General features: G+C 43.7%; 2 protein-coding genes, 1 long non-coding RNA gene, 2 other non-coding genes and 1 pseudogene across 7 annotated transcripts; 4 read left to right on the top strand and 2 right to left on the bottom strand.

Moving 5' to 3' along the window:
* The first annotated feature begins 254 nt into the window (after positions 1-254).
* BRI3 (brain protein I3) lies at positions 255-10,403 on the top strand. The gene is made up of 3 exons (XM_053556699.1): positions 255-560; positions 970-1,072; positions 10,013-10,403. The coding sequence occupies exons 1-3, from the start codon at positions 419-421 to the stop codon at positions 10,143-10,145; spliced, it is 378 nt and encodes a 125-aa protein (XP_053412674.1). The 5' UTR covers positions 255-418; the 3' UTR covers positions 10,146-10,403.
* Positions 10,051-112,801, bottom strand: BAIAP2L1 (BAR/IMD domain containing adaptor protein 2 like 1). 3 transcript variants are annotated; one of them, XM_053556694.1, is made up of 14 exons: positions 112,508-112,801; positions 86,129-86,204; positions 81,177-81,263; positions 38,196-38,257; positions 38,031-38,102; positions 36,449-36,586; positions 34,132-34,284; positions 31,768-31,935; positions 28,589-28,736; positions 25,431-25,638; positions 24,099-24,176; positions 22,721-22,898; positions 13,108-13,145; positions 10,051-12,605 (listed from the first exon to the last, which is right to left on the bottom strand). In XM_053556694.1, exons 1-14 carry the CDS (start codon positions 112,556-112,558, stop codon positions 12,530-12,532), a joined length of 1,533 nt encoding a protein of 510 aa, XP_053412669.1. In that variant the 5' UTR covers positions 112,559-112,801; the 3' UTR covers positions 10,051-12,529. The 3 variants fall into 3 exon arrangements, with proteins under 3 accessions (XP_053412669.1, XP_053412668.1, XP_053412670.1); XM_053556693.1 differs by lacking the exon at positions 112,508-112,801 and adding an exon at positions 112,143-112,498; XM_053556695.1 differs by lacking the exons at positions 81,177-81,263; positions 86,129-86,204; positions 112,508-112,801 and adding an exon at positions 39,001-40,144.
* LOC128562955 (uncharacterized) lies at positions 41,248-41,299 on the top strand (annotated as a pseudogene).
* On the top strand, positions 89,282-89,388 carry LOC128562826 (U6 spliceosomal RNA). Its single transcript, XR_008373526.1, has one exon. It is a non-coding gene; the product is annotated as a U6 spliceosomal RNA (small nuclear RNA).
* On the top strand, positions 112,395-116,710 carry LOC128562093 (uncharacterized). Its single transcript, XR_008373365.1, has 3 exons — positions 112,395-112,510; positions 113,735-114,441; positions 116,048-116,710. It is a non-coding gene; the product is annotated as an uncharacterized LOC128562093 (long non-coding RNA).
* A 164,851-nt stretch (positions 116,711-281,561) lies between these two features.
* LOC128562829 (U6 spliceosomal RNA) lies at positions 281,562-281,668 on the bottom strand. The gene has a single exon (XR_008373529.1). It is a non-coding gene; the product is annotated as a U6 spliceosomal RNA (small nuclear RNA).
* Positions 281,669-288,358: the final 6,690 nt, after the last annotated feature.

Consider the following 288,358-nt stretch of genomic DNA (forward strand, 5'->3'; position numbering starts at 1 on the left):
TTCGGCGATCTGGGGATCCGCCGGATACCCGCGGCCCCCAGAGGATACGACTCTATGGGGGCATCTCCCGGCCACCGTGGGAGGGTGGTGGTGGTTCTCCTCACCCCGGAAGATCAGAAAGCCTAGAAGGCTGAGCGGGGCTGGCAAGGTGGCTTCTAGATCGCTCGGCCCCTTTAATACGCACTGTTATCTCCGCCCCTAGCCCCGCCCCCTAGCCCTGCCGCGAGCCACCACGTGACCCGGGTCTTGTGACTGGCCGGGGGAGGGCGGGGGAGCCCGCGGCGCGCGCGCCCGCCCGCCTGGCCCGGCGCCGCCTCAGAGGGGCCCGAGCCGCCCGGTGCGCCGCCTCCTGCCGCTGCGTCCCTGCCGGGCCGAGCCAGCAGAGCCGGGCCGGAGCGGCGGGCGCCGCTGGGCCGCCATGGACCACAAGCCCCTGCTGCAGGAGCGGCCGCCCGCCTACAACCTGGAGGCCGGTCAGGGCGACTACGCGTGTGGCCCACACGGCTACGGCGCCATCCCCACCGCGCCCCCGCCGCCGCCCTACCCCTACCTCGTCACAGGTGGGCCCGGCCGCGGCGTCCCCTGGGGCCAGTTGTCCTACGGTCGGCTCCCGGGGGCGGACCTGGGCAGGCACGCGGGGCCGGGACCAGGAGGGGAGGCGGCCTGGGAGCTGCCCGGCTGGAGCCCGCGAGCCGCGGGCGGCCTCGGGACCCGCGCTGCCTAGGGCGGGTTCCTGCGGGGCTTGGGCTTGGCCGGGAGGGCCCCACCCCTGCTCGGGGTGAACTTTGTGTTACGAGGCACTGTTGCCACATTAGCACCCAGCAAAGCCGTGGCGAGGAGCTTAGTGAAGACAGCGCTGTTCTGACTGGGGAAGCGACTAGGGATTGACGGGGGTTGGGGGTGGGCAGGAGAAGTCCTCACTGTCCGATCTCACTCCCTGCTCCTTCTGTCCTGCCTTCCCGCCCACAGGGTTACCCACCCACCACCCCAGGGTCTACAGCATCCACAGTCGGACTGTCACCCGCTACCCGACCAACTCCATCGTCGTGGTCGGAGGTTGTCCGGTCTGCAGGTAAGTCTGCAGCCTGGAACTGGCCCTGGCAGCGGCTGAGGGCACATGTACCCGTAGCTTTGCACTGGCAGCGTTGGTTGGGTCTGGACCGGGAGAGGTGGTCAAGCTGCTGTCACCCTGGGCTCTGAACACATTTTGTGGGGTAGAAGGGATGGGTTCCCTTTCCTGTGGAGTTGAGTGCATTTTGGGGTATTGCACCCCAATTAAGTGGGATGTAGAAATGTTGACTCCGTCTTTCTTCCCTTGTTCTGGGACCTGCAAGGAATCAGTTTTCTTTTCTATCCCTCCAGTTTCCGCAAGTTTTTCCTGCAGTTGATTCTTTAAAGTGGTGGAAGATTTCGTTTCCCTGGAAGGGGCATTTTTGAAGCACACCAGCGGGGAAGACCTGAGTGGGATGGCCCAAGTGTTTAAGCTGGGAGAGTGACAGCTGCGAGGGCTGCTTTATCCAAAGCAAGGCTGAGACACTCCCTGCCCTGAGCTGGACCAGGACGGAAGCCCAGTGGTTCTTTGGGACAGGATGAGTGATTTTTTCGTATCCTCAAACTGGAGCCTACAGAAATTTTCTGATGATTGTTTTCCTAGGGTGCTGGACTGCAGTTAGATGCTGGTTTTGTGTATGTCTTGAGAATTCAAGTTCAGATAAGACTTGGCCCCTTGGCAGATGGGGGTGCTCACATTGTTTAGAAAGTCAGGGTGGAGTTGGCAGGGACTGGATTTTCAGCCTCTGTCTGGGAGGAGGAAGTTGAAACCTCTGAGATGGAATTGGGAAACCCTGGTTTGGACTTACACTTAATTGCCGAAGTGTACTGAGGCCGAGAGTGGAGTCATAGGGAAGTTAGTGATTTCAGAGCCATAGGGGCAACTGCCTTGGGGCATGAAGGGCAGCTCAGAGGTAGGGCAAGAGGCCAGAACTCTGGAGCTGCTCCTGTGCCTAGTGGAGAGGGACTGTGGCTGGGGGAGTCTCTGGTGGCGCCTACCCAGGAACCCCAGAACAAACCCAGACAAGGTGTCTGTTCTGACACAGCTGGGTAATGCCTAGCAGAAACATAGGCCTTTGAGGGGGTGGGGAGGAGAGGGCAGGAACTGACCACCTTGTGGACGTGGCTGTCGCCAGCAGCTGCACCTGTGGGGTTAGACCAGTTGGGTTTGAAGGGGCATGGAGTGGACTTGCTGGAGCACAGGTGTCTGCCTGGGGTTTCAGTGTTCACTGTGCGGTGCCTGGCCTGCTAGGGGAGCTGGGTTCGCACTCTGGCCTGTTTCTCCATGTGGGACATGGGTTGTTGGATGAGAGTTCATGAACTTAGGGGCTGGAGACCAGCAGCAGGGCCATGGAGTTTCCAGGCCATGAGGGCCATGCTGTTAGAGTAGGGAGCACTTTCTCTGGTCCTCCCTTTTCCCTGGGGTGGGAATTGTGTCCTTTTGGAGGCCCATGGCTTCTGCTAATCAGGCCTGTTCTCCAGTCATGTGGAACCTGGCACAGGGTGAGTCCAGGCTCTGCTTTTCTGGAAGACTTGGGCCTAGCCTGGGGGGCTAGGGCTAAGCCTTCTTTCCTTTCATGCTTGGGTCACTGTCTGTTCTCTCTGTCCCTGGGTAGCGTGGCAGACGGTCAGAGACTGCACAATTTTGGGGGCCTCAGTCCTGTAAGTTGGGATCAGAGGGAGCACACACTGATCCTGGAGGGGACCCTCCCTGCCCTTAGGCCCTGCACTTGTAGTGTCCCTGCCTTCTGCCCAAAGTGCCCTTGCAGTGCCCTGGCTGCTGGAGAGCAGCCCTGGCTTCCTGAGGCCTTTCTGTGTCGTCTTTGCTGTGTTGGGCATGGGGCTGGGCACCATTCCCAGAGTGGGTGACCGGCAGTAGGCAGGGGAGTGGGAGCTCTGCTGCTTCCTGGGGTGGTTTCTGAGCCACGCTCTCTGGTGGGAGTGGAAATGTTTCCCTCAACATGGTCAAGTCTGGCCACGCTTTGACGTTTTGGGCCTGGGAGACAGGATACTGCTCACGTGACCTCACTTCCTCCCTTCCCAGACCAGCCTGCCAGGCTCTGTCCCCTTCCCTCCCTGGTGGCTTGGCAGGAATTTGCCCAAGTCACACGTTTGTTATTCCCTCAGAGTGAGGCTTGGCATAAGAGGCCCATGTCACTTGTCACTTTGCCATCCTGTCTGAGCCTTCCCTCAAACAGTGTGACTCCATCTTCCCTTTTTAGCCATTTATAAGAGAGCATTGCATTCCACCCCATAGAAGAGCCCTCTCTCCCACCCTTTTATTTCATTCCTGCCCTGCCCAAGGCACTTTGTTGGCCAGTGGGGCACCCGCTGATTCTGGGTCTGAGGCTGGGTGCTCCCCTGCTGAGTGGTGAGAGACTGCACAATTTTGGGGGCCTCAGTCCTGTAAGTTGGGATCAGAGAGAGCACACACTGATCCTGGAGGGGGACCCTCCCTGCCCTTAGGCCCTGCACTGGTAGTATCCCTGCCTTCTGCCCAAAGTGCCCTCGCAGTGCCCTGTCCCCAGGTATGGGCTGTCCCTAGGTGCAGGACAAGATGCAATGCTGGGCAATGGGATCTCCATGCTGGGCAGGTGGGTGTGGAGAAGGCACCCTGGGTGGCTCAGGTCCAAGGTGGAGCAAGCTGGGAGCACTGTGAGCACAGGGCCAGGCCTGCTGGGTTCTCCATAAATACTGCTGGGTTGTCATCAGGTTTAGTTTTGGGGACAATCCGAAAGGTAGGAAGTCCCAGCAAGAGCAAGGTCTTAGAAGGCATAAGTAAGTTAAAGCAAGCAGCTATCAAGGGCAGAGGCTGCCCAGAGGTGGTTAGTGTGGAGAGACTCGGGGAAGAGGCTGGCTGCCCAAGGCTGTGGAGGGCTTTTGGGCTGTGGGTAGTAGAGGGGCTGCTCCCTTCTGCCACCTGTGACTGGGGAGCCAGAGCTCTAGCTTTTGTTGGGGAGATAAGTGGGGGAGTTGGCTAGGATGGACCCTGCCCATGTCCATGGCCTCAGGTGCCCCTGTCCTGAGGTGCTGATTTGGCAGGGTGTGTAGACCTGGGGCCCAGGGCCAAGCCCAGAGGAGCTGACTGAGCCTTGGCCTGACCTGTGTTGCCTCATTGGCCTCTGGTCTCTGACCTGGCTCAGCTCCCCAGCTGCAGGTAGAGGTGGCACTCACAGAGGTTTGTATGGGCTACCTACAAGTCATTAGGAGGGCCACCAGGCACCTGCCCTGGCCCAGGCTTTTCTTTTGGGGAGGCCTGAGGCTATCCTGGCCCTCAGAGGTCCTAGCAAACTAACCCTAAATGAAGCAGCTCCCCCACTTCTTTTGGGGGTCTTTTTGGTGTGGAGACCCTGGGATAGCCAAAGGCTGGTTGTGAGGCTGCTTTAAGGCCATCTTGCCTCTGTCTTGAGCCTTGGTTTGGGGCTTGTAGCCCTCAGATGCAGTCCTCTGTTGTCCTTTTTCCTGAGGTGGCTTATCTTTTCTGTGAGGGGTCATCTGGGGCAGTATCGTGCCCGAGGCCAGCCTGGGCTCAGGAGAAGTGATTAGTTGGGGATGAAAGGGGAGGTTATTGGGTACCCCAGGCCAACCCCTTGTGGCACTGATGGCCCTCAAGGCTGCCTCAGATAAAAGGCCCATGTGGGCTGCTGGGTGGGGTCCTGTCTCAGAGCAGTGGCACTCATCTGCACTCAGATCCTAGCTACACCATTCTCAGCTATGTGGCCCTAGGCAGGACTACAGGCCTCAGGCTCCTGTGGTGAGGATAGTTCTTGAAGGACCATTCTTTCTGGCTGGGTACCTGCCTCTGGCAGCTCCAGAGCTCACTCCCCTGCCATCCTTCTCTGTCATGCGTGGGAAGAGCCTGGTGTGGCTGGGTCTGCACTGTCCCGGGCCCAGTTCCAGGCAGATGTCAGGGGGGAGAGTGGGCACTTTGACTGCAGAGTTAGAGTCGGGGTTAATGAATTAGTTCACTATTTTCACCAGTTTCCAACATTCCCTCCCCTGCCCCCCCCCCAACATGGATGAGGGGTTACCTGTGCAGGTCTGAGCCCGGGACTGGAGGGTCTGGACTTGGTTTGGAGGGGAGAGAAGGCCATGGTGAGGCTGAGGGACAGGCTGGTGGAGGGCAGCAGCTGTTGCCGAGGTAAGGTCCCTGCCTTCAGCAGGCACTCAGAGATGGGGCTGCTCTGCAGCTTGTGTGGTTTTGTTTGATCAGGATTGGCCTAGAGCTTGTGTTCCTTAGTTCAAAAGTTGGGTTTTAAAATAATAAATCATGCCAGTCCTCCCTTTGAGGTCTCGGACAACACAGTGGTTAAAACATTAATATTTCTGGAGCAAGACATGAGTATTCATATTTAGCAGGATAAATTAAGACTATAAATAGTCACACATCAGCTCAGGTCACATGTTGCTGCCAGGTGAGTTTGCTACAAACTGACAGAAATTGCTGCTTTCAAGGCCTTTTGGCATTTGGAATTGTGGGTGGTGTGTGGAATCTGAGAGGTCAGGCCTGAAGCTTTCTGCATCCAGAGGTGATGGGGCAGATCTCTTCTTCCCTTGGGCCTTGTGAAACACGATCAGAATATTTAGGTTCAAGTTATTCTCCTAGGCTGAGGATGCTCTTGGATCGCAGACTTTTGTTGCTGGCAGGCGCCTGAGCCTTGACTGGATCCACCCAGCTCATGGGCCTCATTGAAGGGAAATATCCTTTTCCCAGAGACTTTGTGGCTTTAGTCCTCTCTTTAATTGGGTATGGGTGGCCTCAGGCAAGGGTTTGGGGAGGCTGGCCCAGGAGGTCATGAGACCTGGGACAGTGATCACATGCTCAGCAGAGGGGGGCCTGAGCTGCCCACCTCTGCTTTGACTAGAGGCAGCAATACTCCAGACAGAAAGCACTATAGGCTTGAAGGGCAAGGGTGGAAGGCTTCCTAGGGCCTGGGAGGCTGGGGCCATCCCAGCTGGTTTTGCCCATTACTCTGTTCAACTTTGTGAGTTCTTAGAGCAGCTCCAGGGCAAAGCAGTGTAGGGCCCTGGCCTCATGGCATGGGGTGCCCGGAGAGTGACCAGTTTTCTTGGACTTCCTCTACCTTCACCAGTGGGGGTAGGGTTTGTAGTCTGGAAGGAAGAGGCAGGAGGGGGCTGCTGCTTGGCCACATGACCCCAGAGGACAGCAGCATGCTGCAGATGGGACAGGTTCGGCAGACCTCCCCAGGGAAGCCTTGCCCCTGTCCTATGGCACTTTACATCCCTGGCAAGGCCTGTCCTGAGCACCTGACCTGGCCTGACCTTTTGGGCATCTCCTGAGCCTGTGAGCAGGCGGGTGGGCTCTGATCCTGTTTTGCAGAGGCATCCTGCGTGGGCACTTACATAGACACTATGCTTGGGCCATGTGGGTCCCTGGAGGCTACTGATTTCATGGCAGCTTGGGAACATCCCTTGGAAGGGATGGGGACCCTTTCAGAGGGCAGGCTTCTCTGCAAAGTTTCCTAAGCTGGTTCACTTTTGCTGTCCACTTTTTCATGGGACATTTTCTAACTGGAACATACAAATCAGTGTGTTTCTTGGGATTTGAGCTGTAAGTAGAACATTGTACATATGCCAGAAAGAAAACAGGAAAGTGAAGCCCAAAAATGGTCTGAGGCTACTTGGCTTCCTTCCAGCTGCTCTGGAAGTTCTCAGCCCAGGGCAGCCTGTCCTGGCCATCTGTGCAAGGACACAGCTGGTGGGTCAAGGTCTTTCTGAGGTTCTCTTACTTCCTGCTTGGAAAGCATGGCCTGGGTGTGTTCTCAGCTTGGTCCTCTGGCAGACTTCTGGTGGAGAAGGTCCTGAGCCAGGCAGGGTGTGCTGTGTGCTTGGCACAGTTGGGTGGGGGCGTCTTGCAGGGGCAGCTTATATAAGCAGAGCTGAGCAGCTATGGTGGCCTGGTGACCTCATGGTGGTTAGAAGGGGGACACTTTTGTAAAAGTCTACACAAGAAATGGTACCTTTGCTGACACCAGCTCAGGCCTGATCAGCATTCCCTTAGAGCAGGGCTTCCCCATGTGCCCCATAGTCCAGCTCATGCACATTCACACAGAACAGGTGGTGGGCTGGGGAAACATGGTGCAACAAAGAACTGCAGAACTTAGAACCTTTCATGAACTAATGTACACAGGGACCCTCTGGGAGGGGGTTGAAAAGTTTCCTAAAATTGACCAAAGAATTCCCTTGTTCTTTCCTGCAGAGCTTAGCAAGGATCTAGTGTCTCAGGACAAGCCCCTTGGGAAAATGTTGCTGGATCCTGGTCTGTCTGAGACGTGTTTAAGGCAGCTCCCTCCTGAGTGGGTTGGAGGGAGTTAGGCAGGCATTGAGTTTAACTTTTTTTTTAAGCAATTTAAAGCCAGACTTTTTTTTTTCTTTCTTTCTTTTTTTTTTTTTGAGACAGTCTCATTTTGTCACCCTTAGTAGCGTGCCATGGCATCATATTTCACAGCAACCTCAAAATCTTAAGTCTCAAGTGATTCTCTTGTTTCAGCCTCCCCAGGTGCCTGCCACCATGCCCAGCTGTTTTTAGAGCTGGGGATCTCATTCTTGCTCAGGCTGGTCTTGAACCTGGGACCTCAGGCAGTGCACCCGCCTCGGCCTTCCAGAGTGCTAGGATTACAGGTGTAAGCCACCGAGCCCAGCCCTGACTTTATTTTTTATTTCATTATTTGAGACAGAGGCTCACTTTCTTGCCCTGGTAGAGTGCCATGGCATCATAGCTCACACCAGCCTCAAACTCTTGGGCTCAGGCAGTTCTCTTGCCTCAGCCTCTCAAGTAGCTGGGACTGCAGGCACCTATCACAACATCCAGCTATGTTTTTTAGAGATGGGGTCTTGCTTTTACTCAGGCTGGTCTTGGACTCTTGAAATCAAGCAGTCCACCCGCCTTGGACTCCCAGAGTGCTAAGATTACAGGCGTGAGCCACTGTGCCTGGCTTATTAAAACCAGACTTTGGGGGCGGCGCCTGTGGCTCAAGGAGTAGGGCGCTGGTCCCATATGCCGGAGGTGGTAGGTTCAAACCCAGCCCTGGCCAAAAAAAAACAAAACAAAACAGACTTTGGATCATCTGGATTTATTTTTCCATGATCTCCAGATAAGCAGGGGTGTGTGTGTGTGTGGGGGTTTATGGATCCCTTTTCTGGCAGGAGTGAGCCCATAGTGCTCTGTGGTCTTCCCTGGTTAAGGTGTTGGCAGAGGCCATCCTCACATGACAGGGACACTAGCAGCTGCCACTGTGGTGCTTTGGGTTTGGGGAAGCCCTCTGTGTTTTGATGTGTCACCTTCCTTCTTCCTTGGTCTTTGGTAAGCTTCAAGCTTCCTCTCCACACAAGGGGGCAGGAGGGGCCACAGTTGTGTCCAGGATATCATGGGCATGAAGGATGGTCAGCAGCATTTAAGATGATGGGTGTGGGGCATTGTATGCTGGAGCAGGAAGTGGCTTAGAAGGATCCCACGTGCAGGCACAGGATGGGGTCCTCTGGAGGCTCTGAACACCTCCCCTGTTGATCCTGCGCCTGCCTGTGGGCTTCTGGCACTAAGCCTCCCCTTTTCCCCTTCTAGACCAGCTACCTCTGCCTCCTGGAAATGCACCCCACCATTTTCTTTCTCAAGCCTGACTGGTGGAAGGGAATCTTTTTGTATATCTGCTGAACTGGCTAGTGTGGTTGTCAGTTTTTTTTTTTTTTTTTTTTTTTGAGACAGTCTCAAGCTGTCACCCTGGGTACAGTGCAGCGGCATCATAGTTCACAGCAACCTCCAACTCTTGAGCTCAAGTGATCCTCTTGCCTCAGTTTTCTGTTTTTTAGTACATGCGGTCTTACTTTAAAAATGAGGCCGGGTGTGGTGGCTCACGCCTATAATCTTAGCACTCTTGGAAGCTGAGGTGAGTGGATAGCTTGAACTTGGGAGCTCAAGCTATCCACTCACCTCAGCTTCCAAGAGTGCTAAGATTATAGGCGTGAGCCACCACACCCGGCCTCATTTTTAGTTTTATGTCCAGAACTTTGCCTGCCGGCTTGCCTCCCTCCAACCCACTCATGAGGGAAGCTGCCTTATGTATATCTAAGACAGACCAGAAGTTCCATCAGCATTTCCCAAGGGGCTTGTCTTGAGACACTAGTCCCCTGCTAAACTGCAGAAAAGGTGATGCTTTGGACAATTTTAAGAAACTTTTCAATACCCTTCTAGAGAGTCCATGTATACATTAGTTCATAAAAGGCTCAGCTATTCAAGGGTCAGTTTCTGAGGCCCGAAAGGTGGGAAGCCAGATACCATGTGCTAGCTCAGCAGGCTACTTCTGGGATGTCTGGCAGCTTCCTGGTGGAGAAGGTTCTGAGTTGGACAAGGTGTGCTTGGTGCAGCGCTAGGATGCCTGTTGTCACTAAACTTCTGCTTACTGGTACAGGATTTGGGAGATGCCTTAGGCTGTACATTTTGCATGGTGAAGGTGAATATAAACTGAACATTTCTGGGTGGGGTGGCAGCTTTGAAATTGCATTTCAAAAAGGCCTTATAGACAGTGTAGACATGGCTGATTCTAATAGTAGTAGTAGTGGCAACTACTCCTTCCCCCCTCCAAGAAACAACAGAAATGAAAAACAAAATCCCAGACCTTACTATTAATCACCTTTTCTGGAATTTTCTCCTAGGGAATAGAAAAATCTAACACTCTGCAACCTGGGGAAAAATAATCCTAAAATTGTTCTTTTTGAGTCCTGTCTTCAGAGATGGAAGATTTTTGGTAGAATTGTTCTTTTGTGAGAGAAAAATTTGTGAATCTTAACCAGTGTTGATACCTTTTAACACAGCTTTCTTTTCCCCCTTTGCTTTGAATTTTATAGTGTTTGAGTCAAGGCCAGTGGCTGGGGTGAGGGAGGGCACTTTCAGGTGGGAGGGACCGGGTCTGCCCAGCCTTAACCCTCTGCCCCTCTCCCTCGGCAGGGTCGGGGTGCTGGAGGATGTCTTCACCTTCCTGGGCATTTTCTTGGCCATCATCTTGTTTCCCTTTGGGTTCATCTGCTGTTTTGCCTTGAGGAAGCGAAGATGCCCCAACTGTGGAGCGACCTTTACTTAAAGGGAACACACCGGCTCTCCTACCCCCAGCTGTCTTTTTCTAATGTAAATGTCGTGTACAATAGTTTTATTTGATTAAGCTTTGGGACTGTTTTGTAAAGCAAGGTGGGATAGAGGCCACACAGAAGGCAGGCAGCGCTGCTGCTGCTGCTGCTCTGAGGTTCATGACAACTCAATAAAGCACTGCTTTTATTTTTTACAGTCTTCAATTTGAGAAAGGTGAGAAAAAATGTTTTCAATAAATGAGATTCATACCATTGTTTACCTAGTTCTGCGTGTTCAGTGTTTGCATCTCGCCACCTGAAGACTAATGTGCCACTGCCAGCCCAGACATGATTCAGGCAGGATCATCCCATGTTCCTCAATGTGCAGTTACAGCTTAAGAAAATGTGCTGTTTTCAAATTCTTTATTAAATATAATACTTGGCATTTACAGAGCATGTGCCGAGGACAAGACCTGTTTCCTTGCTTGTGAGGCGAATTCTGGGGTGGGGTGAGCCAGAGGAGGCCTGCAAATTGCAGGGCCTGATAATCCTAGGCCCTATTCTGCCTCTGTGACAAAACCAGAAAAGTCTGCAGGAGTGGAGCTTTGAAGGCCAGGTCATGCCCCCTGCCCTAAGACAGACCAGAAGTTCCTTCCAACAGAAGCCCTGTTGGTGCCCATGAGGGCTTCTACCAGCCTGATCTGCCTGTTGTTTTTTTTTTGTAGAGACAGAGTCTCACTTTATGGCCCTCAGTAGAGTGCCATGGCATCACACAGCTCACAGCAACCTCCAACTCCTGGGCTTAAGCGATTCTCTTGCCTCAGCCTCCTAAGTAGCTGGGACTACAGGCGCCCGCCACAACGCCCGGCTATTTTTTGGTTGCAGTTCAGCCGGGGCCGGGTTTGAACCCACCACCCTCGGTATATGGGGCCGGCGCCTTACCAACTGAGCCACAGGCACCGCCCTGCTCTGCCTGTTTTAAAAGGTGGAGGTACACAGCCAAATTTTCTTTCCTGGCTGCAGCACCTGCATGACCAGTACTAGTTAATATAGGCCAGCAGCCCATCACAGGGTCACCTGGTTTGTCCTGGGAGAGACAGACTATGAAACTGCTCGACCTGCATTTGACCAGGACCAATTTTAGGTATATAGGAAAATGGTACTTTTGGTGAGACCAAAAGTTGTGACAAGCAACTGTTTTAGCATCCCTAGTACACACAGTGGGTAGGGGTGAATTTTAACTGTGACTCTCCACTTAAAATAGGACCAACCTTTGGCCCAGGGTTGCCAGTGCAGAGGCCAGACAGTGTACCTAAGGCCCAGATTTGGGCATGTGACACCTGCTGGGTTGAAAGACCCACCCCCCTCCAGCCACCAGAGGTCACCCTGGCTTTATAAAAGTGCCCTTTGTGGGTCAGTACCTGATTCAAAATTGGAGAAACTGGGACCCAAGAAGTTTCCTGGTAAATTAGTGATGGATGCAGCTTTGGTCAACTAGCTTAGGAGAGCACCTGGGGCCTCCAAACATGGACCCCTCAGACTCGCACATGTCCTGTGTGCCAAGCCCAGGTGTGGCACAGCCTGGCCTACAGCGAATCTGGTCAAAAACTACTCTAACTACCAAATTCAGTAGCACTTGGAGATTATTTTTTAACCTATTTGACTGCAAGCATAGGCATTCAAACAAGATGTTTGGTGTGAATGATGTCTGTAGGAATGTTTCATTTCTGAGTGCTCCGCAGTCAAAGGGTTAAGTGCTTAACATGGCTGTGATAAGCAGAGGCAAAATGTCTCAGCACTTTACAGCTCTGTTGAAATTGGGGAAGGGGTGGGAATTTCTCCATCTTGGGTAGTTCTACATTTGATTAAGCAAGTTTATAATTTTTAAGTTAAAAAATTACATTTATATATTTTCATAATTTATACCCTTGAAATTATGATTTGCATGCTATGATGCAAACTTATGCAATATTTCCGTTTAGATAAATATCATAATGCTACTTAAGAGCACATGCTTTATAAAATAAAACTGTGATCTCATTGGCATTCAGGTGCAGAAAGCCAGTCATGAAAGCATAGCCTATCCCTTATTTCTGGCTAAGAAAAAAATTAATAGAATAATAAAAAGGTATAGTAAGGATTAGAAGTAAATTGTTTCTTGAATAGAACAGGAAGAAAATATTTTAAATGAGTTGGTTATTAAACTAGTACTCATTTATCTTAAAGAGAGAAATGTCTTAAATTGAGGAAATGTATTGATTTGCTCAAGTAGAATACATTTTAAATCAGGTACCCTCTGGCAAAGCTTTGAGAGTCATAGCACACATCAAACAATATACACCTATCATTTTGCAAGTGAGAACTGAACATGAGAGGAACCAGAAGATTCTTGGCTGTCTTCTCATCGAATGATTGGGGCTGATCGATCATTTGTTACCGTCGGTCGGAGTTTCACAGTAGCAAAGGGATTTTCTCCACTGTAGGGGAGAAAAATAAAGTCTCTGTAGAACTGCTCTGAGACAAGAATTTGATTTTGATAGTGCTAATACTTTCCTTGCTTCTTAAGATTATACTGCTCACTACCTCCCCATGAGCACAAACTGTGGCTGCGTTTTCTGAAGGCATTTCACTCTGATTCCTTCCATGCCATTCATATTATAGGACAATCCAAAGTTTAGACATTTTGACAGAACAGCCCATGCCTCTCCAGTCCTATGTAGGGGAGGGGTCATATTAAGAGCTACTCTGGGGCAGGGCCTGGATTTGGGTGGATGTGGGGCTGTCTCTCCAGGCCTTTCTTACCAGGGTATTCTAAACCCAGGTGACCACAATCTGCTGTTGCTCCACTGCCCCAGGGCCTTCCCTAGGACTAGCCTCATGGGATGGGCTTTAAGGCCCTTCTAGGGGATGGTTCAAAGCCACTCATCCAACAGGGAGGAAACCCCATTCTGAAGAGCTTCAGCAGGAAGCCATGCATACCTGAGGAAGGGCGGCTTAGCAGTCCCATTGGTGTCATTCTGTGAGAGAAAAAGAAAGGAAGTTTATGGAGGACTTAACGGAATTGAGATAAGACCAGGAGGTAAAGATGTCTAAAGCACAGGGGACAGCTTACAGCTACATGTGGTAGCCAGGCATGGTGGCTCTCAACTGTAATCCCACAACTCAGAGGAGTCTACTGGCATCTCTTGAGGCCAGGAGTTCGAGACCAGCCTGGGCAACATAGTGAGATCCTGTCACTAAAAAAATAAATAAAAATACCCCTAAAGCTATGTAAAAACATCTGTCATCTTGATTCATTTGTGATCATCTAGATATCTGTCTAAATTCATTTTAAAGAATGAGTAGAAATGAAACCTTGTTGGGGCCAGTGCCATCTGCTAAGAGCCAGAGATCCCATACAAAGTTCAAAAAGTGAGGAAAAGAGAAATTGGACCTAAGTACAAACACCATCTGCATTCAGGTAGCACTTGAGCCCTGCAGGTGCTTATGATTTGCATGCTATGATGCACATATGGCTCACTTCTACTTCCTAGGGACTTGGGGGAAGGTGGATACAGGGCTTGGTGTCGGGGGTTGCTGTTTTTTAGCATGTGGCCGCCAGGCATTGGCTGACGGCCAGGTGTGTGTACTTTTGCTCTCATTCCCAAAAGCTTGCAGGCTTTAAAAACCTTCCAAGTTGCTCTAAGAAATCACAGCCTGAGCATGTGGAGCCAGGTCAGATGACCGCCCAAGAGAGGGCAGTGTAAGGCTGTCTGACTCAGCACACTGGATGTGCAAACTGTTGGGAAAGAAGGTGGTTAGGAGGACAGGGGCTTTGGCCTCAGGCCTGTCCCACCCTCCCAGAGCCCCTTGGCCAGCGCAGTCTGAGGGTAGCTGGCCTGATTCACACCTCCTTTTCCCAGTGAAGCAGCACAAAGCAACTGCCCTACTCAGCATATCCTAGCAGGGCTTTCTATGGCAGCAAAAGCCATTTCTGTCTATAGGGCATACTGAGCATCCTCAACATGCCACAGGGTAAGTCACCGCTGATGTAAACTTTCATATGATCAAGGGCTAATGTATTATTTTTACAATACACTAGGATGCCTGTTGCTTGTACCCAGGCCCCACAATCCCACTCCCAGTGGGAACAAAGGCGCACATAGGTGGGCATCAAGGCACCACGAGGATGCTCTGGGCAGCCAAGCCACCACAGTCAGACTGGAGACAACCAAATGCTCATCAACAGGATGACAGGCAGCTTCTATCCAGTGGGATAATGTGAAAAAATGGAGAGGCCATCTCAGGAGCTCTGGGGGTGCTGGGAATGTTCTGTTTCTTGATCTGCTGCTTATTATGCAGAGTCATGTCACGGAAACTCATGCACTTTGCGTATGTGGTATTCTTTAATAAAATGCTTAAAGTATAGGACATGTTCAGGCAGATTTTCCCTTTAGTATCTACATGTCTTTCAGCAACTGAAACCTCGATGCTCCTCTGCTGCCTCACTCCCATGCACTCTGATTTCTAAGGGTAGTGATGGCTGGCTGTGACTTGGCATTCATAGTGCCTGTCACCCAGTGACCTCTAAAGATCTGTGACACTCACCCAATGTCCCTGGCTGTCTCAACTGCAGGGCTCCCCTTTACTCCTGAGCTGTGGCTGTACCTGACTGCTGTCCCCAAGTCTTTCTCCTCATTCCCTTTTGTGTCCCCTCCTGCAGCCAATGTGATGCTGGCCCCAGAGTGTACCCAACAGGACAGGAGAACATCAAGGCTGTGAGGCCGGGCAGGCCCCTCCGTGAAGAGTGGAGCTGCCTGTAAGATGGCCCAGGCAGTGTAGCCCTGAGCCTAGAGAGTGACACGACCACCAAGCCCTGACTGTGGCCATGCAGGAACAGAGGAGGGGAGGCACACCTGTGACTCCTTTCACCCATCAAAGCCCCAAAATCCCAAATGCGTTGTGTGGACATTTGCTGACTGCCTGTCACCTGGTGTCTGTTCCACTCCCCCTTCCTGACTGTGTCCACATAGCCATGTGCCTTGAGGGGGTACTGCTTCTCTCAGCCTGCAGGGTGGTCCTGTTCAGCTCAGACCATCCAGCACAGCTCACTCCCCAAGTCAGGTGCAGAAGGCAGGGTGAGCATGAAGGCACCTCACGGCAGTCTTGATGCCTGCCCTCTCGGCTTTTGCTGAGCCAAACAGAACATTCCTAAAGAACATTTCTGAAGCCAGCTGGCGGTTAGTTACTTGCAACAAAAGCACTCCTGACACCTGCCTTCAGTGCTAACAACTCATTCCAGTCATCATCTGTGGCTGGACTTGTCTCCCAGTCACCACCTTTCATCTAGTTCAAGTCCTTATTCTCAAAATGGGGACACTGAAACAGGGAAAAGTCAATTGCTCTGAGTCACCAGCCCTTTTAGGAAACTAAAGTGCCCACGTTGTGCATAGGCCTGCACCAGGGCACTGGCTGCTGTGGGAAGGGGCTCGTGGTTATGGTAAATGCGCTCTGACATGTGGGCTGCTTTTTAACCAGGGTGTCTGGTTATTGGAAAAGTTAGGAAGGAACCAACACTTCCTCAGTTGCAATTATAGTACAGAACATGACCTGTAACAAGTCCCCACCCTCAGTCCTAGCAAGTATATACACTGAGCCACTAGCTGAGAAGCTCTTCCTCTTGGATCTTCTGAGATGGGCCATCACAAGGCAACCCTAGGAACTTTCTAGGTCAGTGGGCTCAAGCTCCTACTCTGGAAGACAGCTCCAAGCACTGGGTGGATAGAATACCTATGCCTGAGTATTCTAGTGGTAAATGACAGTATTTGAGTGTAAATTACATATAAAAATCTTTGGCCAGGCATTGTGGCAGGCACCTGTAGTCTCAGCTACTCAGGAGGCTGAGGCAAGATAATTGCTTGAGCCGAAGAGACTTAGGTTGCTGTGAGCTATGACACCATGGCACTCTACTGGAGGCGACAAAGTGAGACTCTGTTTAAAAAAAAAATTAAAAATGGTGAGATACTTGTCCACGTCTCACAGATCTCAGTGTTTGGCCTGAGATGAACGCTTTTCCCCCAACAATTACCAGCTGGTTTATGTATTTTATTTAAGGAAAGATAATCCCGTTGGGTATAGGAACTCTGAGAGGTACAATTTTAGAACTGTCACCAGATCTGGATGGAGGGTGCCAGGGCCCCCATGGCTGCCATCCTTTGGAGCCTCAGCCACAGTATGAGCTTCTTGACCATCATGCTAAAGATCAAGTATTTAAATAGAATGTTGTTCCATTTTGGATGATCTATACCCAGCTGACCAAATAGTAGCCACTAGCCATATGTGGCTGTTTAAACTCAAATGACAAAACGAAAATTAAAAATTCAATTTCCTCATTGCACTCTCCACTTTTCAAGTGCTTGACTGGCCCCTGTGCCCAGTGGCTGCTCATCTTGGCAGGGCAATGAACATTTCTCTCTGATCCAGCAATTTTCTAGTTTCCTTTGCAGAAGCAAATCTCATTCTTTTATGCTCCTGACACACAGATTATTAGGTCCACGCTTCTTGCTGCTATTGAAGAGGCTGCCAAAGCCAAGAGGCCTATTAAAAAGGGCATTTTCACTTTTTGAAGTTACTTCCTTCAGAGCAGCACTGATTCTCCTGCCTGCCTGCAGCTGGTGGCCTGCTTATTCCCAAAGCCGTGCCTGACAAACTCATGATTTGAATCTGTAGTGATGAAATATAGTAGCTTATCCAACAGAGGAACCGTGTCAGTACATCATTGGTGAAAGAGTTGTGGTTTCCCCTCACTCTTTTGCAGCTTGCACAGGATCTTAAAATAATAGCACGCAGATGATAATGCTATGTGTCTTATCAGGAAAAGGTGTTCTGATGAGAGACACTGATAAGCTGCTAGTTGAAATTTCAGAACTGGACTTCTCAATCTGCTGTGGATCTTAGAAAGCTGCTGTCAGGTCAGCTTCTATGGCTCAGTGGGTAGGGCGCCGCCGGCCCCATATACCAAGGGTGGCAGGTTTGTACCCTGCCCCAGCCAAACTGTAACAAAAAATAGCCAGGGGTTGTGGCGGGCGCCTGTAGTCCCAGCTGCTTGGGAGGCTGAGGCAAGAGAATCACCTAAGCCCAGGAGTTGGAGGTTGCTGTGAGCTGTGATGCCACAGCACTCTACTGAGGGCCACATAGTGAGACTCTTGTCTCAAAAAAAAAAAAGAAAGCTGCTGTCATTTTTTTGTGCTCTCCCCTTTTCTGCATTTCACAAGGCCCCACAATCCACCTGCCTCCTGGGATGACTGACTGCAGGCCAGCACTCAGGAAGCACTGCGAGGATGCTTAGGTGCTAGGTGATAGGGCACCACTGTCCTTTTAGGCTGGGGCCTACGCAGAAGCCAGGCAGCAGTTCAGGGGCTCGTCCGGCTTTGATATGATCTGAGAAAATACTCCCACTGTGTAAGTGTGGGGTGGGCTGAGGGGGTTAAAATAAATATATCTAAACAGTTACGTTAATTTATTTCAAAGGAAATAGAATGAAATGGTAACAAATTATAATTAAATTTTAAAAAATACTTAATGTTTTCCAAAATTTCTAAAAAAACAAAAAGCCCACTAAAATCCTGGATTATTTTCGTAAGCAGACAAAATGTTATTTTAAAGTAAGTATTTTGAATAAGGATATAACGATTAGATAGTTTTTACAAAAGGACCCTGACCTGGACTTTACTCTTTAACCAAAACCTGTACCTGTGACCACCAGGTGAATTTTAAAAGGAAACCTCATGTCAGCATGTTAACATATCCAGCAGATGGGAACATCTGAGGTGAAATATAGCAGTCCTTCAGTATCACAGGGGTGGGTTCCAAGAGCCCCTCAGATAATCAAAACCCATGATACTCAAGTCCCTAATATAAACTGGTGTAGTATTTATACATAATCTATGTATATCCTCCTGAATACTTTAAATCATTTCTAGATTGCTTATAATACCTAATATAGTATAAATGCTAGGCAAATAGTTGTAATACTGTATCATTCAGGGAATAATGAATAGAGAAAAAAAGTTTGTGTTCAGTACAGACCTATTTCTGTTTTTAATCTTTTTTTGAGAGACAGGGTCTCTTGTCACTCAGGTTGGAGTGCAGTGGTATGATCCTAGCTCATTGTAGCCCTGAACTCTTGGGCTCAAGTGATCCTCCCACTTTTCGAGTAGCTGGGACTACAGGTGTGTGCTGCTCCAGCAAGCGGGAGCAAGAAGAAGCTGGAGACCCGTTTGCAATTCTTGGCTCACTCTGGTCAGGTCTTAGCACTTTTCATCACAGCCTCCCGATATCAACAAGATTGTCATGATTCAGCCAATAAAGCAGTATAAAAATAAATCTAGGCCACATTTAAATACCAAATGCTAAATAAGGAATAAGGTGTCATTATTGATTATATATTGATATTTAAAACCAAGATGTTTTAATTTATCCAGTTCCATGTGGTAGATCTTCTGCATCGAGGCTTCCTCCATTAAGCTTTATCCATATGAGAAACACACTGAAAATAAAACATGTGCTCATTTCCGATAACTGGTGACTATCTTGTGTTGGGCAAAGTGTCAGTGTTTTCATTGATAATTCCAGGGCTAACTATGAGGTTTGGAGAAGGCATATACAATTTTTATAGAGCAGCTGGGTGATCATCAACAGCTGCTAATATCACAAAAAGAAAGACAACCTGACCCCCAGAGGTGCCTCCACATAGACGTAGCCACCTCCACTGATGAAATGCTGTAGCAAAACAGAATTTTTTGACCAGTCACACAACAACACAGACTCTGATCAAGACTCGAGCCCTAACCAAAACGTACCAGAAATAAGAGCAACCGGGAAATGCAGTGAAGGACACCATGTGGAGGCAATCAGCAAACCCAGACTGGGGACACCCTCCGTGACAAACAACTGGTTCTTCTATAAATATACTATTACAAGGGAAGAGACAGAGGAGAGACCTGTCGATAGACAAAGACTCCCAAGACTTATCAATTATAATGCATGAAGCTGATTTGGATTCAGGTTCAAACAATTATACTATGAACAGTTTTTAAATGAGATAATTGGACATTAGAACTGTGACGATTTTAGGATGTTCAGGAATTATAAATTTTTAAATATATATTTATCAGCATCATATATCTTTTAGATATTTATAGCTGAAATGACATTTGTAGATGAAATGATTTGAGGTCTGGCATTAGCTTTAAATTGAACAGAGAGTGGGTAGGGTAGAGATGAAACGAGATTGGTAAATGAATTGATAATTGTTAAAGCTGCAAGTCATTATTCTTTCTACTTTTATGTATGTTTGAATTTTTCCATAAAGAAAAGTTGAAAATCAAACAAAAATAGGAAAAGCACTGTAGACTCAGTTCACACCTGACTAATACAACTTGTATGCCCACATCCTAAGTTTCATGACATGCAGTTGTAAAAGATTTTCCTTAGCAAAAGGAACTTTTATGCTTTTAGAAATGTCTCACGATCACATCCAAAGACAACTTTTCCAATGATTTGAATATTATTTTAAAATGTTAGGGCTTTTCATAAAATAGCACTTGATTAGCCTTCCAAGTAGGCTTTTCCAGTTTTGACATTTACTCCCTGCTGACAGAGTAAAAAGCTCTATTTTCAATAGCCCATGTGTCCTTTTGGGAAAAGTTTTTGGAATCAGATATTTGGAGCAGTCTGGAATGATAAAAGTGCAAATGATGTATCGTAAGTGAGATTTCAAAGGCTTGCACTTCCTGGACCCACACATGCTGTGGTAGCTCTGAACTCCTTAAGGGTCGGGCTAAAGCACAGGGCACATTTTGAGAAGTATCCATTTTATGTAACTGAGAGACTACCTGTGCACCACTCACTGCTGAAATAGGCCACCCGTAAGCTTGGGTTCTGCAGGAGGCAGTGTGGTGGAGCTACAACCAACCAAGAGCCAGAAGACAGCATATTCATGTGCTATAGAAAGACCCACACCATAACTAGGAATAATTAGAATTTAGCAATCAAAGTGGCATGGACTTAACTGTACCTACTACTCGTGGAAAGTGGCAGCAGTGCAGTGCAGGCCAGGAGGGCTGAGGTTCCCCTGGCTCTGCCATCCTGCAACCTTGGGTACCTCCTCCGCTGCATGTCCTCTGAAGAGTCCATTCCACTGCCTGACCCTTTCCTCCTGGCCTTCCCACTCTCCCTGCCAGCAATTATGCAGCCCCGAGGGGACTTCCCCACTGCCCTTCACCCCATTGCTGGACTCCCACACCCATGGTGATATTTGCATTCTTCAAAACACGTATTTCACAACCTCTCTTCTTTTAATCTTGTTCACCACTACCAACTGCCCACCTGCTGTAGGCTGGCAAACTTCCTTTTCCACCAAGAAGGCAGAAGTTGGCATAAAAGCACCAAGGTTGCCCACCAGCTGCTGTAGTGGACATCCGTCCCCCTGCAGCCAGGCAGGCTCCTGCACCTGTGCTCTGGGCCTTTCCTTCCTTCTTGGTCATCTCCTTTTTGTCCATGATTTCCTCCTCTGTTGTCTAATCTACACTGAAAAAAAATCAGGAGGATAAGAAGCCCCTGTGGACTCAATGTCACCTAGTAGCTTATCATGCGGTGCTGGTCTCAAGCATGCTGAGCACATGCCCTCTCTCAGGGCTCTCCCCACAGTGCCTGCATGGCTAGTGCCTTATCATTCAGATCGCAGCTTAAATGTCACCTCCTTGGAGAGCCCACGGATGTACATTGCTGAGTGCCCCCATCTCCTATAGGACAGAGGAACTGACTGCTGGATGTAGAGAAAGCTATGTGGCAGGCAGCCCTCCGTGGTCAGTGCTCTTCAAGAGCTGTGCTGGCTGCAGGTCTTGCCCCCTGCACATAGGTGTGTAGAGAGGCCTGATTTCCTCATCCCAAGTCAGGACAGCTCTCAGGGCTATCCTGGCAGAAGACCCCCTGCCTGTTGTTGCCCCCTTCTGTTCCCTTGCAGGTCTCAACCCAGAGCATGCTAATCTCAGCAAACTGCTTTGTCACCCACCCCATTATCACCTCACCTTATTTTAATTCTCTGCCTGGCTTTTACCATTGATATTTTTGTTTATATTTATTGTCTGTTCCAAAGAGGCCAGGAACTCTCCTGGTTCATCTCTGTATCTCTAGAGGCATGCCAGGACCTGGTGCTCAGCAGACCTCTATGCACAGTTAGTAAACAAAAAGATGAAGGAAGTGATTCCCTGAGCCCAGGTCCTCCACTGACTTATGTAGTTATTTAAAACTATATGTAATGTACACAGAGTTTACACAGCACCTGGTATAGGTTTACACTTTCTGAAGTAAGATAAAGTTACCACTTTTAACCTTAAGTCTTCCTTCAGAAAACAATGTGAAAATGGAAAGTGTAGAAAAAGGTGATTAAATAACAAAAAGATTCCAGCCATGACCAAAGGAAAGGGGAGATAAAAAATCTAATAAGGGCAGGTACAGTGGCTTACACTTATAATCCCAGCGCTTTATCGGGAGGATTGTTTGAGACTAGAAGACCAGCTTAGGCAACGCAGTAAGATCCCCCCAAATTAAAACATTAGCTGGGTGTCATGGTATGTGCCTGTAGTCCCAGCTACTTTGGAGGATCACTGGAAGCCAGGAGTTTGAGATCGTGGTGAGCTATGATCACACCAATGTACTGTAGCCTGAGCAACAGAGCAAGGCCCTGTCCTTAAAAAAAAAAAAAAAAAAAAAACCTATGTTATCCTAGCACTCTGGGAGGCTTAGGTGGGTGGATAGCTTGAGCTCAGGAGTTTGAGATAAGCCTGAGCAAGAGCAAGAGCCTGTCTCTGTTAAAACTAGAAAAAACAAGCTAGGCATCATCATGGCAGGCGCCTGTAGTCCTAGCTACTTGGGAGGCTGAGGCAGGAGAATCACTTGAACTCCAGGAGTTTAAGGTTGCTGTGACCTATGACACCGTGCCCTCTACCCAGGGTGACAGAGTCAGACTCTGTCTCAAAACAACAACAACAACAAAAATAGGCCAGGCGCAGTGGCTCACGCTTGTAATCCTAGCACTCTGGGAGGCCAAGGTGGGTGGATCATTTGAGCTCACAAGTTCAAGACCAGCCTGAGCAAGAATGAGACCCTATCTCTACTAAAAATGAAAAACTGAGGCAAGAGGATCGCTTGAGTACAAGAGTGAGGTTGGTGTGAGCTATGATGCCACAGCACTCTACCAAGGGTGACAAAGTGAGATTCTGTCTCAAAAAAACAAAAAACAAAACAAAACCCCCCAAAGACCTAATAAAATCAAGCAAACTATAGGCTTACTGTAGATAAATTGTCACTGGAAAGATGTATAAGGTAAAAGCAAGAGAAGGTCTGAAGTCAAAGAGGTTAAAGGTTTTGTCACAAAGAAGGGATTCCAGAGGAACAAAGAAGAAAATGCCTTACCCCTGCCTGGGATACCACTTTGCTACTAGCGCAGAGCAAGGTGGTTAAGATGGGAGCAGCAGCCTAGATCTCCCTATTGGGCATACAGAGGGATGGTAAGTCTAGTACACAGGACATTCTTCTGTGCTTTACTCACAGAAGATGTGGTTTCTGGCTTGGATACTGGTGCTTTGAAGGTAGAAGTATTTCTGGCAACATCTCTTTTGTCTGCAGCTGCTCCCTTGGACAAGCATTCCAAGTAATCAGGTGGGGGGATGATGACATTGCTCTTCTCAGTTAAGTCCACAGTGCTGATGCTCCTCACTGGCGCAGGGCTTGAAACCAGAGCCGAGAGAATACAAGTTAGATAAGGCCTCACCACTGGCATCCCAAACATCCTGAATGTCCCATGGCCCAGGACCACAGTAACAGATCACTTACCAAAAAGGGGCTAGGAGGAGGGGACTATAACACACACATTCACTGCACATACGTCTACACACAACACTCCAATATTTTTACTGATCTTTACATGAATACTCAAAAGAACTTCTTTAATGGTAATTGGTTTTTATTTCTTGGCACAATGGCATTTTAGCTCGTCTGCTAGGGATGGGGATACACGGAAGGTGCCAGGAGACCTGGAGTATAATGGAGGGCTGGGAGGCATTCTGCCTGGACAGATGACAGGTTAAGGAAATTTTTGGGAGATGGAACACTGAGGATGTTCCAGTTTAGGGTAAAGATGACTAGTTCAATGTAGAGGTGTCATTTCCAAAGGCCCATGGGACAGAAAACTAGAACCACCAACTACACATACATGTACAAATAATTTACATTAAGGCCTGGAAGCGATCTTCCTGAGTTCTGGTCTTGGCTCTACCACTTCTAGCTGTGTGTCTTTGAGCAAGTTATTCAACCTTTCTGTGCCTCAGTTTCACTTTTTAAAGTAGGAGCCTATGTAATAGGGCTGTTGTAAGAATTGAACGAACTAAACAAAGTAAAGCACTTTGGACAGTTTCAGCGTTAACTGTTATTATAATCTGGACTAGAATAAGGGTTGGGGGTTATAGGTAAAAATGTGCGAAGGGAAGCCCATGGATGTAGTTCAAGCCACAGGAGTAGATGAAAGGGGCCCAGCACAGACAAGGAAATAGGACAATCCCTGAAGAATACCAATGTTTAATGGACGGGCTACAGAGAGGCCACAGAAAGGACTGAAGAGGGAGGTTAGTGAGGCAGAAGGAAGGCAGAGCACAGGTGAAGAAGCCAAGGCAAGAAAACGCCAGTAAGTGGTAGGGGACAGTAAGAGAGTTCAGAGAGCAGATGGTGAGTAAAGCTTGTGGACAACAGAAAGCACAGTGGGGCTGTACTCTCTATTTCTGACTGGTCCACAAGACCTGAGGTTTGACAGGTTTGACAGACATGTAGTTTGACATGCTACATGTCTACATTTTAATTCCACTATGCCTGGAAACACAGTTTAGTTAAAGGTTTTCTGTTGATGGGAGATCTGAGCCATGTTCACTTAGTACCTTGGTGTGGGCATAGTTGCTGTTTCCTTTGCGTTTTCTTCTAGCAACTTTGTATATGATGATGGGAACCATCCCCTCCTACAGAGTGAAAAAAAAAGATCTTTTATGGTATTAACTGTAGATGACCGAAGAGTAAATACTAAAGAATGTCCTGATGATAGCTCATGGGCAGATGAGTCCATTTCACCATCAAGGCCCACATGTACACTGGATGCAATTAAGGCTGCTTATAAATGAATGAGTACTTTGCACATACACAAAAACCATGTGTAGTTTTATTAATTTGGTTTGGGTTCTGTTTTTATTTTTTATATTGGTTTTATATTTAATACACTTGAAAAATCTACATAGAAAACTGATTCAATTATATTAAGGCTTCATGGTTACATGGTGAAGATGTGACTATCTATGTGTTAAATCCTAACAAATTATATCTGATACACAGATTCTCCTGGAGAAATCAAAAGCCAATTTCTTTTTTTTTTTTTTGAGAGTTTTGCTATGTCACCTGGGCTAGAGTACCATGGCCTCATTATCACTCACTGTAACCTCAAACTCCTGGGATTAAATGATTCTCCTACCTCAGCCTCCCTGTAACTGGGACTTATAGGCCCTAGCCACAATACTCAGCTAATTTCCTATTTAGTTACTTATTTATTTAGACGGAGTCTCACTATGTCACCCTCAATAGAGTGCCGTGGGGTCACAGCTCACAGCAACCTCAAATTCTTGGGCTTAAGCAACTCTCTTGCCTCACCTCAGCCTTCCAGGTAGCTGGGACTATAGGCGCCTGCCACAACTCCCAGCTATTTCTTTGTTGTAGTTGTCATTATTGTTTAGCAAGCCCGGGGCAGATTTGAACAAGCCAGCCCCAGTGTATTTTGCCGGCGCCCTGACCACTGAGCTATGGGCACTGAGCCTTTCTTTATATTTTGAGTAGAGATGGGGTCTTGCTCTTGCTCAGGCCAGTCTCAAATTCCTGAGCACAAGCAATTCTCCTGCCTTAGCTTCCCAGTGTGCTAGGATTATAGGCATGAGCCACTGTGCCTGGCCTAAAAGCCATTAAAAAAAAAAAAAAAAGAATATTTAAAATCACTTTTAGAGAGGTGATTTCATATGATCTAATAATCAATTTATGCACCAAATTTACCTAAATATGTGCAGACATACAGAAAATAACCTGACATCAAATAATTCCAGGTAACTAAACTAGAACTAAAATATAAACTTTACTTTGGCTAAAGCACAAAGATAGTCTATGGCTCAGCCAGACAGATAGCAGCTTGCAGTGAGGGGCCCCTGGCAGCCCCCCTGGGATGGTGCCAGACTCACGCCCTGGTGGTATCATGCTCCCCATAGAGCCAGCCATCTTTCTCCTCGGGGATGAGTAGTGTGATGACATCTCCCTGTGCAAAGCTGAGTAAGGTCTTGTTGGTGCCAGCAGTGTGGGGGAAAATAGTCTTAACTTTCTGCTTCTTCATCATGTTCAGTCCAGTTGCAACAGAAACGGATCGCTGTAAACTGGCATCTTCTGAAACATCTGTCAGAGTGAGCGTAGCAGTAATGGCTTTTCAGAGAACAATAATTGACTGGCACATTCTAATGAGCAAACCCTAGAAAACCATCACTAAACTAAAGTAGAACTAAAATATAAAACTGTCACCCACATGATCCCTCCTTGGAAATTCTAATTGTGTCACATTTCCTTGCCACTGTCATTGCTGAGATGGCACAAGGACTATGAGGCAACAGAGGCAGCCTATGGCTTGGGGGCTCTCACAGTGCAGGAGGGTCCCTGGGGCAGAGGGCTCTTCTCTAGAGCAGGAGGACAAGCCAGCCATGCTGCTGTGAACTGGGATGCTCTCCTCAGACAGGCGAACTGCTCTAACATCAATGGCAGTCAGAGGCAATAGCTCCAACCCAACTGCTGATGCCCACAAGGAAAGGGAGAAAACTGGAAATGCAGATGATCCTGGCCACTTCCCATCTCTAGCACAGTAAGGACTCAGTGAGAATGAATTCCATTTACGGAGTCCTCATCAGTTTGCCCAGGCTCCTTTGGAGGAAGGCACTGCCATCACCCACACTGACAGGTCACATAGCCAGAAGGGGCTGGAATCAGGAAGCAGGTTGGCCCCACAGCTACTCCTCGTAAGTACCAAGCTATATGCTTCATGTCTCAATTCAAATAAAGGCTGATATTTCCACTTCAGGAAAACACAAAAAGTGGAATGGACATTTTCTTCTTTCTATTTTTTTCCCCACTAGAATTTTGCTAGGCAAATAATACATCTAGTGTATTTAATTTAAAACAGTGCAAGATCTCTTTCTGCTTTATTCTTGCAAATTCTTAGTAATTACAATATAACCTTGCTGTCTCCTTAACATACCACTCTCCCTTTCTTGAGACAGAGTCTGATTTTGTTACCCTCGGTAGAGTGCCCTGGCGTCATAGCTCACACCAACCTCAAACTCTTGTGCTCAAGCAATCCTCTTGCCTGAGCCTCCTGCGTAGCTGGGACTACAAGCACATGCCACAACGCCCAGCTAATTTTAGAGACAGGGATCATGCTGTAACTCAGGCTGGTCTTGAACTCCTGAGCTTAAGCAATCTACCAGCCTTGGCCTCCAAGAGTGCTAAGATTACAGGCGTGAGCCACTGTGCCTGGCCCCTGCCATTCTCTAGTTACCTCAGTAGTCCTGCTATTTTCATTTAGCTTTTACCAACAAGAACCAAAGTTATTTAAAGGATTGGGGTGCATACAGTATTATATATTTTAACATTATATTTTACATAACTCATAGTACTTCCGTCAAAGGCAAATGACTACAAACTACCATCTTCCTCTGCTAAGTTATCCTAGTTGTCCATTCGGGAAATTTCTCATATTTTGCACAACAGCTTCAAATGCAGGCTCTCATCTGCAGGCTCTCTCCAGAGCAAACTTGATTCCTGCAACACTGACACCACAGGGGCCTTAGAGATACCTCACACAGGCAGGTCATGGGTCACAGCATAGGTCTCCAGGTGTATAGGTGCCAAAGACAGTATGTAGGAAGAGGGAGGCCTACCCAGTAAAGCAGCCTGAAACATCTGCAAATAATAACTGATCCTGATTTGTTGAGATATAGTCAACAGAGTTAAGAAATTTAAGCAGTTAGAACATAAGCCTCCACAAAGCACGCTCCATCTGCAGGCTTATCTGTTAGAGATGAGTAGCATCATCTGTTTAGAGATGATGAAAAATGCTGATTAAGAATTTAGACCAAGGGCCAGGCACGGTGGCTCATGCCTGTAATCCTAGCAATCTGGGAGGCCAAGGCGGGTAGATCACCTGAGCTCACAGGTTTGAGAGCAGACTGAGCAAGAGCGAAACCCCATCTCTAAAAATAGGCATTGTGGTGGGTGCCTGTAGTACCAGCTACTCGTGAGGCTGAGGCAAGAGAATTACTTGAGCCCAAGAGTCTGAGGTTGGGGTGAGTTATGATGACATGGCACTCTACCAGGGGCGACAAAGTGAGACTTTGTCTCAAAAAAAAAAGAATTCAGACCATGCCTATTGTTAAGACTAATAACCATAATTCTCTCACTTGAACTTTTTTTTTTTTTTTGAGACAGAGTCTCACTTTGTCACCCTTAGTAGAGTGCCGTGGTGTCACAGCTTACTCAGACTCTAAGGCTCAAGCGATTCTCTTGCCTCAGTCTCCCACGTAGCTGGGGCTATAGGCACCCACCACAACACCCAGCTATTTTTAGAGATGGGATCTTGCTCTGACTCAGGCTGGTCTCCTCAAAACCGTGAGCTCATGCCAGCCACCCTCCTTGGCCTCCCAGAGTGCTATAGGCGAGAGCCACTGCGCCCAGCCTTATATCACTTGAACTTTTAAAGTTTAATTAAAAAAATTATATTTGCCACCAAATATGAAACACAGTATAAGGCTATGTACATTTTACCCCGTAACTCTGAATAGTATGTTTGTTCTGTATAAACATGGATCAGTATATAGAATTAGTATGCATCAAAGAAATGTTATCAGAATGCCTTACAGTTTAGACTTTTTTTTTTTTGAGATAGTTTTATTATGTTACCCCTCGGTAGAGTGCCATGGTGTCACAGCTCACAGCAACCTCAAACTCTTGTGCTTAAGCAATTCTCTTGCCTCCTAAGTAGCTGGGACTACAGGCGCCTGCCACAACACCCAGCTATTTTTTTTGTTGTAGTTGTCATTGTTGTTTAGTAGGCCTGGGTCGGGTTCGAACCCACCAACCTCGGTGTATGTGGCTGGCGCCCTAACCACTGAACTACGGGCGCCAAGCCTAGATCTTTATGTTTTGAGCATTCTCTTCCCCAAGCTAGGGCTGAGTGCAGTTACTATACCTGTTTGCTTGCCTTTACCTCACAATACATTTATCTAAAATATTTACTTCACAAATTAATTTTAAAAAATTTAAAAAGGTATGTTCAAATAAATCAAACTAAATTTCTTACCTGTTGAATTATTTGTCCTATCTGAATTCTGTGTGATGATTGCTGGCTTATTAAACATATCAATCAAAGGGCTGGTATATGCTTTGCCTGAAGGGGCTGGGGGCATCTTTGGTGAGTATTTAGAAAGGGTATCATATTCTTTCCCAACCTGTGAAAAATTCTTTATTAATATAACACCAAATTGGAATTATACAGATTCTTAGAGCTGTTTTTTTTTAAATCACATACTTTAAATTCCATCTTCTTCCCCATATTCTCCTAGTTGTAGGGCAATGCTTCATTTTGAATTCTTTCTTTTTTTTTTTTGGCCGGGGCTAAGTTTGATCCCGCCACCTCCGGCATATGGGACCGGCGCCCTACTCCTTGAGCCACAGGCGCCGCCCCATTTTGAATTATTTCGGAGAATATACCACACTCTCTTTTTCCCCTCTTTTTTGCCTTCACTGTCTCAAAAAACAAACAAACAAAAAAACCAAAAAACAGTTATTCTCTATTTCTCTGGCAATCATTAACCTACATTTTTGTCTCTTCAGATTTCAGGATCCCTTTTAGTGCTACTTGAATTATACATTCAAAATAATTTTTCCACAGAATTTTGAAAGCAATATTAACTTCAACATCTTGTTTTACTGTCAAGAAATCTGCTATTGTTCACTTTTCTTTGTAAATAATGTCTTTTCCCTTTCTGGAGATTTTTAGAATTTTCTCTTTATCTCCACATTCTGAAACGACTGTAATCTTTCAAGGTGTTAGTATTTTCCATTCATCTAGGACAGTGGACCTTCCTAATGCCATGGCCCTTTAACACAGTTCCTGTGGGTCACCGACCCACAGGTTGAGAACTGCTGATCTAGGATCACTCTAGTTGCTGTGTTAAAGACCAGGCAGGAAGCAACTATGTTAATCTCTGCAGGGACCATGATTAGGATGGTGGAGGGGCAGAAAGGCTGGACTTGGGATAAGCTCTGAAGGTAGAAATGATAGGATGAGCTGAGAGAATTTTGCAGCTTAAGGGGAGGCAAGTAGCTGATGTTTTGTGTCTGTGAAAAGGATGGAGTTGCCACTTACTGGGTAGGGAAGCCTGAGAAAAGCAGATTTAGGGTGAGAGAATCAGTGATTTGATTTTGGACAAACTGAACTGGGTATTCCCACCTGATATCCAGGTGGTGATACCAAGTGACAGCTGGATCTGTTTCCTGTACCTTGACCAATCCACCTTCTGTTTTGATTTTTTAAAATTCTTTGTCTATTTTTGCATTGTGTTTTAGGAAGGGTCTTTGACTCATTGTTCTAAGCAATTCCACTCTACTAATAAGCCCATCTATTGGCATTTTTCTTAGGGGAACGGAATGGGAGAAAAAAAAATCCAGTTATAAGAAACAAACTCTTGGGTAGCGCCTGTGGCTCAAGGAGTAGGGCGCTGGTCCCACATGCCGGATGGTGGCAGGTTCAAACCTAGCTCTGGCCAAAAACCAAAAAAAAAAAAAAAACAAATTACGTTCTTGGGCGGTGCCTGTGGCTCAGTCAGTTAGGGCGCTGGCCCCATATACCAAGGGTGACGGGTTCAAGCCCGGCCCCGGCTGAACTGCAACCAAAAAATAGCCGGGCGTTGTGGCGGGCGCCTGTAGTCCCAGCTACTTGGGAGGCTGAGGCAAGAGAATCGCTTAGGCCCAGGAGTTGGAGGTTGCTGTGAGCTGTGTGAGGCCACGGCACTCTACCGAGGGCCATAAGGTGAGACTCTGTCTCTACAAAAAAAACAAAACAAAAAAAAAACTCTTATTTTAGAAAAATTTCAAACAAAAGTAAAAGAGAACAAACAGCATAATAAATCTCCACATACTCAACACCCAGCTTTGACAATTATCAATTCATGATCAATCTTGTTTCATGTATATCCTCATCCAGCTTCCTGAACTATACCTAAATTATTATGAAACAAGTTCCAAACATATCATTTTAACTATAAATAATAATCCACTTTTTGATTGCAAGATCTCCATCTGATTCTTGGTGGGTATAAAATCCTTTCATCTCTCTCCAGAGATTTCTCCTCTATCAACCAATATCCATCACGCCAGTTTTTTATTTTGGAGCCTCTTCATGATACTGGTTTTCCTACCTACTCTGTGATCCCTGGCCGGCTACCTTCACACTGCATGACTTCTTACTGTACATGATGGCCAGATTTTGCTTGTTCTTACTACTTTTGCTGTCATCTCAGGGCTACGTGGGGGAGGGTGAAATGCACTTACTTCCAGGAGGTGCCCTACCTCTTTAGCCCAAACACAGTTTTGCCTAGTACGTGAAAGTCTGATGCCTATGGCTTAGCATACCTGGGACAAGGGGAAGGGGCTGTCCAGTTCCCCAAACCAGCTACATAAAGAGAGGCCCAGGCTCTGTCCCATTTCTTGTACTCATGGACTCTGAGCTCCCTGCTTCCAGGAGCAGCGCCACCCTTGGCAGCAGCCTTGTCCTGCACACAACTGGGGCTGAGGTTTCCATTTGTTTTGAGTGTCCAAACACTAATCCTGCCTTTCTGTCCTTTAGAGACTCCTTCAGTGTTTCTGGTCCATTGATGGTAGCTTTTCTTCTTTTCTCATACATTATGATCTATCCTGTGGGTAGTCAGTCAGCTAGGTCATGGGCCTTTGCTGTCATTTCAGGGGTTTCTAGATGGGCAGAAAGGATTCCAATGTGTACAAATGGGAATCCTGCTGGGTTCAAATTTCCATGTGTGTGAGAAAAGAAAGCCTGGGTTGAAAGAACAGCAAACTGCAATGTGCAAATTCACCACTTGTGAATACTTTGGTGACTACTTTTTTCCTGATGTGCCTTAGATTGTGAAGAATGGAATCAGTGTTCCTAATCTAGTCTCTGAGATGCCTATATGTCCTTCTTGGGAATAAACTTATAAAGCTGGAATCATCAAAGTTAAAACAATAAAAATAAAATTTCCCAAATGAAGATAATAGTGCTAAACATAGTATAAATAATTTATACAGCAAATTTCAAATCTGAAGGTAAGGGTTCTGATAAAGGTGAGGGAAAATGAGCCCTAGAAATAGTAAAGGAGAACTCATGATTTCCACCAACAAAGGCAGCCCAGGTCCTTTGAATAAATTTGGCCCAATCAAGTTAGTAAACACACAACTGAAATCCTGAAGAAAATTGGTTCCTACCATATTGCTTCTCTCGATCATGGGTGAGGGCTGAGGTGTTCCGGATACTGGGGTAGAGATTGGAGTCTTTATTTCTTCTATCATATTCATGATTTTCTCTGGTACTTTGGTGGCATCACCACAGGTTTCCTGCCACCTGGGCAGTTTGGAATTAAGTATTTCTGCAGACTATAAATCCAAAAGAAACAACATTAAAGACAAAGGTGCACTGAAGAGCTGACAAAAATTACCTCAAATTATATCACTAATAATATATGCCTGGCTGACCACTAGAAGTGTGGGAGCTCTGAGTCAAATTCAGTGAGTAGTTAAGCATCTCTGTCTCATTTGTTAAGAACATAGGCTCTGGCTATAAGGAATCACACTAAGGAATCAGTGTGAATATAACTCCTAAGACTACCATGGGCATCATGATTGAGAACAAGTCCAAAAAAGAAAAGGGAAGGGTTGAGAGATCTGTTTGAATCCCCACTATTTTCGGGCAGTCCCAGAAATGCTAGTCATTGCTTTCTTCCTCCTACCCTGCATAGGATAGCAGCACCTCCAACACAAGTGACAGTCCCAGCAGCCCAATCCACATGTTAGAGAAGCAAATCAGATTCTGTTTTGAGAAGCCCATCTACAGGACAGAGGTAGGAGAATTGCGGTGGGCAGCACTAAGGGTCACCTCCCCCACAGGCCGACAGGCTTTGTGCAGCAGACAAACAGACTGGCAGAGACGAGACCCCTAGAGGCCAGGTGGAGGTGGCCCTCCAGCTCCCGTAGGCCTGGCTCTGCTCGGGCAACTGCACTCCAAGAAGATCCCCAAAGTCTGTCAGTGAACCCCCTCTTCAGGGCAGCAATCTGGTTAGAATTTGCAGGTAAATATTTGCATGGCTGACAAAAATTAAACAGTAAACTGTTTTTACTCAGGCTCTGTGCTTATTAGGGGTGGCTGGGAGGTTAAAGGAAATCCTAGAGGAGGGCAAAGCCCCTTCCCTACACCACCTGGTCCCCGACTGTCACCCTGACATACTGGGGCAGTGCCACACAGTGGACCAATTTCTTGGGCCACTTCATCCAGGAGCCGCTGAAAGGCTTCAGCTGGGATAAAGTCATAAAGGCGGTTTTCAGATAGTTGAAGAAACTTTCCGTATAGAAAGAAGCAGATTTGGTTTGTGTCACTCTACATAGCATAACTAGGACCCAAGGTTATGTCTAGGAAAGACTTTGCCAACAACCAGAGCTCTTTGAAAAGAGGCCAGGTTCCCTCATGACATAGTGGGTGTCACCAAGAGAAGACACTTCAGGGTCACTCTGGTCCCCTAAGCCTCTGACCCTGTGCAGCAGGGTGTCCTCACCATGGAACTGAAGTTTCTCAAGCTAACTTGACATTGCCAAATAGTACAGATGCACTATTGAAAAGAGTGGTCTTCTAATAACAGCAATTCTTTCCTTTGCTGTAACAATTTTAGATCTTAGGTATTTAGATTAGGTAGCCAAACATTCCCTCAAGTTGTAAAAGCCTTTTAGAAAGAATAACATGCATATATACAAGGCCAAGGTTTTTCTCCCCCCATGAAAAAAAGAAGTTGGCTTTTATTTGAGTTCTTGCCAAGCTTCTCATATTATGGAGCACTCTCCAAATTACTTTATTATGAACCAGAAAAATTTGACCTCAATCGGTGCTAGTTTTGGATGCTTACATAGGCCCAATCATAATTAAAAAAAAAAAAAAAAAGGAAATTTGTGTAATGATTCCTGGGGGTGTGGGGCGGGCAGTGTCTATCCTCACAGCCACACATGTTGGAAAGAGGGGATAAGGGCATTCAGTTGAGGAAGTCTTGAGTAAACACCTTGAAGAGGAGGGAACAGGCAACAAAGCCCCACTGTCCCAATGGATAGGAAGAGAGGGCCCCTGGCCTGAGGCAGAACTGCTAGTGACCCCCTGCATGGATCCACCAGGGAAGAATCTCAAACCCCCCAGGGGCAGGGGGTGTACCCAAGGCCCACTGGGACTCTTGTGACTCTGGTAAAGACAATGATGATGAGGACACAGGAGAAAGGGCATGAGAGAAGCTGATTTGTAGGTGAGGAAAGGAAAAGGTGCCATTTTTCAGGTGTTAAGCATTATTTCATTAGGGATTTAAAATAAAGATATATTACCAAATTAGTTAATTAAATATTATAAGCAGGCATCTGAACATTTCATCTGTACTTCATATATTTATATATACAAATTGGCCCAAAATTGTTTCTTTGGAAACTTTCTCACTGGCAAAATTGCTTTATGTTGGGCATATATGGAAGGTGAAGCATCTCAAGGACATTTAAATATGAAATAAAGTTATTAATATACTCATTGCAATTTACCATCACACCCACCTGTAAGTGATAATAATGTATATAATTTGCAAAGCTGCAGTGTTTGTCAACCAAAAAGCAGAAGCGCCTTTTCTCTTCGAGTAGAGCTTCTTTGCAACCATCTGCAATGAATTTCTGGATTTCACTCTGACGAGAAGTAACAGTCTCTACATACTAAAAAAACCAAATAATCATCATACAGCATGACACGAGGCATCAGACAGCTGCACAGCCTGACATTTCTCTTCTGTCATCTTTACACTTGATTTTGATAATGGAGTAAATACTAAATGCAGACACACAAAGACAAATGAAGTTGTAACTGGGACTGAGTAGATTTCATTCTCCCCTCACCCAAGTGTGGAGCACTGGTGCCAAAAGCTTCAATGACCACTGGGAATAGGCATACAATATTACTTTGCACTGCAGCATGTGACTTTCTACTGGAAAGCAATGTGGGCTTTGGAATCAGAAAGTCCCAGGTACAGGATTGGCACCTGTGGCTCAAGTGGCTAAGGCGCCAGCCACATACACCTGAGCTGGCGGGTTCAAATCCAGCCCCGGCCCACCAAACAACAATGACGGCTGCAACTAAAAAAATAGCCGGGCGTTGTGGCGGGTGCCTGTAGTCCCAGCTACTTGGGAGGTGGAGGCAGGAGAATCGCTTGAGCCCAGGAGTTAGAGGTTGCTGTGAGCTGTGATGCCACAGCACTCTACCTAGGGTGATAGCTTGAGGCTCTGTCTCCAAAAAAAAAAAAAAAAAAGTCCCAGGTTCAAACCCCAGTTCTAAATGCCACCATGACTTCACCTAAGGCTACTTTTCCCCATCTGTAGAATGGGGACAATAATGCCAGTCATGGGGAGTACCTCCTCCTCCCCAAGTCAGAAGAAAAGGAGCCTATAGTAGGCTACTAATTATTCTTTTTTTTAATTTTTATTTATTTATTTATTTTTATTAAATAATAGCTGTGTACATTGATACGAGCATGGCTTATGATTTTCTTTCTTTTTCTTTTTTTTACATTTCTTTTTTTTTTATTGTTGGGGATTCATTGGATTTTCTTAGAGTTATTTACTGTTTCTTTTTTTTTTTTTTTTTTGTAGAGACAGAGTCTCACTATACTGCCCTCGGGTAGAGTGCCGTGGCGTCACACGTCTCACAGCAACCTCTAACTCCTGGGCTTACGCGATTCTCTTGCCTCAGCCTCCCAAGCAGCCAGGACCACAGGCGCCCGCTACAACGCCCGGCTACTTTTTGTTGCAGTTTGGCCGGGGCTGGGTTTGAACCTGCCACCCTCGGCATATGGGGCCGGCGCCCGACTCACTGAGCCACAGGAGCCGCCCTGGCTACTAATTATTCTTAATTCTAGAAAACTCTGCAGCCTTAGTTTTAAGTCAAATGCTTTTTTTTTTTTTTGCAGTTTTTGGATAGAGCCAGGTCTGAACCTGCCACCTCCTGTATATGGGAGTGGTACCCTACTCCTTTGAGCCACCCAAAAGCTTATTTTTTTTTAATTGGTAATATAACATTTGTACATATTTGGGGGGGGGTACATATGATATTTTGTTACCTAAACAGTACGTGTAATGATCAAGTCAGTGTACTTAGGATATCCAGCACCTTGGGCACTAATCATTTCTTTCTTTTTTTCTCTTTTTTTTTGCAGTTTTTGGCTGGGGCTGGGTTGAACCCACCATCTCCGGTATATGGGGCCAGCGCCCTACTCCTTTGAGCCACAGGCGCTGCTCGGCACTAATCATTTCTTTGTGTTGGAACATTTCAAGACCTCTTTTTTAGTTATTTTGAAATAAACAGTTTACAGTCACCCAACTCTGCTATCAAATGTTAGAACTTAACTCATTTTAACTGCATTTAAAGCCAACCTCTCCTGGCTCCCAACCTCTGGTAACCACAATTCTATTCTCCACCTCCATGAAATCACTGTCAAAAATACTTATTTTTAGGCTTGGGTGCCAGCCACATACACCGGAGCTGGCGGGTTTGAATCCAGCCTGGGCCTGCCAAACAGCAATGATGGCTGCGAACAAAAAATGGCCAGGCATTGTGGTGGATGCCTGTAGTCCCAGCTACCTAGGAGGCTGAGGCAGGAGAATTGCTTAAGGCCAAGAGTTTGAAGTTGCTGTGAGCTGTGACGCCATGGTACTCTACCAAGGGCCTCAAAGTGAGACTCTTAAAAAAAAAAATGCTTATTTTTAACTTTAGCAGTAGCACAATATTGAGTGAATAAAATATAGCCCACTGAGGTAAGCAGGCTTCCCCTTAAACTATATAAATTACCAATAAAGAAGGACAATGAGGTATTGCTAAAAAGTTTACCTCCATTTCTTTGTGTTCGTATTTTAGCGCATTTCGTCCTCCTTGGCTTTTCCTCCGGATCTTCTTCAGCTCAGCCTGAGACTTCTCCAAAGAATCTAATTTATTCCTGTGTTCTGCTTGGTATCTTTTTAGAGTTGCCTGTAAGTTAAATGTTGTGGTCATTTTATGGGAGCACCATACAAACTGTCACAGTTGCTTTTTCTCACACCTGCACTGTGTGTGGCTTACTGGGGCTTTGACACTCTCAAACCATGCCTCGTACCATCTTCACACTGGCCAGGACTTCAGACTTTCAGTTCACACCATCCTCGCACTGGCCGGGACCTCATAGCTTCAGTTCACACCATTTTCACAAGGGCCAGGACTTCATAGCTTCAGTGTGATCATCTTCATGATGGCCACGAGCCGTTATACCCTTCATTCATGTCATTCTCACACTAGCCAGGACGTCATACCCTCAGCTCACATCTTCATGCTGACTAGGGGCCTTCATACCCTCAGTTGACATGGCCTCCCTCCATTTATCATTAATGTCTTGGCTTTGTCTGTTCTAAAGTTTTCTGCGGGGATCTTGACCAGAAGGGCAGCTCTCTGAAGACAACAATGTCTTTTCTTTTTTCTTTCCTCAAAGATTTTTGGATACTGGGTGGTCAGTCAAGTGCTTTGCTGAATAAAATATTAAATCACATGTTCCTGGATATTTTATGATTTAGGATCTCAAGAAACAGTATGAATAATCACTTATGGTTGTTTTAGGTGCAGTATACTAGAATGTTTAAGAACACAGGACCTGGAGCCTAAAAGACCTGCACTGGAATTCTAATCCATGTTTTCCCTATAATCTGTAAAGTGAAGATAATAAGGCTATCTATGTTTTGGAGTTTTAATAGGAATAAAAATCAGATAACATGTATAAAGCACCTGGCATTAAATACCCCTCAGCAGGTATAGGTGTAGGTATGCTTGTGAGGGCAGGAGGCCCCATGGGACCACAGGATGATTTCAGGGTAATCTGCACCATTTACTACCACCTGAGGGTCTTGGTGAGAAGAAAGTAAGTACTCTATAGCAGCCAGGGAAGATGGCAAGAGCCTTGTGTACTGGGATCCTGGGGCCAGCCTGAAGGACACCTATAGAAAACTGCTAGAATGGATAAAACCAGGTGACAGGCAAGAGACACCATGCAGGAGAGGTCTCTGCAGAATGGACCTGGGAGACCAAGGGGATCCCAGATGGTGTTCACCTATGTGCCACTCAAGTATGTCCTGAAGTTCTTTACAGCTGGGCTGTGAAGCATCAGCTGCAATAACCCACACAAGTCCTGTCACATTCGTGTATTCTAGAAGCAGTGTGATTCTTGCAATATATTTTTCTACGTCTTTTAATAAAGATCCCAAGTGTTAGCACTACCCCATTCAGCCCAAAGGGACTTTGTGGGTTTTATGTATCCAAGTATAGATCAACACCAAACCCAAGTTTCACTCCTATTTGCTGCTGCTGAATAAACAGTGGGAAAAAGTTCTCCTTGGGCTGAGAGATTGGGCACCCTAGTGCTGGGGGTTGAGGAAAACCATGTACTTACATTCATATACTTCACGTCAAGTTCTGTCTTCTTCTCCAGCTCATGTATAATCTCTTTATGGAATTTTTTGAACTGTTAGTGAAAGGAAATTAATCAATCACACCAAATTTAAGGGAAACAAATTTTAAAAAATGTATTTTGTAAATACAAAACCAGATCACATACATTTTCTTCAAGACTCTCATTGAGTTTCTTGTGGATACTTGAAATCTCTATGAGAACATGGCCTGTAAACAAAACAGATATGTCAGGGGGAAAAGCCACTGTAGTTTTATATCAGGGAAAGGGAAATAGTGAAGGGAACATAGTACAATGCTGTCCTTGGGGTCTTTAAGTATCATGCCTGAGACATATCTGCAACACAACCCATGGTGGGGTCCAGAGGGACACAGCTGAGAGTAAACGTTTTCTACAACATCGTTATCAAAAGAATGCCAGCTTTTTATTCAAACTCACATTGCTCTTTTTATATTTACTTGTTTCCTAAGCCAAATTCTATACATCTGATTTAATTTTGAAATTCTCTCACAAGAGATTACCTTGGTCATCATAATAGCTAACTATAGGAACAAATGATTTATTTTTATCTAATCCCCAGAGTAATCTGATTATATGTCAGGCATAAGAGATAAAGGCTAGTTTTTTGTTTTCACATATTAGTTCTTGTATAATTTTGGAAAATATAACCACCAGGGGAAATTGCAGCAGTGACAGTGTTTTGCTTCTTATCTCCCGGGATTACACCAATCTCTAAAACAAGTAGAGTCACAGGACAGAAGAGAACATTCCAGGGCAGAGGAGTCTTACTTTGGAAAGCAGCAAAAAGACCACTTGGTTTGCAAAGCACAGTGCTTTTGTGGCAATATGCTGGCTGTCTGCTCGTAGGAACCAAATGCGTGTTTTAAGGTCTAATACTTGAGAAATAAAAAACATACAGAATCATCTCGAACTTCCCCCCCACAAACCATACCAAAGAACAACAAAGTATGCTGGTGGATCATCCTACAGTTCAGCAGACAGATAAAAAGGAATTCTTGAGGGGAAGTGAAAGGCTGTAGAAGAAGAAGAATTAAAATTAAACTGTGGTAGAATATGGGCAAAGAGAAAAAAGAAAATAGACTAGACATGGCCTCAGCTATGACCTGTATACAAATGACTCTATCATGACCTGTTCTGGAAACATTTTAAGATATCTGACTCTGAAACTGCCAGCCCACAAGTCCCCTCATCCTGCCAGCCAGTCACCTCTTGCCAATCCCTCTACACCTGATGACAAAGACTCATTCCCTTATGTGTATGGTATCATCACTTGGGCCACTTCTAGGGTGGAACCTCTTACTCATCCTGCTTTCTCTGGCAACAACTCTGCCAGCCCTTCCTGAGCCCTGTGTCCTCTTCCTGACCTCTGTGACCCCTTCCCGGTCTAGGTGAGAAAGCACAGGGGATGACATGTGAAGTCAGAAAGACATGTTTACCCAGTAATCTGCTCCACCGGCCAACATTCATGTCCTGCCTCCATGTTCACAGTTGGACCATTTAGGAAGCTTCTTTCTCTACCCCCAACCCCAATACCTGACTAAAGCCCTTTATTATCTCTTTTGATTCCCAGCTTGTGGGATCCTCTTCCTTACAGATGCCAAGAGTTTTTCCAAAATGCAGTGTAACATATCACACACATCCTGCCCCCCTCATGGTGTCTCAGAGAAACTAGCTCCTGAGAATATATCCAAAGCCCTGTGTGAACTGTGCTGTCTAAACCATGACAGGTGGTAGGAATAGAGAATCTCCTAGAAGTATAACCTTGTAGGATTATACAATGTGAGGTTACAGGTATATAACCTAGTCTCTAAACACAGTGAGATTCTAAGACGCTCCAATGGAATAACCTGTTGGATAAACACAAGAGAGGGAGGACAGACCCATCTTCAGTACTCAGGGTTCCACCTACCAAGTGAGCAAGCTTCCCCCTCCACACCCTTAATAATGTTGACTTCAATCTTCTAAAACTCAACACGAAAAAACAAATAAACCAAAAGTTATCATAAAAGCCACCTTCACCTGACCAATAATATAAGTATATTAATGTCATTTTATATCCATTTAGTCATTTCAGATGTTAAAGTAATCAGAGCTACTTTTACATCTATTTTAAACCCATAAACAATTTATTAGAGATGAAAAACAAAAACAAAATTTAATTATTAGAAAAAGCAAACATTCTCTTCTTGGCAAGGCAGATCTACTTAAAAAAATGTCTAAAAATAATTTTGCTTAAATCCTTCAGTGATTTGGGCTAGAAGCAAGGCATTCACATATTTTCTCTCATACTGTTTTCTTTCATGAACTTTATTTCTACAACCTTACATAATGTGGATCCCAGAGAAAGCTGCTGCCAAAACCAAAGTGTGTGCTAGGGTGGACACTCTCGTGGATGCCAACACAGTTGAACCTGGTGCTCTGGCCTTGTTAGCCTGAGCCCCCCAACACCCCTCGGCATGCTCCATGTTCCTGCCCATGGTTTCCCTGCAGAGTGGCAGAGAGGTTCAGTGAAACAGCCCATTCACTCTGCGGGTGGAAGGGACACCTGACCTTGTTATTCTTGTCTCTCGCTGTTCATGGAATTCAAATATTGGCCTCACAGCAGTAGCCACTGAGTCTTCAGTCATAAAAAGGATTAAAAAACATCTTGGTTGTGATTATGCAAGCTGCCAAAAGTGTATCTTGAAAGAGAAGATGAAAACAGCCTTTATGTTCAGTCTGCAGAAGTTTAATCTTAAAATACAGCAAGTGTGACTTTATGTTCAAAATGTTATGCCACAGGCATTTGTTTACCCTTAGACCTATAACCTCAGTTTTTATAAATTACATTTGAGAAGGGGAAAAACCCCTGAAAGCACTTGAGGGTGGAGCTGAGAAAGCGCAGCACAAATACAAATGGAGCAAGAACTAAGTACGTGCCCTGACAAGAATCCACACCCCTGTGTGTACTAAGTCGATCCTTTCCTTTCCCCCCCTTTTAGGTTTTAAGTCACTGTTTTGGGATGAAACTCATAATAATTACATTGATGTGACTCAGTCTGAATAAATCATATTTTTAAGTGCCAATATTGAAATAACCTAGATTAAATATATACATATTTCAGAATCATGAATGCAACATAACTGAAAGACAAGGCCTCCCATCAGTTTTTCCCCCAAATTCACACAGACAATGGCTAAGTATTATAGCTCCTTTAGAGTTTGTCTAGCAGGTTTAGGACATATCCCCCCCAATGGCAAATAGTGATATCAATCTCATTTTAGGAATTATAAACAAGTATGTCCAACATGTTCAACAATACAGTATAAAGATATGCATTAGCCAACAAGCAGTATAGAGTTAAATAACAATACTTAAGGAATATTACTGATATAAGCACATAGAATTTTCCTTTGAAATATGTCATTGGACTATTAATATTTCTTGAACTAAGTAATTCTTCATCTATTCACAGTATAAATTTAGAGGAACCAGATGGAGACTAATGAATTTGAACAGCACAGAATATGTGAGCATAAAGATTCTTTGTATTTATATTTAGTCATAGATAATCGGAACACATTTATTATTTTCAGAGAACACAGGATAGTAACTGAGTCACACAGTACTTCCTACATGTTACTACAAGTGGAATCTGACAATAAAGTGACAGATTGGAAACGGACCCACTGCTGGCCTAAAGGTACGCTACACAGATTAAAGTAAAACCAAAAAGTCATTAGAAGAAAAGGACAGAAATCTGACAATTTTCCAACTATCAAATGTGACAAGAAGAAAATGATAGAAGTAAAAGCAAACAGGGTATGTTGAATAAGTATATACTTTGAAGATCACAGCTACCCACACTGAACTAGTGCAGGGGCAGATTAGTTACCTCAGTGGGAGCCCATGTGCAGGCCCTGGCTACAGTTAAGAGGTGAGGTGCTCCTCTAGTCACTATCAATAGTGTACAGGCAAGCACTGTGCCCCATGAGGGCGAGTATTTCATCAAATATTTAGAAAAATGAGTGAGAAAATAAATAAATTAGAAGGGGGCATGTCATAAGAGCCACCTTGAAGTTATCAGTACTGGCCAAGTATGGGACAATTTCAGCACCAAAATTGTTAAGGACAGTAATAGATTGCAAATCATTGAAAAGTCTAGGAATCTGAGTTCATAGTAAATTGATTTAAAAAGAACAAAAAGAGAGATAGAGAAAGAAAAGGGGTCCAGAGAGGGTTCTTGCCAGAAGCGGAATGCTGAGTATCAATTAGTAAATGAGGAGGTAGTATCAGGTGGAAAATCATCACAGTGAAGCCTGGTTTGAGCAAAAACATAAAGAGACGTTAAGTAGGGTACAAGTGTTGATGAGGAACAAGATATTTGAAAGTGTTTCCCCAAAGATTGCTTATTAGTAGCAGTAAGAAAAAAAAAAACAGCAATCAGACAACACCTTCACTGGGCAACCAAAACTGATATCACAAAGGACAGGAAAATTAACACTGTGTGACCAAATTTGATACTTAGTGAACACAAAATTACTTGGACAGCCAAGGATTTTTAGCCTGAATGTAGTCATGAAGACCTGACCTTTGAAAGTTAAGATTTTTGACTACTTACCCCTGTTTAGCATTTCTGATACAGGGGTTGACCCCCATGCCAAGTCTTTATTGCACTATTAAATTTATTTACATATTTATTTTTAAAGATGAATAAAATGGTTTCGTCTTCCTCCCTGGTGCTTAATCTAGTGCTAGTTGATGGAAGTAAGGGAGAGATGAGAAGGTGTGCTGATGGGAGCGATAATATCAATCCTCAATCTATTTAATAATAAGACCTCTGGCAACCTTGATCTGAGAAAATAATAACAATGGTCAAAAACCTGAAAGTGAAAAGTCCTTGGAACCAAACAAAAGTTGTAACCACAAACCCAAAGTATTTGTGCTTGGAGAGTGTTTTAGACAGAACAAATAAAACTTAATTTTTTTTTTTTTTTTTTTTTGAGATAGAGTTGCGCTTTTTGTCACCCTCGGTAGAGTGCTGTGACATCCCAGCTCAGAGCAACTTCAAACTCTTGGGCTTAAGCGATTCTTTTGCCTCAGTCTCCCAAGTAGTTGGAACTACAGGTGCCCGCCACAATGCCTGGCTAATTTTAGAGGCAGAGTCTCGCTCTGGCTCAGGCTGGTCTCAAACCTGTAAGTTCAGGTGAACCACCTGCCTTGGCCTCTGAGAGTGCTAAGATTACAAGCATGAGCCACTGTGCCTGGCTTTTAATTTTGGATATAAGTCTAGAATTTGTTGCCCAAAGGACATTGATTTTTCATACTGAAAGGTGAGAAGTTATTGCTGACTTCTCAGTAATAGAATGCGACATCTTCAGGAAGAACTTAAGAAGAAAATGGAAAGGCTGGTACCAAGAAAAAAATATTAGAAGCATCTTCACTGGGCAAAAGTCAAAGCATTTACAAGAGGATAAAATGGTACCAGACAGGCTTCTTAGCATCTGTGTACACCATAACCTGTTTCTCCACAATCTTACAGAGCCTTAGTATTCTCATCTATGTAGAGAACTTACTTCATAGGCTTGCGTTTTCCAGCAGTCTGGAGAGAAATACTGGCTGCTAAGGTGTGTGAGTACAGATACCAGTAACAAATGAGTCCAATAAGGTGTGGTACACATCAACAGAATGGGCCACACACTCCTCAACAAGCCATTTCCTGGATTGGTAGCTTGTTTTCTGGAAATAATATGCACACATTTGGTTGTCCAGCTTGTGATTAGTCACCATGTTGTTTTCTCTTTTTATACTTTATATATATACATCTATATATTCAGCGTAGTATTCCTCCTCTCATCTCCTTTCTTCTCCCATTTCCAGGGTCCCCCGAGGAAGAAATTGTCAATCTGCCATTACCTAAGAGAACACACTTATAGAGTACTTCACTTTTTCCCAACTCATTGCCTTTTAAAAATTAAAACAGGAGGCGCCTGTGGCTCAGTGAGTAGGGCGCCGGCCCCATATGCCGAAGGTGGTGGGTTCAAACCCAGCCCCGGCCAAACTGCAACAACAAAAAAAAAATAGCTGGGCGTTGTGGCGGGCGCCTGTAGTCCCAGCTACTCGGGAGGCTGAGGCAAGAGAATCGCTTAAGCCCAGGAGTTGGAGGTTGCTGTGAGCTGTGTGAGGCCACGGCACTCTACCGAGGGCCATAAAGTGAGACTGTCTCTACAAAAAAAAAAAAACAAAACAAAAAAACTGAGGCAAGAGGATCTCTTCAGCCAAAGAGTTGGAGGTTGCTGTAAGCTATGATGTTGCTATCGCACTCTACCCAAGGCAACAGGTTTAGACTATGTCTCAAAAAAAAAAAAAAAAAAAAAAAAAATTAAAACAGAATATGTAACACTTCAGTTTTAAGTACTGACATTTCTCCTCTCCAGGGGTGCTCAACCATTTTTTTCTTTGCTGCATATTGTAAGAAGAGTTGTCTTGGGCCACACATTAAATATACAAATGCTCACAAAAGCTAATTAGCAAAAAAAGGTCCTGATATCCAATACCACAGAAAAGCACCCCCTCCAAAAAAAGGGTCCTCACAAAATCAGCATATGGCCATGAGGCATAGGTTGGACACCCCTGTCACCGTATCTTTCAGAATTTATACATTATAGAATATACACATTCTGTTAAAAGCCAACCCAGGTGTGGTGGCATACACCTGTCATCCCAGCTATTTGGAGGCTGCAGAGAGATGATCTCTTGAGCCCAATGGTGAGTTTGAGGACATCCTAGGCAACACAGAGAGACCCCATCTCTTAAAAACAAACAAACAAGCAAACAAACAAACAAAGAAAACCAACTGCAAGGGCACTTCCTGTTTCAGTCCCAACACTACCAAGATGAGCTGAAATGAGAGACACCAACTGTTGTGAGATTTAGCAGAGAATTAAGCTCACAGGGTAATGACCTGCCAAGAAAACTGGGCAGACAGGCTGACCCATAGAATCATAGATTACTGGGAATAAAAGACAATGCCAGAGCCACTGCTGGCAGGAACTCTTAAACAGTAATGAACCAAATGTAGCAGCATCAGGGTGTAGGAGCTAAAGAGTTAAAAACTCCAGCTGGCACAGTCTTGGGTGGAGTTTCCCACACTTTCACAATTTTACCTTTAAGAACCTCAGGAAGTTGTGGCGGGCGCCTGTGGTCCCAGCTACTTGGGAGGCTGAGGCAAGAGAATCACTTAAGCCCAGGAGTTGGAGGTTGCTGTGAGCTGTGTGATGCCACGGCACTCTACCGAGGGCCATAAAGTGAGACTCTGTCTCTACAAAAAAAAAAAAAAAAAAGAACCTCAGGAAGTTCTTATTGTGAAGCTGGGAGAAAGTCCCCTGGGGCTTGGGGAAGGTGACCATTTTGAAAAATGTCCAGAGCTTTGTTCTGTTCTACCTCTGTTTCTAGAAGGAAGACTGGCCCTCAGGGAAACTGCTTTAATAAAGTTGTCTCTGACTTGGAAGAGGGCAATTTGCCACCTCTAGCACCCTCTACTCTTCCTGTCTCAAATAAAGGGAGAGAAAAAAAAAGACGCAGAGTTTCTGAAGGTCAAACTCTTCTGAAGGTCATATCCCATTGTACCCTTGCCTACCAAAAATGCCCACAAAACAAACAAACAAAAAGATTTATGCATAAAATAATACAAAGATGCTTCCCTTCCCTATACTTTGCCACCAAGTCAACGACCAACAGGCTCCAGGATGTTAAGAGGATTACAGAGATACAAGATAGGCTTCATTTAGAAGAGTTTTCTTAAAGTCCAAAGAAAATTGGGGAGACAAAAATAAGGACACCAAAGGAAAACTGAAGACTTTGACTCAGTTACAGCTACATCCAACGTTAAATGCATCCTATCTCCCATTTAGTCAATCATACACTCATACTATTTACCTTAATTCCTATTAGCCTATACATCATGTCCAGCTTCCAACAATTATAGGCATGCTAAGAAAAAACACAGCCTGTACAGACAAAGCAAGCATCAGAACCAAACTCAGGTATGGAGGAGATTTTTAAATTATCAGACTGAGAATTTAAAACAACCATGATTAATTTGCTAATGGCTCTAATGGGAAGAGTAGACAACATGCAAGAACAGATGAGTAGGGCTCGGCACCTGTAGCTTAGTGATTAGGGTGCTGGTCACATACACCGAGACTGGCAGGTTGGAGCCTGGCCAGGGCCTGCTAAACAAAAATCAAAACAAAACAAAAAGCCAGGTGTTGTGGTGGATGCCTGTAGTCCCAGCTACTTGGGAGGCTAAGACAAGAGAATCGCTTAAGCCAGGGGTCCTGTGGGTCGAGACCCCTTTGGGAGTTGAATGACCCTTTCCTCTTTTACAGGGGTCACCTAAGACCATCGGAAAACACATGTTTCTTATGGTCTTAGGAACTGAGACACTGATCCTCATGTGTGAGGGTCACCACAACATGAGGAACTGTATTAAAGGGTCGTGGCATTAGAAAGTTTGAGAACCACTGGCTTAAGCTCAAGAATTTGAGGTTGCTGTGAGCTGTGATGCCAGAGTACTCCACTGAGGGCAGTGACATAGTGAAATTTGGTCTCAAAAAAAAAAAAAAAAAGAACAGATGAGCAATGTACGCAGAGAGATGGAAAGTTTAAGAAGGAATCCAAAAGACAGGCCAGAAATCAAAAACACTGTGACAGAAAAGAAGAAGCTTTTGATGGGCCCACCAGGAGACTAGACTCCATGCAGGAGAGAATCAGCAAGACTGAAGATATGTTAATATAACTTCTCAAACTGAAATATAAAGAAAAAAATGGAACAGAATATTCAAGAACCATGGGACAGTTACAAAAGGTGTAAATATCCATAATGGGAATACCAGAAAAGAGTAGAAGGAACAAAAAATACATTTAAAGTAATAACATCTGAAAATTTTCCAAAATTAATAACAAAACAAAATCACAGACCCAGAAAGTGCAGAGAACACAAGACAGGATAAATCTAGACCTCAGTGTATCAATTTCAAACTCTGAAATATCAAAGACAAAAAGAAAATCTTGAAAGAAGAGAGAGGGAAAAAATACTTTGATTACAGAGGAATATTGATAAAAATTACATGAGACTTTACAAACCATGCAAAAAAGAAGAGAGTGAAATAAAATATTCAAGTGTTGAAAGAAAAAACTCATGAACCTAGTGTTTTTGTTTGTTTGTTTTTTGTTTGAAACAGTCTCACTCTGTCACTCAGGCTAGAGTGCAGTGGCATCATCATAGTTCACATTTATATAACAGCAACCTCAAACTCCTGGGCTCAAGTGATCCTTATGGCTCAGTCTCCTGAGTAAACTGGGACTATAGGCACCCACCACAATGTCTAGTTAATTTTTCTACTTTTAGTAGAGATAAGGTCTCGCTTTGCTGAGGCCAGTCTGGAACTCAAGTGATTCTCCAGCCTCAGCTTCCCCGAGTACTAGGATTACAGGTGTGAGCCACCATACCCAGCCAATCTAGAGTTCTTTAGCAAAATTATCCCTCAAAAGTGAAGGAGAAATAAAGACATTCTCTGACAAACAAAAACTGAAGGAATTTGTTACCAGTAAGTCTGACTTGCAAAAAATGTTAAAAGTAGTTTTTCAGAGACAAAGACCACAGATCTAAACCTTGGATCTATATAAAGAAAGGAAGAAGATTCAAGAAGGAATAAAGGTAAATAAAACCTTTTATTTAATTTATTTTTTGAGGCACTGTCTTACTCTGTCACCCTGGGTAGAGTGCCACGGTGTTATATTTCATAGCAACCTCAAACTCTTGGGCTCAAGTGATCCTCTTATCTCAGCCTCCAAAGTAGCTGGGATTACAGGCACCTGCCACAAGGCACAGCTGTTTTTTCTATTTTTAGTAGAGATGGGAGTCTCACTCTTGCTCAGGCTGATCTCAAACTCCTGAGCTCAAGCAATCCACCTGCCTTGGCCTCCCAGAGTGCTAGGATTACAGGTGTGAGCCACCAGGCCTGGCTTTAAACCTTTTATTTTTATTATTCTTACCTGATATGATACACAATTCTTTGTTCAAAATAGTAACAGCAACAATACATTGTGTAGTTACAGCTTGTGCATAAGTGAAATGAATGACAGCAAAGCTATAAAGAGACAAGAAGGAGGAACTGGTAATTCTTCCCCTCCTAGTACTATACTTTAAGATATTCCTTCCTTTAATGTAGTAAGGTGTAGTACTACTTGAAAATGAAGATATGAATGCATATTTTACAAAAGAAGAAAGATCTAAACTCAATAATCTAAGTTTCTTTCTTAGGAAATTAGAGAAAGAAGATCAATATAAACCAAAAGCAAGCAGAAAACAACTAATAAAGTTGAGAACAGAAATCACTGAATCACAACAGGAAAACAATAGAGAAAAGAAAAATAACAAAACCAAAAGTTAGTTTTTTGAAAAGCTCTATAAAATTGGTAAACCTCTAGCCAGGCTAACCAAGACAAAAAGAAAACACAGATTACTATTATCAGAAATAAAGGAAGGCACCTATGGCTCAGTGAGTAGGGCGCCGGCCCCATATACCGAGGGTGGTGGGTTCAAACCCAGCCCAGGCCAAACTGCAACAAAAAAATAGCTGGGCGTTGTGGCGGGCGCCTGTAGTCCCAGCTGCTCGGGAGGCTGAGGCAGGAGAATCACATAAGCCCAAGAGCTGGAGGTTGCTGTGAGCCGTGTGACGCCACGGCACTCTACCGAGGGCAGTAAAGTGAGACTCTGTCTCTACCAAAAAAAAAAAAAAAAAGAAATAAAGGAAGGGCCATCACTACTGAGCCCACAGACATTGAAAGGATAATTTAAAAAATTAGGAAGAGGGCGGCACATGTGGCTCAAGGAGTAGGGCGTCGGTCCCATATGCCAGAGGTGGTGGGTTCAAACCCAGCCCCGGCCAAAATAAATAAATAAATAAACTTTAAAAAAAAAAAAAATTAGGAAGAATGCTATGCCTACAAATTTGATAGGTGAATTACAGACCATTTCCTTATATCAAAAATCATCTAAGGAGAGGAGTATAATCTGAAAAGGACCACATCTATTAAAGAAATTGAGGCTGGGGAGGGAGGGGGTGTAGGGCCTTGGTGTGTGTCACACTTTATGGGGGCAAGACATGATTGCAAGAGGGACTTTACCTAACAATTGCAATCAGTGTAACCTGGCTTGTTGTACCCTCAATGAATCCCCAACAATAAAAAAAAAAAAAAAAAAAAAAGAAATTGAGGCTGGGCCTGATGGCTCATGCCTATAATCATAGCACTCTGGGAGGCCAAGGTGGGTGGATCACCTCAGCTCAGGAGCTCGAGACCAGCCTGAACAAGAGAGTGAGACCCCATCTCTAAAAAAAAAAAAAAATAGCTAGGCATTGTGGTGGGTGGGTAGGCGCCTATAGTCCCAGCTACTCGGGAGGCTAAGGCAAGAGGATTGCTTGAGCCCAAGAGTTTGAGGTTGTTGTGAACTATGACGCCATGGCACTCTCCTGAGGGTGACAAAGTGAGACTCTTTCACATTAATGTATGCATGATCTATGTGTATACGACTTAATTAAAAAAAAAAAAAAGAATCAGTAACTATTAACCTTCCAACATAGAATTCAGTAGGCTTTTCACTGGTGAATTCTAGAAAACACTTAAGGGAAGAACTGGCTGGGGATGGTGGCTCACACCTGTAATCCTAGCACTCTGGGAGGCTAAGGCCAAGGTGGATGGACTGCCTGAGCTCAGAAACTCGAGACCAGCCTGAGCAAGAGTGAGACTCTGTCTCTAAAAAATAGCCAAGCATTGTGGCAGGTGCCAGTAGTCCCAGCTATTCTGGAGGCTGAGACAAAAGGACTGTTTGAGCCCAGGAGTTTGAGGTTGCTGTGAGCCATGATGCCATAGCACTCTACTGAGGAAAACAAAGTGACTCTGGCTCAAAAAAAAAAAAAAAATAAAGGGAAGAAATGGTATAAATTCTCTACAATCTCTTCTGGAAGAGAGAAGCGGAGGAACAGCTAATTCATTCATGAAGCAAGCATTACCCTAATACCAAAGCCAGATAAAAACATTACAAGAAAGGAAAACTACAGACCAATATCTCTCACAAAGATGAACAAATCCTCAATAAATTATTAGCAAATAGAATCTAACAATGTATAAAAAAAATTAAACACCATGACCAAATGAGTTTTATTCTATGTATGCAAGGCTTGGTTCAATATTCAAAAATGAATATAATTTATTACATTAATAGACTAAAAAGGAAAAAAATCTTATGATTGTATTAATAGATGTAGATAAAGCATTTGACAAAATCCAACACCCATTGGATTTTGATAAAATGCAATACAAATGATGATAAAAATTCTTAGGGAACTAGGAATAAAGGGAACTTCCTTAACTTGATAAAGAATATCTACAAAAAGCCTGCCTGTGGCTCAGTGAGTAGGGCGCCGGCCCCATATACCGAGGGTGGTGGGTTCAAACCCAGCCCCGGCCAAACTGCAACAAAAAAATAGCCGGGCGCGTGGCAGACACCTGTAGTCCCAGCTACTCGGGAGGCTGAGGCAGGAGAATGACGTAAGCCCAAGAGCTGGAGGTTGCTGTGAGCCGTGTGATGCCGTGGCACTCTCCTGAGGGCAGTGACATGAGACTCTGTCTCTACAAAAAAAAAAAAAAATAGTCTGCAGCTAACATCACACTGGTGAGGAACTATGGGAAACTTGTTTTCCCTCTTAGAATGGAAATGAGGCAAGGATGTTCCTCCTCACTACTCTCATTCAACATCATATTGGAAGTCCTAACAAATGCAGTAAGGCAAAGAAAATAAAGGTATATAAATTGGGAAGGAAAAAATAAAAATTGTTTAGAGATGACAAGGTTGTCTATGTAGAAAATACCAAAGAATTAATAAGTAGTGAAGCTGCATAATATACAAAAGTCAATTGCTTTTCTATAAAATAGCAATGAACAATTGGAATTTGAAATGAAAAACACAGTACTAGGCTCGGCGCCCGTAGCACAGTGGTTACAGTGTCAACCACATACACTGAGGGTGGCAGGTTTGAACCTGGCCTGGGCCAGTTAAACAACTGCAACAAAAAAATAGCTGGGCATTGTGGCGGGTACCTGTTGTCCCAGCTACTCGGGAGGCTGAGGCAAGAGAATCGCTTAAGCCCAAGAGTTCAAGTTTGCTGTGACCTATGACACCACGGAACTCTAATGAGGGCAACATAACATGACTCTGACTCAAAAAAAAAAAAAGAGAAAACACAGCACTATTTAAAGAAAAATGATATACTAAGGACTAAATCTAACAAAACCTATATGAGGAAAATGACAACTCTGATGAAAGAAACCAAAGACTATCTAAATAAATAGACAACATATTCCATGTTCATGGGTAGAAAATCTTGATAATGTTAAGATTCAGCTCTGCTTAACCTGGTGTACAGATTGAATGCAATAGCAATCAAAATCCCAGCAAGTTACTTTGTGTGTATCAGTAAAGTGATTTTAAAGTTATGTGGAAAGCAAAAAAATCCAAAATAGCTAACATAATACTGGAGAAGAAGAGTCAGAGGACACATACTACCTGACTTTAAGACTTACTTTAACACTCCAATAATCAACATGGTCATTGTTGAAAGAAAAGAAAAGCAGATCAATGCAACAGAAAAGAGAGTCCAGAAAAAGACCTACACAATATAGTTGTGATGGTTAATTTTACATGACAACTTGACTGGGTCAAGGGATACCCAGATAGCTGATAAAGCATTATTTCTGGGTGTGTTTTGAGGGTGTTTCCAGAAGAGATTAACACCTGAATCAGTAGACTAAAGAAGATTCCCATTAATTACAGCATCATCCAATCTTTGAGGACCTGCATGGATAGAACAAAAAAGGAGGAATGAGGAACTCTCTCTTTTTCTGACCTAGGATGTCCATATTCTCCTGTTCTTGGACATTGGCTTCCCTGGTTCTTGGGCCTTTGAACTTGGACTTAATCACACCATCAGCTTTTTTTTTTTTTTTTTATTAAATCATAGCTGTGTACATTGATATGATCATGGGGCATCATTCACCATCAGCTTTTTGAGTTCTCTAGCTTGCAGGTGGCCTCCATAATCATGTGAGCCAATTCCCATAATATATCCCTTCTTATATACCCTACTGGTTCTGTTTCTTTGGAGAATGCTGACTACTACAATAGTCAACTGATCTCTGATAAAGGAGCAAAATTAATTCAATGGAGAAAGGATAGTTCTTTCAACAAATGGTGAACATTCTGACATCTACTTGCAAAATAAATAAATAAATAAAGTAAAATAAAATCTACAAGGGCAGCACCCGTGACTCAAAGGAGTAGGGCGCCAGCCCCATATGCCAGAGGTCACGGGTTCAAACCCAGCCCCGGCCAAAAAAAAAAAAATCAACTCAAAATGGAACATAGACCTAAGATGCAAAAATATAAACCATCTAGAACATAATATATAGAAAACCTGTATGATCTTGGGTTTGGTAAGAACTTTTAAACACAACATCAAAAGCATAATTTGTGGGGGGAAAAAATTGGTAAGTTAGACTTTGTCAATATTAAAAACTTTTGGGCTAGTCTCGATGGCTTACGCCTGTAATCCTAGCACTCTGGGAAGCTGAGGTGGGCGAATTGCCTAAGCTCAGGAGTTGGAAACCAGCCTGAGCAAGAGTGAGACCCCATCTCCAAAAAACAGCTAGGTGTTATGGCGGGTGCTTGTAGTCCCAGCTAGTTGGGAGGCTGAGGCAAGAGAATGACTTGAACCAAGAGTTTGAGGTGGCTGTGTGCTATGACACCATGGCACTCCACTGAAGGTGACAAAGTGAGACTCTGTCTTAAAATAAAATAAAAACTTCTGCAAAAGGCACTATTAAGAGAATTAAGATGCAACATGCAAATCTGTTAAAGGACTTGTATCCAAAATATGCAAAGAACTCTTAAAACATCACAATAAGAAAATCAGTGAAAACATTGGCAAAAGATGTGATCAGTTACCTCACCAAAAAAGATACACAGACAGCAATTACACTTATGAAAAGAGGCTCAACATCAGATGTCCTAATGGGAATTACAAACTAAAATAACAAGATATAACTGTCAGAGTGGCTAGCATGAAAAAACTGACACCATGGTTTGGCGCCTGTGGCTCAAGCGGCTAAGGCGCCAGCCACATACACCTGAGCTGGCAGGTTCGAATCCAGCCCGGGCCCACCAAACAACAATGACGGCTGCAACCAAAAAATAGCTGGGCGTTGTGGTGGGCGCCTGTAGTCCCAGCTACTTGGGAGGCAGAGGCAGGAGAATCGCTGAGCCCAGGAGTTGGAGGTTGCTGTGAGCTGTGATGCCACAGCACTCTACCCAGGGCGACAGCTTGAGGCTCTGTCTCAAAAAAAAAGAACTGACACCAGGCTTGGTGCCTGTAGCTCAAACGGCTAAGGAACCAGCCACATACACCAGAGCTGTGGGGTTCGAATCCAGCAGGTTGGAATCCAGCCCAGGCCCGCCAAATAACAACGACAACTACAACCAAAAAATAGCTGGGCATTGTGGCAGGCGCCTGCAATCCCAGCTACTTGGGAGGCTGAGGCAAGAGAATCTCTTAAGCCCAAGAGTTGGAGGTTGCTGTGAGCTGTGACGTCATAGCACTCTACCCAGGGGGACAGCTTGAGACTCTGCAAATCCAAGTCTATAATACCAAGGATCTAGTCTTTTAATATCTAAGGTAATGTCTTTATAAAGATGTCTTCTCTAAAAATTATAACCAAGACTTGTTATATGAAAGAGTAGGAAGATTCAGGCTTAGGAGGCAATTCTGTCATTAGGATAAATTTAATGTTTATTTCCCACTTGACTTTTGATTACCAGTTAACAAATATAGCCCACTTGCTCTATGTAAGTACTGTCAAGTTAAACAAAGCACAGGATTTACTATAAAGAAAAAATATTTCCCAAGTTGGGCTTTAATATGCTATTTGTTTAGCTAAAAAGGACAATGTTAATTTTTTCACATGTATCAATTATATATCACACAGAAAAAATTCATTAATTTTGCCTCCATATACAAATTACAAGTAGTTGTCCTCTTTGTATCTGCATGTCAAATACAACATTAAAAGATTAGGAGTTTCTATAAGTTATTGTAGCAAGTGAGGTAAATTAACATTAATTATTCATCTTCTTTCTTCATTGATTAGTACATTAAGGCTAAAATGCAACCATTTTGATGACAACAAAAATGAAAACAAGTATATTATTAACAATGAATAAAGTTGAAAACTACTTATTCCCTAGTGATATAACTAATTAACTACAGGCTTTTTCATTCAAGGAAAAAATGTTATACCTGAAATTTTAAACATTTAAAAAACATTAAAACAGCATTTCAATACACAAAGATGAGGTTTTCAGCTGGCATAAAACACAGGTAGAGAAACTATTAAAAGATAGCTTCAGTTCATTACTGAGTAAAACCACCTTAAAAATCTTAAGACTTGGCTGGGTGAGGTGCTGAATGAGGATGCAGAGTAGTTAAGACTGTAGTCTCAAGATCAAACATGCTTTCAAATCTCAACCCCACCATCTTTAAGACACGTGTAACCTTGGGAAAACCATCTAACCTTGGCTGGCACCCATAGCTCAGTGAGTAGGGTGCTGGGGGGTTCAAGCCTGGCCCAGGACTGCTAAAACAATGACAACTGCAACCAAAAATGAGCTGGGCATTGTGGCGGGTGCCTGTAATCCCAGCTTACTCAGGAGGCTGAGGCAAGAGAATCACTTAAGCCCAAGAGTTTGAGGCAAGAGAATCACTTAAGCCCAAGAGTTTGAGGTTGCTGTGAGCTATGACCACACAGCACTCTACCTAGGGTGGCGACATAGTGAGACTCTGTCTCGGGGAAAAAAAATGGAGAGGAGGGGAGGGGAGGGGAGGGGAGGGGAGAGGAGAGGAGAGGAGAAAAGAAAAGAAAAGAAAGAAAGAAAATCTAACCTTTCAAAGCTTTAGTTTCCTCCTATAAAATGGGGGTGATTCAAGTACCTCCCTCATGGGGGCATGAGGACTAATTAATTGAGACTGTCTCTGAGAGGCAGTTAGCACAGTGCTTAGCATAAAAGAAAGCCCCAGGCTAGGTGTGGTGGCTCACACCTGTAATCCCAACACTCTGGGAGGCCGAGGCTGGTGGATTGCTTCAGCTCAAGAGTTTGAGACCAGCCTGATAAGAGTAAGACCCCATCTCTAAAAACAGCCAGGTGTTGTGGTGGGCACCTGTAGTCCCAGCTACCCAGGAGGCTGAGGCAAGAGGATCCCCTGAACCCAATAGTTTGAGGTTGCTGTGAGCTATGACACTACAGCACTCTACTGAGGGTGACAAAGTGAGACTCTGTCCCAAAAAAGCCCCAAAAGCAAAAACAAAAGAAGGCTCCAGCACCTCAGACTGGTTTTCCTTGGAGCATTCTCAGTCGTGTGCTGGTGTTTGTCTTCATTCCCTGTTAGGAGGAAGAAGGCGAGGACTATATTGGAATGACAAAAATGTGAATTTATCTGTTCTTGTTTGTTTGTCACTGTGGAGTAAGTATTGATTGGATGTAGTAAAATGGAGTCTAGATTTGTGGACACTCCCTTAAATTCACATCATAATAGAACTACTTACCATCTACTGGGGGTTGTGTGGTTTTAGATCAAAGAATAAAAGCTGATCCTCTGAAACTTGGGAACAGTAGCCCAACACTTTATTTTGTGTTTTGATGCTTTTTCAACTAGAAGTGATTGCTTTAAAATAAAAGAAGGAAACCATAGTTCTTTAGGGAAAAAATGTTTTAAGATTTTTTTTTGAGACTCACTATGTTATCCTCAGTGGAGTGCCGTAGTGTCATAGCTCACAGCAACCTCAAACTCTTAGGCTTAAGTGATTCTCTTACCTCAGCCTCCTGAGTAAGCTGGGACTACAGGCGCCTGCCACAATGCCCAGCTATTTTTTGGTTGCAGTTGTCATTGTTGTTTTAGAAGGCCTGGGCTGGGCTTGAACCCACCAGCGCCCTACTCACTGAGCTATGGGCACCAGCCAAGGTTAGATGGTTTTCTGAAGGTTATACATGTCCTAAAGGTGGTGGGGCTGAGATTTAAAAGCATGTCTGATCTTGAGACTACACTCTAACTACTCTGCATTCTCATTCACATGAGGAAAGAAAATAATATGAAGGAGTAATTAGACTTACTCTACTGGGTACCTAAAGATGTGAAACAGATGTCTACTCTATGCCAGCCAGTGCATTTTAATTACCCCAATTTAGTGTTGTTTACAAATGAACAGGCTACCTCTGGAGGGCTGGGCAGCATCACAGAGGTACACATGCTGGGGGAGGACCGGCCTGGTTCATTTTAGCTCAGAGTGCATGGCTGTTTGACTAGGAGGTACAACCAAGTAGTGGGACTGACTCTCCCAAGGGACCCCGTGGAGACCAGACTCCCCATCCTTCAGCAATATAGCCCAAACACAGAAAGGCCCCAACACAGAGTGCTTAATGCACTTGAATTTTTGAAACAAACCAAAACATGCTTTTAGGAAGTCAGGAAACCCACATGCCTTTTGTACAACTCACACTGGAGGGGGCTGCTCGGCAGAAGGTTGGCTGCCCAGCCTGGCCCTACCGTGGAGGGGTGGGGAGATGGGCTAAGGAGGCCTCCCTGGGGTTGGGGTTCCATTTCAGCCCCAACTTGCCAGCTCTGAGTCTCCCTCTGTTTAGAAGTGAGCAGGATAGTAGGAAATAACCACCTCACAGTACCTGGTGAGAATCCAATGAGAAAACACAAATGAAGCATCTGACTGCTATGATCCTCAGTTTCTAACTGAAGGGAGCCATGGGATGTTTAGTATTAAGTGTCAGTGTTAGGCAAAGCTGCTCTCGTTCACAGGGATATAGAACTACATGTTCACACAATGAACTCTAGACTCACATTTCCAGGTGGTTTAACAGACATCTGAACTTTCTCCTTACTTAATATCCAAGGCACCAAAGAAATTCTGATGTCTCTATCTTGACCCCACTCCAAGCCACCACCCTCTCTCATCTGGACTCACACAGCCTTCTATCCACTCTTCTTGCTTCTACCCTTTCACAGTCTATTTTCTGTTCAGAAGCCAGGAATAGCCTTTAAGACTTAAGTCAGATCACTTCATTTGAGTTCAAAACCTTCAGAGGCCCCGCCTCTACCATGACCCTCTGAGACCTCACATGACTTGGCCCCACCCTCATGCCTTTTCCTCTCTAGATCTCATCCCCTCCTTCTCCCCATTCTTAACCACACCTCAACCACACTGGCTTATGAGGTGGCCTCAAACCCACCACAGACTCAGGGCCTTTGGACTCGCTGGCCTCCACTTGAATGGTCTCCTTCTTACCCCATTCATATCCCCAACTACCCACCCATACCAGCTCCATCCCAGCCCTCTCTTCTGTGGCTCAGTGGCTCTCATCTGATTACTACCTGGCATGTTAGACCTGTCTGTTTACCATGCACTGTAATGTTAGTTCCCTGGCAGCAGGAACTTTTGTTTTATTGATTTATCCCTAGTGACTGGAATAATGCTTGCCAGGTAGTGGCCACTCATTTCAGTGAATAGACTTTGTGTTCTAAACAGGAAAGAAAAACTACTTTAATTCCCTGATTACTAAATATTTGGTTTTATGTAATTTTCAGAATACCATCAAATCCTACCCCTTCTCCCCCCTCCCATTAAATGACAATTTTCTCTAAGAACCAAGAAGAAACAAACTTTTTACACCATCCTAGTACTATGGCACTCATCTTCCTTCCTGCACAGGGCTCCACAGAGGAAAATTTCAAGTGAAATGTAGACTGCCATCAAAATGGACTGTTTATTAAACAATCAACAAATTGATTATTTATCAATTCTAAGAAATATGTGTGGAAGGTTACATTCTAAAAAGCAGTGCAAAAAGTTTATAGCCACATGTTTAAATTATGTAAAAATAAATATTAAAAAATAATAAAGATAGAAACTGTGTTTGAGGTTTATTAGGTTCATTTTTCAGGAAAGGTATAATTTTTTTAAGCACATGAAGTATATTTTAATTCCCATTATAAGATGAAAGCATAATTCTAAACTTCCCAGAGGACTCATAACCTACTTTAAAATAGTAATATAAGATGGGAACTAAAACAAACAAACAAAGAAATAAGATGGGAACTTGGGCAGGATTAAGTAGAGACTAAAAGTGGGATAAGATCAAAATATTAATTGTATATATTGAAGAGAAAAAAAGACATCTAGTATGTCATAAATTTCTATTGTTACAAAAATGGAAGCTGCTGACTAACAGCCATGCCTTTGAGTTATAAATGCCTGAGTCATATGTATCAGCTTCGGTGCACTCAAGAGTTACAGGAACAGACTTATTCTGGACTCTAAAAGTCCAGCTTAGTTGTACAGAGCTTGTCATTTAATTTGCCGCTTTAATCACGTAGTAATTTTTATTTTATCTTTGAACCCAGGCTCCTAAAACATTAATCAGCTTTTAGTAACTCAAAACCTTCTAGTCCTAATAATGTCAATTCTCATTTCAATTTGAAATGAGACATACAAACACAGAATCTGTAGACTGGCACACAAAATAACAAGGCTTTATTTTTCAAAAAATTTATTATCTCCCATAATCGTCAAGAGCCCCAAATCCTAGGTAAACAGATACACTCCATTCCCCTCTATCTGTTCCCTCTGCCAGAAATACTGTTCTTTCTACTTCCAGTGCTGACCAGTATTATGCATCCTGCCACTCAGTTTCCTCTCCACCTCCAGGCAGATGGGACGGATCATCTCTTCCCATGGTATCCTACAGCCTTTGTACCCTTTACTTTTGTATTCAGTCCTGTATTACAAACTGTGTATGTGTATATTTTCATAATATCCCTTACTATATTATAGATGGGGACTGAGTTTTACTAATATGATGGCCATGGTTTCAAGAAGCCTAGCAAAATCTGACTCATAAGGTTACAGCACAATACCTTTATCTGAGACACTCATTCAGTAAATCAACACTTATTTCCATGCTCTTCCTTAACTATTTCCACTTCTCCCATCCTTGCTTCACTGAAAGTTCATTACTGAAATAGGCATGGATGGCACATGTGTGGTAACTGCTGCACCCTCAGGCTCCAGTACCTCCCTATAGCAGACACCTTCCCCCAAATGCAGAATCATTCTTGAAACATGGTTGCTGCACAGCTGTTCACAGCTCCTTCCTAGGATTCACAGAAAGACTTGTCCCAAGGCAATTTTTTGTACCAAACCAAATTCTGGCTTCTGTATCCTCTTTCCACTGGACTGAAGGAACAAGACATAGGCTCTCTAACTCCTTCCCTCACATATCCAGGCTTCTAGTGTGTAAAAACTACTTTCATGACTTGTTCCCTGCATAGGCAATCAACTTTTACCAGGTCCTCTTTAAGAAAAATACAAAATCTCAAATTAAAAGTTAAGTACCCTGTAAGGTTTTAGAAGGCGACTGTAGTTGGAGAGGTCCTAAGGTTGAAAACCAAGAGCCCTGTGGTAAATCCATTATTGTGTGCTATCAATGAATGTGACTGAACCCCAACTTGACTCCTGACTAGTTACTAATATATAAACTTAGACAAGTTACTTAAGTTTCTATTTTCCTGTCCATAAAATGGGAATACCTCTTACCTCAGAGGACTTCTGTGAGAACTAAATGAGATTTCTGAATTTCGTTTTCATTAACACTAACAGAATTTTATTTTTTGAGACAAGGGCTCACTGTCACTTGGGTTAGACTGCAGCATAGCAATCATGGCTCACTGTAACCTCTACCTCAGGGCTCAAGTGATCATTCCAGCTCAGCCTCCCAAGTTCCTGGGACTCCAGATGCATATCACCATGCTTGGCTAATTTTTTACAAATTTTTATTTTTTGTAGAGATAGGAACTTGCTATGTTGTCCAGGCTGGTCTCAAACTCCTGGCCTTAAGCAATCCTCCTGTTTCAGCATCCCAAAGTGTTAGGATTATTATAGGCATGAACCACTGCATCCGGCCCTAATAAAATTTTTATTGTGTTATGTGTAATGAGTCAGGGCCAACTAAATTCTTTATGGGGTTATGGTGAGGTTATAAGGTGGTGCATGTGGGAGGTGCTGTAAAGAACAATGCACACTGTCTAAAAGATCTAATCAGGATCCTAATCGAGGTTTTCACATTTCTTCTTATAGGAAAAGTTGAGGAGAATAAGGTAACAATTAGATGTTAATAGTATTGCTGCTGGGCTGCCTGAGTCTTTTAGAGGGCTGGAAAACATTTGTAAAATAACTGCAAATATTACAGGTTTCAAAGTAGGATGCATATAGCTAGCCTTTTAAATTATTACAATGTCTATTACACTACTTTCAGTATGAATTCATTGGGATATCCTATGTTGGGAACTTTTCTGAAGTGGTATACTTAATTTATTTTTCTGTGTAGAATACACAGAAGTTTACCAATGGTAACATTTAATATAATTTGCTGTGCAACCATCACCACTATCCAGTTCAAAAACACCTTTGTCACCTCAAAAGAACTCCTGTATCCATTAAGCAACTACTCCCTCCCCTGGCCCCTTCAAGATCCCAAAATTTTCTCTCAGTGGATTTGCTGACTCTGCATACTTCATATAAATGTAATAATACAATAAATGGCCTTTTTATCTGGCTTCTTAGCACATTTTCAAGGTTTGTTGATGTTGCAACATGTACTCATTCTTTTTTATGGCTAAATAATATTCCATTATATGGACAGACCATGTTTTGTTTTTCCAGCTGCTAGACAACTGAGTTGTTCCTATAATACCTTTGGCTATTACAGGAGTATGTATTCAGGATTGTGGAAGGGCAAAGGTTTCATTTTCCTTGGGTAAGTATATAAAGACTGGAATTGCTGGATCATACAATACCACTACACTGGAATTTTAGGAGATGGCAGACTGCTTTCCAATGTGGCTGCTCCATTTTACACCCTCATCAGCAAGGTACAAACAAGGGTTTCAACTTCTTTATATTTTTGTGAACATTATTATTGTCTTTTTAATTATGGCCACTCTGTTGGGTGTGACATAAGTTACCCTGTGGTTTTGATTTGCATTTCCCTAATGGTTAATGATGTTGAGATCTTTGTGTATTTGCTGGCAGCCTTACTGCTAATAATTTTAAGTCATCTGGAACAGGCAAGAGCACCTGAGGAAGTGAGGAAGTACATTTACTCCCAAATAGCTGTAGACCAAAAAACTTTTAGAACCCCATCTGCTAGAACTGTCCAACCTCCACCACAGCACCAGCATGCACTTCTTGGGGAATGTGTCTGGTGTGGTAAGGCCAGGCCTCACTTGCTTCATAATTCTAACTACATCAGTCTTTGGGGTGTCCCTCTTACCTTCTCTTGGTTCTCACTCAACACATCACAGGGACTGTTCCCTTTGCTGTTCACTGTGCATCTGTCCAGAGCCACTCTTTCTTCATGTGCTTAAAATCTTCCCACATTTGTGTGTGATAACTTAGTGTTTTTGTTCCTGACCCTCTGTTTCAGGCCCAACACAATGCTGTGAACAGAATGAGAAGCCTACACCTGTTGTGAGAAGAGAACAAGGATGGCAGTGGTGGTGGCTGAAGCAGAGCCCCCAGCTCCTTGGCACCACCCCCTTCACTGCGACAAACCAGTTGTCCTGCCAGTTGCCGTGGCCCTCTGGCCAGCTGTTCTGTAACTGAGAATGTGAAAATGAGGACACCTACACCCTCCCCATTTTGAGTTATTAGGACACAAAATATTCTTCAAAAGAAAAAAAAGACCAATCTGAATAATTGTGAAAATCGAATTTAAACAAAATAATTTTCTGTTTGCACATCTCAAAATTCAAAGACTTAAGAAAATGGGAAAGTGTAAGAAAGTATAATGAAAAATAGGCAATAATATTTCAGATTTACACTTAGGATGTGCCCATCAAGTAATGAGGAAACATTAAATGTTAAATTAATCTTGATTTGTTGACTCAATTTTTATGTAAGTAGCACTTACCAATTACAGTATATCATGCATACGTGCAGTTACTTCAAAATTGAAAGAAGAAATGTTCTTTTAACAACTTCTATAAAGAAGTATAATTTACAATACAGAACACTTTCTTAAACTTTTAGGAATTCATACACATTTATACCAGGGTGCCCCAAGAATACACAGTATATGCTCTTACAGGTGTTACAAAGTATACATTTATAAATTATACGCCTCTCTTTCTCTACAATTACTATAGCTAAGACTGTTTCCTGCTTCAAAAGGGACAAACATGTGTAGAGTGAGCAATAGTCACTCAGAAATTGAGATAAGTCATTTGCAAGGTCTAAAGGCATATATCATGTGCACCATTCATGAAAAACAATTTTTTCCTAAACTGCAAACTGAAATTACACAAGAAAAAAGTTGGAGTAAATGGTTGGAGTAAATGGTGATGTTATAAATAATCCTAAGTAAAAACTATAGAGCTTTGACTATAGTTGATGAAATCATAACAAAATACAGACTGATGTTCACATGATGTGTCCCTTCTGGACTACATAATTATTTGTTATTAAACACTAGCTTTTATTTTGTTAAGTTATAAAGGGCAGGGAACTCTGGCTGCCATAAAGCAAAGCACATTACAAAAGTGTGTCTTTTTGACATACAGAAAATAAAATTGGCAAGCCAGGCCATAAAGCTGGCAGGCTGCCTAGGCTCAGATCAATCAGTTGGGTGATCTCGACAAGTTACTGACTCCTTTTGAACCCCCATTTCCTTATCTGCAAAATGGAAATGATATTAACATGGTGCTTCATGACAATTACAGGAGTTAATATTTTTGTAATGGGCTTAGCACAGTGTCTGGTGTACAGCAGGAACTATGTTAAGTAAATAAAATCTATTGTTTCTTTCCTATTTTTGTGGGAAGAATTTTAATCTCTTTACAGTGAGTCTAACCTATAACTAAAAGATCAAGTGATTTTGGTCAATAATAACGGCTTTGGCTCAGCTCTACTTTCTCATGACTCTGGTATGAATTCTTACTTTAACTATACCTTAGGAGTATATTTGTAGTATTTTTGTGAATTAGCAACATTTTTTTTAAATTCCCCCCGAAATTTTTTTAGAATTTTTCTTGCTCTTATTTTTAAACCCAAAAATTGTCAGGTAAGATTTTGAGTATCAACAAGATAAATCTATAATAAATATATTTATAAAGAATTGTATAACCTATGAACATTCTATCATAACAAAAGAAAATCCATTCTCTAAGGTTCTCTGATGGTGAGGAGATAAAATCTTCTGTTTTATGCCCAATTTAAGAAACTGGCCCAAATAATTTAATAAATGATTCAAAATACTGTAATAGCTGGCTAAAATGGGACAAAATAACATAGCCTAAATTTATGTAACAGTGAGCTGTAAAGAGCTCAAAGTAAATTTATAAACTCCCCAAAGACAGTCAGTTATTTTTTGAGAAATAAATGAGAACAACCTTTATTTTTTTCCACTTCAAAAATGAAAAAACTGATTCATAGGTTCTTTTAAATATTTTGCTAAAACATTTTCCCCTGGCCATTCTGTTTTCCCTTTCACCTTTTCCAATATTTTCTAAGTTCTAAAAATAGACACTGTTTGATTTAGGAACAAAACTTGACGTTTACTCAAATTTCAGCTTCCTCTTTTAGATGACCACTGCTGGGTCAGTGCTGCCTTCAGTTGAACTGTGTATATGCAATAAAGATTTATTTATGTGTGTGACTACAGGTACACAGGCTGACAACCTTTAGAGTGACACAAATTTGACCCTGTGACTTACTACATAATGATTAAATAGTGGAATTAAAATATTTTACCTGTCCCCCGCAAACTACTATCTTGGGTAACAGCCTGTAAAGAGCCAAACTATAAATTTTAAGCCTTGGGGGCCAAACTTCTCTGCTGCAACTACTCAGCTCTGCGCCTGCAGCACCAAAGCAGCTACAGACATAAACCAATGAGCATGGCCCTGTTCCAATAAAACTTTCTTTACAACAGGTACTGATCAGCCTTTGGCTGTAGTTTGCTCATACATGCGGTTTAGGTACAACAGTTAAAAGGTTAAAAGGTGATACTTTAGCAAATCAATTTCAAAGAGACTTAAAGTATATGCAGTTACTCAAAGATAACATCAAGTAATTGAGAGCATCTAGCACAAGAACCTGGCATTTCTCTTAAATCATCAATTTCTCTATCACTTTCATGTACAGGGTGTCCAAAAATTCATGTGCAATTTACTATGTTGAACTGTTTTAAATGGTACCCCAACTTGATGTTCACCCTGTATAATCGAAAAATACAGGAGAATAGAGTCTATTTATAAAGAACATTTTATTTTCAAGAGAAAACTCAAGAAATGAGTTCTCTGGTTGAGGGTGAAATGTAGGTCTGGCAGATTTATAGATAATTTAAATATGCCATTATTTCTTAAGTTTTATATAATAACTTTCAAATTTTACACATGTATATTTATTTCTTACTTCTTTATAAGGACTCAACTATATTATTTGTCAGAAAATCAGAAAGCCTCCACAACTGCTTGGCATATATCTCCTTTTCATTTCTTGGTTGACTTAACAATGGCAAAAGTTTTCCAGGGGTGTCCAAAAAGTTTTCTCTGTCACACATTGGAAGAAGAGTTGTCTTGGGCCATACATTAAAAACACAAACACCCGGGTGGTGCCTGTGGCTCAAGGAGTAGAGCGCCGGTCCCATATGCCGGAGGTGGCAGGTTCAAACCTAGCCCCAGCCAAAAACCGCAAAAAAAAAAAAACAAAAAAAAAACACACAAACACTGGCCGTGTGTGGTGGTTCACACCTATAATCCCAGCACTCTGGGAGGCCAAGGTGGGTGGATTGCCTGAGTTCACAGGTTTGAGACCAGCCTGAGCAAGAGTGAGACCCCGCCTCTAAAAATAGCTGGGTGTTGTGGCAGGTGTCTGTAGTCCCAGCTACTTGGGAGACTGAGGCAAGAAAATCACTTGAGCCCAAGAGTTAAAGGTTGCTGTGAGTTATGATGCCACAGCACTCTATCGAGGGCAACAAAGTAAGACTCTGTCTCTAAAGAAATAAATAAATAAAAATAAAAAATTAAAACATAAACACTAATAAAAGCCAATCACCCCCCCCCAAAAAAAAGTCTGTGAATACTTTTTGTGATATACAGCACCATATATAAGCAAAAAAAGTCCTCACAAAATTCACAAGTGGCCTGCAGGCTGTGAGTTGGACACCCCTGTTAGACCCTCCATAGACAGAAGACAGCAATAAGCCCAACATGGAAGAGAACAATAAGACAACTTAATAAAACTCTCAGAGGGAATCCTTCATGAATGACAATCAAGAGACCAAAAATAGCATCTGGCAGGACTAGACTCTCAAGAATTTCAAACAATGGAATTACTATAAAATTGATAAAAGGGGGGTAGGGGTGGAACAAGATGGTGGACCAGAAAGATCATTCATCTGAGCTCTCCTAGAATGACTGGGGAAAAAGAGAGAACCCAGCCATACCTGACATGGGGATCTTACCTAGAGTTGTAGCTAAGGGAGTACGGTGAAGAGGTGGTGAGCTAGATACAGGGATGATCCAGAGTGGTGGATCTGATGAATTAGGCAAGTGATTGTCACCAGCTGGGATTGGGTGGCCCTTCACAGAGGTTCAGGATAGGAGGAAGCCATTCTGGAGTTTTCAGTTGTTGGGGGAAGCTGTGCATTGAGTGGAAAGCTTGGAAGAGTGGGCAGACTCAAATAGTATATAGCAACCAGATTTGAATACCGGTTAGAATGGATTTATCATAGGTTTGGTGGCTGGGGAGGCAGCCATACTGAAAAGGTCTCTGAGGCCAGGGGGCTGCCATTGTGGGAAGGTGGTGAAAAGGTCTTAGCAGGGGCCTAAAGCATGGCTGCCTTAATTACACCTGCCAGAATCAGAACTCCACTCTTGGGACAGGGTAGGGGACTCCTGGACCCCATGCGAACTGGAGTCAGGGGGCACTGTGAGATCTTTCCTTGAAGGATTTTTGTGAGCTTTAAGATCTCAACTCAGCAGAGTCTGAATGCTGAGGAAACAATCAGGCGATCACTGAGGGCAACTAAGATTGGAATAAGGACCATAGAGGTTGCAGGCTGTGTTCTCTGTCTCCTAAAAAATACCACAGTGACACATGGTACCCTGGCAACATATTGCAATATATTGTCATCAAGAGCAAGGACTTCTTTTTATTCAGCCAAGAGGAAGAATTTGGCTTTGTTCAACCACTTCAAGACCTATGCTCTGAGACAAGATAATGTGAAGCAAAGGAGGCAGTGAGAAGGAAAAAGGAGGACAAGGAGGTGAACAAGAAGAAAGAACACATGAGGAGGCAGCACCTGGGTGGCCGAGGCAGGTAGATTGCCTGAGCTCACAGGCTCGAGAATAGCCTGAGCTGGAGCAAGACCCTGCCTCTAAAAACAGGCAGGTGTTGTGCTGGGCACCTGTAGTCCTAGCTACTCAGGAGGCTGAGATGAGAGAATTGCTTAAGCCCAGGAGTTTGAGGTTGCTATAAGCTATGAAGTCACAAGCACTGTACTGAGGGTGACAAAGTTAGATTCTGCCAAAAGAAGAAGAAGAAGAGGAGGAGGAGGATGGTGAGGATGAAGAAAGGAACACATGAGAAGGAATCAGTAGAAACATTTGGGCAACAAGGAAAACTGAAACAGAGGAACTCCCCCAAGGGACCATGAAGAAGTTACTGCAGAAGACTCTATAAAGAATTAGTGGACTTAACAGAAAAGGAATTTAAAATATGAATAATAAAGACAATAAAAGGAATGAACAAGAAAATGGAAAGTTGGAACCAAAATTCAGACGAGAGATATATAGAATATAGAAAGGGGGCGGCGCCTGTGGCTCAAGGAGTAGGGCGCCGGTCCCATATACTGGAGGTGGCGGGTTCAAACCTAGCCCCAGCCAAAAACCAAAAAATAAAAAAATAAAAAAAAAAGAATATAGAAAGGATATGGTGTAGCTTAAGGAAATGAAGGAGACAACCAGGGAATGTAAAGAAAGATGAAGTAGAAAGTATCAAAAATAGGTTAGACTATGGAGAAGAAAGAACCTCAGAGCTTGAAGACAAAGTTTTCAAGTTAACCCAAGAAGTTAAAGAGGCAGAAAAGAAGAGAAAGAAAGCAGAACAGGAGCTTAGAGAACTACAAGACTCTATGAAACATTCAAACATACAAACAACAGGAATTCCTAAAGGGGAAGAAGATTGTCCCAAAGGAATGGAGACTATCATATATGAAAATTTCCTACTGGAGACTATCATATATGAAAATTTCCCAAGTTTTACTAAAGACCCTGACACACTCCTTTCAGATGGATATCAAACCCTGGGTCATCTCAACTCAAACAGAGCCTCTTCAAGATACATTGTAATGAACCTGTCCAAAGTCAAGATGAAAGAAAAAATTCTGCAAGCAGCCAGGGGTAAGCACTAACTCATCTACAGAGTTAGAGCCATTAGGATGACAGCAGACTTTCCAACTGAAACCTTTAGCCAGAAGAACATGGTCATACACCTTCAACATTCTTAGAACAATTTTTAGCCCAGAATTCTGTATCCTGCTAAACTAAGCTTCAAAATTGATGGAGAAATCAAATCTTTTGTGGATATACAAGCACTGAGGAAATTCGCCACAAACCCAGCTCTACAGGAAATGCTTAGATCTAGTCTCGACACTGACCATCACAATGGACCACCAGCAAAGTAAACACTCAGAAGCTAAAGGTTGAAATTTAGCTTCCTCAATGGTGCAAAGGATAAAACTAAATGGACGTTCAGAAAATAAGATGAACAGAACTCCACCACACTTATCAGTTCTCTCAATGAATATCAATGGACTGAATTCACCACTGAAGAGGCACAGGCTAGCTGACTGGATAAACAAGCACAAGCCATCCATATGCTGTCACCAGGAGACACATCTAGCCTTGAAGGACATCAAGACTCAGGGTTAAGGAATGGAAAACTGTATTTCAAGCAAATGCAATCAGAAAAAAGGAGGGGTTGCAATCTTATTCTCAGATACAAACAGTTTCAAAGCAACTAAAGTTAAGAGAGACAAAGATGTACACTTTATACTGGTCAAAGGAACAATACAAGAAGACATTTCAATTTTAAATATTTATGCGCCCCACTTAAATGGTCCCAGATTTATGAAACAGACCTTGATAAGTCTAAACAATATTAACACCATAATAGTCGGGGACTTTAACACCCCTCTGACAGAACTGAACAGATCCTCTAAACTGAAACTAAACAAAGATACAAGGACTCAAATGTGACCCTAGAACAAGTGGAATTAATAGATATATACACATACCTTCCCAAAGCTAAAGAATATACATTTTTCTCATCAGCCCATGGTACATACTCCAAAATTGGCCACATCCTAGGATATAAATCAAACCTCAGCAAAATTAAAAGACTAGAAATTAGGGCAGCGCCTGTGGCTCAAAGGGGTAGGGTGCTGGCCCCATATGCCAGAGGTGGTGGGTTCAAACCCAGCCCTGGCCAAAAAACAAACAAAAAAAAAAGAATAGAAATTATACCTTGTATCTTCTCAGGCCACAAGGCAATAAAGGTGGAACTCAACTCCAACAAAAATGTTCATCCCCACACAAAGACTTGGAAATTAAACAACCTTATGCTGAATGATAGTTGGGTTCAGGAAGTGATAAAAAAGGAAATTGTTAAATTCATTGAACATAACAATAATAAGTTACCAAATCCTGTGGGATACAGAAAAAAGCAGTCTTAAGAGGGAAATTTATTGCATTAGATGCCTAGATTTGAAAAACAGAAAGAAAGCACATCAACAAACTCATGAAGCATCTTATGGAACTGGAAAAAGAAGAATGATCTAATCCCCAACCCAGCAGAAGAAAAGAAATAACCAAAATTAAATCAGAGATTAATGAAATTGAAAACAAAAGAATCATTCAGAAAATTAATGAAACAAAAAGTTGGTTTTTCAAAAAAATAAATAAAATCGAAAAACCCTTGGCTAAATTAAGTAGAAACAGAAAAGTAAATCTCTAATAACCTCAATCAGAAACGATAAAGGGGAATAACAACAGATGCCACAGAAACACAAGAGATCATCTGAGTACTACAAGAAACTCTATGCCCAGAAACTTGACAATGTAAAGGAAATGGATCAGTAACTGGAATCACACCCTGTCCCTGAACTTAATCAAGAAGAAGTATATCTCTTGAACAGATTTCAAGAAATGAGATTGAAGAAATACAAAAAACTCTGAACAAAAAAAGCCCTGGTCCAGACGACTTCACACTAGAATTCTATCAAACCTTCAAAGAAGAGGTTATATCCATACTGCAGAAATTATTCCAAAAAACTGAGAAGGAAGGAATCTTCTCCATGTTCTACAAAGCAAACATCACCCTTATACCAAAACCAGGGAACGACTCAAATAAAAAGGAGAATTTCAGACCAATTTTACTAATGAATACATATGCAAAAATTCTCAATAAAATATTAGACAATAGATTACAACTACTACAAAATTACAAAAAATTATTGATCATGATCAAGTATGTTTCATCCTAGGGGTACAAGGCTAGTTTAACATACATAAATCTATAAACATAACTCACCATATCAACAGAAGCAAAAATAAAGACCATATGATCCTCTCAATAGATGCAGAAAAACCATTCAATAAAATTCAGCATTCTTTTCCAATTAGAACACTTAAGAATACAGGCGGCACATTTCTTAATCTGATTGAAGCCATCTATGACAAACCCACAGCTAATATATGTGTGTGTGTATATATATATATATATATTTTTTTTTTTCTTTTGAGTCAGAGTTTCACTATGTCACCTTCATAGTGAGTGCTGTGGTGTCACAGCTCACAGCAACCTCAAACTCTTGGGCTTACCTGGTTCTCTTGCCTCAGCCTCCCAAGTAGGGGGGACTACAGGTGCCAGCCACAACGCCCAGCTATTTTTTTGCTGCAGTTGTCATTGTTGTTTAGTTGGCTAGGGCCAAGTTCAAACCTTGGTGCATGTGGCTGGTGCCATAACCACTGTGCTACAGGCACTGAACCTACACAGCTAATATTATACTGAATGGAGTAAAACTGAAAGCTCTTCCACTTAGAACTGGAACCAGACAAGTTTGTCGTCTATCACCACTACTATTCAACGTAGTGCTGAAAGTTCTAGACAATACAATCAGGAAAGAGAAGGAAAAATGGGTCCAAAGGAGGTCAAACTCTCACTTTTGCAGATGACATGATCTTATACTTAGAGAATCCCAAAGACTCAACCACAAGCCTCTTGAAAGTGATCAAAAAATACAGCAATGTCTCAGGATATAAAATCAACCTCCACAAATCAGTAGCCTTTGTATATGCCAATAACAGCCAAGATGAGAAACTAGTCAAGGACACAATTCCCTTCACAGTAGCTTTAAAAAAAAAAAAAGAAGAAAGAAATACCTAGGTATATACATAACCAAAGAGGTGAAGGACCTCTACAAAGAAACTTACAAAACCCTAAGAAAAAATAGCATAAGACATTAACAAATGGAAGAACATATCATGCTAATGGCTGGGAAGAATTAACATTGTGAAAATGTCTATATTACCCAAAGCAATCTATAGATTCAAGCAATCCCCATTAAAATATCATCATCATACTTTCAAGATTTGGAAAAAATATTTCCTTATTTTGTATGGAACCAGAAGAAACCCTGTATAGCCAAGGCAATTCTTAGTAATAAAAATAAAGCTGGGGGTGTCACCCTACCAAATTTTGGGCTATAATACAAGGCCATGGTGATCAAAACAGCATAATATTGGCACAAAAATAGAGACATAGAGGGCGGCACCTGTAGCTCAAAGGAGTAGGGCACTGGCCCCATGTACCAGAGGTGATGGGTTCAAACCTGGCCCCAGCCAAAAAAACTACAAACAAAAAATAAAGACATTGACATTTGGAACCAAACAGAAAACCATGAGATGAAACTAACATCTTACAGCCAACTGATCTTTGATAAACCAAACAAGAACATGTATTTGGGAAAAAAATCTCTATTTAATAAATGGTGCTGGGAGAACTGGATAACCACATGTAAAAGACTAAAACTAGACCTGTACCTCTCACCACGTAGAAAAATTGATTCAAGATGAATGAAAGATTCAAATTTAAGGCATGAAACAACAAAAATCCTCAAAGAAAATGTGGGGAAAACAGTTGAAGATATTGGCCTGGGGAAAGATTTTATGAAGACTTCTGTGGCAATTGCAACAACAAAAATAAACAAATGGGACTCAATTAAACAGCAAAGCTTCTGTACAGCTAAGGAAACAACAACCAAAGCAAACAACTTTCAGAATGGGAAAAGATATTTGCATATTATGAATTGGACAAAAGCTTGATAACTAGGATGTATAGAGAACTCAAAGTAATCAAGAAAAAAAAGACCCAACAATCCTATATATCACTGGGCAACAGACATGAATAGAACCTTCTCTAAAGAAAACAGACGAGGGGCGGTGCCTGTGGTTCAGTTGGTAAGGCGCCGGCCCCATATACTGAGGGTGGCGGGTTCAAACCCGGCCCCGGCTGAACTGCAACCAAAAAATAGCTGGGCGTTGTGGCGGGTGCCTGTAGTCCCAGCTACTCGGGAGGCTGAGGCAAGAGAATCGCTTAAGCCCAGGAGTTGGAGGTTGCTGTGAACTGTGTGATGCCATGGCACTCTACCGAGGGCCATAAAGTGAGACTCTGTCCTTACAAAAAAAAAAAGAAAAAAAAGAAGACAGACGAATGGCTAACAAACATATGAAAAAAATGCTCACCGTCCCTAATCAGAGAAATGCAAATCAAAACCACCCCAAGATATCACCTAACCCCAGTGAGAATGGCCCACATCACAAAGTCCCAAAGCTGCAGAAGCTGGTGTGGATGTGGAGAGAAGGGAACACTTTTACACTGCTGGTGGGACTGCAAACTGATACAACCTCTTTGGAAGGAAATATGGAGAATCCTCAAAGAACTAAAATTAGACCTCCCATTTGATCCTGCAATCCCATTACTAGGCATATACCCAGAAGAAAAAAAAAACCCTTAGTATTTTAGTAGTTAATTATCCTAAGGACATTTGCACTAAACTTTATCACAGTTCAATTTGTGGAAACAGCCAAAATGCCCACTGACCCAGGAATGATTAACAAGCTTTGGTATATGTATACCATGGAATACTGTTCAGACACTAAAAAAGATGGAGACTTTACATCTTTTGCATTAACCTGGATGGAAGTGAAACACATTCTTCTTAGTAAAGCATCACAAGCATGGAGAAGAATCTAATGTACTCAATTCTAATATGAAGGCAGTAGATGAGCTGATACAAGGGGGAATGAAGAGGAATTAGCGAGTGGGAGAGGGGAGAAGGGAGGGGATGGGCAGCAGGGTGTATGGCAGTGGTGGGACACAATTAGAAGAGGGACTTTGCCTTACAAATGCAATCAGTATAACTTAACTCTTTGTACCCTCAATGAATCCCAAACAATAAAAAAAAAATGAGGAAAGGAATAAAAAACATAAAAACAGAATTTTATTAAAAGTAAATAGCGAGCTCAATAAAAAGACAAATAACTCAGTTAAAAATGGGCAAAAGATCTGAATAGACATTTTCCTAAAGAGGTTATGCAAATGGCCAATAAGAATATGAGAAAAATTTCAACATCACTGGTCACTAGGGAAATGTCGATGAAAGCCAAAATAAGATGCCAGTTCACAATGCATGATGCATATAACCATTTATAGTATGGCTACAATAAAAAACAAAAATGAGAATACCAAAAAGTGTTCACAAGGATGTGAGAAATTGCAACATTTTTATACTGCAGATAATGAATGTAAAATGGTGCGATCACACTGAAAAACAGTCTGGCAGCTCCTCAAAAGGTTAAATTTACAGTTACCATATGAGCCAGCAACTTTCACCCCTATGTATATAGCTGACCCTGAACAACATGGGCTTGAACTGCACGGGTCCACTTAAACATGGATTTTTCTTCTGGTTCTGCCAACCAAGACAGCAAAATTAGCCCCTCCTTTCCTTCAGTCCCTCCTCTTCTCCAGCCAACTCTAAGTGAAGATGACAAGGATGAAGATGTGTGTGGTGATACACTTCCAATTTATGAATAGTAAGTATATTTTCCCTTGGTTATGATTTTCTTAATTTGTTCTCTAGCTTACTTTGACAATATAGTAAATAATACATATAACATATAAAATGTGTGTTATTCAACTCTGTATGTTATTGGTAAGGTTTCTGATCAGCACAGGCTATTAGTAGTTAAGTTTCTGGGGAGGCAAAGTCACATGCGCACAGGGGTTAGTGCTCTTAACCCCATGTTGATTAAGGTCAAATTTACCTCATACATCCAAGAGAAGGAAAAATATATGCGCACAAAAAAATTTGTACACAAAAGTTCACAGCAGCATTACTTTAATTGCCAAAATGTGCAAACAACCCACATGTCCATCAACTGATAAATGGCTAAACAAAATGTAATATATCTATACAATGGGATACTATTTATCCATAAAAAGAAATGAACTACTGATACATACTACAACATGAATGAAACCTTGAAACCATTATACTAAGTACAAAAAAGAAGTCACAAAAGATCATATATTGTATAATTCTATTTATACAAAATGTCCAGCATAACCAAATCTATAAAGACAGAAAGCATATGAATGGTTGCATATGGTTGGGGTTGGGATTTAATGGGAAATGACTGCTAATGGGTATAGGGTTTCTTTTTAGGGTAATAAAATATTCTAAGGTTGATTATGGTGACTATTGCACAACTTCGTATAGATATTAAACTCCCCTAAACTGTATACTTTAAATGGACAAACTGTATTTTAGGCTGTTATAAAAATATAGTAATGAAAGATAGTCACTGAAATAAAAAACTCAATGGAACCAGCAATTAGAAACAAAAATTTAAAAACATTGTTTACAATAGAATGAAACATGGTAAGTATCTAAGAATGAGCCCACAAAAATGTACAAGAATTAGACAATTCAATATTGTTAAGACAGAAACATATCAATTCTCTAAATCCATCTCCAAATTCAACCTATTCCTAGTCAAAATCAGATTTTTTACATAGAAATTGACAAACTGACTCAAAAATATATGTAAGTACAAAGGTCCCAGAATAGCCAAAGTAATACTGAATAAGAACAAAGCCACAGATTAATACTACTAGAGATCAAGGATTATAAAGTTACAGTAATTAAAACAGTGTGGTATTAGTGCAAGGACACCAAATAGAGAACTCTACAGACAGCAGAGAATGTAGCTGCATGGCCTCCTTTTCTGCAAGAGAAACTGGCCGACAAAGTAGAAAATGCAGCAAAGAAATGAAAAATGACAACACTGAGTCAAAAGTAAATGGAGTTAAGGAAGAAAGACACTGCTGCCCTTTGAAAGACTGGATATACAGCCACAGGAACTGAGCTCATCAACATAAGTGAGCATAGTGGCTGTGATGAAAAGGATGAAGATGTTTCAAAGAAAGTGATGCCAGTAGAAAAATACTTCACATTAAAATAACTCTTGATGATATTTTATAACATTGAAATCACCAATAATAAAATGTTGGAAGTTGATTTAAACTTAGCAAGGAGTGTGACAATTTGCTAAAACTCAGAAGAGATGCTCACCCTATAGTGTAAGTCACACAAGAAGGCAGCAAGCACTGTTGAAATCACTCTTCCAAAGACTTTTCCAAATAAAAACACTTTAATTCTCAATGTTTTTAATGCTTTAAATTACAGTGTACTAATTAAATATTAATTTTACTATTTTTCCATTTCTCAATACATTCACAACTAACAACAAGATAGTTTTTAATATATATATTTTTTGAGACAGAGTCTCACTTTATCACCCTCGGTAGAGTGCCATGGCATCACAGCTCACAGCAACCTCCAACTCCTGGGTTTAGGCGATTCTCTTGCCTCGGCCTCCGAAGTAACTGGGACTACAGGCGCCTGCCACAACGCCCGACTGTTTTTTTGTTGCAGTTTGGCCGGGGCTAGGTTTGAACCCACCACCCTCGGTATATGGGGCTGGTGCCCTACTCATTGAGCCACAGGCGCCGCCCTGAGTTTTTAATATTTTTGACAAACTTTTTTGTTTTTGGAGACAGGGTCTTACTCTGTTGCTCCAGCTAGAGTGCAATGGCATCATAGCTCATTGCAGCCTGGAACTCCTAGGCTCAAGTGACCCTCCTGTTTCAGCCTCCCCAGGGGTTCTCAAACTATGGCCTGTGGGCCACATGAGGCAGTGTGATTGTATTTGTTCTTTTTTTTTTTTTTTTTTACTTCAAAATAAGATATGTGCAGTGTGCATAGGAATTTGTTCTTTTTTTTTAAACTACAGTCCGGCCCTCCAACGGTCTGAGGGACAGTGAACTGGCCCCCTGTTTGAAAAGTTTGAGGACCCCTGGCTGAGACTATAGGCTTGCAGCACAACATCTAGCTAAATTTTCTATTTTTTTGTGGAAACAGGGTCTTGTTCTTGTTCAGGCTGGTCTTAAACTTCCTGTCTCAAGCAATCCCCCCACCTCAGCCTTCTATAGTGCTAGGATTGCAGACAGGAGCCACCGCCTTTTTGTTTTTGACAAACATTTTTAAAGGTCACAGAGCAACCATAATTTTCTTCCATTGAATATGATGATGACTTTGCATGGTTTCAACTTGCACATTTTTGTGGTCCTATTACCATGCAAAGCAGGAATGCCTACATTTAAAATTAATGCATTAATTAATTAAGAAATCAGAAAAATAACAATGATTCTAAAGATAAAAGGAAGAAAATAAAGAGAGACTAATGAAATAAAAAAGATACAACATAGAGAACTGAACATTTGGTTCATGAAAAATCAAGAAAATATATATGTGGTATTCTTACAGACCTGCACTACCTACTTTATGCAAGAGATAAATGCCAGTGCAGAAAACTGGTATTGCTCTTTAAGTCCTCAAAAGTTTTTGAAAGCATGAAGTGGCAACAGAGAAGATATTTCTAGTCATTGATACTTTAGAAGGCACAAGGCACATGGCATTTTATCTTTGATCTGCAAAGTGAGGCCATCATCCCCTTTAGGTATAACTAATCCACTCATAAAAGTGTTGCCCAAGATCACGCAACAAGTCGACAGCAGAAATGTAACCACAGTAACCTTTACTGAGCATCTCCTGGGCACCAGATAGCATACAATCTGGCAGAGTCTCAGGGAAAGTAAAATACAGCCTGGCCTCATCATCTTAGATCAGGATATTTCCTGAGTTCCAGCTGGGTGTGGTAAGCTCCACAGCCCAGGTAGCACTGAGTCCCTATTATCCCTGCAGGGGTGACTGCCTCTACAACCCTTGCTCTGTCTTGCCCAGCTGCAAAACACATTGCAGCACAACACCCAGCTAAATCACATGTGACACAGTGTGATCACTCATGAAGGTTATCTATCACCTATCCCCATGCAGAAGGAGGTGATGGCTAAGTTTACCCGTAGGGCGTACATCCATTGGGAGGGAACACTGCACCACTCAGAAAGAAGTCATCTAGAAGGTTCCTGAGAATAATGTGAGGTGACAAAGTACCTGGATGCTTAGAGACCCGAGTTTTTGCATGGAAGCACAGCAACACAAAAGTTAAGCAAACTTCTAAGAAAACTCTCATGTGTTACTACTTCTCTGTAACAGCTATCATCCTTCACCTGCAACACCTGGTGTTTATGGTCAGCATCCTAGGGAAGCCTCTACTTCCCAGGGAACTGGTGACTGCTAATCCCTCACCTGCCAGGCGCACTGATGCTAACAAAACTTTTCATTCCCCTCTTGAAAAGATCACCATTGTGAGGGTCTCACATTCTCCTTAAGTGACCCCTTCTTGGCTGGCTTTTTCTGGTTCTCTTCACCTCAGTGAAGAGCAGCACAGTACAGAGGTGAAGAGTGCAAATTCCATAGTCAGACCACTGACTAATTGCAAGTCATTTCACCGAGCTGGGATTATTGTAAGAGACAGTATAGGGTCCTACACCTGACTCCCAGGGCTCTGTGAGAACTCAGCAGAACACATACCTGGCACACAGCTCTTATGTTTGCTGTTACTGCTACTATGTAAACACGGGCATCTTAAACCACTTACAGGTAAAAAGTAGTAGGCAACTGTAGGCACATTGCATAAGAATATACACACTGCAAGAAAAGACTGGAAAGAAATATATCAAGTGGTTGAATGAGGGTGATTATTTTCATTTCCTCTGTTCCTTCAACAGAGGGGGATTGTGAGCAACAACAGACCACCCAAGGAAGAAGGGGGAGGAAAGAGAGGAGAGAAGCAGAGGCAGGGGAAATACATCATTTAATGGTTGTAAGATACCTAAAGGCTTAAAAATTAAAAAATGAAAACAAAAGGGCAGAGGGAAAAACCAATTCCTCCAATGCCCTCACTTCTTCCTCAGTGCTTTAACTCCTGCTTCCCAAATAGGAACAGATTGGGAAGGATATCTGTGGTCTCCTGAGGACAAAGTGAAAAAGGACTCAGGAAAAACAATAGTTACACACACACGTTTCTCATGTGGAGAAAAACATTATTTCAATCAGTGACGTGTCCAAAACACAGAATTATCATGTACATCCAGGGTACAGCTAATGTGAGAAAATTTCTTTAAGTCGTTCCCTTTCATTGAAGGTTGTTGAAAACAGACCTTTAATATCAGAATTGTACTCTCCTCCTTTGTATTCCCTGGATACCATGGTGGGAAAGCCTTTCCGGCAGCTGGGTCATAAGAATGTGATCTAAAGTGGGCCATGGAGGCTGGGTCCGGTGGCTCATGTCTGTAATTCCAGTACTTTGGGAGGCCAACGTGGGCAGATCGCCTGAGCTCATGAGTTTGAGACCAGCCTGAGCTAGAGTGAGCCCCTATCTTGAAAAATAGCCAGGTATTGTGACAGGCGTCTGTGGTCCCAGATACTTGGGAGGCTGAGGCAAGAAAATCACTTGAGCCCAGTAGTTAGAGGTTGCTGAGAGGTATGACGCCAGGGCACTATATTGAGGGTGACAAAGTGAGACTCTGTCTCAAATAAAAAAAAAATTGAGCCATGGGACTTGAGGGGCTGTGGGCTGTGGCTTCTGGACAAAGGTTGTCTCTTTGGCAAATGGACACACCTGAGAAGAAATTCCCCTCCTGCCTTTGGAGACAATGGTAAGAGAGAGGATGTGATGGTTGAACTAGCATGGCAGCCATCATGGCACCATGAGGAAACAAGCATAAGGATGAGGGAGAAGGAACCTGGGTTGTTGGTGATACTTAACTAACTGGGACCTGCTTTGCCTGGCCTTAAGTAGCATAATAAACATACTTAATGCTTAAATCACCATTAGTTGGGTATTTTGTTAACTTGGGCAAAAGCATCCTAAATTATTCACATAGCAATGAGTGAGCTAATGTCAGAAAAGGAATGAGAGAGCTGATGTCTAAATGGAAATATATACAGCTAGAATCTAGAAATGGTGTTACTGTCATATCAATAGAGGTCAATCCAGAAGTGATTCATGATCTTCACACACATAATAATCCCTCTTCAAGTTTCCTCACATGAAATTTATAAGTTTCTTTTTTCTCTTTTTTTTGTGACAGAGTCTCACTTGGTCACCCTCAGTAGAGTGCTATGGCATCATAGCTCATCAACCTCAAACTTTTGTGCCCAAGTGGTCCTCTTTCATCAGCCTCTATTAGGGACTATAGGTGCCCACCACAATGCCCAGCTAATTTTAGAGGTAGAGTCTCACTCTTGCTCAGGCTGATCTCAAACTCATGAGCTCAGGTGATCTGCCCACCTCAGACTCCCAGAGTGCTAGGATTATAGGCATGAGCCACCACCATGCTTGGCCTTGAGATTTGTAAGTTTCAAATGAAGGTAAGAATACCAATAGCAAAAGCCAGTAAGTAGACAATAAAATCTTGGAAAATGAGAAAAATATAATCTACCTTTGGTCTTTCTCTTTTCTATGAAATTCCCTATAAGAATTGTCCACGACTCTTCCATTTTGGGAATTTAAAAAATAAGAACAACTGGGCGGCGCCTGTGGCTCAAAGGAGTAGGGCGCCAGCACCATATGCTGGAGGTGGCGGGTTCAAATCCAGCCCCAGCCAAAAACTGCAAAAAAAAAAAAGAACAACAAAATAAAAACTAAACAAGTCAAAGAAGTTAATTTTAGGCTTCCAAAAGCAACTGTTCCTGAGATAGTATTTTATCATGCAATTGCTGTAAATAGAAAATTGGTAGCTATATGAGATATTGAATATGAGTGAAAGGATAAAATGAAACAAAACTTGAAGCAAAAGTTATTTCCTGTTCCCTATGAATAAAATACATATTCACATGAGAAAAACTTTACCATCACAACATAGTTTCCTCATTGAAACTGAAGTTCTAAGCTGGTGTTTATAACAACATTGTTGCTGTGGAAATAGTTGATTCAACATTACTGAACTCACAGCTGAATAAAGTAAGGTGTGGAACAGAAGTCTTATTTAAACAGTGGCAGGACCTACAAAACATTAAAAAGGCAAACTGCATGCCGGTGAATCAGAGCACCATATGTTTTAACATGAAGGTCAGACACTTTTTTTTCCTGATGCATAACACAAATAAGATGTTTCTTTTTAATTTAGTCCTATTTTTGGAACCCTATAATCATCTCAACTACTCCCTCAAATATCCTACCTGAGGTTTGCTATCTGCTTTTGTCTATACACGGCAGTCTATATTTTATTAAATTGACAGTTTGGTCCTTGCTAAAACATGCACAAGTTATGGCACCAACCAGGGCACAAGTCAGGGTTTTTAAAAACTTCTGCATATAACTAAATCTCTTAAATATGGGCATGTTGGCCTTATCCACCATAGGGCATAACGACTGGTGTGTAGTCTACCTTGTGTCTGCAGCTTTATAAATTTTTCCTACAAAGTCATCAGAGAACATGAATGAGAACCCAGTTTTACTCTGGGTCAGTTAAGAGTTTCCAACAACCTGAAAACCCTCCAGGCAACCTAATGGGAAACAGTGTGAACTGTCTGCACCCTCCTTCTAGGATACCAGCTCCTTCTTTTTTCCCCTTCCCACTTTTTAACTGCAGACAGATGCACTTTTCTCTAAACACACACAAAGTTTATTGCTCTTTTCCTTGGGTTTTCTGAACAATTTCAAATTAATGATAAATGTTTTTAAGCCAGAAATTTTACCCTTTGTACAATAACACACATTCAACAACTTTTAAAAATAAGGGTGGTGTATGAGACTATTTAAAAACCAACCTTTCCTCCTCAGGGGGTAGTAACAGTAAAGAGGTTCTGTAAATAAAAACCTGGGTCCCCCACTATAGCAGGCACTGCCCAGGGTGTGGCTGCCCTCTGTGCCTGCACAGGAGATTGATTCATACCAGCAAAACCGGAAAAATCACAACTGAAGGCAACCGTGGAAGCTGTGAGAGCCAACAGCACGATGTAAAGGAGTTGAGTTTTCTACTAGGTGAGTCATAGGAAACACTTCTGCTACAGTCTGGAGGCCCAGCTCCCCCACTGGGAGGGAATGTAGGTCAAACTTCTCTCCTATGGCCTTCAGGCAGAGGCTGCAGTTCCTAAGGAGCAGGGAAGCTAGTGCAGAAATGGCCCAGCTGCAGTCCCTCCACTTGGCCCTCAGGCATCAAGCCTAGCCTGCCTCAATTTCCACAAACCATCATCTAGCTCCCTTTCTATTTTGGATCAGTGCACCTCAGGTGTTCTTATCAGGGTTCACAAGGGATGATAGGTTGGGTTTATATATTTGAAACTATAAGCTCACCAAGCTCAGTTGACACGGGGGACCCAGTAGCGATCTCACCAATCTTGGCCACTCCATCGTAGTAGGCTTTTCCTGCCAGGACCATAGCTAGATACAAAAGATGAAACAAAAAATCATTACTTAGACAAGAAAAGGAGGAAGCTGTGGGGAGAACCCATCCTTGGGATCATTGCCTCAGGCCAGTTTTTGAATGACGTGTTCTAGACATTGAGGAATGGGAACACATCTTCTCCAGCAAAAAATCTTCTCCAAATGAGTTATTCTACAGCACTACAAGTCTGCTAGTTATTAGTTAGGAGGACTTGTGTGAGGTGGCCTAGGAACCTGGTCCTTCAATGGCATAGTTACCTTTTCTATTAAAAAAGACATTCTGAATCACAACCAACATATTTGTTGCCAGAGGAAGAAATCTATGAAATATATTATCATTCCAAAAACCAATATAATTGTCTGAAAACTATATTGAATGCTGCACTATAAAATAATAGTGTAGTAGATCAGAATTCTGTCTGAATTCTCCACTTTTCTTTTTTGCCTTTTTGCAAAGACATGAAAATTTTTATTGCTATATAAGCTGGGTTCTAATTATGTTAAATTTTTTTCCCTTCAAACGGATTCTGAACACTAAATTATAACTACATGCCTTCCTTGGGCAAATTACTTATTCTTTCTGAACAAAGGCTGCTCATCCATGAAATGCCTGAAATGTGAGTAGTGGATGAAAAATGGTAGCTGTTAATGCCAATTGCTTTTTTCTCTTTGAAAGCTGGGTTTGAGAGGTTTGCAGGTATACCATAAATGAGCTTTTCAAAATACCTAGCCTATTTAGTGTGGTTTTGGAAAAAAAGTAATTTATTTTATTTTACTCAAAGATTGGTTTCATACATAGAATAGTTCCTCCTGGCAGTTAGGAGACCAGAGGATTTTAGAGCTTTTTAAACGAGCTTTCAGGAATCCCCTTGTCCAGTCACTTTGTTTCACTGAGGGAAAAACCGGAGGCCATAATGGTTTATACATTGCTGTGTCCCCGATGTATAATGGCCAATGTTCTAACAAGGTGGATTTTTTTTGTGTTGTTTTGTTTTTTGAGACAGAGTCTCACTCTGTCACCCTTGGTAGAGTGCTGTGGCGTCACAGCTCACAGAAACCTCAAACTCTTAGGCTTAAGTGATTCTCTTGCCTCAGCCTCCCAAGTAGCTGGGACTACAGGTGCCTGCCACAATGCCTGGCCCAGGCTCGGTTCGAACCTGCCAGCCTTGGTGTATGTGGTTGGCACCCATAGTTTAACAAGGTGGATTTTAAAAGGCAAGCATAAAAAAAGTTTCGGCATTGCGGGGTGGGGACACAGAATTATTTCACGTATAGTTCCAGCTAAAGGTATTGGAAGCCAAAAGAATAGAATTTTTCTGGAAAATTTATCTATGGTAGTATTTATTGTAAAATTAAAAAATTACAAAAATGATGGCTTTTGCTATGTGTATATATGTATACAAGTTTAGGGAATGTAATGATCTACCACACTATTATTTTATAAGGCTGGGAGTAACCTTAAAGCGTAATTATAAAAAGAACAATAGGTATTAGCATTTATATGGACTTTTCAAGTCATTACTTAATCTACCCACAATGTTAAGATATGGGTTGGTAATGTTATCGGGCTAGTTCACTAAGGGATTGGAGATATTCTGGGACATGCCCAAGGTCAATGGTGAGTCATCGGCAGTGTACACAATTCCACCTAAGGCACTTCACTTCCCCAGTTCTAAATTATGGTGCTTTTTGACTCTTTGGTCTTAGAACTGAAGAAAAAGTGACTCTATCTAAAAACGTGTATAGCCAAAGAACTGTCACGTTAATATATGTAATATCTTAGTATTAAGATTTTAAGTTGTAAAGTTCTGATAAGCTGAAAAGCAAATTAGTGGGAGAATGGCATGCAGAATTACACAATATTTAAACAAAGTTTTTCATCTGTATCCACACATTAAGTTGAAATTTTTCATTAACTGACGCTGAATTATGTTTAAAACTAACCCTTTCAGTCTTATAAAATCTTTACTATTGTGATAAAAAGCTGAATTAGCTTTAAAAGTATATAATTTAGCCAGAATGAAAATGAAAATATTTTCATAATTTTACCTCTCTTTGTGAACACATTAAGATATTTTCTACTGCTAATTGCTTTAAGATATGAAGCACATTAGTTCAAGTCAGTGGTTGGCCAACTGCTTCATCAATTTAGATTAATCTACATAGTTCTACACAATAATTTTTCCTTAAGATATGGTTTCATTAGGTTACTGTTATACTCAAAAGCCTTCAAGGGCCTCCTACTGCTCAGAGCTCAAGGTAAATTTTTATGAGTAATAATCTTTCATGAATCACTCCTCCCAGAATTCTCAATCTATAGGTCCTCTACTACACTGATGGGTGGCTTGGTCATGGGACTTGCTTTGGCCAATGGAATAACAGCAAGCGTGACTCCCACAGGGGTTTGATATGTGCTAGGCATCGGGCTTTATACTCTTGGGACTGACTGATATTGTGTGAGGAGCCAGTCCGGCCTCCTCGAAAGGAAAAGACCCATGGAGAGAGAGTGCACTGTGCCCCTAGCCCAGTCCAGGCCTCAAGTTGATTGCAGCTGCAGGAGTGAGCCCCAGGGGTCTAGAGAACTGCCTGTTTTTACAGGAGAAAGAATAAGCCATGTTGTCTTAAGCCACCATGTTTGCTGTGCATTGAGAGATGGCTGATGCTGCATTCCCAGTGCACATACTATCTGACTCCACCCTACCTGTTCCCCACTAGCATTTTACTTGGGCCAGTGTGAACCCCAGGACATGGCTTGGTTACTATTTTTTCTGTCTGAAGCAGGGACTGTCTACAGAAGCATCATCTGTCAGAGGGCCCAGATCCTGTAGGCCTCCTGCCTGTTCAGTACACACTGATCCTCACTGCTCAAATTCCTGTGACATTGGTCTATACCTTAACCTCAGCCATTCACAATACTGTCTTGCATTCTAATCTAACTGCTGACTGAATATCTGGCAGCCTCATCTCTCCTCCAAATTCCTACCAAAGAATACAAATTTATCTGAATTTTTCAAATTTCTCAATGGCTTCAGCAAAGTACAACCAGATGGCCTGCAGAAATTCTGGGAATACTTTTATGAAGTACAAAAGACTCCCCTGGAGGTGCTAAAGTGATAAGAGCCCTTTAGGGAGAAGCCTTGTTAGTAGGAGGCAGAGCTGTGAGCAGCTCACTGACTCACCTTATAAAACTCTGCCTCAGAGAGGCAGCTCATGCTAGAAAGAAAAGAAAAACACTGCAGGTCACAGCAATTTCCTTCACAAGGAGGACTAAAGCAATGACTTTGTAGCCTTGTGACTAAGCAATCATTGAGGCAGTCAACAGTGTAAGGCTCTGGCTTTCTGGATGAGGGGGGCACAGATGTTACTGATACTGTAGCTGTAGGGGAAAGAAGGAAATCCCAGATCTCTGTGCTTCCTGACACTGAAAATGCAGAAAGCATCAGGCAAGAAAGTGCAGAGTTGCAGAAGAAAGTAAATGAGCAATTTATTTTCCCAACGACCACAACAGCAGCGCTCCTTGTTACCCAAAGTCCACAGTCTGGGTAGCATCCCCTTTCTCAGGGTATGCTCATGCTGTGAGTGAGGCCACAGGTTTGGTTCCAAAGCATGTGGCAAGGTGTGTGTAACCTTGCCAGCTCCCCAGTTGCCCAAGGGACTGCCTAGAACCTACTATACATGGAATAAGCAAGCAGCAGGAGGGAAAGGTGGTGAAGTGATATAAAGAGATAAGAAAATGACATGAAACTTGATCCAAAGCCTTCTTCAAATGTAAAACTGCGGGAACCTAATTTATATACTTCTGTCAGTTAGCAGTCTTTTAGTGAAACTGGGGTCTGAATATTTTAGAGGTGACATTTGCTTTACAGGGAGAATTGTCCTGACCATGTTAGAATTTGGTGATTATTAGCATTTTAAGTTTTTTTTGGTTTTTGGCCAGGGCTGGGTTCGAACCCACCACCTCCGGCACATGGGACCAGCACCCTACCCCTTGAACCACAGGCACCGCCCAGCATTTTAAGTTTTTAAGTTGATCATTGATGCATTATAACATTCACCCTTTAGTAGGGAAACACACGTGTAGCTTCCTCCAGGGAAACTTCTTCAAACTAGGAACAATTCTGGTTGACAAAGAGAGGCAAATACGAATACTCAGATTCATTTTAAATGAAGCACTTATTTTGAAATGACAATCTAAGTCCAATCTTTAATTTAGATGTTTTCCCATTCAGGCTAAAAATATTTCTTATGTTACGATCAAAAGTCATACCTCAACCCCAAAAAGATTTTTAACAAGTGATAACATCTAAAGGCAAGAAATTCTTCTATATAAATCAAAGGAGAATAATTCCTGTGCTGCAGGATGTTAACATATAAATATTTTAAGGACACATTTTAAATTTGTTATTAGTTTTCAAAGAATTTGTTTTAAAAAATAGAAAACATTTGGGAGGCTGAGGCAAGAGAATCGCGTAAGCCCAAGAGTTAGAGGTTGCTGTGAGCCGTGTGACGCCACGGCACTCTACCCGAGGGCGGTATAGTGGGACTCTGTCTCTACAAAAAAAAAAAAAAAAATAGAAAACATGTTTAAGGCAATGGTATAAAAGATTGAACCATGTCAAAAAAGATAGTTTCATACTTAAAAAATACATTGTTTATAGTAGCCCATCATTCAACTGATTCATTCCAAATACACTAATATTGTATTCTGTAACTGCAAAGTTTTGCATGTTAACTGTAAATAACTTCTACCATTTAAAGATTTTTAAAAAATTAATACTAAGCATTTAAAAATTAAAATATTCACTGAATAGCTTTTGTGTGTACTTAATATTTATCAACTTAGAAAAAGCAGAAAGACTTACCATTAACAGCTTTTTCATAATTTTTTCCTAGGTTTATTAAATTTCGTAGCCCAGGATTGAACTGTTCCATAACATTCTGACAACAAACAAAACACACAAATTAATGAAATAAACAGTAGATCAAATAATCTTCAGATTTTGTTACTGTGTGGTCTAGGATACCTACATGTGTTTAATGGTATAGTCTACAAAGTGATGGGTGCTAATTTAAAAATCATGAACAACACTTATTTCCTTACCTGATGGAACAGGAGTGCTTGCATGTGGCAAGGTGTGTGTAACCTTGCCAGTTCCCCAGTTGCCCAAGGGACTGCCTAGAACCTACTATACATAGAACAAGCAAGCAGCAGACATTCAGGTCTCTACTATACCCCATAGGGACTGTGGGCCTGGAGGCCAACCATGCATGCTCTCTTGAGTATTAGTAGATTGTTAATGGTTGCCATGCTAGTGTTAAGAAATAGGTGTGCATGATCAGCTAGATGAACTTAATTATAAGGGCAATGTTTTGGCCATCAATTGAATATAAATTTTCAAGAGATTTTGTTTTAACTAGCGTAATTACTTGGATGGGTAGGGAGTAGAGAGAGGGTGTTGCTGATGGTCTAAGACATAGGTCTACCTGAACCTTCTTTCTAGGTGGTCACTGGCACTTGTTTCTAGTGATTGGTTTACTCATTAAGGACCTGTGGGGTAAGTACACTGTGCCAGACCCTGCGCACACAGCTAGGATGAGAAGTCATGGCTTCTTCATAGTTTTCACGATGCAGTATCCATGGTTTTCATTTTAAAACATATCATTCCTGGCTGGGCGCAGTGGTTTACGTCTATAATCCCAGCACTTGGGAGGCCGAGGCAGGTAGATTGCCTGAGTTCAGGAGTTCAAGACCAGCCTGAGCAAGTGTGAGACTGCATCTCTAAAAAATAGCAGGGCACCTGTAATCCCAGCTACTTGGGAAGCTAAGGCAAGAAGATTGCTTGAATCCAAGAGTTTGAGGTTGTTGTGAGCTAAGATGCCATGGCATTCTACGGAGGGTGACCAAGTGAGACTCTGTCTTAAAAAAATACATAAATAAAAATAAATAAATAAAACACGTCATTCCTCTATTACTGTATCATAAATGCAGAGACACATGCTATGACGACATTAATTAGAATGTTGCTCTAAATTTAAAATATTCTGAATATGAAGTACAGATGATAATCACTCCTATGGTCTCTGACTTCATGGCTCAGAACACATGGTGATCTTATCTATTTGTTCCACTGATGAATAATCAGCTTCATGATATTAATCATTCCAAACAGACCCAATCTCATTGCCTCCCTCCCCAAATATGTACTGTTTATAGATGACCAGATGATAAAAAAGAATGAAAAACTACCTAACATTCAAAGAGGCAGATACTAGCAGGTGTGGTCGGTGCCTGTAGTCCCAGTTACTTGGGAGGCTGAGGCAAGAGAATCACTTAAGCCCAAGAGTTTGAGGTCGCCACAGCACTCTACTAAGGGTGACATAGTGAGACTCTGTCTCAAAAAAATAAATAAATAAATAAATAAAAAGAGGCAGATACTTTACACAAGTGCCATTCAGAATAAAAAGGTTCTAATTTATGAATTAGGAGTAGCGAGAGAACAGGACTTTTTGTTTTTATCAGTGATGAAGGCTTTGATAAAGGCTTAGGGTGAAAACAACTCACACCTCACCCTTTCCACATCCCTGGTCTTACTCCCCAGAGCACTTTCTTTCTTTCTTCCTTTTTTTATTGAGACAAAGTTTCACTTGGTCACCCTCGGTAGAGTACCATAGCATCATAGCTCACAGCAACTTCAAACTCTTGGACTCAAGTGATTCTCTTGCCTCAGCCTCCCACGTAGCTGGGACTACAATGCTGGGCTATTTTGTTGTTGTTGTTTAGCAGGCCTGGACTGGGTTCAAACCCACTAGCCCTGGAGCATGTGGCCAGCACCCTAACCACTGAGCTATGGGCACCCAGCCCCCAAAGCACTTTCAACTAAGCTGTTATTCTTGTATTTATTGCCATAGTTTTAAATAGTCTTTATTTCTCAGTTTTGGACAGTAGCTTCAGGCTTCCTACTAATGTGGATGAGGACTGAGCAATACACACCACTCACTTGCCCTTTCCAATCCTCTCTACATGATTAAATGGCAATTTCCTGATAAATCAATGGTCAGTACTTACTATGACTTTGTAAGTATTGGTCACTACAATGCCAAGCAATGTACTAAAGATTGTTTCCTTTCTTGGTAAAACCTTTTTTTCCCCTAGGATTAATGATTATCTCATCTACCTTTGCTTAGTTTTCTATGTATCTACCTTTAATTTTTCCACACGATTTATTAGATGTAGCAGAGGCTTATCAATAGTTTTTCATATGAATAAAATTGTCAGCTTATCATCCACTCTAAGTTTTTCTCCAGAATGTTCTCCAAGGACTCTCTGTTCTCTTGCTTGGCCTGACCATCCCCAGTCTGCCATGCTGTAGCCCTAGTATGGCCTTTCTGGTTGCTCAGGTCAGAGCTCTTGTTAGCTGATCTATAATACACCTTCCCCTTTCCTCCTTTGTTATTTTGCTGGAGATCATTCTCCAAAAATGTTCCAAGAAATGATGTGTGAGAGGTGACCTGGATTCTCCTTGTGTCTGAAATTTACTTTGACTATTTTATTGTATTGACAATTGCTATTTTGTTGAGTAGAACATAATTTTTCTAAGAATGCTTAAGATATTGCTCTACTCTTTGGCATCCAGTTTTATTGCTGAAAAGTCAGCTAACTGTTCCTTCATATGTACTTTTTCCTTTTTTAGCTTATTTCTGGAAGCCTTTCTCCCTGTGTTCCAAAACTGCATAATGGTCTGCCTCAGTATGAGTATTTGTTCATTTATTTTACTGGACACTCAGTGTGGCCCTATTCATGTGAAAAATTATGTCTTTCAGGTATGAAAAAAAAATCCTATTTTATTTCTTATCTTTCCTTTCTGGAACTCTGATGAGGATTTTACATATCTTGGATTTAATTCTCTAATCCTCTTTTTTTCCTTGATTTTCTATTTTTTTGTTCTGCATCTCTGACATCTTCAACTTTATATTCCAATTCTTCTATTTATAATTTTTTTTTTTTTTTTTTTTTGGTGCTTGCTTTGGCAGCACATATACTAAAATTGGAATGATACAGAGAAGATTAGCATGGCCCCTGCACAAGGATGACACGCAAATTCATGAAGTCTTCCATATTTTTAACTTGGACTTTACCTAATAAACATAAACAAATGTGACCTAATTGTTTGTACTCTCATCTTAATCTGAAATTAAAAAAATGATTTTGCTATCATAATCGAAAATTTCTTTTATTTGTATAAATTCATGGGGTACAGTTATAATTCTGTTGCATTGGTGTACTGCATAGTAGTGAAGTTAGGGCTTTTAGTATATTTATCACTGAGTATGTACATTGTGCCCATCATATTTTTAAATTTTTGTTTAAGGGATGGGATCTTGCTCTGTCACCCAGTCTAGATTGCAGTGGTACGATCACAGCTCACTGCAGCCTTGAACTCCTGAGCTTAAGTGATCCTTCGACCTCAGCCTTGTAAGTAGGAAGGACTATAGGCCCTATAGCACTACATCTGGCTAATTTTTAAATTTTTGATACAGATGAGGTCTTAATATGTTGCCCATGGTGGTCTTGAACTTCTGGCCTCAAGAGATCCTCCTGCTTCAGACTCTTAAAGCTCTGGGATTACGGGTATGAGCCACCAAGCTTGGCCCCCACTCTATTTTTAATTTCTATGAGTGCTTTCAAGTTTCTTGATTGCTTCTTTTTAAAACACCTTCTTACTCTTGTTTTATAGATGCACTATCGCCTATCTAACTAAATTAATTATAGTTTTGGGGTTTTTCATTCCAGATCCCATATTATCTCCTGATTACTTTTCATTGTTTGATACTCCTCTGTCTTTCATGTTGGAGGCTCTCCTTAAATGTTTGGTGACCCTTGATGGTCAGTTAATATCTAGAGCTCTTATTACTGGTTGGAAGCTGTAGGTGTGTATACAGGGTATCTGCTGACCAGTAGGCTTTATTCAGAGTGACTGGTCACAGATTAACATGACAGTAATCAGGGGCCCCTAGGTTTTCTGAGAGAAGTTTCTAATTTTACCATTGGGTCGGGGGAGGCGTGACCGTCAGGTGGGTAGATTTCCCCCATCAAGACAGGACTGGGAATTCACACTGTAGAGCTGATTTTCACTGAATTCACTGTTTTCAGCTCTGAGTTTTACCTCCTCCACCCCTGGCTGGTGTTTCACAGTCCAGAGTTCCTTAGATCAACATGCATGAGGTTGAATCTCTGGTCTGCCAAGCAGAAGCAAATGCTAATAGTGGTGGCTGGGGAAGGAAAGGGAACCCAGGAATCCATTTGCCTGACACACTAGACTATTCCAGCCCTGTGTGTCTCCTCCCATCCCCACTTTCTGTGGACCTGGTCCTCAGCCTCTGGGGTCCCCTGGAGTAAATGGCTCAGCTCTCATCAGTTCTCTTCTCTGTAGGTTCTCTTACATCAGTGACCACTGCTCTGTCTATTTATTTTCTGTTATCCAAAATTTTATTAGGCCTTTGTCAACTGACATTTTCCTTTTCAGGTCTCTTTGAGCTATAGATTTACAGTTTTTTTTTTTTTTTTTTAGAGACAGAGTTTCACTTTGCCGCCCTCTGTAGAGTGCAGTAGCATCACAGCTCACAGCAACCTCCAGCTCTTGGGCTTAGGCAATTCTCTTGCCTCAGCCTCCCAAGTAGCTGGAACTACAGGCGCCCACCACAATGCCCGGCTATTTTTTGTTGCAGTTTGGCGGGGGCAGGGTTTGAACCTGCCACCCTCGGTATATGGAGCTGGTGCCCTACTCACTGAGGGACTGCCCAGATTTATGGTTTTTATTTTTAATTATTTCTTCTCAAAAGGAAGAAAAAAAATACACAAGGTGAATCTACTACGTCCAACTGGAAGTCTGCTCACCTTGTATGACAACTGCAGGCAGTCAGCTGCTTTGAGCCTATTCACAACCAGCAGTCAAGGAGCTCCAAAGCCAGCTGACTCCCCCATCATCCTCTCTGCAAGGTGGCAAACTTGTGGGTATAAAGTGCCTGACTTCTAGGTACCTGCAGCCACAGCTGTCATCTCTTCTCAATTCCTTTGTCTTGGGTATTTTTTTTAAGCTTTTTATTCTGAAATATAGTAGAACCTCTATAAGTTGACCACCTTAGGGACTGTAACAAACTGGTCAACATATGGAGGGGGTCAACACAAGGAACTAGGCCTACTGTACTGCTATGTACATTTTGTGCATGTTCAGTCTAGGACAATTAGGTCAACTTAAGGAGGTGGCCAATGTACGGAGATGGTCAACTATGGAAATTCTTCTGTGGTTAAGACTCATAAGAAGTTATAAAAATAATACAGAGAGTTCCCAGTAATATTTTCTATAACCACACTATTCTTTTAGCGCCACACCTTCCCTACCAGTCCTAACTGCTGGCAAGTACTAAGCTCAATCTATAACTCTGCCATTGTGAGAATGTTATATAGATGAATTCACACAGCATATGACTTTTTGAGATTGCCTTTTTCACTCAGTACAATGCCGTCAAGATATATCCAAGTTGTTGGGTGTATCAATAATTTATTCTCTTTTTTGCCAGTAGTATTCTATGGTATGGATGTATCACAGGTTGTTTATCCCCTTACAGAAGAACATTTGGGTTGTTTCCAGTTTTTGGCTATTCTAAATAAAGCTGATAAGAATAAACAGATATAGGTCTTTGCAGGAACATAAGTTTTCCTATCTCTAGAATAAATACCTATGAACTCAACTGCAGCATCACATGGTAAGTATATGTTTAACACTATAAGAAACTGCCAGACTTTTTTCCAGAGTGGCTATACCATTTTACATTCCCATCAGCAATCTATGAGATTCTAATAATTTAAAAAAATCTAATAATTTCATTAGAAAATGGCTACTTTCTAATAAAGATGGAACTATTTTAAAGATACTTTAATTATAAATTCTTATATTTTTATGAGTCTGAATATAGACAGTAAAAATATATAGAAAAATAACACAGAGCTAACACCCCCTAAAATACATAAGTAGTCACAGAAAGAAGTCCTATTCCTACTAGACTTTCAGCTATGCTATAAGGTCATGGTAATCAAAGCAGCATGGTACTAGCACAAAAATAGAGACAGAGACATTTGGAACCAAATAGAAAACCATGAGATGAAACTAACATCTTACAGCCACCTGATTCCTTGATAAACCAAAGAAGAACATACACTAGGGAAAAGAATCCCTATTTAATAAATGGTGCTGGGAGAACTGGATAACCACATGTAAAAGACTGAAACTGGACCCTCATCTCTCAAACTTACAAAAGTTGATTCAAGATGGATAAAAGAGTTAAATCTAAGGCATGAAACAATAAAAATTCTCAAAAAAAGCGTGGGGAAAACACTTGAAGATATTGGCCTTGGGAAAGATTTTATGAAGACTTCTGTGGCAATTGCAACAACAATAAAAATAAACAAATGGGACTCAATTAAACAGCAAAGCTTCTGTACAGCTAAGGAAACAACAACCAAAGCAAACAACTTTCAGAATGGGAAAAGATATTTGCATATTATGAATCAGACAAAAGCTTGATAACTAGGATGTACAGAGGACTCAAAGTAATTAAGAAAAAAAGACCCAACAATCCCATATATCACTGGGCAACAGACATGAATAGAACCTTCTCTAAAGAAGACAGATGAATGGCTAGCAAACATATGAAAAAATGCTCATCGTCCCTAATCAGAGAAATGCAAATCAAAACCACCCCAAGATATCACCTAACCCCAGTGAGAATAGCTCACATCACAAAGTCCCAAAGCTGCAGATGCTGGTGTGGATGTGGAGAGAAGGGAACACTTTTACACTGCTGGTGGGACTGCAAACTGATACAACCTCTTTGGAAAGAAATACAGAGAATCCTCAAAGAACTAAAATTAGACCTCCCATTTTCTCCTGCAATTCCATTACTAGGCATATACCCAGAAGGAAAGAAACCTTTTATCCTAAGGACATTTGCACTAGACTGTTTACCGCAGCTCAATGTACAACTGCCAAAATGTGGAAACAGCTCAAATGCCCACTGACCCAGGAATGGATTAACAAGCTGTGGTATATGTATGCCATGAAATACTGTTCAGACATTGAAAAAGATGTAGACTTTACATCTTTTGTATTAACCTGGAGGGAGGTAGAACGCATTCTCCTTAGTAAAACATCACAAGAATGGAGAAGCAAGAATCCAATGTACTCAATACTAATATGAAGGCAGTAGATGAGCTCATATGGTGGGAGGGGTAGGAGAATGAGTGAATGAGGAGAGGGGATAGGGGAGGAGAATGGGGGGGGTCACAGTTTATGGCACACCTCTTGGGGGCAGGACACAATAATAAGAGGGACTTTATCCAATAAATACAATCAGTGTAACCTAATTCATTGTACCCTCAATGAATCCCAAACAACAACAACAACAAATTTAAAAAAGAAGTCCTATTGGGCGGCACCTGTGGCTCAGTGAGTAGGGTGCTGGCCCTATATACCGAGGGTGGTGGGTTCAAACCTGGCCCTGGCCAAACTGCAACAAAAAAATAGCCAGGCATTGTGGCAGTGTCTGTAGTCCCAGCTACTTGTGAGGTTGAGGCAAGAGAATCGCCTAAGCCCAGGAACTGGAGGTTGCAGTGAGCTGTGTGACACCACGGCACTCTACCAAGGGCGATAAAGTGAGATTCTATCTCTACAAAAAAACCAAACAAAAAAAGAAGTCCTATTAATATATTCCTTAACCAAATAAGGGGAAGTATGATTTGATTTCCTGATATAAATTTTGAAATGCACACATATAATTCTAACATTTTAAAATATCAAGAATAATGCATACCAAATACAAACCATTTTCCAAATGATTCTACTAGGGACAAAACATTTAACTAAAACATGGAGACTAAGCCTTGGCGCCTGTGGCTCAAGCAGCTAGAGCGCCAGCCACATGCACTAGAGGTGGTGGGTTCGAACCCAGCCTGGGTCTGCCAAACAGTGACAACTACAACCAGAAAATAGCCGGGTGTTGTGGCAGGCACCTATAGTCCCAGCTACTTGGGAGGCTGAGGCAAGAGACTTAAGCTCAAGAGTTGGAGGTTGCTGTGAGTTGTGACGCCATGGCAATGGCACTCTATCAAGGGCAACATAATGAGACTCTGTCTCAAAAAAAAAAAAAAAAAAAAAAGAACTTGGAGACTATAATCAGCTTCAGAGAAAACAATACAAGAGTTTTTAAGCTTGAAAAGTTAAACATATATACTTCAATTTTTTATTACTGTATTTACATTCCATTATAGAAATTTTTCACCCAGAAAGTTTGGCCTCTTTAAACAGTGGAAAATACATTCCTACATTGGCTGTTGGCCATTGATCTAGTTATTTTAGCTGAAGTACAGGAACAAAAAAGCAATGCTGTCTATATTCTGAAATCTGTAAAATCTGACAGTAGTAGAGGATACATTTGTGAACTGAATGAGTCCCATGTTCTTTGGGAGGGCAGTATTTGAGTCAAAGGTCAGTACAGTGGCAAGGCTTGTGAAGACTTGAATTATTAAACAGCCTACAATTTTGAGAGGGTTGTCAGTAGTAATGTACAAATCCATTTTAAGTTTGGCACTAAGAATATTACATACGTATAAGGCTTAACAAATTAAATAGGAAAAATACAAATGGGCCAAGAAACAGTTTTGTTATAAAAAGATAACAAAAGCTTTGTATATAATACTGTTCACTACTTACTGCCTGGAAAAGAGGATAATTTGCCAAACCGGTTCCTACCAGAATGAGTTTCATTTCCACCCAGAAAAGAATAGCTATAAATTCTAGACTAATGGACTGGCAGGATTGCTGTCCTACCTGTGCTGAGTTGCATACGAAGAGGGTTTGGTTCTACTGCAAAAGCTTAGTAGTACTGAAAAGTTAGTGGTTAGTATTCTAAATAAAACACTGGAGACAGGCCCCCTGGAACCTGCAGGTCCTTTCCATGATCTGTACATCTAGGCACTTTTTCTATTCTAGCTGGTCTGTTCATCTCAGGGACGTCCCCTGCCTCTGTAGAGTTACAGATCATAATCATGAACTGTATTACAAAACTGAAATATAAAGTCTTATGATGGTTTTAACTTCCTTAACACTTGAACTTTTTTTCTCATTGTTGAAAAATTTTCAATATGGAACTGTGTATATTTAACTGATAGTTAATAAAGCATAACTTAATTTAATGATGACTAGCCAGGTAAGCTGACTTTACACTTATACGAACTAGCTTTTCTTTAAGTTTGCTTTTTCAATTCTCTACAAGGACAAATTACTAATATTTCAGTGCTTTGTTTTTCTCAGTTACAAATATTAAGTCATGACACCAGTTAAGCTTTAAAAGTGATTTAATAATCTCTAAGTAAATATGGAGGTTTCTGTAACTTTATTCAGATCATGTATATATCCTTCAAGTTTTACATATTATTCTATACAATCTCATACAAATTAACCTAGTGATATTACAAATGCTCAAACTAATCAAGACACATTCTAATGGCATGTGGCAAGAATATCTATTACAGGGGTTAGCTGAGGGTACTTGTAGATAAATTTTATTTGTAGAAAATCTTGCTTGCTCCTTCCTTGAACGTTGGAAGTTGCTGTTCCTGGAATAATATCAAAGATACTTGATTACCTCCTCTGCCTTTAGGGAAGGTATTAGTAAGCAAATTTGGCAAAGGAACAGCTGCTTGTGGGCTAACAGATGGTCACAGGAGTCATGCTGTTCACACCCATCATGAATGTGGCACACAAGCCAAGTAAAAAAAAGGCAACTGAGGTGTTTGTTCTTGCTTGAATTATTAATTTAGTTCAGAAGTACTCAAACATATAAGAACACAAAAATGTTTCCTGTCAGTCTGAATTAATCTATTACCTATCAACTTATATTATCTATAATTTGTAACATGCCATCTCAGTAGCACTGGGCTGGGGAGATGTGGGGGACATGGCATGAAAAAAACACTGGCTTTGAATCCTTGGGCAAATCCTACATCTCTGAGCCTCAGTGGTCTCTTCCTCTCTGAAATGGGAATAATCATCATTTCCAATGCACAAGGAGTATGAGGGCTCAATGAGATAACCTAACATCTTGGAGCATTTGTTATGTGCTCTTCAAAGCATTCAATACTCAGCACACACTGAACCAATTGTAGTACTTAATATCTTAAGAGAAAAGCTCTAAAATAGCTGAGACAAACATTTCTGTTTACACAGTCACCCACAGGAATCCCCACTTCCTCTCCAGGACATGAAAAAAACCTCTAGAGAAGGGTGTATAGTACAAATGAAACTGAGATGTTAGTCTCTGTGATAGTCAGTGAAGAACATTTATTTTATTAATTTTTTCCCATTTGAGATAGCTTTAACATTTATGGAGTGCTACTGTGTTTCTGGCTCTAGCCCTAACATTTTACACAAACAGTGTCATTTGTTCCTAATGTCTTGGTTTTTATTATCCCCATTTTACAGATGAGACACTGAAGCTGTGAGATGTTAAATTGTAAAACCTTGCTGAAGTTCTCAGAGACAGAAAGAGGAGTCATCTGGCCCTGGCAGTTTCCTCCCAACCTTTGCATGTCCCTCCTCACCCCAATAGTTCCTATAAATGAGTAGTAAAATGAAGTGAGATGAAAATGCTTTTGTGTCAGAGCACAATTTAGTGTGAGAAATTATGGGAATCTCTGCAACATTTTTTCTTTTAGAGGCTTTCTTGTAATTTTACTCTGGATTTTTGGTGAATATGATTAATCTTCCAATAGAATTATAATACAGATCAATTCTACCTGGGCAAACAAATATTTCTGACTCTCCTCCCTTTCAAATAGAAAAGGGAGAAAGAAAAAGAGAAATCCACAATAACCTGTAGTCCCCACAAGAATTACTAACAGCTAACACTGTCATAATGGTTCCCTTTGCTGAAAAGGTACGAAAACACTACAAATAAAACCATTGGATGTCTTAAGTCTCACATATCTCTTTGTTTTAAGACTGCTGTCAACATTTTAACCCATGTTTTATCCTTTTACACACACACATATTTAGTAATGATTGATGCAGAATTTTGCTTTGTGATTAAAAAACACTTAGATGGTGTCATATGTTACATTTCACTCTTACATCTTACTTTTTTTCTTTATTCAGTGTTATGCTTCTAAGACCTGCCCAACCTAAAATAATACATATTATGTGAGTTTCTTCCTATTTAACTCTATATGTACTATTTAACCATTGTGATGGTTAGTTTTTAGTTGTCCATGTGGCTGTGTTACAGTTACCAGTTAGTCAATTAAATACTAATCTAGGTGTTGCTATGAAGGTATTCTACAGATAAAGTAAATTGATTGTAGATGTTGACTATAAGTAAAAAAGATTATTCTCAACAATGTAGGTAGGTACCATCTAATCAATTGCAAAGCCTTAAGAACTAAGGTTTCCCTGAAGACGAAGCTATTCCACTTAAGGGCTGCACTGCCAGCTGCCAGCCTGCCTACGGATTTGGCAGCCCCCACAATCATGCAAGCCAATTTCTTGAAATACATGTATATATACATAGATATATGCATGTATATAACCTTATATATGTACAGATATGCATGTATACCCATCCTATAAATAGATTCCATTTTACACAACTATTTTTCAACTGAAAGGCATGCAGGAATGTCCAACCAGTGGGCCATGGGCCACATGCACATTATGAGAGGATGTTTTTGCTTATCTGTGGTGGTAGATATCACAAAAATTATCCATGGACCTTCTTTTTGTTTATCAGCGTTCATTAGTGTCTGTGTATTTAATGTGGGCTCAAGACAACTTTTTTTGCAATGTCTAACAGAGAAAAAAAAAGATTGGACACTCCTGGGACAAGCTTCTGCTCTTACCAACTATGTGGCAAGTAACTACTGTACACATAGGTAACAAGTCAGCCAAAAACAGAATCGCTGGGACATGGGGTTTATGGCAGATTTTTCAATTTTATTTGATACTGCCAAATTTGAAGAAAGTGGCTGTGGCAATTTACATTTCCATAACTACTGCATGAAAATACTATTTTATCACATCTTTACCAACAAACACTTGGTATTGTCATATGTTTTGCCTATTTGATAGGATTAAAACAATACCTTTTTTTTGTTTTTTTGAGACAGAATCTCACTTTGTAGTCCCTGGTAGAGTGCCGTGGCCTCCTAGCTCACAGCAACCTAAGACTCCTGGGCTCAAGGGATTCTCTTGCCTCAGCCTCCCAAGTAGCTGAGATTACAGGTGTCCACCACAATGCCCAGCTGTTTTTTAGAGATGGGAGTCTCACTCTGGCTCAAGCAGGTCTTGAACTCCTGAGACTCAGGCAATTTACCCGCCTTGGGAAAAACAGTACCTTTTAAAAAGTACTGTAAACTATTTCCCTTGTCAACATTAAAAAAGTATTTCTGACTGAAAATATCTAAGCAAGGGGAGAGAAATTTAATGAAAGGTAGTTTCTTAGTACGTTATAATCTAACGGTTTTATCCTCTGTTCTTGTTTCTATCCTAGATGAATGTCGTCAGTGACTTTTGTCCTCTTAACCACAGGGTAGGAAGGGGCACATTGTCTACAGCCCAGGCTATAGATTCCACTTGATGTGGGCTGTGGCTCCCTCCACTGCCCCCAGGCATTGTGCCCCAGGCCCAGTGGTTGCAGGCTGCTCTCTGAACAGCCCAAACCCATTCCCACCAGGAACTTTGCCCTTGTTCCTCCTCCTGCCTGAAGGCTCGAATGCTGGATACCCACCCCACAAACCTCTGTTTCCTTGACTCTCCTAAGGATGGGGGCAATTCCAGTACCCCTCCTTTCTTCAATGTGCTTATCACTGACTCACATGATATTACCCACCTGTTTACCCTCTGCCTCCTTAGTAGAAACTACATGTGATTAAGGCCAAGGACCTTAATTTAACTACCACATCTCCAGCACCAAGAGCAGTGTCAGGAACTTTAGATGCTTCATAGCAAACTCAGAAGCAGCAGTTTTTGAGATCTGTATCACAAGAGAGATGTCTGTGTTCATGGATGAGCTAGCTGCATGTAGTAAGTACCCTGAGCTCCACCAGCTCATATGAACACACCATTACAGACACCATGGCCAATCAAACACCTGAGCATTAGGTAATGGCACCACTGCTGGTTAGAGGGTCACAAAAGCTGCAAGGTTCTGCCCTCTACCTTATAAAATCTGAAAATGCCAGGCTTTTATTTGTGAATTTTGTTTGTGTTTTTGCAAATTGTCATTTAAATTACTTTTTAAATACAAGGCATTAGTGTGCCCTCCTAAAAAAATCTTGTTGGTTCTTCAAGTGGTAAATGCATAAACTAAATGTGGTATACCCATACAATACAATGGACTATTTATTATTCAGCCATAGAAAGAAATAAGGTACACTCTAGGACATGGATGGACCTCATGAGGCTAAGTAAGGAAGCCAGTCACAAAAGTCCACATATTGTATGACTCCATTTATGTGAGATGTCCAGAAAAGACTAGTCTCTAGAGCATTGATTTTTCAACTGGTGTGCTGTGAGAGGAGCTTAGGTGTGCCATGAAAATTTTTAAAGATCATTAATTAAATTATTTTCAAAAGAAGTTCAAAGCACAGTTAAGTATATTGTTTTTTTGTTCTTATTTTTGATCAATATCATTTAAGTGTGCCACGGAAGTTTAACTATAGGTTCAAGTGTGCCATGAGATAAACAAGGTTGAAAAACACTACTGTAGAGAGAAAATATATTAGTGGTTGCCTGAGGCTGGAAGTGAGAATGAGGAATGATAGCAAGTACGTGCAAAGGATCTTTCTGAGGTGACAGAATGTCATAAAATTGGATTGTGCTGATGGCTGCACAACTGTATAAATTTATTAAAAGTCACTGAATTGTACACTTAAGATGAATGAATTTTTTAGTATATAAATTATATCGCAATAATACTTTTTTTTTTTTTGAGACAGAGTTTTATTATGTCGCCCTCAGTAGAGTGCCATGGGGTTATAGCTCACAGCAACTTCAAATTCTTGGGCTCAAGCTATTCTCTTGCCTCAGCCTCCCAAGTAGCTGGGACTACAGGTGCCCACCACAATGCCTGGCTATTTTACAGATGAGGTATCGCTCCAGTCCAGGCTAGTCTCAATCTCCTGAGCTCAGGCAATCCACCTGCCTTGTCCTCCCAGAGTGCTAAGATTTAAATAATGCTATTTTTAAAATTGCACCACCAGAACAAAAGTCCTTTCACTCTGCATTTCAGGCTGCTAAGGATTCAGGGACCTTAAATCCTCAATACTATGGAGCATCACAAAGCTGTGTGCTGCCCATTCCTTGGCCGTTTTTTACTAGAATGCCCACAGAAGAGCTAGAGATTGAGAGACAGGGCATCCCCTGTCCTTGTAAACACTGTTTCAGGACCAGCTAGAAAATACTGTTGGTCTGCAAAACAGTATGCCCGTGTAATGTTTGTAGCAACTTACTTTCCTAGGGTGAAAATCAATTCCACCCATTAGTAGAAAATGATAACCCAGCTATTTTGAGACAAATCTCCTGCAGCATTAGCAGTTGTCTTTCCAGCTATGATTGTGGAAGAAGTTGGGCAAATGTTTTTCTAGGCAAAAATCTTTATCGTGTCCTCCTAAAAAGTGAGTTTCCTAGGAAATCTTCAGCTCACAGAGGAAAATGCATAAAAGTTTCATTAAAACAAAAGAATGGTTTGCCTTCATTCTTCCTTTCCCTTCTTTCTTCCCTTCCCTCCCCACATCCAGGTTTTGGTTTATATAGAATTATTTTTGCAAAAGTGGTCCTTCGAAGTGCAAAGTCCTCACTAGAAAGAAGGTATAAAGCCCTCAGGCTTCTGTGAGCTTAGCAACCTGGCCTGAGCAGGAGAAGCTGCTAAGTCAGTGGTCAGTGAAGCACAGAAGAGACCTTTGGGCTTAACCTCTCCTAAAATATTCTGAAAGACTTCTGGGAGCACTTATTAGCTCCTGAGCTCCCAACCAAAGGATCAGAACCACTGTGATCATCTACAAAAACATGTTTAAGACATAATTACCAGATGCAATCACATTTCCATGACCTTTTATTTCATTGTTTGAAGACAGATTTCTGTGACAGCCTCTGTGTTCTCTATTTCCTACTCAGGCAGCAAGGACTGCTCTCAAGCTAAAGCACAATTAAGCCAAAAAACCCCCAAACCAACAAAAGCCCCAACACACAGGAGTAAGAAGGATGTTCTACAACTGTACATACCTTCTAGACAAGACCATCAAGCCTGGAATTTAAGAATATTCCCAGAGCTAACCCACCTGGTAAATTAAGTGTAAAAATCTAGGTTTTCCCATTGTTATTTTTTAAAAATATGGAAGGGGAACCACATACAGGTAATCTGAGTTCATGATCATTTGAGAAAGTAATTTGAAGAAAAAAAAATGGTCTGAACTCAGTTCAAGACTAGAAAATTTCATTTTATTTTAAATACTAGACAAAAATTTTACATTTGTGTACAAATGGAATTGTTCCAAATCACTTTTCCTTGAAGTTTAAGTGCATACGATTACACTGGGCTTAAGATTCAGCAGGTGCCATAACTCTACATACTATAGTTATATATATTTCTTGGCAATGCCAGAATAGCCTTTGGGGTTGAAAACAGGCTTTCCTAGCCCTGGCAATCAGCAAACTAGCCTCCACCAGACAGGGCATTTTGGGCCCCTGCCCCAGAATTCAAGCAACCTTTAGATTTTGATCTTCAGAAGGAATAATGCCTATGAGTTTGAAGTAGAAACCACTCCTTGAAATTCCAATTATGATAATTATCAGTATCTATTTTTGTTTGGTTCATAAAGGCATGTGTTCTTATCTTATTTGAAAGAATAGAAATACAACAATCCTTCCTATTCTAAGTTAAAGTACTAAGAGGACTATCACATAACATAACTTTGGAGTTACATTTTTTATTTTTTGAAACAGAGTCTCAAGCTGTCACCCTGAGCTATGTGGCATCATAGTTCACAGCAACCTCAAACTCAGGCTCAAGTGATCTTCTTGCCTCAGTTTTTCTATTTTTTAGTGGAGACGGGGGTCTCACTTTTGCTCAGGCTGGTCTCAAATTCCTGAGTTCAAGCAATCCACTCGGCCTCCCAGAGTGCTAGGATTATAGGCCTGAGCCACAGCACCTGGCCTGGAGTTACATTTTAAAAGTAACATCTAGGCTTGGCGCCTGTGGCTCAAGCGGCTAAGGCGCCAGCCACATACATCTGAGCTGAGGGGTTCGAATCCAGCCCGGGCCCGTAACAATGACGGTTGCAACCAAAAAATAGCCAGGCATCGTGGCAGGCGCCTGTAGTCCCAGCTACTTGGGAGGCAGAGGCAGGAGAATAGCTTAAGCCCAGGAGTTGGAGGTTGCTGTGATCTGTGATGCTATGGTACTCTACCCAGGGCCACAGCTTGAGGCTCTGTCTCAAAAAAAAAAAAAAAAAGTAACATCTAAAGTAACTTTAAAAGTAACATTTCAACCAGAATATGAAAATGTGCCTCTTTTCTGGTATTTTCCTATTTGTGTACATGAGTGAGAGAGAGACTCATGACAAGTACAAAATAACATGTGTACATGTGTACTCAAGTTTCAATCTAACTCTGTAAGTCTTTTTCACATTTGGACCTTTGAAGCAACATAAAAAACTACAGCCCCTAGTATATGCCTATGTTGAGACCATCCTTAGGCTAAACTCAGGAAACACAAAGATGAAAGGGGAAAGTTTTAGCCCTTGGGAATGCTTGGTCTAATAGGGAGACAGACGTGAAAATAAAAACCATGACAATCCACAGCAATGCTGCAAAAATAAGAAATACAAACATTTTAAATATTAATTGAAGGTCATTTGAAAATATGTTAACTATCACAGATAAAGGGACTACATTAAGGAAACAGTAATATATTAGTTACTGGGCTTTAAAAAGGGCGGCACCTGTGGCTCCGTGAGTAGGGTGCCGACCCCATATACCGAGGGTGGTGGGTTCAAATCCGGCCCCGACCAAACTGCAACAAAAAATAGCCGGGTGTTGTGGCGGGCACCTGTGGTCTCAGCTACTGGGGAGGCTGAGGCAAGAGAATCATCTAAGCCCAGGAGCTGGAGGTTTCTGTGAGCTGTGATGGCATAGCACTCTACCAAGGGCAATAAAGTGAGACTCTGTCTCTACAGAAAAAAAAAGCTGTCAAAAGATACACAGTTTGAAGGCCGCAGAGAACACTAGACGGTCTGGTTAAGTGTTCTTGTCTGCCTTTTTATTGTTTTCTAAAGGCGTGTCCTGAAATAAAAGGCAAGCAATGAATTTACAGGAAAGAATGTCTAACATACTGGTGTCCATTTGTTTAGAAATCTCCAAAGCACTTACCAGGTAACAGGAACTTTACCAGATCAGAGTACACGGACTTCATACAATATGTAACTTTTTTTTTTTTTAATTCACTACTTCTTTCCAAATGCTACCCTTGTAGTATTTAGAATAATCTTAGTGAACTTCCTTCAACCAGACACTATGAAATGGGTCATTCTACTCTGTATTAAAATCATAGCTCTGGCAATCTGAGAAATATTATTCAAAAACTCCAAATAATTTAAAAACAGTTCAAGTTCTTAAGTTTCTAAAACTTTTTTTTTGTCTCAGCTACTTTTCCCAAATAACCAACTTTCCAAAGACTTCTTACAAATTGCCTTAAAAACTCCTCTTAAACTTAACCTGTACATATAACAACCTTTTCTGCCTTTCTTCCTATACTGAGGAAAAACAAAGTCCAAAGAATTGAAGTGGCAAAGGCAGGACCTCTCCAGGACAGAAGGATAGAAAGGGGCAAGCAAACACCACTTATGACAGACGCAGGTGAAGGGGAAGCTTGCAGATGCTGGACTTTGCCACTGCTGTCCAGGGATAAGCTATAACCTCTAGGAAGGCACAAACCCCTTTGTCTTTTCTCCAGTGTGGTTCCTAGTGGTAACCATGGTGCTTGGCACAGCTGTGCTGCTCAGGAAAATAGGTCTAGAAAGAATGAATGAATGTTAGTTGTAAGCTTGGCACTTACATAACAGGTGCTCAAAACACAAATAGTTACCTCAGTCCCACCAGGTAAGGAAGAGGATAGATTTAGTCACAACTGTGTGAGCAGCACAGAGCTTCAGTATTTATTCCACAAATGTTTTTGAGTTCTTACCATGTACCAGCACAATGAAGGGTTAAAGAAAAAAACCCTTACAGAGTGTACAGCTCACTGAAGGAGAGGAAAATGTGTGCTGATACTTTCAATGCTACTTTTTAATCAAGTATTTATTCAGCTCCACCTACGAAGTCAGTCTCTCTGCTAGATACCAGAATAGTAGTAAACAAAATAGATGGAATCAAAGCTCCTGTGGTGGTTACAGCCTAGTAAGCACATGCTGCTCCTACTGACATTGAACACCTACAATGTGCCAGATACTGTTCTTAGAGCTTTTGTGTATTAGCAGGTTTAATCCTCATAGCAACCTTATGAGGTAGCTACTATTATCATCCTTATTACAGATGAGAAAACAAAAGCACAACATCAAATGGAAGAACAAAATATCACCAAGTACATTAAAAAATTGGGGATAACGCAAAGGATGGCTGGGTTGGCTGAGCATCTTCTCAAAGGGCACAACACTAGAATAGAGTCTCTGATAAGAACGTTTTGCACATTTAAAGCATGTTTACATGCTTAGAAACATACAGAGATGGTTAACATAAGGAAGTAGGCCTACTGTATTGCTCTGTACATGTGGTGCACGTCTGTCTATGAAAATTAGGTCAACTTAAGGAGGTGGCCAATGTAGGGAGGTGGTCAACAACAGAGGTTCTACTGTATCATATTGTCAAATATAGTTGATGTCCCTGTATCTCAAGCTGCTCAAAGTATAAAATAAAGCCCCTGCCACAATAAAATATATCATTTGGTCAATTAAAATCATCAAAGTTTTATAAAAAAAATCATGACACTGAAGTATAAAGAATTATCGTTGTGATGTTCCTCATTTATCACTTGAGGTTTTGTGGTCAGAAATGGGTTGGTCTGTTAATTAAGTCTTCCGTATATAAAAATAAGGACACAAACTATAAGATTTAAAATTAGGTTTCTCTTTAAAAGGTTAATTACAAAATAGAGGTGAAAAATGACAAATGTTAGCTTAGTTTTTAAAACTTTTTACCCATTAAAATGGAATATATATAATATATATTTCTGCTTTTTAGGTTAAACATTATTAAAGTAAGCCACATTAAAAAAAATGTAAATAATCCAGAAAGTAGAATGTAAATGATAAGTCCAAATTTTCCTCTTCCTGCCCTAGAGTTAACTAGCACTCCTCTTTGTTCTTGTCAGCTAAGGAATTGGTATTATTTAGGGGCTTCTTAACCTCCAAAGCATCATTAAGAATAACAACAATTTAAGCAACAAACCTGATGGCATATTCACCTATCTGCTGTTTTCTTTAAGGCACACATAACTCTGGGAGGCTGTGGATGACAAATTAGATCTTTGAACAGGGCTTACCTATTTTGCTTCTTCTTCTTCTTTTTTATTTATTTATTTTTTTGAGACACAGTCTCACTCTGTTGCCCAAGGCCAGAGTGCTGCCAGCTTAGCTCACAGCAACCTCAAACTCCTGGGTTCAAGGATCTTCCTGCCTCAGCCTCCTGAGCAGCTGGGACTACAGGTGCCTGCCACAAGCCCAGCTAATTTTTCTATTTTTAGTAGAGATGGGATCTCATTTATACATGCCTCACCTTCACCCACAAAGACTTCAGGCAGCTGTTACACCAGGACACGGTCACTATAGTCATGATAAACCAGAAAGACTCAAGGTCAGGAAAACATAAGTTGAAGTATAAAGTCAAGGGTGAAGAAAATTAGAACAGAAGTATACAGTTATAAAAGGCCACAGCTCTCTACCAAGGGCGACAAAGTGAGACTCTGTCTCTAAATAAATAAATAAAATCTTATTTGCACATACCCATCAGAATGTATTAAAAGGATGGAAAACACAGGCTAGTGTCAGGAATGGAAATTGGTATAACTGCTTTGGAAATCTGCTCAGCAGTTTCTACTAAAGCTAAATATTAGAATACCTGTTACCTAATAAATGTGCTTCTGTGGATATACCCAACAGAAAAGAGGACCTATGCCCATTAGACTTGCACCAGAATGTTCTTAAATCACTATTCATAATATCCTGGAGTAGTTTAAAAACAATCCATAAGCCTGCCAAGAAAATAATAACTGTGATATATTCATACAGCAAAATACCATACAGAGACAAGAACTAACCACAATTACTTCCAATAATGTGGAAGTATCTGACAAACACACCAAATAGACAAAATAGGCCAAACTCTCTATTAGATATCAGGAGAGTGGCTACACTCAGATGGGGTACCATGACTGGGGACTTCAAGGGATGCTCATGGTACACTTGTTGAGTTGGTGCTACAAGTTATCTTCAGTTTGTGACAATTTAGTGAGGTACACTTAAGCACACCTTTATGTATATTGTAGTTCAATAAAAAGTTTTAAAAATAAATCAAGGCTCGGTGCCTGTGGCTCAAGCGGCTAAGGAGTCAGCCACATACACCTGAGCTGGTGGGTTCGAATCCAGCCCGGGCCTGCCAAACAACAATGACTGCAACCAAAAAATAGCCGGGTGTTGTGGCGGGTGCCTGTAGTTCCAGCTACTTGGGAGGCTGAGGCAGGAGAATTGCTTCGGCTCAGGAGTTGGAGGTTGCTGTGAGCTGTAAAGCCACGGCACTCTACCCAGGGTGACAGATTGAGGTTCTGTCTCCAAAAAAGAAAAAAACCCCAAAAAACCAATAAAAATAAATCAAAAAATATATTTGCATATGTTGACAGTTAAGAATACTTGTGCAGATTTTATAATTTTTTTTGCAGTTTGGACAGGGTTGGGTTGGAACCCGCCACCCTCGGTATATGGGGCTAGTGCCCTACTCACTGAGAAACAGGCGCTGCCCTATAATTTTTTTTTTAAGGACAGGTCTCACAGTCTATTGCCCATGCTGGAGTGCTGTGATCATAGCTCACTGCAGCCTCAAACTGCTGGGCTCAAGCAATCCTCCTGTCTTAGCCACCCCAGTGGCTGGGGACCACAGGTGTATACCCAGGCCCAATTAATTTTTTAAAAATTTTTTTGTAGAGATGGGGTCTTGAGGCTCATGCCTATAATTCCAGCACTCTGGGAGACGGAGGTGGGTGGCTTGCTTGAGCTCAGGAGTTTCAGACCAGCCTGAGCAAGAGTGAAACCCCATCTCTACTAAAAATAGAAAAAACCTAGCTGGTGTGGTGGTGCATGCCTGTAGCCCCAGCTACTTGGAAGAGTGAGGCAAGAAGATCAAGATCAGCCTTAGCAAGAGCAAGACCAAGATCCCATCTTTGCTAAAAATAGAAAAACTAGCCAGGCATTGTGATGGGCACTGGTAGTCCCACTGTAGTCCCAGCTACTTGGGAGGCAGAGGTAAGAGGATCACTAGAGCCCAAGAATTTGAGGGTTGCTGTGTGCTATGATGGCAAGGCACTCTACCCAGGGTGGAGGGGAGGTATTGTTTGAGCCCAGCCCAGGAGATTGCTCTAAGCTATGCTGCCACAGGCATTCTAGCCTGGGGCAACAGAGAAAGACTCTGTCTCAAAAAAACAAAACAAAACAAAAAAACAGATAGGGTCTTGCTATTTACCCAGGCTAGTCTTGAACTCCTGTCCTCAAGTGCTCCTCCAGCCTCAGCCTCCCAAAATGCTAGGATTAAAGGTGTGAGCCACCATGCCTGGCCAGCTTTTATAATAATTTTTACTTTTAAACTGCAGAATAAATAGTTGTGTGGGATGCTAAAGAAAACAAAAATCCAATCTGTTGCAATTCCATGCTCTTTAGGTTTCCCTTGAAGGTCCTGTATAAGGCAAGAATTAATGCCCAATACCAAAATAATGTCACAAATGTAAACTCACTTGTGAATGCCATCATCTGACCAACTGGTCTCACACTCCCAGGCTTCATAATAAAGGCCACTGCATAGCAGTGTTACCATAGTTCTAAAACCTCTTTCCAATCAAGAAAAAACGATTATGACAAAAAAATCCTATTATTATTTGACTTCATACTTTCACTTTACCAGATAAAATGCTAAAGTATCGAGCTATTCAATTTAATATTTGATACCTGGCAACCCTTTCTGCTGCTACCTGGCACCTGATTCTTATTGTCCCCTTTTTTAGTCATCCTGAAACCAAAGGCAAGTCATCTAGGCTTCTGCAAATCCATTTTATCTTCAGTACATCTGAAGAGAGTTGTTATGGGAAAAGATTAAGATATCAAATATATAGCTACATCAATAAACATACCTTAGAAAAGGTTCTTAAAAAGACATTTGGGGCTCGGTGCCTGTGGTTCAAGCGGCTAAAGTGCCAGCCACATACACCTGAGCTGGAGGGTTCAAATCTAGCCCGGTCCGCCAAACAAAAATGATGGCTGCAACCCAAAAATAGCAGGGCGTTATGGTGGGTGCCTGTAATCCCAGCTACTTGGGAGCGGAGGCAGAAGAATCACTTAAGCACAGTTGGAGGTTGCTGTGAGCTGTGATGCCACAGCACTCTACCCAGGGCAACAGCTTGAGTGTCACTTGCCAGCTCTGCATACCATCTACACTGGAAACCAATCAGGCAAGGACTTTCACTTACACATCCCCCTTTAATCCCAAGAAAATAAAAAATCATTAAACAAACCCTAGTACCCATGTCAAGATTGCTTGCATATACCTAATAAAAGGACAAAAGCATCTCACTTTCTTATTAAAAGGTTTATTCAAAACAGTGATGATGAATTCACAGAATGACAGAAAATTTCAGTGACATTTTAGATCATTATATTATGAAAATATATTCAGTGAATGCATTTGTTGGTCATTAGAAACTAAATGACTACACAGAGCCTGGTATGGTAAATGGGATGTGGAAGCTGGTCACTTATAAACTCTCAGCCTCAGTTCTTTAATTTAAAAATGATTGACAAGCAAACAAAATCCACATCCACCTTGAGGGGTGCTGTGTACTTAACAAAATGCTCTATGAAAAGTCTCAAGAGAAGGAGTGAGGCACCTAGCCTTGAATAGGTGCTTCATAAATTAATCAAATGTCTATTCATTCAACAAATATGCATGCCTGCTATATGTATGCCTACTACATACCAGAAACTGTTCTAACTGCTTAGACTACAACAAAGTTTGTTGCTTTGTAGAGTTCACCTTCTAGTTAGGGTGAAAAAAGAGAAAAACTTAAATAAATATATAGTATTTTCTAATGTAGTAAGTGTCATGAGAGAGAAGGTAATAGCCTAAGGCAGTGTTGGGCAATGGAGTTGTCCACAATTTTAAAGAGTTGTTTGAGCAGGCCTCCTTGAGGTAACCTCAAAGACTACTGTGTCATTTCCCCACTTGTGCTCATTGCTTAGTAAGATTCATATAGGGAGAACATCCCTAGATGATGCCACACAAATCCTTAACTCTCAAGTCTTTAACAGTTCTTCTAGGAAGATGGTTGCTGTTTTTAATTAAGGGTTTTTTTGAACTTTACTTCTTTTCCTACCACTAAAGCATATACTCACCAGAAAACTATTCAAAATTGCAAGCTTTTGAGGACAAATCAAAGTGTAGGGAGAGGAAGGGATCTTTGGTGGAACTTTAATTAGCAACAGTAGCGTTACTTGACATTTTGGGGATTATCATGCTATTTGTTCACAAAGTGGTAAAACACACATGCTCCTGAGAGTTAGTATGGATCTCCAGTAATCACTTGTCTAAATACATATTTTTGATAACTCATCAAATGTGTAAATAGTGTACATTTAAGGATATTTGATACGGCATACAGAGGATCACACTACTTTATAATTCCCTTTTTTCTCTAACATATTTATTCCTTTATTTCAAAGTCAGAGGAATTTGAGTGTTTAAAAGAAAATCTAAAGCCTAGCAAGTCATAACCTAGGCTTTTGTTACATGCACTTGGTCAGGATGTCTTTTTATTAGTTAGATATTGTAGACTGCTAGGTAACATAAAGGATATATCTTTTAAAAATAACGAGATTGACCAACACTGCCAGATTTTTGCCATAGTAAGCTTGAATTGTTTTCAGCTTAGATCACGGTGGGGTGGGGTGATGGCAGAAGGAAGAACCCAATGAAGAGACGGTGAGGACTTTTTAGGCTTCCATTCAGACCTGTGATGTAAAATTTCACTACACATTTCCACCATAGGTGAAGCATGGGCTAGTAGCCTTCACTTCATTTTATAAATTACATAAGTATATTGTCTGGTGCTGTAAATTCTTATCCTTCCACCTTGATGTAAAAAAGTGATCCTAAAAAATTAACAAGGAAATGGTGATTAAAATCAATCAACAAGCTTTCAGACATCTGGGAATGGAGAATAAGGTTCTGGACTCTGATCTTCAGTGTACTGCAACTTTTTAAAATTGAAAATGTTTTACTCTGCTTTACCATCTACAAATATGTATAACCAAAATGATAAAATCCACACTTTTTCCTCCTGCCCCAGTTCTTTGGGTAATATGATATGCCCAAGTAGTTGGCATTTGTGGCACTATAATTCACTTGAGTCACCCCTGCAACAAGTCAACACTGAAGTATAGGTCAGGAAGAAGTGGGAGAAAGAGCAAAGAGAAGAGTTTACTCTGAGTATCTGACCGTTGTCTCAAGTTTTTATCCCATCTCAGATTGAGACTTTTCTGTGTGCCTATATTTTTGTACTGCAATAGATACTAGACTCTGCTTCAAATGGGCAATGATCTGCATTTCTCAATTACAGTTTTTCCTTCTGAGAGTCATCAGAATAGCTATTAGTCTAGTAGTAAGAATGATATATATATATACACATATATATATACATACATACATACATATATATATATATATATATATATATACTTTGTCAGCACTCCACACCCCTTACCCCACCATCTTCATGATCATTTAAATAACAATCTCAACACAAATGTAATTAGCTTTTGGTCGCAGCTGCTGAGTCCAAAAATGCTGTTGTCAACCATATCTTCCTACAAAGTATAACTTACAGGTTATAGCATACACTTTTTGTGTTAAAATGAAGGGAACTGATGATCTTTTGGCCTTCCATGGATTATGAAAACATTTCCACACTTCTTGTTATTCTTGTCCAACAAAAATCAATAAACTCCTCCGATTTGGGGAGCTCAGACCTTGAAAATGCAGAAACTAAATTTTAGGGCTAAAGAAAAAAATATGAAAACGATCAAACTCTGGGCCTTAAACATGACTACAAATGAATTTAGAGAACTTTAAACTTTCAGGGGTTCAATGAGCCCATGCTGAATTCTAACAAAAGTTGTTTTGTATTCTATTAATAGCAGATGATTAAACACATATCTTATTTCAACTGGAATTCATTTATAAGTACTTAAACTTACTAAACTGGCCACTAATCCTAAATCTGTGTCTGTTTCTGGAAAAATTTCCTCCTAATTACACTGGGCATGAACTCATTCCTTAAGGTTAGGTCAATTTTATTAAAATCTCGGGCGCTCTTTCACTACAGTAGCCTCAAGATAACCGATATATACAAGCCAAGTTTAACTTAAAGCAGTTGAGCAAAGGCTTGAAGGTTAAGTGCAGACCGGCTGCCACCCCGAGCACTCCAGGGCCAGGGCGAGGCCCGGCGAAGCTCTCGGCTCACCTGGTCCTTCCTCAGCACAGGGAGTTTCTCCCCTACATTCTCGAGCCCTTTACTTGCTCGTAGGAAACTCGACCTCGTCTCTTTGGTCTCCGGGGGCTTAAGCCGGCAGCAAGGCCAGCGCGGCCACCGACTCCAAGTTGGGACGAGGACGCCGCCCCGCCGACGGCACCAACCCTGCTTCTCCACCCCCCAACCCCCCACGCCCAGGCCGGGGAATGTGTGGCCAGTCCGGTATCTCCGGCGCCAAGAGAAGGAGGAGCGGGAGGACCTTCCCGCCCGAAGTCCCCTCCTCATCCCAAGGTGAGTCCCGCGGCGAGGACCACGAGCCGCCGCAGGGCTCCCATCCCCGGCGCGTCCAACCTTACCCGGTAGGTGGTCTCCGTGAGCCGGTTCACCTCCTCCGGCCCCCGCGACATGGCTGCGGCCACCCGGCCGGGGAGCGCGGGACGGGGTGCGGGGCCTCGTGGCCACCGGACTGAGGCGGCAGGAGCGCCGAGGCACCACTGAGGAGATCTGGAAGGTCGGCTGCTGCTGCTGCTGCTGCCGCCGCCGACCCGAGAGTGCCCGCGCGCGCCTCCGCCGCCAAAATGTCAAAACTTGTGGCGCTGCCGCGGCGGTCTGTGAGACGCTGAGAAGAAGCGGACAGACGCTGCCCGGCGAGCAGGGCGGGCCAGGAGGCCCCACCTGAAGCTGGAGGGAGGGGTGGGCGGGGTGGCCCCACCTGAGGAAGCCTAGTGGGCGGGGACGGGGAGGGACCGAGCGGAGTGGGCGGGGCGGCTTCTCCGGAGCGGCTGGGGTTGGCGGGACAGAGGCGGGGCGGAACAGCTTGCTGGGGTGGGCGGGGCAGACGCGGGGCGGGACGCAGTGGGAGGGCGGGGCTGCTCCTGAGGAGCGGCCGGGATTGGCAGGGCGGAGGCGGGGCCGAGCAGTGGGGTGGGCGGGGCCGGCGCGGGACCCAGCGGAGTGGGCGGGGTCAATCACCTGAGGCGGACAGGGCGGGGCGGACACTGCGCGCCCTCTCGCGGCACTCCCGGTGCTCTCGGAGAGGTCGAGACCTGTTTGCTGTTGTGCTAGGGCAGGGCCCACACCAGAGGCGTTTAGTCCTCTGTGGTATAGGACCTTCATGCGCTCCGCATGCAGGTGACCTTAGAGGTACCGAGGCCCGTACCCTCCGCAGTCTCTCTCCTCAAGCTCTGCCTTTTGGGAACCGGGAGAAGAGGGGCCCATATTCCCCAGTTGCATTGATTTTCCTGATTGATTCCTGTCCGCCGGCACGGCCCGGCATGGGTAGAGGAAGGGGGCGCCGCTTGCAATTTTGGAAGCTCCTGATATATCAAAAAAGTTAAAAAATGCCAAGGTCTGGTTACTGAAATGGCTGTACATTTAAAAATTTACGTGGAGAATGACTCAATGCAGTATAACCGTGCTATCACAGATTGTTTAGGATTTAGAAAACCGTGGTGAGCTGAGGTGTTGGGAAAGTCTTCCTTTCATCACTCAAAGTCTGCATGAGTGTGGCTCCTGGGGCTCCCTGTTCTGTCTCCCCACTCCCAGTCCTAGTCCTACCAGGGGTAAGGGAACTGCCTTCTCAGATCATCTTCAGATTGTGTGGCCTTGGGCTTGGGTGTCCCAGACAGCCTTTTCCCACTGGGAACCACCGTTTAGCATCTGAGAGCTCCACCCAACAAAGGTAGGAGATCATATCCTGATTTTTAAAAACTTCTATCTGAGTGCAATTGTATCTTTTATGGGCTGTTAGGATATGAAGCTTTTGAACTGCTCATGTAATAAAATTCACCAGGAAATGCTCACAAAGAAGGCGCTGTGTGGCCCAGATGGGAAGACCCAAGAGTATGTAAGAGATGCCACTGGACTTAGAACAGAAACAACCACTTGGACTCTGGGGCAGTCTTATCAGGCTTTACAAGCTATAAAATGAATCATGCTTGGGAACCAAAAGGTTATATGATCTTGGATATTGGGGAAAATAACAAACTGGCCCCAGGTGTAAGACGAAAGAAGCAGCTGCCTCCTTAACAATTTTACAGTATTTGACTGAAAAGATTTGGCAACTGAGTTTTATTTGCCACATGTGAGATGCTTTCATGACCTTATTATTCTCATGATTATATTAAGCTTTTCAAGTTGTATCTGTTGGTTTTTATTTAAACTTAAAAATCTCTGCCTTAACTTTGTAGATTTCCTTTTGTCTTAGAACTTCTGTCTGTGCCTGCTGATGAATGAGGTCACTTCACCCTCTGCTGCCAGGCAGTCATCCGAGGAGCTGGAAAGAGAGCAGGTGCTTAACCTTTAACACTCCACAGCTCATTTGTGTGGTTCAGAGCCAGAAAAGACAAGAGAGTAATAAACCACCATAAATCCAGCAAGTATCTCAGATAACCCAATTCAATTGCTGAGGCTGGAGTTTGATCGTGGGACCAGGCTCATAAGAATATGCAAATTTTCAAACATCCAGTCATATTTAACTCTCCCTTATGGGAATTATGTCCTGCCCATGACTTCCTTTAGGAGTCTTTGAGAGCAGTTAGCTCTTAGTCTCTACTGACATTCATGTAGCAGTCCCCAGCTCAGTGTTTGGCCCAAAGATGCCTCGGAGGTCTTTATTGAACAACAGAATAACTAAGTATTGATTATCTGCTCTGTGCCAGGCTCTCTGCTGGGGGCTGTAGGTGTGCAGAATTAACTGGGCTGGAACCATACCTTTAATGCTGTACAGAAGGTAGAATTTAAGGAAGATCACAATGAAAGTTATAAGAGAGGTGCAGTCGGTCGTACCATAAGTAAAAAGGTGGGCATGGATATCACAAGGCAATTTGTATAATAGACTCTTCAGGAATGTTTGTTGGTTTTATGTAAACTTGAAAATCTACAGTCTTAGTTGTTCTGAGTCTTCGGTGATGCTCAGAGTAAAGGAAAGTGAATCAATAGGAAGGAATGACTCAGGAGAAGGTAAGAACAGCAGCTGTAGTTTTGCTTGACAGCTCTTTCCTCACTGAGAAAGCCCTGCAGCAGGTCTCTGATAGCACAGAATACAGCCTAAAGAAGAGCTGGCCTGCCCTTTCTATAAGTCAGTGCAATGCCTCCCCTGGACAGGCAACCAAGGTATCTTCTTTCAGCTACTGCTTCTGTTTAAATGGAGACAGTCCTGAGTTACAATGATTCAACTCATAATGTTTTGATTTTATGATGGTATGCACTTAGTAGTAATCATACTTCAAATTGTAAATTTTGATCTTTCCCTGGACCAGCCACATGCAGTATGATACTCTCTTGTAATATTGGGTAGCATTAGGTGAGCTGCAGCACCCAGTCAGCTATGTGAGGGGTTAAACAACCAATACTATACAGTGCACTGTGTTGCCAGATGATTTTGCCTACCTGTAAGCTAAGGTAAGTGTTCTGAGCCCATTTAAGGTAGGATAGGCTAAGCTATGATGTTTGGCAGGTTAGGTGTATTACATGCATTTTTGACTTAACAGTATTTTCCTCTTATGATGGGTTTATTGGGGGCATAACCCCATTGTAAATCACAGAGCAGCTGTAGTCAAGAATCCTGTTTTTGTTAACAAGTTTGTAAGATGAAACTGTAGTTTGAAAGCCACAATCAAAATGAGCTCTTTTGGGGAGGTTTATGTCTTCTTCTGAACTTAACTATGTAGCCTGGTGCTGGGTTCTCTAGCCTAGTGGGTGCTCTAGGGGTGTCCACGAGAATTCATCTATGTTTTGTGACAAAAGAGATCTCTGCTGATAGCAGTAGTTTTAGGCAAATTTCCACAGAAAATACCAGGAGACATGATGGAGCTTTACATTTTCTTATTCTGAAAAAGTTAATGTGAATTGAAAACTCATTTACCTTTCTGTAACTTTTTGTCCAATCCAAACAGCACGAACTTCTCCAACATGCCAAACTGATTTCTGCCATAGAGTTTTTCATTAGCTATTTCCTCTACCTAGAATGTTCCCTTCACTGGCCTCACAACTCCTTCTGGTCATTTGGATTTCAGCTCACATGCAGCCTCAGAGAGGCCTTCCCTGACCACTCAAACTGAAGTAGTATTTCAGGCCCTCTCTATCACAGTTCTATTTTAATTCTAATAGTGCTTAGCACTAGTTATGGTGGGCTGAATAATGGCTCCCCAAAGATATCTAAGTCCTAATCCTCAGAACCTGTGAATGTTACCTTACATGGCAAAAGAAGCTGTTCAAGTGTGATATTGTTAAGAATTTTGAGAAGGGACAATTACCCTGGATTATCTGGGTAGGCCTGGTATAATCCCAAAGGTTTTATTTTATAAGAAGGATACAGGAGGAACCAGAGCTGATGTGCTAACAGAAGGAGAGACTGGAGTGATGCATTTTGAAGGAAGGAGACCACAAATCAAGGAATACAGGCAGCCACTGCCTCTGGAAGCCAAAAAAGAAAAGGAAGTGTATTCTTTTCTGAGAGCCTCTGGGAGGAACCAGCTCTGCTGATGCCTTGATTTCAACCTTGTAAGCCTCATTTTGAACTTATGACCTGAAACTGGAAGAGAATAAATGTGTGTAGCTTGAAGCCACTAAGTTCCTGATAATTTATTATAGACACATTAGGAATACACTAGCTAATCTTTTTTTTTTTTTTTCTTTTTTTGAGACAGAGTCTCACTATGTCACCCTGGGTAGAGTGCTATGGCATCATAGCTCACAGCAACCTCAAACTCCTGGGCTTCAGCAATTCTCTTGCCTCAGCCTCCTAAGTAGCTGGGACTACAGGCACCCACTACAACGCCCAGCTATTTTTTTGTTGTAGTTGTCTTTGTTGTTTAGCAGGCTCAAACCTGCCAGCCCTGGTGTATGTGGCCGGCGCCCTGACCACTAAGCTACGGGTGCCGAGCCTAATCTTTTTTCTTGTTCATTCCTTTATTGTTTATCTTTCCCACTCCCACCCTACTATTAGATTCCAAACACCATGAGGGCAAGGATGATTTCTGTCTTATTCATTGTAGGTTGCTCAGGGCCTCCATATAGTAGGTACTCAAGAACTGTTAAGAGAATGAATTTATGATCTCCTTAGCAAAGATCTTTTCATGTCATAAGGATTAACTACACTGTCAGGGATTAGTTTTCTCCAGCTTTTGAAAAAGTAATAGCATAGACCACTGCAAAACAATTGTGAGTGTGAAGTCCTTGGAGGGAATATATAGATTATCAAAATATAAAAAGGTAACAAACCATTGGCATAAACAGGTTTTGAGAAAAAGCTGTGAACTTTCTACCCAGTGCATTGCAGAGTAAACACTAGTCCATGTTGCATGAATGTACTGAAAATGTTAGTCCTCAAAAAACACTAAATGCTGGTTTTAATATATACACATATAGATATGATGGGTTATTAACTTCTGGAATATAAAGCCTTCTAGGAATAAGAATTAAATAACACATGTATTAATATACTACAGATGCTGTATGGCCATGAAGCATTCAACAAACTCCATGAGCTACATGAAAACTAATCTTGGTATTTGAACCTCTTCTCCTTTTAATTTTGTTCTGCTTTAGACAACTCAAATCTTAATCCATCTTTTCTATTGCTCATCAGTTATTTACAAATATTTTGCAAATGTTTTTTGTTATTTATAGAACTGACATTTTATATAGCAACACTTTAATGGTAGTTGTGTCTTTTGTCAATGAACGTTTATATTTGTGATGGTGAAATTAGAGCTGGATATGCTGAAAGAGCTCTCACTACCAAAAGATAGTTTATCTGGGTGTAGAAATCCTATTTCTCTTTTACCTTTTTCACATCTCAATCTTTCTGTGCTGCATGCTGGATAATTTTTCAGAATCATCCTACAAATCAGTAATTTCTTTTTATTGTCAAATGATATTCCATTGTATGGATATACTAACTTCATTTATGCATTTATCCATTGATGGACATTTGGATTGTTTTTACTTTTTGGCTGCTCTGAGTAATACTGCTGTGAACACTTGCATATAAGTTTGTGCATGGACATATGTTTTCATTTTTCTTGAGTATGTACCTAGGAGTGTATTTGTTAGGTCATATGGTCATTCTATTTTTAACATTTTTAGGAACTGCTCAACAGTTTTTCCTCACTTTGTATTTCTTGGAAGAGTCTATGAAGAATTGATATTTCTTTTCTTTAAATGTTTGATAGAATTCACTAGTAAAACCATCTGGGCCTGAGATTTGCTTTGTGGGAAATTTCAATCTTTTGAATTTCAATCTTTTCATTTGTAGGTCTTTCAATTTCTTTTTCATAATGTTATTTCCTTAGAGCTTCTATTCCTTCATCTCTTTAATCATTTAAAATATTGTTTTATAGTCTCTACCAGATAGTTCTATGTGTCATTTTGTTTTATTTTGTTTGGTTTCATTGCTTTTGTTCTCACGTAGCCATGGTTCTACCTGCTGATTCTCTGTCATGGTGGATTATTTTCTCGTTTGTTTTAGTACTTTTTTATTGTGAGATCATCTTCAGTGAGGATCCATTTTGTCCATAAGAGTCTCTTGTAGCCTGGATTATAAAATATTCCTCTAGAAAAGTTTTGCATTTGTTCCTGCCAGGTACTCCAAGGAGTTCCCCATGGGATGGTGTAAAATTCAGACTTTGCACTTGCCCTGTTTCACAGGATTGGTGGGTTAATTTCTCATAGAATATTGCTTTTCCTACTCAAAACCTCAGGTAAGTCAACCTCCCTTGTCCTTCTCTAGGCCAATGCAGTCTTCTGAGGGACCCCTGTGTGAACGAGTCTTAGTGTCTGTTGTCCATCTTGCTCATCTATCCTTATGTAGGTGTTTCACATGACATTTGAGACACCTAAATATCAGGACTATCTGTAGCTCCTGTACTCCCACCCCACCCCTGGGGGGGCCTCCCTTATCATCTGTTCATGTGTTTGGCTTCCTTCTCTTTGTATTTTTGATATCTGGTATGTCTCCTTTTTTTCTTGGAAACTCAGCTATGTATTAAAATGTTTCATTACATTTTTTCCATACTTTTAAATATTTGTCACTGGAGGAATTATGGGTTGTATGGTTTGCCAGAAACCTGAAAGGGCCTTTGTAGTTTTATTCTGAGACTGTATGGACTGATAAGTCCTGGACTGGCCAGGATCATGTTACAGTTTGTCTCTATCAGTGTGTAGTATCAGGCAAGGCATTTTTCACTTCTTGGTCCCGATTTTTTCACCTCTGAAATAGGGTAGTTGGTCTTCAAGTTACTTTTAGTTCCTCAAATTCTCTATTTTGTTTAAGTTCTGTCCACAGCTCTGATTCTGAAATCCTTTTTTCTCTAAGTGCAGGATGAGAAGAAGCTATTTGCCTAAAGCCAAGATAACCCAAACATTCTTTACTTTTCCAAGGGCAGAAAGAAGGAGACACTGGTCTGTTGTCCTGAAAACTCCTAAGCGATTTGACTTCTTGAGGAAATGGCCTAGCTGGGTTTGTGGAAGTTGATCTGCCTGGTTTATCTTCATTTGCTTTGTCTTGATTTTTTTTTCCCATGGGAAAACATCAGTAGAGAGAACTCTAAACTTTCCTTTCCTAAGCAAATTTGTTTTCTGTATTGAGCAAACTCTAAATATCGACTATTTCTGCTGGTGACTTAAATCCTTGCATGATTTACCCAATATATTTCCTTGATCAACAAATGCAGTACATTCTGGAACAATTTTACTTCAGTTAGGGCTTTTACCAAGAGGGAAGGAAGACTTGGGAAAAGATGCTCTGGAGCATGTTTACAGAAATTGATTATGCCAGGTAAATAATTCTCACTTCTTTCCATACTGCTGCTATTGTTACAGTGAAGCCAAAAGGAAAACACCTGGACTGCCAAGCAGTTCCTCAAAGTGAACAGCAGGGGATGCTAAGGGGATGGAATATAATGGAATATTCTTTTCCACAGGAGTATCTTTTAACCCTTTCTCTTTCAGGGAGAGCAAAGTTTGCTGACACAAGGATACCCCTGATGACACTTTTGTCCCCCTGCACCCCACAACATATCTGTGGTTGCTGTACACATGTGCCTGGTACCACCTAACCACGTTAGCCCCATTAACACTGGGCCCTGATATTTGTAGCAAATTTATTTCCAAAACAGCCCAGCCCTTCTATAACCTTTCACTGTCTCCGTCCTTGTGCCTCAACTCAGATCTTGAATTTGCATGGATCTATGAGTGCAATAAACATTGAGAAAATGCAACCGTTTTACTAAAAGGAGATGTCTTAGCCCCACAGGTCTTAAAATTCAGCATAAAGCAAAAATTTCCATTAGGTAAGTGCATACAATTATAAATAATTTAACAAAACCTTGAGTAGTAATTTATATGTTTCCTTAAAAATGTCCCAACATATTGACTTTAACCAAGAAGCACAAGAATGCTTCAGAATCAATGGAAACTCTGCTGAGTAGGAAAGGCAGACTTTGCCAATTAAGCCCATTGTAATGTCCCAACAGTATCTGATCACTATAAAAGTTTTAGCATGAATTTGGCCATAATGTTAGGAAGTCCTGTAGGCCCAGAAATGGAAGTCACAAATTCATGATGGAAAGAGCTTTACTATTTTAGTACTAATCACTAAGATGCGCTCATCAACTGGAAGGACATATTCTATGCATTAGTTATTTGTTTAGAGATCTTTAAAATCTATAGTTCCTATAGCTTTGGCAAGGCAATGAGTGGTCATATAAGGGCAGATACTCAATCCCTTTTGTCTGCTATAGAGATTGGGTAAAGCTAAAACTGATTTTTCTGGTCTCCTTGCAGTTAGGAGGAGCGTAATAGACACAGTCTTGCCAAAGACAAAGCAAAGATCTGCTAAGAATGTGAAAAAGCGAAGTATTTGGAATTCAAGCAGTTTTTTCTTTGGCCTCCTGATAACCTCCCCCGCCCCCTTTTTTAAAAAACACCGTCTTGCTTTGTTGCACAGGCTGGTCCTAATAACTTCCAAAAAAGCAGATGTGATGTCCGCGCAAGATGTAGCTGCCATCTTGTAAGACCGAAGAGGCTAATTGCAATCAGTGTAACCTGGCTTATTGTACCCTCAATGAATCCCCAACAATAAAAAAAAAAAAAAAAAAGACCGAAGAGGCTAGGAGGCCTGAATGTCACCACTCTGAGACTGGCTAAGTGGTGAAGTAGACTCCGGACCTCCCACAGCATCAGTGAACATTGAGTTTTCTTTTCTCTGCTTCTAAAGCATTCCTGCATGACATATATTGTTCTTGAAATTTGGGATGATTTGATATTTTGTTGAATTCAAACATATATAAACATAATGAATCATCAAGTGAAAATACCCAAATGGTGAGAAAAGACTTCTCGAAACTTTTCATACATTTAAATTTTTTCACTTTGGGGATGGCCATACTTTGGAGACAAAACAAAAGACTGTGGACTGCCAAATTCAAGTATGATTACAGAGACCAAAGTGGGATATGTTATTAAAATTGTGACTCTCCTGATATCCCCCGTTGTCTGTGAGTTTGTATTCTTAGGCCACTTTCTAAAAGCACTTTATTAAACTAAAGAGCATCATTTTACACCCACTTTTCTAAAAACCTTGCAAACAGAAATCATCCACTTTGCTTCCAAGTCAATCATTGTTACTGGAAGACTCCCCACAAACAACAACAACAATGACAATATACTCAGAAGTCTTTGAATGGTATTCATGTGTTATTATTAGCTAAAATGATGATACATCTCTGGACTCATAATTAAGTTAATAATACTTAGATTATTTCATAACAGCAGCTTTCTTCTGAACACAAACAGAAATGAGATTTTGGCTGTTTAACTCATGGCACAAAATGCCATTAGAGCTCAAGTTTTGCAGCATTTGGATATTAGACACTAAAAAGGTCAGGTGTTTGGGTGTCTGCATTTCCCCCTACTCTGACTGAGCGAACTGTCTGCTTATTGAGAGTCTAGGGTTAGTGGATTGTCCTCCTTGCAGGCATAGTAGTTGGGACCCAGGAGCATCATTTTTGCCTTTAATTGTTTCCAGGCCAGTGTGAATCTGACATTGGTCACCACAAGAAACCACCTTCCCGATGGGAGCAGCTCTAAGTTGCTGGTCCTGTCCTGCGTGTGACTTGGCGCCAGAGGACTCCTGCTGCCATTGAAATGGGATAGGGTACAATGACAGCGTGCTCAACAAGGTGGGAAAATGGTAGGTCTGGTGATTTCAGTTCCTGTCTTAAGGCTAACATCCCCTGTGACTTGGAGCAAGTTGCATGTCCCAGGACTTTATGTCCTGGTTAACAGAAGTGGAAGTGGGCAGTACTCCAGATGAACCTGAGGGGGTGGTGAGAGGCCATGCTTTCCCTGGGAGCATCTCCCACCAGAGGTGACTCCAGGATAGGCTCCTCCTTGCAATGTTCCAGAAGGAGAAGCAGAAGACTAAAGCAGGCAGGCAATTTACCCCTGTTCCTGAGGCTGCTGGCCAGGAGGAGGCTGAGGGAAGGTCACTCTCCCGGAGCCTTTGCCCCTGCCTCCCTTTCCAGGCTGCCTTTAATCCCTGCTGTCAGCAGAGATTGCAGCTCACGCTGGGATTTGCTGGCCTGCTCTACCCCTCATCCCCCATCACCGCTGCCAGGCTGGCTGCTCAAGTCAAATGAAATTCCCACACCCCTCACAGGTTGTGCAACTGCTATGCAGATGCATTTCAAGTTTAATTAAAAAAATTTTTTTTATGGAGTGAAACTTCTCAATGTATTTTTGCTAATTCTTCCATCTACCTTGAGTAGTCACAATGGTAGAGAAGGCACAGATGGGCCACATGACTAGGCAGGCTGAAAGGAACTACCCCAGGGCCACCAATGGCTCCCAGGCCACACTGTTGGAGGAAGCTCAGGGACATCTGCTGGAATTTGGGCCCATACTTAAGCAATCTCAGGAACCTCATAGGTTCTTTAAAGCCTGGCTTTACTCACCTCTCCCATGGAACAGCCCCTTCCCCACCTCTGTCTTTTGAAATTATAGCTCCTGGCCTGATTGTGTGGCCTCTGTACAAGATACTTGCTGTGTCCTTGGCAAAATACTTCTCTACATTGAGCCTTTTCTACCCCCCTCATTTGCAAAATGGTAATAAGATACCGTGAGTTTTCCCCACATGGGATTTGGCAGAGGCTGCTGCTAGGTCTGGGGGCATCTGAGATGCTCCTTTCTCAGCAGTCTTCTTGTCCACAGCCACATCTCCTCTGTAGGGTTTCACTCCAGCTTAGTTCTCCAGTGACTGGGTCACTCTTGGAGCCATGTTCTTGCCTGTCTGGGTGGGTCACAGTATGACTCACCTTGCTGCAACTCACCCTTGGGTCACATCGATCAGGGAGCCAGGGATGATATGACGTAAGCAGCAAATATAGCCAGCCACAGATACGGGGGCAACTCTGTTTGCCTTGGAGATAAAAACACCTCCGCTGGGCTGGGCTTTATTGGCAGGGTGAAGGACGACAGGCCTATGGGTGTTAACTTTGTACAATTTCGTGTCTGTGAAGGCACCAGAGAATCTCAAGGTGGGAAAACTCCCTAGGGAACGTCCTTTTTCTGTCAAAGTCCAACCAGAGACTCCCCTAATACTCTGCCTCCTGCCCATATATATCTCAGTGCGAGGAGGGCGGATTCTGGGAGGAGGGCCTTTGCTGTGTGCCTGCTTCCCTCCCTGCATGGAGAACTTAAACTAGTTTTCTCCCAAGAGTCTCTGTTGGGACTGGACTTGGCCATTTTCTTCAGGGTCATGTAGTCCTTGTTTATGCAACAGGAGAAGGCATAGGATTTCCTTTTGGGGTGATGAAAAGGTTTTGAACTAGACAGAACACATGACACTGAGAATATACTAGATTCTACTGAATTATACATTTTAAAATGGTTAATTTTCTTTTATGTAATTTTCACCTCAATTCCAAAAACAAAGAACCAGAGAGGGCTACCTAGTACCAGCAAGGGTTCCTTGCTGTGAGCAGCATGATAGGAACTCATCAACTACTTTCAGTGAACAAGCCCAGGTCTCGAGCCTTATGGACGTGGGCTGTTGTGGGCCAGGCCTGGCCTGGTCTGTGGGATGCAGCGACAGAACCAGTCAAGTGCCTGCATCCTGTCATTTGAGTCAAGGAGCAACCCAGGGGCTGGGTCCCTGTGCTGCTGCTGAGTCACTGGTGTGCAGTGGGGCTGGTGGGATTTATGTGCCTAGGAAGGTGGGCTGTGGCCAGCCACCCTGGCTGGTGCCCTGTCATCCCTCTGGGGCCAAGCTGGTGATGGACGGGAACAGTGACATTGCCATCTGAGCCCTACTAAAGCTTGAGGCAGATGGAAAGACCAGGCAAAAATATCTTTCTCTAAAAATGTGATATTTTGTTCATCATGAATTTCCTGATATTAATTTTGATTTCTTTCTTTCTTTTTTTTTTATTAAATCATAGCTGTGTACATTGATATGATCAATTAATTTTGATTTTTAAAAAATATTGCAGTAAGATCTCTGGATTACTGTGGTGGTGCTCTCCTCAACTGTGTGCTGAGTCAATTGCTCCCCGGCCTCACTTCTGCGGGTCCTGCGAGTCCTGAGCATGTTCCATTTGCACTGAGTACATCAGATGATTGCCCAATGCAGCAGCCCTGGAGTCCTACCCTGCCCTCAGGGAAGGCTAAAGGGCCTGCCTTGCTCAAAGTTTGCATGACTCAGAATCCCATAAACCTGCCTGTGGCCCAGCCTGGGACCCAGGAGGACAAGGTGTGTGCTAAGCTATGCTGACTGCCCACGGCATCTACTAGATGAGGTGCTGGCTGCATGGGGGGTGGGCCGTACCTTCCTGGAGACCCCAGCCTTGGAGAGCACCTGTAGTATCTGTTCAGTTCATCCTCACCACAAGCCCTTTGAACAGATGAGGAGACTGAGGCACACAGAGGTGAAGTGACTTATCTGTTAGTTTAGTGCCTAACCGATACTGGTTGTAGGTTCTGGCGTTACAGTCAATGTAGGTTGAACTGACCGTCTTCCTGGGTCAGTTGTTACAGTCAATGTAGGTTGAACTGACCGTCTTCCTGGGTCAGTGGGAGGAGAGGTGCCTTTAAAAACCTGTAAGACTCCTTGGAAAAATTTTGAAACCAATTTCTTTGGCTTCAAGAACACCAAAATCTTGATTCGGAACCTCTGTCCTATCTGTTTGCAGTGTACACATTTAACTTGGGGTTTACATTTAACTCCTAACTTTCTGTTCCAGGTGTGAATTTAAAGATGTAATTTAATCCATTTACTCCAAAAAATATTTATAGAGCTCCTACTATGTGCTGGAGATAGTTGCCTTTGTAGAGCTCATCTTCTAGCGGTGGAAGGCAACTGATAAACACGGACAAATTAGTGGTCATTAGTGCTATCTCTAAATATTTCCATTTCTCTCCTTTCTAGGTACATGGTAAGACTTTACTTTCTGGTCTTCTTGTGGTTGGCTAAAACCATGGCCAGTGACTTGTGAGGAGCAGTGATGTGTTACTTTATTTTTATTTTTTTAAATGTTCAGCATCATTTTTTATTTCATTTTTTGGCCAGAGCGAGGTTTGAACCCACCACCTCTGGTATATGGGGCCGGCACCCTACTCACTGAGCCACAGGCACCACCCCAGTGATGTGTTACTTTAGGACAGAACATTTGCTGATGTGAGGCCCTCCAGAACGTTCCCTGTGCCCCCTGACATGGAACCTGTAAACATTTAAGATGGAGCCTGTTTAATTAGCCTAGGTTTTTGAGACATATAAGATGAATGAGAAATAAGTATTTGTTTTTGTAAGTCATTGAGATTTGGAAGGTGGGTGTTTGTTACTGCAGTATCTTCTGGTCTATTCTGACTGATATAATAAGTAAATCATATAATTATATAGATTGCTAGAAGATTAGAGCAGTGGAGAAAATAAAAGTTTGAGCAGAGATAAGGGGCTTTAGAAGGGCAAAGGAGTAGAGAAGGAAGGATGGTAGAGAAGGAAGATGGAACTTTAAATAGGCAATCAAGGTAGGGTTTGCTGAGAAAGTGATATTTGAAAAGGAAGCAGCCATGCAAATATCTGCAGCAAAGTGTCTCAGGCAGGGGAACAGCCAGGGCAAAGGTTGGAGATATGTCTGATATGTTCAAGGAACAAGAAAGGAGGTGATGTGACCAGCAAAGTGAGGGGCAAGGTGAGGAAAATAGGAGGGGCCTTGTCATGTAGATCCCAATGGCCACAGAAGGACTTTGCTGTGTTCTCTGAGCGAACTGGGGGGTCATGGTAGGGGTTGCAACCCAAATATGACACAATATAATTTATATTTGCACAAGATTGCTCTGGCATCTGGGTTGAGACTAGATAGTGGGAGGAGAGGGGGCAAAATGGAAGTGGAGAAGCGTGCTAAGAGGCCACTTCAAATTCTAGGTGGCATCTCCCCAAGGCTCACACTAGGTGGTAGCGGTAGAGGTGGGGAAAAGTGGTCAGATGGGCAGATCCTGGATATATTTTGAAGATAGAACCAAGAATTTTCTTGATAGGTTGATCGGATGAAGGATGGGAGAGATTCAAGGTTTTTGGCCTAGTATAGGATCGAGTTGCCAGAGACAGAAGGTGGGAGAGGTTGCAGCTAAGGCAGGTTTTAGGGGGAAGACCAGGAATCAGTTTTGGCCATGTTGAGTTAGACTCCACGCGGACATAGTGGGTGGCTGTTGAATATATGAGTCTGGAGTTGGGAGAATATAAATTTAGGAGGCATTGAAGGAAAGATGATATCAGTAGTTTAACGTCTTAAAACACTGTTCTCCATAGGCCAGAACAGAAATTTAAACATTACATGTTTTCATTCGTAAGGGGAAGCTAAAAAAAGTTGATCTCATGGAAGTAAAAAGTAGAACAGAGGATTTTAGAGGGTGGGAAGGGAAAGGGAAGGGAAGGAGAGGTTTGTTAAAGGATACAAAACTACAGTTAGATAGGAAGAATAAGTACCAGTGTTCTATGCCACTGTAGGATAACTATATTTTATACAGTTTCAAGTAGTTAGAACAGTGGTTCTCAACCTTCCTAATGCCGCAACCCTTTAATACAGTTCCTCGCGTTGTGGTGACCCCCACACATGAGGAGTGGTGTCTCGGTTCCTAAAGGGGAAAGGGTTGTTCGACCCCCAAAGGGGTCGTGACCCACAGGTTGAGAACTGCTGAGTTAGAAGAAGAATATTGAATGTTCACAACAAAAGAAATTATTAATGTTTGAGATGATGGATGCGCTAATTACCCTGATGTGATTACTGTCCATTATATGTATTAAAACATCACTATGCATGCCATGAATATGTATAATTATTTGTCAATTAAGAGAAATGTTAAAACAGACTGAGATTTTTAAAAAATAAAATATAATTAAAAGACACCATTAGCCTTACAAAGAGAAACTTCTAAGCGCAGCGTTATACACAGTCAGATTCAAACTCTCCTGTTCTCTTTGCTTTAAGAATGTCAAGGGCCTCGTCCATTACAACATGCAATGATCCCTCTGTCATGAATAAAAAATTTTGTTTCTTCTCTGAGTTCTAGGAAAAGTTCTGCTTGAAAATGAAAATTATGAAAAGATTGTGTGTTTCTTTTCTCTTCTGCTTCCAGAGAACTCAGGGCAAAATTTAAAACTCAACTATAATATATTAATCACTTGGGTCTATAGAGTCTGCATTATTTGTTTTTACTTTCCCTTACTTTGACTTCCTGCTCATAACTCCCAGTTTTAGCTTTTTAATTTTAATTTTTTCACATCAGGTGTTCTCACTATAAGTTGTCTCAAATCAATATGAAATGAAGCAGAGTAAAAAATAAGGAAATAAATATAATTGAATAAGGTTGCTTTTTAATAATAACACAACTCATTTATAAGTAAAAAGATACTGAAAATGCATCTCTAAAGTAATTTTCAATGTGCAGAATTTTATATTCCAGCTGACTTTCATTATAAAATTGAAAATGTGTTCCTCAGGGAAAAAGAATTCTAGTTCCCAAAATGTTATAAAGATTACACTTTAAAATTGCAGCATCTATGTAAACTCATATATTTTTAAGGTAATAAGTATGCTATTGGAAGATACTGAGAATAATATGCAAAATAAGTCACAAATGCAAAAAAACTAGAATTGTTTTTATGTCTTGGTGAAATGACTTCAGGCTTGCAGGAAAAAGAATGTGAGTTTTCCTAACAGGACACATGCTCTTAGAGTCTCCATGGCCTACCTTCTCCTGGAATTCAGCAACGCAGGAATTCTCAGACCTCAGGCGCACTTATAGGCGTTCACTTTGCGTTCACATTCTTTTAAGCCCCTGTTTTACATGTCTGTCAATATTGGTCTTTCAAATCAATTTCTTTTTTAAACTTAAGTTTATTTAAAGAGAAAACAGTTTAAATAATATATAGTATGTGTCAATTCATAAGTTTACTGTTTTCCTAACAAAATTAATTTAAAAAATGGTATGGTGTGTCATCCTAAACCTATCTCTATCACCTGAGCTGCCCATAGACCATTGGGTGGGGGTTGGGAGAGTCTGTCCTGGAGGGTAACTCTGCAAGGCATCAGTTTCCAATGGTAGTTCCAACTGGCTTTTAGAACAATGGTTCTCAACTGTAGGCCTTAGACCTGCAGCATTATGACCACCTGGAAACTTGTTAGAAAGGCACATAATTGAGCTTCATCCCAGATTTATGGTCCTCCAGAGATTCTGATGGATGCTAACATTTGGGAGCCATTTTCCCAGAAAAACCTTGTTGCTGTATAGCAAACAGAGGGCTGATAGCAAGAAGATCTGTGTTCCAGCCATGGCTCTGTAGCCAGTTAGCTGTAACTCAGGCAAATACCAAATTTTTGTCATGTGGAGTGTGAGAAAAGGCCTAAGAGACAGCAAACATTCCCAGACTAGAATCACCTGGGCAGCTTTTTGAATTCTAATGCCACTACGCCAGAATCCATACTCAATGATTCTATTTATACTGCATTCTAGAATAGGTTGAAACTAATCTCAGCCAAGAACATTCAGAACAGTGATTGCCTGGTGGGAAGGGAGGTGGATCAACTAGGAAGCTGCGCAAGGAGACTTTCTGGGCCAAGGGTGATGTTCTGTGCTGCTGGGAATATTGGTTACAAGGGTATGTGCATTTGTTAGAATTTACTGAATGGTACATGTAAGATTTGTGCATTTCATTATATGCATATTTTATCTCTAAAGAAAAAAATACTGGAAATAAATATTAGAGTCTAGTTAATACTATGTGTGCTGAAGTGTTTAAGGGTGAAATGTACTCATTTTGCAACTCATTTTGAAATGCATCAAAAATTATGATGGCTTGTTGGATGGATAGAGGGGATGGCTGGTAGAATCAAGACAGATGATAATCAAATGTTGATGTTAGAATCCAGAATGTTATGTATATGGGTGTTCACTGAACAATTCTTTCAGTTTTTTAGCTTGAAATTTTTTATAATAAAATGTTGAGGGGAAATTCTGATACTGGGACCCTACGCCCACATTTGTTAATTGAATCTTTCCTAAATTAAAAATTCTACCATTGGAGAGAGATACATTTCTTTTCAAATGTAACATTTTGTTTTGTTTTGTCTTGAGACAGGGTCTCATTCTATTGCCCAGGCTAGAGTGTAGCGGCATTATCATAGCTCTCTGCAACTTCAAACTCCTGGGCTCCAGTAATCCTCTTGTCTCAGCCTCCTGAGTATCTGGGACTATAGATGCCTGTCACCATGCCTGACTGATTTTTCTATTTTTTTGTAGAGATGGCGTGGGGCAGGGTGGTGTCTCACTCTTGTTCAGGCTGGTCTTGAACTCCTGACCGCAAGAAACCTTCTTGCCCCAGCCTCTCAAACTGCTGGGATTACAGGTCTGGGCCCAGGGTAACAGTCTTTAAAACATTCGCATACAAGTATTCCTGAAAGAATGACACATTGAGGGATTTTTTTTTTTAATCTCTGATAATGAACTTACTGGGCTAGAATCTCTCCACAGCTCCCAGTAACGGGGGAAGATCTGGGTTCTGCACCTGGGCTTTGTTGTGGCTACAGTTGCTATTCACCCTCAGCCAGGCGGCACCTGTTTGCCACTTGCTCTCTGGGAGCCGGAGCGGAGCCTGGGACTCACCTCTACAGAACTTCTGCATGCCTCAGCCACACATGGCCACCAGGGGGAGCAGTCATCCCATAGTTACCTGGACTAAGCTCTTGAAACCCACAGCTTGCAGTGATTATCTGTGTCCCTTGGAGAGTCGTCCAGGACTGACCCCATGATGCCCCACTTCTCCTGTTAGCTCAGTCACCCACAAAGGACCATGCCCTGCACCATGGGCCCTCATTCCAGATCTGCTCATAGCTTAATATGACTCAAGCTGCCTCCTTACCTGATCCTTCTCCAGCTCTCTTGCCTGGCCCCACGATCCCTGTAGCCAGCAAACTCAGCCTTTTTGGGCACCCCCCCACCTCCTGGCTTGGTACCCCATGTCCCCTGGTACTCTCTGGTACAGGGGTGCTTTCTCCTTTTTTCTAGAACCTGATATCCTCCCTGTTTTCTATGGTTGCCTCTAAAATGTGTCCCTTCCTGTCCTGTTTAGAACCCACCCGTGTCACCTGCTGCCCCTCTCAGTAACTGCTGGCCTTCTGTCTGTGCCTCTTCCTTCACCAAAGACTTTGGTTCTTCTGTTTTCTCCATCCTCCCTGCTGACTTACTCCCAAAGCCCCTTTCACCCATGAGGCTGGGCCATTCTTATTACCTGCTGCACCTCCAGGGAACTTTTCCCAGCCACTACTTCCTGTAGTGACACGTGGGACACTGCCACCATCTGGACAGGAGACTTCAGATGGCCCCTTCTGACCTCTCCTCACATGTTCTAGCACTTTGTGCCCACCTCTCTTCATGGAGAGGTGTCCTGTCCACGTCCTGTTATCACTGCCTTCCTTACTGGTTATTCACTATCAAGATCAATGCCCTTGGCTCTCTCTCTTCTAACATCATCCCCCTAGCACAGGTGACACAACCTGGCCAGCTCTTTTGCACCAAACATTGCTGGAGAAGAGCACACACTCAGTGCACCATCACTGATCTCCAGTGGGCTGCCTGGCCAGCCTGTTATTCCTCCCTCAGCTGAAGTTCATGTCTCCTCACTTCACAGAGGGAATTAGGAACCAGGAGAGTAAACTCTCTCCTCTTTCTGCCCACTGATGGTGTCTCTGTCCAATCCTGCTGTCACCCTGTGAGATTTGAAGCCAGCCACCCTGCCCAAGCTCTGGTCCTTCCTTGTCATGTGCTCAAGCTCTTCTTCCTAACTGGAAGCACTCATTAGAGGGCAGAGGACTGGCTCTTCAATTGGGACCCAAATGTCATTCTGTTTTCTATAAAGTGGAGTTTTCCTACTTGCCCCCTGTAGGGAGACTAGCTGGAGTTTGGGGACTGCCCTGTTGGTGTCTTCAATCTGCACATATTTTCCTTGGGGTGACATCCTGGAAGTGGCCTCATATGGACGGGCACCTTGGCGCCCCCTCCCATCCAGTCATCACCTAGGGATACTCTCACATGGGTCCACACCAGAGCAGTTTGGAGGATGCTCATCTCAATATCATTTGATGCTGGGCCATGGAGGCACCTGAGCATACCTCCCTAGGGGAATGGCTGCTGAGCTGGGTGTAAACAGGTGGCAATGCCTATGCAGCAGGCCAGCTTCCACGTGTGCACAGCACAAGTGTGGTACTGCATGACAACAGAAACACCGTGAGGCTCATAGCCCATGGCCATTTGTGTGCATTAAAATACCTGAACACAAGACAATAATGCAGGTGTTTAGATAAACGTGTACCACTGGGAGGCCACAGCTGGTGGATTGCTTGAGTTCATGAGTTTGAGACCAGCCTGAGCAAAGACGAGACCCCATCTCTACTAAAAATAGAAAAACTGAGGCAAGAGGCTCACTTGAGCCCAAGAGTTGGAGGTTGCTGTGAGCTATGACACCACAGCACTCTACCCAGAATGACAGCTTGACACTCTATCTAAAAAAAAAAAAAATAGATAAAAGTGATGCAAGGAGGCCACCAGAATGGGTTATTGGTAGGGGTGGGGGAATAACCATGGACAAGGCAATCAGACAGACCGGGATGGGTGGGGCCCTGCACAGGGCTATGAGGCGGAGCCAGTCCCTCCTAACCCAGGTGTCCTTCCCTGTGACTCCCAGTGAATGCTCCCTGGGGCCTCATAGTTCCCATGGAAACAAACATCTATTGTAAAAGACAACAGGCCAACGTTTACTGGGGCCATACTTGAGGTCCCAATATTTAAAAGAAAATAAAAAGGTCTCCAGCTATCCACCCTCCACCCCCTCCCTTCTGTTGGCTATTGGTATGTTCTCCCAGTTCCAGTGACATTTGGGCCCACCCTCTCATACATACAGAGATACTGGCCTGCTCCTTGAATTACTAGGATCTGGTTGGTCCAGTCTTAGGGAGCCAAGTGGGGGGGATACCCTTAAGGAGAAGGGCATTGGACCACCTGCCTGTGACATGGAGCCACAAGGGAGAGGTTTCTTAAGGCCCAGAGCCCCAAGATGGCTGGCTCAGATTATCAGGGTCTGGACGTGGCCTGACTCCTATTTTGTATGGTCCTTGTGGTCTGCACCAATGAGCATCCCAGAACAGCAGTGTGTCACAGAAACAGCTGCCCTCTCCCCACTCCCCAAGTTCCAATTTGCAGTCTTCTGCTGACTCCAGGCCACCAACATGGTGCCAATAATTGTGGAGCTGGGAAGAGGTACACATGGCTGGTTCTTGGGGTCTCACTGGGCCACCTGCCTGTGACCTGCTGTTGGTGGCAGGTGGGGATAAGCCAGAGGGAAGAACAAGGGTGGGCTGTGCCTTTCAGAAGCAGAGGAGCCAGTGGCTGTTACTGGTAGGGGGATTCTTATTTAAGCTAGCCCTGAGGAAAATGCTTAAAGAGAAAGCGGTATTGTCAGGCCCTCATGAGGAAAGTTGTTTTCTCTGCTTTTGTGTAGAAATCCTCCCGGACTTGACATTCTCATTAGACTGCAGTTTAAATAGGACAGACTTCAGTTTGCAGGTGAGAACTTGAGTTTTCACAGCCATGGGACAAATGTCAGACCTTTTCACAGAATGAATCTGAAATTTGGGAAACTGCTGTCATTTTTATACAAATGAAGCTTAGATGTTTTTTCTCTGCAGAACCTTCTAGTTAAAAAAGAGGGCAAAAGTCTAATTCTCCAAATAGGAATTCCCTGTTTGCAGGTGAATTAATTGCTTTCCGCCTTGTACTATTTACAGAATACTGATGACAAGCTGAGGGAAAGGAGAAAAAAAATCTCTTAAGAAGGAGGAATTTTTAGTCACAAAAAGGAAACCATGCTTGCTAAGTGAGACAAAATGTGATTTGGCCTTAAAACGGAGCAGACACAGATGATAAGTGATTGTCTTGTGCTGAGACTGGGCAAGTAGCCTTGAATTGCTGAAGACCCCTGGGGTGGATGGAATGGGTCCTTCCAGAACCTTGTAGAAACTCTGTTTTTCTCAATTTCTCGTCCAGTGCGCTTTTGCATTGGGAAACACACACTGTGTACTTTGCCAGGATTCCACTGGATTCCAATAGAATGAGAAAGCCAAAATGGGTGATTTTCTTTAAATGGAAATTTAAAAATGTTTTTCATGGCTCATGTTCAAAGTGGATCATTGAATAATAATTACTTTTTTTGAGCTATGATTGCAGCACTGCACTCCAGCCTGGGTGACAGAGTGAGATCCTATCTCAAAAAAATAATAATTACTTTTTGCCACCAACAATGTTGATATTTTTTCAAAGAAACCTTCCTAACATGCTGAGCATAAACTGCTAACCCATGTTGGCTGATGGCAGAATATTCAGCCCAGGGCAGGGAGGGCATCACCCAGTCTCAGGTCCTTTGTCCTATTGGCAGCCAGATAGTATCTAAATTGACCCTGTGAGGCCAGGGCCAAAGCTCCTTCCTTCTACCTCTCCCTTCCCACAAGGCTATCTCCTCACAGGTACCAAGGCAGGACCTGACCACCCTCTGTGGGCTGTTTTGCAGATATAGTTGGTATGGATGAGATGGTTAAGTGCCCACTGCAGTGGCTTAGAGTTGGGTTGGCAAGGGCTGCCCAGTCAGTATCCATGGCCCAGCAATCCCTACCCCATATATTTTAGTGGGCTCATGTGTGGCAGAATACATTTTCCAAAAATGACTTTAGCACTATTTATGGCCACACCTGTTCTTGCCACTCTCCTACTAAGAGGTGGCATTTGTGTCTCCTCCCCTTGAACAGGAGGAGTGGGCCCTCAACCAGCAGAGTAAGCAGGTGGGATGCTATACGTGATGTCGATGTAGCAGGGGAGGCACTTTCTACCTGGCATGCTCTCTCTGGTGACATGTGGCATTTGGAGCTCTGAGCCACCTTGTATTAGTCTGTCTGCCCTGGAGCTGTCAGGCTGGAGGGACCGCAGGGAAAGACCATGTGGAGGTGAAGTGCTTGAGTCTTCATAGCCCCAGCACAGATATGTGAGTGAGGAGACCCTGAGCAAGAACCACCTGGCTGAACCCCGACAACCCCCACTTTTGTGAGCAAAATAAATGATGGTTATTGGTGCGGTTTATTGTGCAAAAAATAGATAACCAGAATATCACAGAGCCAGTTCTCACTGCATAAGGGAACGTGAGGTGAGCCATTTCTTGATCAGAGTGGTTTAAGAAGGAGGTAGATCATATCTCCCTATCTGCCCAGGGTGGAGGCAGATTACATCTATTGTTTTGGAATAATTCTTAATCATACTCCCTTTAACTCTTACGGTGTCCTGGTTTGGACGATGCAGAGCAGGCCACCTGTGCATACCAACTTGTCTGAGGCTGGCAAGACAGAACACACTCTGCATGACACGTTACATAAAGTAAATTTATTACTTACAGATTGGCAGCAATAAACAACAGATGCCTAGAATTCAACAAGTGCTGATCCCTCAAAGCCCAGGAAAAGGTTCCCAGGGTGGATGGTGTTTTGAATACATGTACCCCACTTGCACTACCACTGAGGGACCCTGGAAAGTAGCCTGCCCTAGGTATTACACCCGAGGGAACTGCTGGGCTAAAGCATTGAAGGACATCCTGTTTCTAGGAGGGGAGACTGGAACCAAACCTAAGCTGCTCTGGCCAGTTCCTCCTATGTCAGGATATTTTATTCCCAGAACATTCCATGGTTATTCATGAGAACTACAGCCTCAGGTCCCTGAGAAAGGTCAGTCTAAGACCACCCAGGGAGCTGCCCTGCAGAATCTTCGTTATATGGTCACCCAGAGTCAGGTGTGCCTTCTCAATGATCTCCTTCCCTTTGGTTGGTGCAGACAAGCACTATGACCTGGGAGGAGCCACATGCTGGGAAAGGCATTTGAGTCCCAGAGTCACCACTTGGAGGAAAGCCCCAGACCTCCATTAAGGACTCTAAGTGAACAAGAAATTAACTATTAAGATAGTTTGATCCCTGGGATTTGGTGTTTGTAACAGCAGCAGCTGGCACTTACCCTTAAATCGATTGTGAACAAAAATTAGAAATCTCCATTCTTTTTTTTAACCTGTTTATTTTCTTATTTACTTATTTATTTATTTTACTGTTAAATCATAGCTGTGTACATTAGTGCAATCAAGGGGTACAATGTGCTGGTTTCATATACAATCTGAAATATTGGTTTTAAAAGGGAGAATACATGGTACTAATATCAGGAATTTGACCCTGTTCATTTTATACCTTCAAACCCCTGAATCATGTGAATTCCTTGGCCAGGGATATGCAATTTCTGTGAATAAGATATCTTATTTAAAAAACCCTACTCTATAAGCATGAACAGTGTCTTGGCTAGTTTTCCTCCAGGTTCTCTCTTTAAAAAGTGAGATATGCTTGAAACAGAGAGTTCTCTGAAAAAAAATTTTTTTTTTTTTTTAAGACAGAGCCTCAAGCTGTTGCCCTGGGTAGAGTGCCATGGCATCACAGTTCACAGCAACCTCCAACTCCTGGCCTTAAGCGATTCTCTTACCTCAGCCTCCCAAGTAGGTGGACTATAGGTACCCACCACAACGCCAGGCTGGTTTTTGGTAGTTGTCATTGTTGTTTGGCAGGCCCAGGCTGGATTTGAACCCGCCAGCTCTAGTATATGTGGCTGGTGCCTTAGCCGCTTAAGCTACAGGCACCAAACTTAGCCACTTAAGCTACAGGCACCAAACCAGTTCTCTGAAGTTGTTTTTTTTTTTTTTTTTTTGAGACAGAGGCTCAAGCTATCGCCCTAGGTTGAGTGCCGTGGCATCACAGTTCACAGCAACCTCCAACTCCTGGGCTTAAACGATTCTCTTGCTTCAGCCTCCCAAGTAGCTGGGACTACAGACACCCACCACAACGCCCGGCTATTTTTTGGTTGTAGTTGTCATTGTTTGGCAGGCCTAGGCCGGATTGGAACCCGCCAGCTCTGGTATATGTGGTTGGCACCTTAGCCGCTTGAGCTACAGAGGCCACCTGGTTCTCTGAAGTTTTAAGGGGAGAAGAAAGTCATCTGTGCTCAAGAAGATTGTGAGCTTTGGGAATTCGATGGGCTTAGTAGGAATTCTGGCCCTACTGTTCACTAGCTGTGCCACCCAGGGAGGGCATCTTAACCTCTCCGTATCCCAGCTTCCTTCCCTGTAAGATGACAGCAAGAATACTGACTTTCCTCTTTTTTCTCCTTCTCTTTTTTCTTCTTTTTTTTCCCTTTGATAAAATTTGACAAGCAGATCCATGCACATGTATGAATTATGAGGTTCCAAAGTGTATATGGTGGGTAGTAAGCCTCTGCTTGGGCGACTTTCAGTTTCCACACTGATTTGGTGTCTCTCTCTCTCTGATTCAGTAAAGCAATGCCCTGGAGAGGTGTTGGGGTCAGGACCCCAGATCTGGGTGTAGCAGGTGCTTTTGGTGCCTGCTCCACCCTGCATCCCCTTATCTACCTGTGACTTCAGGCATGGCCAGAGGGGCAGGGCAGCCTTCAGCCAGTGGGAGACAGAAGCTAGTGCATCGATACCCTGGTCCTATGGAGAGGCAAGTCTTGGAGGGACAGTTCTGAGGCCCACTCTCTTTGGCTGCTTAGGTATCCTCGGTGTATTAGTTCCCCAAGGCTGCTGCAACAGCGAACTGCAGACTGGCTAAAACAACGTGACCCCTCCAAAACCTGTATGGCTACCCTGCCTTTTTCTCCCTGAGTTCTAAGGGTTTGCCAGCAATCTCTGGCATTCCTTGGCTTGTGGCTACATAACTTCAACCTCTACCTCTGTTGTCACATGACATTCTCCATGTCTCTGCACAAGGTGATCTTATAAGGACATCAGTCATATCAGATTAGAGGCCCCCCTACTCCAGGATGACCTCATCTTAACTAATTACACTGGAGACAACCCTGTTTCCAAAGGAGATTGCATTCTGAGGTCCTGGAGGCTGGGATTTCAACATGTTTCTTCGGAGGGACAAGATTCAACTCATAACATCTGTCCTTTTTGTTTCTTCATCCTTCTTTCTTTGGATCACCTCTCTGCATAGGCTCTGTTTTTGGGGGGACCCAAGTGGAGCTACCTGGGGCTCTGCTCCCAGTGTTACCATTTCCCAGCATTGTTGCCCAAATTACTATTTCACTGGGTGCATTAGGCTCTCAAAGCTGGAAAGAGGGGAGGTCTGTGTATCTCAGGTCTCAGTCCAATGCAACCCTTTGAGCCTGGTTCTCTGCTCCTTCTGTCTTGAGATGCTACCACTTTGAAGCTGGGCCTTCCCAGTGGCTGTGGGAGGGGAAGACAGAGGGTGAGAAGTTGAACCGGGATTTATGGTCAGGCATGGATGGGGCATGCAGACTTCTACATACATTCTGTGGTCCAGAACCCAGTCAGGTGATCCCAATCCACTACATGGGAACCTGCAAACATCTTCACATGCCCAGGAACGGAAGACAGGATTAGGGAACATCTAGTCTGTTTTTGTTAGAGTTTCCCTCTGAAAACCACTGTTACCTTGTCTGCAAAATGGAATTCACACTTGACTTGCTGTTTTAAGTGCCAGCTCTGACTTAGGATTTGCACTGTGGCCAGGCATGGCAGGCTGTTTTGTCACGGCAGCCTAGCCTTGAGGGAGCACTCTAATTCCCAACCCACTGATATTAGTTGGAAATGTGTGAGAAGTGACCCATACTGTGTTGGAGGAGACACTTAAGGAGCCATTTTCTCATTCTGCCCTGACCCTTCCCCGCTGCTGTGAGACCAGAGCACTCCTGATTATAGCTGCTCCTTTAGTCCTGGTCCTGGAAGGAAGAGGGTAGGGAGAAAAACCGTGGCTGACCCGCAGTTGACAGCAAAGGTAACAAGAAGCAGCCTTACTTCCTTCTATCCTCTTTTTCTTCCTCCTTCCCTCCCTCCTTTTTTTCCTTCCCCACTGAGGTTTTGGGGATTATTTGTAACTGCAGTATAACCTAACCTTTCCTGATTGATATATTGAGAAACTCAGCAATGCCCTCATCTGGCCTTGTCAATCTCCCTTCCCTGATACAGTGTCTCTAGACCCCCCATCCTAGTGTGCTGAAACTTCATGGTCTGGGCTAGACCTTATGGAGACCCCTTTTTTCTCAAGTTCAGGGATTTGGGACAAAAGGCCAGTCATTCATGTCTACCAGCACCAGAGAATGCAACCAGAGAGCGGTGGAGACAGGACAGAGCATCCTGGCCCCCAGCAGCTAAGATCCGATGGCCTGGACCATAGGTCTGGCTGCCCTTTGGAAGAAGATAGAGCAGGGAGAAAGGGCTAGCACAGCCCTCCTTCGACAGTTACGTCACACAGGGAATGAGGCCTTCAAGGAAGGTTGGCCAGGCCTATGTCTCACCATTCAAGCCTCACTATCAAGCAGCCTCTAAACCAGTCCCTAACATCGGACCAACTCCACACAGCAGCCCCTCCCCTTGTGCAATAGGTGGTGGCTGGGGTCATATTAGGGAGATTCATGAGTGGGTTTTCACTCTAGGAAGCTGCTATGTGAAGCAAGTTTGCAAAACTACTTTATAAACAGCAAAGCATCGCATGTATGACAGATACAATTTTAAAAGAGATAGGAGAAGCACCCTAATTTTAACACTAAGGAGTTTTCCTTGATCAGACCTTGCCTCCCTGCATCCCAATGTCTTGGGGAGGGTGCTAATTATGAGCTATAAGAAAGATCTCCTTTCACACCAGAATAAGCTGGGAGCGATTTCTCTAGTTTGTTGTTTCTATGGACCAGCCAGATGGAGTCGTTCCTCCCATTGGCATTGAATCTGCTACATCTGATGCCTCAGGAGACAGAGGCTGCTTGGGCCTAGAAGCTCACCTTGGATGCTACCTAGCAACACACAGGAAACTTATTCTCCTAAGGCTTTAAAGAGAAATCCAGTTGCAGCTATAAACTCTGTTTACAGTATTCTAGGGGCTTAGAGAACCACTAAGGAAAGGAGGTTGCCAAAGAAACCAAAGAGTTATTCTTTTTTTTTTTTCCACTTGAAAATAGAAAATCACCAACCAATGTATGAATCATAAGCCTGTGCTGCTGACCACAAGGTCTTTGGCTTGGGTGACAGACAGGGGCATAGGGAGGCAGCTGACCGGAGCCTCGGAGGCAGTTTCCCTTTCAGGCTAGGGCTCTGGCTCGCTTGGTAGGAACCACTTCATTTTCTTTTTCTCACTCTTTTCCAACCTTGCCTACCTCTAGTTTCTTCCTGGGCATTGCTTATGTTCTTGTTTCTGCTTCTGGTTCACTATTATCACTCCCCTTCCTTTTTAGAAAGTTTATTTCTTGATCCACCCACTTCATTTCTGCATCTTGGATTGTTTACTAATGCAACGAAATGCTAATGTTATAGAGAACATGCCAAAAAACAAAGAAGAAGATTCCCCCTCCCTGCCACCACCTACACTCAGCAGCACTGGGAGCTGTGGCTTTAGGAAGGTGGGCTTATGGCCCAGGGCCAGTACCAGAGGAGCAGCTGGGACCAGGTGGGCTGGCTCAGTAGAGGCAGCTGGAGTCAGGGAATTCAGGGAGGGCCCGGTATGAGGGACCCCCTTATTGGCACTGACTACCTGGGAACGCAAGGCCCAGGTAAGCTAAGAGATGGGCAAGCGTGGTTATTCTTTGCAGAGAGGTACGTGGGAGGGGGGGAGGGTAGAGGGGAGCAAGACATCCTGGGAGGTGGCCCATACCTAGGGCACTTGGAGCTATTCTAGAACCCTCCACAGTGTTGCTGTGGTTGCTCTGTTGCTCTCTCCTCTCACTCATCCCCCAAACCTTGGTGGGAAGTGGGGTGGCTTGGTGGGTGAGGTATGGATGCAAGAGAAACTTCAGGTCCTTCCCTCTCCCAAAAGGGTCCACATGAGGGGTAAGCGCTCACACTTCAAAGGAATTCATTCATTCATAGACCTTTTCTGCCTCCCTTCTGTGTTTGGTCAAGTGGAAGCTACCACTCACCAATCCCCAGGGGACAGCATGGGTTGCAATCCTGGTTCCCCTGCTTATAAGCTGTGTGACTTTGGACAAGTTACTTAAACTCTTCATGCCTCAGTTTTCTCTGTGAAGTGAGACTCCTAATAATATCTTGTTTGTGAAGATTAAATGAAGTAATATTGTAAAACAGTTAGTAGAGTGCATGGCATAAAGTAAACATAATATGGGAGTTTATTCTATAAAAATAAGCCATTCGAGGTGCTGAGAAAACAGGAATGTCCTGAACCCTGGGAGCCTTTGTGTGAGGGGCACTGACACAAAGTAAACAAAGTAAACAAAGAAAGGATATACGTGCAGTGTCATGAGGAAAACCAAACCAGCAGCAGGACAGAGGGTAAGTAGCAGGGAGGGGGAGGAGTGTTATTTTAACCAAGAATGTCAAGGAACGTCTTGCAGAGCTGAGGGGATCTGCATGACCTAAACAATGACAAGGATAGGAGGGGCAGACTCCAGGCAGTGGGAACAGCATGTGCAAAGGGCTGGTGTGTTGGAAGAGAGGGCAGGTGGGTGTGCCTGGAGCCCAGGGGGTGGAACACAGGACAGAAGGAAGCAGGCCCAGGTCCCATGGGGCAAGTGATCCCAGCAAGAAGTAGAGATTCCTTTCTAATAAGAGACAGTTTTCCAGGGCTGCAGCAACAAATGACCACAAACTGGTAGCTTATGACAGAAATGTCTTCTCACGTTGCTCTGACGGCCAGAAGTCTAAAACCACAGTATTGGCAGGGCCAGGGTCCCATTAAAAGGAAAGATCCAGGAAAGGAGCTTCTCCAGTCTTTTCCAGCTTCTGGTGGCCCCCCTTTTTCCTTGGCTTGTGGCACGCCAATCTCTGCTTCTACCTTCTCACGAACTTCTTCTGTGGGTCTCTGTGTCCTCTTCCCTGCTGAAAAAGACAGCAATCATAAGATCCTTAACTTAATTATATCTGCAGACCCTATTTCCAAATAAGGTCATGTTGGCAGATGGTCATGTTGCCAGAGGTTAGGACTTGGACTTATCTTTTTAGGGGACACAATTTGACCTACAACAGAGGGCACTGGGAGTTTAAGCAGAGGACCAGACCGGTCTGATTTCTAAATTAATACATCATGCTGGCTGCTATATGGAGAATAGACCAGAGTAGGGAGGTGAGTGAGGGGGCTGGGCCAGGAAGCTGGGCTGAAGGTGAGAAAGTGAAAAGCAACATGAACACTCACATCTGGGCCTGGGTGTCCTCCTGTTGGTTAGAAACAATTGCCCAGATCACCAATGTCAGGCAAGGCTGTCATTATGATAGATCAAGATAGCAAAAAGACAAAATGTGGATGTTGTCCAAACCATGGCATTAACAAAACATCCCCCTCCTGGCTGATATGTGTGACTGTTCCTTTGAATTGAAAAAAAAAAAAAAATGCAATCAGAACAAGTGCAGTGGCTCACATCTATAATCCCAGCACTTTGGGAGGCTGAGGTGGGAGGATTACTTGAGGCCAGCAATTCAAGAACAGCCTGGGTAACATAGACCATATTTATATAAAAAAGAGAGAGATTAACCAGACCTAGTGGCATATAACAGTAGTCTTAGCTACTGGCCAGGCTGAGGCAGGAGGATTACATGAGCCCCAGAGTTCAAGGCTGCAGTGAGCTATGATGATGCCACCATACTCCAGCTCCTGACAGAGTGAGACCCTGTCTCTTAGAAAAAAAGAAATCGGGCGGCGCCTATGGCTCAGTGAGTAGGGCACCGGCCCCATATACCAAGGGTGGCAGGTTCAAACCCAGCTCTGGCCAAACTGCAACAAAAAATGACCAGGCATTGTGGTGGGCACCTGCAGTCCCAGCTACTCGGGAGGCTGAGGCAAGAGAATCACCTAAGCCCAAGAGTTTGAGGTTGCTGTGAGCTGTGATGGCACAGCACTCTACCGAGGGCGACAAAGTAAGACTCTGTCTCAAAAAAAAAAAAAAAAAAGAAAAGAAAAAAATCAATCACAGTTCTAGTTTTGCTCTATCGTTCTCACCTTCTAAATAAGAATTATCGAGATGCCCCCACTTATCAGCATGTAATCTAGAGCAAAGTCTTGCTTCCTTGAGTTTTCCCCCAAAACATAGAACACAATCCCAAGTCTTAAATAAGTCCTTATTGAGATGTCATAGGGCTCTCCATGGTCTGTGTTCATGCTTGTTGCATCAAATCAATAAACCCAATTGTATTCAGCTGGAAGACCTACTGCTCTTTGGCTGAGGGGCAGGCTGGCTTCATGCAATCCACAAGGTCTTGCCCTTAGTACTTGCTGGACCTGGTTAATTCTCTGCTGCTGCCATGTTAAAATTTTTAATAATTTTTAAACGAGAGGCTCCCTATGTTCATCTTTTGCTGGGCCCCGCAAATTACATAGTTGGTTCTGTTAAGGACATTGATGGAGGGCAGTACCAGGGTCATTGTGGAAAGAACCTCAGAAGTGAATAGATTCAGGACTTTTTGGTTTGGACCTGTAGGATTGGGGTGGGAGAATGCAGAGAAGAGAGGGATAACTCCTGAATTTGGGGCTGGGAATTTGGGCAGAGAGTGCCCTGTATCGAGATGGGAAATATCAAGTGAACAAGTCAAGATTTGAGGGTAGGCAGGTGGGAGTTGAAGTCTCTGTTGGTGAATATATACTTCCTCTCATACGTTATGAAATAGGGGTGGGATGGCACATTTGTAAACGTTGGTGATCCAATATTGTACTGTAGTTTTGTAAGACGTTACCATTGGGAGTAGAGAGTACATGAGATCCCTCTGTATTATTTCTTACAACTGCATGTGAATCTACAATCATCTCAAAATGAAAAGTTTAATTAAAAAAAATTGGTGACCCAGAAAATCAGGACGTGAATGGAGTGATAGGTGGCTCTGAGCAGGTGTTACTCATTTGTATTCAACGATTCCTGAATCTGCAAGGAGTTTGGGGGCAGCTCCTACAGGCAGACGTGGTCCAATGAAGGGGCTGTCTGAGGGAACAGTGGCAGCAGCCATGGCACCTAAGTGTCCTTCCTGTTCATCTTGTGTTGAGGGCAGATGACCAGGGCAGGAAATTATTTCTCTGGAGCCCTACCAAGGGAGGGGGCAGACATGGCTCCAGAAAATTCTCTAGTGAAAGTGACTTTAGCACCTACCTCCTCTAGCAATTTCAGGTCACTTCTTCAGGGGATGGACAGGGGGCATTTTGGTCCTCAAAACCATGAGTAGGAGAGGACCACAATGAATCCTGTTGGTGTCCACTTTCATGCCTTCATTAGCTAGAATTTGGCTTCCCAGGAGGTGGGGAGCAGCTCATCCTGATATTTGCAGATTTATTCATGGAACTCCCCACACATCTGGATGAGAATATATGAGTCGGCCCCTCGAGGAAATAGTTAAATGAATCACTAAAGCATAAAATGTTCTCGTAAAATTGCTTCCATATTTTATTAGGTGCAGATGAGCATGAATTATTGTGAAGCCAACAGAGAGTTTGCAAATTTGGTTCTTGCTTTTTTCCATAAACAACTCTTCCTTACCTAGATGGTTATGGAAAGACTTCAACAGATGTTGGTTTGGATGGAACCATTGATGGAACTTATTTCTTTACCTCGCCATCAAACATTTATTGGGCACTGACTGGAAAGCATAATTGTGCTGCAGATATCATTCTCATCGACCAACCTTCAACTGACACCACCTATGTATAAGTCCTTTTAAGACGTGCCTTTTTTGTCTTACTGTTGTGGCGGACATCATTATCTCAGAGCACCACTGTCTTATCCATGTCATGGAGAAGTCACATTTTTGACATACCTTTCCACAGTTGGAGATGCTGATTATCATTAAATTTCTCTTTCCTATTATCTCCCCATTTATGTGAAATTTCTGGGTGGGAAAATGGGCACAGCGGGGAGAAGCTGGCTTTCAAACTGAATGGATCTTGTTGGTTTCTCACACTCTGTGTGGCTCTGCCAAATCAATTGCAGCTGAACATCTGAGGGGTCCAGCTTCCACAGTGTCCCCAACCCGGGAGGAAGAGCAGGGATGAGGAGACGCATGCTCTGTTTCTTCTCTCTCCTTTGGAGGTGGACTGTAAGAGTGAGGATTGTAAGATCACTGGAAATGAGTGTGAATGGGGGGATCTTTCATGTGGCCTCTCTGCTACAACGGTGAGCAGAAGGTGAGTGGAGGCTGTCAGGAGTTTGTCTCTGCCCGCTGTGGTGGGAGACATTCGGCTGGTGGGAACAGTGGCTGCCTGCCCCACAGCTGGGCATGCTGGTTCAGCGGAAGGGTGGGCCAGGAACACAGCAATCTGACATGCTGGGGGGTGGGGGGGATCTTCCCCAGGGAGATTTCTGGAGAAAAAGCAGAGTGGGAAAGGGTACCTGGAGGTGTCACCCTACTGTATGGGGTCCTTTTACTGGCTTCACCACACAGGGTTCTTCCAGCAGCCTGAAGACCAGGCTTGAGCAAGAGAGTCCTCCTTGTCCCGAATTTGGGGTAGAGAAACAGCTCAGCAAGTCCAGTCACTCATCTGAGATTACCCAGTAAGTTGTGGAGATTGAATTGAAGCTTGGTGCTCTTCCTCTATGCTATGTGTGTTTGTTCACTTTCAAAGGCAAATAAGTGTTTCAAAAAATATATCAAGAAAACTCTGAGAGGAAGCCCCCAGGTAGGAAAGGGCACCCTTTGCTGCATCTGTTTTCAGACATTTGTTAAATTGTGGAGGAGAATGACTTGGAATGTCTATAAGGGTCTTTTCCTGTCTGAGGACTGCAGTTTATGACCAAGCCAGGAAGACACATAAGTCATCCTTTGTTCCAAATATAATAGAACCTCTATAAGTTGACCACCCAAAGGGCTGTAACTGCTCAATGTATGGAGATGGTCAACTTAAGGAACTAGGTCTATTGTACTGATATGTACATGTAGTGCATGTCTGGGGTCTATGAAAATTAGGTCAACATAAAGAGGTGGCCAATGTAGGGAGGTGGTCTATTATGGAGGTTCCACTGTGGTGGGCACCTGGGTTGGAAAGAAACTGAAATTCAACATAATTAATCCCAAGACTCAGGGGGCTCAGGGAATGGGTGTGTAGAGAGAATAGGGGTGTTTGGTTTTCATTTGAGAGCTCATCAGAATCTTTGGTTCAAACTTTCAGATTTATACTGAAAAAACATCCAAAATGTCCATGGAGTAGAATAAATGTGGTTGTATCTTTATTAGGATTATTGAAGGATCCTTTCTGCACCTTCAGTGGGCCCAAATTTATATGTGAATTCTCAACATGGTCTTTTGGAAATGCCTTGGTCTCAGGGTCAGAACACCTGGCTGGAGTTTGGTTCTGATACCTACCCTGTTTTCCCGAAAATAAGACAGTGTCTTATTTTAAGGTGTGCTCCCAAAGATGTGCTAGGTCTTATTTTCAGGGGATGTCTTATCTTTCCTGTAAGTAGGTCTTATTTTCAGAGGATGTCTTATTTTCAGGGAAACAGGGTATCAGCCACCTGACTCAGGCAAGTCATGATAAGCTGAGCAATTCTTTCCTCTTTAATGGTGGAAGGGAGTGGTGTGCTCTGTTGATCATTCAGGGGTATTGTAAGCTCACGTTAAATGAGATGCTCTTCTCACTGTGACTTTCAGACCACTATGCAAACAGGAATAGCTGTTATCAACTGGGAGGTGAGGTGTCTGTTGGAGGAGGCCGGACTAACTGTCTGCTTAAATCCAGATTAGGCTTAGAAAGTCTTGTTTTCATTCATGAGTTAGAGGCACAGTCTTTGGTAGCTCAGATTACTTCCTGTGGACATATATGAGCTGAAATATTGGGCATTACTGGGCCACAGATTAGGGTAGAGTTCTTGGTGGAGTTGGGAGTGAAGGGTGGAGAGAGGCTTTGGGCAGTTATCAAGGATGAGGGATTAAAAATGCCAAAGGATGGGGAAAAGCATATTAAGAAGCAGTAATGTGCAATATTATTTGAGAGCCATGAGCACAGATCAGATATCTTTTGATAGTGTTTATTTGATGGGTACATTTCTTTGAAGGTGATGCCACATTGGGACTGGGCCACATAGGGCCCTGGGATTTGTTTGGTTTACATTTAGGGAGTGACCATCAGAATTTTAGAAGTCAGGTATTGTGATCAGTTAGTTGTACTACTTCTTAATATCATCACCCAAGATCTGAGCTGTTGTATGATAAAGAAGCTGTTGCATCCTAAAAAAAATTTGTTTCCTGGAAGGTAACTTATAAATCCTTGGAATTTCCTGAGTGATATGAGTGTGTGTTATTTACACACTTGAGCTACACCTGAGTGTATGTTAATGAGATGACTCAGGATGAGAGCTGGCCATGCCAGAAAGTCCAACCATGCGATCAGAGGGCTGAGGCTGTGATCCAGGTGATATCAGTTCAACCAGCGGGGTGGAGGGCTGGAGATTGATTTTAATCACATGGCCAGTGATTCATTCAATCATGTCTTTGATGAAACCTCAATGAAAACCCTGGACACTGGGCTTAGGGGAGCTTCCTAGTTGGTGGATACACAGGTGTGTCAGATTCTGTGACAAGGACAAGGAAGTTGTGTATTCAAGATCTTCCCAGGCCTCGCCCTATGAGTGTCTTTGATTGCTTGGTTCTCATTTATATCCTTTATAATAAAACAGTAGGGCCGTGCCTGTGGCTCAAAGGAGTAGGGCACTGGCCCCATATGCCGGAGGTGGTGGGTTCAAACCCAGCCCCGGCCAAAAACTGCAAAAAAAACAAAACAAAAAAAACTATAATAAAACAGTAACTAAGTATAGAACATATCGTGAGTTCTCTGAGTCATTCTAGAAAGAACATTATTGTTCCTGAGGAGGGTCATAAAACCCTCCTCCATATTTGTAGCTGCTTGGTCAAAAGTGCAGGTGGCCTGGAAACCCCTGCACCAGCATCTGAGGTGGTAGAAATCCTGCTGGAACTGTGCTCTTAAACCCACAGAATCTGATGCTAACTCTGAGTGGTTAGTGTCAAAAATGCACCGTGGTAACTGCAGAGCCAAGAGAACACCACACCTTGTTCCATTTTGTCAGCCAAGAAGTATCTCTCGAATGCTTATTTTGCATCAGGCCTGGTGGTGGGTGCCGCATGTACCACCTAACTGCTAAGTGTTATGTTACTAAAGGAATTCATGAAGCTTAGAATACTGCCAGTGTCAAAGGATGACACTGTGAAAAACACACCAAGATTGGAATTACTATTTTGGGGAGGATGCACAGATTTGGAGGACTAGATTTTCACATACATTCATTAAACTAAGGAAGTCGAAAAGCTTCATGAAGTTAAAGGCTGGAAAGTAATTTTTAGCATTACCTTACGAGGTGCCCATTTCTTGGAGTCATTTCTTGATGGAGAAAGGATGCTGGTGGTGGCAGACGTCATTGCCCTGTCCCGACGATCGCCTTGGGATGCACCAATTGTGGTGAGTTTTCTGTGAGAGAAGCTTGAAACTACTGCTAGCCAGGACTTTAGAAACATGGAGTGGCAGGGAGGGCCTGAAGCCATGCCAAGTCCTCACATGGATGGACGGCAGGTGCATGGGCAGGTGCTGCAAGAAATCACCCTGGCAGTCTTCATGGCTGGGAGACTGGCACCTCCATTTCTGAGGTGGTGGGCCTGGTGCTGGTAAGAATAGCCTGGAAGCAAGAATTGCAGAACAAGCCAGGAATTTGTGACAAAATGAAGTGGCTCCTGAATTCTCACTGTTGAACTCAACAGGTGGGGAATGGTCAGTGACTAGAATGCAGTGGGTGGGCTTAGGGGTCCAGGAGTGATGCAGGTATGCCCAAGCTCTGAAGACAGCCGCTACAAACCAGTCCAGCAGGTATGGGCCCTCAGAAATCCACCCAGAATTACAGTTGAGGCTGGAGGGAGATGCCATGTCCCTAACATGCTATCAGGGAGGCTGGGGCATTAGGAGCAACATGGCTGAATGGGGCAAACACATTTAATGACCATGCTGGGACTTTTCAGAAATTTTGGAATTGGGGTGCCCTTGTGCCTGCTTCAGGTCTGCTGGCAAGAAACGTCCAGTGGCTAACACCCTCCCTCAAGGGAAAGGGCAGCTTCCTTCTCCACCATTCTCCTCCCTGAAGCAGACACAGACCCTAGGGCCTAGAGGAGGAATGCTGACCACGAGAGATCTGGCACCTCCTCCAAACTCTTCCAGGACCCAGAGGGACCTTCTAGGAAGAAATGTGAAAGGACAACCTGAGGGAGTCTGGCAGCATCACCAGAAACCCCTAAGAAGGAAAGAAGATGTGCATGCGCGTGTGTGATCAGTGTCTATGAGTGTGAGTGAGCATATACGTGAGTCTATGAGTGTGTGTGACTGTGTGTCCCTTAGTCTGGTGGTGCTGCCCTTACAGAATGCTGTGGACTGGCTGGTTTCTTTCTTTTTTTTTTTTTTTTTTATTAAATCATAGCTGTGTACATTGATATGATCATGGGGCATCATTCACTAGCTTCACAGACCGTTTACCAAGTTTCACATATACCCTTGTAAGATGTACCGCTGGTGTAATCCCACCAATCCCCTTCCCTCTACTCACCTCCCCCCTCCCTCCCCTCCCTTTCCCCTTCCCCCTATTCTTAGGTTGTAACTGGGTTATAGCTTTCATGTGAAAACCCTAAATTAGTTTCATAGTAGGGCTGAGTACATTGGATACTTTTTCTTCCATTCTTGAGATACTTTACTAAGAAGAATATGTTCCAGCTCCATCCATGTAAACATGAAAGAGGTAAAGTCTCCATCTTTCTTTAAGGTTGCATAATATTCCATGGTGTACATGTACCACAATTTATTAATCCATTCGTGGATCGATGGGCACTTGGGCTTCTTCCATAGCTTAGCAATTATGAATTGAGCTGCAATAAACATTCTGGTACAAATATCTTTGTTATGATGTGCTTTTTGGTCTTCTGGGTATATGCCCAGTAGAGGGATTACAGGATTGAATGGCAGATCTATTTTTAGATCTCTAAGTGTTCTCTATATCTCTTTCCAAAAGGAATGTATTAATTTGCATTCCCACCAGCAGTGCAAAAGTGTTCCCTTTTCTCCACATCTGCGCCAACATCTCTGGTCTTGGGATTTTGTGATATAGGCTAGTCTCACTGGAGTTAGATGGTATCTCAAAGTAGTTTTGATTTGCATTTCTCTGATGATTAAAGATGATGAGCATTTTTTCATAAGTCTGAAGACCGTGTGCCTGTCTTCTTTAGAGAAGTTTCTCTTCAAATCCCTTGCCCAGCCTGCGATGGGATCCCTTGTTCTATTCTTTTCTTTCTTTTTTTTTTTTTGTAGAGACAGAGTCTCACTTTATGGCCCTCCGTAGAGTGCCATGGCATCACACAGCTCACAGCAACCTCCAACTCCTGGGCTTAAGGAATTCTCTTGCCTCAGCCTCCTGAGTAGCTGGGACTACAGGCGCCCACCACAACGCCCAGCTATTGTTTGGTTGCAGTTCAGCCGGGGCCGGGTTTGAACCTGCCACCCTTGGTATATGGGGACGGCGCCTTACCGACTGAGCCACAGGTGCCGCCCCCTTGTTCTATTCTTGCTAATGCGTTTGAGTTCTCTGTGGATTCTGGTTATTAAACCTTTGTCGGAGACATAACCTGCAAATATCTTCTCCCATTCTGAGGGCTGTTTGCTTGCTTTACTTACTGTGTTCTTGGCTGTGCAGAAGCTTTTTAGTTTGATCACGTCCCAGTAGTGTATTTTTGAAGCTGCTTCAATTGCCCGGGGGGTCCTCCTCATAAAATACTCACCCAGCCTGATTTCTTCAAGGGTTTTCCCTGCACTCTCTTCTAGTATTTTTATAGTTTCATGTCTTAAGTTTAAATCTTTGATCCAGTGAGAGTCCATCTTAGTTAATGGTGAAAGGTGTGGGTCCACTTTCAGTCTTCTACAGGTTGCCAGCCAGTTCACCCAGCACCATTTGTTAAATAGGGAATCTTTTCCCCACTGAATGTTTTTAATTGGCTTGTCAAAGATTAAATAACGGTAAGCAGCTGGATTCATCTCTTGGTTCTCTATTCTGTTCCAGACATCTACTTCTCTGTTTTTGTGCCAATACCATGCTGTTTTCATCACTATTGATTTGTAGTATAGTCTGAGGTCTGGTAGCGTAATTCCTCCTGCTTTGTTTTTATTTCTGAGTAATGTCTTGGCTATTCGAGGTTTTTTCTGATTCCATATAAAACGAAGTATTGTTTTTTCAAGATCTTTAAAGTATGACAGTGGAGCTTTAATAGGGATTGCATTGAAATTATATATTGCTTTGGGTAGTATGGACATTTTGACAATGTTGATTCTTCCCAGCCATGAGCATGGTATGTTTTTCCATTTGTTAATATTTTCAGCTATTTCTTTTCTTAGAGTTTCATAGTTCTCTTTATAGAGATCTTTCACGTCCTTTGTTAGATAAATTCCCAAATATTTCATCTTCTTTGGCACTACTGTGAATGGGATAGAGTCCTTAACTGTTTTTTCAACTTGACTGTTGTTGGTATATATCAAGGCTACCGATTTATGAATGTTGATTTTGTAACCTGAGACACTGATGTATTCCTTGATCACTTCTAAGAGTTTTGTAGTAGAGTCCCTAGTGTTTTCCAGATATACAATCATATCATCTGCGAAGAGCAAAACTTTGATCTCTTCTGACCCTATATGGATACCCTTGATGGCCTTTTCTTCCCTAATTGCGGTGGCTAAAACTTCCATTACAATGTTAAAAAGCAATGGAGACAATGGGCAGCCTTGTCTGGTTCATGATCTGAGTGGAAATGATTCCAATTTAACTCCAATATGATATTGGCTGTGGGTTTGCTGTAGATGGTCTCTATCAGTTTAAGAAATGTCCCTTCTATACCGATTTTCTTAAGTGTTCTGATCATGAAGGGATGCTGGATATTATCAAAAGCTTTTTCTGCATCGATTGAGAGAATCATATGGTCTTTGTTTTTTAATTTGTTTATGTGCTGGATTACATTTATAGATTTACATATATTGAACCAGCCTTGAGATCCTGGGATAAAACCGACTTGGTCATGATGTATAATTTGTTTGATGTGTTGCTGGATTCTGTTTGTTAGGATCTTGTTGAATATTTTTGCATCTATATTCATTATGATATCGGTCTATAATTTTCTTTTCTTGTTGGGTCTTTTCCTGGTTTGGGGATCAGGGTGATTTTTGCTTCATAGAACGTGTTGGGTAGTCTTCCTTCTTTTTCTACCTTTTGGAACAGGTTGAGTAATATAGGTACTACTTCCTCTTTAAAAGTGTGGTAGAATTCAGACGTGAAACCATCTGGTCCCGGGCTTTTCTTTTTAGGGAGGTTTTGTATGGTTGATGCTACTTCCGAACTTGATATGGGCCTGTTCAACATTTCCACTTGATTCTGGCTAAGTCTTGGAAGGTGACGTGCTTCCAAGTATTGGTCAATTTCCTTCAGATTTTCATATTTCTGAGAATAAAGTTTCTTGTAATATTCATTAAGGATTTTTTGGATTTCTGAGGAGTCTGTTGTTATTTCGTCTTTGTTGTTTCTGATTGATGAGATTAGAGATTTTACTCTTTTTTTCCTGATTAGGTTGGCCAAAGGTTTATCTATTTTATTGACCTTTTTGAAAAACCAGCTTTTTGATTTATTGATCTGTTGTATTATTCTTTTGTTTTCAATTTCATTTAATTGTGCTCTAATTTTGGTTATTTCTTTTCTTCTACTGGGTTTGGGGTTGGAATATTCTTCCTTTTCCAGTTGCTTGAGATGTCCCATTAAGTTGCTAACTTCCTCTCTTTCCGTTCTCTTGAGGAAGGCTTGCAGTGCTATAAATTTCCCTCTTAGAACTGCCTTTGCGGTGTCCCAGAGATTCTGATAGTTTGTGTCTTCATTGTTGTTTTGTTCCAGAAAATTGGTGATTTCTTTCTTAATCTCATCTCTGACCCAGCTATCATTCAGCATAAGGTTATTTAACTTCCATGTTTTTGTATGAGTATGCAGATTCCTGTTGTTACTCAGCTCAAGTTTTATTCCATGGTGGTCCGAGAAGATGCATGGAATAATTTCTATTCCTTTAAATTTACTGAGGTTAGACTTGTGACCTAAGATGTGATCGATTTTGGAGTAAGTTCCATGGGCTGATGAGAAGTATATGTATTCAGTTTTATTGGGATGAAATGTTCTGTAGATGTCTGCTAAATCCAAATGTTGGATGGTTAGGTTTAAATCTAAGATTTCTTTGCTCAGCTTCTTGTTGGAGGATCGATCCAACACTGCCAAAGGAGTGCTGAAATCTCCGACTATTATGGAGCTGGAGGAAATCAAGTTGCTCATGTCTGTTAGAGTTTCTCTTATAAATTGAGGTGCATTCTGGTTGGGTGCATAGATATTAATAATTGAGATCTCATCATATTGAGTATTACCCTTAACAAATATGAAGTGACCATTCTTTTTTTTTTTTTGGTTTTTGGCCAGGGCTAGGTTTGAACCTGCCACCTCCGTCATATGGGACCAGCGCCCTACTCCTTGAGCCACAGGCGCCGCCCATGAAGTGACCATTCTTGTCCTTCCTTACTTTTGTTGGTTTAAAGCCTATTGTATCTGCAAATAAAATTGCAACACCTGCTTTTTTCTGATTACCATTTGCCTGAAATATGGACGACCATCCTTTCACCCTGAGTTTGTATTTGTCTTTTAAGTTAAGATGTGACTCTTGTATGCAACAAATATCTGGCCTGAGTTTTTGTATCCAATCAGCTAACCTATGCCTCTTTAGAGGACAGTTTAAGCCATTCACATTAATGGAGAATATTGATAAGTCTGGTGAAGTTTTGGGTATCGAGTTTTTCAAAAGTCCAGTGGGCATTTTTAATCCTTTTGCCAGTGTGGAAATTGGAATTTGATCTGAAGTTTCTGAGTGAGTTTACTTTTGTGGTATAGGATTGGGTTGGTCATTATGGAGGATAGGTCTGAGAATATCCTGAAGAGCTGGTTTGGTTATGGCAAATTTCTTCAACATCTGAATGTCATTAAAGTATTTAATTTCTCCATCATAAACGAAACTCAGTTTAGCTGGATACAAGATCTGGGGTTGAAAGTTATTTTGCTTTAGGAGATTAAAAGTTGGTGACCACCCTCTTCTGGCTTGAAAAGTTTCAGCAGAGAGATCTGCAGTCATTCTAATATTCTCCCTTTGAAGGTAATGGTTTTCTTTATCCTGGCAGCTTTGAGGATTTTCTCCTTCACATTAACTTTAGTGAAGTTAATTATGATATGCCTGGGGATGTCTTATTGGGGTTGAGTCATGCTGGGGTTCTGAAGCTTTCCGCTGTCTGAATTTCAGAATCTCTAGGCATGTCTGTAAAATTCTCTTTCATAATTTCATGCAGAAGGGCCTCTGTGCCCAGCGAGGCCACTTCATCTGTTTCTGGAACTCCTATGATTTGGATATTTGCCTTCTTCGAATTATCCCAGAGCTCTCTGAGAGAATGATCCGTTTTTGCTCTCCATTTCTCTTCCTCTTTGAGAGTTTGGGAGCGTTCAAAGGCTTTATCTTCGATGTCAGAAATCCTTTCTTCTGCTTGCTCTATTCTGTTGCTGAGGGATTCTACTGTATTTTTCATATCTTCGAGGGCTGCAAATTCTTTCTTCAGTGTGTCTAAGTCTTTGGTGGTTTTGTCTTTAAATTTGTTAAATTCTTGAGACAACTTTTGAATTTCTCCTCGAATTCCTAATTCCACTTTGTTAATCTTGTCTGCAATCCAAATTCTGAATTGGATTTCTGACATCTCAGCCAGTTGTTTATGAATGGGATCTTCAATTGCATCTGCCATATCTTTCCTTGGGGGGGGGTGTTGATCTATTCTGGTTATTCATGTTACCAGAGTTTTTCCGCTGATTCCGCCCCATGGTTGTTTTACTCCCTCTGATTTTTTCCCCTGGGGCTTTGTCGAGGGCCTGTACAGTGTTGCGGCCTGAGAAACTGGGGCCCTGTCTGGTGTGGTGGGGCTAAGTGGTTCTGTCTTGTTTTCAACTGGTTTCTGTTACACCCTAGTGAAACAGATACTTTGGATTGAAGTCTCAGCTATGGAGAAATATCAGCAATTAAGTCACCCTGCCCCCCACCAGCAAACAATTGGAAAAGAAAAATCAAACCTTTCTACCACCCAGGTGCACCCACAGCACCACCTGATTTGTCCTCAGGCAATTGGTTCAGTTCAAAAAGGTCCAAATCAATTGTCTCAATCTGCACCTGTCTCAGGTGAGAGAGTTTAAGAGGTCTCTGGGAACTGGATCACAGGGGTCTGGTGACTACTCTGGTGTGGCTTGCTCCAGTGCTGCATGAAGTCAGGAGAAGCCACCCAGCCAATAAATCAGTCTGGGAAGGTTGCTGCCTCCTTCCCCACCTTGCACCACTTCACACCCAGTCACTGATAGCCCTGCAGTTGGCTGACCCAGTTGCCTGTAGTGAATCGGTACTCCAGGAGTTTGTACCTGCCTGAATCACAAGGAAGTCTGCCAGGCCGCTGCGCTCTGCCTCTCTCCAGCAGGAGGAGGTAAGGCCTGACAACCTTGGGCGCTTGATGAAGGTTGAGGTGTTTTCACTCAGGTCCAGTCTCGCCCCTTATTAATGTTACTGACAGAACAGAACAGAACAACTCTGCGGTTCCCCTGCAGAAGAGAAGCTGAATTGAGTTCCAAATCAACTTGTCTTTGCTCTTGTATTGTCTACAGGCTGACAATCCCCTGAGGGCCAGGTGTGTCTTAGGTTTAGTAAAGCGGACCTCTGGGTCAGCCCCGCCCTGGGAGTTTCCCTGGTTTGCAAGTTGGAGTTGCCTCAGGCAAACTCAGAGTCTCTGGTTGCCCAGGGAGACAGGGGGTGTGGCTTCAGAATATTCGGTAGTGAGCCCTATTGCTAGCAAAAGAGGGCTGCTGCTTTATGGCTCAGACAACCACTGCTCCGGTGTAGCTCCCCTCCGGCCAACCGTCCTCTCTCCGCTCCCATACCCCAGAGTCTGTACCGACCGGCTGCAGCCCAGCACTGTCTACACCCCTCAAGCAATCGTCCAAGAGTCTGGACCCCTGGGGGACAGGCCTCCAGACCTTGGAGCAAGAGCAGAGGGGAGTGCGGGGAGCGCTGGGAGCCTGGGGTTGCGGGCAGAGAACACACAGCTTTACACAGGTTTATGCCTGGCCGTATTGTCACCAAAAGACGGCTCTCACACTGTGCCTCAGGGAACCGTCACTCCAGTGCAGTCCCCTCTCCGCTGACGGACCAGGACTGGCCTCCAGACCCCAATGTGAGCGCTGGGAGCTCAGAATTCCAGATAGAGACTATATACAGTTTATACAGTTTTATGCCTGGCAGGAGGATGCCGTGGCACCCTAGTAGGGGAGGTAGGTCCAGTTTTTAGAGGGTCTCTCCCATGGAGTGTAGTGGGAGGACCTTTGAACTCTGCCCGGTTGTTTGTGGGGCACTCTGAGCCGTTCTCATGGGGGAGGGGACTCCCGTCTGCTTGGTGATGGATTTTGTACCTTTTGTTTGTATCCTTGTGGTCGCAGCTCGCCTCAGCGGGGTTGACGTGCGTTCTACAACCTTCTCTCTTAGTGCAGCTCAAATCCACCAGGTTACTTGCTGAATTTTTGTCCTTTAACTCTCCTTCTGGACGGAGCCTCTGTGGAAAGCTGGCTTCAGTCAGCCATCTTGTCTCCTCCCTGACTGGCTGGTTTCTAAAGAACGGGAACTTATTGCTCATGGTTCTCGAGGCTGAAAGTACAAGATCGAGGCACTGACAGGCTCGTCGTCTGTCAAGGGCCCACCTCTGGTTCATAGATGGCTGTCTGCTCACTGTGTCCTCACCTTGCAGAAGGGGTGAGGGCTCCTCTGGGGCCTCTTCTGTAAGGGTATTAATCCCTCTCATGAGTGTGTGCTCTTTTCTCACGATCTGTTCACCTGCCAAAGGCCCCACCTCCTAACACCATCACCCTGGGGGTGAGGATTTCAACATATGAATCATGGGGGGACACACACAAACATTCTGTCTATAGCAATGTGTGTGTGTATGAATTTGAGTGTGACTAAAGAGTTGTGTGAGCCTGTCAGTGTATATGTTGTTTGTATTAGTCCATGTGTGCAGCCTTCTGTGTTTGAGTTTTTGTGAGAGAGTGAAGCTGTGTCTGTGCGTGAGTGTGTCTGGTGAGCGTGAGCAGGTACCTGTGTTTGAATGTCTGCATTGTGTTTGTGCGTATTTGTATGAGTGTGTAAGAGCACGTGAGTAAATTGTGGGACATGAGATCGTGTGTCTGTGAGTGTGTGAGGTTGTAAGTGTGTGTGTATGTGAGTGAGTGTGTATTTGCATGTGTGTGAGGTAGCATGTGTGGATGTGAGAGTGTATGCCTGGGGGAGGCATGATGAGGTAGAAATCCTGATTCACTATTCCTTAAAGAAGGGCTAGTTCTTTTTTTTTAGTTTTTTTTTTTTTTTTTTTTTTGTAGAGACAGAGTCTCACTTTATGGCCCTCGGTAGAGTGCCGTGGCCTCACACAGCTCACAGCAACCTCCAACTCCTGGGCTTAAGCGATTCTCTTGCCTCAGCCTCCTGAGCAGCTGTGACCACAGGCACCCGCCACAATGCCCGGCTATTTTTTTTGGTTGCAGTTTGGCCGGGGCCGGGTTTGAACCCGCCACCCTTGGTACATGGGGCCGGTGCCCCACCAACTGAGCCACAGGCGCCGCCCAAAGAAGGGCTAGTTCTTAAGAAAACCATTGAAAGACTTGGGGCAGGACCCCCGACTCTGCCCTGAGCGATGACGACCCCAATCAACTGCAAGAGATGGCGCTTGATGCAAACAGCAAGAGGATTTTATTCCAGCATGCTGGGGCTTGACTCGCAACTCTTTTAGGAGCCGAGGAGTCAAGCCCTGAACAGCAGGTTTTACAAGCTTATAAAGGCAAAAACCACAAAGTAGGGAGGGGTAGCAGACATAGCAGGGGCTTTAGGGAGGGGTAGCAGACATAGGGGCTTTTCCAGATAAGAAGAACTCTGGTTCATTACTCATCTGTCTTAAGACAAGATCAGCAGTTAAACATTTGCTTAGCTTTTTTCTTTCAGAACCAGTTACCGGTTATCTGCTTCAGCTTGGGGCTATTTCCTATTACAGTTACAAAAGGTCACATTCTTATGGTAGGGGGCGAGGGGTGCTGCTACATATCTGGTCCCCCCCACCTTTTGGATTTGGTAGTACTTTCCTTCATTCCCCCATTTGTTTTTTGGGAAGTTCAAATCATGGAACTTCTGGCTCTATGTATTCATTCTCATGGCTATCGTCCCGGCAGAGAGACTGGTAATGCTGTCTGAGCATTAACACTTGTACAGCACTTACTCTCTCCCCGATGAAGGTGACTATACGGTTGAAAATGCAGGGCCCAAAGGTAAGAATTAGAAGCAGTATGATAAGGGGACCTATTAAACTGGAAACGAGAGTGGTGAACCAAGGGGACTGGTTGTACCAACTTTCAAACCACCCTTGATGGGCCTCCCGGTCTCATTGCCTTTTTTCCAGTCTCTCCCTGAGTTTAGACATGGAGTCTTTTACCATGCCAGAGTGATCTATATAGAAACAGCATTCTTCTCTCAGTGCAGCGCATAACCCTCCATCTTTTAGGAACAGGAGATCGAGTCCCCGTCTATTCTGTAATACTACTTCAGATAAGGAGGACAGTGACTCTTCTAGTTTTGTGATTGATTGTTCTATGGCTTTTAGGTCCTCATCTACGGCTGCTTGCAGTTCTTCGAGATACTGTGGGGTCTGGACAAGCGCAGCCATTCCTGTTCCTACTCCGGCCGCCACCCCTATACCCATCAGGACAGCTAGGGTAATAGAGACTGGTTCCCTCTTCTGTCTACGGGGTCGGAGATCGAATTCTGCCTCGAAGGAACTTGCATCATGGTAGATAACTCTAGGTATTAACTGTACGAGGATACAGCAGTCTGCAGTGGAGTTAAACACTGATGAGGAAATGCACGGGGTTAGCCCGGTGCTGCAAGCCCACCATCCTCCTTTAGGGGGCACTAGATAATAATTGGTAGTGGTTGATGGGCTTTTAATGGTCTGATTACACAGATGCTGGCGATTTTCAGGGATCCTGCCTAGGCAAATGCCTCGCCAGAGACTGCTGTAAGGGTGATCTTGGATCCCCAGTCAGAGGAATTATGGGAGGTGGTATTTTGGAAGATACCTGAGAAGGTGATCCCTTCATAATAGGGCGGGCCTGAGGCTAGACACAACCAGCAAGATTCGGTAAGATTAGGGTTGGAAGTATTGAGGACATTGAAAGCCCCCTGTATTAAGTTAAGGAGTCTCTGCCCGGTGCTTGGAGTCTCCGGGGATGTTACCTGGGGAGACAGTTCCACAGGCGATGGGGCTGTGCTGGCCCCAGTTAATTGGGTGCTCCCTGGGGTCTGGGGCATACGGGGGGAAATAGGCGGCCTGGTTGGCGGCTGCTGTCCTGAGAGTACGATGTTGGGTCCTATCTGGACAGCGACGGGGGTTTCTATTTTTAATTTGATAAAGAAGGTAAATCCTTTATCCCACCCTGACATATAGAAACAGAATCCCCATGTTCTTCCTTTTAACCAATCTCGGGCTTGCTTCCCTCTCTCCATGAAGGAAATATTTAGGGGGTTTGACCCTGCCCCGGTACTGCTTCTCTTTACGGTTGTTAAGTCCCAAGAGGAAATGGGGTGCCAGGAGGCCTGCCCAGTCATTTCACATCCCCATTGCTTACAATAGAAATTTTCTATCCCCCCGCATCTATTGGCCTGGCTTCTCGTTCTCCCGTCCCGGGGACAGATATAGAACTCCGTTTGTCGCATCCGGCGCTGGGTGGGCAAATTGCCACAGCCAGGGGCATCTGCAACGTACTGGCCTTGGGATGTGGAGCCTCGGGTAAGCGAGCGCTTTGCCAAATGATGATCAAGGCTCGATGGAACCTCCTCAAAGGTCTCATCGGGGATATCCCAATTATCTAGCCCTGCTATTAAGGCGCAAATATCTGGGGTGAGGGACGGCCACCAGGTCCAAGGACGGTCCTCTTTTGTAGTACTCCATACTACATCACCAGTCTGAGAGTGAACCTGCCAGGTTAACCTCTGGGGGGCATGGGGATTGGGACCAGAGCTACTTATCACCGGGAGTTGTATCAGCAGGAGCAGGGCTACTGCGGCGGATGCGGAGCTTGAGGGGGTTGTCCATCTTTTCCACTTTCTACCCAGAGTCTGGCGGCGGTGCTGGTTTGACATGAGAGGCGTGGATCCAGGCTGCGATGCCATCAACTTTTACTGCGGTCGGGGTTGTGAGCAGTACTAGGTATGGTCCTTTCCACCGTGGTTCAAGGTTGGCTGTCCGGTGGTGCCGGATGTACACCGAATCTCCAACCTGGAACTGGTGAGGTATTTGCAGATCTCCAGGCTATTTCCTAGGACAGTTACAAAAGGTCACATTCTTATGGTAGGGGGCGAGGGGTGCTGCTACATATCTGGTCCCCCCCCTTTTGGATTTGGTAGTACTTTCCTTCATTATGAAAGGGATACATACTGGAGGGAGGTCACAGGGCAAAAAGTAGGGTGGATAGAGGGACCCAGACAGGAGGAGGAAGAAATAAATGGTAGTGAGGGCGGTGCACGAATAAACTGTAGAGATGTTTGAGCAGCTGCCAACAGTGGGAAGCTTTGGGGAGAGGAAGAGATGTCTAGTGAGGATTTCCAGGAACTTTCTATGAGATATTTTATGTAAAAGCCCTGGCTTTCCCCTTTGATGAAGCTGATACTAAAGATTTGTCTGAGTATATACTGCAAAGACTGACCCATGATATATTTGGGTTAAGCAAGGTTATAAAGGCCTGGTGGCCACTTCTCAGGGACACCCTGCCATTTAAATTCCAAAGGACACTCAGAGAAGCTGGATGCAGATTTTTGAAAAGATAAAGTTTTCTCTTTGCATTAGGATATGGGGAGATTTCAAGGAAGAAACCCAGGGGAGAAAGAGATCTGTTCCCCTAGAACCACTGCCCTCGTATGTCCCCAGGGAGCATGGAGGTGCAGGGATTGATGCTTGACATTACGTTAATCAGGTTGGGCTCTGCTATTTGCATTAGAAAAAAACAAAGTCAAAGTAGTTCAGACATTGGAGAGATTTCCTCGTGTGTGTTACTGAGAAATAAGAGGCAGAGTGGAGGTCAGCATGGTTTGACTTGGTGACTTCAGGGCATCATCAGGGTTTCCTTCCACCCCTCTGCTTTGCTGTCTGTGATGACAGCTTTATCCCCAAGCAGCTCCCCATCCTGGGTCGACATGGTTTTCTCCTGCATGTCTTCATGCTATATTGTCTGGATGAAGCCTCTGCCCTCACCCTTTGAGGGCCAGTCCCAAGACCTGCCTGGTAGACAGTGATGGCTGTGGACAAGGGAATGGGGCATGCTGATGGCTGGCATCAACTGGGTGGCCAACTGTGTTCCCCCACCCCCTAATTCACCTGTTGAAGCCCTACCCCCTAGTGACTGGATTTGGAGACAGTCTTTAAAGAGATGACTAAGTTAAAATGAGGCCATTGGAGTGGGGCCTAATCCAATCTGGCTGGGGTCCGTATAAGCAGAGGAGATTAGGACACAGACATGCACAGAGGGAGGACCGCGTGTGAGGACATGGGGAGAATATGGTCATCCACAAGCCAAGGACAGGGCTTAGGAGGAACCAACCCTACTGTCACTTTTACCTCAGACTTCCAGCCTCCAGAACTGCCGGGCAAGGCTTCTGGAGCAGAGTGCAGATCCCTCCTCACATGTTCACTAGCTAGAAGAGGAGGAGGCAGGAGGAACTGTCCCTTCTTTCAGATCTCAGATGCTTCTGCCCAGGGGAGAGCAGGTGGAGTGGTCTCTGGTCTCCAGCCAGTCTCATAATTATAGTGGTCATTCCCTGGCTGTGACAGGAGCAGAGAGCAGGGTGGACACTCCCACATTATTTCACAGTGAGGCAGAAGCTCCCATTTTATGAACTCAGGAGGGAGCAGAGGAGTGGAGCTCAGCTTCCTCCTCGGGGTGGTCAGGGCTTCCTGCAGGGACCAGTGAGGGTCAGACACCTGCTGGGTGTGGGTCTATGGCCTTCAGCACCCAGAGGACTTGGCCTTAATAGCACTGATGCTCAGGGTGGCTCATTCACAGCTCTGTCCCCCTAAATACCATAGGGTACTGCTGTTTCTGAGAAGCCAGCTGCCCCTCTGTAGCTACAGGAGATGGGCTGGGGACTTGGAGAAAGACACCAATGATGGCCCCAGGCAGCCCTGATCAGAGTGATGATGGTGTAGCCCCTCGATTCCCAAGCTGTGGCTAGGGAGTTGGGGAGGCAGAAATGAACAGGCAGTGGGACTCGGCATGTGTGTGGGCAGCTGGGCCTTTGAATCTGAGCTGGGAGGACACAGGTCATTTGTTTTTGCTGCTTGACATCTGACTCCCTGTCCTAAGTGCTCCTAAAGCATCTGGGCAGTGGCAAGACCATCCCTTATTTCCAAGCATGCCTTGCACCCTCAGCATGTAACCCAAGCTTGGCCAGTCAGAGGCACCTGCCTTGGCTGGGAGCTCCTGGTGGCTGTGTGGGCAGCGTCATCGAAGGGGCACCCGTGCCTTCCCAAGTGCAAGTGTGTGAACTCCCCAATACTCTCCCCATCAATTCCCTTCTTTTATTGAATCAACTAGAGTCCATTTCTGTTGCTTGCAACACATAAGGTGGCTGATAAGAGTGGAGGCTGGGCTGGAGGTGGAAGGGGCCCAGGGAGGAAAGTCAGGCATTCCCAGGAACAGGTAGCTGGGATAGGGGTCAGGGTCAGCATGGTAGGTTCGTGAGGTCAGGGAGAACAGTGACAAACCCTCTACAAGGAGGGGCCAGCTCCCGAAGGGCTCTGTCAGAAGGCCCAGTGAAAGCAAAGCTGACACCAGCACCCAACACTCCCAACTTGCCTTGACCTTGGACCACTGCCTGTCCGGAGGCCCCTCCCTACCTTTGCCTCCGGGTCTCTGAGTTTGGACCCATGTGCTAGGGCTTTCAGTGCTGCTTACCTGTGCTCAGAAGGCTGTCTGGAGGCCATGAATAAAAAACATCAGGATCAGGGTGGGCCTCTGCTTATCTGCAGAGTGAAGCAAGTTTGCTTTCTCTCTCCTGTCTTCTTCAGAGAAGGACTGTCCCCCCGGGGGGCCAGTTTGGAATATTCTGGAGGCATGAGGGAGGTGAGCTCAGAGTTACTGATCTTTGACCAGGGGCTCATCTGAAGAAAAGCAGAATTTGAAGGGTCATAGGACAACCTCCCAGGGCATCCCTAAGGTCAGCCCAGGGTATGACCAGGCTAGGTAGGGGCCCAGCCCAGGCTTAGGGAGCATCTGCTGCAAGCAGGTATAAATAATAAAACACTGCAGCTCCCTACAGAAGCAGAAAGGTGCTTGTGGATTCTCTTTGATTTCTCCTTTGCACCTGCAGAGTGTCTGCCATGTGTGTCCCCACCTACCAGGGAAGCTGAGATGGGTGGCTGGCTGTTTCAAGTTTAGGTAAGGACAGAACCTTGGCTCTCAGTTGAACTTGTTACCTCGGAGATAGCTAAGCATTTGCGGGGGCCTGGGTGTGCCCAGCCAGACATGGATTGCTAGGGACTGCTGCTAGGGGGCCTTTTGTCCCCGCTGCCAGGGTCCATAAAGGCATGGACAGACAAGGCTCAATTAGGAAACGAGAAACAAACCACTCTGAATATTTCAAACAGAGTGAACTTGTTACTTGTTTCTACTCTAGGTAGAGTAGAAAGTGGAGAAACCAAAAGGGTAAAATGAAGTGATCCAGAGATTTGCAATGCAGGAAGCTGCAACCTCCCCTAGGACTGGCAAGACCCAGGAAGGGGGCGGGTTTACTGGAGCTGAGAATCTGGGCCCTTTGGCAGGAGGTTGAGCTGTGGTGAGGGCCAAGGACACCCCTGGAGTAAGACAGGAGGGGAAATGCTCTGGCTTCTCCCTTTGCCCCATCTTCCAATCTTTTCTTTAAAACTATGGTAAAATACATGTAAAATTTACCATTTTAATCAATTTAAATGTATGACTCAGTGGCATTAAGTACAGTCACATTGTTTTGTAACCATTACCACCATCTATCTCCCCAGCTCTAGTTTGCGGAATTTAACTTAGTCTCCATTAGATGCTCACTCTGTCCACTCCCCAGTCCCTGGGACATCTCATTCTACTTTCCGTCTCTGAATTTGATGACTCTAGGAACCTCATATAAGCGGAATCATACAGTGTTGCCTATTTGTGACTGACCTATTTAACTCAGCATAATGTCCTTATGGCTTTTTCATGTGGTAGCGGGTGTCAGAATTGCAGCTCTCCCACCCCCACTTTTTCCCCCTAGAGGCAGGATCTCGCTATGTTGCCCAAGCTGGCCTCAAACTCCTGGACTCTAGTCAGCCTCCTGCCTCAGCCTCTTGAGTATCTGGGCCTCCAGGCACCACAGCATCTGGCTTCCTTTCTAAGGCTGAATAATATTTCATCATATGGATAAACCACATTTTGTTCACTCATTCATCCATCGGTAGATGCTAGGTGCTTCTACCTTGTGGCTATTGTGAATGATGCTGATTCATGGGCATACAAATATTTCTTTGTGACCCTGATTTCAATTCTTTGGGGGTATATACCCAGAAGTGGAATTGCTAGATCATATGGTAACTCTATTTTTGATTTTTTTGAGGAACCGCCATACCGTTTGCCACAGTGTCTGCACCATTTTGCACTCCCACCAGCAACAGCACACAGGGTTCCAATGTCTCCACATCCTTGCCAACACTGCTATTTTCTGGTTTTTTTGATAGTGGCCCTACTAGTGGGTGTGAGGTGCCATCTCACGGTGGTTCTGATTTGCATTTCCCTGAGATTTGTGATGTGGAACCACTCTCTAAGCTTAAAGCAGTGCCTTCCATTCATCAACGCTACCCAGAAGCCAGAGGGCCAGTGAACCGCGGGAATGTAGTTCTCTGGGACACAGAGCAAGGCAGGGACAGAAAGGGGTGTCTGTAATGGGAGTGTGGAGGAGGAGTAGTGGGCACTGTGGGAACAGCAAACACCCCTGGCAGCAGGAGTGCATAGAGAACCTTATGTGCACTATGAGGTGGGGGACCCAGCGGACCTCACTGTCTTGAGAAGGAAACTGAAATCCTCTAAGGGGAAGGGACTTGCCAAGATCTCACAGCAAGCTAGTGGCAGGGCTTCGGGCTTACCCTGAGTCTGTGTGACTCCCTAACCAGTGCTCTTCCCACCCTGTGCTTCTAGCTCCCTGTGTGGTGCTTGGCAGGGATGAGCTTGACATGGATGAATACATCTTGCCTTTTACACCTCAGTGGCTTTGCTTATGCTGCTCCCTCTGCCTGGAATGCTTTACCATCCTCACCCACCTGGCAAATCTGTGCTCATTCTCAAAGGCTCTGTTCAAATGCTAGTCCTTCTAACCTAACTCCCAGGGAGAATAAATTTGAAACAAGAAGTACTTGCCTCAATCTCTCTCTAACACTGGGGTCTCTGTCCTCATTCCATGTTGGACTCCTGTTGTTCTTCTCTTCCCAGCAGACTGTCCCAGTCCTTCTGATGACTCTTAATTTTTCTTGAGGGAACCCTCCACTCCATTCCATTTCATGTGGATTGAGGGGTACGGATACTATCATCCCTAAGCCCATTATTTAATCCATCTTTCTGCTCATAGTGACTGGTTCAGGGGTGTGCACATGGCCCTGAGATTTTGGCTGGAGACTTTAGAAAAGAGGGGCCATCTTCCACTGAGGTGGCAATGCTGGTTGGGAAGGCACCACATGGAGCTGGCCTCCTTGAGAACAAAGCCAAAAGAAAGAAAACAGAGTGCAGGTGGCAGAGAGTCTTGAAACATCATTTTTATGCCTGGATACGGCTATGCCTGAAGTTACATCTCACCTATAGACACTAATAAATTTCTCTTTTGTCCGAGGCCAAGTTGTGTTGGGATTTTTGTCATTTATTACTAGAAGTTATGACTGACACACAAGCCTCAGGCCTTTGTGTGCTTTCTTTTTTTTTTTTTTTTTTGAGACAGAATCTTACTTTGTACCTCCAGTAGAATGCCGTGGCACCACAGCTCACAGCAACCTCAAACTCTTGGGCTCCAGTGATTCTCTTGCCTCAGCCTCCCAAGTACCTGGGAGTACAGGTGCCCACCACAACGCCCAGCTATTTTTAGAGATGGGGTCTCGCTCTGCTCAGGCTGGTCTCAAACCTATGAGCTCAGGCAATCCACCTCCCTTGGCCTCCAGGCGTGAGCCAGTGTTCTCAGCCAGTTGTGTGCCTTCTTGGTTCAGTGTTGCTTGGGTGGCAGCTCAGGAGGTCTGGTCTCCTAGATAAGTGGTCCCTCTTAATACCCCACAGTACTTGTTTTGCACAGAGACAAGCAGATCTGAAGTTGGTGGCATATCATCTTGGGGCTTTAGAGTTACGAAGGCACACTTTCCCAAATTCTCTGGCGTGGTGACTTGCCCAAGGCCCAATGGCACTTGAGTGGCAGAGCTGAGACTGAGCCAGGATGAGGGGTCACTTGGCTGCCTTGGCCACACCTGGGTGTTAGGTGGAGACTTGGTGGTGGTGGTGGTGGGATGTCTCTGTGTTAGGCAAGATGACAGAACTGTTCTTGTTTCTGAAATGACCATGGAGCTAAAGAATCTTCTCCTTGCTTAGTGACAGAATAGAGCACTGGCCCTTGGAGGTCTTGGTGGACCTGCCCTTGCTGAGACAGACTTATTTCCTCCTCAAGTGCTCAGGAGGGCAGCTACAGGGCACCTGTGCTTTGTGCTTCAAGGACAGAGCTGGAATGAGGCCTTAGCAGCCCAGCGCCATTGCCTGTCCTCCCCGGACACTTTGCACATTCAGAAGCTATTTTCGAAGTAGCAGCACATCTGATTCTCTTTAATGCATTTCTAGGCAGCACAGATGTGCATCAGTGAACGAATGTTCTGTGAACCAAAGGGCTTCTGTGAGCCACATGATCCCCTCCCACAGTGCCCACTCCCAGGCCGAGAGTGTCCTATGAATCATGCATTTGTGATTTCTGCTCACAGAGGTGGCAGCGCTTGCAAAGGGACAGGTGGGCATTATATACTGAGAGAGGCAAAGATTCAAGGACCCTGACCGTTGTGGGGGAGGGGAGCAGGGAGAAGCAGACCTGTAAGGGTGAGATGAATGGTAGCTCTGCTGGAGGAGATGAAGCTGGCAGTGTCCGGAGCCCTGCCACCAGTTTATGTGGTGACGAGGCCCTGGCCATACAGCACCTCCTGCACACCGTCTATACGTGACAGACTTCGTCCTGAATGCAGGATTTGGCACCTGCAGTAGTCCCATATGGAGCCCGGCTTACACGGGGGTGGGGTGGGAAGAGAACAAACAGACACAAAACAAAGTTGGGGGTGGGGAGCCGAAAATCTCGAATGGAGAGATGGTAAGGACCAGACTAATGAGAGATGCGTATATACAGCTACACGCAGATCCAAATGATGGCACAAAGCTCGTGAAAATACACAAAGGCATAAATTAAGCACTGCAACCGTCTGTCCCTAAAATGTGTCAGTCAGACAGATGACTGAGGGAAGACATCTGATGTTTCCGTCGTTTGCAAAGACACAGTATTTTGATTTTGAGGGGGAGGCACAAAAATTCGTGATTCAACTTTTAAAGCAATTTTCAAAGTTTTTATTTTATTTTTTTTTTTATTTTAAAGCTTAAAAATAATGTCCCTGGAAAAAAACATGAAGACATGTGTTATTAAAAGATGAAAGTCTCTTCCTTCAATGAAATGAAGGAAAAACATGATTACACCAGCCAATAAGTGTATGTTCCCCTCAATAGTGATGGTCTCCCAGGGGAGGGTGTGAGAGGTGGGGGGTGTTCTTCACTGTGGTGGGAGACCTCAGATCCAGTATTTGGTTACATGTTGAAGGCTCATGTACGGGGAGGCTCCTGGGCTCTTTCTGTCCATCACATCACCCCTCCAGATCAGCTCCCTGGAGACACAGGCTGCCTGTCTTAGAAGAACACCCCTTTGTCCCCATCCCCCGCTGGAATGAGGACTCAGAGGAGACTTGCAGGAGCAGACACAGGGTTTGTGGGTCCCGGAGTTCAGACAATCTTAGGGATTTCCTTTGGGCAAAAGGACACACAAATATAGTATGAGCTTAGGTATGAAAATTAATGTTAGAAAGAGACAAGAAGTCACCACAATGTAAGGATGCCTAGACATTCAAGTTTCTTTTTTCTTCAGTCCCTTTAGGCAAGTTACTAGACATGTTTGCTGATTTCAACCTGGCTTCTCTCTCCACCTAAAACACTTTGACTATGAGAATCTTCCAGCTCTTGCAGGGGCCCAAGCAGGGGAAGAGTCCTGATATTGGGGCATTGAAAATCTGCCTCTGGAAACAAAGCTTCCCAGAGAAGTCACATCTCTGCCCTGACTGTGATATGGTTTAGTGGGGTGCAGGGGCTGTGAATGAGAGGCTGGAAGATTTGGAAAAACCCAGAATGCCTGTGCTCTGGGATTTGGGGGCAGTCTCTGGGAGGCAGCCTAGCCTGGGTTTGTAGTTTCAGTTAATGAAAATCTGGCCAATTGCATCATACCCTGTTTGCAGAAAGCCCACGTACAGAGAAGCAGGCTGGTGGACCTGGGGTCTGGAGACAGCTGTGGGTAGGGCCTCCAGCTGGGGCCAGGCAAAAGGCATCTTGGCTAAGGTATTAGGGGGTTTTCTTGCCTAGGCTAATCTTTGGTGTGGAAGACAGAGCATCATGCTGCCTAAGCCCAGAGCCCGCGTCCACATTTGCCTCACTCTTCTTGTTCTGATTCTTGTTCTGATTCTGGGAGGCCTGCCTGTTGGACGAGAAAGTGCAGTCAGCCCATCCAAAGTGGCTGGATGATGGTCACCTGGCTCTCCTGAGAGCCTGTTTGATGAGAAAAGGTCTCTGGTCTGTCACCCTTCATGCCCAATGACTGTGTCTCTCAGGGCAAGTCACTAAATTGTCGCTGTGGTTTTATTCATCAATTTCTTTGAACTTGGTTCATGCCAGGTCACCTCCAAGAAAGATGGAATCATTTCACTGTGCCCAGAAAAATCAATGTCTGGTGCACAGCCAGCTCTCAATAAATATTACCAGAATGAAAGAAAATTAGATTTCCGAGGGTACTAGGGAGGGCTGGACCCAGACTAGTGAATTCCTAAGGAAATGGTGGCCTTGTTTAGGCCAAGCTAGGAGAACAGCTGGCCTGTTCTGGGTCCCCTGTGATGGATCACAGTGAGCATGGACTTTGAGAGCAAACTGCTGCAGAGGTGTGGATGGTATGGAAGCTGGAGGTCTGTTAATGGGCTGCCCAAATATTCTGAAGTTACCTCTGCTTGCCATCCTTTGCCCTTGAACTCTTTATCTCTTGCTTGGGTGGCCATACCAGGTTCCACGCTGAAGCCTGGGTGTGTTTTCTAAGCCAATCGCATCCCTCCTGACTTGGGAATCTCCCTGCCTCTCTGTTGATCAAAGACAAACCTCAAACTCCTGAGCATAGTATTCACTTCCTCTTCTCCCTGCCTCATCCACCTTCAACGCTACCCCCTAATTTCCTACAGATTATCTGCAGACCCTTCCCTGCCCCCAATCCCTGCAGCCTCTGTGACTCAGTCTGTTAGTTTGCTGGGGATGCCACAAGGTACCACAGGTGGGAGGGCTTAAATCACAGAAATAGTATAGTCTCCCACAGTTCAGGAGACTGGAAGTCCAAGATCAAGGTGTCAGCAGGGTTACTTTCTTCTGTGGGCTGGGAGGATCTGTCCCCAGGCCTCTCTCCTTAGCTTGTTAGACAGCCACATTCTCCCTATGTCTCTTCATATAACATTCTCCCTGTGTGTGTCCCTCTGAGTCTGAATTTTCCCTTTCCATGAGGTTATCTGTCATACTGGAGCAAGGCCCACCCGCACGACCTCATCTTAACTGATTACATCCGCAACAACTGTTTCCAAATTAGGTTACATTCTGAAGTACTAGGAGTTAGGACTTCAACATGTGACATTTTAGGGAACACAAGTCAACCTACAACGTTGGCAGGTGCTGTTCCCCCATCTGGCATGTTCTGCTTCCCCTCATTTTTTTCTCTGGATAATTTCCCATTAGCCTGGAAGAGGCTGGCTTCACCACCTTCAACCCTGCACCACTGTCATTGAATGTCATTCCTAGACCAGGAACACCTTGAGGGCAGGACCACAGCCCAGTCCTGGGCCAAGGACATGAAGAGCTGAGTAAATGAGGTAGTAATAGCTGTTCCAATACATTAACTTTGGTGGCAAAATACGGCAAAATTTTTCTTTCTCCTGTAACATTGAATTGGAAATAAGGTGAGGAAGTAGGGTTGCGTTATGCTCCAAGTCTCTGCTAAATTCACCAGGTGACTCCAAGGTTTCTGTGGGCATGAATGTCCTGCTGACAGTGGGGCAGAGACAGGATGAGGATGGAGGGGGACATTTGCTTAAACCAAGCACTCTCCTTCCATTGGCCAGAACCCAGTTGAGTAACCCAGTTGTGTAACCCTGGGGCCACACTTGCAAGCAGGGGAGCTTGAGAGATGTTACTCCTTGGGCAACACATGTATAGGTTGCAGGAGAGGGTTTAGATCTTTAGAGGACAAGAACCCAGGAAACCCTGGGCTGTACAGCCTGTTAATGAGAGAGGGTTTTTGAAAGCATCAAGGCTTCCTTATTTTATATTCCAAAATGAAGCCCACTGGAGAGGTTTTGCGCCCAAGCTCCTCCATGTGTCTCTGTTCTCTTCCCAGGACTCCTCCACAGAACTTTCCCTATTGCCTTATTTTGGAGAATTTGCTGGAGGGGAGAGCTATGTTTTTGGTACACATGAAGCATGCATGGGTTCTTAGGAGAGAATTTCTGCAGGACTGGTTATCTCAAATTCAGAGCACACTCTTGGGATCATCCCTGTGGTAGTATAGGTCTTGTCTGTAGGGGTTCTTTTGGCATATGAGGGTGCCCTGTTGCAGTCTGACACAGTGAATATTGTGACCCACCCCCATGGTGTTGAGCTCCTGGGGTCCAGACAGAGGTCCCCCCACATTTGATCAGAGCACAACCTGGCCAGATGTTCATGCCCAGTGGGCAGACTCTGGAATGGGGTGGGTAACATGTCCTTCAAGCTTGGTATGTGCTGATTTCGTACGTATATGACCTCCTCAGATCCTCTCAAGAGACAAGAACACCAGTTCTCAGAACAATGAAGTGATCCCCAGATTCACAGAGGTGAGTGGAGAAGCCCCCCCCCCATTCCAAAACCTGTGCTAGTCCCTTTCTCCTTCCTTCCTCTCCTTCTGCAGGAAATCTCTTTACCAAAGTACATAGGAGACATAGCTTTCCTCAACAACTGTTTCTCTTCCCACTATTTCTGTTTTTAGTTTGCAGGCTTCATCAGTCAGAGTTGCTGCTATAACAAACACATCACATTTTCGGTGGCTTGCAACGACACTTATTTTTCCTTATATTGCACATCTTTCGCTGTGGGTCAGTGGCTTGGCTGCACATCTTTTGATCCTGGGATCCAGGCAGGAGGTGCTGAGTCTCCTTGGGACTTGTCCATTCTCACAGCACAGGACAGACCAAGAGTCTGGTGGAGCCTCCTCCCATTTAGACCTGGTACATCATGTCTGCTTATAGAAAATAACAAAGCAGATGCCCAGGTGTTCAATCCTGGTCCCTCTCTTCTTTCTCTCAAAAAAAAAAAGTAACCAAAGGAGACAAGCCCCGGGCCCTTTGGATAGACTCATTCTTGCTGATACCAGGACACATGCTTCCTCCCCTTTTTCTAAAGACCACAAGCTTAAGACATAAACCTGTGTGTTTCAGGGCAGATCCTTGAAGGATTTCACAATTTCAGGTTTAAAACAAAAAATGTGCACAAGCAATTTGGAAAGCAAGATTCTGATCTTGCTGGAAATAGACCCTCCAGCCTCATAAAATAAAGTTTCTTTTATTTTAGAACCAGAGTACTGAGGCAGGGGTTCTGACTGCATCCCCTCCGAAGAGGTTATGTCACTCCTCCAGCTCGAGTCAGTAAGGGAGACGGAGGGCCTAGGAGGTAGCGAGGGTGACTTGCCCTAGGGCGACACTGTGTCTACTGAAACCTGAACCCAGCCCAACCGCTAAGGCACCGTGTGTGTGTGTGTGTGTGTGTGTGTGTGTGTGTGTGTTGGTGTGTGAGAGAGAGAGAGAGAAAGAGAGTGTGTGTGTGTGTGTGTGGGTGTGTGTGTGTGTGAGACAGAGAGAGATTGAGAGAGAGGTATGTGTGTGTGTGTGAGAGAGAGTGTGGGGTGTGTGTGTGCGGGGCGGTCCTGCTCCTTGGAGGGTGTGTGGGTCTCTCTCCTCCGTGAAGACTCCAGGATGCTGAAGAGGGAGCCAGAAACTCCCTAATACCATGGGGTTTCTCTCCTCCTCCTTCCAGGGATCCCTTATTTTGAGAGGCGGGGGATCTTTCAAACCTGTGGCGCCCATAAAGGCTTAATCCCGGGGAGGACAAAGCTTGCTGCACTCGCTGCCCCGACTCCCAACCCTGGATTCTTCCTCTCCCCGCACGCCACCAGCTGGGCCAGGGAGAAAGCTGGGATGCCCCAGGGGCTCGCCTGCCCCCTACCCCCATGCCCCACGCGGCCAGCAGCCGCTCCCCCAAAGCCAAAAAGGCCCCACCCCGGACTCCGACCCCTCCCAGTCTTCGGCCCAGTCCCGCCTCCACCAGGTGGGTCCCGCCCCGCATAGCCCCGCCCTTTCTCTTCGGCCGAGGCCCCGCCCCATCTCAGGCCCTCCCCGGGCCCCGCCCCTCGCCCCTCGCCCCTCGCCCCTCGCCCCTCGCCCCTAGTCCTTAGTCCCTGGTCCCTGGTCCCCACGCTCCCTCTAGCTGCGGTTCATGTCTATGCGTAGAGTGCGGAGCTGCTGCGTCCCGGGCCCTCCCCTCATTCCCTCCATTTCCCCCATTCCCCTCTTCCCCGGCACCTCGGGTCCTCCTTTGCCTTGTCCTTTAATTTGGGTTACCGTCTTCCTTCTCTCTGTGCATTTATTTTCAGAATTAATTGAGACTATTTTAAGAGTATTTTTGAGATCTCTTGGGAGATTCAGACACACCCCTTTGGGGAGCAGGAGGTGTGGGGTCGGGGCCGTGAGGGAAGCTGAAGCTCCTGGATTTGGGAAGTGATTTCTTCAGGGCTTTTAGGCTGAATCAGCTCCCGGGAGGAGCTCTTCTGTCGGGATTCCAGTCCGCAAACATTTACTGTTTATCTGCAAGCCTCAGCCCTGGGGAGGAATAAAGGGAGGAAGGAGGGTGTGCCAAGCAGAAATAATAATGATGCTAACAGTTTGCCTCTGGATAGTTTATAAAGCACTTTCTCAGCTACCACTTCATTTGATCTTGTATTGGAGCTGAAAAATCTGCACTGCTATTTTTCTGTACCCATTTTAAGGACCCACGTAGACAAGCTGGAACCAGGTCTTCCTCATTGGAGCAAAGAGATTAAAAAAAAAGGAAAGTGGTGAGGCGGCCTTCATGTTGGACTGGGAATTGGGGCTGGCTAAGTCTTTAGGAAGGGTGGGGACACAGAGAGAAGGGTGGCAGAGACTCTCTGCCTTGTCGGTGGTTAAGCGTTTTCTCTAAGCTCAGCACCTTGGAGGCATCCAGGAGGAGCTGCAGGGTCTGGGTCAGGCCCATGGGACCCCATGTGCCCAGAGGAACCCCCCATTGAGCTGACCAAGGGAAAACCTGCTTTGTTCAACAGGTTTCCTTCCTAGGAAAAGCAGTGTTCAATAATCCTGTCCAAGTGTCAGCCCACGTGGTCCAGAGAGCAGCTGTCTCAAGGAAACAGTAAATGAGATGAAGGATGCCTTTCTCAGATCTGGCTGACGTGTTTTATGTGTGATCACTCTTACGACAACAGAAGGCATATAAAAAGGCTCAGTTAGAGTTTCTTGGAAATAATAAAATAACTTGGAGGGACTCATATGCCAAGGAGTCTGAAGATGAATGCCTGGCTATAAAAGAGGACCCACTTTATATTTTATAAAGCTATGGTTCAGCTGCCTGGCAGGTGAGGAATGAAAAGTGGGATTACTTCAAGAACATTTTATGATGCATCCACAAGTATCCAGTTGATTGTATAAACAATGTTCAGACTTGAGTGAAGGGAATGAGCATGATAGTTTTCTTCCTTCTAATGTCCTTTAGGGAGCTAACAGTGTCAGGGCTAATTGAATGTAATAACATGTAATCATTATCAGTTATCACTGTTTGGGAAGGCTGTGCATTGTGTTACCTGGGGGCGAGGGATCATTATCTCCATGTTACAAATGGGGAAACTGAGGTGCTGAGTGTCATCATGAAAGGCCTCAAAACAAACAAACAAAATCTTAGCAGGAAAACTCAAAGAACCAGCTAACAAGTCTGTGCACAAATCTGATTGTATATAATTGTTCAAAACTGATTTGTTCTCTTTAAATGATGCTTTAAACATATGTCATAGGAAAGACCCAAGAAGACCTGGAAATAAAAGCTTCTGTTACAAAAATAAAACCAAATTTTAAAATTCCCCTCATTATAATATAATAGGATATATTCATTAAAATTATTTACTCACCATTAATTTTCTCTAGTACTTGCTAATTAGTACTTGCTAATTTTAAATATTTTTAAATGTTTGACAAGACAGATCTGAAATAATTCATTTAATTTGTTACTGTAACATCTCAGTGTTTAATGTATTTTTAACACCTTTGTAAAGTGATGTCTCACTGTGGTGGTTTTTTTTTTTCCTTTTCTATCTAAAATTAGAGGTTGGGTTAAAAGACTGAAATTCAGGGCTAGTGGGGAGGTGGGGCTCTCCTCTGAATGTTTTATTCCATTTCTTTGAGTTGACTTTTTTTCAGTTTTATTCAGGTATAATTGTAGTGTGTTAAACCATAAATATTTAAAGTGTACAATTTGATCAGTTTTAACATATATACACGTCATATGCTGCTTAATGACAGGGATACTTTCTAGGTGTCATTAGGCAATTTATTAATTATGTGAACATCATAGAGTGTGCTTACACAAACATAGAAATGGTACAGTAAAAATGTGGTATAAAGATTAAAAATGGCACATGTATAGGGGACATTGAGATGAATGGAGCTTATAGGACTGGAAATTGCTCTAGGGGAGTGAGTGAGTGAACGTGAAGGCCTAAGGCAGTCCTGTACACTACTGTAGACCTTTTTTTAATTTTTTCAGAGACAGAGTCTCACTTTTTCACCCTCAGTAGAGTGCTGTGGCGTCACAGCTCACAGCAACCTCCAACTCCTGGGATTAGGCAATTCTCTTGCCTCAGTGTCCCCAGTACCTGAGACTACAGGCACCCGCCTAAACGCCCGGCTATTTTTTGTTGCAGTTTGGCCGGGGCTGGTTCGAACCTGCCACCTTTGGTATATGGGGCCGGTGCCCTACCCAGTGAGCCACAGGCACCGCCCCACTACTGTAGACTTTATAAACACTGTACACTTAGGCTACACTAAATGCATTAAAAAAGGATATTTTTCATTAGTAATAAATATGCTTTTCTCTTCGGTAAACACCTAGGAGTGAGAAGACAGGGTCCTATGGTAGGCATTACATTTTACTTTTTTTTTTTTTTCTTGAGACAGAGTCTTGTTCTGTCATCCTGTCTAGAGAATAGCTGGCATCAGCCTAGCTCACTACAACCTCACACTCCTGGGCTCAAGTGATCCTCCTGCCTCAGCCGTCTGAGTAGCTGGAACTACCAATGTGTACCACCACAACAAGCTAATTTTTTCTATTTCTAGTAGAGACTGAGCTTGCTTTTGCTCAGGCTGGTCTCTAACTCCTGAGCTCAAGCAATCCACCTGCTTTGGCCTCCCAGAATGCTAGGATTACAGGCGTGAGCCAGCACACCCAGCCATATTTTATAATACTTTTTAAGAAGCTGTCAGACTGTGGGTGTGCTCTTGTGCATTTCCACCAGTCTCCAAGGAGAATTCTCATTGATCCACATCCTTGTTAGTTCCTGAGCTGATTTTAATGTGTGGTTCTGGGTTTTTAATGATTGTCTAAGTTCCTCCCACATTACCTTCCAAACACCCTTCTTTCCTCCCTGCACATCATTGTCAACTGCTTTATCATCAACCCTTGCCTCCTAACTGGTCTTCCCACAGCTACTCTCTCATCTTCAGTACACATTCCACAGGCCAACCAGAGGGGTCTCTTCAAGACACAAGTCTGATTGTGCTTTTGCCTTGTGTGAGACTGTGACATGGCTCTCCAGTTGTGGGAATACATGTCTCCCAGAGCATAACTGCAGAGGGTGCGAAAAAAATGTATACACATTGTGAGAAATGTTATCTGTGGTTTATTTGTTGAGGTTGAATTGTAGGTACCATTACTGCTACTCGTGTCCATTTTATCTGCAATTCATATGCTTTTTTTGAATGATCAATTTCACTTCACTTTAAGATTGCTTAAAACGTGTCTACATGTTTTGGCAGCTCTGGTATAATCCTGCAAGATCTGTCCCTGCTGGCCTCGTCCTACTGCCTTGGTCTGTCCCCCCTTCCCAGGGTCCAGTGCCACTGGCCTGCCTGCTGTTTTTTCATGGTTGGATTCAGCCAGAAAACATGCTTTGTTTGGTTCCTACAGGATGAAGGAACAGTTTTATTATGTTTTAAACATTTGAATAAATTGTCAATATTAAAGACATAAAAATCTGTAAAAAACATGAGTAGGCCCACATTCCCCACAGGCAGAAAGTGAGCTGGAGCTGGTAACCAACCTTTAAAAACAGGGCGGGCGCCTGCCAAGGCTTCTTCATTCCGCTCTCTCCACCCTCCCTGGTGTTTTAGTACCTGCTCCCTGCCTCTACCCAGCTATGCTAAATTAACACCATCTCCTCTTTCAGATCTAACCTGAAAAGGGAAACCCTCTAAGTCTCCTCCCACCCCCATACCCTTTAGAACAGTGCCCTACCCAGGCAGGTCTGCACTTGGCATTGTGAAATTGGTATGTTGGTGGGATGTCAACATAAAGCCATTTTAGCCCCCTGGGTGGAAGGGTAGGGGATCAAGGTAGCCCCCCAAAGAGGAGGAAGATGTCCATATCAGCTTTTGACACATGAAAGAGGATTTTCAAGTCTGCAGCAGGATTATAGACTAGGAACCCAGGTTTGGTCAAGGTTCTTGGAATGACTTCAGCTCTCTCACTAAGAAATCAAGCCTGGTGGGCTGAATTGGGTTGGGGGTGGGAGATCTGCCACTTGGAGCTCAGCCGCTTGTGCAGAAAGAGGGGCCTAGGATGAGGGTGCTGAGCTGGTGCCATAAGTGCCTCTCCCGAGGCTAGAGGTGCACATAAGGGATGCATAAAGGAGGGGCCTCTGTGTTAGTTCCCAGCTTGTTCTGCCCCAGCCTGGTAGGAAGAAAGAAGCCCTGAGTCAGGCTCCTCTGAGTGCCCTTGATTTCATGTGATCTGGGAGGGATTGGAACAACCCACACTACTGTTAGAGGGACACAGAGCTTGGCTGAGTATCTGGCTGGAAAGAGGTTGGGTGAGGGGAGGGCATTTGTGTCTGTGCTGGAATATAAGGGCTCTCATGAGAAGTGGGTCACAGCACCCCTGCAGGAGGCAAGGAAGGTCAGAGTCAGCTGTGATTCTTACCAAGCCCCAGAAGAAGAGACTCTGACAGCTGCCACCTGGCTATAGATCTTAACAAGAGGCAGGTGTGCACACAAATTCTCAGACTAGAGCAGGGCTTTGTGGGCACATGTCCTATGCCATCTTCAGGGCCTGTGCTTGGTAAATGCTCTGCTGATACCCTCTTGAAATTCTTTGTCATTTTTGAATGAGAGGCCCTACATTTTCCTTCTTTATCAAAGTTAGCAAACTATATATCTGGTCCTGCTCAGAAGATACCAACTGTGTATTCATCAAGAATGAAGTAAAGGCCAGAACCTCTTTCTCTCGGTGCCACAAAATCCTAAAGCCTCCCTCTGGGTTTGCTTAGGCCAAGATACTGCCTTGAAGGCACTGGGGGCAGAGACACATCAAAGGGACTATATGTTCATCCTAAAAGACTGTTTAGACCGTGGAAAGAGCCTGTGTTCACTACAATGAACTAAATTTTGTTTTCTTCTCTCTTGTTCCCTTCTTCTAGCTTCAAATGGGTGGAGGTCTGGAAGGAAGAGCAGAGTATTTACAGACATTATAGAGGAATAAAGAAGCTACGCTTTGTACATTTACATGCAGTGTGGCTGCATCTATGTGTTCTTGCTACAAAGGAATGCATATATTTCTCTGTTTTCATCCAGATAGCAAGATTGAGGAAAAAGCAACAACAGCTTGATCTTAGGAGAATGGAAGTAAGAGTGGTTAATAAGAAAAAAAAAAGGAAAAGGAATTGAATAGAAAAATCCAGATGCTTCTGGACTTGTGAGCTGATGACCTGCAAGTTCCCTGGGCAGAGTAGAGAGAGACTACAACACCATTTCTCTCTGCAAGTTGGAAGAGAGGATGGTGGTAATGGAATTTTTATTCTGTTTTAGGGATGGAATGTATGACCAAGAAAGACAGCTTGACTCCACAGAGATGAGTCCAGTACCAGGGAACAGAGAATACTCCAGCCAGTGATGGGAAGGATGGATCAGTAATCTAGATCGCTCCCTTTACTGCAAAGCTTCTTGTTGTCTGCTGGCACCAGCTTCTGGAAGGCAAAGATAATACTGGTGGGAGGAAGGAACAGAATTTTCCTGAAAAGAGGATGGGAAACCAAGGTTCAGCCAAGAAGAGGTGAAACCTTGCAGAATCAACCTAGTGGGAGAAGATGTCCCATTAGCCTAGGTACTTATTTCTTTAAATCTTGCTCCAGTCTATATTTCCTTTCCTTAAGTAATTTACATAGTGATTTTAATGAAGAATAGCATTTTTCATAGAAAAGTAACAGGCTCCAAGGGACCACTGGGGGGGTCCTCAGGCTCTTTCCTTGCCTCTGGACAGAACCATCTCATGATCATCAAACAGAAATCTGTACTGCTTTTAAGATTCTACAAAGATGATCCTCTGCTCTCCCTGGGAGCTTATTACAGTGCTCCAGAAAGTTCTCTCATTCCTTGTGTTTCAACATTTCCTCTGGTTTGAGGCTCAAAGGAGAATAAGGCAGGACCTCTAGCTGAGAGCTGACCATTCTTTATTCCTTTATTTTTCACTAAAGTCAGCTCCTGGAGGGAGTGTCAAACTTGAGCTAATCAGAGAAAGGATGGCAGTATGCCTGACCACACAGAGAGGGAGAAGGACATTGCTCCTCCTGAGAGTTCAGGCCCTTGACCCCCATCTCATCTCTAACTTTCTCAGAGATGAGGCATCCTGCTGGAGCTCAGCCTATCACACAGACCCCTGTAGAGTTGAGAGAGCCTGGCTGTTTTCTCCTGGATGACTACCAGGATCTGAATCTGTTCTTAGCAACATGACCCACCTTCCTAAAGCTTGGAAGGAAGCAGGTCTGTAAAATGGTGCCTCATGTGGTTGTTATGAAAATCATATGAGATAATGAATAAGTTCATTTAAATCCAGTGCCTGGTACGTTCCAAGAACTTGGTAAATGTTAACTGTGACTATGTTCTAGAAGAGTCGAGCAGGTTAATAGATAAGCACCTTAGACCTGACTCTCTAATTGATAACCACTAGCCAGGTGTGGTTATTTACATTTAAATTCATTAAAATTGAATAAGATTAAAAATGCAGTTCTTGGTTGTCTATAATATTGGACAGTAAACAGAGAGAATATTCTTGTCATTGCAGAATGTTCTATTGGGAGGTATTGCCTTTGATCAAGAAGCGGCAGGGTCCCAAGGAACAGGGTATATGGCAGGCAGGTTTGTTTTTCTTGTATTTGTTTTATTTATTTATTGAGACAGGGTCTTATTCTGTTGCCCGGGCGAAAAGGGCAGGCAATTTTGATGGTGTGAAGTCTTGGGTCCATGGTAGGTTTCCTGTGGGCATTGAGTGGGAGGCATCACGTAATGGGAACTAGGTGCACTGGCAGTGGGGCTGCAGGAGGGCAGGGAGCTGCAGGGCATCTGAAAGCTCACAACCTTTCCTAGCCTCCCACCTGCCTCCCATAGGGATCAGGGATGTCGGCTCACCCTCTGTCTTCCCCAGACAGTCCACGGACTTGTGGACAGGATGGTTCTAAGAAGGGACTGCAGGGGTGGTGCCTTGAGTTTTCCCTGCAGTGCAGGAAGAATAGGCACTTGTATTTAGTGCTCATTCGTCCTCCCTGCATGCTAAGAGATTGGCGACGCATAGAGGCCCTGGTTCTTTCTGAAGGGCTCTTTTATGAGATCTCCAATAAAGTGCTAAACGGATCATGCCTGTTTGGGGAAAAATAATGGCAGCGTGGGGCCAGGAGTTTGTCAGAAGAAATTCCAGCTGGGTGAGCATTTAAGGAATGAGACAAAGTCAGCGTTTCAAGACAATGAATTAGATGGCGGATATGTCACTGTAATGATGATGAATAATAAATGACTGAGAAGCTGCTGTAATTCACAGAGTGGGAGAGGACACTAGGAACTTTATGGCCTTGTAGTGCCTGGGGAAAGAATGTCTCAGACATGCCCTGATCTTTTGAAGAGAATCCTTCTCTGAAAGACACTCTTCTGGAAAAAAGTCTATTGTTAGGAAGTGTGCCTACATTTCCTGAGATGAAGAATGTACCGCTGTAACAATCTCTCTATGCAGCCTCACCTTTCCTGATCCCTCTCCCTGCAGCCCACAAGCTCTTGCCAGCCAGAATTAGGGCAGATCCGGGGACAGGCCCCAGCACCACCCTCTCAAATGGTGTCGTTCTAATCCCTTCTCCACACACAGGGCTCAGGCCCCGTGATCCATGAGACCGATGTGGGATTGCTGGGGTTAGAAGAGCCGACAGCTGGGAAAAGGCTTAAAGAGCTTCACCAACGCAGGGAGCCTGCTATTTTTATTAGGGTCCAGGGGTTGCCTTCTCAACATCCATTCAGAGCAACAAGAGTCAGAAATAAAACGGGCCTCAGGTCTGTGAATCGATGTTGATCTTTAATCATTTATTCATGGTCTTCTGGGAAGCACAGAACAGCATGGCTGTGTGAGAAGGCAGTGAAGAAGGTGTCTGCAGGCTGCTCCCCCCCTTCCTGGGCCTCTTCTGCCAGCTGCAGGTATGTGTGGGCCTCTCTCACTCTAAATACCCCTGAATGCCCCTCTCCTCCCAGTTCAGCCCCACTGCCTGCCTCCCCCCTCAACCATCCCCCAACCCATGTCCTGTGGCTCTTCTAACCCCAGCAATCCCATTCTGCTGAAATTTCCCATAACAAAGTCACCACTGAGCTCTGGGTTTCCAGACCAAACAGGTACTTCTGGTCAACTTGCTCAGCCCTCAGCAGCAGCCAGCATGCCTGGCCATGACCTTCTTCTAGAAGGGACTTCTCTCACTTGGTTTCTAGGCCCTGGCCTTCCTTTGGCTTTGTGATCTGTGCCTGGGTCTTAATTTATGCAGGTTGCTGGTAATGATGACACAGAGGGATGAGTGCTATTGAAGGGACAGCTTCATGCTACTCACCCTTCCCCTGGAAGTGGGAGTCAGGACACTTAGGCAGGGCAGTGTAGGAAGCAGAGGACAGGGAGCCTGGGCAGAAGCCTTCATTGTATTCTCTGCAGAAAAGCCAGGCAGGGCAGGACAATAAGCAAGGAGCAGCTGGTATGGGTAGTGCCCCAGGTTGTGAGCCCTAGGGATGGCCGTTGGTTGCCAGGTACCTGGCCCTGGGCGATTTAGGGCAGGGGAACTTTGTGTTGGTGTGTGAAAATTAGATAAAGGAGGTGGTTGGGGTATGGACTTGCGATTAAATGGAGCAGTGGTTTCATGGAAGACAATTTTTCCATGGCTTGGAGGGAGACATTCGATTCTCATAAGGAACAGCAACCTAGATCCCTCACATGTGCAGTTTGCAGTAGGGTTCTAGCTCCTAGGAGAATCTAATGCCACTGCTGATCTGACAGGAGGAGGAGCTCAGGCAGTGACATAAGAGATGGGGAGTGGCTGTAAATACAGATGAAGCTTTGCTTGCTTACCTGCCGCTCACCTCCTGCTGTGCAGTCCTGTTCCTAACAGGCTGTGGACCAGCACTAGTCCACAGTCTGGGGGATGGGGGGTTTGTGTATCAGAAAAACAAACACTTTTTCTTCTCCAACACGTGACACTCAGCATACCTCTGTGATCAGCACTCCCCAGCAACAACCAGTTCTTCAGAGGACACCAGCCAGGTGTCCTATACTTCAGTTTGATTCTGATACGTCTACCTTGTAGGTAGCATCAGATCCCACAGGGCCAGGGCTCAGCACCCACTTCAGATGCTGACTGCAAGCTCCAGGGTGTTTGGCCTATGCTACATACATCAAGGTTCCCACCACCCTTTCCTTGGGTTCCATTAATTTGCTAGAGTGGATCTCAGAACTCAGGGAAACACTTTACTTAACATTTACCCATTTATTGTAACAGACATTACAAAGGATACAAATGAACAGTTGTAAGAACAGATACATAAGGGGAGGTCTGGAAGGCTTCTGTCTGGAATTTGGGGCACCACCCTCCCAGCATGTGGATGTGTTCAAAAATAAGTTCTCTGAACCCCCTGTAGTTCATGGATTTTTATGGGGGCTTCATCACATAGGCATGATTGATTATTAACTTCTCTTCTCTTCTAAGACTCACCTCTGTAGAACAAAAGACCCAGGAAATTTCAATGAATTAGGAACTATATGTCAAGAACTAGAGTCAAAACCCAAATATAAGCAAAGACAGCTGGGATGGGGCATGCCTCTTGTCTCAGTTACTCTGAAGCTGAAGCAGGAGGATTTTTTTTTTTTTTTTCACTTATAAAGCTATTTTATTTATTTATTTTTGGCCGGGGCTGGGTTTGAACCTGCCACCTCCAGCATATGGGGCCAGCACCCTACTCCTTTACGTGGAGCTATAATTGCACTCCAACTTACATGACAGAGTGAGACCCTGTCTCACTGAACCAAAAAAAAAAAAAAAAAAAAAGCAAAGATACTCCTAGCACCCCTATTGCTTAGGAAATCACAAGGGTTTTAGGAGCTCTGTGCTGGGAACTGGGGTCAGAAACCAAATATATATTTCTTATTATGTCACAGTAGTGCAATTTCTTTCTTCCTTTCTCCCTTCCCTTCTCTTCCCTTCCTTCTGAGGGGAAGGAAGGGAAAGGCTTCCTTCCCCTTGCTTCCTCCCTCCCTCTCTCCCTCCTTCCTTCCTTCCTTTGGAGAAGGAAAGAGAAGTTTATTAATTTGCCAAAAAAAAATCTATAATATATTTTCACGTGCCCACAATATCTGGATTGCAGGGGACACATAAACAACCTTGGCTGTTAGTGGCCGTGTGATGGGTGGATGCCAAATGGACAAATACAGAGTCTTAAGAAAACAACAATTTTCTCCAACTGTTTGGCCTCTCTTCTGCATTAAATGTTTTATCCCACAGCTGGGTCCTGTAGCTGCTCTTCTTGGGTAAGTTCTCCCAGCACCATGGACTTAAGTATTATCTCTGTGCTGAGACTCCCAGACACTTGGTCTCCTCTGTAGGAATCCAAGAGGTTTGATGCTGCCCCTGCCCCCTCCCAGCCACCTACAGGGACAGGCAGTGGGATGGAGGAAGGAAGCTCTTGGAAGGCAGGGCCTGGGTCCTAATCTTGGCTCAGCCACTCACTTGCTGCAGCCTTGGGAAGTCTCTTCTTTATGGGTCCTCAGTTTCCCCATTTCTTCTTGAGTTCTAGGCTCCTATGCCACTTAAGAATTCAGTGAAGAACTTGGGCAGCTCCATTTAAGTGCAGCATGTAGAATACCGGGGGAGTTTGTGTAGAGTTCAGAATGGGGTGGGCTATATTACACTGACCATGTTGGAATCCTGGCACTGGAACTTCTTAGCTGGGTCATTCTGGACCTGATCATTGAACTCTCTGTGCCTTAGTAACTTCATTAACAAAAAGGGCATGATTGTAATACCTGTCTCATGGAGTTGTTGCAATGATTTGATCAATAAAGATGTGGGACTTGGATCAGTGCCTGGTACTTGGTGAGCATTCATTAGGTGTTAGTCATTATTATTGTCATTATCATAATCATAATAATTACTGTTTTCCCTCCTGCTCCCTGTTGTATGGAATTTGCTTCTTTAAATCACAGATACCCATCATCCAGTGGCATTACGACAGATGTCTGAAGAGAGCCATTTGTTAAACTTCTAGAAACTTTGTGAGGGGTTGCCACACAAAAGTTTCAAGTTTTTTCAAGTTGCCAGCTTGAAATAGACCTTGGTGGGAATATTTACACCACAGACATCAGCAGATGCTATACTTCAGGTCTCCCTTGCACCAGAGAGCTGGTTGTTGAACATTTACCAGCACACTACTCTCACCATCCCTCTACCCTGTTGCCCGCGCCAGCGATAAGATGTTGGAGGAAAGGTTGGGGGTATGTCTCATCCCACCACCTCCCTGCCTGGCCGTGGCTCTCACATTTTCCTTCTGACTGGTACTCTTGTCCTATGGCTGAGCTGGAAACAGCTTTTTACCGATGCCATACCCTGGGTGGCCTCCGCCTCTTACCCTGCTCACACCTCCGTCCTCAGCCAGGCCCTCTAGTGTGCATTGTATTTTTCTCAGACTCCTACGTCAGCATGGCCATCAGATGCAGGTTTCACTAGTGCCTGGCCGTCTCCCCGGGACTTACCTTCTCAGTGCACAGCTAACAGCAGCTGCTTCTCCTTGCCCTGGGCTTTCTCTGAAGCTGTTGTACAGTTACAGCATTATCGCCTGTTGGGAGTTGGTAGATAAATGGCTGAGCCTGTCCTCTCTGGGTGGGTGACTCGAAAGTGTGTGTGCCACCTTCTGGAGAGTTCTGTGGTACCCCGGGGGTACCTGGCTTGACAACACACCCCTTATTGCCTGTCTTGCCTCCTATGTAACTTTGCTGGGGCTGCCATAATAATGTACCACAGATTGGGTGGCCTAAGCTACAGAATTATATTTCTTCACAGCTCTGGAGGCTGGAAGTCTGGATCAGGTGCCATCGGGATGGTTCCTGGTGAGCTCTCTCTTTGGCTTGCAGACAGCCATCTTCTTGCTGTGTCCTCACATGCTGTTTCTGGTGCACAGAGAGAGATAGATAAGTCTATCTGGTATTTTTTTTCCTCTTATACGGATATCAGTCCTGTGGGATCAGGGCCCCACACTTACAACCTCATTTAATCTTAATGACCTCCCTAAAGGCCCTGTCTCCAAATACAGTCTCATTGTGGGTTAGTGCTTCAACATGTTAATTTCTGGGGTGGGTGATACGTAATTTAGTCCCAAGTACCTCCCAGATCCCATTTATTCCTCTGATAGTGCCTCCTGGGGTCACCTCCCAGGAAGACTTCAGGTTTCTAAGTTTTTTATTTTTTTAATTAATTTTTTTTTTTGCAGTTTTTGGCCGGGGCTGGGTTTGAATCTGCCACCTCCGGCATAAGGGGCTGGCGCCCTACTCCTTTGAGCCACAGGCACTGCCCCAGGTTCCTAAGTATCTCGAGTCTGCTCTAAGGCAGTGCTGAACATTCCTGATGCTGCTCACACTGTCCTCTCTAGGTTGTGGGTTCCCTACAATACATATCATGAGTGTCTTCCCACAAATGCCCCACAGCACAGGTGACAGGTCAGCGGGGTGAGTCCCAGCTCCCACTAAGGGCTCTTGGACTGGGGTAGTCTCCATACTCCTGGCTGTCAGGGTGGGCCCCCTACATCATTCTCGGCTTCTTTATTGATCCCATAGTGGAGTAAGACAGTTCCAGCTGGAGGAGGGTGAGGAGGCCATCCAAAGGGCCAGCCATGGAGCTCTTGTTCTGGGACCTTGATTTTGGGGCCAGATGAGGCCAGTGAGGAGGGTGGGGGAGGCTATTCTGCTTCCTCCCCCTGGAGGACAAAGGTCTGGGCCATGGTGGAGGTAAAGCATGCCCTGGTCCTGCCTTTGACAAAAAAGGAAATTGTCCCTATCTCTCAGGGTTCTAGGATCTTGGATACTTCATCTGCTTGGAAGGGATTTTGGCCCTGAGAGCAGTTTGTGGCTACTCATTTTTATTGATGCAGCCCCAGCAGCCTCTCCTGAGCACTTCCATTCTGGATGTGAATTCCAGTCTGGCCTCTGAGCAGCAGGGACCTGGCAGAAACTGGTGTGAGAAGTGGCTGCCTAGATGAAGCTGGGCTGAAGGGGCGCAAGCGTGTTCCTTCCTGACCCAGTAGACCTGGGTGTTAGGATTCTGGAGCCTCAAATTCCAACACAGCCACATACTGTTTGGTTTTGGATTGGTTGTCAGGCAGGACTGCTTTTTGCCGCCCGGGGTCACCTCTGGCCAATGGCTGGGGAGGAAGTCTGACTGCAGGGTGCCCCAAAACTCCGCATCACCCCTGCCCCAGTGGTCCTCCTGGACACACAGCACTGCTTTGAATGTTGTTGATGCTGAAGGAAAAATGTCAGCATGTGGTTTGTGCATAGCATGAGAGGCAATGGAAGAAGGGGCCAGCTAAGGATGTATCTGGCTTCCACAGGCCCCAGGTGGCTTTTAAAATTAAAATTAGATAAAATCTAAAATGCAGCTCAGCTCCTCAGTCACATTAGCCACATTTCAAGTGCTCAGGAGTCACAACTAACTAACTGGTGGCTGCCATGTTGAACGCCACATATATAGAACATTTCCCTCCTCGTAGAAAGTTCTACTGGGCATTGCTGGGCTAGTGCATTTGGGCCTGGTTGGCACATGTAGGTGAGTACCTGAAAGGTGGTTCTCAGCAGTTGTTCATGAAGTGGAAGGGTCTGCTGTGTATTTGTTAAAAATGTAGCTACCTGGAGGGAGGGAGCAGGCCCCAGCCCACACTCTGAGTGCCCATGGCCTTTGTACCTCCACTCTGTCCCCACTTTTGCTCAGCTCCTGGCCCCAAGGACTGGTCCTTTCTGGGCTCTAAGGTGAGGCTGGCCCAAGGATGAGTCTGCCAGTCACCCTCAAACTCTGACCAGGGGACGGAGCCAGGGAGGGTTGGCAGGGGCCCCAGGGCCACCCCTCTGCACAGCCTGTGTGGTACAGAGAATGATGCAGCCTTGGAACAGCCTGGAGCAGAGTGCATGTGGCCTGTGAGAATGGCCAGTGGGTTTCAGGGAAACAGCATGTTGACTGTTACGGGCTAAATTGTGTCCTCTCAAAATTTATTTGCTGAAGTCTCAAGCCCTAACACCTCAGAACATGACTATATTTGGAGATAGGGTCTAAAAACTGTAGCTACCTGAAGCCCACCTCCAGTTTCTCTCTCTCTTTTTTTTTCTTCTTCTTTTTTTTTTGAGACAGAGCCTCATTTTGTCACCCTGGGTAGGGTGCTGTGGGATCACAGCTCACAGCAACCTCAAACTCTTGGGCTCAAGCCATCCTCTTGCCTCAGCCTCCTGAGTAGCTGGGACTATAGGTGCTCAGCACAATGCCTGGCTATTTTTTTCTATTTTTAATAGAAAAGGGGTCTCACTCTTGTTCAGGCTGTTCTTAAAATCCTGAGCTCAAGTAATACTTACCTGTTTCAGCTCCGAGAGTGCTAGGATTATAGGCATTAGCCACCATGCCTGGCCTCTACCCCAAGTTTTTTATTCTACAGGTCTGCTGTGGGCCCAGGTACATATGTTTTAAAAACTCCCAAAGTGATTTTTTAAAAATCTTTTTATATTGAGTTGGGAGAGGGGTGGGGCCTTGGTGTGTGCCACACCTTCTGGGGGCAAGACATGATTGCAAGAGGGACTTTACCTAACAAATGCAATCAGTGTAACCTGGCTTATTGTACCCTCAATGAATCCCCAACAATAAAAAAAAATAATAGGGCGGCGCCTGTGGCTCAGTCGGTAGGGCGCAGGCCCCATATACCGAGGGTGGCGGGTTCAAACACAGCCCCGGCCAAACTGCAACCAAAAAATAGCCGGGCGTTGTGGCAGGCGCCTGTAGTCCCAGCTACTCGGGAGGCTGAGGCAAGAGAATCGCTTAAGCCCAGGAGTTGGAGGTTGCTGTGAGCTGTGTGAGGGCACGGCACTCTACCGAGGGCCATAAAGTGAGACTCTGTCTCTACAAAAAAAAAAAAAATAATAATAATAATAAAATAAAAAATAATAAAAATCTTTTTATATTGAGTTAATCTGAAACTTACAGAAAAGCTGCCAAAATAGTACAGAGAATTCCCATGTATTTTTCACCCAGTTTCCCCTCTAGCCAACATTGTATATAACCATGGTGGGAAATTAACATGGCTACAATGCCATTAACTAACCCACAGGCCATATTTGCACTGCACCATTTTTCTGCACTAATTGTCCTTTTTCTGTTCCAGGAGCCCACCCAGAGCACATTGCACTGAGTTGTTATTTCTCTTTATTCTCTTCCAATCTGAAGTCCCCAACTGATTCTGGCACAATGGTTCAGGGACTTCTCCCTGGGAGACACGCGTCTATAGATTTGCCTTAGGAGGTGGGAAGATGCTGAGGAGCTGGGACCCAGGATGGGCCTGTGCTGATGAGGAGAGAGAGAAGATCCAGGATAGGTGATGTTTCAGGAGAACAACTTCTGTGGCATGTGTTGTAGGTGTGCATGTATGTCTTTGTGCACGTGTGCATGTTTGTGTGTTGTAGGTATACCTGTGTATTTCTGTGTGTGCCTGTGTAAGTGCATGCACTCAGGTGTATAGGTACGCGTGTAACTCTGTGTGCATATTTGCCAGCACATGTGTGAATTTTGTGTGCACACACGTGTTTATGCGCATGTGTTCATGTGTGTAGCTGCTCATGTGTATGTGTGTATAGTCGGGAGAGGTGATGGTTGTGGTGTGGGGGCAGAGGAAGCTCCCAGAGAAAATCTAAAGTCCCTTCACTGCCAAATAACTATTTAATGTCATACTGAGGTTAAAGATGTTTAAAACAAGGTGAAAGGAGAATTCTGTGCATTGCCACAGTAGGGGAGGCACACAGGGTGTGTAGGAAAGGATAGGAGCTTCCCGACTCCTGAGGCTTCAGGCTCCCCTTCACGAGACTGGAGATATTAATGGACTTCAGATTTGTTAGGTTACATACCAATGTTAAAAATGTAAGCACAGCCACTAAAATTCCAGAAATAGGATGTATAACTTCCACAATGGTAGCGCCGAGGAAAAGGGAACACAGGCTAGCAATACTGAAGGGGAGTTCGAGGTGTGTGGCTCTGCTAAGTGAATTCTCCCTGCATTCCTCCATGTGAGCCTTATTTTTTATCTTCTCTTCGCAGACGGGAAGGCAGAGGCACCAAGAGGTCAGGAGCCTGCAGCAGGCCACCAGCTTGACCCATGGAGCCAGGATGGTGGCTCTGACCCATGGGCCAGGCAGCTTGGCCCTATGACCTTGAGCTCATTCATTGTCATTCTTTAGGAAAGAAGAAGAAAAAAGCAAAGGAAAAGCATGGAAATCAGAAACACACTGGGGCAGGGGCTCCTCTAGAGCTGAGGATGCCGGTGGGATCCCAGTGCAGGCTTCCAGCCTACTGTTCCCCCACAGCCCTCCACGACCTGTGGGCAAGTGTCCCTGACAGTAGCAAGAGGCAAAATAAATAAATAAATACATACATACACAAACTGTCAGTTTTTAGTAATGGACGAAATAAATCACTGTAATAAGACGAGAGACCACCCAGGCCCCCCTTCAGCTGTGCAAATCACAGAAAGCGCGGCAGTAGGACTTGGGGGGCCCCCTCCTAGGGAGCAAGATTTTGAAGACTCAGTTGCAGCTCACCCAGACAGCCATAGGCACGTCATTTTCGAGATTCATTTAAGCAATATTTGCTTCTCTGCCACGATAAACAAATCTGAACCTGTTTTGGAGTGTTAAGTCACTGAGGGACAGAAGGTTAGAAAAGATATTTCTTTTCATGAAATAGTAGGCCTCCTGTTTCACAATGAGGCCATTCGGATATCTCTAGGCACATATTTCGTTATTTTCTGATCACAAAAGTAGTACATGTTTATTAGACAAGCTTTAGAAAATACAGAAAAGAATGAAGAGAAATTGAAAGTCACCTATAATTTGGAGATGACTCCTATCAGCACTTCTATGCATGCAAACGTATTTTTAAGAAACGTGAATGAAGAAACATCTATCACACGTATTATGCATGTATCTGTGTATGTATTATGTATGTCTGTAATATGTATATAAGGAAAGCATTAAAGAGAAAGTGGAGGGGCAATTAATGTAAATTAAGGATCATGATTAGCTTTGGGGGTGGTGGATGGCTGGGATGGGGAAGGGGCAGACAGGAGCCTTCAACTAAATAGGCCACATTCTCATTTCAAGCCAGATGGGGTTGCTTGGGTGTGTATTATTCTATATTATTCTTCAAATTATATGCAAAGGTTATACACAGCTTTTGGTGAATAATCTATTTTCCAACTAAACCATTCTGTTTTTGTTGTTGTAGTTGTAGTTGTCATTGTTGTTTAGCTGGTCCTGGCCAGGTTCGAACCCATCAACTTCGGTGTATGTGGCTGGCACCGTAACCCCTGTACTACAGACGCTGAGCCCAACCATTCTAGTTTGATGGCGTTTGTTTTTTTGTTTTTTTCCCCACTTTGTTTATTCAACAAACATTCACTTTGTGTCTCCTATCTGCCAGGCTCCATTGGGATCCACTGGGGATGGACACAAAAGTCCCTGTCCCAAAAGCATGTGTTTGAGTGAAGGAGAGAGACAGTATACAGGAGGACGGATAGGAGACCAGGAGGGCAAAGGGAGCGGTTTGTAATTTGCACAGGATGGCCAAGGAGTCCTCACAAGAAGGCTACACTGGGGCAAAGAAGAGATAAAAGAGGAAGCCATTGGGGATAGAGGGAAAGACCACTCCAGGAATCAGGGCCTCGTTCAAAGGCCCTGTGGTGATAGGGTGCAGGGACATTTGAGAACTAGAGGCTAGATGGAGCAGAGGGAGGGGGTGGGTAAGACAGAAAGGCCAGAGCAGGGAGGGGTCAACAGGTCTTCCAAGGTTGATTTTTGCTCTAAGTGACACAGGTGCCATGAGCGGAGTGCTAGCTTGAGCTGGCTTCTATGTTCCCAGGACCACTGTGGCTGCTGCATTGAGAAGGAACTTGAATGGGGCAAAGGCAGAAGCAGGGGGACCCCTGAGGAGAACCCTACAGTCTCTGAGGGAGACAGTGGTGGGTGTGGGAAGTGCAGCCTAATCTGAATCTGTCTTGAAGGTAGAGCCCGCAGGGTTCCTCTCAGGTTGGATGTATGAGGAAGAGGAGACCATGGCGCTGCTGTGAGTTTTGACCCACTGTGAATTTTGACCTGATCTTGGGGATGGGGAAGCACCAGGACAGGCAGTTTTTCCAGGAAGCCCAGGGGTCCTGTTCTGGTCTCATGATGCAAGATACACCAGCACACACCGGTTTGACACTAAGGCAACCTGAGGAGAGGGTCAGAGGGGTAGCTGTGTGGTTGTAGTAAGAGCCTTTGAGTGACGGAGAAAGGTTTAAGGGCTAAATATGTGACCACAGGGGGTAGAGCAGGACAGGCTGGCAAAGGAGACAGAGAAGGAGCCTCTGGGAAGGTAGAAGGACCAGATGAGAGTCTGGGTCCCGGGGGCTGAAGAAAGGGGTACCCAGAGGATGGGGCTGCTGTTGGAGAGTCAACACCATCAACAGCTAGGGGCGGGGCACCCATAGCTCAGTGTTTATAGCACCGTCCCTGTGTAGCAGGGGTGGCAGGTTCATACCCAGCCTGGGCCTGCTAAAAAACAAACAACAAACAAAAAACAGCTAGGCGCCACTGGCCACCATGCTAACCCTAGTTATGGTGGATGTAGTGGATTGAAAAGTGGTTCTGGGGGAACCACTTGAACCACAAGTCCAAGAACTAACCTCTGGTACCTGGGAACATGACCTCATTTGGAAACAGGATCTTTGCAGATGGAGCTAATGATTCGGAGATGAGATTTTTCTGGGTTTAGGATGGGCTCTAAATCCAGTGATTCTCCCCCAGAGTCTCCCCCAAAACCAAACCCGCCCACACTGTGAATTTGGTCTTCTGGCCCCCACAATGTGAAAGAATGAATTTCTGTTGTTTTAACCTACTCAGTTTATGGTGGTTTATTAACAGCAGCTTCAGGAGACTAACAGAGTGGAGTAATGGGGGTTAATCCAGCTGTTTTAAGAGGAGGTTGGGGAAGATAGATTGTGGCCAGGAACTGGGGTGTGGTGGGGAGAAATCAGGGTAAGGACAGGGTTTAAGACTGTGGGTGCAGGTGCTGGCGTACGTGTGATGGGAGGGGGAAAAGCATGACTATTTCCTGTGTCTATGCATTTTATCTCAGTTTGGGATTTTTTTTTTTTTTTTGCAGTTTTTGGCTGGGGCCGGGTTTGAACCCACCACCTCCAGTATTGGGGTCAGCGCCCTACTCCTTTGAGCCAAAGGCACTGCCCTAGTTTGGGATTTTTAACATGAACTAGTGGGTTACTGAAGACCATTTCATTATTGATTGGGTAGGACATTCTTACCTTTTGATTGCAAACATAAATTTTCACCATTTCCTTGAATTGCCCCAGGCTTCCTGGCATTGTTTGGACACTTCTCTAGGATCTGAGAGATGAGTTCAGCTTGGTGGGCTCTGTGGCCAGTGTGGACAGGTGCCCAGTACCCTGGTCCTGGAATAGCAATTGATTCTAGGGCCAAGGAGCCTTCAAATGTCAGATTTCTTGTAATAGCCTCACATAGTCATTTAAAATTCCAGAATTTAATCATCATACATGGCATCCTCTCCTGGTGGATGAGAGGCAGAAGGACAGGGAAATATTAATGGAAACACACAAGAGCACAGGCCACAGCTTGAGGTGGGGAGTGAGTTTGTGCCCCTGGCTGGGCAGAATGGATTCCAGCACTAAGAGCTGTTTGCTGTGCATGGCTTCTGCAAACCTTCTGTTCCATCTATCTGGGCACATCCAGGGATATGAGACTGTCCTAACAGGGATGGAAGCCAGCCTGATATGGACTAAATGTCTCCCCAAAGTCCATAGGTTGAAGCTCTAAACTCTGATGTGCTGGTATTAGGAGGTGGGGTCCCCTGGGAGGTGATGTGGTCATGAGGATGGAGTCCTCACCAAGGGGATTAGTGCCCTTGTAGGAAGAGATGTCAAAGAACTTGCCCTTTCTCTGCCACATGAAGAGACAGTGAGCAGGTACCACCTATGATCTAGGAAGAGGGTCATCATTAGCTTCCAGAACTGTGAGAAATAAATTTCTGGGGTTTATGTCACTGTGAGAGTGGCCCCAGCTGATCAAGACACGGCCCTCCGAGCAATGGCACAAAGCCTGTGTTGGGGCCTGCAATTGTGACCAGTGAACCCCTGCCAGGTGACTCTTGCTTGGCCCATCTGAGGGTTTCTCCAAGGCAGTTTTGACTGCACACATTATGCTTGGAGCCTTCACTTATCAACCTTGAGAAACCTGTGGAGTCTTTGAATTGGTTAATTCACTCAACCTGTCATTTATTAAGGTATTACTGAAGCACAGGGGGCATCAAGGCCCTCCACTTAGTGTCAAATAAAACCATTGATTCCCAAATTATTTGTCCATCCAAGGTCAGGTTATTTGGGTAATTGACAGGAGGGATCCAAGTCCTTGTGGATAGAGGTCCTTGTTCAGTGTGACAAATTTGGATGAGTTCAACTCCTGGCTAAAATAAGCTTTTGTCCTGGCTTCTTGTGAGCATAGCGAACCATCCATCAATTCTCCACACCTACCCTAAACCACTTCTGGAAGGGAGGCTGATGGGTCTTAAAAATGTTTCCTTGGCCAAGGTAAAGAGACAGGTGACCTTAGACCCCATTTTCATCAGACCTGTAAACGTCTATTCCTCAAAGCTGAAGAGCATCTGACCATTTCACCTCACCATTGCTCCCTCTGTTTTCATATCGTGGTGAGGCAGGCCTGCCAACAGATAAGTTCATCAGGCTCTACATCTTAACCTTCACAGCCTCGCTCTCCCACACCTTTCCTGGCCTTCACAGGGGCTGGAGGGCCTTGCTAATAAGCTGCCCGTCTGCCTGGAAGGCAAAGGAGCCAACTGGGCTCTGCATTACCGGTGTGGGGTTTTCATTTTTATTTATAGCAAATGTCTGAGACAAGCCAAGTGTTGAATTGTCCAGGGTATTATGGAGCAAACATCCCCACACATTTCAAAAATCTTATATATGTCTGAACAAGAGTTGCCAAGGGGAAATTTACCCAATCAGCTGCTTTTTTTATTATGATGAGAGGCAAAGTGCCCAGGCTTGATGTTGGGTGGGAATGTTATGCTGTCAAGTGGCCGCCAAAGCAGAGTTTACAAAGAGGATCCTCTATGTTCACAGTTGTGGTCCAGTGGAGCAGCTCTGTTCCTCTCCCCACCACCCCACACATTTTATTGTGATTTATTTAGCTGGGAAAGTCACATGCTCCAAGGCTCTTTCTATATCCCAGCCTGAGATTAAAGTTGGTTCCACTGGAGGGGCTGGTAAGACAGGTGTGTCTCTTCCCACACTTCCTTGTCTGTAGGATCTTGGCTAATTATAATAGAACAGGATTTATACTCTCTCTAATTTACCCTCATTTAGAGCTGGGAGAGAACATGAGAAGGGTCTGGATGGCAGCATCCTGTCTCCACTTCTGCTGGGAGCCTGGGCCTCAGGGCTGGGGAGGTTGACATCTTGGTAGAGGGAGGTGCCAATATTCAGCCACTTTGAGCCAAAAAAATCTGTTCTATTAATATGAAATGGAAGTGCTTTTGGCCATTAAGAAAACATTACTATAAAATGTGTAAGTCTAATGATCATGTCCTTAATGCAGTTTATAAGATCCCCTGTATGGAAAACAGGCAATTTTACACTGGCTTTTTTTTCATTTGCAATTTTACACTGGCTTTTTTTTCATTTGATAGGTAATGAGAACATAAATCGACGAGGAATAATAAAAATGGAATTTACTGTCTTTTCCTGACATTGAAATTGTCTTGGATTGCATCACACCCTTTTCTCTGTAAGATTAATTTGGGCTTATTTTAAACTTCGCTGCATTCATCTGAAATATCAGTTCAGTAGAATCTAATTGCGAGGGCCTGTTGGAGTAAATTTGAGCAAGTTCGGTGATTGGGAAGGACAGAATGATCTGGTAGCCAAAGGCCTATTTTCAAGCATCACTTGCTGTGTAGAGAGGGCAAGTGTGTGGAGGAAGATCTTGCCTGGGCTGAGCTTGTAAAGGCATTTGGTGTTTCTGCAATGTCTGCCATGCACTGAGAGGGCAGCAGCAAGCTTTGGAGGAAATGAGGGTGCGTGAATAGAGTAAGATACATCTTCATTAAGACAAATCTTTGTGGGGCCTGAAAAACCATCTTCCTCTGTCTGTGTAGTTTCCCAGGTAGGCAAAGAGTATAGATCCTAAGAGACGGTTGATACAGCACTTTTTTTCTCACCAGAAATCTCCGTTAGATAGCAGATCTGCACATCTAGGGTACAAATAGTAACTGATGTTCATAATTACGACCCTCCAGCAACGAAAAATGCTGGCAAGGTTTTGTGTTTACCAGAGCTAGGTTAAATTATAGTCACCGAGGTTATAGTGCCAAGTGCATTTTGTCGTTTTATAATTCTTCAAGAACTGGAGATCTGTGTAAGGTACACACGAATGCTCCATTAACCAGGAGAGTTGAGACAGAAGGTCTCATCCACCAGCCTCTCTGGAGAGCAGAATTGGCTGCCATCTGCTTGTAAAATTTACAAATTGTAGCCTAGTCAGCATAACACCCCTTACTGTGGTGATGGGGGGAATGCAGAGGTCTGGATGGGGCTGGTGTGAGCTGGCCACAGGGCGAGGGGCAGAATTCCTAACCCACTAGTCAGTGGTTCTCAACTTGTGGGTTGTGGGCCCTTTGTAACAATGAAAATACATCTCGGCATTAGGAAGGTTGAGAACCACTGCACTAGGTCTTCATACAGTATGAGGAAGAGCTCAGTGGGTGGTCCCATCAGAATATGACACACAGAAATGTATCTGGGCCACAATGGACTGTCAACGTACCACCCTCATCAACAAACCAAAATGTCTGCCCAGCATGGAATTCAGGGAATTCTGAGGCCCCGTGGCATGGTCAGCTGAGCAGTGTCCACACAGGGCACTCACACACTGGGCCACTTCCCAAAGTGACTTAACTGCAAAGCATCAGAGCATGATCTTAGAACCCAGCCTCTCTTGTCACCTGGAATTGGGCTTGTTCTATACTCCTTGTAGACTTCTTTGCCCTGGCTCAGGGTCCCAGCAGAAATGGTCCTCCTCTCTTCTCTGAATGTGGCGAAGCTCATTCCCGCCTCGGGACCTTTGCACGTGGCTCTTTCCCCCTGGATTGTTTGTCTCCTTGGTATTTGCACAGCTGTCTCTTTTTGTCATTCCATTCACGGCATGGATGCTTTCTTCCTGTTAACCTGATAACCCCAACCCGGTCAGCCACTTTTCATCATGTAAACGTGTTTAAATATCCCACACATGCACCTCACATCCTGATATTTTCTCTGCTCCTTGTTTGGAGTTTATCATCTGTCTCTATGAAGTTGGAGGACTAGTGTGCCTTGTTTTCAGCTGTGTCTCCAATGCATGAAACACATTGTGGCACTCATTACAATTTGGTGAAAGGAATACAGTGATGAATTGCTTGGGGAGGCTGCAGTTTGGCCCAGGCTACATCCAAATCCAGCAATGAAGGTCCAGAGGTGTGCCCCTGCCTGACACTGCATCAGCCTTTGCCTCCCAGGTGGATAGATGACAGAACTTGGGTGGAAAGAAAAATGCCCACAATGCAGGTGCTTCTTCAGGCCTGGGGAAGGTAGCACGCTGAGAGTAACATCCTCTTCTAGTCACAGTCATTAGCAACAAGGCAAGACCTACCCAGTCCCCTCCTCCCTGGACTGCTAAACAAATGTTTTTTATAAAATCGAATCATGGGTGATAAAAAGCAAATAAAATAAATAAACATATTCAAAACCTCAAAATAACAACTCAAAAACCTCCTAAAATCTGAACCCAATAATCTTTTGAACCAATTGAACAAAGAATTAGGAGCTCTGACCAAGATGTCCCCAGAGAGGATCCCAGATCATCCCCTCTGGGGGCGCAGTGGAGGAGAAGGCAGAAAAGCCCGAGTTGAGAACTTAGGCTAACTGAACCCAAACAGAGCTGGCTGGAGCCCAGGTCTGCCCTCTCTGCTGCTCACCTGCAGAGTGACAGACAGCTCTCCCTGGCCTCTTCCAGAGTTGCAGTAACACCTGCACACACCAGCAGGCACAGGCGGGCATTGTACAAATGGTGAGTTGTTCTTACCTGACAGCTCCACCCATATGGTGAAAATCAAGACTCGATTCCTCATGGCCACACCAGCCTTAATTATGACAGATATTTCTGGCTCTAGGTTGATCCTTGGAGTCAGAGGCTCGTGTGTTTTCCACTAGTGAGGGGTCCTGCTTGAAGAACAGCAGATAGTAATAACCATCATAGCAATACTGACAGTTCGCACTTTTAGCCATGGGCTGACACTATGCAAAACACATTCCACATCCCGCTGTGTCCATTGATTGGTGAATCAGCACCAATGCCATTTCATCAGTGAGGAATCTGATGCTCAAAGAAGTTAAAGTACTGGCCCACCCACGCTCCTCCAGCTGACAGGTGGGAGAGATGATTTGAAGCCCGGAGTCTGACATGCCTTGCTCTGAGCACCATGGCATGTGGTCTTCACTCAGGGTATGTGAGACTGAGAGAGGCCTGGTCACATAGGAGGAGAAGATGGGGTGATGGCCAGAGTGGGGCACATCTCTCTCCCTGTCTGAGAGTGAAGATGATGGCATGGTTCACAGAAACACTGTCATCTATGGCTCCCAGTTGGAAAAGTCCTGGCAGGGTCTCCATCTAGCGCTAATGGTTTTGCAGCAAAATAAGGGCTTGAAAGAGGGCTGCAAACTCCTCAAATTCAGGAGAGATAACATAAAATCTGCATCAAAGTAACATTGTGGGGAGAGCCTCCTTTCCCCTTCCCCCTCCACCCAAGGTGATTGGACAAATTGCATTAAGTACTTTTGGGTTCTCCCTGGCTGCAGATGGAGAGTCAAGAACTTTTTTTAAGGTTGAACTGGGTGACCTTGTAGGCAATCAGCAATAGGAGGTAGACCCAGCAGCACAACCAGGCTCAGCCCTTAGAGGGCCCCAAGTGCATTGGGAAGGAGGACAGAGGAACCAGATAGAGCTGGTACAAACCCCTGCCTGAATCTTCCTCACGTGTGACCTGGGAAGCTTCCTTAAACCTCTCTGTGGCTCAGATTTCCATTCCATACAATGGAAGCAATGTATCCAGTGCAGGGCTTGCAGGAGGAATAGGTATAATCTGTGTGATATGCCTATACTGAATTGGTTCTTGGCACAGAGTTTTGACCAGCAGTTCTCAACCTGGTCAAAGGCAACCCCTTTGTAACAATGAAAATACATCCTGCATATCAGATATTTATATTACAATTCATAACAGTAGCAAAATGACAGTTGTGAAGTAGCAAAGAAAATAATTTTATGGTTGGGGGTCACCACAACATAAGGAGGAACTATATTAAAGGGTTGCGGCATTAGGAAGGTTGAGAACCACTGGTTTTGACTCTATTAGGATTCTATGAATTTTGAACGAGGTGTCAAGTGTAAAACTACTTTCATGGATGTCTCTGCTCCTACTGTACAGTTCTCCCGAGAGCCTGGACTCCCTCTGCCTGACAGAGGACCTCCGAGAACTCTCCTGCTGGTGCCCATGTGCTCAGAATCATTTTCCCACAGGGAGTGTGGCGTGCTTTGTAGACCCAGGAATTCCTACTGTAAGCAAGCCCCCGCCAGCTTCCCTCTTGTGCACCAAAGAGGGTCCCACACAAGAGGTGGTGGGATGTGGAGCAGGCTGGGGCAGTGGTTTGGTGGTCTTTGGAATACAGAGTGATTATTACCTGCAGGCAGGGAAAAGTCTGGTTGAACTCAGATGTTGGGGCTCCTGCACTCAGGAGCTAGAAAAGATGAATAGATGTTTGAGGGCCCTGGGGAGTATATTGAAGACTGTACTGAGTTAAACATTGTCCTTTCAAAACTTGCATGGTTTCTGAGACCTCAGAATGTGACCATATTTGGAAATAGGGTTCATTGCAGAAGCGATGAGTTAAGATAAAATGAGGTCATCCTGGACTAAGGGACCCTTGATCCTATATGTCTGGTGTCTCTATCTTAGGGGAGGAAACAAACACAGAAAGGGAGGGGTTGTGTGATGAAAGAGGCAGAGCCTGGAGTGATGCATCTGGAAAGACAGCAACCACCAGCAGCTAGACAGGGCCATGAGATAGGTTGAGTCCCTTTGAGTTCCCAAGAAGAAAACAACCTTATGACACCTTGATTTGGTGCTTCTGGCCTCCGGAAATGTGGGAGAATAAATTTCTGTTGTTCTAAGTCATCCAGTTTATGTTTCTTTGTAATAGCAGCCACAGGAAACTAAGACAGGGACGCTCAGAGAATGTGGGGGACAGAATCTGTAGGGCCCTTTGGGCAGAAGAACTGTGAGGGGACAAACTCCAGCAGTGTACACATTTGATGCTCCGATAAATAAACCAGTTGGTACTGAGGAAGCATGCAGGTTGATAGAACAGAATACAGAAACAGTTCCCATATGCATGGAAATATGTTTGGCATTTCAAATCTATGGAGGAAAAGTGGGATTATCTAATACATGGTATTTAGATAACTTAGAATAGTCTAAAAAAATGGAGCTAGGGTCCTGACATCACTGTTTACATGAAAATGAATTATGGATGGATCAGAGATTTAAATATGACCAGAATCATAATTGTTGGTTTTTATTTCTATGTTGATGAAAATGGTGTATTCTCTACCTTGTCATAAGTACATACCACCATGACTCAAGTGTACAGATTTTTTAGCTGGCTTCATGTCCTTCCTTTTTTATTGCCATGGCATCAGCTTAGCTCACAGCAATCTCAAACTCCTGGAGTTCAAGTGTTCCTTCTGCCTAAGGCCTGGCTAATTTTTCTGGTTTTAGTAGCGATCGAGTCTCACTCTTGCTCAAGATGGTCTCAAACTCCTGAGCTCAGGGGATCCTCCTGCCTCTGCCTCCCAGGGTGATAGGGTTATGGGTGTGAGCCACCGTACCCAGTCTGGCTTCATGTACTTCTGACAATTTGATACATTTCTGAAATTTTAAAAAAGTTTCCTCTTTTGGAAAAGTGTAGTGAGGAAGGAATGTATCTACCTCCTGTACGCAATTATGACTAATCTATTTTGAGGATTTGATTAGAATGGAGGGGTTCCCTGGTAGGGCTGAAGGGGAGGAAGGTAATTTGAGTAGCAGTGGCTGGAGAGAGAATAGGACAGGGATACACCAGGGAAAGGACTTTGGGGAGGGGGCTAAGGCATCTGTGTCCTTAAGCAGCCATCGGAGTTTTTTTATGTTTATTTATTTTATGTATTTATGTTTATTTTGAATTAATAGAAGGGTCCATATGATTGGATTGCATTGTTTGCATTTGTTAGGTAGTGTCCATGTTTTAGTTAAGACCTTTACCCAGGAGGTGTGCCATATGCACCTACATTGTACCCCTTAGATGGGAGCTTACCTATCCCCCTGGAGCTGGTTTTGATATTATGTGATGTGATGAAGACAGGCATTTTCAGAGAAAGTTCTGTGAGGCCCTGACATGAGCAGAGTGGCCCTGGGCCCCATCGATGAGACGCATGGGGTGGACCCAGCAGTGCTAGTCTTTGGGGAGGCTGTGGCTTCAGAGGCACCAGCACACAGACCCTGGGTGTGGATTCCAGGGCTGTCGTGCACCTTGTCAGTGCTTGTGATGGTTAATTTTATGCTTCAGCTTGACTGGGCCATCGGTTAAGCAGTATTCTGGGTGGACTTCATCCAAGCAATTAAGACCTAAATAGAACAAAAAGGCTGGACAAACTGAACTTCTCCCGCCTGCCTGTGTTGTAGTCTTCTGCTCTTGGATTTGAACTTGGACTAAACCTGTACTATTAGCTCTCCTGGGTCCCTTGCTTGCCAACTATGTATCTTAAGAATTCTTGGCCTCTGTAATTGTGTGAGCCAATTCCTTACAATAAATTCCACTGTTACATGTGGATATGTTCTCCTGGTTCTCTGTCCCTTCATTTCCCTTCCTCCTTCCACCAGCACCTTTGGTCCATGGTGCTGGACCCTTTGCAGCCACAGCACTGACCTTTCCCAGCTTGGGGTGGGGGACATCTCATGACCCCAAACATGACATTCCCCTGATGACTTTTGTAGTAACCGACCCAGCAAGAAGACCCCTAAAGGCCCCTAACTGTTTCAGCCTGAGCCCCTGCCCGTCTCAAACCCCCCTTATTAGTTTAATTCTAAGAACAGGTTATAAGGAAGTTCTCTCTGAGTTCCCTGACTCCCTTGCCAAACAATGGTAAAAACTCACTCAAGCAGAGTTTCCCAGGTTCTGTAACCCCCCCCTGAACATACCCCAACCCCCTAACAGTGGCTAAACAATGGTGGAAAGCTTACTCAAGCAAAATTTCCCAAGCCAAGTTTGTCCCCCTGCCAGCTGCTACGATGTAACCCCCTGACTCGCTGTAACCCCGCCTTTGTGCCAACCACCATGCTGTAGCCCCCCTGAGCCAACTCTGTAACCCTGTCCCTCAGCTAACCAATGCCATGTTCTGCTTCTGTTTTTGCTTGGCTCGCCGCGTAGCACAGAAAGGGTATAAAAATCACCCTGCCTTTCTCTTCAGGGCCGTTTTGCCCTTTGGTGCGGTGACCCGCCTGTGTAGGTATAATAAATCAACATCTGATTTATACCTTAAGTGGGGTCCGAGTCTTTCTTTCAGGTGGCATGAGTACAACACTGGGGGGGTAGGTTCCAGGCTGGCCATGTGGCCTAAGATGGCCCAGTGAGGAAGAGGGTCTGTACTCGATTTGGGCCAGCCCTGTGCTCTCCATCTCTGGGCTGGAACAGGAGCCAGGCAGCGGCACTTTGACACCAGCAAGCTAAACTGCAATGGGGGCTGTGGCTTCACAGGGCTCCAGGAGCATAGGTGAGAAGGTTGGAGCTACAGGACAAGGTGTGGGTCCCTGAGCCCAGTTAAGATCTTCCTTGAGACTCCCAGGAACATCTGGGGGTGACACTGGGGGTGCTGAGGCCTTGGGGCCACACAGGTGTGGGTTCAGAGCCACAGTGAAGTAGAAATTACAGTTATCCAATTGTGAGCCCATGCTAGTAAGGGCTGGCTGTGGCCACCTCTGTTCATTTACTTCCAGCCTCAGGTGCCCTTCTCGTGAGAGATGGTGTTTCCCAGCTCACTCCTGGGACTGAGAGTTCTCTTGGTCATCTTACACACTCACTGTGTCTGTGCCTCTCACCTGATGTCTGTGATCAAACAACTTCTAAGGTCACATCTGCCTCTCACTCAATTACTCAGAAACCTTGCCCATGCCAGGCTGTCCATTCAACACAGGCACTGGGCCGTGTCAGCCAGGTAGAGGGCTTCACCTTTGGAGTCTTGGTTCCTCCCTATTTCACTGTCTCACGTTGAGAAGTGTTTGGTGCAGTGTTTTTTCCTACACTTGCAAAACTCTACTCCTCTTGAACACATCCCAGGATAAGATCTGATCATATTAGCCTCTAGAAACCCAGTGTCTGAATCTGTAACAGCTGGCAGTCTCTAGGGAAGACACTGGCTTTGGCTTCAGGGACACACAATGTTTAAGTTGGGCCCAACTAGAGGGAGGTGCTTCATCTCCAGGGAACTCCTACCTCACAGACACAGGTCAGCAGGAGAAGAGAAGTAATAGTCACACCTTCCTGGTCTCACATTCCTGAAGTCAGGGTCACCTGTGACAGGCTGAATGTCACTAAAAGTCAAACAACAGGATGCAGTCCTGTGTAGGAGGGGCAATTAGCTCCAGTATTTCTTACACGTCTGTTCTCACTTATTTAATTACCATCTAATTAAGGAAGATGCTCCTCCTCCAGGAGAAGCAAAATGGACATGATGACTTGCTCAGCTGGGGGGCTCACTTGAGCACATATTAGTGGCATGTAAAGTGCTTACTTTAGATTAAAAAAAATACTTTCCTCTAGAATAGAATTAACGAAGAGGATGATGACTTGTGAATTTGCAATTATTCCCTTTCTCGTGTCCTGTGGTGGTACTGATCTATTCTTTAACTCATGGGATGCAAAGAAAATTCTTGAACATGTCTCAGAAGCACCTCTGGACTCTGCAATCAAGGAGACATTGTCTCTGAACATACACCATTGTAAGCCCTCAGTGCTGCTATATGGGCAGTGTCTTGTTTGTTTTAAATAATAAATAAATAAATCAGCATATTAACCAGTTTGCCTCAGATGAGTCAGGGGCAGGGGGAAGCTAATGTTTGCACAAAACAACGTTCTGAACGTGGGCAGCCAGTACATTTCTCCATTGCCTCTGGTGCCCATGCCCCCTGAGTCTGGTGACAATGTTTTGTTTTTACAAAAATAATTTACAAAAACAATTTTCTTTCTTATTTTTTTTTTATTTTTTATGTTTTTGTGTCTTTTATTTTTTTTTTTTTTGTAGAGACAGAGTCTCACTTTATTGCCCTCGGTAGAGTGCCGTGGCCTCACACAGCTCACAGCAACCTCCAACTCCTGGGCTTAAGCGATTCTCTTGCCTCAGCCTCCCGAGTAGCTGGGACTACAGGCGCCCGCCACAACGCCCGGCTATTTTTTGGTTGCAGTTCAGCCGGGGCCGTGTTTGAACCCGCCACTCTCGGTATATGGGGCCGGCGCCTTACCGACTGAGCCACATTTATTTTTTTATTTTCAGAGACAGTCTCACTTTATTGCCCTCGGTAGAGTGCCGTGGCGTCACACAGCTCACAGCAACCTCCAGCTCTTGGACTCAGGCAATTCTCCTGCCTTAGCCTCTGAGTAGCTGAGATGACAGGCGCCCGCCACAATGTATCTTTTTGTTGCAGTTTGGCTGGGGCTGGGCTTGAACCCACCACCCTCAGTATATGGGGTTGGCGCCCTACCCACTGAGCCACAGACACCGCCCTACAGAAACAATTTTCAATCACATAGATGCTCAGTTATAAATCAAGCTGAATGGAAAAAAGAGCTTAGGACAGAAACCTGCAGTTTCCTGATCCCTTCCTCCCATCCCCATCTCTGAAGAGCTTCTGTCTGTAGCTGCTCCAGTGGTTGTTTCTGGAATGCCAGGTACTATGCCTCCTTGGCTGTTTCTTCAGTAGTTAAGAGGAGCTATTGACGCCTGCTGTGGTGACCCCACCTCTGCCCACTTGCACTTGGCTCCCAGTGTGTGCCGGGCTGTTCCTTTTCCTTCTTGTATTGGCTCCCTAACTGGGACTCTTTGGACATCAGGTGGGGCATGCAGCACCTCGGCTTCCTTTGAGGGGAGGTGAGTTGGTCAGCCCAGAATGCCCTGGTCCTTGAGGGAGAAAGGCAGTTATGGACACTGATTGCATAGTGGCCTGCCTGGAGTTGGGTCAGTGCAGGGGCCAGGAGGGGGTGTTTCCTAATCTAGCCACTTTTGGTCCCCGGGGTCCCCTCTCTCTCAACAGGCCCACCTGGCCAGAGCTCCTGGGTGGCTCTCCTGCCAGAGGCCTTCCTTCCACCCCGTCTCATGACTCCACGCAGTCCTTTCCACTTTCTTGACTTCAGAAACCTGCTGACGTTACTTACTAACTGATAACCTTCCCTCCTGGACATCTGCCTCCCTGATTTCTCTGCTCAATCTGCCTATCCCTGGAAAACCAAAGCAGCCTTTTAAATAGGTTTCAAGGTGCTTGAGCGGAGGCCGAGCCTGGCAGCCTGGGGTCAGACAGTCTGTAAAGAAAGCCTGGCCGAGATCTGTGATGATGGGCTGCCTGGGCCTTTCTGGGTTCCCTTTATAGATGTTCCAGACAATTCTGTCATCCTAAACTTCCTCACAGGTTTAGAACAATGGCTCAACCCAGGGCCATTTGAGGAGTATCGACTCATCTTTAAAACAGTGGGGATGAGCAATTCACCTGCTCTTCCTCTGTGTCCAAGGGAGGGTGTCACCTTATGAAGCTGAAGGTTTTGGATGACACCAAAAATCTCTGCAAACACTTTCCATATGTGAGGTTGGTATCGGTCCATTTTGCAAAGCAGACAGTGGGCACAGAGGGATGGCCAGACTTGCCCCAGGTCTCCGGACTGGCCAGGGTGTTGGAATTGAGTCTGCCTCCTGTGCACCCATCCTCCCCTCTCCTTTTCCCAGCCACGGGCTCCCATCTTCCCCAGTGCCCAGGATAGGATATCAGTGTGTCAGTGCAGACGCTGGAGTGACTGTGCAAGTGTGTGAGTGTGCACATGTGAGGGTGTCTGAGCCCTGCCTCAGCTGCACCACATGTGGCAGATGAAGGTCAGAGAGTTGGGGGCCCAGGTGTCCCATTGGCTCTGGCAGCTCTGGGCACCCTCTGTGCAGCTGTTAGAAGATCTCTGATCCAGGAGATTTATGAACTCTAACATCTGTGATTCCACAGCGTGGGACTCAGGTGTGCCCCAAGAGAAAACCCAGTAATAAAGTCCCACTGAGATGGCTCCCATGCCTCTCTTCCCTAGGGATCCCTCTAGGTGGAGGAAGAGTCAGGGTGCAGGGGGGACAATGGGGGAGAGTGGACACAGGGTGGCATGGGAGCCACATTCATGCAACAGGACAGGAGGGACCCACGTTTCAAAAGAAGAAAGGTGAGCAGGCGAGGAGAAACCCTCAGGGTTCTGTCTGCATGAACGCTCCAAGGAGGTTATCTTGGTTGTCTGGGGCCTCTGTAATAGAATGCCACAGTCTGAGTGGCTTGAACAACAGAAATTTATTTTCTCACACTTCTGGAGGCTGCAAGTCTGAGGTCATGTACCAACATGGTCAGGGCTCTCTTCCTGGCTAATGAACAGCCACCTTCTCATTGCGTCCCTCAAGACAGGGAGAGAGGGAGATCCCTGGTGTCTCTTCTTATAAGGACACTATTCTCATCATAGGGTCCCATCCCCATTACCTCCTCTAAGCCTCATTATTTCCCAAAGGCCTCACCTCTAAACACCATCACATTAGGGGATAGGGCTTCACCCTATGAATTTTGGAGGTGTGCATATACTCTGTCCATAGCAGAGGGGTGGAGAGCCATTGGGTGACCAGCGAGGGAAACTGACCACGACACGAAGATGGCAGTTTGCAGTCACTGATCGCTTGCTGTGTGTTAGGCACTGTGCCCAGAGTTCTCCATGTATTAGTTCTGATTGCCATCAGGGCTCAGGGTGGTTTTCTTTTCCACCCCTTACGCATTCTGAACACAGCCCTGTCTGCATGCTATTGTCACTGAGCAAAAGCAGTCAACAGAAGCCTAAATATACCCCAAAGACAAAAAAAGGGGAAAACACCCCAATTTTTAAATAATCCAGTGTGGTTGGTTCCCTTCAAGTCACAGACTTGCCTGGTGCCTTTTAAATGATTCCATTTAGCAAAATCAATTGACACGCAACTTTTCCAGGAACACAAATATTAGATAATGCAAAGAACAAACCAAAAGGGTTATTTTATCTCCTTGCCTAACTAGCTCAATAGTTTTCTTTTATCTCCCCAGAGAGGAAGCGGAGCTACGTAAGTCAGATTTTTGTATCTCAGGGTATCTGGAGTTTAATAGCAAAGTTTAAACCTAAAGTCATGAAAATAATTTCCTTGATGGCAAAATAAGCAGATTTGTGATTGACAAGCATCCATTTCTTTCCTGTTCCCTGTACTCTTTGCTTGGGCAGGGGGCGGCTCCACTCCTGTTGAGTTTGTCTGTGCATATATAATCAGCATGCAAGTTGGGGTGGGGCTAACAGACAATAGATTGTTTATGGGGATCCTAATTTGTGTGTGCTTTTCATTCTGTGCTTTTTTCTTCAGGTTCTATTATAGGTTTAATTGTGTCCCCTGTACCTCCCTGCTCAAATCCCCAAATTCACATGTCAGCTAACCCCCAGCACCTCGGTGAAAGGTGGTGGGGTGGTACCCAGAGATGAGAGTAGGAGTGGAGAGGTTCAGGCCAGGTTTATTGGAAGAGACAGCCACCTGGCTGAGCAGGGCAAAGGTGGAGTCTGCGCCCAGGGGCAGTTAGAGACCTCTTTTATATGGGCCCTGTAGTGGGTGGGCAAATTCCATACCATGCCCAGAGGGCTTTAGTGGGTTAGAGTTCTTTGGCACGAATTTCAGGGGTGAGGCTAATTAGGTCCCTTGTGTCCTTTGTTTTAGGAGGATTCCTACAGGGCACTTCAGGCCCCCTCAACACTCAGAATGTGAATTATTTGGAGACAGGGTCTTTACAGAGATAACAAGTTAAAGTGAGGTAGTTAAGCTGGGCCTAATCCAGTGTGAGTGATGCCCTCCTAAGAAGGGGAAATTTAGACACCAAGACACACAGAGAGTGAAAACGATGTGAGGAGATGGAGGAGATGGAGGAGACTGCCACCCACGAGTCCCTCACAGCCCTAAGAAGAAACCAGCCTGCCAACACCTGGATTGAGGATTTCTGGTCTCCAGAACAGCAGGACAATACATTTCTGTTGCTTAAGGCACCCAGTTCATGGTGTTTGTTATAGAAACCCTAGGAAATTAATCCAGGTTCTAAGCAGGAAGACTGGATTCTTTGTATTTCCTTGCTTTGAAGATTTTACAAAATACAGTGCAGAAAGCTGCGCTGTTGCTCTCTTTGTAAGTCTATGACCATAGAAGAGAAGTGCTTGGTGTTCCAGAAGGGGGGTGGTTTCTGAGGTCAAGCAGAAGAGGGGTGTGTGTGGTAGGGGAGGTATGAAAGGGGCCTCCCCGTGTATGGGGACTTTGCCAACACTTGGTGACAGGTCTCTGGGATGGTGGGTGGGTGGGGGAGCTGCTGGGGCAGACAGAGAGATGGGCATGGGGAACAGGGTCTTCTAGGTAGGATAACCATCCCTGAGAGGTGGCCAGCTCCAACGACAGAGCTGCCAATGAATGGAGCTGCCCAGTCCATGGCGTAGGGTCTCTACTCATCCCCGTCTTGCCCCGCCTGGCTCTAGTTTTTCCCTCTGAAGAGACCAGAAAGCATCAGAGCCTGAACACCCTCCACATTCATGTGGACAGTGCTCATATGTCCTTTCTGGGCTCAGTTGGATGTGTGACCAGTACAGTTTCATGAGACCCGTGCTTGGAAAGGCCCCTGTCTTGAGGTTTAAAGCTTTGTGGTTGTCCTTTTGAAATTCTCAGTAGTTTTATCTTTGAATTTGTGTCTTACAGGTGGAGTCCAATGGAACACCAGAGCATGTGCTGGGGCTTCTGCCTCCCCGTCCCTCTCTCCTGTCCCTTTGCCTCCAGGGCCCAGTGCTGCCCTGTGCTCCTGGCATGGGCCCAGGCACTGGTGTGAGGAAGGCTTGGGTCAGGGTATCCTGGGTGGTCACACCTTGTTAAATGCTCAGGGCTGCACAGGCACCCCGATGTGGTACTCACTGGGCCCTCCGTGACCTGGCTGGGATATGAGACCTCTCTGCACACAAGTCCCACGAGGGCCCATAACTTCCTCCACATGGGCTGGAAACAAGTAGGACTTTTAGAGGAAAGACACCTCCTTGGAAGGCGTGGACCCAGCTGTGGTAGGAGCAGCCTGCACACTCCCAGCCAGAACTTCAGGCTCTGGCAACCTGTGGCCCTGCAGAGAGCAAAGCGGTAGCTTGGCTTTTGTGGTGGCCTTACAATGTGGGGGCCAGTGGGCAGGGGATGATGCCTGATGGGGCCCAGGGGGACTTCTCAATGGAACGCTACCTCCACAGGCCACAGGCAGATGTCACTCTACCCCATGCTGGCACAGACCCTCAGAGGACTGATAATTAGCCTCAACTGTGCTGTAGCCTCTGCTCTGGGGGTGACAGCTCATGGTTTCCTCCAGTCTGTAATTGTTGATTCCCCTCCTCTCTATTTTCAATATATGTATCTTTTTATTATAGAAAGATATAAACCCGTAGGAGACAGCAGTGTAATGAACCAAGTTTGTTGGAATTCACATCTTTGACACTCCCTCCCCTTCTCAATTGAAATGGGATCTGGAAAGGGACTTGAATTGATTTCCTAGGCCTGTCTACATAACTTACAGCAGAAATGTATTCTCTTAGTTTGGTGGTTGGAGGCTCTGAGGGAGGGTCTGTCCCACTCCTGTCCCCAGCCAGCAATTTTGACATTCCTTGCTTTGCAGCTCCAGTCTCTGTCTCCACCTGGCCTCCTCCTTGTGTGTGTCTTCTCTTCTTACAAGGCCACCAGTCATTGGATTGGGGCCTACCTTAATCCACTGTGACTTCATTTTAACTCGATTGATTGACCTTGCCAAGACCCTATTTCCAAATACAACCACATTCACGGGTGGCATAGGTTGGGACTTTTAGATATCTTTGGGAGTGACACAAATCAACCCCAAATGAGGCCATACCTTGGGATCAGTGGGCTTGAAGGGTGGGGTCAGTCCTGCTGTTTGGAGTCCTGGCTGCCCACAGCCACAGAAGCTGAGAAGAAGGCCTTTTGGTTGACAGGAGCTGCTTCTTGGGGGCAAGGCTACCCTCCACCCAGAGGCAGCTGTGGGTATAAACCCTCCCTCTTTTCTTTACAAAGAGGACAGCTCTCTAGGCAATTTATTCACCAGAGACTATTCCCCACCAAATAAGGTAGGCTAGTATGGCCTGAGGTCATGTTCCTGCTGGCTTCCTCTCCATGTCCGTAAATCACATGCTCTCCCATCCTCAGCCTTTGCTTCCAGGGACCTGACCTAAGAAAATCTCTGTCTTAAGCCTCTTTTAATTGATAAGTTTCCCCTCTATGGTTTTAAATTTTTAATTTACTTTAATTCTTTTGAAGAAAGTAGGTCACTTGTCCGGCCAAGTCCCCCTGGCCAGATTTTGCTGGCTGCACCCTGCCTCCTTTATGCTCGGACTCATCCTTTGATGGCTGCAGACCAAGCACAGCTGCTGCAGAGTCACCTCTCTGCAGCCTTGGAGCACCTACCCTACCCCCACCCTCATCCACCACCACAACCACTGCTAGCCAAGTGCAGCTCTGAGACCAGAGAACAGAAATGGCCAGGTGAGGTCAGCCACTGGGGTTGGCTATAGTTTAGTACTTGAACTTTATACGTCTTCTCAGCTTTCCTGTCTCAACCAGTGAAATCTTATGAAGGGCTGAGCCTTCCCCAGTGGGCTACATACAATACACCAGGTTCCCAATCATACCTTGAGTTGTTCTGAGGGAGCGTTTACCCCAATTGGCCAGCAGAGGCGGCATCCTGCACCAAAGGCTCCAGTTGGTCCGGGGTTAGGGGATCAGGAGAAGGGTCAAGATCATACATTTCCCCCACCCCCCCGCCCCAATCTGTGTCCCCACAGCTCTCTGGCCTTACCTCCAAGTCCCTTAACACCTAGAAATGAGCCTCTCATTCTCCAGATACCCTTGGGTCCTCCACTTGGAGCAGGCATGTGGGAGGCCCGTGTGATTAAAGCAAAGTCTCAATGCTCCCCCAAAGTGACTGACTGACTGAACCCCTTCTTGGCCAAGGGGACCCCTAAAACTGAGTTACTAGCCATGAGAAAGGAGATCAATCAGTCCTCATCATGTCCCCCTGCCTCCTTAGAGATGCCTTTTATGACTCATTAACAGGCCTAACTAAAGCTACAGGCCCTCAATATACAATAAATCACTAGAGTCTGAGCATATGTCCGGTAATTTGTCTCTGAGTAACTGACCCTTAACTCAAGCATTCCTTTGGCTGACTCCTGGTTTATTAGACACAGCCTAACTCTTTTTCAGCCAGTTGTTAGTTAAAGAATCTTTAAACCCACTTATAACCTATAAGCTCTCCCCTCTTGAGATGTCCCTTCTTTTCTGGCCAAACCAACATATGCCTTCTGTGTATTGATTTATGACTTTACCTGTAATTCCTGTCTCCCTGAAATGTATAAAACCAAACTAACCCTATCACCACAAGTCCACTTCCTTGAGGCTTCTTGGGTGTGACTACAGGTCATGGTCCTCAAACATGGCTCAGAAAAAACTTCTTTTAATTATTTTACTGCCAGCCAGTTCCCAAGTCTGGCGTCAGGGCCTCATCTTCAATTATTTTACAGAGTATGGCTTCTTTTCTGTCCACAGCAATCTTGCAGGACACACAGTTGGGGCCTCTCATAGGACACACATTACCACCCAGATAGCACCCAGCTCCTATAGGTTTGAAGGTTTTTGACTGGAGCCTTCTGGCCCGGCCCTGGAAGTCCTTTCTTTTGCTCCCAACAGACACGGCACCCTCTGTAAGGATGCTTGGTCTTTATAGTGAAATAACAGGAAAATTATTAACTCACAGTTTTTCAATAAAAACTAAAATCTCTCTCTGCTTTTCTTTTTCTTGCCGGCCCCCCTCCTTTGTGGATTTGTTTTCATAAACTGTTGAGGAACCCAACAGACCAAAAGGAAAGTAAATTCTCTTTACATTTTCCCAGCTCCTTGGTCCTTTAAGCCTCAAGTGATTCCTGAGTGTCCCTGACGGATGAATAAACAGGCCTAAGATTGGGAACACCTAGAAAAATGTCTGTCGTCAACCTTGCCCAAGGAAAAATGGACACAGCATTCACAGTTCACAGTACCATGTGAATTCAGCTGCCATGACCTCTCCCCCGCTCAGCTACCCACTGGACCTGAGGGCAGCCATTCTTTCTGTTTTTCTTTTTTTCTTTCTTTCTTTGGGATGTCATGCCATTCTCTGGCTCCTTTTTTCCCCTCCCCCCACCTTCCCCTCTCTTACTCCCTGTTCTCTGCTCTTTTCTCATCCCTTCCCCCCACCATTTCTCTTTTCTCTAACATAAAATAAACCTATACTTTCATATTCTAATCTTGACCTAGAGAAGGTTATTTCTCAACCTGTGCTTAATACCAATTGAGCAACTGAGTTTGCCATACTTATCACTCTTGACACAAGTCAGCCCACTCTGGTGAAGTTTTTATACTCTAGTTAGGATGAGGCTGTTCTGTTTTTTCTTTCTTCCTGCCTTTTCTTTTTTTCTTCCTCCTTTCTCCCTTTTCCCAGTTGAGGTTATGCCGCAGCTGCCAGCCACTTCCCAAGTCCGGCGTCAGGGCCACAGTGCTGCAAGGCTCCTTCCAGCAGAGTCTTATTGGGTTGCGAGCAGCCCGGACATTGTCTCAGACAAGGACACTCTACTCTGAGATTAAATTCTCCCACAGACATGGGGCCCTGTTTTTCTGGTAAAATATGAGCTTCTGTTAAAGTCAGGGCCCTCACATCCAATGGGACCCGCAGAGCTCTGCTGTTGAGCCTGCAGGCACAAGGACAAGAAAGTGACATCAGTACTGCTCTCTGAGCCTGGCCCCCTCTCAGGGGAGAGATCCCAAGCTGGGGGTGATCCCTCTACAGGCTGGGTGACTTTGGACAGGTCGAGCCCTGGGGTCCCACCCAGGAGACGGTCACAGAGCAGGGCTATGTCTGGTGCAGAAGCAGTCAGTGGGGACAGGTGCCCGAGCTACATTCATTCCCTCTGCTCCTAATCTCTCCACCCAGGGCCCCTAATTCCTGCTCTTCAGGGTGGGCATAAAACCCTCCTCCAGCGTTGTCATCTGAACTTAAATTCAGGTGTCCTCTCTGACCTAGCCATCACCTACACACCTTTCCTCTGCCTGCCTGGGCATGTCTATGGTCCCAAGTCTCCTGGCTCCTACAGCCCCACAGATTTGAGGTAGGCTGTGGTTTCAGCAGGGTATGCCCTTATAGGAAAGAGAAGTTTTTTTTGTGTGTCAGGAAGAAACTTGGGTGAAGCTGGTGAGGGAGCTTGATAGCTGGCACCGTTCTAGGTTCTGAGGACACCTCGGCATACAAAATAACCCTCCCCCAAAACAGTGGGAAAGTGCCAGTAAAGGAAAAGCATAACATAAATTATATAAGAAGATCATTATATAAGAACATAAATTATATAAGAACATAAATTATATAAGAAGATCACCCAGAGGGTGCCAAGTGTGACAAAAAAATGGAAGAATGAAGCGGGGCAAACAGCGGAGAGGACAGGCAGGGGGAGGTGACTTTTGGGGAGGGGCTATAATATCCAATAAAGCTGTTGGCTTAAGGAGTGGTGGTGGGGACATTTGAGCAAAGACTTGAAGAATTCAAGAGAAGTAGCCCAGTAGAGATGGGGGGCGGGGCTTCTGGACGGAGAGAATGGGCAGTGCAAAGGCCCTGGGGCACAGAGTTTTCTGAGTGAAGCCATAGAAGGATTTTGGTTTTTACTTTGAACAAGATGGGGAGGCACTGCAGGGTTTTGATAAAAGGAAAGACAGTATCTGCTGTAGAGAGGCAAGAATAGAGCAGCTTCACCAGTTATGAGGTAGCCACAGTAGTCCAAGGGGGAGAGGGGGGGCTTGGCCCTGGGTGGCTGCAGTTGAGTGAGATCTCAGTGGCTATTTTCTGGATATATTTTTGAAAGTATATAAAGACAAATAGAATGTGGGGTTTGAGGGAAAGGAAAGGGCCGTGGGAGAATGGAGGTGCCATGAGCCAGGAAGGGGGAACCAGTGAGAAGTGGGTATGGGTCACAAGGCTCCCTGTGAGAGGGTTAAGATGTCTGTTAGACAGTTCCGTGGAGAGCCTCAGTTTGGGAGAGAGATCTGGGCTAGCAATATAAATTGGGGAGTCCTTATTCTATGATGGAATTTAGAGATATGAGGCTGAACAAGGTCAAAAGAGCAGGTGCAACTTGCAAACAAGTCTGGGTTCTGGACCCCTCTAAAGTAAAGGGGAAGAGAAGGGCTAAGAAGCTGCTGGTGAGGGGTGGGGGCCTGTGAGTAAAATGAGATCACTGTTAACCTTGTCAAGAGCATTGTCATGGGCTGAATTCACATGTTGAAGCCCTAACCCCATACCTCAGAATGTGACTGTATTTGGAGATTGGGTCTTTTTAGAGGAGATTAAGGTAAAATGAAGTTGTGGGTGTTGGCCCCCTAAATTGGATAGGGCTGGTGTCCTTATAAGAAGAAGACATTAGGGCTCAGCACTTGTAGCTCAGCAGTTAGGGCACTAGCCACATGCACAGGGGCTGGTGGGTTCGAACCCGGTCTGGGCCTGCCAAACGACAATGACAACTATAACAACAAAAAATAGTTGGGTATTGTGGCAGGCACCTGTAGTCCCAGCTACTTGGGAGGCTGAGGCAAGAGAATAGCTTAAGCCCAAGAGTTTGAGGTTGCTGTGAGCTATGACACTACAGCACTCTACAGAGGGCAATATAGTAAGGCTCTGTTTAAAAAATAATAATAATAAGAAGAAGACATTAGGACATAGACATGTACAGAGGGAAGATTATATGAAGACACAGAGAGAAGACGGCTGTTCATAAGGCAAAGAGAGAGGCCTCAGAAGGAACCACCCCTGTTGACTAATGCCTTGATCTTGGACCTTCCGCCTCTAGAGTTGATGGAAAATAAACACCTTGTTGTTTAAACCACTTAGTCCATTGTACTTGTTATGGCAGCCCCTTCACAGGAGTGAGGGGCAAACTGATCCCAGGGGCTTAAGACTGTGGGGAGGGAGAGTAGAGTAGGAACATGAGAATGTGGCCAACTCCTCAGAGTTTTACTACAAACAAGAGCAAAGAAAAGGAATCAGAGCTTTCAGAGGAAGTAGGGTCTAAGACTTTCCCATTTTCTTTTCTTTAACATCATTCTTTTTGATTTTTTTTTAGATGAAAGAAATAACAACTTGTTATTATGTTTCTGGGATCTATCCAGTAGCCATCAAAAAGTGAGAATGGACAGCAGCGTCTCAGGTTACAAAATCAACATCCATAAATCGGTAGCCTTTATATACACCAACAACAGTTGAGTTGAAAAAGCAGTTAAGGACTCTATCCCATTCACAGTAGTGCCAAAGAAGATGAAATATTTGGGAATTTACCTAACAAAAGACGCGAAAGATCTCTATAAAGAGAACTATGAAACTCTAAGAAAAGAAATAGCTGAAAATGTTAACGAATGGAAAAACATACCATGCTCATGGCTGGGAAGAATCAACATTATCAAAATGTCCATACTACCCAAAGCAATATATAATTTCAACGCACTCCCTATTAAAGCTCCACTGTCATATTTTAAAGATCTTGAAAAAACAATACTTCGTTTTATACGGAATCAGAAAAAACCTCGAATAGCCAAGACATTACTCAGAAATAAAAACAAAACAGGAGGAATCACACTACCAGACCTCAGACTTTACTACAAATCGATAGTGATCAAAACAGCACGGTATTGGCACAAAAACAGAGAAGTAGATATCTGGAACAGAATAGAGAACCAAGAGATGAATCCAGCTACTTACCACTATTTGATTTTTGACAAGCCAATTAAAAACATTCAGTGGGGAAAAGATTCCCTATTTAACAAATGGTCTTGGGTGAACTGGCTGGCAACCTGCAGAAGACTGAAATTGGACCCACACCTTTCACCATTAACTAAGATAGACTCTCATTGGATTAAAGATTTAACCTTAAGACATGAAACTATGAAAATACTAGAGGAGAATGCAGGGAAAACCCTTGAAGAAATTGGTCTGGGTGAGTATTTCATGAGGAGAACCCCCCGGGCAATTGAAGCAGCTTCAAAAATACACTACTGGGACTTGATCAAACTAAAAAGCTTCTGCACAGCTAAGAACACTGTAAGTAAAGCAAACAAACAGCCCTCAGAATGGGAGAAGATATTTGCAGGGTATATCTCTGACAAAGGTTTAATAACCAGAATCCGCAGAGAACTCAAACGCATCAGCAAGAAAAAAACAAGGGATCCCATAGCAGGCTGGGCAAGGGATTTGAAGAGAAACTTCTCTGAAGAAGACAGGCGTGCGGCCTTCAGACATATGAAAAAATGCTCATCATCTTTAATCATCAGAGAAATGCAAATCAAAACTACTTTGAGATATCATCTAACTCCAGTGAGACTAGCCTATATCACAAAATCTCAAGACCAGAGATGTTGGCGTGGATGCGGAGAAAAGGGAACACTTCTGCACTGCTGGTGGGAATGCAAATTAATACATTCCTTTTGGAAAGATATATGGAGAACACTCAGAGATCTAAAAATAGATCTGCCATTCAATCCTGTAATTCCTCTGCTGGGCATATACCCAGAAGAACAAAAATCACAACATAACAAAGATATTTGTACCAGAATGTTTATTGCAGCCCAGTTCATAATTGCTAAGTCATGGAAAAAGCCCAAGTGCCCATCGATCCATGAATGGATTAATAAATTGTGGTATATGTACACCATGGAATGCTATACAGCCTTAAAGAAAGATGGAGACTTTACCTCTTTCATGTTTACATGGATGGAGCTGGAACATATTCTTCTTAGTAAAGTATCTCAAGAATGGAAGAAAAAGTACCCAATGTACTCAGCCGTACTATGAAACTAATTTTGGGCTCTCACATGAAAGCTATAACCCAGTTATAACCTAACAATAGGGGGAAGTGGGAAAGGGAGGGGAGGGGGGATGGGTAGAGGGAGGGGGGTTGGTGGGATCATACCTGTGGTGCATCTTACAGGGGTATTTGCGAGACTTGGTAAATGTAGAATGTAAATGTTTTGGCACAGTAACTGAGATAACGCCGGAAAGGCTATGTTAACCATTGTGATAAAAATGTGTCAAATGGTCTATGAAGCGAGTGTATGATGCCCCATGATCATATCAATGTATACAGTTATGATTCAATAAAATAAAATAAAATAAAATACAATAAATAAAAAAAAAACCCAAAAAGTGAGAATGGTACAGGACAGAGAATGGGGCTGGTTGCTGGGGAAGGGGCAGGGGTCAGCAGGAGGGAGGAGTCTGGTGACTGTGAGGAAGGACAGGCTCAGAGAGGATCTATCCTCTGTGCAAAAGGTGGCGGAGCAGTTTATAGGTGCAGATGGCTGGTCAAGGAAGATTATGGAAAACACTGTTCTATTCTCTGCTTCAACTCTATGCTATCAACGCTCTCTCTTTTGAGTGGGTGGGATCATGTGATATTTGTCTTTCTGTGCCTGGCTCATTTCACTTAACATAATGACCTCCAGTTCCATCCATGCTGCTGTAAGTGACAGAATTTCATTCTTTTTAATGATTGAATGGTATTCCCTTGTGCGTATATTGCCACATTTTCTTCATCTATCTGTTGATGGACACTTAGGTTGATTCCATATCTTGCAGGTGTGGGGTGGATGTGTGAGTACGGGAGTTTGGCCCATAGTACAAAGTGACATGTACAAATTAAACAGGAGGCAGTTCTGGGCTTCTACACAGTGTGGCACAAAGGGGTGATGATGCTTAACTATAAGGTGTAGTATATTACAAAATAGCTAGAAGAGGCTTTTGAAAATTCTCACCACAAATTCTCATGCATATGGTGACCTGATTTGATCATTATACAACATATATATGTATTGAAACATCAAATTGCACCTTATAAATACATACAGTTACACTATGTCAATGGCGATTTTTTTAATTAATTAATTTATTTTTATTGTTAAATCATAGCTGTGTACATTAGTGCAATCAAGGGGTACAATGTGCTGGTTTCATATACAATCCGAAATATTCTCATCAAACTGTTTGACGTAGCCTTTGTGGCATTTTCTTAATCACTGTATGTAGGCATTTGTATTCTGCATTTAGTAAGTTTTGCCTGTACCTGTTCTAAGATGCACCATAGGTGTGGACCCATCCATTACCCTCCCTCCACCCTTACTTCCCCCCTCCCTTGCCCTTCCTTGGCCCTTGCCCCATAGTCTTGTGCTATAGTTGGGTTATAGCCTTCATGTGAAAGCTATAATTTAGCTTCATAGTAGAGCTGAGTACATTGGATACTTTTTCTTCCATTCCTGAGATACTTTGCTAAGAAGAATATGTTCCAGCTCCATCCATGTAAACATGAAAGAGGTAAAGTCTCCATCTTTCTTTAAGGCTGCATAATATTCCATGGTATACATGTACCACAATTTGCTAGTCCATTCGTGGGTCGATGGGCACTTGGGCTTCTTCCATGACTTAGCAATTATGAATTGGGCTGCAATAAACATTCTGGTACAGACGTCTTTGTTATATTGTGATTTTTGGTCTTCTGGGTATAAACCTAGTAAAGGAATTATAGGATCGAATGGCAGGTCTATTTTTAGGTCTCTAAGTGTTCTCCAAACATCATTCCAGAGGGAACGTATTAGTGTGCATTCCCACCAGCAGTGTAGAAGTGTGCCCTTTCCTCCACATCCACACCAACATCTCTGGTTTTGGGATTTTGTTATGTGGGCTACTCTTACTGGGGTTAGGTGATATCTCAGAGTAGTTTTGATTTGCATTTCTCTGATGAATAAGGATGATGAGGTTTTTTTTCATGTGTTTGTAGATCATGTGTCTGTCTTCTTTAGAGAAGTTTCTCTTCAAGTCCCTTGTCCACCCTGAGATGGGATCACGTGTTCTTTTCTTGCTAATATGTTTGAGTTCTCCATGGATTCTGGTTATTAGACCTTTATCGGAGGTATAACCTGCAAATATTTTCTCCATTCTGAGGGCTGTCTGCTTGCTTTACTTACTATGTTCTTGGCTGTGCAGAAGCTTTTTAGTTTGATCAGGTCCCAGTAGTGTATTTTTGATACTGCTTCAATTGCCTGGGGAGTAATGGCAATTTTTTTAAAAGAAAAGGGAAAAACAATAAGGTGGATTGTCCTGTCTAGTCAGTTACCTCTACCTTCTTTGTTTTTGAGATCTCTCAAAACTCTGCAAGTTGTAGAAGACTTATAAATAGGCAGCTGATTCTTGTCCATCCAAATGCAAATAAGGCGAGTGTACTGGAAGGCAATCTGTCACCACCCTGTGGTAGACCGGTTTCGCATCTATTTGCAAATTTGTTTCAACATACTTTATTGTGATACTTTCAATTCTGCTTTAAACCATTTGTAACATCCTACTAGTTCCTTCCTTAATTAATGCATTAAATGAGATCTTTGACATGTGCTCATTTTATATTTATATGAGAGTCATTATTTTAACTTTTGAGAAAAAGTATTGTTTAATGAGATGCTGATGGATGGTGAGTGTCCTTGGATATTCTCTTATGGTGGGTTAAGTTTTCCTGTGATACTGGAATTCTGAGCAAAAGCAGACACTCTCTGAAACCCTTACTGGGAAGCGTGGTACAGGAGGACTCGGTAGGTGCCCTTGCTTGGGATCTGAGTTCTGGCCAGCAATGGCCTCCAGGTTCCCAAGAGTGGAAACCCCTTGGGCCTGTGTTGGTTGGGAGCATCCATCTGTATTCTGGCTACAAGCCTGCCCAGCAACATTGTCATTTTCACCCTGAAGCCATCACTGATATGTGCTTTTCTTCTGCCCTTGTGGAACCCAGAAATCCCAGGGTGGTTTATTCATCTGACTGCAATCCCAGTGAAGATGGGGCAATCCCAGAAGGCTGGTGTGAACCCAAGGGCACATGCTTCCCTTACACGGTCAGGCCCAATTCCCTCTCAGGTTTGACCCTGAGAGGAGGAATAGCAGGTGCTGAGTCCTCTCAAGGATGGAGAGGGAGCTGGGCTGGACCCCCTGAACCCACTTCTCCACCACTCCAGTTGTCTCCTAGCAGGACCCTCTTTCTGTCCCCTGTGTACACCTGAGATACACTGAGACCTGTGTCTACTACACATCTGGAAAGAGAGTCATGGAAGAGAAGCCTGCTTGTCCCCGGCAGGATTCTGATGCCACAGCACTAGCCCCTTCAAAGGCTGGGCCACCCTGCATTGGACTCTGGGCCACGTCCCCCACCTCTTGGTTGGCAACCCATTGCCAACTGTTCTATTATGAGAAGTTCCTGAATTTTGGTGTCAATGACATGGATAGAAGTTTAAGCTCAGGTAGATGGCCTTGGCAAAGTGACTTTATGTCTCTAGGCCTCAATGTTCTCTTCTGAAAAATGGTAATAAAAGACGTCTGCCTCTCTGGGTTATTGTGCAAATTAGAAATCATAGGACACAGAGCTCGGTACCTGAACCTGGCACAGGTCAGGGTCCCATGATGCTGGTTCTCGATACACTTGCCCCCACCCCATACCTCTTCTAGGCCCACAGACTTAAGCTCCTTCTCATGTTTATGCAAGGCCTGGTCCTCAGCCTTTGATGAGCACATCTCCAGGAAGAGGCCCCCTAACCAACTCCATATGAGAACGACAGCATCAGCAAATGAGTGGGGGCTGGACCTTCCCCTTGGAGGTCGTAGCCAAATTCTGGGCCTCCTTGACGTTCTCTGGGGATCTGGTTGTGACCCTTCTCTCTGTCACATATAAAAATTCCTTGGTGTTCTAAAATCTGATTATGTTTGGCTGTGTGTGGGTTCCTCAGAAATGCTGACCTTGCTTCTGGGAAAATGTATGAATTTTCTTGATTTGTTTGGCTTCCTTTTCCAGTTCTCAAAGCTCTGCTCAATTTTTTAAGCTTTGATCAAGGGCTGCCTCCTCCAGGTAGCCTTGCTGGATTGCCCTCACATCGAATCTACTGCATTCAAATCCTCTTCCTGCCCTGCATTTAGATGTTTACATTCTGTTTCTTCTACTAGACCCATTTGTCCATTCCTTCTTTCATTCACCTACCCATTCACCACCTACTGGGGACCTCCCACTCACAAGATCCTGTGCCAGGCCTGGCCTGCCCATGTGAATGCATCAAGTCCCTGCCTTCTTGGTGCCAGCACCAAGCTCAGCACCTACCGCCAAGTCTCAGGTGTTTGGAGAATAAGAGATGCCTGTCTGATCACCCATTTTGCACTTCAGTACATGCTGTTTGTTTACAATTCAGGAGTCCTCAAACTGTAGCCCGTGGGCCACATGAGGCGGTATGATTGTATTTGTTCCCGTTTTGTTTTTTACTTCAAAGTAAGATATGTGCAGTGTGCATAGGAATTTGTACATAGTTTTTTTTAAAACTATAGTCCCTCCCTCCAACAGTCTGATGGACAGTGAACTGGCCCCCTGTTTAAAAAGTTTGAGGACCCCTGGATTTTTCCTGAACTTTTGCTAAGTCACCCTTTAACGTACTTCTTCCCTTGATGGGAGAGCAAGGCTATGGGTGGTTTGGAAACTATTGTTAGGCTGTCAGGGTCTTCCCAGCTGCTGTGCCTGGGGCTTAGCAGCTGCAGTGTACCCACATTGGCCGTGTGCCCAGGTAAGCCTCTGCCCTGGCCCTCTCAGCCTCCTCTGCAAACTCTAATCTTTCAGGTGATCTGAGCTGAGGGGAGTGGGCTTGCTTGAGTCCATCCATGTGGCATGGTTACCCTTATCACCCCTTGGCCACAGCCCTGCCTTATGGGACCCCATTCCCTGATTATGGGCCGTGGTCATTCTGGGACAGATACAGCATGTGCTCAGACAAGGCCAAACCAGGCAGAGGTCAGGTGCCCTTCCCCCAGGTGGCATTGTATCCTCTGAGGGCCCAGACAGCCCAGAGAAAGGCCTTCCTCAGGAGAGACCTGGAATGAGGAGGGGAGGCTATGAATGCAGGTATCCACATAGGGGAGCAGGCCACAGCCATGCATGTCACACGTTGTGTGTGTGGGTGGGTGGGGGGGTGGATGAGCAGAAACACCCTCTTGTTCCTACTTTGGAGGATGATCCTGGCTGAAGACAAATGTTGGTCAGCCAAAGACCCTGGCCAAGCCCTTGCTGGTCCTCTGGGGTCTGGCTGGGGGTGGACTCAGGAGGGCTTCCCACTGAGGTGTCTGCTGCTATCACTGTGCGCCACACTGTCTTGCTTGCTAGTCACCTGAGCAGGTGCTAATATGCCCACTTAATAGGGAACCTGCTGAGGCTGGCCCTGGGTCACAAAAGAGATGGGCAAGGGGCTGAGGAGCCTGGGCCTGACTCTGGGGCAATGGCTATATCACCCCGTGAAGCCTTCCGGGGAATGGCTCCACAGACGGATGAGACCTGCTGTCTACCACAGGAGTATGAGGGTGTGGCAGCCAGGGAACACCCTCTCTTCCTCCCTTCTCCCTCCTGAGGCCAGGGGAAGGCTAATAGGCTCAAGGATGTTCTGAACTTACAGGCAAACCAGGCTGTTGTCAGCCTAAATTAAATAAACAGCAGTGAGACCGGCTCTCCGAAGGGTTGATTAAGGACTAGCAGTGGGATTGCAATCCGGGACATGCGTCTGTGATGGAGCAGAGGTGCATCCAGAGAGGTTGGGGTCGAGGGAAGCTTTGAAAGCCAAAAATAAAAAGGAGAAGTCCATGTAAGCTGTTTTGAAACAAAGACATTGAGTACAGGGGCTTATCGCAAGAGGTGGCAAGTACTGATAAAGGCAGCTGTTGTTGGGCGGGCGTCTCTGTGCAAGCGGCTGTTCCGGGATGCTGTTTTTTCTTGCTCAGTTCTGTCAGAGGCGGACGTGAAGGAATCCCTGACATAGGTCCTGTCACACATGCACAAGTGTGGCTTCCCTGGTAGCCTTCAGCTCCATTTTGTTTAGGTTTGACCTAAATAACTCTGATCGGATATTGATTAGTTTCCACACTATCTTAGACATCAGAAATTAACTCTCTCACAGTTCTGGAGACCAGAAGTCCAGAAATCAAGCTGTTGTCAGGCCCCCACTTCCTCCTTTGGCTCTAGGGAAGGATCTTTCTCTTCTAGCGTTTGGTGGCTCCCAGTGTCCTTTGGCTTGTGGACCCACCTCTCTGATTCCTGCCTCTATCCTAACATGACCTTCTTCTTGGCAGGGCACTCTTCACATTTCTTTCTTCCTTTAAAGACATCAATTATTGGATTAGGCCCACCCTCATCCAGAAGTCCTCGTCCTCTAATGTGATCCAAATGAGATCACATTCTGAGGTTCTGGACAGACGTGAATTTGGAAGGACACTATTCAGCCTGCTACACAGCATGCTGGGGCAGAAATTCGTCATTGTTCACATTTCCAGAGCTCTGTCATGAGAGAGCAGGGAAGGGAAGGGGACTGGCCTGGTTGGCTTGATCCTCAGCATCTTCCTCAGCCCTGTGGGACCCTGAGGTGAGGAGGCATGCGACGCACTCAAGGCCCTGGGGTATAGCTGTGGTGGAGCAGAGAGCTCAGGCCTCTGGGTGGAGACCTGCCTCCCCTCCTGGACTGCCAGGTTGTCCCTCAGGGCATCTGCCACTCTTGGGTGTGTGGCGTGAGAGTTGGTTACAACAGTTACACACTTGAGCGTTGGGAGTCCAGTTTTCACTAAATGGGTCTAATCAAACATCAGAGGGGTAGGAAAAGGGGCACTTCTTAGCCAATCAGCTAGAACCCTAAATATACATGTGAAAATTACAATCACCATTCATATATTTTATGTTAATTAAAATCTCTGGTCATGATTCAGTCTGTAGAGAAGGAAAAGAAGCTTTGGTTCTGTCAGGCTGTTCAGAGAGGCAGCCCACGGGAGGCTGGGAGAGTTGGGCCCATGTATGCTAATCGCCAGGGGCATCTCTGCCCTGCAGAACCCAGGTGGGACCCAACCCTGCCTCACAGAGATCATCACCTCTGAACATAGAGTCAGTCCATTGAAGGGTCTTACAAAGGCCAGGGAGCCCAGGGGTCTAGGCTCTGAGGGACTGTGGGACAGTGAGACCCAGAAAGCACTGGCCCAGTACCTGGGTCAAGTTGGGACTCTGTCCTGCGCTTCCCAGCTCAGCTGCTCTGAGCTCCAGGTCTCCTGGGCACTACAGGGATGACATTAACATCCACCTCAAAGCCTGGAGCAAGAGTTAGGTGTCTCCTCCTGTGCGCAGGCCATAACTCAACCCAGGCACACTTAGCGAGCACTCAGTGAACATCAAGCCACTATTACCTACACTGGCTGGGGAGTACATGGGCAAGTGAATTATTTTGAAAGGATCAGCAGTAGGAGGTGGGCCTTTCACCCTCAGAATCACTGCCCCCCTCCAGGGGGCTGGCTTCTCCCCCTGCCAGCCCCCAGGGCGTGGGTTATCACACAGGCTGCTCTTGGCATTCAACCCTCAGAACAGAACCACCACAGTTATGATTCCTACTTTTGTCTGCTCTTTAAAGTAAACAACCCATTCACACCCTGAGAACTTACAGATTGGTAAGGATATAAATATATCAATTTGTTTTAGGCCGTTGGAGAGAAAGATGGCATTTTTAGCCTTGAGAAGGGCTGAATCATGCTCCTGAGATATGCAATTGGATCAGCTCCTTGGAGGGGGGTCACATGTAATTTTAGAACAGAATTAGTATGATTCGTGATAGAGTTGTTACACTTACCAAAAACAATTTACTTTTTTCAGTTCTGAGCAAGGATTGTAGCTCTTCTTGAAGCATTTTCCAAAAAGTTTAACATGTGCTTTGGGAGGGAGGGGTTTGGGTGTTGTGCTGGGAAACTGAACTGGCTTCTTCCTACTGGGCATATCGTTGTTCCAAACGTCTAAGTCACGGTGATGTGTCCTCCTAAGACCCAAGGGATACCGAGGGCTGGAGAGAACCTGGAATTTTTGTGCCAAAGTACCGCTGCCCGTTCCATGCAACAGGTTCATTATCCCTGAGTCCCAGTGAGTTCCCTTCATTATTCCACCCTTTCATTTATGGGAGTGGATTGGAAAGAGTCCAGTAAGGACAAGGAGATTTATAGGAAATATTGGACAAATGCACCCATGAAATATTTGAAGACCTATAAAGACATGCATACCTTTCATTTTATTATGAAGGAAGAGGAAGAATCAAGTTTTTCACCTCAGTTGCAAGAAGCTGAAGGTGCAGTGGAGAGGCTGGTTCTGGGAGGCTCTGTGCCTTGAGCTGAAGGCAGTAAAGGGGCCAAGAGGGCTCCACAGAGGCCCAGGAGTGGGGACAGCTGCCTTCAGCTCCCATGGGGCTACCAGGGACAGTGGGACAGACTATTTTTGGAGACAGGAGCTCCAAGAAGGTTCTGGCATTGCCCAGCCTCAGTTTCCCCATATGTCCAGTGAGGATCCAGGTGAGTACTTGCCTCCCTGATTGGGATCTTGGGGATGAGCAGAGGAGAAGGCACTTTGGCAGTGTTATTGTGGTCAGATGTGAGCACGGGTCATGATGTGGGGGCTGCTGGAACACCTGTCTGCACTGGGGCCCCTCCCCAGTCCTTCTTCCTGTTTTCTCATAAGAGAGATTTTGGAGTCTGAAATCATGATTCTTGACGAAGGCTACTTTGAAAGAGAAAACAGCTGAATTTGGACTAGGTGCCTCTTTCTTGGCTTGGTTTTTAGGAAGAAAAGTTTGGAGTCAATAAATAGTGGTCTGAAATAATTCATTTTTAATTTTCAAAATCACCAACAGTAGGATTAAAGCAACCCTTCTTTTTTTTTGCTTGTATGAAAGGTTTTTATTGGCGAGGGAGGGATGCTGCAGAGCAGCTCCAAGGAGGAGAGAAAAGAAGAGAGAGAGAGAGAGGAGAAAAGAGAGAGAGAGGAAAGGTGGGGGGAGGAGAGAGAGAGAGAGGCGGAGAGAGAGGCAAGGAGAGAGGGGAAAGAGCTAAAGCAAACCTTCTTAACCCCACCCGACCCCTTCCTAAAAACAAGCCCTAGCTCTTCCAGTTCCAGGGAGCTCTGTGGGGTGAGCCATTGCCCTGAGATCATTTCCTGCTGAGGGAAGAAGGGATGTTCTCACAGATACAGCTGTATCTACAGAACAGGTTAGCCAATGGCACAAATGATCTTCAAAATATTCTGCACAGATTTATTTCAAGTGTGGATTTAGTTTTTTTCCCTGCAGTGTTACCAGTTGGTAAGGACTTATTTTGCCAAGGTAATTTGTTCTGTTCTGGCCCAAGCAAGATGCAGCAAGGAAAGACATGAAATCTTCAATCTGGGAAAGGAAAGAGCATAAATTCTGAAATGTAGCACCCGCCAGCGCGGGGAGGGCTCAGGGGAAAGCTGTGAAAGAATTCTATAAAGTTTTAATAGCTCAAGACCCAAGGTAGAAGAATTAAATGCAAGCCTGGGGACCAACTCTTTTCTTGATCGTATAAAATGTGGGGAAATCTCTGCATCAACTCTGACAATTCTTTGGGTCTTTGGGCAGAATATGGATGCTTTGGAATTTAAAGGCACGCTTGAGTCCTGGTCTCATCAAGAGAGATGGAGCTATTTTCTGGACATGCCAAAGAGTATTATTACCTTATAGCTGCAGGATCTGCCTAATAGAACATATAATCACAGTGTGGAAAACTGTAATTTCCAAGGAGGATGCGCAAATTCACCTTGATTGCACCTCATCCATTAATGTTCAGAGAGATTGTTTTCTCTTCCTCTCTGATGTGTTGTGCAGCAACACTGTCCATTGTGAGCTGCGTGTCCCTGAGGTCATGCTGCCCACCTCCCTACCCATCTACCCACTCACCTGCCTCCCCACCTACCTACCCATCTACCCACCAACCTGCCTGCTTACCTACCATTTATTAGTCTACCCGTCTACCCACCTGCCTACCTACTCATCCACTCACCTACCTGCCTCCCCACCTCTCCACCTACCTACCTACCCATCTACCCACCCACCTGCCAACTACTTACCACTTATCAGTCTACCCGTCTGCCCACCTGCCTATCTACATCCACCTGCCCACTACCTCCCCATCTACCTACCCATACATTCACCTACCTGTCTACATCTACCTACCTATTTACCCATCTACCCACCCACATGCCTACCCATTCACCCACTTACCTACCTATCCATGTACCTACCTCCCTGCCTACCCATCTATCTACTTACCTGCTTACCCATCTATCTACCTGCCTACCCCTTTACCCACCTACCTTCCAAGCTGTCTACCCACCTACCTAACTACCAATATAGCCACCTATCTGCCTACCTGCCAACCCATTTACCTACCTACCTTCCTAGCCATCTACCCTCCTATCTGCCTAACTATTTACTTACTTACCCGCCTATCTATATGTTTATCTACCAGCCTAACATCTGTCTATCTACCCATCTACTCTCCTACCTGCCTACCATCTATCTACCCACCTACCTGCTTTCCCATCTATCCTCTTACCTCCCTACCTGTCTGCATGTCTACATTTCCCCCCAATAACCATAGTCTTTCTGTGCTTGTGATTTTATTCAGGGAACCCATAAAACAACTGAGGCAAGTCTGGGGTGGTAGAGGTTGGAGGATGGTCCTCTGCTGATGTGGGAGAATCACCAACCCCCAATAACAGGGTGACTTGTTAGGGACCTTGTGTTGTTCCAGCCCTCAACCTTGAGGCACAGTCTCCTTGCTCACAGCTAAATTTGTTTTTTCTGGGAGAGGCCCGTCAGAGAGGCTCATGTTGGGATCAGAGCTGATTTGCTTTGGCTCACCTGTCTAAGCAGAGTCAGATACCCACCTGGGAGGACATGGCTCTGAGACAGGGATGGGTGTTGTGCTTTTGATCAGGATTCTCATGATGAAATAGCTGAGCACATCAGCATCCCGATAAAACATCTGCTATATCCAAGGAGGGGGCCTCCACTTGCCTCAACCTGGCAGTCACCATACGCTGTGATTTCGACATACCTACCCTGTGGCTTCATCCCTGCAGCTTCCCCTGCCTGACCTTCCTACCTACTGCAATGGACAAATCCCCGTCCTCACCGCTTTGCTCTGCACACCTCTTACTGCAGTTTACTTCTCACACCTGTGTGTGCCTACCTCCAGCACTAGGATCTTAGTCTGTGTGTGGTGCTATAAAGGAATACCTGAGGCTTGGTGATTTATGAAGAAAAGGGGTTTATTTGGCTCACAGTTCCGTGGGATGTGCAAGAAGTGAGACACCAGTATCTGCTTCTGGTGAGGGCTTCAGGCTGCTTGCACTCATGGCAGAAGGTGCAGGGGAGCCGGGGTGTGCAGAGATTACATGGTGAGAGAGGAAGAAAGAGAGAGAGAGAGGTTTCAGGCTCTGTTTAACAACCAGCTCTTATGGGAACTAACAGGCAAAGACTCGCTCATACTGCTAGGATGGCTCTGAGATTCTTCAAGCCATTCATGAAGAATCTGCCTCCTACAACTAGACCCATCCCATTAGGCCTCTCTTTCAGCATTGGGGACCAACTTCTACATAAGGTTTAGGGGGACAGACATCCAAACTATAACAAATAGGTTTAAGATTCTTGAGGGCAGGCACCTGGATGGATCTGTGCCTTATACCTAGAAGGTGCCAATTAATCTTTGTTCTGCCTTTTTGTAGCTGTATGACTTTGGGGAAGTTACTTAACCTTTCTGGGCCTCAGTTTCCTAATATATTTGTGTGTGTGTGTGCACGTGTTGAGGACTCAGTATAGGGTGGGATCTAACACATTGTGCATCATCTTGTTTGTATAATGTAATTCCTTGTTTGTATAATGTAATTGTAATATGGGGGTAATTGCAGCATCTCTTTTCTGGGATCATGTAGCCTTGTGATTATGAGATAATTCTCAGAAGCTACTCACGGCCTTGGGCAATTTACACTCAAGCTGGGCAGTTTAGACCCTCTTAAGAACAGGTGATAATGCAATGATCTTTAGTACAAGGGGAGTAACTGATATTCTAGACATCACAAGAGAATTAGCTGAGTGGGTATCTCACAGGAGTCTGGAGGAGGAGGGGAAGGCTTCGTTTTGGTGGGAGGGGTCTTGGAAAGCTTCTGGGAAGAGGTATGAGTAGAACAGGGCAAGACAAGGTCTTGTCACCTGAGGATTGTTCCCACAAAGCCTTTTCCCACTTCCACAATGGAGCTCAGGAAGGCTGATGCTCATTCCCTATGTCTCAGGGCAGAGCCTTATGAACTTGACTGTTGGGCTGGGGTTGGATCTTGTTCATATTTTCCTAGCAAGTAAGTATTCATGGAATTAATGCCATACTTTTTCATTTCTCAAAGGGCCACGGGGGGTATCTTTATAAATTCTGGAGTATTCAGTTGTTCTCCAAAGTTTTCTTCTAATTTAAGCCCCATTGATCCAGCTTCACAACTCAAATCCAGACCCAAGTGAGAAAATGGCCTGAGAGTCAAACAACATTCCTAAGGAGGACTTCTTATCCTGGTAAGTTCTCCACCCAAGGATTCTTCCTGAAGCCTGTGTTTACACAAAACTCTACAGAGCATTAGCCAGGCTGGCCCTGGGAGTGGCCCAGGGTTTAGAAGTGGCTCATAACATTACTCCGACAAAGTAATTGGCCTAAAGCATTGCAAACCCCATGGCATCTTATACAAAGTAGGACTCCTGAAATAATTCTGTGACTGTGGAAATTAATGAACAATGGGAATGCTTGCCTATATGGTGCTCTGTTTCCTTGCTCAGAAGTTAGAATTCATCATTTCTGCTTAAACACTGGGAGCTGTGTGAGCTGAGTGTTGCACTATGACCATGGACTGTTATGGATATTGTTGTATAATAATAATGTTTTGTCTGGTCTTTGTCCCCAGTTTCTATGTAAGGAGCTTCTAAAACCCTTGGAGTTTCTTGAAAAATAGGAGTGTCTTTGTTTTCCATGAGTCCTATAGATTCCGCCTCAGTTTCAGCTAAAAAGGTGGCTCAGGATTAGGGCTGACTTATCTAGAAAGACCAACCACATGATTAGTAATGTCAGGGCTTTGAGGCTCATGATGTCAGCCTGACCTCAGGGAGGGGAGGTGGAGATTGAATTTACTCCTGTGGTCAATGATTCAATCAATCATGCTATGTAATGAAACTCCAATAAAACTCTGGACACCAAGGCTCAGGTGGGTTTCCAGGTTGGTGAAAGCACTGATGTGCTGGGAAGGTAATATTTCATGTGTCTATGGGGATAGGGCACAGCTATTCTGGATTTGGGACCCTCCCAGGCTTTGTGCTATGGCCTCTTCTTTTGGCTTGTCCTGATCTATATCCTTTATATTAAAACTCTAATTGTAAGTATAACATTTTCCTGAGTTCTGTGAATTATTAAACCGGAAGGAGTTGAAGGAACTCTGAATTTGTAGCCAGTAGGGCAGAAATATGGGTGGATAGGGGACTACCAAAGTGTGGCTGGTATCTGAAGTGGAGGCAATCTTGGGAAGCCCTTAACTTGTGGGGTCTGTGCTAACTCTAGGTAGGTGGTACCAGAATTGAGTTGCCATATAACTTGTTGGTTTCCTCTCTCTTTCCTTTCAACAGTGAAAATATTTCCATATACATCCCTAAAAGGAACCAGGAGCTCCTGGATCCTTCTCTATGCCCTTAGAGGCTGGTAGGGCCAGAGGGTTTTCCTGGGAACAAATGACCTCTGCTGGGAACTCTACTTTACAGCCAGAAAAGACCATGATCACCCACTTCTTCTCATGTCCTCATATAGGTGCTCTAAAGTCACAAAGGTGTAAATCAGGGATCCTCAAACTACGGCCCATAGGCCACATGAGGCGGTGTGATTGTATTTGTTCCCGTTTTGTTTTTTTACTTCAAAATAAGATATGTGCTGTGTGCATAGGAATTTGTTTATAGTTTTTTATTTAAACTATAGTCTGGCCCTTCAACGGTCTAAGGGACAGTGAACTGGCCCCCTGTTTAAAAAGTTTGAGGACCCCTGGAATGAACACAAAGATCTCAGCTCCAGGCACATGCTCCCAAATTACCTTTCTCAAATGACAGATGAGTCCTGAAGGAGTCTCCCAGGCTCTCCAGTGTGTCTCAGGGTGACCATGTGACATGCCCCCTCATGCACAGACTACAGAAAGAGTGAAGGCCCCACCCTTGCAACCAAAGTCTTTGCATAGCCTCACTGTGGGGTGGAATTCCCAGCAATGATATATTTGTAGAGTTGCTATTTAACTGGGTGATTTGTTGTGGCAGCCGCCTAGATCTCAGATCTCACAGAGCTTGAGACTTAATCACCTGCAGCACTTTTTATGTGGCACCCACCCCTGGCTCAGCCGTGTTCTGTCTACACGGCATTTAAAACACCTCTGCTCACGTGGAGTGTCCGCATGTGCTAGGTTTCCTATTAGGAATATGATCTTCAAAAAAAGCCAAAAAAGAATCCCAAGCCATCATCACAACATAAAAAAGCAGCACAAAGGAAAGTCTCAAACGTCACTCTGGCAGCACATGAAGCTTGTGAGAAGAGAGAGTGAAATTCTTGATTTCTTTTATCAGCATGGCCCAGTGTGGTGGCAGGGTGGGGAGATGGGTAAATGGGCTTGAAGAGCTTCATGCACATTTCTGGAATGTTCGTATTCTGAGAGCTTGCTCACACTCTGAAAGGGAATTGCATGGTTTAAAAACGTAATGGATTGTAAATCCATTTGAACGCCTTCATTACACTCCATTTTTACTGCTGGCTTAAAGAAAGCCCACACCTTCCTCTGTCTGATCTCCCCATACCCCATGGCCAGCTCCTGCCTCCCCGGCCTCCTCCCCTCTTTGTTTCTTTTTTCTTTCTTTTTTTTTTTTTAGAGACAGAGTCTCACTTTATCATTTATTGTGATATGTCCTGTTGATGGACAAGTGGATTCCAAATCTTTTTTTTTTTTTAGAGATAGAGTCTCATTTTGTCACCCTCAGTAGAGTGCTGTGGCATCACAGCTCACAGCAACCTCCAACTCCTGGGCTTAGGCGATTCTCTTGCCTCAGCCTCCCAAGTAGCTGGGACTACAGGCGCCTGCCACAACACCCAGTTATTTTTATTTTTTATTTTGTAGAGACAGAGTCTCACTTTACCGCCCTCGGTAGAGTGCCATGACGTCACAGGACTCACAGAAACCTCCAGCTCTTGGGCTTACGTGATTCTCCTGCCTCGGCCTCCCAAGCAGCTGGGACTACAGGTGCCCGTCATAATACCTGGCTATTTTTTTTTGTTGTAGTTTGGCTGGGGCTGGGTTTGAACCCACCACCCTCGGTATATGGGGCCGGCGCCCTACTCACTGAGCCACAGGTGCCACCCCTCTCTTTGTTTTTTTTGTGACATATTACAAAGTTTCTGCCTGTTAAATTTGAGAACAAGAGTGTCCAGTGGGCAGGGGTCTGGTATATCTTTTCTCTGTTGCACTTCTGGGCCTGGGGCGGTGCCAGCACATAGTAAGAGACTAATAAATGTTTGCTTAACATACAAGAAAATCTAACTGGCTTCTATGTCCCTGGCCTCGCACCTCTCACCTGCCTGTATAGCCCACTATACATTTCCTATTTCTAGCTTGCCTGGGTTATGTGGAATGATTCACTCTTCCCTAAGCAGTCAGGCCCTATTAAAGTCCCCTTGGCATGAATCCTTGAAGTGTCCTCTGCCTTGAACACCCATGCCCTCTCCCCTGCCCTGCAGTCTTGCTTCTTCACACATTTCCTATCCAGCTCAGCCGCCTGGTACAATGCACAAAAAGGGACTCAGTAACTATTGAGAAAAAAACATCAGCTGCCCCACACCCACCACACCAGGCCTCACAGCCTTCCTCTTTTAAGAACTTACCATGTATATAATGCGCTACAACACATTCTTTTTGTTGTTACTTGAATGGAGCTGCAGCCAGTTGGAAAAAAATATCTGTTTTTCATTGAGTGGGGAAAAAGTCCAATAACAGGGAACTCAGCCATTTGCGGGATCCTATTACCACAAATGGCTTAAGTGCCCAGACATGCCACTGTTCCCCTTGATAAAAGAACTTGGCACCAGAGCCAAATGAAATTCCAGAAGGTGCGGGGCAGAGTTCTTGATGATTTCCTGGAAGTGTGGTCAAGGATGAATTCTGATACTAGGCTATGGCTACAAATGGGCAAGAACCTGGTAAATGCTCACCAGGGTTGGCATCACAAGGCCTGGAGGATGGTGCATACTCAGAGGAAGGAACACCAGGGTACAGGGGGGCCAGGCCAGCAGTGAAAGGAAAATAGTAATAGCTGATGTCAGTTTAAGGATATGTTCTAAATGTACCTTGCCACTATCTCCTGGAATTTTCCTTTCTTGGGGAGGTGGGGAAAACAAACATAATGCTATGGTAAAACCTCTGGGGTAGGGGCGGCACCTGTGGCTCAACGGAGTAGGGCGCCAGCTCCATATGCCAGAGGTGGTGGGTTCAAACCCAGCCCCGGCCAAAAACTACAAAAAAAAAAAAAAAAGAAAAACCTCTGCAGTAATTACTGGCCTCCAGAGACAAGGGTTGACTCCTTGCTTCAGGGCCTGTTTGCTGATCTATGAACTTGTATGAGAACAGTCTCCTAGGTCCAGGTGACTGGTCATCTGCAGGCTGAGCCCACAAGGCCAGCTTTCTCTGGACCTCCCTAGCTGAAAGCAGTAACCCTTGATTTCCACCATCTGTGCCTATTTTGCATAAAATGCTTTTCATTAAATTAACAGGAATGTTAATGATTATCACTGGTTGCTGATATTAGCACAGTACATCAAAAGGAGCAATGTGATCAGGAAGATTTAGAAAAGGGTGAACATACAGGCATGACATGGTGCTTCTTAAAGCAAATTGTGTGGTCTTACTTGTGATTTCCCACCCACAGTTCAGAGGGAAATGACCTTGAATGTTTTTGTGTGTCTGAAGCCCATGGAGGCCTTGATTTTTCAGCTTCTTGGGGCCTAAGAGCATCAATGACATACCTGGGGTCTCCAAGAACAGCAGAATCCCCACTGACTTTTCCTCCTTTATGCTGTTCTAGGTCCTGTCATTTGGAGCCTGAAGGGTTTACACCAGATGAATTAGAGAGGTCACGGTGGGGGGTGCTTTAGTTCCTGCATTCTGCAAACTTTCCAGAAAGGTGTAAAGCCAGCCTCTTACCCAGACTCACAGACATAGGTCACTTCCCACATCTTTTTTTAAAAAAGAAACAAAGTCACCTTTTCTTTAGAACATCAAGACTGAGGTACACTGTGGCTTCTCCCCAGAATCCTTCTTCCCATGGCACCTGGGATTCTCCTGGGGCTTTCTGGCTGCTCAGAGTCCCCTCCCACCCCGGGAATTGTGACCTCTTACGGGTCTTTTTCTTTACGATCTGCAGCTCTCCACATCAGGTACCCCTAGCTCTCTTCCTGTCTAACCTGGGAACTAGTTCATACTAAGTTATTAAAGACTGACAATTGGTGCAGTGCCTGGACCTTCCTAGAAAATACACATTTGAACTGGGATTTTTATTGAGGATGAGGAGAAGTCACCACAGTAGGGAAGATATTTTGGATAGAAACTTTACCACAGTTCACAGTGGCTCAGCTGTCTCAGTCCTGGCCATAGAAAGAAGAGAGTATCATTTGCTAAGACCCTGCTGGGCTTTCAGACCCTCTGTTTTTCCATTTGCTTTTGTTTTCTCTTCAATTTGCTGTTTCCATCTCTCTGCATGCATCTGGTATCTTTGGGGCTAAGAGGCCTATTTGTCATAGGCAGGGAGGGTTGCATAGCCTTCACAGGCCTGGAAAGGTAGAGGGGGCTGAGTTGAAAGGATTCAGAACATCTGGAATGGGCCCAAGGCAAGTTGGAAAATGGGTCCCATGAGAAGAGGTGCCAGGAAAAAAAGGTGATGTCACTCACAGATCCATCTCATGCCGTGCACTGCATAAGGGAAGAAAGAGAGAAAGGTGCCCGACCTTGAGACTCAGCATCTTGCTACATGGGATGATGCCCTGTGGTGGCTGCTAAGCAGAGCTTCTGCTCTGGGGCTGCAGTGGAGTCTCTTCTTTATTTCTGTGGAACTCTCAACCACTTCTTGGGGTGACCAAATCACTCCCATGGGGCCATTCTAGCAGGTGCTGCCAATCATAGCAACTCAGCCCATGGATTGGTCCAAGGGATGGGCAGGTGACTCAACCCAGGCCAATCAAAGTGATTCCCTGGGATTTTTAAAATTTGGAGGCAAAGAAGGAGTATTCCTTCTTCTTGGACTGCTGACCTGTGAGAAAGTGAGTTCAGAAACACTGAGATCCTTTCTTTCCCAAGGAAAAAGCCCAGCAGCAGTGGAACAGGGAGAAGCTGAGGCATGGAGGGAAACACAGCAAGAGATGGAGGGGAAGCATGACAGGGTTTAACCCCTAGAGCCAGTGCCCCATATCTACAGCATTCTGGGGTGGGCTACGGGTATGGAGAGGGAGAGGGAGAACCAGGAAAGAAGTGTCGCAGAAATTAAGGGATTTGGTAAGGGAATATTAAAAAAAAATTGGTGGTCAATAGCAGAGAATGACAACAGAAAATCACTGGATTTGGCAACTAGGATCTCAGAAAGATTTTGATAGGGCAGCTGAGAATTATCTGCTGGTCAGACCACATGCCTGCTGACCAACATCTGCCTGGAGGGGTGCATTTTTTTTTAATTTGCCAAAGGCACCATACCAGGTCAGCAGTAGCCCTGGGATTCTTTCCTCAGAATCCTCTACTGCAGGCCAGCTCTGCCCTTAGGACTAGATACAGAGTGAAGGGGACAAATGGAGTCTTTGTCTTCGTTGTTTCTAGTGAGGAACTTTGCAACAACCACATTTACTTTCCTACCCCACAGCAAGGTTGGTAAGAGGGAGACAGAGACTCAGGGTGACATTGATCTTTGCCTGTCACCTCTGTAGGAATCCATTTTCTGGGTTGGACTGAATCTGTTAGGATTGTCAGAAAAATAAAACCTATCTTACACTGGCCCTACCACAAAGAGGATCGAGTGGACGGTGGGTACTGGGAAGGTTCAGAGGTAAGATGGATTTCAGGGCTGATTTGGGTCAGCAACTCAACAGTGTCCTCAGGCTCCCTGTTTTCTGTCAGAGTCTGCTTTCCACGATGGAAGTCTTCCAACTTTGTCCTTAAGCAATTTCCCTCATCGTGGCAAAAAAGCCTCCAAGTTCCAACCTTCACAACTGCTACCATGTCTCTTCCTGAGGATCTTTTAGACAGGTGAGGAGACTTTTTTCTAAGAAAGCTTCCAGCGTATTTTCCTCACGTGTCATTCAACACATGTCCGTTCCTGAGGTAATATCAGGAATACTCGGGGCTAATGGACTAAGACCTGGGTCACCTGAACTGGCCACGACGGTACAGGGATAGGGGAACTCTGGCTGTCCATGTAGCCAGAGCTTGAAGTACAAGCAGGCAGGCAGCTTGCTGAAGCTAGGTGCTTTGTGGGAGTCTGCGTGCTGTTGTGTGCTTGAGTGGGGGACGGGGTGCTGGTGGGCAGCTAATAGGGCCCCCCAGGGATGTTGGTGTCTTATTTTCTTCGGTCACAGAACTGAACAGTTTTGTGAGTTCATTGAGGCAGCAGAGCCTCTGGATGCATGGATGAGTTTCAGGCCTCTTAGGGAAGGAAAGAAGCAGCTGAAGACTCTCAAGGGGCTTGGTGTTCTCATTGGTTTTTGGAGCTTGATTTCCACAATTCAATAAACCTGTGCACAGTCAGGAACTGGAGCCCACATCATGGCCTGTACATGCCTAATTATGCAGGCACAGGGGCCTTGGGCAGGTGGGAGGGTGGGAAGCCGGCTGGCTCTACTTGGGTCCTCTTGGAACTGGTAGCATGTGTCCCAGGCAGTTGTGACCATAGGACAACCCACCCAAGTGGGGAGACACAGTCACCCAAAGGCTGAAAATTCAGCCAAAGTGTTTGACAAGGTGTTAACTTGGCATCCAGCCTCTCCCACCTGGAGGGCGGCACATCAATTCTACTTTCATCAGTTGAAGACAAAGAGAAGGCTATTGGTTCATTTTGAGCCTCAGGCTGTTCTGCGCATTTTCTCAGTTACTGCCTGGAGTTCACCCAGGCCCCAGCTCAGGGAGCACCCACAGGCTTCTCTTGATTGTGGTGTTCATTTATTAATTCAGCAGTCATTCTGCAAGCCGTGCCAGGGTGCCTGGCCCTGTGCATGGTGCCTTGGGGAAGAGATCAGTGGTCCCTGCCCTCTAGAGCGAAGGGTCAAGTGGGGGAAGTGATCAGAAGAGCACCTGGTCACCTGTTGGAGGGGAGGAATGAGGACTTTAGAAGCCTGGGCTCTGGGCAGTGACTGGGGTCAGCATGTTTGGGGAACAGAGGTACAGCAGGAGGGCACAGGGACAAGTGATGCATACATCAGGGGAGGGGTGGTAGAAGAAAATGAGAATGAGACTATGGGGTAAACAGGTTGAGCAGGAGAGACTTCTTGAGAGAAGAAAATGGAGACCCAAGCCAAGATGGTAGGCAGATGGGTCACTGAGACCAAATGTGTCTGGCAGGCTGTGGAGAGTGACATACAGCAGGTCACAGTGGCATAGGTGACAGATGAGGAATAGCAGAGAATGCGTTGTGGCTTGAAGGGTGGAGCCTGAAGGCAGGTCTGACTGCCCATGCATGTATGATGTCACAGAATGTAGTGGTGAAAAAATCAAAGTTATCTTCACGGTATGTGCACCTGGGTTAGACAAGTCTGTTAGAGGACACAGGTGTGAAGGATGGGGAGACGAAGGTTCAGTGTTAAGAGTGCCCATGGGACATCCAGAGAGTGTCCGGAGGGCAGCTAGACCAAGAGCTGAGGAACAGACACAGGGCAGAGACAGGGGTGCAGGAGTTGGCATTATCACCATTTTCTTTTGCACATTCCCTTCCAGTCTCTGTTCCAGTGAGAGGCAGCTGTAGCTCCCCCAACACCAACAATCTAGGCAGAAGTTCAGCTTTGGTGCTCACCAACTACGTGGCATATCACTCAGCTGCTCCTGTTTTCAGTGGCCGTTGTTAGGACATGTGTACAAGCTTAGGACAGCCCCGGCCTAGAGCACGTCACTTTCTAAACTGTGCCACCTCTCCAACTCCTGGGACAGAAAGAGCCTGCATAGAAGCCAAAGGAAGAGATGCTTCTGCTGTCCTCTCAGGGGGAAGCTCTGCTTTGGGGGGATTCACTTTTTCCTGGAGCCTCTCTACTATAGATTCAGCCACAAAGCACACAGTGCAATCCAGTCTCATGTGACCACTCCCACCTCTCTTCTTTTTCGCTCTGGGGGCAGGACCGCTGGACACAGGGGCAGGTGCTTTTACATAATGTAATTAAGTTACACAATAGTGCTGGTTTGCAGTGGATTGTTTTTGAAAGGGGGTTTGGAGGCGCCAACCAAAACAGTCGATGCAGTACCAACAATACCCCAAGTGGGTGACTGCTTCAGATGGATACGCCCTGCACAGACGTTCAGACTGTTTGCTGCTCTGCCTGTGTTATATTCTGGCTTTAGACAATGAAATGCATATGCAGGTCTCAGGAGAAAGCTAATTTGAATGTGCTGTGAAGACGTGTGATTCCGGTGATGATAATGAACACAGACAAGCAACGAAGGCTTCACCCTCTGCACGGGGCTGGTGAAATTCACACGGAGGGTCCTTAGGATGTGGGGGTCCTATCTCAAGGCCTCCATGTGTCCAAAGAGTCAGGATCTATTTATTTCCAGCCTCAGTCATGCCTATAAGGCTGTTCCTGAAAACCATCCAAAATTCAAGGGATGAACTGGGCATCAGAGGGTAGAACAAGTGGAATTATTCCAGTGAAAGATTTGGTTATGTCTGGTATGCTTCTAACAGGTATATTTCATGTAGTCTCTCTGCTATCTCATCAGAAGAATACTAAGCAGGGAGTTTGGCTGCACAACTTTAATGCCAACAAAAGAAGAAGAATGCATTTGGGGATCTGTGAGACTCTGGCAAGCATTAAGTCCACAGAATATTTGGCTGTTACTTTGTTCAGCAGTGTAATAAACCCCCTGCTGTGGACCCGACATTATGCTAATTGCTGTGGAGGCTGCTAAGGTTTGAGTGTGTCCCCCCAAAAGCCCATGTTGGAACTTAATTTTCATGCAACAGTGTTAAAAGGTGGGACTTCATGGGAGATGTGTGGGCCCCGAGGGTCGACTCTCGTGAACAGACTAATGCTGATTCTAACAGGGCTTGATCTCTTGCTCTCTCTCACCCTCACTTAGCCTTTCCACCATGGACTGATGCAGCAAGAAGGCCCTTGCCAGATGCCATCACCTTGATCTTGGACTTCCCTGTCCCCAGAATCATGAACTAATAAATTTCTGTTTATAATAAATTACCCGTTTCAGGTATTCTGTTCTAGCAGCACAAAATGGTCTATGACAAGGTCTAAACAAAACAGGTGCTCAATAAATGCTCCTTGGGTAGATGAGAGATGGATGGGTGGATGGATGAGTGAATCGATGAATAAATGAAGAGGAGCTCATGTGTCATGTCCTTGAGTCGCCACAGTGACTCTTCATGCCTTCTCAGGGTGTTGACATCCACAGAGCTTTTGCACTCAGGGGCCCGCCTCATTTGTTAAGTTCTGTGGTTGAGTCAATTTTAGTATTCAAACATCTGTCTATTCTTCTGGCAACACCTGGGTGAGGCCCTGAGGAATTCCTGGTTTCCCTAGGAACAGCTTTGTTTTTCTGTGGTTCAGTCCAGTTCCTTTGGCAGAAATAACAGTACAACATCCGGGGAGAGTAGCCCCAAATAGACTTGCTGCCTCAGATGATAGCAGAAGTTTCCGTTTCATTTGGTGTTTAAATTTAGTCCTAGATGGGAGAGTAGGCTACTCCCTCCCAACTCTTGGAGGATTTGTGCCACACTAGAGAAAAATCCCAAGGTGACACATAGGAAAGGAAGTTCCAGGCAGAGTGGTAAAGACTATGGGCATTTTTCATTTGCGTAAATCGCAAAACCAAGAGCAGCTATTTCCAAGGGTCTTTGCTGCCAACATTAGAGTTGTAATCCAAGTGGACTAATTAACCTTGGTTCCCATGACAACCAACAGGATTAGCCCCATCTGTCCCCAGGCAAGAAAACATCTCTAGTGGTGTGGGAGATGTGGGGGAGACCAGGGAGATGTCCTGTAAGAGAGTGGGGTCCAAACTGCATTCCTTTCATCAAGATCCTAAATACTGGGAAACCGAGGCCAGGAAATTTCTGGAGGAATCCCCTAGAGTATGCTTATTTACATCTGACCCCTGTATACTCTGGGCAGTTCAGGGCAGGAAGTATCTAAGTATCATTATTCATTAACTCCGTGATGTTTGGAGGTCACACTGGCTTCGAGAATGTCACAGTTTTGGGTCCTGTTGTTGCAGAGGAACCACTAAGTGCTGTGGGTGGAGAAGGCGGTATCTTCAGTCCTATTTAAATTTATATATATTTTTAGGTTAGTTAATTTAAGAGATGGCAAAACAAAAGAAAAATGTGGGTGTATTGAAGAGAACTTTTAATCCACTGCCCCGGCCTTAGCTTTCTGATTTGCCTTCCACATTCTGTGCTAATTGACATTTGTCTTTGTCTCTGTGAAGGCTGCTGTCCCTGGATCATTAGGACAGTGGATGCTGAGCTGTAGTTCCTTTCTGTCAGGGCCAGGCACTGCGGCAATTATCATAAAAACAGTCAGATGAGGAAGGAACTTGCTTTGTGGGCCTAACTAAATTAGCAGACCCATCTTGTGACCACACAGACTCTCTTTTTATTGGCACTGGAAGGTTCTCAGGCATCTGTCTGCGCAGAACAAAAGGGGCCTAGATGTCTTTATTTCTGTCCAACTTCTTTCCCCACCCCCGAAACACTGGCTCCGTGTTAGAGACGACACACTCTCCACAGAAACAAAATGACTCCCTTGACAAAGGAAGCTGAGAGCCTGGAAGACGTGTCAAAAAAACAAAACAAAACAAAACCTCAACAAAACTAGTGAGAAGAGCTCATTTTTCTTCTACCTTGGCTAGAGAGGCAATTTTTAAAAAATGTTCCACATTCACACAGTGTAAGGTTTTGAAGTGTTTGCCCCCAGTTACTGTGGTGTTGGGCAGGCTGTGGACTAATTTGGAAATAAGGAAAAACTTTAGGCAAGGTAGAAGGGACAACCTCCTGGCAGGAAATTAGCGGCACAGGTCTCAGGTACCAAAGTGAATGGGGATTAATTACTTGCAGGAGCAGGCAGCCAGAGTGACCTCATGAAAGGCCCTGGAGTCCCTCCTGCCCTGGAAAGCTGATTCCTTAGCTCCTGAGTAGCCCTGGTCAGGGCCTGTTCCTGCCCAGTGATGCAGCCGTGGTAGGTGTGTGCGTGCACCCCTCAGCTCACAGCTGGGAGCAGCCCATTAAAAATGCCCCAGAGGACTCTGGTGGGCACCAATTAATCTCAAAATCAAGGAAAAAAGAAAAGAAACCCATGCAGCAGGGCAGATCGCCCCTTCTCCCATTTCCCGTTGGTGTTTGGAGATGGGGAGGGTAACTTTTTCTTGCTTATTGAATGTGTAGTAAAAATGAGTAATAGCTGAACAGAACAGTCTAGAGATTCAAGTGCTCACTTCTGAATGGTTCTTGGTCAGTGGGCACAGTGCCTGCTCACGGAAACCCTCTCTGCAGAGATGAACAGAACACAATGGCCTCCTGTGTGCCACGCCTGATCCAACCATACCGAAAGCAAGCAGTGATCAGGAGTAGGGGTGTACGTGTGTGGCAGGGGCAGGGTGGGGTGGGGGTGGCCTAGCAGGGAAATGGCAGGGGTTGGAATTCTGCCCCCATATAGCCAGAGGACCAATTCTTTCTTGATCTCCAAGCAAATAAAGAGAGCAGCACCTTGTTAGGGGATGTGATTCTTGTGACATCTGTCCCACAGCCCTCATCAATTCATACTCAGAGCCTGCATGACTCACGTCCTTGAATTAGCCATTGTTGGGCATGAAGGAGGAGAATGAATGGGAAAAGATGCACGGAAGGGAATGTTCTGTTCTGTCCTCTGAAGAGCAGTGCCTATTTGGCAGAGTTGTGGCTGGGACAACAACATAGGGATGGCCTTGAAAATTGTCAGGCTGTCATGCTAAGGGGCAAAGAAGAGGCACTGACAGCTGACAGTGGGAAGGGCAGAGCAAGAATTAATTCATCTATTCATGGATGGAACTTCTCTCTGTGACAAGCACTGTCTTAGGTGCACAGGTATCCTGGTGATCTAGACACCATGCCTCTCATGGATCTGGCACTTAGTGGGGGCACAGAGAGAAACTTGGTCCTGTCCCATCAGCTTGCCTGGAAGCCAATGCTCAATCCTACATAGGTGCATCGAGATAGCTGAACAGGGTCCTTGAGGAGTGACCTTCCTGTGGCAGAGCTACCTGGGAGTGTCAGTGAGGCATCTGGAAAAAACAGGGAAGAAAGGAAAGGAGATTCATCTCTGAGATTGAATTATGGCCCCAAGATTTCAAGAGCGGAGTAGGCAAAGTCACCTCAAAGAGTCCTCAGTCAGCAGGACTGTAATTGGATTTAATGTGTAACTTGGATAAAGAAAGATTGTGTCAAGATTGTGTTGAGAGGAAAGAAAGTCATTGGGCAGCACCCCCTTTCATGCCCCCTCCCAGTGCTGCTGGGGAGATCTGGCACCTGGTCCAGTCCCACGGCAGGGACCTTTGCATAGCAGGAAGGCCTCCCCAGGCCTCCTGCGGATGGAAGGCAGCATTATCTGTGCACAATCCTTTCTCCCTGCCCTGCGGAAGTTTCCTAAGGACTGTATTCCCCACCAACACCCCAGCGTGTGTCTTTGGCTTGCTTTAGCCAAGGTCAGTGGTTGAAGTGTGAGCAGAGGCTTTAAACATGCTTGTGTAATGTGGGGGCTGCATTGACCCCACGATGGACTTAAGAGGTCAGAGAGAGAACCAGTGAGCCAAGGCCTTTGCCTGGCTCTGGTTGGTTCTGAGTGTCTAGAGATGAGCTTGTCCTGAGAAACATCCATTCATTCATGGTCTCAAAAAACATTTCCTGATAACTTCCTCCGGGTGGGCACTGTGCCAACAAGGAGGGATGAAATCTGGGGCCTCTTTGAGGGGGAACTATGAGTTGGGCAAGTGAACCTATTTGTCTGTCCTTAGCTGTGGCCAAGGAGAGGCTGCTTCCCACTGAACAATGGGGCTTGGATTCTTCTACAAACGGGACTTTGTCTGCATGACATCGGCCAGAGGGGAAGGATGTGCGCCACCACCCAGGCCTGTCCAGTAGAAGTCTCAGCTTACTCCCCACTCCACTTCCAAGGGCACCTTCTCCCCACTCTTCCCCTTCAAGGCCTTAAAGCCCACTGTAACCAAATTTTATGCACATCAAAGTGTTGTCATGCTGCACCAAGATGATAAGGGTGTGTGAGGTTGCTGAGGGGGCTCTGCCTGACACAGTGGCAGGACCACCATTCAGGCAGCCCTGCAAAGAGATGTGTCCTTCCCACTAGGAACCCAACACAGGTGGTTTGGTAGCATAAACCCTGCAGAAATTTTTGCAAGGATGATAACCTGTAGTGAACTCATGGCTCCTGCTGGGGTAGGGGGAAAAAGTGTTCAATAAACATAAGCCAATTTCCCCATAGCCTGTATCCACCTGGTATTGTTGATGGCAGGTGTTCGGTACATCCTATTTTAAGTCCTTTCCTGTCCAGAATGCCACAGAGTCTATGCAGGAAGGAAGTGGGGCCATTATACCATGGCCTGCCACTTGTCAACACAGTGAAAAGTCCAAGACCAAAGAGAACAGAGTTTAGTTTCTCTATTTTCCTAATTGTGTAATTTATGTAGAGTAAAATTCACTCTTTTTAGTGTGTGGCTCTGAGTTCTAAGAAGGGTATAGTTATGTAATTATATCATCACCCCAGAACATTGTGGGGTGACCCTGTGACCCCCAAATAGTCAACCCTTCTACATAATGCCTGCTTCCCCAGTCTGTTTTCTGTCCCTATAATTTTGCAGAGTATCGTGGAAATGGAATCAACAGCGTATAGCCTTTGAGTCTGGCTTCTTTCAGTTAATGATGCATTTGAGATCCGTTATTGTCCATCTTCAATAGTTCATCCTCCCACCCCTTTTTTGACAGGGTCTCCCTCTGTCACCCAGGCTAGTGGGCAGTAGTATCATCATAGCTCACTGCCAAGTGATCCTCTCACTTCAGCTTCTGGACTAGCTGGTACTAAAGGTATGTGCCACCATTCCTGGCTAATTTTTTTTTTTTTTTCATAGAATCAGGGCCTCCCTTTGTTGCCCAGACTGGTCTTGAACCCCTCACCTCACACAATCCTCCCACTTCCCACAGTGCTAGGATTGCAGGCGTGAGCCATCATGCACAGCCTCGTTCCTTTTTACTATCCAGTAGTATTCTATGCTATACATATACCACAGTTTGTTAATCCATTTTCCAGTTGAAAGACTTTGGATAGTTTCCAGTGTTTTTTGGTGATTGTGAGTAAAACAGCCATAAATATTCATCTTCAAGTTTTATGTGAACATAAGTTTTCATTTCTCTTGGGTAAATATCTAGGAGTGGGATTTGCTGGTCATATGGTAAGTGCATGTTTAACTTTACAAGAAACAGCCAGACTATTTTCCAAAGTGGCTTTATCATTCGGTATTCCATCAAAAATGTATGAGAGTTTCAGTTGTTTCCATCCATACAGGGATTTGGTGTTACCAGGTGGTTGGTTGGTTGGTTTTTGTTTATTTTAAGTCATTCTAATAGGTGTGTAATGGTGTCTTGCAGTGGTTTAAATTTGCATTTTCCTAATGAATAATGATATTGAATATCTTTTCATGTGCTTATTTTCTATATGTATGTTTTCTTTGGTAAAGTGTCACTTTAAATCTTCCTCCCAGTTATGGCGTTTTGTTTTTATTGTGAGTGTTTGGAGTTCTTTCTGTCTTCTACATACAAGTCCTTCATCACAACATGTTGCAATGATTTTTGCCATATACAGCCAATTATCTCTTAGAAGAATTCCAAATAAGAAAAAACATTTAAAATATTTACCTTCTTTTAAAACTATTTTTAGAGATCTTAGCTTCTTTGTGTAGAACCAAATTTCTGTCTGGCATCATATTCTTCTGCCTGAAGAATTTCTTTAACCTTTCTTGTATTATAGATCTGCAAATAATAAATTCTCTCTGCTTTTGTTTGCCTGGAAAAGTCTTTATTTGTTGTTTATTTTTGTGATGGAGAACTTTGGGGTGACTGTTTTTTTCCTTTCAACACTTTGAAGATGTCACTCCTTCATCTTTTGGATGGGAGAAATTCAGACAAGACGTCTTCTACTATTATATTTGTGCCTCTGTGTGTAAAGTGCCTGCTTCTCTCAAGTTGCCTTCAAGATAGTCTCTTCATCATTTTTTTTTATCATGTGTCTGAGGACTTTCTAAAAGTATCTTGAGGGTGAACTAGTCATTCTAGTGTAGTCCTCTGATTTCTTTTGATCTATAATTTGATGTCATTTTATTTTTGAAAAATTATTGGCTGTTATTTCCTCAACTATTTATTCTCCCTCATTGTTTCTCTCTTTGCCTTGTGGAATTCCAGTTAGTTATTGTCCCACCCCTAGTGAGTGCTCTATCCTTTTAAATATTTTTATTCTTTTTTTTTCCTGTGTGGTCAGTTTGGGTAGTTTTCATTGAGCTCCTTTAATACTCATTTATTTTTTCTCATTAGTGTCAAGTTTTCTGATGGGCCCTATGGGCCCTCTTCATCTCTGTTATCGCCATTTAAACAAAAATTCTAACATCTACAGTTAACCCTTTCTTACTCTTTCCATTTCTCTGCAAAAGTTTTGCATGTGTTTGCAAATGTTTTTCATCTTTTCTACCAGAGCCTTTAACATATTACTCATAGTTGTTTAAAAATTTCTGTCACGTATTTATAACACCTGAGACATTTATGAGTCTAGATCTTTTGAATGATTTATCTCTTGATAGAGGAGCATTTTCACTTGATGTTTTGACATGTCTTGTAATTTTTGATTGAGTGCTGGACATGATACATAGAAGAATAGCGACTGAAGTGAATATTTATGCCTACAAATGTCAAGCTCTTTCTTTTGCTTAGCTGCTAGTGTAGGGGTTGAGTCAATCTATTCAGGAATGAAACTGGGTTTGGGGTTTTTTTTATTGTTTTTTATTAATGATAACTTTTTACATTGATGCATTTATGGGGTTCAGGGCACTGCTTCTAATATACAATGTGAAATGCTTACATTGAACTAAGTAACACATCCATCACAATTATACTCATTTCTTAATAGTTTTGAAATATGTCATTGCATCATGCATATTAGGTGAGGTCCCCCCGAATACCGTCCCTCCTCCCATAGCCCCCTTCCCTCCCCTCTCTCTCCTTGGGTTTTGTTGTTTCTGTATTTAGCATTGATGCACTACCAGCTCCAAATTTTTCTAAGTGTCTTGTGCTTAGTGTGGTGGCTTGGCTGCTGGAGGTCTTTTGTCAGTATTCCTGTGACATTTTCAGCATTTGGCCTTCCTTGTGTATCTACATCCTCAGACAAAGTTTCTATATTCTTGCCCTTCCTGCTGCAGCAGACTGCTACTGCTGTCACTTAGTGCTTGCTAGACTGGTGTAAGTAGACAAAGATGTTTTCTGTTTTTCTCGTCCAGCCTCAATCTTAGGCGGGTCCTGTGTCCCTGGAAGTGTAACTTTTTCAGTGATCCTGCTGTTCTTATAGCAGCCAAACTCTGCCTTGTATCTTTGGTGTGTCTTCTGAAGGAGAAAATTTCTTGCCCTTCAACCAGTCGCAGAAGGAGAACTCTAATGGTACTGGTGTAAAATTCTGGGCCCAGCACGATTTCCTGATCCTCCCTTTGAGGGTATATTTTTATTCTTTTATCCTTCTCCTACCCATAATGGGTCTTCATGTCAGTCCTGGGGATGAAAATTATTCTATAATAAATGGAATGCTTTTCTATACTTAGATTCTGCCAGTAGCTTAGCAAAATTTGCCATACTGTTGCTCAGAACATGGGTCTATGCTATATAAAATTTTTATCTTTGTGCTCTTATGTGTCCTAATCAAGGTGTGACTAATTAAAATCTTGGTCTCATATTCAGACTTTAGACAGTGGGAAGATTATGTGAATAGAAGAAAACTTAATATTTTTAGATTCTAAAAACTTTCCCTTACTTTCCTGAGTTAAAAAAAAATAAAGGATTACATTAAATAAATAAATAAAGGAAAATAACACTTACTTTCTCTTGGTTGGAATATGTTTCCTAATCAGAGTTTCTTGCCCTTCACCAAGCTGCTTAAGGCCTTTATTCCAAAGGGTACAAGGATTTCAGCAAGCTTCCTGCCTCTCCTACTGTGGTAGCCCCTTCTATTCTCCAAGCATACATGTAAGGGAGTTTGCCCTGACTTCTTGCCCTATGTCTAATCTTTTGTGCACACTCCGAATGTATATATGGGAAGAAAAGACCATAAGTGAGAGTTTGTACCAGGGTTCTACATTCTCATACTAGATCTTCCTTGGCCTTTAGAAATTTGTTTAAATTTTTTTTTTTTTCCAGAGAGAGGGTCTTACTCTGTCACCTGGGCTAGAGTGCAGTGGCTTCATTATAGCTCACTGCACCCTCTGGCTCCTGTGCTCAAGCAATTCTTCTGCCTCAGGCTTCCAAATACCTGGGACTACAGGTGCATGTCACCATGCCCAGCTAATTTTTCTATTTTTTATAGAGATGGGGTCTCTCTATGTTGCTCAGGCTGGTTTTGAACTTCTGGCCTCAAGCAATCTTCCTGCCTCATCCTCCCAAAGTGCTAGGATTATAGGTATGAGCCACTGCACCTGGCCTAGAAACTTGTAAAAATTTTTCCTGAATTTTTCCTTCCCATTTGTATGGTACCTGCAGACTTTTCTTCCTGTTCTCTGTCAGAGTTTATTTGGTGTTTACATCCTATTTTTCCTTGGAATGGTCCATCTTTCCTTAGGTTTTAGACATTTTGGTTGCAACCTAAGTTTTCTGATAGCATAGCTTTTCTTGTTAGGACAGAAGGAACAAACACTATTTCTGACTTTCTACATTCGAGGCAGAAATAGAACTCTGGTTCATCCATTTTGAAAAGGAAAAGACAAGGAAAGTAGAAAAGGAACCACAGTGGAATTAGACAGGGAGATTTTTCATAAATGGAGATAAAGGATGTATCCAAGGGTCCCATTCTTCAGCATACCTGGAATGTGGCATTCCAGGACAAAGATGGGGCACATTTGCTGAAGCACAAGAAATGGAAGGGCTTGAATTAACTAAAAGTCATGAGATGTGATGACCCACTGGGACAAAGACTGAGCAATGTGCTAGAGCTGAGGCCACAGCTCCACCAGGCTACCCAGGAAGAGACCACTGCAGGTGAGGGATAGCAAAAGCCGGGTCCCCTGATGTGATTTGAGGGATAAAAAGGAAGAGGCTGGGCAAGTAGTGAACCTTGCACAAGAAAGGTGGCCAGAATATAGTGCACATCCCCCAAGTGTTTGGTGAATAAAGCCAGAAATGTCTTCTCCCCACCAACTCTGAGACTGCTTCGTGCACATGAGGAAATTTCCCTCTACTATGTGTAATTTTGGATACTTCCAAAGTCCTTCTTCCTCTTTCCCCCAAATATTCTTTCCATCCTCATTCTTATTGCCCATTTTGGACTCCTACTTGTTTTCCTTTCATTATCACCTCTCTCCCCTTCAGTTCATCCTGTATTTGCATCATAAAACATAAAGCACCATGCATCCCTCCATTTCTCATAAAATGTCAACAGCTTCCCCTTGTTTAGGCCACAGGCAAACTTACATACCTTCAAGAACCCAGCAGGAAGTATAATTAAGTGGGGCAGGTGGGAGTGAGAAACCAGGACTAACCAGGAGCATCTGTTTGCGGGGTCACAGTGAACAACTGCTTCTCAACTCCAGGTCACCCTTGTCAAGTGAGATTACAGCCCATGTGGACAGGTTTTCCATTTTTTTCCAGACAAACTGGAAATCTAGATTTTTCCCTGAATTTCCCAATTTGTTATGTTGGCAACTTATTTGAACATTTGTCAAAATATTGTGTGGGCCAAGGAAAGCAATCTGTGGGCTGGGTATGCCATGACAGCTGACAGTTTGCAACCCTTGGTTTGGCAGATCAGCTTCTGTGGATTAGCTTCTGATGTGAGAGACATCGCTTACTCCATTCCTGAGCCTTTCCTTCAGGGCCTTGTGACCTGAGCCCACAGACCAGGCACCTCTCCTTCTATATGGCATACAGTGCTTAGCCTTCACGTGTAAGGTCACCAGATGGGCGCCCCTGCTTGCAACGCCTGCCCACCACCTCCAGTAATTCCACCTTCCCTGATTTTCCAGGGCTGCTGCCTCCTCTGCCAGTGCAGAGGAGCTCTTCCAAAGTCTCACTTTGTCACCCTAGGTAGAGTGCTGTGGCATCATCATAACTCGCAGCAACCTTAAACTCTAGGTTCAAGCAATCCTTTTGCCTCAGCTTCCCAAGTAGCTGGGATTCAGGTGCCCTCCACAACACCCAGCTATTTTTTAGAGACATGGTCTCACTGTTGCTCAGGCTGGTCTAGAACTCCTGAGCCCCAGAAATCTACCCTCTTTGGCCTCCCAGAGTGCTAGAATTACAGGCATGAGCCACCATGCCCAACCCTGCTGTATTTTTAAACTTCATGAACTAATTTACTCTTAAAAACCAGCTTTGTTGAGATTTACATTTCACCTATGTATAGTACCATGGCATTTAGCATATTCACATGAATTAATTTGTTCTTTATGGCCTACTGACTTCCAAGTAGGATTTGAAGTTACTTACAAACTTAAACATAATATAAACAGGACAACTAATAAAAACAATATAACTATCTCTACATAGAACATGTTAGTCTTCAAACTTTTACCCACAAATTTTTAGCATCCAAATCAATCCCAAATCCATCATTCCTAGGGCAATTGCCAAGTGGTGATCTTCTAATATCATCATTCCTTTTGTAGTTATTTATTGACTTTCTACAGTAAGGAAGAGCTTTATGAAATAAAGAAAATCTAAGTAAATGAAAACACTTTCAGGTGAATGAATCAAAAGACTTACTGTTGTTCAGGTGGTAACGTTTTCTTTAAGTGGAGAGCGTTCTCCAACGTGGTCTACAGGTCTAATGTGACCTCTGTCAGAGCATGGCTGGCTTTGTTTTTTCTTTTTTTTTGCAGAAATTAACAAGCTGACTCTAAAACTGACATGGAAATGCAAGGAACCCAGAGAAGCCAAATAATCTCGAAAAAGAACACAGTTGGAGATGCTCACTTTCTGATTTAAAACATATTTCAAAGCCACATTGATCAGGACAATGTGGTGCTGGCATAAGGATAAACATATAGATTAGTGGAACAGAATTAATAGACCAGAAAAAAACTTCTAAATTATGGACACTTGACTTTTTTCAGAGTTGCCAAGACAATTCAACGGGGGAAAGGATAGTCTTTCAACAAATGATGCTGGAACAACTGAATATCCATATGCAAAGGAATGAAGTTAGATCCCAATGTCATGCTATATGCAAAACAATCAAAAACAAAATGAAGCAAAGACCTAAATATATGAGCTAAAACTATAGAACTATTAAAATGAAACATAGGAATAAATCTTCATGACCTTGAATTAGGAAATGGTTTCTTGGCTATGATGGCAGAAGCATAAGTGACAAAAGAAAATATATACAGTTGGACTTCATCAAAGTTAAAACTTTTGTGCTGCAATTGATGCCATCAAGAGACCCAAAAGGCAACTTACAGAATAGGAGAAAATACCTGCAAATTGTATATCTGACAAGGGACTTCATCCAGAAATTATAAAGAACTCTTGAAACTCTGTAGTAAAAAGATAAACAATCCAATGAAAAGTGGGCCAAGGATCTTGATAGACATTCTTGCAATGAAGATATACAAGTGGCCAAAAGTGAGTGAAAAGATGCTTAATGTCATTAGTGAAATCAAAAACATGATGAGATACCATTTCACATCTAGGACAGCTATAATAAAAAAGACAGGAACAGGATGAGAAGAAACTGGAACACATATTGATGATGGGAATGTAAAATTACAAAATGTAAAAACGGTGAAGCTGCTATGGGAAACAGTCTGGCAGTTCCCTAAAATGTCATATGATCCAGCAAATCCACTCCTAGGGAAATCCATCCAAGAGATATGAACACATATATTCATACAAAAATTTTTAGGTGAATATTCATAGCAGCATTATGTATAATGGTTACATTATGGAGGCAACCTGTATGTCCATCAGCTGACGAATGGATAAATGAAAATGTGGTATATGCATACAATGGAATATTATTTGGCAATAAAAAGAATGAAATAGTGATATATGCTAAAATGCTGATGGCCTTTGAAAACACTAAGTGAGAGAAACTGATACCAGATAAACACATATTGTATGTATCCACTCACAGATGTTCAGAGTAGAGAGATCTGCAGAGATAGAAAGTAGATTATAGGTTGCCCGAGACTGAAGGGTGTTGGGGAAATAACTGTTAATGGTACAAGGTTTCTTTCTAGGGTGATAAAAATGTTTTAAAATTGGATGTGGTGACGGCTGTGCAACTCTGTAAGTGCACTAAAACCACTGAATTACACACTTTAAATGGGTGAATTATATGGTATGTGAATTATATCTCCATAAGGTTGTTTAAAAAGCCATTAATATAAACATTAAGAATCAAATATATAATTTTGGAAAAGGAGAACTTTACCCTCCCTTATTTACTTATTTGTTTATATTAATGTGGACTTGTGGACATGATAGGCTATAATCATTTACTATCATTATTTATTTTGATGTTCACATTGTCCTATGTTTTTGCCAGTAGGAACATCTTCAAGCTGTTTACTGTGTCCTTTTGACAGTTTCCTATGATTCTTTGAGCATTTCTTTACTTTTTGGTGCAAGATAGTTCAGTCTTATCTTGTATTCTCCTTGTCTCAATCTAGAGTCAGCTGTTTCTCCAAAGAGCTTCCTTTTGGTGGAGAATGGTAGTTAGAAACCAAGATCTGGGCACTAGGTGTGTTCACTGCTAGAGGGATGTGAGCAGTTCAATTAGCACAAAGAACTGGGAGTGGGTATATGTATGTTCATACACACATACATACATGTGTGCATACGTGTATACATAGTTTCGCAATCTTTATCTGTTTCTATATCTAGATATGTTAAAAGCCCAATGCTTTCAATTTCAACTCAGTATCAAAGAGTTCATTTTCCAATTCTCTTTGTCCATATTTGTTTCCTTCTCTGGTAGGAAGAAATCTGACTCCCAGTATCTACAACAGATGTACTTATTTGCTCAATTCTAGGTTGCTCAGAAAATAGTTTCAGAATTGCTAGCTCTTGTCTCTGAGAAAAAGAAGCCTACTAATTAGAGTTCAATATTTATTTAGAGTTTTTTGTTTTTAACCTAAGGGTGTGTAGTTCAAATACTATTTTCAAAAGTTAATTGGGTTAGTTCTTTCCCCCCCTTTGCAGTGTGATTATGTTATTCATTTGAAGTATGGTTCAATAGTTTTTATTTGTATTCAATGTTAGAATTCCTCTCCCATCCTTGTTGATTTATTCCCTGTCTCCCGCCTTCCCTCCTTCCATCCTCTCTCCCTTCCTCTCTTCCTCCCTCTCCCCTTCCTTTCCTCCTTTCCTCCCTTCGTCCTTCCATCCTCTTTCCCTTCCTCTCTTCCTCCCTCTCCCCTTCCTTTCCTCCTTTCCTCCCTTCGTCCTTCCATCCTCTCTCCCTTCCTCTCCCTCCCTTCTTCCTACTCTCCCTCCTTCTCTTCCTCCCTCCTTTCCTTCCTTCCTTTCATGTGAAATATTAACATGGTTCTAAAGCCAGAACTGTAAAACAAGGTATATTCAGGGAAGTGTCACCTCCCCTTCATTCCTTCTGTCTTTATCCCTGAATTTCCAATCATATCCTGTAGATGACCAATCTCATTAGTCTCTAGTTTATTCTTCCTGTAATTGTCTTTGGTCAAGTGAACTAAGAGATGTATATTTTCTAATTTACTCTTTTCTTTACATGATATATTCTTACCATATATCCTAGAAGTCAGTGTAGATCAATTCATAGAGATGTTATTTTCATACTGCTGCATAGTACTCTGTGGAATGGCTGTACTACCCTGACGCAGTCACTCTGCTGTGGACATGCATTTGGGTTGTTCCCAGTATTTTCCACCATTGGAGGTGTATCTTCAGGGGAAATTCCCAGAAGTTGAATTGCTAGGTCAAAAGGAAAAAGCATATATAGCTTTGTGAATTAGGCAAATTCCCTCTATAAGGGTTGTAATAATTTTCACTCTCATCAATAGTCTGTAAGAGTACCCTGTATTCTCAACAACGTAGTATGTTGTTACACTTCTTAATTTTTGCCAGTCTAATAAATGAGAAATGGTACTTCAGTGTAGTTTTAACTTGCCTTTCCTTTCTAGGAGTGAGGTTGAACATATTTTTATGGGTTGACCCTTGAACAATGTTGAGGTTAGGGGCACTGACTCCCCCACACAGTTGAAAATCCACATACATCTTTTGTTTCCCCACAATTTAACCCCTAAGAGTTGACCAGATAACAGTCAATTAACACATTCTTTATTTATTATATACTTTATTCTTTTTGTTTGTTTGTTTTTTGAGACAGAGTCTCACTCTGTCACCCTCGGTAGAGTGCTATGGCATCACAGCTCACAGCAATCTCAAACTCTTGGGCTCAAGCAATTCTCTTGCCTCAGCCTCCCAAGTAGCTGGAACTATAGGCATCCGCCACAATGCTCGGCTATTTTTTGTAGCAGTTATCACTGTTGGTTAGCTGGCCCGGGCTGGGTTCGAATCCACCACCTTCGTTGTATGTGGCGCCATAACCACTGTGCTATGGGTGCCAAGCCAGTATATACTTTATTCTTACAATAAAGCAAACTAGAGAAAAGACAACACTACTAAGAAAATTATAAGAAAAGAAAATGTATTTACTATTCCTTAAGTGAAAGTAGATCATCATGAAGGTCTTTATCCTCATGATCTTCACCTTGAGTAGGCTGAGGGGGAGGAAGAAGAGAGGAATTTGTCTGGCTGCCTCAGGTGCCAGAAGCAGAAGAGACGACGAGGGGGAGGGGAGGCAAGACAGCCAGGCACACTCGTGGTGACTTTTATTTTTATTTCATTTTTTTTCAGTTTTTGGCCAGGGCTGGGTTTGAATCTACCACCTCCAGCATACTCCATGCACCCTACTCCGTTAAGCCACAGGCGCTGCCCGTGGTGACTTTTATTGAAAAAAATCTGACTCGTGCAGTTCAAACTCATGTTATTCAAGTGTCAACTGTATATTTGAGGACCATTTTTATATCTTTTTCTATGAATTGCTGTTCAGGTTTTATTTCCCATTTTAATTTTGTCATTTTTAAAAAGCATTTTCCCTTCAATTCTAAAGAGTTGTTTATATATTACAAATGTTAGCTCATTTTCTGTGATGTATGTTTAAAATAATTTTCCAGTTTTGCTAGGTGTCTTTTAACTTTGTGTATATGAAGTCTTTCTTCATGAGTTTAATTGATCATTTTTTTTCTTTTATTACATCTGGATCTTGAGTCATAGTTAAAAGCCTTTCTCTATGCCTGGGTTAAGGAGGAATCCACTCACATTTTATTTTAGTACTTGTATGGTTTTAGTTTCTACATTTAGATAGCTAATCCTGTTGGGGTTTATTCGTACATGATGTGAAGTGTGGTGGATCTAATTTTATCTTTTTCCAAATGACTGACCAGTTGCCTGACCTATGCCCTGAGGACACCTGTAACCTGCTTTCATCTAGCAGATCCTGCCTCTGAGTCCAGCATTACGGTATTTGTCCATGCTGTATTTAGTAATTTGTAGATTGTTGAAGCTGCTTCCTTATTTCACTGAAGATTATGCCCTACTCTCTCTTTTTTTGTTGTTCTTATTCTTGTTTTGAGTGGGTCTTAAGTAATTGGGGTGAAATAAAAATTGTCTTTACTTGCCATATTTAACTGGAAGTCTATTAAAATATGTTTCAGTTCTATGAAAAAGAAGTATGGTGTGATTTTTAAAAAATGAAAACTATAGCCCAATTTGGCTGTTGTATAGGGAATGGTGTCTATAATTCCCTGTTAATTCCCGCAATTAACAGGGAATAAGAATAAGTACAAGTGAGAGTCAGGGTGGGATAAGATAGCTAAATATGTAGTAAGAGTCAGGCATCAGAATCCCAAAACCTATGGAAGTGTGGAAGGTTTCGGGATTTCTTCTACAATCATCCAACTGGTTGAGTTAGATTGTGCTATTATTCTTGAAAAATAAAACCAGATTGTAGAGATGGTAAATATAATAGTCCCCAAATTAGGGGACTAAATTTATGTTCTCTCTCTCTCTCTCTATATATATATATACACATATATACATATAGTGGTATATACATATATATATATAAAATCCTTGTAAAGGTAAATTATGCCAATATTAGTTACATTTCCAACTATTAGCCAATAGACTGAACATTTTAATAAATGCTTCTGTTTTTATAGAAATCACACAACTGGACAGAAAAGTGTGTTACCTTTTGTTTGTTTGTTTGCCAACTTTTGATTGGGCCCCACTAGAGAAAATCTGGCCATTTGGATCATATCTCTAGCTTTAGTGCCATCATTGATCAGGTTGGAAGTTACCCAAATTTCAGGCGTGAATCCCAGAAAGAAAGAAATAGCTATGTGTTTAAAGTTTGTCAAATACAACTTATAGCATGGCCAGTACTGTTCCCTAAGTCATAATCTCTGAGGCCTTGCTGAGATTTATCATCAGAATAGATATGTTGGGGCATTCAGGTAGCTTAGAGCAGTTGGCATGTTTGGAGTTAGGAAAAAGACACACAGAAAACAATAATTTTGTTTATAATTTTTTTATTATTAAATCATAGCTGTGTACATTAATGCGATCATTGGGCATCATACACTGGTTTTATAGACAGTTTGACACATTTTCATCACACAGGTTAACATAGCCTTCCTGGCATTTTCTTAGTTATTGTGTTAAGAATTTTGTCCAAAACAGGCCTTCTCCTGATATCAAAAGAGATCCTTATTCATAACTCCTGTGATACTAAAGAACCAAGGGATATCCTTCATTTAAGAGTGGTTACCAGGCATATGGTGTTCAGGTGATCCTGACTTGTCATTCTGCCCTTGATCCAGCAAAAGGAAGAAGTAGGTCAGGGAAGGATGAGAAAAAAAGATCAAGTGTTTTCATTTTTATTTTCCATTTTCAAGTTTAAGCTGTTTCAAAGTCCTCAGTGCAACCTTTACAGAATCTTCTTATAAAGTACAAAGGGTCTAAATTAGTAGAGCAAGCTGAAAGTCGACTCATGAGGTAGCTGGCACCATGGGGGTACAAAACCACACTTGGGTGGGCATCCAGCCCATCACTTAACCTCATGGACCAGAGGCCCCCTGGGTTTTCCCTTCACTACCCACATGCAAATGCCTGTTGTCTACTCTGTGTGCTTGGCATTGTGCTGGGCACCATCATCTCATAGAAAGAGTTCATGGGAATTTTGTTATGTTTCTGTATTAGTCAGCTTAGGCTGTCATAACAAAATACCATGGAATTGGCAGCTTAAACAACAGACATTTATTTCTCATAGTTCTGGAGGCCAGAAGTCTAAGATCAAGATGCCAGCATTTGTTCCTGGTGAGGACTCTCTTTTTGGCTTGTAGAGGGCCACCTGCTGGCTGTGTCCTCACATGGCTTCTTTGTGCATGGGTGTAGAGAGAGAGAGGGCACCTGAGTGAGCTCTGGAGTCTTTTCTTATAAAGACCCCTGTTCTATTGGATTAGGGCCCCAACTCTGTAACTTCACTTAACCTTAATTACCTCTTAAAGGCCTTATCTCCAAATAAGTCTTCAACATACGAATTTGGGGGTGCAAGTTACATGATTTAGTATCTAACAGTTTCCTTCCAGAAGTTTTAAATCTTGCAAAAGAGTAGAAATCACAGATATTTTTGGTCCAAATGAGATATTACCTATTGGCTTATGCATCTGAGCTTACCTAAAGTCTATGGGATGACAGGCTAAACAGAATTAAGGATCCTTATAATTCCAAATAGACAGGATCAGTGAGATGGATCCACAGAATGATCTTGCTTATAGTGCTCACTCAGAAACTTGCAGGATAGGGAGTAGTCCAAACACTCCTGCCAGAGATTACTCAGGTTCCTCGTGCAGTGCCTTGCACATAGCAGGTGCTCCATCCAAAATGGCTGAACGAATGAATGAACACATGCATGATGAGTGAACAATGATGATCTCCACCAACTCCAGTAAATGTCAAATACATAAGATTTTAATGAAAAGAGACTTGCTGTCTCCCTTCTATCATTCGTGCAACTCTGAGCTTGAACTCAAACACTTTATTTTTCAGCTCTGGCTTTGTTTGACTTCATGTACTTTGGAAGGGCAGTGCTTCCTCCAAGTCTTTATGAAGTGAGCTTCAGATAAACTGCAGAGGTGTGAGAAGCATCTGTCTAGGAAGATCTAGAAGATGTCTCTTGTAGGTCTTTAATCTGGTTCCACTGGAGTGTGTGGCATTGGTGGTTCACACAAGTTCAATCAAATGCAGACAAGTGGGAATGGATTTCCTGCTGGCACAGTTGGCTAGATGGTGCTTTTCTTTTTCTTTTGCTTTGCCCTGTTCACAATTTATTTTGAGCTCTGTCTAATATGATTGGGACTCCAAAGGATCAGACAAATGCTTTTTGATAATGAAGGAGAAGGTTTAAGGATTCCGTCAACTTACCTTTTAAGCACACATAAGTAAGAAAAATGTTCATCCCAGGTCTATTTCAGAATGACTTATGTCAGTGCCAAAATATTTCACATTTTTCAAGCTATCTGGGATGAATTGAGTAAATTAGGTCTACCTTGCAAAACTCAAATTGGGATAAAGCTATTGGAGTAGGAGTCCTCCTCTAGCAAAACTGTATAATTAAATGTAGAAGACTTAATACATATTTGATAAACTCAATTCATCTTACATTCACTGAGTGCCTTCCATGTATGTATAAAGCATAGTGTTCAATGCTACCAAAGGTTTACCAAATGTTCAATGCTACCAAGGTTTACCAAAAAAAAGAATAAGACAGCTTATCAAGAGCTCTTGGTTTCCTAAGTATTTTATGTCACAATAATGTAAAAATATATAGCATTTTCATTTTTAAGTCAGGTTATGCATTGTATCTTTCAGGATTCAGCTTCCCCTCTATACAATTTTAATCCTACTGTCAGTCAGAGGAATTTTGTGGAAATGAACAATTAAAAAGTTCCAACCTTAAGAATAGCTTATAAAATGTTGGTAGAGCTTAAATAATGTTGTTAGAAACGTTAATTTTGACAAGGTGTTCTCGTTGAGAGCCAAAACAAAGGAATGAAATTCATTTATGAGCTCCTCTGCCAGGAACACACATTCGCATTGTGATTTGCTGATTTAATTCTCTTTGGCTAAAAATGTTTTCCCTAAGCTCATAAGAAGAAATCCACCAAAAGAGGAGATTTTTCTCACCTACACAACTCAATCTGGGTTTGAGAGCAGGCTGATACCACTAGTTCCTTTCCAAAAGGCCCTTATCATTGATAGGATTCTTCCCCCCACCCCTGCTTCCTGCACTTACTAAAAGGCTCTATAGAAAGTGCCCATGATTTGCTCCTTTGTATTTCTCATTAGGGCTGAGAGGAACTCCATTGAGTTTCCCTGACATTATCTCGGTCCACCTGATGCCTGGGTGTTTTGAAATGTCATATTGCTTAGGAGATAATGCCTGCCCTGATTACGCCTGTCACAGAGCTGGGTATGGAATGAGTCAGTGTGAAGGTGCTGTAGGAAAGACAGTCCTCCTCTGCTCCATGGAGTGGGCAGCTCAGGGCAAGGTCAGCCAAGTGCTTAGGATCCCAGGACACTGAGAACGTGCAGGGCTGACAAACCACTCCTGTTCCCCTCATTTACCCTGCCTTCCAAGGGTCTCACATGGCCTTGGTTCAGAGTTTCCGAGGAAAATAATCACAATTAGCATTAGTCTTGGAGATAATTTAATCCCGAATTTGCAATCTCAGAAGCCTATAGGGACCAGGTGAGTGTATAAATGTGTGGGTCAGACTTGTTTAATGTAATGAGGAGTCATGGGGTCAACTGATCATCTTATAGGAATTCAAATTTAAAACAACTCCCCTTCCTCTTCAAACATGCATCCTAAACAAAACACATCTGTGGCTTCAAAAGGTCCTCAGGCCTCCAACATGCAATTTTGGATCTGGTCTGCCCCACTCATGTTATAGATGGAGAAACTGGGTCCCAAGGTGAAAAGTGACTTCTTTCTAGAACCTAAGTTACCTAAACGTCCATCCATGCTGGTGACTCCATGAAGCCTACCTCATTATTGATTGGGAGCAAGAAATGGATATTGCTATATTTCTAAGTCCCAAACCTTCAGATTTGCTGATGCTAAGCAAATAACAGGTTAGGTGGCCTCAGTTTCTAAATCTGTAACCTCGAGATGAAGCTTCCCGATGTGTTTACCTTATGTCCATGACAAGTTCCTCAGCCTTTCAGCTTTCTGGTCTGTAGGATGGAGATTCTACAAATGAGGCTGTTGTGGGATGAAATGAGATGAGAATGGAAAACCCTTAGACCAGTGCCTAACACATAATGTTGATTCTTATTGTGTTGCTGCACTGGCGTTATTATCTGATGTGGTCTAAAACACCAGTGTAACCCAGAATCCTAAATAATAGGAAATGATTAAAACCAAGCTTAGTATGGGATTCACACGGCCTATCTAGGAAAATTACAGAGAGAGAAATTACATGGCCCAGCCAGAAAAACTGAATCATGAAAACGAAGCAGTAATGCTATCCAAGGTAAATCTTTTCACCAGCTAAGGAGGTAAGAATTAAGCAAATTTGTTCTCCAGAAAGATATGGCAGAGAGCTTTCTCTGAAAAAGAAAAATTGAACAATCTGCTTAGCAAAACCTCTTAGGAAAGAAAATTTCCTTTAGCAAGTACTTTATATTCAAAATTATTGTGAGCCAAAAAAGGAGGTGGGGTGTTTTTTTTCTCTAGTGAATTGAGACACAAAGTTTCTTATAAATTATATAAAAACTTTCCCCCCAAAAGTGGCGCAAATTAATCCTACACTGTTAAAATGCATATACTTTTTAGATAATCCTAAACTTTGCTGTCTTAGGTTGGGTTTCTGTAATGCAAGAAATTTTCTGAAAGGGGCCTCTTCTGAGCCTTTGAATCTTTCTTCCACATCTGTCACAGCAGTTCTGACATTTCTCCTTCACTTATTGTGAGTTTCTGCTTTCTCCAAGCTTCCAAGAGCCATCTTCATAGTGTGTTAGTGCCTTTCCCAGGGATTCTTGGCAGGGTGTCCAGTGCAGTAGATGCACATGGAAGATTGCCTCCGTATCAACAAACTCCCCCACATCCAGTCTTTTGCCTCTCCACTTGGTCCAGCACCCCCAGCATTCATTCCCATTCATACTCTCCTCCTGGGCACAGGCCAGCACTTCCCAGCTGGGTGTGTTACGATTGGATCTTGCTAGTAGTCTGGTGTGGGGGTGAAATCCTGATAAATATGCACATCACCTTGAAAAGCTGACACTTCTGTCTGGCCTCTTCTAACAGCCTCTAACACTGAGGAAGGGGGCCCTGCTGCAAGGTCAGGAGGCCTTAAGAGGTCTGGGGCTTCAAGGGTGTCAAGGGCATTGACCCAGTTGACCCCACCTCAATCCTTAGGGTCCCACCCCTTTCCATTCAAGCTCTGTGCTGACACAGCAGACTTAATGGGCTGAGACTTCAGTTCACTCTAGAGGATTTAGGCTACTCAAACAATGAAGGCCTATGCCTGACTTTTCCTGTTTTCTGGCTGCAGGAGATAAGAGTCTTTTTATATGCTATAGAGAAGGCCTTCTGAATTTCACACTTTGACTTTTATGATCTTCCTCCAAGGCATCGATGGTTGCTCATTAAAACACATCACATTTCGTTGGAATCCTTCATTTCATTATATTACTTCAGGCCCTTAACCTCTCAGAGGCCAGAGAGATTGCTGCCCTGGCTGGATACCCTTCTGCTTCACCACCCATGTAGGTGTTATCCTTGCACCACCCCAGCACACCAGGTATGGCCAGCATTCCACCTGCCACTGATACAGCCTCACCTCTGTTTTGAGTCAGCTTCCTTAGATGACTCCAACAGTCTTAGATCTGTTTCCTCAGGAACAGGCTCTGAATCTGAGATGTACATGCAGGAAGTTCACTGGGGAGCCCCAGAGTCCAACACCACGGGGAATGAAGGACGAAGGAGTTAAACTGCAAGGCAGCTGCAACAATGCTCCAGAAGATTTCGTTGGAGCTCCAGAGCTGGGCAGCCCTCAGCGTTATCTGTTCTGGGACAATGGGGCCTGGGTCTTGTTACTCCCCCATGAATAAGTCTTTGGAGGTGGCTGTATTGAGGGGCAGTACAACTTTGGGTGACGACAGTCCCAAGCAGCAGATATCCCCTCATCACCTCCTTTCACCCTGGGACCCTCCACACTGTAGCCATAACCTTTCCAAAATGCAGATCTGGTCACATGACCAACATCCTGCCTAAAGCCCTTCCCCAACTTCTCAGCATGGTCAGAATAAGTCCAAGTGCCGCCTTCTAACACACAGACTTGGTGTGATCTTACCTCTGTGGACCTTTGCATCTCATTTTCTGATGCTTCCCTTGAATGCTCTGCTTCTGATCTTAGGAAGGTCTTTCAATTTCATGGCTGCACCAGGCCTGTGTGCGTGCGTGTGTGTGTGTGCGTGTGTGTGCGTGTGTGTGTGTGCGTGTGTGTGTGTGTGTGCGTGTGTGTGTGTGTGTGTGCGTGTGTGTGTGTGCGTGTGTGTGAAATGTGCCTTTCTACCTTCACTTCCTCCTTCTCATGCACCTCTGACCAGCTACCTCCTCCTCACCTTCCACATGCTACTTCTCGAATTCTCTCAGAGGTCTTCCCTGGCTCTCCAGAGCAAGTAGGATGTTCCGGTTTTGTGGGGGTTTTTTGTGCTTTTCCTACAAGCACACTGTTTGTCCAGTGTGGGTTTTGTTTGTTTGTTTGTTTCGAGACAGAGTCTCACTTTATGGTCCTTGATAGAGTGCTGTGGTGTCATAGCTCGCAGCAACCTCAATGTCTTGAGCTCAAGCGATCTTCTTGCCTTAGCCTCATGAGTAACTGGGACTGTAGTTGCCCACTACAACACCTGGCTACTTTTAGAGATGGAGTCCCACTCTTGCTCAGGCTGGTCTCGAGATCCTGAGTGTAAGCAATCTGCCTGCCTCAGCCTCCCAGAGTGCTAGGATCACAGATGTGAGCCACTGCAACTGGTATGTCCTGTGTTTTAAATGTTTACTGTCCCATCTTCCTGGTTAAATGGCAGGCTCTGGGAGGACGATTACCATAGATGTCTTATTCTTTGCTGTGGCTCTGGCTGCTAGCAGGGTGCCCGGCTCCTACTGTCCTCAGTCAATGAGTGAGTGAAGGCATGGGAGGCAGCAGAGTATGCAGCAGCAAGAAGAGACAGATACAAACCACACAAGGTCATTACGCTTTGCCCAAACAAGCTCAGACAGAGAGTGGAACTATGGGTCATCAGTGGGTATCCTCTCTGCACGAGAAGGACAGTGGTATCCACCAAGCACATGAGGAAGGTGAACACACCCTGCACAAGTGCGCCTCAACGCTCACCTGCATGGATGTGTTTGCTGCAGCTCTGGGTACTGAGTGGGATTACAAATCTAGAGAGGATTTTTTTAAAAGGTCTACGATATAATCAGGGAGGTGGTGATTCCTGCACAAAGAGAGACTTAACAAGTTAGGACCCCAGCTGTGAAGGTTCAGGCCAAAAGGGCCCAGGGTGGAAGTCTGCAAAATAACGTAGGATGTGAGCAGGTACCGCGTGAGGAGACGGAAGATGTTGGGATTAGAGGTATCCTGTAGCCCAGACAGCACAGATGCAAGTAAACATTGTACACAGCAGAAAGCAGAAGAGTGAATTCCACCTCCAAGCATTGAAGGCAAACCTGGTTGTAGGCCTGGACTGCCACAACACCGCCTGGCTACTCCAACAGAGTGGGTAACCCCTGAACAGAAGGGCAAAGCCATCTCGTGCCTGGCTGCTCCCTGCAACAGCCCCGCACAGCCTGGGTTGCATCCTGAATAGGTGTCTGGCTGGTGTTTGCTAAAGGGGTCTTTCAGTTACTTAAAAGAAATAAATAATTGGTTGAATACCTTGATCTTTAGCAGGAAAGGAAAGAAAATCAAGTGGTGTCTTTGAGGGTGCCGAACTCCTTGTGAATGCCATGTAGTCTCTCTTCAGACAACCATCTATTCCTCTAAGGAATAAAAATGTATTCATCTGTGCTCCAGTTTCCTTCTCTGTAAAACTGAGTTCTTATAAGAATTAAATAGCTTAACATAGGTGAAGGTCTCAGAACCCTACCCGGCACACAGTGAACACCTAATAAATTTCTGCTATTATCATTATTTTTGAAGTAGAAACGTGGCATCATGGAAAAGATATGTCATTTCTGATCAAGAAATGTGACTTCAACTGCTGGCTCTGAAACTTTCTGATTATGCAATCTTGGCCAGCCATTTTTCTTCTTTGGCTCCTTCAGTTAAAAGAAAGAGAATGGTAATCCCACACCCAGGGCTGTTATGAGTAGCAGGTGATAATGCAGCTGAGAAAATCCTGCATACATTTTTCAGCACTGTCTGTGGATTAGAAGAGCTGTGCGCGCGTATGTGCATGTGTGTGTGTGTGTTCCTTTCAGCACTTTACGATGGGTGTCCGTGTCTTTCAGGAATAACCAGTCACCTGGGACAGGGGGTGATGCCTAGTCGAAGCTATCTGATAAGTGGGTAGGAGAAATGCTAAACTTATACCAAAAATCCCAAGCACAGCCCCCAAGGGGAAATGCCTCTACCTCTTTCTGTGGAGTAAAAGTGTAGAAATCTGTTAAGAGAGCAGGGATCTTGTTACTTTTGCCCATTGCCATTCAGGCCTACCTGACCTCAACACCTGAGGACAGCAGCTATGTCCTGCCACAACCATCTCAGAATGTGACTCTGGTCTGGCTGAGGTGGAAACCTTATCTTCTTAGACCAGGGTACCAGATGCTAAGCCAATAGAAAACCACGTGCTTCAACGTACTTACTTGTACGTGGAATGTACTACTTCTTGACAACAGACATTTGCACCTGAATTGCTTCTGCAACATTAACCAGTTAGATACTTTTAGTGCTGCAATACAGTCAAGGACAAACTCCAAAAGCATGAACTGCTATTAACATAGAGACCCCCATTCTGGTTCCCTGCTCTCTTTCCGTTTCTCTCTTCATCTGTGTACATGCCTGCTATGGACAAATCACATCTGTAAACTACACTTGAATCTTTTCCAGATACCATAAGTCTGATCTTAACAATGAGAAGCAGATAAGAGAAGAGAAGCCTTTCAAACCTTGAAGCTGCATTTCAGAAATAGTCACAGATAGAGATAGAAGCTATTAGGCCTGTTCCCAAAAGAATGTGAATGGAATGAAAAAAGCCATCTCAGTGTGCATGAAAGAAAAATGAGATACAGGGTTTTTTTTTTTTGTCAAAGTATTGGTATGATAAAGGGAAAACTGAACTCTGAATGTGTACAAGTCTGATGTTTATGAGCTGCCAAATTTATCATTTATATCACTTTATTGGACCTCTTTGCTTTATTGCTATCACTACTACTGCTAATAGTAATGAAGATTAGTGAGTGCTGCTCTGTTCCAGCTAGTGGGCCCACCGCTTAACAAACAGTATTTTGTCTAACCCTCACAATGACCCCACAAGAAGATATTGTTAGTTCTGTCTTATAAGAGAGAAAATTAAATCTCAGTCTTCTGGGGGTGAAGAACCTGCTGCCTGGGGGCCACACATGGCCTTCTGGATCCTTAAGTGCAGCCTTTTGACTGAATCCAAATTTTACAGAATAAATCTTTTTTTTTTATTGTTAAATCATAGCTGTGTACATTAGTGCAATCAATGGGTACAATGTGCTGGTTTCATATACAATCTGAAATATTCTCATCAAACTGTTCAACGTAGCCTCATGGCATTTTCTTAGTTACTGTATGTAGACATTTGTATTCTGCCTTTAGTAAGGTGCGCCTGTACCCATTCTAAGATGCACCGTAGGTGTGGCCCCACCCATTACCCTTCCTCCACCCTAACCTCCCCCCTCCCTTCCCCTTCCTTGGCCCTTTCCTCATAGTCTTGTGCTATAGTTGGGTTATAGCCTTCATGTGAAAGCTATAATTTAGCTTCATAGTAGGGCTGAGTACATTGGATACTTTTTCTTCCATTCCTGAGATACTTTGCTAAGAAGAATATGTTCCAGCTCCATCCATGTAAACATGAAAGAGGTAAAGTCTCCATCTTTCTTTAAGGCTGCATAATATTCCATGGTATACATGTACCACAATTTGCTAGTCCATTCGTGGGTCGATGGACACTTGGGCTTCTTCCATGACTTAGCAATTATGAATTGGGCTGCAATAAACATTCTGGTACAGACGCCTTTGTTTATTGTGATTTTTGGTCTTCTGGGTATAAACCTAGTAAAGGAATTATAGGATCGAACGGCAGGTCTATTTTTAGGTCTCTAAGTATTCTCCAAACATCCTTCCAGAAGGAATGTATTAGTGTGCATTCCCACCAGCAATGTAGAAGTGTGCCCTTTTCTCCACATCCACACCAACATCTCTGGTTTTGGGATTTTGTTATGTGGGCTACTCTTACTGGGGTTAGGTGATATCTCAGAGTAGTTTCGATTTGCATTTCTCTGATGAATAAGGATGATGAGGTTTTTTTTCATGTGTTTGTAGATCATGTGTCTGTCTTCTTTAGAGAAGTTTCTCTTCAAGTCCCTTGTCCACCCTGAGATGGGATCATGTGTTCTTTTCTTGCTAATACGTTTGAGTTCTCCATGGATTCTGGTTATTAGACCTTTATCGGAGGTATAACCTGCAAATATTTTCTCCCATTCTGAGGGCTGTCTGCTTGCTTTACTTACTATGTTCTTGGCTGTGCAGAAGCTTTTTAGTTTGATCAGGTCCCAGTAGTGTATTTTGGATACTGCTTCAATTGCCTAGGGAGTCCTCCTCATAAAAAATTCACCCAGGCAGATTCCTTCAAGAGTTTTCCCTGCACTTTCTTCAAGTATTTTTATACTTTCATGTCTTAAGTTTAAATCTTTTATCCAGTGAGAGTCTATCTTAGTTAATGATGAAAGGTGTGGGTCCAGTTTCAATCTTCTGCAGGTTGCCAGCCAGTTCACCCAGCACCATTTGTTAAATAGGGAATCTTTTCCCCACTGAATGTTTTTAATTGGCTTGTCAAAGATCAAATAGTGGTAAGTAGCTGGATTCATCTCTTGGTTCCCTATTCTATTCTAAACATCTACTTCTCTGTTTTTGTGCCAATAGCATACTGTTTTGATCACTATCAATTTATAGTACAGTCTCAGGTCTGGTAGTGTGATTCCTCCTGCTTTGTTTTTATTGCTGAGTAATGTTTTGGCTATTCGAGGTTTTTTCTGATTCCACATAAAACAAAGTATTATTTTTTCAACATCTTTAAAATATGACAATGGAGCTTTAATAGGAAATGCATTAAAATTATATATTGCTCTGGGTAGTATAGGCATTTTAACAATGTTGATTCTTCCCAGCCATGAGCATGGTATGTTTTTCCATTTGTTGACATCTCCAGCCATTTCTTTTCTTTTCTTTTTTTTTTTTATTAAATCATAGCTGTGTACATTGAGCCATTTCTTTTCTTAAAGTTTCATAGTTTTCTTTGTAGAGATCTTTCACGTCCTTTGTTAGTTATACTCCCAAATATTTCATCTTCTTTGGCACTACTGTGAAAGGAATAGAGTCCTTGACTTTTTTCGGCTTGATTATTGTTGGTATACATAAAGGCTTACAGATTTATGGGTGTTGATTTTGTAGACTGAGACATTGCTGTATTCCTTGATCACTTCTAAAAGTTTTGTAGTAGAATCCCGAGTGTTTTCCAGATATACGATCATATCATCTGCAAAGAGTGAAAGTTTGATCTCTTCTGACCCTATATGGATACCCTTGATCGCCTTTTCTTCCCTAATTGCAGTGGCTAAAATTTCCATTACAATGTTAAAGAGCAATGGAGACAATGGGCAACCTTGCCTGGTTCCTGATCTAAGTGGAAATGATTTCAATTTAACTCCTTTCAATAGGATAATGGCTGTGGGTTTGCTGTAGATGGCCTCTATTACTTTAAGAAATGTCCCTTCTATACCAATTTTCTTAAGTATTCTCATCATGAAGAGATTCTGGATATTATCAAAAGCTTTTTCTGCATCAATTGAAAGAATCATAGGGTCCTTATTTTTAAGGTTGTTTATGTGTTGAATTACATTTACAGATTTACATATATTGAACCAGCCTTGAGACCCTGGGATAAATCCCACTTGGTCATGGTGTATAGTTTTTTTGATGTCTTGTTGAATTCTGTTTGTTAGGATCTTATTGAATATTTTTGCATCAATATTTATTAGTGATATTGGTCTATAATTTTCCTTTCTTGGTGAGTCTTTCCCTGGTTTGGGGATCAAGGTGATGTTTGCTTCGTAGAATGTGTTGGGTAATATTCCTTCTTTTTCTATATTTTGGAAGAGGTTTAGTAATATAGGTGCTAGTTCTTCTTTAAAGGTTTGGTAGAATTCTGATGTAAAGCCATCTGGTCCTGGGCTTTTCTTTTTAGGGAGATTTTGTATAGTTGATGCTATTTCAGAACTTGATATAGGCCTGTTTAACATTTCCACTTCATTCTGGCTAAGACTTGGTAGGTGGCATGCTTCTAGGTATTGGTTGATTTCTTTCAGATTTTCATATTTCTGAGAGTAGAGCTTCTTGTAGTATTCGTTAAGGATTTTTTTAATTTCTGAGGGGTCTGTTGTTATTTCATCGTTACCATTTCTGATTGATGAAATTAGAGATTTTACTCTTTTTTTCCTGGTTAGGTTGGCCAAAGGTTTATCTATTTTATTGATCTTTTCAAAAAACCAACTTCTGGATTTATTGATCTGTTGTATAATTCTTTTGTTTTCAATTTCGTTTAATTCTGCTCTGATTTTGGTTATTTATTTTCTTCTGCTGGGTTTGGGGTTGGAGTGTTCTTCTTTCTCCAGTTGCTTGAGATGTCCCATTAAGTTATTAACTTCCTCTCTTTCTGTTTTCTTGAGGAAGGCTTGCAGGGCTATAAATTTCCCTCTTAGGACTGCCTTTGCAGTATCCCAGAAGTTCTGGTAATTCGTGTCTTGATTGTTGTTTTGTTCCAAAAATTTGGTGATTTCCTTCTTAATCTCGTCTATAACTCATCTATCCTTCAGCATAAGGTTGTTTAGCTTCCATGTTTTTGTACGGGCATGCAGGTTCCTGTTGTTATTGAGTTCAACTTTTATTCCATGATGGTCTGAGAAGATGCAAGGAATAATTTCAATTTTTTAAAATTTGCTGAGGTTAGATTTGTGGCCTAGGATGTGGTCGATTTTGGAGTATGTTCCGTGGGCTGATGAGAAGAATGTGTATTCAGTTTTGTTGGGATGAAATGTTCTGTAGATGTCTGTTAAGTCCAGATGTTGAATGGTTAAGTTTAAATCTAAAATTTCTTTGCTTAGCTTCTTTTTGGAGGATCTATCCAGCACTGCTAAAGTGGTGTTAAAATCTCCAACTACTATGGAAGTGGAGGAAATCAAGTTGCTCATGTCTGTTAGAATTTCTCTTATAAATTGAGGTGCATTCTGGTTGGGTGCATAAATGTTAATAATCGAAATCTCATCATATTGAGTATTACCTTTAACAAATATGAAGTGTCCATCCTTATCCTTCCTTATTTTGGTTGGTTTAAAGCCTATTGCATCTGCGAATAGGATTGCAATGCCTGCTTTTTTCTGCTTTCCATTTGCCTGGAGTATAGATGACCATCCCTTCACCTTGACTCTATATTTGTCTTTTAATGTAAGATGCGATTCTTGTATGCAGCAGATATCTGGCTTGAGTTTTTGTATCTAGTCAGCCAGCCTGTGCCTCTTTAGAGGACAATTTAAACCATTCACATTAATTGAGAATATTGATAAGCCTTTCAAGAGTCCGGTGGACATTTTTCATCCTTTTGTGACTGTGGAAATTGGAATTTGATCAAATTTTTCTGGGTGGGTTTACTTTTGTGGTGGAGGATTATGCTGGTCTTTATGGAGGATAGGTCTGAGAATATCCTGGAGAGCTGGTTTAGTTATGGCAAATTTCTTCAACATGTGAATGTCATTGAAGTATTTAATTTCTCCGTCATAAATGAAACTCAGTGTAGCTGGGTACAGGATCCTGGGTTGAAAGTTATTTTGTTTTAGGAGATTAAAAGTCGATGACCATCCTCTTTAGCCTAAAAGGTTTCAGCAGAGAGATCTGCAGTTATTCTAATATTCTTGCCCTTGTAGGTGATGGTTTTCTTTCGTCTGGCTGCTTTCAGAATTTTCTCTTTCATATTAACTTTAGTGAAATTGATTATGATGTGTCTGGGGGATGTCTTATTTGGGTTGAGTCATGCTGGAGTTCTGAAACTGTCTGCTATCTGAATTTCAGAATCTCTTGGCATGTCTAGAAAGTTCTCCTTCATAATCTCATGGAGAAGAGACTCTGTGCCTTGTGAAGCCACTTCGTTGCTTTCCGGGATCCCTATAAGACAAATATTGATTTTCTTCGAATTATCCCAGAGCTCTCTGAGAGAGTAATCTGTTTTTGCCCTCCATTTCTCTTCCTCTTTGAGAGTTTGGGAGCATTCGAAAGCTTTGTCTTCAATGTCAGAAATCCTTTCTTCTGCTTGCTCCACTCTGTTCCTGAGGGATTCTACTGTGTTTCTCAGATCTTTGAGGGCTGCAACTTCTTGTTTCAATGTGTCAAAACCTTTGGTCATTTGGTCTTTGAATTCGTTGAATTCTTGAGATATCTTTTGGGTTACTGCTTGGAATTCTAATTCAATCTTATTTGCTATCCAGATTCTGAATTCGATTTCTGACATCTCAGCTACTTGTTTGTGCATAGGATCTTGTGCTGTGTCTGACCCATTGATCCTTGGGGGAGTTGATCTACTCTGATTATTCATATTTCCAGAGTTTTTCTGTTGATTTTGCCTCATGATTGTTTTTCACCATTACCTCTGGCCATCCTCAGAGTTGTGGAGGTGTCTCTCCATGATTAGACCCTAGCGGGATCACTCTATTGTTGCTAGATCTTTGTAGGGAGGACCCTGTGTAGTTCCTCTGGGGCTGCCCCAGCCAGAGAGTTCTGGTTGTGGAAGCAGCTCCAGAGTGTGACACACCGGATCCAGCAACAGGGCAGGAGGTGGTGTGCACAGTTCTGGGAGTGCCTGGCACCCAGTGACTTTGGCATAGAGAGCCCAAGGCTCCAGCAGTCTCTGGCCAGGAGAAGGGCTCTCTACAGAGGCAGGGAGGTCTCCAGAAGGCATGCGGCTACCAGAGTCCCTGGCCAGATGAGTGGACCAGTGTGGAGGCAGGGAGGATACAGGTGGGAGGATGCAGGGTTGCACAACTCCCGCAGTTCCTGGTCAGGGCATGCGGAGGCCCGGCAGGTGCGGGTTGAGGGTCCAGGGTCGTGGTGCAGCTCTTATAGAGATCTGAGTGGTGCCCAGCCCAGGAGTTTGAGGTTGCTATGAGCTGTGACGCCACGACACTCTACCCAGAGCAACAGCCCAAGGCTCTAGTGTGCCAAAACCGGTCTCACTCTGCCCCTGAGGGTTAAGGCTGTAAGGCAGCTCAGTCCCCACCTTTAGGCTGCTCAGTGAATAGCTTACTAGCTCCCGCCTGATCCTTGCTCTGCGACCCTGAGGGTGGAGCTTGCCGGGGTAGTTCTCTCACAATGGCTCCCTGCGGCCCACAGCTGAACACTATTAGCTCTGTTCAGTTTAGCGGCTCAGTCTGTGGCCCTAGACAATGCCCAAAGTTCTCCACACTCGTGTTCAAGCTCTCCCCAAGGTAGTTCAATTGAGTGCCAAGTCCAAAAACACCAAAACAGTTCATAGTTAAGGCCTTTCCAGTTTGCAGTCTCACTGCTACTTGTACTTATGGCTGCCGGCGGGATTAAGTCAATTGAACACACGCAACCACTTGCCAGTTTTCCACTGTTTTTGTCCTCCTCTTGGGATCCGGAAGTTCCTTGCTGACTCCCTGTATCCTCAAAGGGATGATTGTAGGCATATCCCACCAGCCAGAGATGCCTGGAATCTTATCTCCCCAGACTCACTGTGCCCTGTTGCAGGGAAGCGGTTATTCGGCCACCATCTTGGATTGTTCTCAGAATAAATCTTTTTAAGAAAGGGATTTGTTGGGCAGCAACTATGGCTCAGTGAGTAGGTCACTGGCCGCACATACTGAGGGAGGCAGGTGCCAACCCAGCCCCGGCCAAACTGCAACAACAACAACAGAAAAGAAAGAAAGAAAGAAAGAAAGAAAGAAAGAAAGAAAGAAAGAAAGAAAGAAAGAAAGAAAGAAAGAAAGAAAGAAAGAAAGAAAGAAAGAAAGAGAAGAAAGAAAGAGAGGGATTTGTTCTGTGAAGTTTGGATTCAGTCAAGGGGCAGCACTCAGGAATCTGGGCAGCCATGTGTGGCCTTGAAGCTATAGGATCCCCACCTCTACATACTACCGACTGTGGACTTTCTTTTTAGGATCATGTTCAAAGTTTGATGCAGTTATTTCTTTCATTTTCTCCCCCCAACCTTTTTTTTTTTTGAGTCAAAGTCTTGTATTATCATCCTCAGTAGAGTGCCATGGCATCATAGCTCACAGCAACCTCAAACTCTTGGGCTCAAGTGATTCTCTTGCCTCAGGAGTAGCTGGAACTACTGGCATACGGCTATTTTTAGCAGAGATGGGGTCTTGCTCTTTCTCAGGCTAGTCTTGAGCTCCTGAGCTCAAGCAATCCATCTGCCTCGGCCTCCTAAAGTGCTAGGATTACAGGTGTGAGCCCCTGTGTGAGTCACGCCCAGCTGACTGACACAGTTATTTCTACTTGAGGAGGAACTGTTGGTGTATGGAGACCACCAAATAACAGCAAGAGCCCCAAGAGGTGGAGATAAGGCCACCAGCTGGGCACTCTGGCTAACAGACTGCTGGCTGCTGTACCTGAGATTCACCAAGACATCAGTCATGCTGTGCCTTAGTCCAAGGAGAACGATGGTGCTGAAGGCTCTCAGAACAAAGTCTGCACACTCCTCATCCACTCGGGCATTAGCCAATGCATTCCAATAGTTCTTTAGTCTACCCTTAAGCTAATGTTTTTTTTTTTTTTGCAGTTTTTGGCTGAGGCCGGTTTAAATCTGCCACCTCCAGCATATAGGGCTGGTGCCCTACTCCTTTGAGACACAGGGGCTGCCCAGAATGTTTTTTTTATTGATACAGATATTTATACATATTTATGGAGTGAATGTAAGTATTTGCTACATGCTGTAATGATCAAGTCCGAGTATTTGGGGTGCCCATTACCTTGAGTATTTATCATTGCTACATGTTGAGAACATTTCAAGTCCTCTCTTCTAGCTATTTGGAAGTACGATACATGGTTGTTAACTATAGTCAGCCCATTCTGCTATGGAACACTAGAACTTACACCTTTTATCAAACTGTATGTTCATACCTGTTGATCAACCACTCTTCCTCTCCCCCTCCCAGCCTACACCCTCTCCAGCTTCTGGTATCTATCACTCTATTCTGTGCCTCCATGAGATCAAATTCTAGCTCCCACGTATGAGTGAGAACTTGTGATATTTATTTTTCTGTGCTTGGCTCATTTCACTTAACACAATGACCTCAAGTTCCATCTGTTCATTCCTTTTTAATGGCCAAATAGTATCCCATTGTGTATACTGTACATACCACATTTTCTTTATCCATTCATCCACTGATGGATACTTACGTTGATTCCATACCTTGGCTTTATGAATAGTGCTGCAAAAAACAAAAATATAATAGTGCTGTACATGGATGTGTAGGCATCCCTGGGATGTACTTATTTATTTTCCTTTGGATAAACATGAGTCGTGGGACTGCAGATCATATGGTAGTTCTGGTTTTAGTCTTTTGTTCCTCAGAATTCTGAAGGCCTTGCTCCTTTGCCTTGTAGAGTTAGGTCTTCGTGCTGAGAAGGTTGATGCCATTCTAATCCCTGTTCCTTTCTATGTGAATTGTTTACTTTCTTGGAAGTGTTGCTTTGGGTACTTCTCTTTGTCTCCAGGGTTATGAAATTACATGATTATGTGACTTAGTGTGGATCTTTTTTTTGATAAGCACACTCAATATGAATATTTATGTTGTTCACCTCTGGGGACATTTTAAAACAGCTTTCTTGAGATATATTCTACACATCATAACATTCATCCATTGAAAGTATACAATTCAATGGTTTTTAGCATATTTACAGAGTTGTACAATCATCACCATAATTTGTCACCATCTGAAATCACCATCACCCCGAAAAGAAACCTTCCAGCCATTTGCAATCATTCCCCATCCTCCCCCAATAGCCCTGAGCAGCCACTGATCTATTTGGGGGGGTTATTCTTTAGAATTATTACTTTAATAATCCTCCTTCCATTTTCTTTGTTCTCTCTTTCTGGAATAGCTATTATTCAAATATTGATCCCCCTGACTAGTGTTTAAATTTTCCCTATCTTTTCTCTCCTATTTCTGTTCTTCTCCCTTTGTCTGTTCTGCTTTAAAGGAAATTTCCTCAACTTACCTTTCTAAATCTTTTATTGAAAATTTCATTTCAGTCACAATATTTTTTACTTTGCTGTAGTTCTTTTCTTTTTTTGTTCTCTGTATGTTCTTTTTGTCACCTCCTGTTCTTTCTTCATGGATGTAATATCTTATCTCTCTGAAGATAAGGCTTGAGGTTTCCTTCTGATGCTTGCTTTAGATGTGTCCTTTGAGTCCTTCCTTGCTTGGGTTGATTTTGGCCTCTGACTTCCATACTAGCTTCCTCACTGTTTGGTGATTTTTGACCATTGACTTAGAAGTGTTCAGAAGTGTGTCTCTGTGGGTGGCAGTGGCTCATTGGCTGGTGATCTTCACTGTAAAGGAGAAGATGTCAGCCTGGTAGGATGTTCTCATCAACCAGGAAGCTTTAAACACAACACGAATGCCAGGGCCCCATCCCTGGAGCCCCTAATCTAATTGGTTGGAACCCTGGTTGGAATTCATATATATATATACATATATATATTTTAAACATTTAGGATTTATTTAAAGGCCTGAAAACATTCAGAATGGTACCACTGTAACTTATAATAACAACAACATAATATAAAACTTTGAAAAATGTAGACACAATTAATTAACACCTAAATAATGCACTATCCAATTCTCAAAAGCAAGTGCTATTTCAGAAAATATAAGGTGGATAATAGCAAAATTTTTTCATACACTGAAAGAGAACATAATTAGCAGCAAGCTAATCAGACAAAACAAATATTTTTACATTTTCCATTTTTTTAATGTTGCTTCACAAAGCCATTGATAATTGAGGCTTCCTTCGAGGATAGGATTTATAACAGTAAAAATTACGTTTCTAGCATTTTTATAAAGAAATGAAAGCCACAGACTATCATTGTTTACCATAAATTCATACACTAAAAAGTAAAATACAACTAAATCGAATTTATATGCTTTCCTCTTCTTCAATAGCTTTAGACGTTTCTCTCTATCCTTTATATTTTAATTAAAATTAGACCTAAGGCCCGGTGCTATGACTCACACCTATAATCCTAGCACTCTGAGAGGCCAAGGCCAGTGGATTGCTTGAGCTCAGGAATTTGAGATTCCCCCATCTCTAAAAATAACTAGGTGTTGTGGTGGGCACCTGTAGTCCCAGCTACATGGGAGGCTGAGGCAAGAGGTTCACTTGAATCCAAGAGTTGGAGGTTGCTATAAGCTGTAATGCCTCAGCACTCTAACAAGGGTGACAAAGACTATCCCAAAAAATAAAATAAAATTGGACCTAACTCATTTATGTAGATGACGGGAAAATTATTTATAATGAAGTATCTTTAAAATTACCTTCTATATACTTCTTTCTGCCCTTAACCCCTTCATTACCACTATCTATTGCTAAAGTGACCAATAATGCAATATGCTGTCTGACGGGGCCAAAGTGATATGTAATCTTAAAATTCCTAAATATCCAAGGTTTTAACTTTCTATCAATATAGACAAAAAGACTAAAGTGGACAAAAATCATAATAGGAATAAAAATCCGTATTATTTAACTAAAACTCTATATATACCTTTTTCTCAAGCTACGGAATTCATATTTTTTAAAGCTCCCCACATGATTCTATTGTTCAGTCCCCAGCTAGGGGACTGGACCCCTTCCCTGAGGGGTCCTCATTCACCAATACGTGGGATATACTTTTTCTTTTGTGCTTATCAGATTCCGTAAAAGACAGTCCTTCAATCTCCCACCTTACGGGTAGGTACATGTCTTGCTGCTAAGGTTTTAGGACCCCACTGGGAGAAGGGCCTAAGGTTCTTCTGATTGGAGAATCAGTATGTAGGTATGTAGATGTTCACGTTATCCCTGTCCTCTGTTTAGAGGTTGCACACTTGACTGGGCCTTGCATGGCCACGACTAGAACCAGATTATAAATCTCTAGTTCAGTGGATCAACAGTAGCAGCAGCAGCACCTATAAGTGTGTTGAAAATGCAAATTCTCAGGCCCTGCCTTGGACCTGCTGTGTCAGAAATTCTGGAGGTGGGGCCCAGCAACCTGGGTCTGAACAAGCTTTCCAGAGCTTCCATACAATCACTCACTCATCTTTAAGAACTACTCTCCTCATCTTCTGGGGATGGTGAGAACAGCCACTCTTCCCTTGGGGAGAGAGGAGCATAACCATCAGAAAGGAATCCAAGTTAAGTATCCAGGAGCTTCTCATGCAAAGTCTCAGCCAGTCTTCCTGTTCCTGGAATCATCTGCAGACCCACTTTTAGAAGAGCCTGGGCCCCCAACACTTCAGTCTGAGATTTCATATTGGAAAGCTGTGATCTGGGGCCTCTCTCCAATGTCCAGTTTTCATTTTTATGGTCTCTTAAGACAATCTCAGCTCTTCATCTGCTTTCCAGTTCTGAGATCTTATTGTTCTAAGATTTTATTGTTCTCTTCTCCTTTGTAGTTCCCTTTATCCTTGTTGCTCATATCCATTTTAATCCCTTTTTTGTCACTATAAGTGAGATTGCAAGGAGGTATTTAATTCATGAGGTTTCATTGAAGTCTCACAATGTAGATTAAGTGAATAAAGAACAGCACAGGGGGGAAAGTAAATATAAAAATATTTGTTTCCTCTATATAACAAAGAAAGAAATAATAAACAACAAAACCTTGATATATGAGTTCATATTATTTGTATATCCTTGTTTATGTGTTTTAATAGACAGAATGGAAGGATATCCTCCCAACTATTAACATGACTTACCTCAGGCCTCAGGTAGAGTGGGGCTATTATTTTATTTATTTACCTCTGAATTATTTGAATTATTACAAAAAGCAATTATTACTTGAGTAATTAAAAATATTGAAAATATTTGCTTTGTATACACTCACACTTTTTAAAATTCATATAGCAACTTGCATGACTCACTCAGGGGTTGACAGACCTGGATGTTCAGGGAAGAAATACCCATCTAACGCCCTGATGTTGTCTCAGATTTAGGATATGCCTACATAAAGCCAAGAAAAATCCAAGTATTCAAGTAGTGAAGTTCAGACTTTAGCCTGTTTTCATCCTGATGTTTGGTATAGTTTCTTGAGAGGTTCTTAAGCCTGACTGCATGGTAGTGATCAGTACCCGGAGTGCTTAACAACAGCAGTAACAATGACAATAAAACCGTTCACGGCCCCAGCCTCAGACTTGTTAAATCTCCAGGTGAGTCTAGACAGGGTTGATATTCATTTGTGTGGATGAATCTAATCTAACATCTAATCAATTGTTAGAAACTAGTTAAACTAGCTGCTGTTGTTTAAATATTTGTCCCCTTCAGGCGGCGCCTGTGGCTCAGTGAGCAGGGCGCCAGCCCATATACCGAGGGTGGCGGGTTCAAACCCGGCCCCAGCCAAACTGCAACCAAAAAATAGCCGGGCGTTGTGGCGGGCGCCTGTAGTCCCAGCTACTCGGGAGGCTGAGGCAGGAGAATCGCTTAAGCCCAGAAGTTGGAGGTTGCTGTGAGCTGTATGAGGCCATGGCACTCTACCGAGGGCAATAAAGTGAAACTCTGTCTCTACAAAAAAAAAAAAAAAGTAAATATTTGTCCCCTTCGAAACTCATGCTGATGCTTGGCACCCATTGCTCAATGGTCAGGGCGCTGGCCACATACACAGGGGCTGGTGGGTTCAAACCCAGCCCAGGGCTGATAAACAATGATGACAACTACAACAGGCACCTGTAGTCCCAGCTGCTTAGGAGGCTGAGGCAAGAGAACCGCTTGAGCCCAAGAGTTTGAGGTTGCTGTGAGCTGTGAAGGCACAGCTCTCTACTGAGGGTGACATAGTGAGATTCTGTCTCAAAAAAAAATAAAAAAAATTCATGCTGAAACTTAATTCCCAATGTGGCAGTATTGAGAGGTGGGGCCTTTAACAGGTAGTGGAGTCATGAGGGCTTCATGGATTAATGGGTTATCACAGGAGTGGCATTGGTGGCTTTACCAGAAGAGGAAGAGACCTGAGCCAGCACACTCAGCCCCCTTGCTATGTGATACCCTACACCACCCCAGGACTCTGCAGAGGGTCCCCACTAGCAAGAAGGCCCTCCTCAGATGTGGTTTCTTGGCCTCGGACCTCTCAGCCTCCATAACTATAAGAAATAAATTCCACTTCTTTATAAATTATTCAGTTTCAGGTGTTCTGTTATAAGCAACAGAAGACAGACCAAGACACCAGCCCTCTGGTGTCACTCAGATCTCACCAACAGTTTGCTTTCCTAGATTTTTAAAAACTCTTCAGGCCAGGTGCCATGACTCATGCCTGTAACCCTATCACTCTGGGAGGCCCAGGTGGGAGGATCCCTTGACCTCAGGAGTTCGAGACCAGCCTGAGCAAGAGTGACACCCCATCTCCACTAAAAATAGAAAATTTGGCCTGGTGTTGTGGTAGGCACCTGTAGTCCCAGCTACTCGGGAGGCTGAGGCAGAAGGATTGCTTGAGCCCAGGAGTTTGAGGTGCTGTGAACTAGGCTGACACCATGGCACTTGACAATACCATGGCCTTAACAACAGAATGAGACCCTGGCTCAAAAACAAAAAAAAAAACAAAAAGAAAGAAAGAAAAGAAAAGAAAAGGAAAAACCCTTCAGCTTTCTGACATCACATAGCACAATACCATGGAAGTTTTTAGTCTGAGTCTTAAAATACAGCTTAGTTGTGGCTTTTCTAGAACCACGGTGATGAACTGAGCTGGTTATCTCATAGTATTTCCAAGCTGGATGCTTTCCCATGGGTCCTAGAGATCATGAAAGTCTTCATTGCACAGATGAGAAAATGTCACCCAAAGGGGTTCTCTACAGATTTACTATATTGGGTGTGGGTGGGGAGGGGAGAGAGAGAGAGACAGTGTGTGTGTGTGTGAGAGAGAGAGAGAGAGGAACAGAAAGGAGGAGGAGGAAAAGAAGGAAGGGAGGGAGGGAGAGAGGGAGAGTGAGTGCTGTAAAAGACTTGTATTACTTTGACTCATTTATGTAGCTGGTTTTATTCTATATTATGTCAGGAAGTTTCTCTAAGGATCGGTTTTACTTAAACTTGGTAAAAAAAAAAAAATCAGTCAAGGTCCAAATGAATTGTTGAGAATTGCTCATCTGGCTCATCTATCCTTCCTTGTGGATTTGTACTAACTCAAGTCCTGGCCTTGGCCTCTTAAAGAAAGTAAAAAACATATACATATTTTTAAGTTTCTGTATCTTTACCCAATGCACTTCTCCAAGAGGTGGGCTTTTTTCCTTTGCAGTTTTATTGAAAGTATTTTGTTTCAGAAAGAAATCCTCTGGCTTACCCTGAAATGTCCCAGAACAAATGGAGTTCTGTGAGAACAAGGCCTTGGATTACCTACCCGTCTGTGTGTCTGAGAGCGGTAGAAGACCTGCCCGTTGTGTTTCTTTTTGAGGTCAAAGTGAGTAATAAAGACAAGATGGCTCAGAGCAGAAAATACGTTACCCGCCGTGACTGTAAGATTAGGAGGGAGGAAGGACATTTATGCTTATCAGATAAAAATTTAGTAGTGCATTTTCTTCTGTTAAAATCCCATTATATTCCCATGCTGGGCCATTACAAATGTCATCTCATGTGTATATGTTATCACAAATGCACATTTATGAATTCTTAGGTGAATCTGCTAACCTATGTGTACAGTTTTATCATAAGCTTGTATGATTTAGATTTACACACTGCCATATGTGCAAAACCGTGATCTCATGTGTACAACAGTTCCTCGTGTTACATCCCATGGACACATGTCTATGTATAATTGTGGTGGCCACCAGCAGTCCTTGGTGTCCTACATTCTAACTACCAGTGATATTACCGATTTTTTTCTTAACAAGATACAGCTTTATTTATTAGTACACAATTTACATCCTATGAATTTCACCCATTTTAAAAGTACAATGCAATTAGTTTCAGTACATTTGTAGAGTTGTGCAACCCTCACTGCAATCTAGTTTTAGAACAGTCCTGTCACCCCCAAAAGATCTCTCATACTCATTTGCAGTCAACCCTTTTCTCACCCTTAGGCGTAGGCAACTACTAATCTACTTTCTGTCTCTGTAAGTTTGTCTTTTCTGGACATTTGGTATAAAAGGAATCATATATAATGTAGTCTTCCTTCACTTAGCGTAATGTTTTTGAAGTTGTTGCATGTGTCAGTAGCTCACTCCCTTTTTACTGAGTGGTATTCCCCTATGTGGATGCATGGCATTTTGTTTATCCACTCACTAGATGATGGAGATTTGGATTGTTTCTACTTTGGGCTATTATGAATAATGCTTCTGTGAATATTTTTGTACAAGTTTTTGTGTGAACAAATGTTTTCATTTCTCTTAGTGGGATACCTAGGAATGGGATTCTTGGGTCACAAGCCAAATGTATGTTTAACTTTATAAGAACCACCAAAGAGTTTTTTTAAATGGCTGAACAATTTTGCAGTTCTACCAGTAGTGTATGAGCCTTCCAGTTGCTCCCTCATCAGACTTTAGCATTTTTTTTTTTTTTTGTAGAGACAGAGTTTCACTTTATTGCCCTCAGTAGAGTGCCGTGGCATCACACAACTCACAGCAACCTCCAACTCCTGGGCTCAAGCGATTCTCTTGCCTCAGCCTCCCGAGTAGCTGGGACTACAGGCGCCCACCACAACACCCGGCCATTTTTTTGTTGCAGTTCGGCAGGGGCCGGGCTTGAACCCCCACCCTCCGTATATGGGGCCGGTGCCCTACCGACTGAGCGACAGGTGCCGCCCCAGACTTCAGTATTTTAAGTATTTTTTATTTTAGCCATTCTAATTGGTGTGTAGCGGTTTTGATTTGCATTTCCCTAATCACTAGTAATGTTGAGTCTCTTTTTGTTATTTACTAGTTATTTGCCCTCTGAACTTTGCACCTTTGTCAAAAATCAGTTGACTGTATGTTTGAAGTCTGTTTCTGGACTCTCTGTTGTGTTTCATTGATTTATTTGACTATTATTATTTCAATACCACATAATCCTGATTTCTGTAATTTTAAAATAAGAGCTGAAATCAGATAGTATATGCTTTCCAACTTTGTTCTTTTTTTTTCAAGTGTTTCACCTATCTTAAGTCCTTTGAATTTCCATATGAATGATAGAAGTAACTCATCAATTTGTACAAGATAGGTTATTACAGTTTTGTTTGGAATTACCTTGAATCTATTGGTTAATTTGAGGAGAATTGACATCTTAGAAATGCTGAGTCTTCCAATTCACAAACATGGAATATTTCTCCAATTTTTTAGGTCTTCTTTAATTTTCCTCAAAATGTTCTTTAGTGTACTAGTCTTGCATGTCTTTTGATTGATATGTTTCTAAGCATTTCAGTTTTATGCTATCATTGACTTTCACACTTCAATTTTTGATTGCTGTTAGTATATAAAAATATAATTGATTTGAATATAATGATCTTGAATCCTGAAGCCTCTTAGACTCACTAGTTATAGTAGCTTTTTTGTGTTCCATAGGATTTTTTTTTCATAGGCAATCACATAGTCTACAGAGCTGAAATTTCTGGGGCTCATTATTCTTTTGTGTAGACCCATATTTCCATCTGGTATAATTTTCTAACGTATGAAGATTTTCTTTAATACATCATGTGCTGGAGGTCTGCTACTGATAAATTTTTGGCTCTTATGTGTCTGAAAAAATATTTTTTTAAAAAAATATGGAACATTTCACAAGTATGTGTGTCATCCTTGTACAGGGGCCATGCTAATCTTCTCTGTATCATTCCAATTTTAGTATATGTGCTGCTGAAGTGAGCACCTGAATAAGTATTTTGCTCTTATTTTTGAAAGGTAATGTTATTGGGTCATAGAATTCTTAATTGACAGATTTCCGTTCAGTAATTTAGAGATACTCTTTTTCTTTGGACTTACACTATTTCCAAATAGAAGTCTGCTATCATGCTCATCTCTATTCCTCTACATATACCATTTCTTTTTTCTGGCCACTTTTTAGGATTTTTCTCATATAACTGTGATGTGCCTTGGTGTAATTTTTTTTGTGTGTGTTTATTATACTTGGGGTTCTATTGAGCTTCTTGGATCTATGATTCTATGCTTTTCATATATTTGGAGAAATTTGGGGCCATTTTTTCTTCTAACATTTTTTTCTGTCCCCCTCCTCTCCTTTGGGATCTCCAATTATCTCACTGGCTTATTTTAGATTTCCCCCAAATATAAACAACGGTAGCCCATAGATGAGATATGGAGGTGGTTATATAGTTAGTTTTTGATACAGTCTTGCAGAATAGCAAGGAGGAAAAAATAATCAAGTTAAGATAGGGAGCACACTGGATAAAAAGTCAGAAATTCTTTGTTCAAACTGCACCATAATTAACTATGTGACTTTTGGCCAGCCACTTTGTCTTTCTGAATCTCAATTTCCTCTCCTGGGAAATCTGAGAGTTGTTCCAAATGACATCCAAGGTTCCCTCCAGCTTACAATTTTTTCGGTTCTGAGTAAATTTTGGTGTAAGAAAAGGGAAAGAAAGAACTTCAAATCTCATCTCCTCATACACACCCCCCCACACACACTCCCAGCATCCATTCATCTTCTCTTGTCTCAGTGTAGTTTGAACAATTTGAGTTCAATAGGATTAGGGAACTAGGTTATTTGGACCCATCCTGTCACTGACAACAGCAGGATTTTAAAAAGTCCTTAAAGGCATGAGTCTGAAAAGACAGTAAGAAACTTCTAGGGAAATCAGGGATTTAGAGAAGTAAACAGAATACGTAAGCCATGTTGGCCCATGAAAGGGAACTAATTTATTATTGGCCTAAATCCCTAATGCTCCAGTGACTGAGAATTTCAGGACATAGTTTATTGTCATTTAATGAATGGGATAAGGACATAAAGAATGGGATTCATTTCTACAACAAATTCCTTATTTAATATTAGTTGTGTCCAAGGATTAGTATATTCTGTCTGGAATAAAAACTGCCATAACATAATAGAGTTCGATCTGAGTTCTTACATCATTAAACTACTTGACATGACCTCCAAGATCTTGTTTCACAATTAGACAATTCTGAAACCATATTTCCTAATCTTCCCATGGCCACTAATTATGTGGAAATTATGGTGGGCAGGCCCTCCCCCTCTCCTGACACTTACTTTTATGGTTGCTTTCTGTTTCTTCCAACAATAAGGCATGTTGTGAAATTGAGTTTCAGTCTCATTCTTTTCCAATCCATCAGCTCAGATACTGATCACAGAACAGGTCAATGTGCTAGCTTTTGACATTTCTATTTCAGGTTTTTCAAAATAGTCTTTCAAAGGCATATGCTTATAATGATGATTGATGATTCAACAAAACTTCGGTGGGGTCACCTTTAATTTGGGCTAAGAGGAGGAAAAAACCCTCCGTATCTCCTGGTTATCAGTATCAACCCACAAACGTGGGAGGATCATAGAAATAACTCTTATTCAACCCAAGCCAGCCCACAGATTCCCCAAGGATTGTGCTTAAAGTAAATATTATGGCAACAAGAACATAAGCAATTTGGGGAGGGAATAAATGTTCTTAGTCTTTTGCCTTGTTTCCAGGATTCCATTTGCAGTGTTTGTATGTGTGTGCCCTGTGGCTGAGATTCCATAAGGAATTTTAAGCATGATGCTATAGAGAAAAGCTAAGGCTGATTTTAATGGGAAAGTCTATTCTCTGTTTTTGACTTCTTTTCAATGGATGTCCTTTCAAGGTTGTCATTTTCTGGAGTAAAACCATTTCTCTATTCCTCAGTCTCTCAAAAGACAGTCAACATTAGGAGGACTTTGGTTTCTGTTGTTTTTCCTGGGTATAGGAATTTCCAATGTATAATTGAAATGGCAATCTCGTAGTCTTGACTGCAATTTTCAGGCCATCAGGTAACCTTCTGATGAAGAACTTAGGAGGCTTTTACTGTAAATTACTATGTTATCTACTTGTGGGAATAATATTTTCTGAAGCATTTGGCCTCTATACACAACAACACACCTTTTACAACAAATATTTATTGAGCACTTACAATGTGCCAGGCAATAGTCTAGTGCTGGAGACACAGAAGTAAAAAACCCAAAGTTTTTATCTTTTATCATTACCAGTTGAGAGAATATTTCCTGGCCCGTTTACTCTATCAGCATAACCTTCAGCAAAATCTGAAGTATCATGAATAGCACTTATGTAATAATTTGAGGATTAATGTTGATTTCAAACGCAAAGGAAATGGCAATCTTCCCACCATGTCACCAGCAAACACCCGTGTTCTTTATACTTCCAGGCTTAGGTGGTTTTTAAGCCAGAACGCATATCACTTATTTGTTTAAAAATTAAGATTAAACATCAGAACATCAGCTGCAGTTTCAAGTAGTTTAATGCATATTTATTTTGTTATGGGATTTGGAAATAGAGATAATTCTTTTTAGTGCCAAAATGGCAATGAAAAATATGAAATACAATAAAAAGAATGAAGTCTAAGCTTTGACCTGAAATATCACACATTGACTCAGATGCTCTTTGCTTTCATATGCCATGAGGTTTTTTTTTTTTAATTTTGGCATTAAATGACCTTATCTGTCAAATGCAAAGACTCAAGGCTGCAATAAAGCGTTATGCCTTTGTTCTCATAACCCTGTTATCACCTTATATAGTTTTCAGTAAGCTAGACTTAAAACAATTATGATATACCATCACTTTCCACAAAAAATTTTTCCTTCATTCTAAGGGTAAATATTTCCTAATAAATCCAGCTGGGATTCTTTGAGTTGGGGAGTAAAATAAAGATTGCTTAACTGATTCTTGTTGAAAAGAAAGTCGTATTTAGAGAATTGATTTATTTGGGCTGTTTATCTTTAAGAGACATGTCCTCTACCTCCTTCCACCCAGATGAACTGTTCATTAGCTGGACTGAATCACAGAGCAAAAGAAGAAAGAGTCTGGATGGAATAAGCTACCACCTCTGCGACAAAAGCAGCAACGTACATGAAGGGTTTAATTCTCTTCATGTGGTCGAGGGCTGAGTGGAGATGGCAACGGGATATCTGGAACACAGATGAACATCTTTTCCTGATGGAGACTGATAATGGTACAATTCCTCTCTGATTAGCAGTCTAAAATATGCAGTTGTTTTGCACCTTTCAGTCAGCTAAGAGAAGGCTATCCCAGGTGTGAACATCAGTATTCCTGGGGGAATCAATGCTTCACTGAGATGAAACAGACAGTGAGAATTTTAGCTCAAAGCTCAAGGTTGTACTAAACCTAATCTGTGGACAATACATCATTGGAGAACTTGTTTGGGCCCTGATCCTCTAATTTCAATTGCTTTTTGGGCTCAGGACCTCTGACAGTGCTGGAAGAGAAGTCTGTTCCTTTATAATTTCACCTTAGGCCCCATCAAGTGGTGTTACAGATCCTGCAGAAAAGGATGGTAAACCTCCCCCCCCCACCACATTTATGTGACACTTCCATCTGGATGTCCAGATGGAAGAATTTTAGAAAGTCTGGAATATGTAGACATTCAAGACGCAAATTCCCACTTTCCTTTGCTTGATTAAAAACTGAACATTGTTACTATTCATTTTGTTCATCCTTGCAAGTGTCTGTTCTGGTCACCTGGCAAAATGATAACCCTCTCCCTCCTTACAGATCATAGGTGAGTGATGCTACTGAAGATGAGATAAATTTATCCTAAGGTATCCTTGGAAACAGAGAACTTACTTGGAAGAGAGGACTGAAAGTTAGAGTTTACTAACTACATATCTTAGTTTTTCCCCAATGGCTTCACCCTTCCTTTCTTTTGCCCTCTCTTCTGGATTCCCAGAACTTCCTCTCTACCATGCCCTCCACTACCCTTTCCTAGGGCTAATTTAGTTCTCAACGTCTTCATGAAAATGTCCCCTACCATTCTTACACAGTAACTTTTTTCATACAAAGTTGCAAAATGGATTGATTATATTGAGCAAAACCTTCTGTTTCTTTCCCTCATCACTATTCCAGTTGTGCACAAAGACATGTAACAGATATTTACTGAAAGAGGGAAGTGCATAAGACCTAGATGTTGCTCTTAAGGAGCTCATAGTCCAGTCAAAAAGATGATTATAACACAGGCTTAAAGTAGTAGAACAAACTACCATTCTTTATTGTCTTATTTCAGACTGAGCAAAATCAGGTAAACTCAGGTGAACAAAACCATGAAGGATGAACTACAAGTTCTAGAAGTGGGGGAAAGGTCATTCCAGATGTAAGAAACCCGAGTCCCAAATCCAAAGCATAAAAATTGTGAGTTGTGTGTGAAGAGCATCAGTTCACTTTGATTGAAATGAAGGGTAGATTAAAGGATATAATAGAAAATTAGGTTGCCTAGGAAGCTGGGAGGGAGATGACAGAAACGAGTTACAAATCTCCGTAGGGATATTCTGAAGGGTTCTGAGTAGGGGAACGCAATGCTTTAGCACTGTACTTGAGGAAAACTGACCTAGCAATAGAACGTAAAAGCTGAAATAGAAATAATAGTTGGAAAGCTTAGTCAGGAAGCCATTGTATGTTTAGAACCTCATGTTTATGAGGTTGTAGTAGTGATAATGCAGTAGACATATTGTAAAAATAGAATAGGATTAGAACTTGAGTGAATTTGGGGAGTGGAGAAGACACAGATGACTCCAAAGTTTTGAATTTGAATAACTTGGAAAGTATTAATGACATAAGAAACAGGGAACACAGGAGGAATAGGAGGGAAGAGAACAATAAATTTAATTGATGATATTGAATTAGAAGTGCTGGTAATTTATCCTTGAGATGTCCAACACACAACTAGTTTTCTATGTTCTGGAGCTTGGCACGTATTAAGGACAGAGTCTGCTATGGTTTGAATGTGTCTCCCAAAAGTTCATGTGTTGGAAACTTCATCCACAGAGCAATAGTACTGGGAGGTGGGCCTAATAAGGGGTCATTCTGAATGGATTAATGTAGTTGTGGTAAAAGTGGCCAGTTGTCACTAGAGCAGATTGTCGTAAAAGTCCAGCTCCTGGACCTTCCTCTCATGCAGGTACCCTCTGTCTCGTGTGCTTGCTTCCACCTCTGCCATGGGATGACCCCTGCCGGATGCCAGCACCACGCTCCTAGGCTTCCTTACTTCCAGAGCCAGGAGCCAAATAAACTTTTAAAAAAAGAATTAGTCTGTGGTATCCTGTCATAGAAACATGAAATGGACTAAGATAGAGTCATTAACATAACTTAAAAGCATAAAACTGCTAAGGTAACTAGTGTGAGAGAAGGGACAGAGCTATGGACAGCTAAATGTTGGATATGTGTATTGTCAAGGCAGGTAATGAAAGAAGATCCAGAGAAGAAGAAAGAAGGAAAATGTTCAAAGAAGAAAACTAGAAAAATACTAATATCATAGAAGTCAAAAATACTAATATCATAGAAACAATGGAAAGCTTTTAATTAACAAAGGACTTAGCAATGTTCAATGCTTCAATAAATTCCAAGAGAATATGAAGAGCCATTGGAATTAATGGCAAATTACTAATTTTTAAGAAATCTGTTTTTTTTTTTTGGCCGGGGCTGGGTTTGAACCCGCCACCTCTGGCATATGGGACCGGCGCCCTACTCCTTGAGCCACAGGCGCCGCCCAGAAATCTGTTTTTTAAGAACAATTTAGTCATTTTAATGAGTTCATGAGTATGTTGGGGAGTGATACAGAACAAAGGGCCTTTACTGGGAACCAGAAGGCCTGAGGTCCAGCTTGACTGTGCAGTAGAGTAGCCAGTCAAGTATGACCTCTTTTCAAATTGTTTTGGAACTCTTTTTTCTTTGGGGAGGAAATCTTCCTTTAAAAGTTTTTGACTGACATGTAATAATTGTACATATTTATAGGACACAGTGATACTTCAAAGCATATATGTAATGTATAATAATGAAATCAAGGTAATTAGGGTATATCCATTACCTAAAACATTTCTTTGTATTGGGAATTCACAATCTTTTAGCTATTTAAAAACATACAGTGAATTATTGTTAACTTCTGTCACTAGACAATACTGTACTGCTAGAAATCAGCGGATGCCACCAAAAGCCTTCAGTGTTTGCTGAAATCATACGAGTAATTTTTTTTTTAAGGGGATGCAAGGCAAACTTTATTAAATGAACCAAGAGGTTCACGTAAACTGATGGAGGAGTTAATCCACAATTCAGATATAATGGTTAACTATATAAAGTAGCGTATACATATGTATAGGAAAAAGTTGAGAAATGAGTGGAAAAGTGATTAGCGAGGACTTGAAAGCATTTGTTTAATTCTTGACAGATCAAATTGACAAAAATATAACTTAGGTTATGGAGTATTTAAATTACAGAGTAACTTTAAGTGATAATCACACAGACCAAAACCCAGCCTCCCTCAGGTTCTGGAAGGGGAGCTCAAGAGCCTTACACCTTCTTCCCTAGACAATTGTCCTTCATAAATTGAGTACTGG

Source organism: Nycticebus coucang, chromosome 12, assembly GCF_027406575.1.
Source record: "Nycticebus coucang isolate mNycCou1 chromosome 12, mNycCou1.pri, whole genome shotgun sequence".
Taxonomy (NCBI): domain Eukaryota; kingdom Metazoa; phylum Chordata; class Mammalia; order Primates; family Lorisidae; genus Nycticebus; species Nycticebus coucang.

Excerpts from the sequence above, each read along its gene's own strand:
- BRI3 (XM_053556699.1), top strand. The coding sequence starts at position 419 with ATGGACCACAAGCCCCTGCTGCAGGAGCGGCCGCCCGCCTACAACCTG. Across the intron at positions 561-969 it reads CTACCCCTACCTCGTCACAG|GGTTACCCACCCACCACCCC; the intron begins GTGGGCCCGGCC and ends TCCCGCCCACAG. Across the intron at positions 1,073-10,012 it reads GGAGGTTGTCCGGTCTGCAG|GGTCGGGGTGCTGGAGGATG; the intron begins GTAAGTCTGCAG and ends CTCCCTCGGCAG.
- BAIAP2L1 (XM_053556693.1), bottom strand. The coding sequence starts at position 112,436 with ATGAGGAGGGGACTTCGGGCGGGAAGGTCCTCCCGCTCCTCCTTCTCT. Across the intron at positions 81,264-86,128 it reads TTATGAAAAAGCTGTTAATG|CTATGGTCCTGGCAGGAAAA; the intron begins GTAAGTCTTTCT and ends TTTTGTATCTAG. Across the intron at positions 38,103-38,195 it reads ATGAGAGTCTTGAAGAAAAT|TTCAAAAAATTCCATAAAGA; the intron begins GTATGTGATCTG and ends TTTCACTAACAG.